The sequence below is a fragment of the Delphinus delphis genome, chromosome X (assembly GCF_949987515.2).
Source record: "Delphinus delphis chromosome X, mDelDel1.2, whole genome shotgun sequence".
NCBI lineage: Eukaryota > Metazoa > Chordata > Mammalia > Artiodactyla > Delphinidae > Delphinus > Delphinus delphis.
The window spans coordinates 56,831,647-57,120,004 of NC_082704.1; the positions used below are offsets into that span (position 1 = coordinate 56,831,647).

At 36.7% G+C, this 288,358-nt stretch overlaps 2 protein-coding genes across 2 annotated transcripts; one reads left to right on the forward strand and one right to left on the reverse strand.

Annotated features, from left to right (window-relative positions):
* Window positions 1-23,587: 23,587 nt before the first annotated feature.
* HDX (highly divergent homeobox) lies at window positions 23,588-196,894 on the forward strand. Its single transcript, XM_060002196.1, has 10 exons — window positions 23,588-23,683; window positions 48,023-48,169; window positions 53,406-54,524; window positions 95,452-95,505; window positions 132,239-132,385; window positions 163,110-163,317; window positions 174,697-174,776; window positions 177,642-177,725; window positions 191,512-191,634; window positions 196,769-196,894. Exons 2-10 carry the CDS (start codon window positions 48,023-48,025, stop codon window positions 196,892-196,894), a joined length of 2,088 nt encoding a protein of 695 aa, XP_059858179.1. The 5' UTR covers window positions 23,588-23,683.
* A 73,819-nt stretch (window positions 196,895-270,713) lies between these two features.
* LOC132418145 (syncytin-1-like) lies at window positions 270,714-272,006 on the reverse strand. Its single transcript, XM_060002020.1, has one exon. It carries the CDS (start codon window positions 272,004-272,006, stop codon window positions 270,714-270,716), a length of 1,293 nt encoding a protein of 430 aa, XP_059858003.1.
* Window positions 272,007-288,358: the final 16,352 nt, after the last annotated feature.

Genomic DNA, 288,358 nt, shown 5'->3' on the forward strand with positions numbered 1-288,358 from the left:
TTTAATCTCTTCAAATATTTTCTCAGTCCCTTTCTTTTTCTCTTCTTCTTCTGGGACCCCTATAATTTGAATGTTGCTGCGTTCAATGCTGTCCCAGAGATCTCTGAGACTGTCCTCAGTTGTTTTTTCTTTATTCTTCTCTGCAGTAGTTATTTCCACTATTTTATCTTCCAGGTCTCATATCCATTCTTCTGCCTCAGTTATTCTGCTACTGATCTCTTCTAGAGTATTTATTTCATTTATTGTGTTGTTCATCATTGCTTGTTTCCTTTTTATTTGTTCTAGGCCTTTGTTAAATGTTTCTTGCATTTTCTCTATTCTATTTCCAAGATTTTGGGTCATCTTTACTATGAGTATTCTGTAATCTTTTCTGGTAGGCTGCCTATTTCCTCTTCATTTGTTAGGTCCGGTGGGTTTTTATCTTGCTCCTTCAACTGCTGTGTGTTTGTCTGTCTTCTCATTTTGCTTATCTTACAGTTTTGGGGGTCTCCTTTTTGCAGGCTGCAGATTTGTGCTTCCCGTTGTTTTTGGTGTCTATCCCCAGTGGGTAAAGTTGGTTCAGTTGGTGGTGTAGGCTTCCTGGTGGATGGGGCTAGTGCCTGTGTTCTTGTGGATGAGGCTCAATCTTGATTTTCTGGTGGGTAGGTCCACGTCTGGTGGTGTGTTTTGATGTGTCTGAGGCCTTATTATGATTTTTGGCAGCCTCTCTGCTAATGGGTGTGGTTATGCTCCTGTCTTGCTAATTGTTTAGCATTGGTTTTCCAGCACTGTAGCTTGCTGGTCGTTGAGTGAAGCTGGGTGTTGTTATTGAGATGGAGATCTCTAGGAGATTTTCGCTGTTTGATATTACATGGAGCTGGGTGGTCTCTTGTGGACCAGTGTCCTGAAGTTGGCTCTCCCACCTCAGAGGCACAGCACTGACTCTTGGCTGCAGCACCAAGAGCCTTTCATTCACACGGCTCAGAATAAAAGGGAGAAAAAGTATAGAGAAATAAAGAAAGAGGATAAAATAAAATAAAGTTATTAAAATAAAAATTAAGAAGAAAATTTTTTAAAAAAGAAAACAAACAGACAAACAAACAAAAAAACGGACGGACAGAACCCTAGGACAAATGGTGAAAGCAAAGCTATACAGATAAAATCTTACAGAGAAGCATACACATACACACTCACAAAGGAGTAAGAGTTGAAAAAATAATAAATCTTGCTCTCAAAGTCCACCTCCTCAATTTGGGATTATTCATTGTCTATTCAGGTATTCCATAGATGCTGGGTACATCAAGTTGATTGTGGAGATTTAGTCCATTTCTCCTTAGGGTGCTGGGAGAAATTTCCCTTTCTCTTCTTTGTTCGCACAGCTCCTGGGGCCCAGGTTTGGATTTCGCCCCACCTCTGTGTGCAGGACACCAGAGAGCATCTGTTCTTCGCTCAAACAGGGTGGGATTAAAGAGCAGCTGATTCAGGGGCTCTGGCTCACTCAGGCCTGGGGGAGAGAGGGGCACAGAGTGTAGGGCGAGCATGTGCTGGCAGAGGCCGGCAGGATGTTGCACCAACCTGAGGTGTGCTGTGCGTTCTCCCGGGGAAGTTGTCCCTGGATCCCGTGACTCTGGCAGTGGTGGGGTGCACAGTTTCCCCGGAACAGAGGTGTGGATAGTGACCTTTGCTCGCACACAGGCTTCCTGGTGGTGGCAGCAGCAGCCTTCGCGTCTGGTGTCTGGTGCCCGTCTCTGTGGTCCACGCTGTTAGCCGCATCTCACGCCCATCTCTGGAGCTCCTTTAAGCAGCACTCTTAATCCCCTCTCTACACGCACCAGGAAACAAAGTCTATTCCCTCTTTGGCCGGTCCAGACTTTTCCCTGGCCTCTCTCTTGGCTACCCGTGGTGCACTAGCTCGCTTCAGGCTGTGTTCACGCCAACAGTCCTCTCCCGGCATTCTAGCGAATTCCGAACCTCAGCTCCCACACCCCCTTCCTGGCCCCAGCGGGTGAGCAGACAAGCCTCTCGGGCTGGTGAGTGCAGTTGGCACCGATCCTCTGTGTGGGAATCTTTCCACTTTGCTCTCTGCACCTCTGTTGCTATGCTCTCCTCCGCCGCTCTGAATGTTCCCCCCTTCACCACCCACAGTCTCCGCCTGTGAAGGGCCTTCCTACTGTGTGGAAACATTTCCTCCTTCACAGCTCCCTCCCACTGGTGCAGGTCCCTTCCCTATTCTTTTGTCTCAGTTTATTCATTTTTATTTTGCCCTACATAGGTACGTGGGGAGTTTCTTGCTTTTGGGGAAGTCAGAGGTCTTCTGCCACCGTTGAGTGGGTGTTCTGTAGGAGTTCTTCCAAGTGTCGATGTATTTCTGATGTATCATTGGGGAGGAAGGTGCTCTCCGGGTCTTACTCTTCCGCCATCTTTCCCTTCTCTCCTTTCCTTTGGGGTTTATTGTCAGAATCCGACTTTCAGAAGCTACGACTTTTAGGTTTCTATAGCTGCCATTTCTTGTTTTTTTTTTTTTTTATCTTTAACTGGTTTCTACAAGTTTTTTTTTACATCTTTCTTGTAGTATAATTGCTTTACAATGGTGTGTTAGTTTCTGCTTTATAACAAAGTGAATCAGTTATACATATACATATGTTCCCATATCTCTTCCCTCTTGCATCTTCCTCCCTCCCACACTCCCTATCCCAACCCTCTAGGTGGTAAAAAAGCACCAAACAGATCTCCCTGTGCTATGCGGCTGCTTCCCACTAGCTATCTGTTTTATGTTTGATAGTGTGTATATATATATATATATATATATATATATATATATATATATATATATATATATCCATGTCACTCTCTCACTTTGTCACAGCTTAACCTTCCCCCTCCCCATATTCTCCAGTCCATTCTCTAGTAGGTCTGTGTCTTTTTTCCTGTCTTACCCCTAGGTTCTTCATGACATTTTTTCCTAAATTCCATATATATGTGTTAGCATATGGTAGTTTTCTTTGTCTTTCTGACTTACTTCACTCTGTATGACAGACTCTAGGTCCATCCACCTCATTAGAAATAACTCAATTTCGTTTCTTTTTATGGCTGAGTAATATTCCATTGTATATATGAGCCACATCTTTTTTATCCATTCATCTGATGATAGACAATAGGCTGTTTCCATCTCCTGACTATTTTAAATAGAGCTGCAATAAACATTTTAGTACATGACTCATTTTGAATTATGGTTTTCTCAGGATATATGCCCAATAGAGGGATTGCTGGGTCATATGGTAGTTCTATCTGTAGTTTTTTAAGGAACCTCCATACTGTTCTCCATAGTGGCTCTACCAATACACATTCCCACCAGCCATGCAAGAGTGTCCCATTTTCTCCACAGCCTCTCCAGCATTTATTGTTTATAGATTTTTTATGATGGCCATTCTGACTGGTGTGAGATGATATTGCATTGTAGTTTTGATTTGCATTTCTCTAATTATTAATTATGTTGAGCATTCTTTCATGTGTTTGTTGGCAGTCTGTATATCTTCTTTGGAGAAATGTCTATTTAGCGCTTTGGTCCATTTTTGGATTGGGTTGTTTGTTTTTTTTGTTATTGAGCTGCATGTGTTGCTTGTGAATTTTGGAGATTAATCCTTTGTCAGTTGCTTCATTTACAAATATTTTCTCCCATTCTGAGGGTTGTCTTTTGGTCTTGTTTATGGTTTGCTTTGCTGTGTAAAAGCTTTTAAGTTTCATTAGGTCCCATTGTTTACTTTTGTTTTTATTTACGTGTCTCTAGGAGGTGGGCTAAAAAGGATTTTGCTGTGATTTATGTCATAGAGTGTACTGCCTATGTTTTCCTCTAAGAGTTTGATAGTTCCTGGCCTTACATATAGATCTTTAATCCATTTTGAGCTTATTTTTGTGTATGGTGTTAGGGAGTGATCTAATCTCATACTTTTACATGTACTTGTCCAGTTTTCCCAGCACCATTTATTGAAGAGTGTGTCCTTTCTCAACTGTACATTCCTGCCTCCTTTATCAAAGATAAGGTGACCATATGTGCATGGGTTTATCTCTGGGCTTTCTATCCTCTTCCACTGACCTAAATTTCTGTTTTTGTGCCAGTACCATACTGTCTTGATTACTGTAGCTTTGTAGTATAGTCTGAAGTCAGGGAGCCTGATTCCTCCAGCTCCATTTTTCGTTCTCAAGATTGCTTTGGCTACTTGGGGTCTTTAGTGTTACCATACAAATTGTGAAATATTTTGTTATTGCTCTGTGAAAAATGCCAGTGGTAGTTTGATAGGGATTGCAATGAATCTGTAGAGTGCTTTGGGTAATAGAGTCATTTTCACAATGTTGATTCTTCCAATCCAAGTACATGGTTTATCTCTCCATCTATTTGTATCATCTTTAATTTCTTTCATCAGTGTCTTATAATTTTCTGCAAACGGGTCTTTTGCCTCCATATGGAGCTTTATTCCTAGGTATTTTTTTCTTTTTGTTGCTATGGCAAATGGGAGTGTTTTCTTGATTTCACTTTCAGATTTTTCATCATTAGTGTATAGGAATGCCAGAGATTTCTGTGCATTACTTTTGTATCCTGCTACTTTACCAAATTCATTGATTAGCCCTAGTAGTTTTCTGATAGCATCTTTAGGATTCTCTATGTATAGTATCATGTCATCTGCAAGCAGTGACAGCTTTACTTCTTCTTTTCCAATTTGGATTCTTTTTTTTTCCTTTTCTTCTCTGATTGCTGTGGCTAAAACTTCCAAAACTATGTTGAAAGAGAGTGGTGAGAGTGGAAAACCTTGTCTTCATCCTGATCTTAGTGGAAATGGTTTCAATTTTTCACCATTGAGGACGATGTTGGCTGTGGGTTTGTCATATATGGCCTTCATTATGTTGAGGAAAATTCCCTCTATTTCTACTTTCTACAGGGTTTTTAATCTTAAAGTGTGTTGAATTTTGTCAAAAGCTTTCTCTGCATCTATTGAGATGACTATATATTTTTTCTCCTTCAATTTTTTTAATATGGTGTATCACATTAACTGATTTGCGTATATTGAAGAATCCTTGCATTCCTGGAATAAACACAACTTTATCATGGTTTATGATCCTTTTAATGTGCTGTTGGATTCTGTTTGCTAGTATTTTGTTGAGGATTTTTGTATCTATGTTCATCAGTGATATTGGCCTGTAGTTTTCTTTCTTTCTGACATCCTTGTCTTGTTTTGGTATCAGGGTGATGTTGGCCTCATAGAATGAGTTTGAGAGTGTTCCTCCTTCTGCTATATTTTGGAAGAGTTTGGGAAGGATAGGTGTTAGCTCTTCACTTAATGTTTGATAGAATTCGCCTGTGAAGCCATCTGGTCCTGGGCTTTTGTTTGTTGGAAGATTTTTTTTTTTAAGATGTTGGGGGTAGGAGTTTATAAATTAATTAATTTTTTTTTTGCTGTGTTGGGACTTCGTTTCTGTGCGAGGGCTTTCTCTAGTTGTGGCAAGTGGGGCCAATCTTCATCACGGTGCACGGGTCTCTAACAATCGCGGCCTCTCTTGTTACGGAGCATGGGATCCAGACGCTCAGGCTCAGTAATTGTGGCTCATGGGCCTATTTGTTCGGCGGCATGTGGGTTCCTCCCAGACCAGGGCTCGAACCTGTGTCCCCTACATTAGCAGGCATATTGTTGAAAGATTTTTAATCACAGTCTCAATTTCAGTACTTGTGATTGGTCTATTCATGTTTTCGATTTCTTCCTGATTCAGTCCTGGCCGGTTGTGCATTTCTAAGAATATGTCCATTTCTTCCAGGTTGTCCATTTTATTGGCATAGAGTTGCTTGTAGTAATTGCTCATGATCTTTTGTATTTCTGCAGTGTCAATTGTTACTTGTCCTTTTTCATTTCTAATTCTACTGATTTGAGTCTTCTCCCATTTTTTCTTGATGAGTCTGTCTAATGGTTTATCATTTTTTTTTTACCTTCACAAAGAACCAGCTTTTAGTTTTATTGATCTTTGTTACAGTTTCCTTCATTTCTTTTTCATTTATTTCTGATCTGATGTTTATGATTTATTTTCTCCTGCTAACTTTGGGGGTTTTTTGTTCTTCTTTCTCTAATTGATTTAGGTGCAAGGTTAGGTTGTTTATTCGAGATGTTTCCTGTTTCTTAAGGTAGGATTGTATTGCTATATACTTCCCTCTTAAAATTGCTTTTGGTGCATCCCATAGGATTTGGGTTGTCGTGTCTCCATTGTCATTTGTTTCTAGGTATTTTTTGTTTTCCTCTTTGAATTCTTCAGTGATCACTTCGTTATTAAGTAGTGTATTGTTTAGCTCCAATTGTTTGTATATTTTACAGATCTTTTCCTGCCATTAATATCTAGTATCACAGCGTTGTGGTCAGAAAGGAAACTTGATACAATTTCAATTTTCCTAAATTTACCAAGACTTGATTTGTGACTGAAGATATGATCTATCCTGGAGAATGTTCCATGAGCACTTGAGAAAAAAATGTATTCTGTTGTTTTTGGATGGAATGTCCTATAAGTATCAGTTAAGTCCATCGTGTTTAATGTATCATTTAAAGCTTGTGTTTCTTTCTTTATTTTCATTTTGGATGATCTGTCCACTGGTGAAAGTGGGATGTTAAAGTCCCCTACTATTAATGTGTTACTGTCGATTTCACATTTTATGGCTGTTAATATTTGCCTTATGCATTGTGGTGATCCTGTGTTGGATGCAGAAATATTTACAATTGTTATATCTTCTTCTTGGTTCAATCACTTGATCATTATGTAGTGTCCTTCTTTGTCTCTTCTAATACTCTTTATTTTGAATTCTATTTTGTCTGATATGAGAATTGCTACTCCAGCTTTATTTTGGTTTCCTTTTGCATGGAATACCTTTTTCCATCCTCTCACTTTCAGTTGCATGGGTCTCTAGGTGTGAAATGGGTTTCTTGTAGACAGCATATATATGGGTTTTGTTTTTGTATCCATTCAGCCAGTTTGTGTCTTTTGGTGGGAGCATTTTATGCATTTACATTTAAAGTAATTATTGATATGTATGTTCCTATTCCCATTTCTTAATTGTTTTTGGTTTGTTATTGTAGGTCTTTTCCTTCTATTGTGTTTCTTGTCTAGAGAAGATCCTTTAGCATTTTTTTTAAAGCTGGTTTAGTGGTGCTGAATTCTCTCAGCTTTGGTTTGTTTGTAAAATTTTTAATTTCTCCATCAAATCCGAAAGAGATCCTTGCTGTGTAGAGTAATCTTGTTTGTAGGTTTTTCTCCTTCATCACTTTAAATATGTCCTGCCAGTCCCTTGTGGCTTGCAGAGTTTCTGCTGAAAGATCAGCTGTTAACCTCATGGGGATTCCCTTGTGTGTTATTTTTTGTTTTTCCCTTGTTGCTTTTAATATTTTTTCTTTGTATTTCATTTTTGACAGTTTGATTAATATGTGTCTTGGCATGTTTCTCCTTGGATTTGTCCTGTATGGGGCTCTCTGTGCTTCATGGACTTGATTAACTATTTCGTTTCCCATATTAGGGAAAATTTCAACTTTAATCTCTTCAAATATTTTCTCAGTCCCTTTCTTTTTCTCTTCTTCTGGAACCCCTATAATTCGAATGTTGGTGTGTTTAATGTTGCCCCAGAGGTCTCTGAGACTGTCCTCAGTTATTTTTTTCTTTATTCTGCTCTGCAAAAGTTATTTCCACTATTTTATCTTTCAGGTCTATTATCCAATCTGCTGCCTCAGTCATTCAGCTATTGATCCATTCTAGCATATTTTTAATTTCATTTATTGTGTTGTTCATCATTGCTTTTTTCATCTTTAGTTCTTCTAGGTCCTTGTTAAATGTTTCTTGCATTTTCTCTATTCTATTTCCAAGATTTTAGGTCATGTTTACTATTATTATCCTGAATTCCTTTTCAGGTAGACTGCCTATTTCCTCTTCATTTGTTAGGTGTGGTGGGTTTTTATCTTGCTCCTTCATCTGCTGTGTGTTTTTGTCTCTTCTCATTTTGCTTATCTTACTGTGTTTGGGGTCTCCTTTTTGCAGGCTGCTGGTTCGTAGTTCCAGTTGTTTTTTGTGTCTGTCCCCAGTGGCTAAAGTAGGTTCAGTGAGATGTGTAGGCATCCTGGTGGAGGGGACTAGTTCCTGTGTTCTGGTGGATGGGACTGGATCTTGTGTTTCTGGTGGGCAGGTCCACGTCTGGTGGTGTGTTTTGGGGTGTCTGTGGCCTTATTATGATTTTAAGCAGCCTCTCTGCTAATGGGTGGGGTTTTGTTCCTGTCTTGTTAGTTGTTTGGCATAGGGTGTCCAGCACTGTAGCTTGCTGGTCATTGAGTGAAGCTGGGTGTTGGTGTTGAGATGGAGATCTCTGGGAGATTTTCGGCATTTGATATTACGTGGAGCTGGGAGGTCTCTTGTGGACCAGTGCCCTGAAGTTGGCTCTCCCACCTCAGAGGCACAGCACTGACTCTTGGCTGCAGCACTAAGAGCCTTTCATCCACACGGCTCAGAATAAAAGGGAGAAAAACTAGAAAGAAAAGAAAGAAAGAGGATAAATAAAATAAAATAAAGTAAGGTAAAATAAAATAATGTTAGAAAAATAAAAATAATTATTAAGAAAAACATTTTTTTGAAAAGTTTAAAAAAAAGGACGGGTAGAACGCTAGGACAAATGGTGAAAGCAAAGCTATACAGACAAAAGCTCACAGAGAAGCATACACATACACACTCACAAAAAGAGGAAAAGGGGAAAAAATAAAAAAACTTGCTCTCAAGGTCCACCTCCTCAATTTGGGATGATTCGTTGTCTCTTCAGGTATTCCACAGATGCAGGGTACATCTAGTTGATTGTGAAGATTTAATTGGCTGCTCCTGAGGCTGCTGGTAGAGATTTCCCTTTCTCTTCTTTGTTTGCACAACTCCCCAGGCTCAGCTTCGGATTTGGCCCTGCGTCTGCATATAGGTCGCCTGAGGGTGTCTGTTCTTTGCTCAGAGAGGACCGGGTTAAAGGAGCCGCTGATTCCGGGGCTCTGGTTCACTCAGGCCGGGGGAAGGAATGGGTACGGATTGTGGGGCGAGCCTGCGGTGGCAGAGGCCCACACGACTTTGCACCACTGTGAGGCACGTTGTACGTTCTTTCGGGGAGTTTGTCCCTGGATCCCAGGACCCTGGCAGTGGCGGGCTGCACAGGCTCCTCGCAAGGGAGGTGTGGAGAGTGACCTGTGCTCACACACAGGCTTCTTGGTGGCGGCAGCCGCAGCCTTAGCATCTCATGCCCGTCTCTGTGGTCCGCGCTGTTAGCCGTGGCTCGCCCGGGTCTCTGGCGCTCCTATAAGCAGCTCTCTTAATCCCCTCTCCTTGCGCACCAGGAAACAAAGAGGAAAGAAAAAGTCTCTTGCCTCTTCAGCAGGTGCAGACTTTTTCCCGGACTCCCTTCCCAGTAGTCATGGTGCACTAACCTCTTCAGGCTGTGTTCATGCCGCCAACCCCTGTCCTCTCCCTTGGTTCTGACCTACGAAACTGGAGGCTCAGCTCCCAGCCCATACCCGTCCCTGTGGGTGAGCAGACAAGCCTCTCGGGTTGGTGAGTGCTGGTCGTCCCTGATCCTCTGTGCGGGAATCTCTTGGCTTTGTGCTCTGCACTCCAGTTGCTTTGCTGTCCTCTGCGGCTCCTAGGCTTCCCCACTCTGCCACCCGCAGTCTCCGCCCGCGAAGGGGCTTCTAGTGTGTGGGAACCTTTCCTCCTTCACAGCTCCCTCCCACTGGTGCAGGTCCCATCCCTATTCTTTTGTCTCTGTTTATTCTTTTTCTCTTTTGCCCTACCCAGGTACATGGGGACTTTTTTGCCTTTTGGGAGGTCTTCTGCCAGTGTTCAGTAGGTGTTCTGTAGGAGTTGTTCCACGTGTAAATGTATTTCTGATGTATCTGTGGGGAAGAAGGTGATCTCTGCATCATACTCTTCCACCATCTTCCCTTAGGTCCGGCTGCCATTTCTTGACTTACTTAGGCTCCTGACCACTCACTTTCTTTTTTTTTTACGTCTTTATTGGAGTATAATTTCTTTACAATGGTGTGTTAGTTTCTGCTTTATAACAAAGTGAATCAGTTATACATATACATGTGTTCCCATATCTCTTCCCTCTTGCATCTCCCTCCCTCCCACCCTCCTTATCCCACCCCTCTATTTGGTTACAAAGCACCGAGCTGATCTCCCGGTGCTATGCGGCTGCTTCCCACTAGCTATCTATTTTACGTTTGGTAGCGTATATATGTCCATGACACTTTCTCGCTTTGTCATAGCTTACCCTTCCCCCTCCCCATATCTTCAAGTCCATTCTATAGTAGGTCTGTGTCTTTATTCCTGTCTTACCCCTAGGTTCTTCATGACATTTTTTTTCTTAAATTCCATATATATGTGTTAGCATACGGTATTTGTCTTTCTCTTTCTGACTTACTTCACTCTGCATGATAGACTCTAGGTCCATCCCCCTCATTACAAATAGCTCAATTTAGTTTCTTTTTATGGCTGAGTAATATTCCATTGTATATATGTGCCACATCTTTATCCATTCATCTGTTGATGGACACTTAGGTTGCTTCCATTTCCTGGCTATTGTAAATAGATCTGCAATGAACATTTTGGTACATGACTCTTTTTGAATTATGGTTTTCTCAGGGTATATGCCCAGTAGTGGGATTGCTGGGTCATATGGTAGTTCTATTTATAGTTTTTTAAGGAACCTCCATACTGTTCTGCATAGTGGCTATACCAATTCACATTCCCAACAGCAGTGCAAGAGTGTTCCCTTTTCTCCACACCCTCTCCAGCATTTATTGTTTCTAGATTTTTTGATGATGGCCATTCTGACTGGTGTGAGATGATATCTCATTGTAGTTTTGATTTGCATTTCTCTAATGATTATTGATGTTGAGCATTCTTTCATGTGTTTGTTGGCAGTCTGTATATCTTCTTTGGAGAAATATCTATTTAAGTCTTCTGCCCATTTTTGAATTGGGTTGTTTGTTTTCTTTGTTATTGAGCTTTCTTTATTGTTTATTAAAGCAAACTGACCTGGCCTGAATTTATCTTTTTTGGTCTCTGGGTTTTTTGTTTGTTTGTTTGTTTTTTAACTTGACCTTTGTATTTGAATCTTCCCAACTTTTTGCCTGCCAACTTAGATCCTAATGCTGTTTTCCCAATATTTTTCGTGTTTTCTGATGCTTATTTTCTTTAACTGAATTCTTGATTTCTGTAATCCAGTCTGGCACCTCTGGATCCAGAATTTTGCCTGCTGTCTTTTGCTACATGTCTGATACGTTTTCTCTAACTGCCTATAATTTTGGCCTCACTGTCTTGTTCTCACTATTGGACATTTTATGTGCACTTACTTTGTTTTATTCAAATGGTTTCAGACCATTGGTTCCACCTTGGCTTTGACACAGCACTTAGATCCTTTAATTCATCTTACCAGTCCTTAGCTCTTCAACTTTCATCCACTACCTAGTCCTGGAAATGACATGATTGTTAATAGTCACTTTCAAAAGATCGGGCTTCCCTGGTGGCGCAGTGGTTGAGAGTCTGCCTGCCAATGAAAGGGTCACAGGTTTGTGCCCCGGTCGGGGAATATCCCACATGCTGTGGAGCGGCTGAGCCTGTGAGCCATGGCCGCTGAGCCTGCACGTCCGGAGCCTGTGCTCCACAACGGGAGAGGCCACAACAGTGAGAGGCCTGTGTACCGCAAAAACAAACAAAAAAACCCCAAAAGATCATCAACTGTATTTGATCAAAAGTATATCATTTAGTAAATTACTGATCCATTGACCTTAGGTAATTCATTTTTTCTTCCTTATCCAGAAAAAGTGATGGTAAGATGATGTGAAAAATGAGATAGGTGTTTCCTTGTTCAATCTACTTGAAAAGTAGCCACCTCAATCCTTTATATTTTTAGTGCAGAGTGGTTTTTCAAAAGCTTGTCAAATGATTTGAGGCATTCTGGGATGGCCCACACTTCATAGTGCTAATTAAATAACTAGTCCCTTTCCTGGCAATTTATTTAGTCTACTACTAGCACTCATTACCAAATAAATCACTTTGTGTATCATCTCAAAGCACATAACAGGAAAGTTATTTCCTAGAATATACCCAGGTCAGCAAGTTCACAGATAATCTATATGAAATCCATGGTCTCCTCCCACAGTAAATGTCATGGAAATTTTTATGTGAGTATATTTCTGGGGAAAGTATCCATGGCTATGTCATATTAACAAAAGTATCCCTAATCCCCTAGATGGTTGAGAACCATTTTAGAATTTAAAGAAAGGCAGTTTAACCTTGATAAAGCAGTATATTTCTTTCCCCATATAAAGAAGTTTCAAGCTGCTTGTAGAAGTCAGTCAATGTAATTATGTAGGTGCCTTAGATATCTGTCAATATGCTACAAGTTAATTTCAATATGGAAATAGAGAAAAAAAAGAATCCATTTCATTGTGCCATCTAAAGAGAGATGTTTATAAGTGGACATTTTATGGATGTATGGAAAATGTTGAATTTTTTTTTTTGGTTTTGTTTTATTGTTTTTTGGTTTGGGCTTTTTTTTTTTTCCCTAGCGGTTTGCTTTGCAGAACTGCTAAAGTAGAATAACTAAGGCTCTGGCCCCTCACTTTATTCTGGCATCAGTAACATGACTAAAAGGAAAAACATTCAGAGAAATATCAGGAATATAGCTGTTGACACCTCAGAAGCAGAACTCCACGCTGCAAATGCTGATCACTCATATTTGTAGTTGTAGTTTTCCTAGATCCACTCTCAACCCCCGCTTCCATCCCATCTCTATCTCACTATTTTGTGTTTTCTCTTTAAGTCTGTGACTGCTGTACTAGAATATGAATATTTTGAGAAAAGAAATCATGTTTTAGTAAATTCTCTGTGGCTGACACATAACAGGAGCTAAATAAGTGTTTGTGGAATAAAATTGCCTCCATCATTCCCCCTCATACTTAGCTCTTAATATACTGGATCCCAAACTTTTTCATACATAAGAGTTTCCTGTATGGCTTGCTAAACACTGGTTGCTGGGCCCCACTTTCAGAGTTTCTGAATCTGTATATGGGGCCCCAAAAAGTGTATTCCTAAAAGTTCCCAGGTGATGATCCAGGGAAAATATGCTCAATTTAAGTAGAAACAAACAGGAATATTAATAATATATCATATCTCAAAAACCACAGTGGAGCTCAGAAATCAGTTTCATTTTGGAAATTTGCTAGGTGAACAAATTTCATTAATACTTTTTCTATATGAGCTACCTTAATAAGTAAAGTACAAAGTAGAAATTTAGTATTCTGCAGAGGTCATTTACAGAATTATTATAGCAGAAGAGGACAGACTAATGTTTCTCAGGGGTTTTCCCCTAAACATTGTATGAGAGAATACTTTCCTCTTAATTGTACTTTGACCTGCCCCCACAGTAAGGTGTAGGAAGTTCCTTCAAGCAACATCTCTTTAACTAACCAAAATACTAAGAACAAGACTGTCATGGATAATTGAAATCCATTGAGAACCTATAAATTTATTTATTTATTTTTCTCATTCTTTTTCTATTACTCTATTGAGATATAATTCACATGCCATACAATTCACACCTTTAAGGTGTACACTCTAATGTTTTTTAGTATATCCAGAGTTGTGCACGTGTCACCACAACCAATTTTAGAACATTTTCATCACTCCAAAAGGAACCCACACCCACCCTGCATCCACTAGCAATCACTCCAATTCCCTATAACCACTCTCACCACCAGGCCCTAGCCAACCACCAACAATTTATTTTCTGTCTCCTTGGATTTGCCTATTTTGTACATTTCATGTAAATGGAATGGTATAACACGTGGTCCTTCGTGACTGACTTCTTTCACTTAGCATGATGCTCTCAAGGTTCATCCATGTTGCAGTAATTTCATTCGTGGGAATCCATTCCATGGCAATAAAAGCATTTGTGCTTCAGGACAGATGCTTATTGTAGAAATTTTCATAGCCATTAAAAAAAGAAAAAAGAAGAGAAAGAAAAAAGAAAAACTGGAAATGGTGAGGACGCTCATGAACAGGAATGGAATACACACACCATGGAATATTATGCAATAGCAGAAGGATGCATGGGTGCCATGCCAGTTGCATCGGAGACAATTGCTTAAGCTAGAAAAGGGAAGATACAGAAGAATGCATATTATATTCTAACCCAATTTTCGATATATAAACTAATTTAAAAATTACTCTTGATTTAGGCCTTATGCCTGAAACTGAGAAGACCTAAACTGGGTTCAAAGATGGCAGAATGAAACCCTTGAATGCTGTTAGTCCTACTCACAAGCTCCATTGAACCTAAAAAGTATATGAGAACAGCCCAGACAAAGGGAACATCTGAAAGAGGGTGGTTTTTTTGTGGTCACCTACTTTTCTTCCTGCAGAGGGCTCCAGCCAGGTGAGGAGGTTGCATTCCTGGGCTTTTGTTTTCTACCCCCATAAAGGCCTGCCAGCATCTGCTTATACCACACACACATCAGTCAGCAATCTTGCTCCTCCACAAGCCCTGTCTGCCAGGGTCACTGCTCAGGGCCTGGGAGCTGAAACTTGCTGGTCCACACTGAGGGAGCTCCCTTTTTGGTGCCTGAATCTCAGGTTGTGTGACTTCCTGCATTTGCAGGATCCAGGCCTTTACCATTTATATCCACTTAGGAGCTTTCTGTGGGCAGGCCTGGCTATGGCTTCACCCAGTATGTGTGTAGATGGAGAAAGATATGGACACACACCAGGTTGTAACCATGGGCTCTGGGAGCAAGTAGGTCGGGGGTAGAAACCTGGTGGTAAAGGAAAGACAAGAAAGGGAAGGGGGTGTTAATAATAAAAGAAAAAGAAAAAACAAAGAGGAACCACATACAATTGCATTTATGCATCTGGATAAAATTCTACATATTTTAAGACATATATAAAGAAATTAAAAGGACAAAGAAAATATATATGCTACTTGGCTAATTTTAAAAGGATTAACACAGAAAATGCCAGCTACCTGATTGCAAGAAGAACTCTACTCTTCCTTCCTGTTTTCCATATCTCACCCCCGGGAAGGGTTTTGTGTGGAGGACTGTGAGCTCACAGGCTGCCATTTGGCTCCCTCCGTGTTCCCTTAATGCAGCTTCCTAGAGCGTATTAGCCACCTTCCTATAAAATTCTACCATGAATGATTGAAATTAAGCACTTCCAGTCAAAATAAGGCAACACAATGATACAGTGCCCTCATTTTTTCCTGTTTCTTATATCTTCTCTAGTCAACAAAAAATCATCATTTACAGTAAATTGAATTTCCCAGTTTTATTGCTGAATTTGCCAGGTTCCAGTAAATTGATTGTTAAGTAAAAGCAACAATGAACTGCAGGGAAATCTCGAGCATATGTGTCTGAAGAAGAATTGTTAGCTCTCATTCCAAAACTTCTTGATTAATTGAGGTGAGAAATTCCAGGCTTGTATGAGTGGCTCAAAAACCATCAGAGTGTATGATAACATCACAAACCCCAATCTTTCTAGCATTCTTCTCTGGCATTCTCAAATGTTGAGCTTCTATCCTAGATGTCTTACCTCATTGTGGTAGGTGAAATGGTGCTCTCCCAAAAGGTATGTCCACTCAGAAACTACGAAGGTGACTTTATTTGGATAAAGATTCTTTGCAGATACAATTAAGTTAAGGATCTCTAGATAAGGTCATCCTGGATTAGGATAGGCCCTAAATCCAATGACAAGTGTCCCTAGAAGAGAAGGGAAGGAGAAACACAGATAAAGGTGCTGTGAAGATAGAAGCAGATATTAGAGTGAAGTGTCTACAAGCCAAAGAACTCCAAGCATTGCCAACAACTAGCAGAAGCTAAGAGAGAGGCATGGATTCTACCTTAGAGCCTCTAGAGGGAACCAACCCTGTGGACTTGATTTAAGATTTCTGGCCTCCAAACGGTGAGGAAATTAATTTCTGTTGTTTTAAGTCACTGTGTTTGTAGTAAGTTGTTACAGCAGCCCTAGAAAACGAATACACTCAGGGTCTAAATATGGCTGTTGCACCGCAAACATGACATCCGACACCATTATATTCAATGCAGAAAGAGAAGAGGACAAGGCAGAATTTTATTTTTTATTAGTAGAACTTTACTCCCCTTTCTTCTTATTAGCCAGGTCATGTGGTCATCACTGGCTGCAAGAGAATTTAGGAAAGTGAATATTTGGCAAAAAGGAGTAACAGGAGTTTGAAAATGTAGGGGAGTGTGGGGGAGAGGGGAGGGAATTTTTAGTTATCAACAATGGCTATTGTCATTTAATGAGTGGGGACCAGAGATCCTAAAAGCCTTTTAATAAGCATCTGTTGAGACACACTGGAGATCAATTATGAGTTATTCCTGCAGGCTCAAACCTGCCTGTCCTGTTAACAAGAAACGGGAGGGAGGCGGGCAGGAGGGGAGGTGGATGGGTGGGCAACTGACAGCGACTGCTACAATGTGAGAACGGTGCACTGGGAGAACCTATACATTTAACATTGTGTTTTGATTTTTAAACTATTTCCTTCACGCTTTGAATCAAGAGAGTTTAAAAGGAGGACACTTTATTTTAATTTTCTCATCCATTTTTGGTGCACAACTTCTATTGGAGATGTCCGTAAACTCCAAAATGCCTAAAAGTTGTGCAGCAAAAAGTGAAAGAGACATAAAGAACATGAGCAATCTAGAAAAAAAAGCATTGAGCTTCTGGTTAATGACATCAGCTTGATCAGAGAAATTAACCTAATTTGAAATAGCTTAGAAATTAGTTTTTTTTAACCTACCAAGCTATATTGTTTAGAGCTGTGTTCTGGACTTATACAGGAAGGTTTCACCTGTATCAATAAATAGTTGCTTTGGTTAAAATGAATAGGTAAATGAATTGCTTACTAGTGGGAAAAGTTTAAACAGGGAAAATGAAAGTTGAAAGCACTTCCTTTGGTGTATGCAGCCCTATACTGACCCAAAATACACTGTGAAATGTTTTATTTAGATTCTACCTACTGAAGAATAGTAAATTTTTTGCCTTTTATTAGTGGAATTCCAACCTGGAAATTTCCTCCCATTCAACTCCACTAAACCAAATCCTAAGAAACCAAATCCACTTCTACCTTTAAGGCATTTTCTTAATTCCTATATGACATGATGCAGAAGTCAGTAAAGTCTATGTTGGAATGAACTTTAGTAGTCACTCAATATAATTAAGGCTTCATTAATTGATTGATATTCATTATTTGTGTACATTCCCAATGATTGAGGCCTTTTGACTTTACAAAGCAGTCCCTATCATTTTTGAATGCTTGAATGTAAGCTGAAACTTGTCTCCCTGTTAGTTGTCTGTTTTGGCCTTGGTTTTGCCTTCTGGAGAACCACACAATAAATCACATGTGTTTTTCCCCAGTAGTCTTTCAAATATTTGAAGATAGTTATATTCTCTCCAGATCTTCCCCTTTTTAAATTAAGCAACCTCTCAGTTCCTGGAGCCTTGCCTCATATCATATATTTTTTAGGTGCCCCATCATTCCTAATTGCTCTTCTCTATATGGAGCTGTTTGTGAATGTTTCTTTTAAAATGAGGGGCAATCAACTGAAAAGAGCAAATGTGTCTGATCAAGGTAGAGGATAGTAGAACTTCCTTGTTTTAGATACTTTTTCTTAATGCAGTTTGTCTCAATTATCTTGCTTAACATCTATGGTATACTAGCTCATATTGAATTTATAACATTTTGAAATAAATTATTTCCCACCTTAGGTATTTATTGCCCATCCTGTACTTCTGCAACTGATTTTTGTAAACATAAATGTAAGACCTACTGTTGGGCCCTGCCAAACTTATTCTTGTTCCATTTGTATGTTGAGTCTTTTGAGATCTTTGAAATCTTGGTTAATATATATGCTTTAATTATTCCTCCCAGATTGTTTTCATCTAAAAATTCAATAAACATGGATTTAATTAATATATTGTGAACAGGGTAGGTACATATTCCTAAGCCATGATACTAGAAACATCTCTGACTTCTGAATATTTGTTACTCTAGCATAGATTATACCATACAATCTATGCTTTCTTATATCCATTCACTGAATAAAAAAGGCTCATTGAGTGCCTACTACATGCCAGGTATGGTTCTGGATACTGGAGCTATAACAGTAAATAAAAAAGATAAAATCACTACCCCTTTGGGGAAAAGCAAAATGAGCAAGTAAGCAAATTATATGATTTCCTACAGTGGTATAAGAAAAATAAAGCACAGCAGGAGGATAGAGGAGATAGAGAGTGATTTGAGGATGCTATTTTATTTATTTATCTATTTTTAACATCTTTATTGGAGTATAATTGCTTTACAATGGTGTGCTAGTTTCTGCTTTATAACAAAGTAAATCAGCTATACATATACATATATCCCCATATCCCCTCCCTCTTGTGTCTCCCTCCAACCCCTCTAGGTAGACACAAAACACCAAGCTGATCTCCCTGTGCTATGTGGCTGCTTCCCACTAGCTATCTATTTTACTTTTGGTAGTGTATACATGTCCATGCCACTCTCTCACTTCATCCCAGCTTACACTTCACTCTCCCCATGTCCTCAAGTCCATTCTCTACATCTGCGTCTTTATTCCTGTCCTGCCCCTAGGTTCTTCAGAACCTTTTTTTTTTTTAGATTGCATATATATGTGTTAGCATACAGTATTTGTTTTTCTCTTTCTGACTTACTTCACTCCGTATGACAAACTCTAGGTCCATCCACCTCACTACAAGTAACTCAATTTCATTTCTTTTTATGGCTGAGTGATATTCCATTGTATATATGTACCACTTCTTCTTTATCCATTCATCGGTTGATGGCACTTAGGTTGCTTCCATGTCCTGGCTATTGTAAACAGAGCTGCAATGGACATTGTGGTACATGACTCTTTTTGAATTATGGTTTTCTCAGGGTATATGCCCAGTAGTGGGATTGCTGGGTTGTATGGTAGTTCTATTTGTAGTTTTTTAAGGAACCTCCATACTGTTCTCCATAGTGGCTGTATCAATTTACATTCCCACCAACAGTGCAAGAGGGTTCCCTTTTCTCCACACCCTCTCCAGCATTTATTGTTTCTAGAGTTTTTGATGATGGCTATTCTGACTGGTGTGAGATGATACCTCATTGTAGTTTTGATTTGCATTTCTCTAATGATTAGTGATGTTGTGTATCCTTTCATGTGTTTGTTGGCAATCTGTATATCTTCTTTGGAGAAATGTCTATTTAGGGCTTCTGCCCATTTTTGGATTGGGTTGTTTGTTTTTTTGGTGTTGAGCTGCATGAGCTGCTTGAAATTTGGAGATTAATCATTTGTCAGTTGCTTCATTTGAAAATATTTTCTCCCATTCTGAGGGCTGTCTTTTCATCTCATTTATGGTTTCCTTTGCTGTGTAAAAGCTTTTAAGTTTCATTAGGTCCCATTTGTTGATTTTTGTTTTTATTTCCATTTCTCTAGGAGGTGGGTCAAAAAGGATCTTTCTGTGAGTTATGTCATAGAGGGGATGCCATTTTAAATAGATTGGTCCCTGACGACACATCTGAGGAGGTAAATTTTAGAAGACAATCTGAGTGGAGAAGTGTGCTATGTGGAGATCTGAGAAAAGAGTTTTCAAAGAAGGCACAAGTGTAACATCTATAAAGAGGGAACAGGCTTTCCAGAAAGAGGGGAGTGGAGTAAAGGCAAAGGCCAGTGTAACATAGTGAACTAGGGCAGAAAAAAATGGTGGAAAATAACCATAACAAGGATTTAGAACTTTATCGTTAATCTAATGGGAAGCATTTGGAGAGCTTTAATCTGGGGAACGATATGATCTGATTCAACTTTGTGAAGACTATTTTAACTGATGATAAAAATAAGTATCAATATTAAAGAAGGACAATATAAGATGATAGGAAATCATGTACGATGCTTTTGTGTTGGTTCGATCTAGAAGTGACTGGTGTAGTAGTAATGGTGGAAGTGAGGAGTGCTCATCTTTGGAGCGTATTTTTGAAGATACAGCGTACTGGTGGCTTGAATATGGAGTGTGAAGGGAAAAGAAGAATGATCAGTAGATGAATTTAATTACCTCTTTTTGTACTCTGGTTTCATATATGTCTTCTCATCATTTGGGCTATAAATTTTTCAAGGGTAGGGAAGCTGCCCTTCTTTTTCTCTCAGATCACCTCAGTTCAAGGTATGCAGTAGGTACTTAATGAATATGTTAAACCATCATAGGTTGGTCATCTCTGAATTCTCCACTTTCACCCTTATCATTCCTTCTTTGAAATGTCTCAACTTCAATTATTTCTCTTTATTTATGCTCTTAACATCCTGATCTCACCCCAAGTCATCTAGAACCTGGATTACTACTACAGTTATCTAACAGACCTCTCTCACTACAGCCTATCCCCAATCTGATTCAAACTGCAAATTGATGACTGACCGACCACTTGAAAAATTTTCTTTCAGTCATTCGTTCAAAAAGTGCTTACTGATTTCTCTACTTTGTGTCCAGGACTCTTCTAGATGCCAGGTATATAATAATAAAACAGACAGAAAAGCCCACTTTCATGGACCTTACATTTTCAATAACTAAAAATATAGAGTATATTAGTAATAAGTGTTATAAGGAAATATTAAAAGTGAAGGGGTATAGATATGTATAGGGAGTGTTGAGAGGATCACAATTTGAAATATGGTTACTGTGCAACCTCCTTAAATTTTAAAGAAGTTACTTTTTAATCTGCAAACCATAAATGCTGGAGAGGGTGTGGAGAAAAGGGAACCCTCTTTCACTGTTGGTGGGAATGTAAGTTGATACAGCCACTATGGAGAACAGTATAGAGTTTCCTTAAAAAACTAAAAATAGAACTACCATGCGACCCAGCAATCCCACTACCGGTCATACAGCCTGAGAACACCATAATTCAAAAAGAGTCATGTACCACAATGTTCATTGCAGCTCTATTTACGATTGCCAGGACATGGAAGCAATCTACGTGTCCATCGACAGATGAATGGGTGAAGAAGATGTGGCACATATATACAATGGAATATTACTCAGCTATAAAAGAAATGAAATTGAGTTATTTGTAGTGAGGTGGATGGACCTAGAGTCTGTCATACAGAATGAAGTAAGTCAGAAAGAGGAAAACAAATACCATATGCTAACACACACATATATATAGAATCTAAAAAAAAAAAGAAAGTGGTTCTGAAGAACCTAGGGACAGGACAGGAATAAAGACGCAGATGTAGAGAATGGACTTGAGGACATGGGGAGGGTGAAGTCTAAGCTGGGACCAAGTGAGAGAGTGGCATGGACTTATATATACTACCAAATGTAAAATAGACAGCTAGTGGGAAGCAGCCACATAGCACAGGGAGAGCAGCTCAGTGCTTTGTGACCACCTGGAGGGGTGGGATAGGGAGGGAGGGTGGGAGACGCAAGAGGGAAGAGATGGGGGTATATGTATATGTATAGCTAATTCACTTTGTTATGAAGCAGAAACTAACACACCATTGTAAAGCAATTATTCTCTGATAAAGGTGTTTTAAAAAATTTTTTTAAAGATATAAATGGTCTGCAAAAAGATCAGCTGTGCTATTCTTTGGAATGGCATCCTTTCCTTCAGAAGAATTCAGGAAAAGAATAAAAATTAGCTGGTCAGTGAATTAAATCCATAGGATTGATTTCATAAGCATGGGGTTTGTATGAAAATATATCCAAGAGGTTTTCTCTTGTAACAATTTGACACTATAAACAGTTAGTTAAGACAAAAAGAATCATCTAGAATATTATTTTCTCATGTGGGAAAAACATATCTGTTACTTGTTATTTAAGATATTTCCAATGAGTTGTATTTTCCTATTTGTCCTCTGGGGCATCAACAAGCTTATTTCCTCAGTATGTTAAGACTGTCAAAAAAAAGGAGCCATTCTGGGAACATTAAAAAAAAAATTAAAGAAGTTACTTTTTAAAGAAGTTACGTAAAATTAATATACTTTAAAGAGGTTACATTTGAGGAGAGATGTGAATCAAATGAAGAACTGCGTCCTACAAAGTTCAGAGGGAGCAATAGTGCAAGGGCCCTGATGTGGTCATGAATTTAACTTGTTTGAGAAATGGAGAAAAGGCTGGTGTGATTGGAAAGTTAGTTAGTGGCAGAGTGGCAGGAAGTGAGGTGAGAGAGATGGGAAGGGGCTAATTTGTATTTTGTAGTATATGTGAGTGGAAGCCATTGAATAATCTGGAGCTGGGCATGATCTGACTTTTGTTTAAAAAAAACACTCAAGCTGCTCTATAAATAATCGACTAGAGAGTTCTGATGTACCCTGCCCTAAGGCCTTTGGTGGCTTTTAAAAAAATCAAAGTTCTCTGCCTACTTTCAAAGGCTTTTAGTATCAGTCTGTCCTATCTCCCACTAGTCCTCAACATACACCCTCTATTCGTTAGGCTGATTTCATCATGGACCTCCTCACAGTTTCCATATATATATATATATATATATATATATATATATATATATATATATATATATATACTTTTGCCCATTTCTTCCCCTTTAAGACAGTGTTTTCCATCCTCTCTTATCCACCATTCAAGAAATAGCTCAAATTTCAATTACAACATACAATGTTTCCCAACTCTCCTCACCTCACTGATATTTTCAGTCATTAACGATGTAACTCTTGTCTGTAGTTCATGACTACATGACTGAGCACATGATCATGTACTTTATTATATTGTTGTGAAAGTTTAATGTGTGCTAGTCACATCTTCCGAATGATATTATAAGTTCTATAATAGCAGGGGACCAATGAATTCTACATCTCTCATGGCATCCAGCATATTTTGGGAGTGTATCAAGTGTGTTAACTGATGTAACATATGGCTTGAGAGGTTTTTTCCCGTAATGGTGTAATGGTGATTACTCAAGTAACTTCCAGCAGAACAGATATTAAGGTTAGGTGAACAGAAGCAATAATTTAAATTTCTTCAGTCGCCAGAGTCAACTGGAGACAAAAAACAGTACACTCACTCTTATCGACAAATTCTAAAGGCTCAGTGGACACCTTCTTGATTTCAGTAACACTGAATATACATTTGTCAATTGAACACTGACAACAAAAAAACTATATTTCTGTATGTTATCATCTGATTTTGGCAGCGTGCAACAATTCTGCTGCAAGCGAATCTCAAGTCGGAAGACCAGGCAGCACCTGCTGAAATGGCTGGCATATAACTACTATAGTCACAGGGATGCTGGGCGTTCACTTCTACTCAGGAAGGGAGAGGTACAGAGAGGCCTGGCTTTGGATGCAGCTGATATGTGCTGGGAAGAGGCAGCCCCACTGCAGGCAGCTATTTCTCCTCCCCCCTCCCCACTCTTGGGTTCTGGGCTGAGGCCAGGGACTGTCCGGAGCTGATCTCGGCTCCCATTGGCCGCTGTCTTTTGTGACGTCACGATCATGATGAGAATTGATGATCGGACACGCTGATTTCATTGTCTGAGGAGGCAGTGGAGACCCAGGAAAAATCTCGCTGAATACGCCTGCCCCAGCCCTGGCTTGATCTGGGATCCTCTGATCCCTCCCGTCACTGCACCACGCCCGAGGTAAGCACCCAGCATGGGTAGGTGTGAAGGGCGAAGGAGGGCGAGCAAGGCACCGATCTAATGCTCTGCCCAGTGGGGGGCACGGAGGTTCAGAGGCCTAAAGAGGCTGCCAACAAACTGGTGCGGCTTTGGGGGAGCCAACTGCCTCTATCCTCCGAGTGAAGCCTGGCGGCAGCGTGAGATTAAAAACGAGATGAGGATAGGGATACAGTAGACACTGGCAGAGAACGAAGGACCTTGCTCCGAGAGAGTGCGACGTTTGGGACGCGCTTCTGGCCCCTGAGTAGGAGAAAGTGGCGCCTCTGCCTCCGAAGAAAGGAGGGGGAGTGAATTCTAACACTTCTAGATTTCACTGGACTGCAGATTTCTCACAGCCCTGCTCAAACGCGCTGGAGGTGCTGCGCCTGCGCAATAACAACCTCTGCGGGGAGGTGGGGGTGGTAGGGCGGAGTTCGTGGCAAGGAGTACAGGCGTGGAGTTTGCGTTTGCGCATGCGCCTTTTCCGTTTCGCTAGAGGGGGTTGGGCTGAGGTCTGTCTGGGCAGAATATGCGAAGGGTTGGTAAGTTGGCCTTGTGATGTTTCAAGCGCTAGTTGATGGAAAGAATCTGCCAGTTACTTTGAATCTGGCCTAATGAGCATATGCAGCCCCAGAGTGGGCCTGGAAAATGTAAGAAGGCAAATTCTTAATCTACAGTTATCAGGTTTAGAATAATGGAAAGAAGTCAGGAGTTTGGAATAGAAATTACTGAGATGAAAAACCATTTGGAGAATAGAAACATTAATTATTCAAGTGAATCCAACTTTTAGTCTTCAAGGAACTCTGATTTGGCGTGCCGCTCAGTGATTTTTGAAACAAATTCTTTGGAGAGACTCAGAGTAAGAAATTTTCCTTTCTTGTCTTTTTTTTTTTTTTTTCCTTCTTGGAAAGGTTTCTTTTAAAGCTTTGGTCTCGGTTTCAGGTTTGGCGCTAAGTCCTTCCTTCTTCCTCTGTGTCTCTGTTAGAACCACCAAGGTCAAATCCTATTTTGAGAGATCCTGTATGACTCCCCTTCATTGGGAGGGGCTATATCACTCGGCAACCATGAGGAACATCCTGCCTGTCTGTCCTTGGTGGAGAAATTGTATAGTAGTGTTAATACTTCTGCTCCACTGTCTGATCATGAACTCCTATTTTACAGAGGAATCTGGATTTTTCTCCATTTCTCATAGTTAAGGGATTATCAAGTTCTGGTGAGTTTTCCTTTGAAAGCCTCTCCTACCATTTTTCCCTTATTTTACAGTCTAGACTCTCATTACCACCCATCCAGTCATTCCAGGAGCCTCCTAGCCAGCCTTCTAATTCATCCTGTCAGACTAACGGCTTGATCACTTCCTTCATCAAGTCTTTTTTCTCCACCAAAATACTATTGGCTTCTTATTTTCTATTGTTCCAAGCCCAGTTACACTTGGATTGCAAAGAGCTTTGTAATCTGACTTTATTATACCACAGGAACCTTATCTTAGTTTATTTCTCAGTGCACAACTCTCCCTAATGTCGCCAGAACAATCTACCTCCAGAGCTTTGCTCCTTGTATCACTACCACTCCCTTCACCTAAGATGCACTCTCTTTGCCTATTCATGTCTTACCCACTTTGGAAGCTCAACTTAAGTTGCACCTCTCTGTAAGTACCTTCCAAGTCTAATCCAACCATTATTAAGCTCACCTTTTCTAGAACTCCTACATCAGTTCTTATATTTGTCACTTTCTTATAGCCTGCCTTATACTGTCTTCTTATTTTTAAATTTTATTGTGTGTGTGTGTATGTATGTGTGTGTTAGACTAGACTCCTCAACTGGATTTTAAACCTGTTCTTAAGAGTTGGGACCATACCATCTACTATATACTTCTTTATCCAAAGCATCTGGATGACTATTTGAAATATCTACAGCTATATATGGTCTTTGTTTTCCAATTTCTTGGGAAACAAAGTAATACAGTTATCGAAAGAACTGTATATATGTGAAAAATTATTCATCATTAGTCAAGCAAGGGACCCTTCAGTGACTGAATAAACCTCAATATGATTCAAAGAAAATGCAATACAGAAAAACAGACATCTCTATATATTGGGTAGCCTGCAAATATGTTCTGTCCTGATAAATAAGACCAAGAGAACATTATCCCAGAAGTGGTTCTGTGTGTAATTTTCTCAGTTTGAAAAATACTAAGACATTTTCCATTGTCTATATTTCTCTTTGATAACATTTCATTATGCATCTTCTCTTAAATCCACTAATTATTCACTCTTTTTATTACAGGATGTCTTGTGTTTGCTGCTTTACATTGACTGTCACTGATAGTTTTCATCTTGAATCAGAGCTAATCATTGTGATGGCTGCCATAATTGCTATTTTATAATATATCAGTTGTCACTTCCCTACCCCTTGGGCTTCAAACTGCATTGTTCCATGGAGCTCAGTTTTATTTGAAAGAAAGTGAATGTGGTTTAATACAGAGGCTTTCTACAGATTTCACTTGGACTGCTGCTTCACTTTGAGCCACCATCCCAATATCCCATCAATGTTTGAGGTTTAGGAACATGGATGAAAAGCAGTCCAAAAGGGTATTATATTCTGTAAATTTGAAAGCTATTGTCATAGCCTATTGTAAGTAAACTATGAATATTTTAAATATATATATTTAATTAATTCTGCTTTTAAAATTGTATTCCCAGAGGGAATTATATTTTTATGTAGTGTAATCCCCAACAAGGTAAAAATATTTGAATTGTTGATTTTGATTTTACAGTGGAGTCAGTTAGCTAAACATGAAATTGGTGGTGTCTTATACTTGCACTGAGTACACTCTATCTAGGCATAGTGATTTGGAAGTAAACAGTGAAAATTCTAGAGACATATATTCTGCATACAAAGGGGACTGGAGAGGCTAGTGTATTCAGATACTGTCACTGACTGAGACCTTTCTAGACTGCATAAAATTTCAAGACAATAAACTGAAACTTGTCTGTGCAAATGGAATCATCCTTGTGCCAACTAGTAGCAAAATTGCCTGGATTAACCAGAGATCTAAGTACATGGCAACTGAACAATTGGCATTATATTGTCAATCAAATACTATACATCTGACATCTGTAAAGAAATCTACAACAGCAGAGCTGTCTTACCTTCTTGATCTCCTGTTGTTTTACATGAGACTTATGTCCAATTGGGTTGATCCTTAGAATCTTTAAATGTGTTATTTGTTAGAGTGGCAAAAATTGAGGAAAACATTTTCTTAGCCTCTCTTCCCTTGGGATTGGGGGAAATTTATTTTATGGTTCTTAAAACAGCCATGGAAACATGTGACTTACATGCCCTGGGTAGGCACTTTTCTCAGGTAGACAAGCATGGTGCTTGTCCAGGGTCATACAAGTAGTAAGTGGCAGAGCCAGTACTTCAAAGCAAGTGTCATTCTAGAGGCTTCATTCTTAACTACTAGGTTATAGGCTGGAGAGCTAGAATGAGGCCCTTCTTCATTTGTTTTCAAAAATTGTGTTTGTCTGTGTGTAAAATTTCTCCCTGACTTACTCTCTTTATGAGTCTGTAATGCCTATGACATTTTCCTTTCTCAGTGGAAATGAAAATTTTGAACAGATAGAATGACTTTTAAGAGAAAGGGATCCTTGTTTTGACTCCAGTGCCTTCAGTGGCAGAAGGCTTGTAGACCCATACACTACTTTTTCTATTGTCAAGTACCAAGCAATGGTGAAAGTGTTTCTTCATTGGGTTTTGTGAAAGGATAGATCATAACTTTTCTCCAACACTAATATATTGCTTTAATATATTTCTTTATATATTATACTTTCTTACTTGGTTAGCTTGGTCTACCTACAGTGCGCTTCATGGATGAAATAGCTATGCCATTTAGGAAAGTAATTATCCCAGACCCATTCTCCAAATAGCTTTGCCCTTTCATAGACCAATCATTTATTGTGTTGAAATCTCCTCAACAGAGAAACAATTGGAAGAGATCTGAGGAATTGTAAAATGTGGAAGAAGAAATATATTCTACATTAATGGGAAGTATTACATTAGGTATAGAATGCTCAGACTTTACTCATCCCCACTATTCTAAGACAACATGAAGTTATTTTTGAATATGTATGTAAGTTATTAAAATAATCAGTCAAGCATTTTAATTAGAACCTAGAGGCTCACTTTTATCACCAATGAATGCTTAAGAGATGCTAAAGGTCATTTTTGTTTTTGTTTCTCCCTTTTTGCAATTAGTAGTACTTAATGTAGAGAAAGACTACTTTTGAACTCAGTATTGGTTGTGATTTGGAGCCAGTTTACTTATCTGGTAGGGTTTGGTGCATCTGTGTCTATTAAATCCTTGCAATTCAAAGTGTGTTCCATGGAGTAGCAGTATGGGCATCACCTGGCGACTTCTTAGAAACTGCAGAATCTCTGGCTCCACCCAAGACCTACTGAATCAGAATCTGCATTTTAATAAGATCCCTGGGTGATTCATATGCACATAAGAGTCTGAGAAACACTGATACAAAGTGAAATATGAATTCTTGTACAACTTAAAATTTTTAAGAGCTGGTAGTTATAGAAATCTCTGAATTTCCTTTTGTCCATTTTCACATGTGTAAAGTAATATGTAATCAAAGTATTATCTGGCTAATATACATCAGTTTTGCTCCATTCTGGAGTCAACGTTGTCTCTTTGAGAAGATAGCTACACCTATGTGATGGGTAAAATTGTTAAGAGTGACTGAACCCACTTATTTTGTTGATAGTAATGACCTTACCATTAAAATGATATTTATCCTAATTACTTGACATGTCAACAGTGTTACAGAAGAGTATAGATTTATTGGGGTCACTGTTGCTAATACCTTCAAGAGGAACTGTATTAGTTTTCTATTTGCTCCTGTAATAAATTACCACAAACACATGGCTTTAAACAACACATGTATTATGTTACAGTTCTGGTGGTTAGAGATCTGAAAGAGGTCTCACAGGGTGAAAATCAAAGTGTTTTCAGGGCTTTCCTTTCTGGAAGCTCTAGGGAAGAATCTGTTTCCTTTTCTAGCTTCTAGAGGCTATCCACATTCCTTGGCATGTGGCCCTCTTTCATCTTCAAAGTCAGCAATGTCTGATCACATCTTTCACATTGCATCACTGTGACACTTACTCTTCTGCCTCCATCTTCCACATTTAAAGATAATTGTGATTACACTGGGCCCACTAAAATAATCTAGGATAATCTCTTTATTTTAAGGTCAACTGATTAGCAGCCTTAATTCCTCCTTCAACCTTCATTCACTTTTCCCGTGGACTCTAACATATTCACAGGTTCTAGGAATGAGGATATAGATACCTCGGGGTGCAGCGGGGTAAGGGTCAGCACAGGAATTGATGGCCTTTTTGGCTGATAAAGGAAGCCAGCCTCTAATCTTGTTATTGGGATAAGTAATTGGTTAGTGTTCAGGGAGAATGCCATCTAAACATGAAGATGGCCACTTACAAGAGAGGCCTACAACCCATCCTTCCCTCATTGTCCTCAGAAGGAACCAACCCTACCAACACCTTGATCTCAGACTTCTAGTCTTTAGAACTGCAAGACAATAAATTTCTGTTTAAGCCACCATGTTTTTGGTACTTTGTTATAGCAGCTGTAGCAAACTAATATAGTCAGGGTAGTCCTTTAGTTGATATTTAAGTTGATATCATCCTCAAAAGCACTTATTTATTAAGTTTGTGTTCTTTAATAGTCTAGGTGTTGGATAAAGTGAATTAGGCATCAAAGAGTTTATAATACACATTAGACATTTTTCATAAAACAAGTTCTGAAATACATCACATCTCTGGCCCTCAGTTTATTCAACTGTGAAATGAAGGCATGATCTTCATAATACCTAAGGATATCCCTAGCTTTAAAATTCTATGATTTTATTTATTAATTAAATTTTAAGAAGTTATTAAATCCATATATTAATAAAAAGTATTAAGTACAGGCAAAATTGTGTTAATGTTCTCTTCAGGAAACAGTATTTTAATAACTACCATCCCTGCCATTCATCACCCACTTCCTAACCTTCAACTTTAAAAAGAAGTAATAAAGATATTATTGAGAAACACCTTTGTTCTTTTGACTCTCTTGACTCCTTTGAAATTGGTTTAAGACTTAGGTTCAGAACACAGTAAATTAATGCTCTCTATATGCAAATATATGCTTAATAAATAAAATTTTAAGTGACTAAATTAAAATATCTTTGGTAATTCACTTATATATTGGCTGCTTTTGAGAGCAGTGACTTGGAGAAGAAAGGGTTATTTTGCAAAAAGTGTTTCTCCGACTTCTCACTACTGCAAAGTATATTGAAGCAATATGTGTTCTGACAATTCACAAGTGAAGCTATTGTTTCCAAATAGCCTTGAGAATATTTTTGCAAATGGTTATCTGGTTACCTGAATTAAATATTAGTGGTAAAATAACAATTGCTGAATATGGTCATGATTAAACCTTGGATAGTATAGTCCATGTGTTCAGATCTGGTCTGATTAACACCAGTGAATAGCATTGTGACGAAATACACAGAAGCACATTTGTTATGTAACAATATCTCATTTTGTGCTCATATCCAAGTGAAACACATGACTAGGCAGGAGAAATGCAGTGCTGGCAAAAACATTAGAGGTCACTGTTTATCCCATTCTTCAAACATATATACATCTATGATTTGGTAATAACGTATGTTTTCTATCTTAATGTCATAGGCTTAACATAGGGTGGTGTCTCTAAAAATTGAGGTCTGCAGACCCCTAGGGGTCCAAGGACGTGTTCTCAGAGGTCTGCAAGTTTTATGAAAATTTTTAAATTTGAGGGTTTTATTTCACTGATAACCTTGAAAAGAAAACCTCACAATCTGCATGTGTTCACTTACACACAGAGCCTTTCCTCCAGGTATAATGATAAAACTTCTCTTTTATAGTCATAAATCACAATTAAAATACATTTGATGGAATGAGTTGAGTACCTTAAGGCAGAGTTCCTCAGACAGAGACCCAAAGGTGGATTTGGACAATATAGGAAAGATTTTGTTTTTGATTTTGTTTTCTTCTTTTAAAGGAAGAAGAAAGATAAGACTTTACCTATGACTATCAGATTTTAGTTGCAATCCATGAGGCTTTTAAACCATTAAGCAGTACTTAGTCTATTAAAATTATTTGTAGGGATAAATTTATGCTTCCACTATTTGATGAATTAGATATGTGTGTGTGTTGGTTCAACACTATACATGTGTGTAATTATATACTGTTACCTACTTACCACCAGATGGGGTGCTTTGAGAAATCTTTGTCCAACCCCCAAAGAACAGGATGTATACTTTTTCCCCAAAAATTTTTGCAATAAAATCAGGAATGGAAAGTATGAGAGTCAAACAGTCCATCTCTTTGCTTCTAGGTAAAACTACCCTTAAATCTTAACATATACTATGTAAATCTAACTCATAAAACACCAAAAGAATATCTAGTTTAAGTGAATAAATATGGCTTTAACATTTTAAAAACAAATTTTAGTTACCAATGGAAATTCTTGCTGGGAGTGAGAGAAGAGGTAGGATAGAGTAGGAGAGAGTTGTGTGGATGATAGAAAAAATTAAGAGAGAACAAATAAGGATAAATTCACAGTATGGTGAAATTAAAGAGACATATTATTTTGATATAATGAGTAATTTATTAACAATCACTTTTGCAATGTACAGCTATGAGAAATTTTATAAAGCTACCCTCAATAGTAAATTAAAATGCAACCTATATTTAAAGGTATTAGAATGTTAATTGCAGGATGTTAGGAGTCAGTGCTTATGGCAGTGGAATCACTATCATGAACTAGTGAAAGATAGAAATGATTTGCTTGCATGATTTGCTTGGGGCTAGAAATGTAAAACAGAAATAGAATTCAGTCACAAATATATATGGATCAAGGTAGTATTTAACTCATCAGGAGATGCTATATATCACTGGTCATTAATTGTCATTTATTCTGTTTGAGTGTATGCATGTGGGATTGTATGAAAGCAGAGCTAAAGACAACAGGAAATCAATTATCCGATTGAGGCCCTGTTTATGCTTCTGTTGTCCAACTGATTATCTGTTTGAAGTTGATCTTTCTTATTTTGTTATGAGTTTTGACATCTGAGTGTTTGATAAGGTATTTGTAGTTTAAAGGTATTTTATTATTTTAACATTACCACTTTGTGATAAAAGCAAGTGTCATTAAAAGCTAACAAATTATTATAATTGATGAAAAAATCTGAGATTAGTATATCTACTTGCCAGTGATTGTTTTTGAACAAACATTCATCATCTTTGAATTTAGACATTAGACATGTGGCTATAGAGATATATGTCACTGTAGATATATCTTTTCATCTATTTATATGAAAACTTTATACATAATATTATCTTGGAATTTGTGCCCCTGTCATTATGAATATATATTTAGCTTTCATGTAGCTGGAAAATATGAACGTTAATTATATAGAATTCTTAAGTGTTTTTTAAAGTGAGGTCAGTGTACAATTTCTTTGTGCCCTGAGAAAGTTTTCTGGGTTGTAGTTAAAATTTCCTGTTTCATGTTTCCACCTAAGTGATAGAGGCCAATTATACCTCAAAAATGGAAGATAAGAGATGTGTGCAATGCATTTCAGTAGTTATAGCCCAATGAACAAATAATGAATATCCTTTTATAGTATTTGAATAGATGCAATGCCTGTTACTTGACTTCATGCTTAGAAGATGTTGAAATTTATTTTTTGCAATATCTGCAAATTCTGTCAAGTTCATTATAAAATAACTAAATAGAGCTGCTGTTTGTAAAGATGAGGATCATTAAATGTAAATGATACATTAAAGTGACAGCTTCTGAAAACAGATTTACCATAAATTCTTTTTTTTTAATAAAGTTATTTATTTATTGGCTGTGTTGGGTCTTTGTTGCTGTGTGCGAGCTTTCTCTAGTTGCAGCAGTCAGGGGCTACTCTTTGTTGCACTGCGCAGGCTTCTCATTGCGGTGGCTTCTCTTGTTGTGGAGCACAGGTTTTAGGTGCACGGGCTTCAGTATTTGTGGCACGTGGGCTCAGTAGTTGTGGTTAGAAGGCTCTAGAGCACAGGCTCAGTATTTGTGGCACACAGGGTTACTTGCTCCGCGGCATGTAGGGTCTTCCCAGACCAGGGCTCGAGCCCGTGTCCCCTGCATTGGCAGGCAGATTCTTAACCACTGAGCCACCAGGGAAGTCCACCATAGCAATTATTTTACATGTATTCAAATTTCATTAAATTCAAAGTGTCAGTTCATTATTGTATATTTAATCAAGCGTTTGCTAAATATTACATTAAAAAATTATGCAGAGGCACCTACATACATGGACACCATGCCCATTGGTGTTGTGCTTAAGTTTTTCATTCTCCAAAACTTTAAAAGATCAAACTCTCATTACATAGAAGAGGGTCAGGATCTGTCTTCCTTTTGCCATGAGAATATATTAATGTATGTTTCCTTTATTTGAGGTTTATATACACATGATGTGGGAGTGGTTTGGTATATGTTAAATTAATTATTACTATTAGGAATGACAAGTTGGTTACATAAATATTTACAATTAACAAAAATAACTTTTGCATAGCACATTATAGTTTACCAAGTATTTTAATTAAGATAATTCATCATGTGAAGAAGAGTAGGACAGATTTTATAACTTTATTTTCCAGATGAAACTAAGGCCCAAAAGGTCAATTATCTTTGCTAAGGTCACAAAACTAGCAAGTAGTGAAGCTTAATAGGAACAGAGATGTCCTCACTCCTAACATAGTGTTCCCACTCCACCACTCCAAAAGGCCACCTGAACTTCTGCTTACGGCTATGATGAAGTAACAAGAACAGGGTTTACCCTCTCATCTTAAATATCTAAAAACAAACAAAAAAACAGCAAAAATATGTATGAAACAGTGGATTTTAGACATTTGACAAAAAGTAGCACAGGACCACGATGTTTTGAGAGAAGGGAAACAAATAAGATAAGCCCTGTGAATGTCCCAACTCACTGCCTGGAGAAAGTATCCAGACCACAACCAAGGGAAAGGGAACCAAACAGCCTGGAAGTCTCTCTGAGTTGAGGAGACAGAATTCAGAGTTCACAGAGGACAGGGTGACTAGAATTTGAGGTATAGAGTATTGGAGGGGAGAACGCTCACAGGAGAAAACTGCACATAGATAGAGCTCTGGAGACTTGTAGAGGGGCCCCTTGAATCTTTGGCTGAATACTGATCAACGCCAGTGTGTTGCAGATGGGGAAAGAACCACTAGAAATGATCAGGCAAGCAATCCTCAGAGCTCACATAAGACGAGGAATAGTTTAGGTTTTCAACCACCAGGCTGGAAAACTATATTTCATGGAATATCTAGGAAGGTCCTCAGAAAGGTATTACTTTAGTAATGAGACAAATTAGCCCTAGACTAAAGGAAATTTTGGATTTGCCTAACAAAGCAAACCTCAGATGAGTCAATTTCCAAGTAATTTAAATATATCCCAGAACAAAGTTCCAAAATATTTAAAGAATATAAAAACATCCAGTATCCAAGAGCATCATTAGCAATATCTGCCATTAAATGAAAAACTACAGAAAGTATGCAAAGAAACAAGAAAATACAGCTCATAATTTGGTGAAGAAATAATTTAAAAAAACAGAATGAACAATAATAGAGTTTAGAATTAGTAGAGAATGTAAAAGCAGCTATTAAAACTGTATTCTCTATGTTCAGGAAGGTAGAGGAAAGCACAAGCCTGATGAGGAAAGAAATGGAAGATTTATTAAAAGATCCAAATTGAAATTCTAGAGACAAAAGTAAAACTATGGGAAAAAAAAGTGAATGGACCAACAATGAGCTGTGGGACAATATCACTCAATGTAATATACATGTTTTTTGAGTCCCAGAAGGTGAAGAAAATTATTTTTAATTAACAGTTGAAATTTTTCCAAATTTGATGAAAACTATGAACCCACATAGTCAAGAAGCTTAACAACTTCTGAGAAGAAGAAAGCTAAAGGAAATGGCTCCAAGGCATCTCCTAATCTAACTGCTCAAATCCAGAGAAAAAAAGCTTAAAAGTATCCAGGGCAAAAAATATCACCTTTATGTACAATCACTTTTGGGGAACAAACATTAGAATGACAGGAGGCCTCTTGTTGAAAACAATGCAAGTCAGAAGACCATGGAATGACATGTTTAAAGCACTGAAAGATTAAAAAAAAATCTGTTAACCTAGAATTCTATATCAAAATATCAAAGCAAAACAAAGGTTTTCTTACTCATTCCAAAGAAAAACAAAATGCACTGACAGCAGAAACACACTACCAAAAATGTTCAAGGAAATCTTTCAGGCAGAAGGAAAATGATACCAAATTGAAATTAATTTTTCTTCATTATTATGTTTTTGTTTTGAATGTAACCTGTAGAGAATTAAAGAAAATGAAGGGCATTACTACAGTAAAGCTCCTTGCATTTGCACCTAAAAAAAGAACTTTGGACCTACACAATGGAAGTAAAAAATATGTAGGTAAATATGTATGATTTTTAATTTTTGAAAATCACTTTCAATGATAACTGTTTAATTTTTTTAAATAACCATTTATTGGAGGTATTATAACATATGTAAAAGCAAAATGTATGACAACAATAGCACAAAAGACAGTAGAACAGAACTACAGGTATACTATTGTAAGATTCTTCTATTATATGTGAAGTAGTATATATAATATTATGATAAATTAACTTGATAATAAATTAAAGGTGTATACCATGGTCACTAAAACAACCATTAAAATAACATGACAAAGAGGGATGAGCTAACCAAGAAGATAAAATAGAATTATAAATAATGTTTAATTAAAATCAAAATAGAAAAAAGGAAAAAAAAGGAACAAAAAACATATGAGGCAAATAGAAAACAAATAGATTGTATCTAAGCCCAACCATATCAATAATTATATTAATTTCAAAATGGTCTAAACATACCAGTTAAAAGGCAGGTACTGTCACATTAGACTTTAACTCATCTATAAATGTCTACAACTAACCCACCTAAGTATAAAGAAATAGATAGGTTAAACATAAGTAAATGAAAAAATATATACAATGAATCTAAATAAAGTTGACTATATTCATATCAGATAAAGAAGATTTCAGAGAAAAAAATATCAGCAGTAAAGAACATCATTCATATTGATAAGGGGATCAATTAATTAAGAGAACATAAAAATCCTAAATATTTATGTACCTAATATCAGAGCTCCAAAATATATGAATCAAAAACTGTTAAAAGAGACATGAGAAACAGACTAGTATACAATTAGAAATGTTAACAGCTTCTCTCAGTAATTGCTAAAATAAGTAGAGAGAAAATTAATAACTGTTTAAGACTTGAACAACACTTTCAACCAACTCAACCTAATTGAATCCACCCAAAGAGAGCAGAGTACACATTATTCCCAGAAGCACATAGAAAATTGATCAACATGGACCATATTTTGGGCCATAAAACAAACCATCAAAAGTTAAAAAGTTGAAGTCATATGAGGGATGTTCTCTGATCATAAAGGAATTAAACTAAAAATCAATAAATCAAAGATATCTGGGAAATCCCCAAATAGTTGGAAAGTAAACAACACAGTTGTAGGTAACCAATGGGTCAAAGGAGAGCCCACAAGAGAAATTAGAAAGCACTGTATGATCAGTGAAAATGAAATTGCAATATATCAATATATGTGGAATACAGTTAAATCAGCACTTAAAGTTCATTTAGAGCATTAAAAACTTGTAGTAGAAAAGTAGAAAGCTTGAAAATCTGTTACTTGAGCTTCACTTTAACAAACGATAACTAGAAGAGCAAATTAAGCCCAAAGCAAGCAGAAAAAAGTAAATAATGAGAGCAGAAATAAATGAAACAGAAAACAGTAACAGATACAAACTACTATATATAAAACAGACAAGCAACAAGGATATACTGTATAGCACAGGGAATTAGACCCAGTATCTTGTAATAACTTATAATGGAATATAAGCTGCAAAAATTCCTGAATCACTATGCTGTACACCTGAAACTAACACAATATAGTAAATCAACTATACTTCAATTTAAAAAAATAGAGAAATGCAATGAAACCAAAACATGGATATTTGAGAAAAGGCTGTACACAAAAAAGAGAGAAGACACAAATTACCAATATCAGGAATGAGAGAAAGGATATCACTACAGACTGTACAGACATTTAAAAATATACTACTGGACTATTAACTTTACGCCTATAAATAAACAACTTAAAGTAAACGTATATATTCTTTGAAAGACAGAAATCATCAAAGCTTGTTTGAGAAGAAATACAATAACTGAGCACTTTATTAAAGAACTTGAATTTGTGATTAAAAATCTTTCTTTTAAGAAATCTCCAAGCCCAAATTACTACACTAGTGAATTCTACAAAACACTTAAGAAAGATAAAAATTTACAGGTTCGAGATCCCTTGAAACAAGTTAAACTCAAAGGAAATCATGCCCAGACACATTATAATCAAATTGCTAAAAATCAAAGATATAGTGTTGAAAAAAGCTGGAGAAAAACAAAATACATAGGGAAACAAAGATTTGGAAATGACCATGGATTTCTCATGACAAAACATGGAAAACAAAGTCAGTGGAAAAACCACTTCAAAAATATGGAAAGAAATGTAGACCAAAAGCCAATGAATTAAAACATTACAAAGACATATTAAAATAATAAAAAAGAAGTTGGAGAAAGGGGAACAGCAAAACAAAAAATCAGAAGGACAAACAGAAAACAACTAATAAAATGGTGCACCCAAATCCATCCATATTAGTAATTACGTTAAATGTAAGTGATCTAAACACACTAACTGTCATACTGTCATACACATACTGTCATATTGGGTTTTTAAAGCCCAACTGTATTCTACTTATAGGAAATCTACTTTATATGTAAAGACATAAATTAAAATAAAATGAAAGAAAATTATATACTATGACAGGTTATTCAAAACAAAGCTGAAGTATATTCATTAGTGTCAGACAAATTAAAATACAGAAAAAGGAATCGTATGAGGAATAAAGAAGGGGTATTACATAATGAATAAAGGATCAATTCACCAAAAATATGTAACAATATTAGTTGAATATGCGTCTAACAACAGATCTTCAAAATACATAAAGCAAAACTGATACAATTAAAAGTAGAAATAGACAAGTGCACAATTATACTTGGGGACTTCACCTTTCCTCTTTCAGTAATTGATAGAATAAGTCAGGAAATCAGTAAAGATACAGAAGATCTGAACAACACTATTAAGCAACGTGACCTAATTGACATTATTAGAACTATCTGCCTAACAATAGCCAAAGATACATTCCTTTCAAATGTTCATGGAACATTCTTTAAAAGAAACCATATTCTGCCTGTGCCATAAACTTTAAAAAATTTAAAACAGTTGAAATAATATAAAGTATATTCTCTATTCATAACCACACTAAACTAGAAATCGATAACAAAGATATCTGGAAAATACTTAAATATTTTAAACAATAAAGAGGAAAATTAATATTTTGAACTGAATGACAATTAAAACACACCCTGTGTCATGATAGTTTTTATTTGCATTTCCCTGATAATTAATGATGTTAAGCATCTTTCAAATACCTGTTGACCATTTGTTTGTCTTTTCAGAGAAATGTCTGTTCAAGCCCTTTGCCCATTTTTAATTGGATAATTAGTTATTTTGCTATTGAGTTTTAGGTGTTTCTTATATATTTTGGAAAGTAACCCTAATCAGATATATGGTTTCAAATATTTTCTTTCATTCTGTAGGTTGCCTTTTTTTTTTTTTTACTCTAGTTGGTTGTTGACTGTCCTTTGCTTTGCAGAATATTTTTAATATGATGTAGTCCCACTTGTCCATTTTTGCTTTTGTTGCCTGTGCTTTTGGTGACGTATCCAAGAAATTGTTGCCAAGACCAAAGTCCAGAAGCTTTTTTTGTATGATTTCTTCTAGGAGTTTTACAGTTTTGGGTCTTATGTTTAAGTCTTCATTTTGAGTTGACTTTTTGGTGTATAGTGTTCACACCTGTTGGGAGGCCTATTATTAAAAAAACAAAAGATAAAAAGTGTTGGCAAAGCTGTGGAGAAATTGGAACCCCTGTACATTGTTGGTGGGGATGTAAATTAATGTTCAGCAGCTATTGTAAACAACATGGAGATTTCTCAAAATGGTTAAAAATAGAACTACCATATGATCTGGCAATCCCACATCTGGGTATATAGTCATCCCTTTGTTTCCATGGATGTGGAACCCATGGATAGGTGGATACAGAAGGCCAACAGTAATGGACTTGAGCATCCTTGGATTTTGGTATCTGTGGGGGTTCCTGGAGCCAATCCCCCAAAGATAGCAAGGGACAACTATCCAAAAGTATTGGAATCAAAATCTTGAAGAAATATCTGCATGCCCATGTTTATTGCTGCACTATTCACAATAGCCACGATATGGAAATAGCCAAGTGTCCATCGACAGATAAAGAAAATGTAATATATACATACAATGGGATGTTATTCAGTCTTTAAACAGAAGGAAATTCTGCCATTTACAACAACATGGATGAAACTGAAGGACACTATTCTAAGTGAAATAAGCTAGTCATGGGACAAATACCACATGATTCCACTTATGTGTGCTATCTAAAATAGTCAGAAGCAGAGAATGCAACGGTGGTTGCCAGGATGGAGGGTGAGGGAAATGGGAAGTTGTTATTCAGTGGATACATAGTTTCAGTTATGCCAAATGAAAAAATTCTAGAGACCTGTTGTAGAACATAATACCTATAGTTAACAATACAGTATTGTGCAGTTCAAAATTTGTTAACAGGGTTAATCTCATGTTGTGTTCTTATTACAGAACAAATAAACAATGGGACATAAGGAAACTCTGGGAGGTGTTGGATATGCTGATTACTTTGATTATGGTGATGGTTTCACTAGTTTTTGTATAAGGCCAAACTCATCAAATTGTAGACATTAAATATTGTACAGCTGTATGTACATCAGATATACCTCAGATATAAGGCTGTTAAAAAATCCAACCTATCAAAATTTATAGAATTCAGCCAAAGCAGTACTTAGAAGTAAATTTATAGCATTAATTGCTTATATTTAGAAAAGAAGAAAGCTCAAAGATCAATAATCTAAGTCCCCACCTTAAGAAACTAGAAAAAAGAAGAGCAAATTAAGTCCAAATAAGCAGAATGAAGGGAATAGTAATGATAAGAGCAGGAGTAAATGTAAATGAAGACAGAAAAACAATAGACAAAAGTCAATAAAACCAAAAGCTAATTATTTCAGAAGATCAATAAAAGTGATAAGCCTCTTGTTAACTGACCAAGACAAAAGAAACATTGCCAATATCAAGAAGGAAAAATACAACACAATAGAACCTATAAATATTCAATGGATGATAAAGGAATAGTATATAAGAAACTTTACACCTTTAAATTCAGCAACATAGATAAAATGGGCCAATACTTTGAAAGACACAAACTGCCCAAACTCACTCAAGAAGAAACAGATTGTCTGAATAATATAGAAATGTAATGCATAGCTTAAAATTTTCCAACAAAGAAAATTCCATTCTCAGAGGGCTTCATTGGTGATTTCTAACAAAGATTTAATGAAAAAATAATAATTCTATGTAAACTCTTCCAGAGCATATAAGTAGAAGGAACACTTCCTAACTCATTGCCTGTACCAAACCAAATGCAATACAAGAAAAGAAAATCACAAACATCCCTCATGAATGCAGACTCAAAAATTTTCAACAATATATTTCCAAATGAAATAAATATATAAAATGAATAATACATCACCACCAACTGGGGTTTATTCAGGAACAAAATACTCATCCAACACTTGAAAATCAACCAGCATAATTTACCATATCAAAAGATTAAAGAACAAAATATGTGCAATTATCTCAATACAAGCAGGAAAAAGCATTTGACAAAATTCAATATCCATTCATTATAATGATGATAGTAACAGTAATAATAATAAAAACTCTCAGTTTAATAGAAATAAAAGGAAATTTCCTTAAACTTGTAAAGCATGTGAAAAACCTACAGCTGATGTAACACTCAATGGTGAAAGACTGAACACTTTTCTTCTAAAATTGAGAAAAAGGAACAAATGTCCAATCTCACAGCTCTGATTAAAACATTATACTATAGGTCTTAGCCAGTGCAATAAAGAAATAAAAGACCAGTACCTACAGAAATGTAGATCAATGGAACCTGATAGAAAGCCCAGAGATAAATCCATGCAAATACGGTCACCTTATTATTAATTTTTTTTGTGTGGTATGCAGGCCTCTCACTGTTGTGGCCTCTCCCATTGTGGAGCACAGGCTCCAGACGTGCAGGCTCAGTGGCCATGGCTCACGGGCCCAGCCACTCCGCAGCATGTGGGATCCTCCCGGACCAGGGCATGAACCCATGTCCCCTGCATCGACAGACGGACTCTCAACCACTGCACCACCAGGGAAGCCCTGGTCACCTTATTTTTGATAAAGGATGCAAGAATATACAACGGAGAAAAGACAGCCTCTTCAATAAGTGGTGCTGGGAAAACTGGACAGCTACATGTCAAAGAATGAAAGTAGAACACTCCCTAACACCATACACAGAAATAAACTCAAAATGGATTAAAGATGTAAATGTAAGGCCAGACACAGATCCTTTTTGACCCGCCTCCTAGAGAAATGGAAATAAAAACAAAAATAAACAAATGGGACCTAATGAAACTTAAAACCTTTTGCGCAGCAAAGGAAAACATAAACAAGACAAAAAGATAACCCTCAGAATGGGAGAACATATTTGCAAATGAAGCAGCTGACAGAGGATTAATCTCCAAAATTTACAAGCAGCTCATTCAGCTCAATATCAAAAAGCAAACAACCCAATCCAAAAGTGGGCAGAAGACCTAAATAGACATTTCTCCAAAGAAGATGTACAGATTGCCAACAAGCACAGGAAAGGAGGCTCAACATCACCAATCATTAGAGAAATGTAACTCAAAACTACAATGAGGTATCACCTCACACCAGTCAGAATGGCCATCATCAAAAAATCTACAAACAATAAATTCTGGAGAGGGTGTGGAGAAAAGGGAACCCTCTTGCACTGTTGGTGTGAATGTAAATTGATACAGCCACTATGGAGAACAGTATGGAGGTTCCTTAAAAAACCAAAAATAGAACTACCATACAACCCAGCAATCCCATTACTGGGCATATACCCTGAGAAAACCATAATTCAAAAAGAGTCATGTACCACAATGTTCACTGCAGCTCTGTTTACAATAGCCAGCACATGGATGCAACCTAAGTGTCCATCAACAGATGAATGGATAAAGAAGATGTGGCACATATATACAATAGAATGTTACTCAGCCATAAAAAGAAACAAAATTGAGTTATTTATAGTGAGGTGGACGGACCTAGAGTCTGTCATACAGAGTGAAGTAAGTCAGAAAGAGAAATACAAATACCGTATGCTAACCCATATATATGGAATCTAAAAAAAAAAAGAAAGTGGTTCTGAAGAACCTAGGGGCAGGGCAGGAATAAAGACGCAGACGTAGAGAATGGACTTGAGGACATGCGGATGGGGAAGGGTAAGCCGGGACGAAGTGAGAGAGTGGCATGGACATATATACACTGTCAAATGTAAAATAGATTGCTAGTGGGAAGCAGCCATATAGCAGAGGGAGATCAGCTCGGTGGTTTGTCACCACCTAGAGGGGTGGTATAGGGAGGGTGGGAGGGAGATGCAAGAGGGAGGAGATATGGGGATATATGTATATATATAGCTGATTCACTCTGTTATACAGCAGAAACCAACACATCATTGTAAAGCAATTACACTCCAATAAAGATGTTAAAAAAAAGAAGAATGAAAAGGGAAATGTATTGGAAAAGAAGAAACAAGCCTTTCTCTGTGGATGACATATTTGTTTAGAAAATACCAGACAATCAACAAAAAAGCTGCTTGAATCAGTAAATTAATTTAGCAAGGTGAATATACCAAAGTAAATTGTATGTTGATATCCTAGCAGCGAACGATTGGAAATTTTTTAAATTTCCAGCTCTATTGAGGTATAATTCACAAATGAAAATTGTATATATTTAAGGTATGCAATATGATGGTTTGATTTTATATATATATATATATATATATATATATATATATATATGAAATGATTAGTACAATCAAGGTAATGCATATATGATATCCATCACCTCACATAGTTCTATTTCTTTTTGGTGTAGTGAGGACACTTAAGATCTACTCTCTTAGCAAATTTCAAATATACACTACATTATTTTAAACTATAGTAACCATGATTTTAAAAATACCATTTACAATATCCCCCTTCCCCTTCAAACAAACAACACACACATAAGAAATACACAGGTATAAGTTTAACAGACTATGTACTGAATCTGTATACTGAAAACTATGAAACTCTGAGGAGAGAAATCAAACAAGATCTAAATAATTAGAGAGAAGTATATCATATTCATGATTTGGAAGACAGAGCAATTGTCCCTAAACTGATCTATAGATTCAATCCAATCCCAGCAGAATTTTTTGTTAGTACCAACAATCTGATTCTAAAATTCATATGAGAATGTAAAGGATGTAGAATAGCTAAATTGATTTTTTTTAATTACAGTATTAGAAGGCTCACACTTCCTGATTCAACAGTTATGATAAAACTACAGTAGTTAAGACAGTGTGGTTTTAATGAAAGAATTGACACATAGATCAATGGAACAGAAAAGAGTGTTCAGAAAAAGAGCCACACATATATGGTCAAGTGATTCTTAACAAAGATGAAAGAGCAATTCAATAAAAAGTTTTTTTCAATTAATGGTACTGGAACAATTGGATATCCATATGCAAAAACCCCCACAAAACTTCGACCTGTACTTCACACCTTACACAAAAATCAACTCCAAATGGATCCTAAACTTAAATGTGAAATGCAAAAATATGAAGCTATTAAAAGAAAACATAGGAAAAAGTTTCTGTGACCTTGTGCTAGACAAAGATTTCTAAGGTATGGCACTAAAAGCACAATTCATAAAACTAAACAGCAGTGATAAATAGGGTTTCATCAAAATTAAAAACTGCTCTGTGAAATACACTGTTAATAAAATAAAAACAAGGCACAAGCGAGGATAAAATATTTGAAAATCATATTTCTCATAAAGGACTTGTGTCCAGAATATGTAATGAACCCTAAAAGTTAAATAATAAGAAACAAACAATCCAATTTAAAAATTTGCAAAATATTTGGACACTTCTACAGAGAAGATGTATGAATGACAAATAAGAATAGCAAAAGATGCTCAATATTATTATCACTAGGGAAATACAAATTAAAACCACAATAATAATACACAATTACAGAACTATTAAAATGACTAATTTTTTAGAAATATGTGATTATAATTCTGGTAAGAAAGTGAAAGAACTGAAACTTTCATAGAATGTTGGTGCAAAAGCAAATTTGTACTTTTGGAAAGCGTTTATATTTGAATTATAAAGTTAAGTATACATTTACCATATGACCCAGCAGTCCAACTCCTAGGTATTTATTCAAGAGAAATGGAAACATATTTTCAGACAGAAACCTGCACACAAATGTTTTTAACAGTTTTATTCATAATAGCTAAGAACTTAAAACAGCCCACATGTCCTTCAATGGATGAATGGATAAACTGTGGTATATTCTTACAATGGAATGCTACTCTGCAAGAAAAGGGAGCAAATTACTGGTACAGACAACACAGATGAATCTCAAATACATTATGCTAAATGAAAGAAGCTAGTCTCAGAAAAAATACAAACTGTATTATTCTGTTTATATGGCATTCTATAAAAACAAAATAATAGGAACAGAATAGGGATTGTCAGGGGCTGGGTGGCTAGAGAGATTGATTATAAATAAGCAGCATTAAGGTTTTTTTCAGAATGATAGAACTGTTCTGTACCTTAATTGTGATGGTGGTTTCATGACTATGTATGTTTGTTTTAACTCATAAAACCATGCATGAAAAATAGTGATTTTTACTGTATGTAAATTTAAAAGCGAATAATAATAATGGATTAAAAGGACAATGTTAATAGAGACATGTTGGCCAAGATAAAGTTATTCAAGGTATTATATTAACCTAAGCTCAACTCTTTGTAAACATACAAACAATAAAGTTGATGGCTTACCCAAAATTCAAATATTTAGTGTTGGCAAGAATGTATTCTATTTGAATTGGTGATGATTTTATGGACTCATTCCATTTTTAAAACCAGGTTTTCCAAGAACGAGTCCTTAATGAGTAAAATTTTTTTGTACTTTTCAAATGATTTAGCCACTTTAAACATTATTAGGGCATTATTAGAGCTGGTTTTAAGTATGATATCAGATATATAAGGACAGTGTTACATAGGAATTTATCTGAAATATTCCAATGTAAAAATAGAGCCTTAGCTATATTTTAGCTATTTCATTCCTCAAAGCTGTATTTTTCAAGTATTTCCAAAGCAATACATCTAAAATATTTCACTCATTGCTCTGCTTGTTTGAATAGAACATACTGAGCATAGTTTAATCTTTTGCCAATGGCTCAGGGTCTTCATTAAAACACCAAATCCTAAAGCTGAGAGCAACCTAAGAAATTCCATATCTGAATATGATAGATAAACTGAAAGGCCTAGTTATCCTTTAAAATATAAATATGTTACAACTATAACATGCTTTAAAACTTAAGAAAAATGAGAATTCCCTGGCAGTCCAGTGGTTAGGACCCCATGCTTCCACTGCAGGGGGCACAGGTTCCATCCCTGGTTGGGGAACTAAGATCCCACAAGCCGCGGGGTGTGGCTGAAAAAAAATGTAAGAAAAATGAGTTCACATATCTTAAATTACTTTTAACAATCCATACTGGTAAGTAAAACAAGTCATATAATCCAGAATTTTACAAACTAGGAAATGGATGCTCATAGAAATTAAGTGATTTACCAAATAGTCTCCAGTGGAGTTGAGAGTAGGACACAAGTTGTCTTATTCCTTGTGGGCTGGCATATGCTCAGTGGGTAGTACAATGCAAAGAGGATTAGACTAGGAAATCATGAGGTAAAGCTAAATGACTTGTTATTTCAATATTTAATCCCCTAGTTCAGTTAATTACCTTCCCTACCCCAATACAGTAGACCTCACTTTCTATGAATCCAATGGATTTTCATTTTATCTTCCACATAAATAACAACCCAACTTTTAAAATGAAAGTTTTTACATTTTTTTCCTGATTTTTGTGCAAGCGATTAAGAACTTTGGCTGTGCAGTCATTCAATAACTTGCCACTCCATAGACCAAGATAACTAATCTGCCATGCTTTTTAAGATTCATATCATACTGGAGCAACAGTTGTAGCCAGCCAATAGGAAACCATTCCTACATAAGGCAGCTATAGTGATACACTTGGGGATCAGCCATATCTTGTACTCTAGGCTTTTTTATGGTAGTTACAGCCCTACAGAGAAGAATCAGAGCCATTACCCGTATTATGCATTAGTGAATTGAAATTTACCACACTCCTCAGATCTCATTCCAAAGTACTGGAATACCAATACCTTGCTTCTTAATCCACAACAGATGAGGTATTTCAGGTATTTGACCGTCATCTTCTGGCTCCTCTCCTGACTGTAGCTGAATCACTTAGGAAAAGGAACCCCAAATTGCTCTGAAAACTGGCAAACATGATAGTAATATTGCTTTGATGAATATCGTCCTCTGGCCCAAACATCCTTGAAAATTTGGTCTGGTTGCAGATAAGAGGTTTACATTTCCACATTGTTGTACTTGAATGAGATCCCCTTCATAAAGTGGAGTTATTTGTTTCTGAATGTTCCTGCCCTCTCTCACAGGCAATTTTCTCTCATCTGATCTCTTAACATTATATAGGAAAACGTTTGCATGGTCAAGAAAACAAGTCGTGTACAGATTTCACTGGATGGCTATGTGACTGTCTTTAATTTCTTTATGAAACTGCTTTATTGTTCAAAATATTCAAAAAATGGAAATTATTTTTTATTTCCATGTCAATGTACTTAGTTTTTTCCATACCCAGTATACTAGAATGATTTCTGTTTGGTTTGGCTTATATTGTTTTAGTTGCCACTGTTTTCCTAATTTTGAAGAGATTCATTCCTTGCAAAGGGTTTTCTTTCTGTCAGCTTTTAGGAATAACAATTTTAGTGTGACAGCTTTTAAGAGGAACCTGAAATTGCCTTTATCTAATTAGTGTTCTTCTTTATAAAATGCACTACTAGAATTCATCTCCTTTATGAAGAGTTTGACCTGCTTCTATTTGTGAGATTCACAGAGTTGTTCTCCCTTAATATTAAACATCTTGCCTATTGGCAAGAAGAGCAATGTGTTTTTAAAATTTCTCTTGTCTAATTATGATGTTGTCGATTAAAAGTACTTGGTATATTTTTAGTAAACTATACATGATTTTTAATTTTGGTTTATATACTACAGCTATTAAAAATAATTATTTTGGTTAGTATTGCCTAAAGCAAATACATTTTCAGTCACTAAAACTTCCTGTTTATTTTTAAGCTTTAAAGAGAGATTTTGACTTAATATATTAAATGAACCCCTTTAGCCCAGAAAAATAAAAGAATAAATGCACCCTTTTGTTTCGGAGCACAGCTTTTGGCTGTAAGACATATGCCAGATGCCTTGCTTGACAAAGAACAGTGAGTGTCCCTGTTGATAATTGACCACCTATGGCTACTACCATGCCACAATCTCTGGCTTTACTAGCCATAAATATTTATTTTGGTGAAAGAAGCTTTTTCTCTCCATGCACTGACACTAACCAGATAAGGGCTTTCTGCTTTTTTTTTTTTTTTGTCTTTAAAGTTGATACTTTTTCTGAACAAATTCAATAAGGGTTCACATTATGCATAATATTCATTATTATGAGAACCTCTCTCCCTTTAGCACACAAACTATTGCCCATTACTGGGATTATTTCACTTAAAGAAATCTTGCAGCTTGAAAGCATTGAAATTGTATCAAAAAACAAAAACGTGCAAATTCTACACAAACCCAATTTTTATTCAAATTTTCAGAATATCTTCTTTTATTTTTAGATGAATCTACGTTCTGTATTTACTGTAGAACAACAAAGGATTTTACAGCGTTATTATGAAAATGGAATGACAAATCAAAGTAAAAATTGCTTTCAGCTCATATTACAGTGTGCACAGGAGACTAAGCTGGACTTCAGTGTAGTCAGGGTAAGTATTGAGGTCTTAAACTCTTGAATTTATAGCTTTGTACTACAAGTCATAATTGCTTAATATGAAAAAAACTATCAGGGTGTGAAGTCACTAACTATAAACAGCTTCATTTTCCTGGTATAAAATTACTATTTTTAATAAATACCTAATCATTTAGTATGTTTTTGTTTTCTATAAATACCTTGAAAGCACTAAAACTTTTGCATTTTAAATATATCTTTTAAAAATCCCAGTCCTTTGAACTAATAGGTACCTTTAGGATTAGTTGCTGATCTCATGCTTGGTTTACACCTAGAATTTATCTAGATATAATCCTCCAAACTGATATTAGTAAAACAAGCATTTACCAAGGGAGTTAGCATATTTTCTTGTTATGTTTAAATTTTTCCAGCAGGTATTTATGAATTTAGTATTTTTGTCTTTTTAGGAAAACCTATCCTTTTTATGAATATCTCTTCCTCCTTTTAAGTAAAATGTATGCATTTTAATGGGTTAGCAAGTAAGGGACAAGAAATCCCTAGGGAGGAAAATTTCCTTTATCACAACCATTGTTATTCAGCTGTAAAAATCAGAGCTGCTACACATTTGGGAAAGGCAGTGAGAAGGTGATAGAGAGGAGGCAAGAGATAAACCTAACAGAGCTAGTCACAGATTTCATAGTGAGTGCATAGGTCCTTTCATGATTGTCTGAACGGGCTACAAATCTCCCTGGAGCGAAACCTTAGGGATTCAAAGATTAGCAGTTTTCCCATCCTTGTCATTCATTAGGCTAATTTGGTAAGAGAAGGACTTCTATTTAAGTTTATTTTTCTGTTGGAGGAACTTTTAAAGACCCCAAAGATAAAAATCTCTTGATAAGAAGAATTCTTTGGAAAATCTATTATTTAAAGACTGAAGGATATATTCACCTTCAAATAGGGAATTATGCCACCAGTTCTAGGAGGGAAATATCCAGGATATCTGTTTCTTGTTTGCTGAGATCAACCATCATCCTCAGATTTTTGTAAGAACTAGAAATATCTCCTGTTGATAGCTCTAAATTCCCTATTTGCAATACCTTTAGTAAAACCTCGAGAAAAAATGTAATTGACTTAGAAAAATTATTTTAAAATGTGTAATATTTCAAGTTGATGAGTTTTCCATTTTATAAGTACAAACTCATTTTTTTCTGCAATAACTTCTTTCTTTTCTTCTGTCTTATTTTACCATTACTTTAAGATGAAAAGTCTTCTTAGGCAGCTGCTTTGTGGACTGTGACCTTTCATATTTACAATTTGCTATTGCAATCTTCCCCCTAATAATTTACTTGATTGTACTTGAATATTGAGAGTGTTGAAATACAAAGGTTTATATCTTGCTCCAAATGGTGTGAAATCTGTAACAAGTAATGGAAATGAAAGAAATAAACTTTCTAGAACGTAAGCTTACAAGTAAAATGTTATGTAAGTTATAAGGAATGGTGTGAAACAGATTCATTTTCTCTGTTCTAGGAGAGTGTTTATTCTGCAGAAATTCAGTCTTTCTAATCTAAATTTTAACACAATTTTGGCAGCTTTTCCAGCCAGAGGAGAAGGGAGTTGTTTATAGACCCATTATTCCACAACCTCCCCTGCCCCTGATATTCTGCTAGGTCTATATGTTCTACTTGAAAGGGACCTTCCTTTATTATTTTTAATATAGTATTTGAGCCTAGTATTTTGCTAGGTCTACATGTTCTACTTCAAAGAGATCTTCCTTTATTATTTTAATACAGTATTTATTGTGTTTTTTCCTCAAAAGAACTAAAATCTCACTGTACTAAGAACTTGATCCCAATGTAAAAAGAACTTAAAAGGTTAAAACATCCATGATATATATATATATATATATATAGTGGGGTAAAGGAACAGGAAAACAAAGAAGGAGGTATAGGAAAAGGAAAAGTTTGGAGACATTGACTTTCTAAAAAAAGGACTGAAAAAGAATTTAATGGACACCAAGGATTGGTGACCCAAATTTATTGCCTTTCTTTTTTTCTATGTAGTATCACTTTATTAGTTCCAAACCCCAAATGCTCATCATATCAATTTGATTGACCCATTTTTTCTCTCTCACCAATGAAACATTTGGAATGAGAAATTTACATCCTATAGGCAATGGTAAATTTTGGATCCTGTAACTGAATGACTTTTAGTAAAATTTAATTCAGTTACTGATAACCCTTAGGTAATGCATTTTCTTTATTTTCAACATTTTACTAAAATATATTTCTTAACTATATACTTTCCTACTTTACTTCAATAGAGACTATTGAAAATAACTGAACCTTTACTTTTTGACTCAGGGTTTTACTATGGAAATCAATTATTGTACTGTGCTATAAAATAATAATGCTTACAACATGGTAAGTTATATGGAGTGACTTTCTCCTTTACTAAAGAACCCCAGACCATTTAATGATTTCTCACAACAATTCTCTTTTATTTTTCCTTTCTTCTCCTTTTTAGTGAGTAATATTTAATGAATATTCTTAGTTTTGGTGCTATCAAGGTGTTTTCAACAGCAATCACTATTACCAAAGCCCCATCCTGTTTTGTTAAAAAAACAAAAAGATACCAGGTTTGGTAAAATTATGTGTAAAATAAGATAAGGTATGTTTTAAGATCAAGTGTTGTCTTTTCAGTAAAGTACATGGGTCTTGTGACATCTATATTGGCTGCATTCTGCACAAGTGAAGTTGTTAGATAGCTGAGTTTCATATTCATGTGATATTCATTTTACTATTGCATTTTACTTTTTTATGGGTACACGATATAGATATCTAGTAAACTATATAAGTAACTATATATATGAACTATAAAACTATAAAAGTAAGCCATAAATTTGCAGTGCACTAAGATCACTTAAAATTCCTATGTTAAGGTAGGTATTGTGATGAGAACATGGTAGGTTGTTTGCTTTCTTAGAAATCTTGTCCAGAGTTGCCCTCCAGATGTAGTAGATCTTGAGTTTAAATCTTACCAATTCACTATGCTTTCCCATTGAAAGTTTTAAAATATTGAAATTACAAACAAATACATCATGCTTCCTATGCATATTTTTATTTGAAAAGCCATAACACAGTGACTTATTTTGAATATCTGTAATATTCACTTTTTTGAACCATAAATTGAAATTATATATATCCCCAAACATTTCCCTTTTTTTTAAACATCTTTATTGGAGTATAATTGCTTTACATTGTTGTGTTAGTTTCTGCTGTATAATGAAGTGAATCAGCTACACATATACATATATCCAGCTAGTGGGAAGCAGCCACATATTTCTTTTTAAATATTTCTCTCGAGTGTATACTTTAGAACCTTTTAGTTTTTCTCCCCTGCTTCCTTCTCTTGTGACATTTATATTCATTTGTCCCTCTGCTTATAATTCTCACTTCTGCTGTTTAGTAAAGCTAAATAAGAGTGAGTTTTAAATTCCCACAGCCTCATGTGAAGCAAAATGGAGCATCTCAGTTTCTGGGACATTTTATTAGATAAGTACTAATTATAAAAGTAAAATGTCCAACAGAAGTGGCCAACTCCATTTCAGGGGTTTCTCACCATAGTGGAAGGAGAATGTTCTTTGAGGTCAAGTTAAATTAATTTTGATTCCTTGCTCTGCCAGTAGCTGACAGGATATCTTTCCACAAGCTAGTTAATATTTCTGAATCTCAGTTTCTTCATTTATACAATTAGAAAATAATACCTAGCAAAGGAGCTAATATATATGAAAACACATAATGGGGATTCAATACATGTTAGCTTTTATTTATAGTATTACAACATTTAATGTTGTATATAATATAAATATACATTGAAAATTGGATAATTTATGTGGTTTTCAAAAGCACATCACACAAAATTAACCAAATACACTCTGCACCGTGTTTGTGCAAGGCTAGTTCATTTAATGTTTTCACTTATTTATTTTTTGAAATTCTTAATAGATTAATGTGTTTTGGTAGTTTATAATATGGTATGCATTTTGAAATAATTATAAAGTTTACTAATAATTTTATGGAACATAATATTTCTTATTGCATATTTTAAGAAGAATCATGATTCAGTGTAATAATACTAAGATTATTATAATAAATTACTTATATAAAAGTACATAGTTTGTAATCAAATTCTAAATGCCAACCACTGGTATTATTTTTATTAATTTTTGGTTTATAAAAGTAATACATATTCACTGTATAAGATTTGGTAAATCGAGAAAAACATAAAGAAGAAAATAACTACCACAAATTAATGACAAACTGGGAAAAATATTTGCAACTTGTGACAAAGTGCTGCTACCTCCAGTAGGAAATTGCTCTTATAAATCAATTAAAAATGACAAATACCCTAATATAAAAATTAGTAGAGGTAATCAGTAAGCAACTCTATCAAAGTGATATAGTAACCAGAGAACCTCAAATCAAAACAGCAATTATATACCTTTTCTTAACTCCTGGGCTAGTAGAGACTACAAAAAGATAATGCAAAGTGTTGTTGAGGGTGTGGGGAAACCAGAACTCTTATACATTGGAGGGTAGTTTGAAAATATCAAAAAGCCTAGCAATTTTCCTTCTAAAGATGGCATTCTAATGGACCAATAGTACAAAGATGCATGCACAGTGAAGTGTATTGCTATATGGTTTAAAATAGTGAATATTTCTAAAAGTAATCTAAATATCTAGCAATGTTAAATTAACCAAGTTATGATATATTCATAGAAGTTGTTAAATCTGAAGATGCCTAGTGTATATTTCTTTAACAATACTATGAGCATTTTCCAATGTCATTAAACATCCTACCTCTAGTATGTTTCCAATTTTTCACTATTATACATAAATATGATGAACATCTTTGCATATAAACTTTGTATACATCTAGGATTACTTTTAGGATAAATTCCCAGAAATGAATTTACTAGGTCAAGGGATATAAACATTTTAGGGTTCTTGCTACACATTAATTGGAAGGGTTTTGAGGAAAAGAAGAATAATACAATTCTCCTATCAAAGTTCCTAGATATTTGTTACGTGCTGGTCCCTGATTATCTCTGACCTTATACTTTAGTTACTTTTTCTTTTATTTTTTTCTTTTAAATTTGTATAGGCCTTGATTTTATGACAAATGAGAATATAATTTATCACATAGGAATTGTTTTTTCTTGTTTTTTGGTTAAGAACTTTTCCATAATATCATTTTTTTTATCCTTCCAGACGTGGGTTGGCAATAAGAGAAGAAAAATGAGTAGTAAGAATTCTGAATCAGGAGCAGCAACAACAGGAACTGTTTCTGGTACTCCTTTGGCAGCTCCAGACGTTACAGTCAGAAATGTGGTTAATATTGCTCCAACCTCAAGACAACAGTCTTCTTGGATATCACCCAATAATGATGTCATTGTAACTGGTATATACAGTCCAGCCAGTTCATCAAGTAGGCAAGGGACAACCAAACATACAAATACACAAATTACAGAAGCACATAAAATCCCTAGTCAGAAAACAGCCAGTAAAAATGATACTGAGTTTCAGTTGCACATTCCTGTTCAAAGACAAGTAGCACACTGTAAAAATGCCTCTCTGCTCTTAGGTGAAAAAACAATTATTTTGTCCAGACAGACAAGTGTGCTAAATGCTGGAAACTCTGTATACAATCACACAAAGAAACACTATGGAAGCTCTTCAATGCAAGCCTCTGAGTTGACGGTACCACAAAAGCCATCTGTGTGCCACCAACCTTGCAAAATTGAACCAGTCGGAATTCAAAGATCATATAAGCCTGAACACACGGGTCTAGCATCACATAACTTATGCGGGCAAAAGCCACCTATTAGAGACCCTTACTGCAGAACACAAAACTTGGAAATCCGTGAAGTATTTTCATTGGCAGTTAGTGATTACCCCCAGAGAATTCTGGGAGGAAATGCCCCACAGAAGCCTCCTAGTTCAACAGAAGGAACTTGTTTGTCCATTGCAATGGAGACTGGAGATGCTGATGATGAGTATGCCAGAGAGGAAGAGTTGGCATTGATGGGAGCACAGATACCAAGCTACTCAAGATTTTATGAAAGTGGCAGTTCCCTTCGAGCTGAGAACCAAAGTACAGTTTTGCCCAGACCAGGAAGAAATATGCCAAATTCACCAATGGTGAATATTAGAGACTTGTCAGACAATGTACTGTATCAAAACAGAGAATACCATTTGACACCACGGACCTCATTACATACAGCATCTACTACAATGTACAGTAATACAAATCCATCACGGAGTAATTTTTCTTCACATTTTGCATCATCAAACCAATTGAGGTTATCACAAAACCAAAACAATTACCAGGTAATGTGTATGTTTATTTTATAAAGGTTTTATAAAAGTTTGTTTGGTCTAAAAAATTGTGTTGGTAATCAATTAGACTTGAGATCTGGGTCACAACTCATATTTTGAAGTACTTCGATTTGTTTGCTTCTAAATAGTGGTTTGGGGTCAACTCTTTAAAGAATCTTGTGCTTTCTTTGTCACGTTTAAAAATGGTGCATCCTTTTTTTTTTCATGGAATATAATAATTTTTATAACATGGTAACTATCTCCTGACATTTCAAATAGTTTTGTTCAGGAAATAATAGCCTTATGGGAAGCATGGCATTTCCTATCACTAAAATAGGACTGAATTGGCTAGACTCATCCTCTTGAACATAGATTATTCCTGTTATGACTTTTACTTGCAGTTTAGGAAGATGTCACTAGATGAGTGGTGCTTTCCCTGAGTACATAGTCAGGCAAGTCAATCATTTCTCTAGGCGACAATGGTTGAGAAATCAGAGCCTGCAGTAACTCAGCCAGCTGTTTTTTTTCTAAAAGTAAATGCTTTATTAAAACATTAAGTGCAACGTTAATCAAATTGTCTTTTTTAAAATGTTTAGAGGGAAGAGACACATTCAAAGTACGAATTAAAGCAATTTTCGACCTGTGCAAAAAATAAACATTATTTTTTTACTGTTTCACATATTTAGTTGTTTAGATATGCTTCAGATAATCTCAACAGTGAGGTATAAACCTACCTCAGAATCTCTCTTAAGGCCATAGATCTTCTTTCTGAAAAAATCTGCTTTAGAGAATTTGAATAGCGAAGCAGGAATGTTTGCCATTTTTTCTTGCTGCTAGCTAGACCCTTTAATTTGTTCAACCACAGTATTTTTTTATCTGTATTTAAAATGCTTCCAGGCTATTATCAACCAGTATAAGGAACCAACTTCTCTTGACTCCTTTTATCTTATAGCTCCCTGCTACAAAATGAAAAGCAATAATAGAGTATAGGAAGTATCCCTCTGGCACCTATCTCTAACAGAATAGTACTCCATCGTCATCATTAGTAGACATTTCTTATTAAGGATCTTTTCATTTTTCTGTGTTTGCTCTTTCCTAAAGCATGCTTAAAGTAACATTGAACTATACCTTTAAGATCCTTCCCAATGCCCCTTTTCATTCACCTCTTTTGTACTTTTTACCCCTTCAGCAGTGTTGTTCCTAATAATTGTAATAATAATAACATTTATGATTTGTTGAGGGCCTTGCATGTACTAGGCACCATCAGTAAATTTATATACCTGATCTAATTTAATCTTCATGGCAATCTGGTCATATAAGCATGTTATCCATGTTTTAATATCTTGTCTAGAATCATACAACCAATACAAGACAGAACCAGGATTCCAACTCAGAAATATATCATGTGGGTTTTTTTTTCTGCTTTACCATGCAGCCTAACAATTTCAACTTTATTAGAATATTTGGAGGCTTGAGAGTGCAAAGTTTAAGTTTTAATTTTTCATAAATCGATTGCTCCCTAAAGGATAATTTAGCCTAAAAAAAAGACCTTTTTACAGTCTTTATCTTTTTTCCTGGCAGAACTTTTAAAGAAATAAAATTTATTTTATATAAAAGATCATTTTAAATGGAATAAAACTTAACAATATTTTTGGAAAAGTAATCTCTTTAAAGAAAGACAATCTGACATAATTTAGAGCATGGGCTTAAAGCCAGACAGACCTGGATTCAAATCTAGGCTCTGCTACTTTCTACTCATGTGACCTCAGGCAAGTGTCATAACATCTCTGGGTAACAGTTTCCTAATTTGTATAATGCACTTAATAATATATACTTCACAAGAATGCTATAAATAAAATAATACAATCTGTGCAAGCTTCCGTATACATTCCCTGGCACATAAATTTTCTTGTACTTATGACATCATAGTTGGAAAGTTAATGAAACTCTGCTAGTCCAGGACTTCTTTATATTCCATTTCAAGTAAAATATTGCACAGCCCACAGTTATCACAGTGTGATTGAGGAAGAAATAGCTGTAGTGCTGGCTGAAAGAAGATTGGTGATCAGCTTTCAACCTCACCATAATCTATGTATTAAAAGCCCATATATTTCTATTTATATTATAACAGAACTCCTCCAACTTGATCTGAGACAGTATGGTAGAGAGTCTTTGCATAGAACTCTTGGGGCATCACTTTGCCCCACCTTTCTTTTTTGTTTGTTTTTATTTATATATTTTTACATTGAAGTATAGTAGACACAATATGATATTAGTTTCATGCCCCACCTTTATTTTAATTAGTAGAGATTTTAGGGAACCAAGGTAGCCTGGGGAAGTGTAGTCCATGAAGACTAATGTTTTAGTCCATTTGGGTTTCTATTACAAAAATGTCCTAGACTGGGTGACTTGAAACCCAACCAACATTTATTTCTCACAGTTCTAGAGTCTGGGAAGCCCAAGATCAAGGTGCTGGCCGATTTAGTACCTGGTGAGTGCCTGCTTCCTAATTCATAGATCTCTATCTTCTCACTGAGTCTTTATGTGTCAGAAGTAGTAAGGGAGCCCTCTGGGGTCTCTTTTGTAAGGACACTAATCCCATTCATGAGGGCTCCATTCTCACAACCTAATCACCTCCCAAAACCTCTACCTCCAATTGCCATTACTTTGGGGATTAGGTTTCAACATATGAATTCAGCTGCGACCCAAACTTTCAGTCCATGGTAGTTATCCTCCAAGATTCTGATGACACTCTATTACCAAGCTATATTATTAGTAGATCTGGACTTAGAAAAATAAAACCTATGACCATCTTGTCAACTTTCTAGCTATGAAACTATAAGCAAGCAAGCAATTCTCTTTAGTTTCTGACCCTGGGACTATAATATAACAGAGATATCTGCCTCTTCTCTCTGTTGTACCAGGTATCTTCAAGCCGAGGTCCTATTCCTAGAGTATAGCCTAGTTGCAAGCTATATAGGTGACTGAGTACAAACTAAGGAAATCCATGAGAATGCTAAAGAGTTGAAATCAGCACTGTTTTGGAGTCACTTTGGAATACCATATTAAGAGTTGAAGTGATGGTAAGGAAACTGTCAGGAGGTAACTATACCAGGATACTATAGCCCAGTTCTATTTCAAAATCTCTATGGGTTGACCTCACTCCTTTGGAGCTAGATTGCAACTGTATTGGTCTCCAAAGTGCCTTTCACTTTTCATATTATGTCTATGTCAGCCCATCTTGAGTGCTGTGTTGATTACAGATTAATAATTGATGATAATCTATGTGAAGATATTGGGGTATTTTGGAAAACAAGTGCTATACATTCAGGATTTTGTTGCAATTATTATTGTTACTTAAAAATTAACTATATTCCCAACTCTTGTGAACTTCTTAAGAACTTAGAAGTTAATAGACATAGAGCACTTTGAGCTTTCTTTAAAAGCTACTAAAAAAGTACAATGTATCCCCCACCAGTGGGAGTAATTTGGTATTACCCTCCAAATTTATTCAGTATTTGTGTGCTTAAGTTCACTTTTTAAATAAACATGGAAATTTAATAGTTGTAAAAACTTTAAACATCATGACATTCTAAACCAATAAAAATGGTATTTTGACCTGAGGAAAGTGAGGGCCGGTAAGATTGACTTTGCTAAAATAACTCTCAGGCAAATAGTGAACTTTAAAAAAGCAATAGTAATCTGTGTTGAATAGGTGTAGTTATCATGGATCATTTTTAAATGACTTTATTAAGATATAATTCACATAGTACAGCAGTCACACATCAGAAGTGTACAATTAAATAGTTTTTAATATATTCACAGCTCTGTTCAAGCAGTACCACAATCGAATTTTAGAACATTTTGTTACTTCAAAAATAAACTACATACTGATTAGCACAACAAATCCCCCATCCCAGTACTAGACAACCGTTAATCTTTCTCTATGGATTTACCTATTCTGAATATTATTATAAGTGGAATAATACAATATAATGTTTTTTATGACTGGCTTCTTTCAGTTAGCATAATGTTTTCAAGGTCCATGCTATAGTATGTATCAGCACTTCATTCTTTTACATTGCTCTATGATATTCCATTGTGTCTATATAGCATAAATTGTTTATCCATTCATTAGTAGATGGACATTTGAGTTGTTTACATATTGTCTATTATGAATAGTGCTGCTATGGACATTCATATACAAATTTCTGTGTGGAAATATGCTTTCATATCTCTTGGGTATATATCTATGAGTGCATTTCTAGTTCATATTGTGATTCTATGCTTAAAGTTTTGAGGAAATGCCAAAAGTTTTTCCAAAGTGGTTGTATCACTTTACAATCCAACCATCAATGTAAAAGAATTCTAATTTCTCCACATGCTGACCAACACTTGTCATGTCAGTCATTTGATTATAGCCAGTATCATGGGTGTGAAATATTTCAGGGAGATCTTGATTTGCATTTCCCTAACAGCTAACAATGTTAACTCCCTTTTCATGTGCTTATTGGCCATTCAAATATCTTATTTGGAGAAATGTCTATTCAGAGAATTTGGCCATTTTGTAAATTGTTCTTTGAGTTGTGTTTAGATCTTCATATTCTCTATACTGGTCCTTATCAGATATATGACTTGCAAATATTTTCTCTCACTCCATATGCTTCCTTTTCACTTTCTTGAGGGTATTGTTTAAACACAAATTTTAATTTTGATGAAGTCCAATTTATCTATTTTTTTCTGTCATTACTTGTGCTTTTGGTGTTGTATCTAAGAACCTATTATCTAAGCCAAAATAACAAAGACTGACTTATATGTTTTCTTCTAAGAATTTTATACTTGTATCTCTTATATGTAGGCATTTCAGCTGTTTTGATCTTGTTTTTGTGTATGATATGAGGTAGGAGTTCACCTTGATTATTTTGCATATAAATATCCAGCTGTCCCATCATCATTTGTTTAAAAGATTATACTTACCCCATTGAATGGTCTTGTCATCCTTCTCTAAATCAATTAATCATATGGAAGAGTTTATTTCTGGACTCTCAGTTCTATTGAATTGATATATATGTTTCTTCTTATGCTGAAACAACACTGTTTGTATTACTGTACCTTTGTAGTAAGTTTTGAAATTGTGAAGTGTGAGTCCTCCAAATGTCTACTATTTTATCTAAATTATTTTAACTATTCTAGGTCCCTTAAATTTGCATATGAATTTTAAGATCAGCTTATCAACTTCTGCAAAAACAACAGATGGAATTTTGATACAGATCATATTCAATCTGTAGATCAATTTGGGGAGTATTGCCATATTAATAATACTGTGTCTTCTGATCCATGAACATGGTATGCCTTTCCACTTATTAGGTCTTCTTTAATTTCTTTTAACAATGTGTTAAAAAGAAATGTGTCTTGCACTTATTTTGCTAAATTTATATATAAGTATATAACTTTTAACATTATTTTAAATGGAATTTCTTTCTTAATTTAATTGTTGGATTGTTCATTGATTTTTGTACATTCATCTTGTATCCTGAAAAAGTACTGAACTAATCTATTAGTTATATTAGACACTAGTGGATTTCTTAGGGTTGTATTTGTGTAAAATCATGCCATCTATAAGCACAAATAGTTTTACTTGTGTAAAAACTTACTACATTTTCTTTTTCTTGACTAATTGCTAGAACCTCCAATCCAATGCTAAGTAGAAGTGGTAAGACATCTTTCTCTTCTTCTTAATCTTAAATGGAAAAAAATTCAGCCTCTCACAATTAAATATGGTGTTACCTGTGGTGTTTTTGTAGATGGTCTTTATCAGGATGATAAAGAATAAAAGACCCCTTTTATTCCTGGTTTAGAGTGCTTTCATCATGAAAATGTGCTGGATTTTTGTCAAATGCTATTTCTGTATCTAAAGAGGTATATTCATGTGCATTTTTCCATTTATTTTTATATTAATATGGAGCATTACATTTTTTCTTTTCATTTTCTTTTTTTGATATTTATTTTGCATATCTTTTTCAGTTTTACTAAGTACAGTACTGTATAAATTTAAAGTGTTCAGCATAATGATTTCATTTACATATATCATGAAATTATTACTAAGTAATAAGTCTAGTTAACATCCATTATCTAATGCATAGATTTTAAAAAGAAAAAGAAAAAAAAATATTTCTTTCCTTGTGATGAGAACTCTTGGGAACTACTTTCTCAACAACTTTCAATATACCATACAGCAGCAGTGTTAACTATAGTCATGACACTGTACATTATATCCCTAGTACTTATTTATCTTGTAAGTGGAACTTTGTACCTTTTGATCATCTTCGTCCAATTCCCACTCCCCCACTTCCTGCCTCTGGGAACTGCAAATAAGATCTCCTTTTCTATGAGGCTGATTTTTTTGTCTGTTCATTTGTTTTAGATCTCACATATGAGATCATACAACTAATTGTCTTTCTTTGTCTGACTTATTTCATGTAGCATAATGCCCTTGAGGTCCATTCATGTTACTGCCAATGGCAGGATTTCATTCTTTTTTATGGCTGAATAATATTCAATTCTATATATATTTCACAACTTCTTTATCCATTAATCTGTTGATGGGCACTTAGGTTGTTTCCATGTCTTGGCTATTGTAAATAATGCTGCTATGAATATGAGCATGCAAATATCTTTTCAAGTTAGAGTTTTCATTTCCATTAGATATATTCCCAGAAGTGAAGTTGCTTGATTATATGGTAGTTTTATTTTTAAATTATTGAGGATCCTTAATACTGTTTTGTGTAGTGCCAATACCAATTTACAATCCCACCAACAGTGTGCACATCTTTGACAGCATTTTTAATCTCTTGTCTTTTTGATGATAGGCATTATAACAAGCATGAGGTGATACCTCATTGTGAGATTAATTTCCATTTACCTTATGATTAGTGATGCTGAGCACATTCCATATACCTGCTGGCTATTCATTTATCTTCTTTGGAAAATATCTATTGATATTTTAATTGGATTATTAAATTGGATTATTTGTTTTTTGCTATTGAGTTGTATGAATTTTTTAATATATTTTGGATATTAACCTCTAACCAGATACATGGCTTGCAAATATTTTTTCTAATTCCATAGATTGTCCTTACATTTTATCAATCATTTCTTTTGCTATGCAGAAGCTTTTTAGTTTGATGTAGCTCCACTTGTCTATTTTTGATTTTGTTGCTTGTGCTTTAGGTGTCATATACAAAAAAATCATTGTGAAGATCCATGTCAAGGAGATTGGTTTTCTTCTAGGGGTCTTATGGTTTCTAGTCTTATATTTAAGTCCTTAATCCATTCTCACCTAATTTTGGGGAGTAATGTAAGATAGTGGTCTAGTTTCATTCTTTTGCATGTGAATATCCAGTTTTCCCAGCACCATTTATTGAAGAGATTGTCTTTTCTCCACTGAGTGATCTTGTCTTCATAGTTAAATATTAGTTGAACATATATGGATTGGTTCATTTCTGAGCTTTTGATTCTGCTCCATTGGTCTATGCATCTGTTTTTATGCCAGTACCATGCTGTTTTGATTACTATCGCTTTTTTCCTTCCAGTTTTATTGAGATACAATTGACATACAGCACCATATAAGTTTTAATGTGTACAGCTTAATTTTTTTTTTTTTTTTTTTTTTTTTTTTTTAGCGGTACACGGGCCTCTCACCGCTGTGGCCTCTCCCGTTGCGGAGCACAGGCTCCGGACGCGCAGGCTCAGAGGCCATGGCTCACGGGCTCAGCTGCTCCGCGGCACGTGGGCTCCTCCCAGACTGGGGCACGAACCCGTGCCCCCTGCATCGGCAGGCGGACTCTCAACCACTGCGCCACCAGGGAAGCCCCCAGCTTAATGTTTTGACTTACATACACCATGAAATGATTACCATCATATCATATAGCCACAGATTTAAAAAAAGAACAAAGTGTTTTTCCTTGTGATGAGAACTCAGGATTTATTCTCTTAACAACTTTCATATATAGCATACAGCAGTATTAATTATATTAATCATGTTGTACATCATATCCCTAGTTCTTATTTATCTTATAACTGGAAGTTGGCACCTTTTGGACCACCTTCATCCAATTCTCCTTCTCCCCTTCCCTGACTCTGGTAACCACAAATCTGATCTCTTTCTATGAGCTTGTTTATTTGTTGGTTGAAGCATAATTGACCTACAACACTATGTGAGTTCCAGGTATAAAACATAGTGAGTTGATATTTCCATACATTACAAAATGATCACCATGATAAGTCTAGTTACCATGTCACCATACAAAGATATTACATGATTATTGACTATATTCCCTAAGCTGAACATTTCTTCCCCCTGACTCATTTATTTTGCAACTGGAAGTTTGTACCTCTTAACTCTCACCTATTTCACTCATTCCCCACCCCCCTAGTAACCACCTATTTGTTCTCTATCTCTATGGCTCTGTTTCTGTTTTGTTATGTTTGTTCATTTGTTTTGTTTTGTAGATTCCACATATAAGTGAAATCATGTGATATTTGTCTTTCTCTGTCTGACTTATTTCACTTAGCATAATGTCCTCTAGGTCCATCCATGTCACAGATGGCAAGATTTCATTCTTTATTATGGCTGAATAATATTACAGTGTGTGTGTGTGTGTGTGTGTGTGTGTGTGTGTATCAGATTTCTCTTTATTCAATCATCTATTGATGGGCACTTAGGTAGCTTCCATATCTTGGCTATTGCGGATAATGCTGCAATGAACATAGGGGTGCATATATATTTTTGAAATAATGTTTTTGTTTTACTCAGCAAAATACCCAGAAGTGGAATTGCTAGATCATATGGTAGTTCTATTTTTAATTTTTTGAGGATCCTCCATCTTGTTTTCCATAGTGATTACTGTAGCTTTTTAATATAGATGGAAATCAGGGACTGTGATACCTCCTGCCTTGCTCTTTCTCTGAATTGTTTTGGCTATTTGGAGTCTTTTGTGGTTCCACATGAATTTTGGGATTATTTTCTACTTCTATAAAAAATGCTATTGGAATCTTGATAGGGATTGCATTGAATCTATAGATGGCTTTGAGTAGTACTGACATTTTAACAATATTAATTTTTCCAATCCATGAACACAGGATACTGTTTTGCTTATCTGTGTCTTCTATTTCTTTCATTAATGTCCTGTAGTTTTCAGAGTAGACATCTTTCACCTCCTTGGTTTAATACATTCCTAAGTATTTTATTGTTTTTTTAATTAATTAATTAATTAATTAATTTATGGCTTTGTTGGTTCTTCATTTCTGTGCAAGGGCTTTCTCTAGTTGTGGCAAGCAGGGGCCACTCTTCATTGCAGTGTGTGGGCCTCTCACTATCGCAGCCTCTCTTGTTGTGGAGCACAGGCTCCATATGCACAGGCTCAGTAATTGTGGCTCAAGGGCCCAGTTGCTCCATGGCATGTGGAATCTTCCCAGACCAGGGCTCGAACCTGTGCCCCCTGCATTGGCAGGCAGATTCTCAACTGCTGCACCACCAAGGAAGCCCTATTTTATTGTTTCAATGCTATTGTAAATGGGATTATTTTCTTTTTCAGATAATTCAATTGTTAGTGTATAGAAATGTTACTGATTTTTATATGTTAATGTTGTCTCAGTCTACTTTACTGAATTCATGAATTAACTCCAACAGTTTTTTGGTGGGCTCTAGGGTTTTCTATACATAAAATTTTGTCATGTGAAAATAGAGCCAATTTTATTTCTTCCTTTCCTCTTCCTTTCCACTTGTGATGTCTTTTATCTTTTTTTTCTTGCCCTATTACTCTGGCTAGGACTTCCAGTACTAGCTTGAATAAGAGTGATGAGAGTCAACATCATTGTCTTATTCCTGATCTGAAAAGTAAGGCTTTCAACCTTTCACCATTGAATATAATGTTAGCTGTGGGCTTTTCATATATGGTCTCTTTATGTTTAAGTGTGTTTGTTCTATATCTAATTTGCTAAAAGTTTTTACCATGAGGATTCTGATGTCACCCATATGGCAAAATAGTTTGTTCCTGACTTCACTTCCCCTCACAACAAAAACAACTAACAAGAAATGAAAACTAACAACACCTAGCAACTCAAGAATAAGACACTACTGAGAGAATCCTTGAACATGGAGATAAGGATGAATCATCCTGCTGCACCACAGAGACCAAGACAGACTGCATTAGAAGGGGAAGAGAAGGAGCTACATATACACTGCATTGTCTCTCACCCAGGCCAGCAAAGCACCATGTGGACAGGTCTCAGCTGAGCCTTTGGTTCCTCTAGTGGGAAGAGAGAAAATAGGGGGACAACCAGCCCACCCCCAGCATTCTTCAGCACTTTGAAGGAGCAACTACTCTGCAACATGGACGTTCTCAGGGGAATCTGTGTGGCTTGACCACTGGGAATCTGAATGTGATGGGGGGAGAAGCTTGCAAAAACCAACATACAGATCTTGGAAGACTGCATTCATACTTGCAAATATGATAGTATATTTGCTATATAGTAATCCCAACCAGCAGCTTTGCTCATATGAAGGACCAAATAGTAATCCCACCCAGCAGCTCTGCTCATCTGTGGAACCAAGTTGGGGCTACATTCTGACCATGGAACATGGCGGGGTAAAGATCTGCCTGATTTGGATTCTCAAAGAGGAGTTTTGCTGACACACCTGCTGTGGAGAGTGCCTTCTGGCCCCGTCTGCCCAGAAGGGCTGGTGACAACTCTTGGAAGCTGTGAGGCTCAGTAACACTTGAGGTAAGAGGTGGGCAGATAGAGCCAATAGTTGGCAGAACAACATCAGTGGTCCTGTTCAGTAAGGGAACTTGGGGTATGGATTGGCTTTGGTTAAGACAACAAACAAAGAGGCTTTCTGACCTTGGAGATGATTCTTTTGCTTAGCCTAGGCAGGGAAAATAATTCACAGCCCCATCCATTTCTGAATATAACCTTCAGTCCAACTGAAGAGGGAACCTAACCCAGTGCACATGAGAAGGTATATAGCCCATCCAACAGCCTGCTTACAGTAGAACTTAAATAGAGAGCACAGCCATGGCTTTCTCTAGCTGCAGAAGAAAATCTGTAGCCCTGTATGGCCACAGAAATCAGAACATAGTCTTGCCTGATTTTGGTCCTCAAACAAGGTGATATGCAAATTGTGGGGCCTTTTCTGCTGCCCTGACAAGGCAGGGAATCAAATTCGTAGCCATGCTTACACTGGAATATAAATCCCAGACCTAAACACTTAGTTAACCTGAACAAAGAGTCCAAGCAACTGCAGAGCACTTTCTATAGCCTCACATAGGTAGGAAACCAAGCCAGTGGTTCTATCCAACTATTCTGAACCAGTGGCACACACCTGTATCTCTGTCCTCAGAGCTCTCGGACAGTGACCTTGCCCAAAAAATAGACCCTGATAAAAGTCCCACTTGCTCAAGGACATTACCAGCAGACATGCCCAGAAATCCAACCTGAGTTAATGGGTGAAGAACTATCTCTGCCAAAGAGAAACTTTAAAGTCTGAGAGAGGAAACCACTTACTCAAATGCACAGATACCATCTTAAGGAATCAAGGATCACTAAAAAATTAGGTAAATGTGACATCAGCAAAGGAAAATAATATAGCTCCATAACTGACCCTAAAGAAATAAAGACCTATGAACTGTCAGAAATAATTCAGTGATATCTTAAGGAAGTTTAATGTACTGTGCAAAACCACAGAGAAACAACTTAATGAAATAAGGGAAATAATGTATAAACAAAACAAGTTCAATGAGGAAATAACAGCATCAAAAAAAACAAACAAACAAACAGAAATCCTAGAGTTGAAAAATAAAATAACTGAAGTGAAAAATTCAGTAGAGGTTAAAAAAATAGATTTGAAGATAAAGAAGAAACATTCAGTGACCTGGAGGACAGGACAATGGAAATTACCCAGAGGAGCAAAAAGAAAAAAGAATGAAAAAGAGTGAAAAAAGCTGATGGGAATTATGGGATATGATGAAAAGCAAAATATTCATATCATGAGAATTCCAGAAGGATAAGGGAAAGATACAGGGACAGAAAATATATTCATAACAATAATGGTTCAAAATTTCCCAACCCTGAGGAGAGGAAAGGACAGCCAGAGGCATGAGGCCCAAAGAATCTCAAACAGGTTGAACCTGAAAAGGACCACAGTAAGAAACATTATGATTCAATTCATGGAAGTCAAAGGCAAAGATAGAATTTTAGAGCACAAGAAAAAAGGGAGTAGTTACATAAAAAAGAATACTCATACAACTATTGGTAGATTTTTCAACAAAAATTGTTCAAGCCTGGAGAGACTGGGATGACATATTCAAAATATTGAAATAAAATAAGTCAACCAAGAATCCTATACCAGCAAAGATGTCCATCTGAAACAAAGGAGGGATAAAGACTTTCCAGAACAAATGAAAGCCAGTGGAGTTCATTACCACCACACCTGCCTTACAAGAAATGCTAGCGTTCTTTGAGTGGAAGTAAACAGACACTAATTAAGAACATACATAAAAAGGTAGCATAAATCTCACTGGCAATATTAAATAAATAGTCATAGTTATAGCCTGCAATATGGTAATAGCAGTGCATAATTTACTTACAACTAGTTTAAAAGTTAAAAACATAGCCAAAGTAAACATAACTGCAATACTATGTTATTAGTTACACAATATTAAAAAAACTTGTAAATTGTAACAACAACCATATGAAATGTAAAGGGAAAGAGAATTAAAAGTGTAAAATTAAGAAATTCTATTAAAGTTAAGTTTATCAGTTTAAAATAAGGCATTATATATTTAAGATATTTTAAGTAAGCCTCATGTTCAGCACGAGGGTAAATCCTGTAGTAATTACACAAAAGAACATGATAAAGAATTCAAAGCATGCTGATATCAAATGAGACAAAAACACAAAAAAGACAGCAGCATAAAATACAAGGTACAATGGATCTACAAAATATTCAGAAAACAATTTTGAAAATGGCAATAGTAAGTGCTTACCTATTAATAATTATTTTTAATATAAACAGAATAAATTCTTCAATTAAAAGACATGGAAAGTCTGAATGAATGAAAGAACAAGATCCAATAATATGCTGCCTACAAGAGGCTCACTTTAGACTTAAAGACACACATAGATTAACAGAGAACGGATGGAGAAAAGACATTTTAAGCAAATAGTAACCAAAAGCAAGCACAGGTAGCAATACTTATATCAAACAAAATAGACTTTAAAGTGAAAATGGTAAAAGGAGACAAAGAGTGTCATATAATGATAAAAGGGTCAATCCATCAAGAAGATAGAACAGTTGTAAATATGTATGAACCCAACATTAGAGCATCTAAATATATAAAGGAAAAACTAACAGAGCTGAAGAAGAAATAAACAGTAAGAAAATAATAGTTAGGGATTTTATACCTCACTCTCAGCAATGGATATAGCATCCAGAGAGAGAAACAATAAGAAAACAGTGCACATGAACAATACTATACCAAATAAACCTAACAGATATACACAGAACATTCTAACAACAGCAGAGTACACATTCTTCTCAAGCACACATAGAACATTTTCTAGGATAGACCATATGTTAGGCCACAAAACAAGTCTTAGCACATTCAAGAAGATTTACATCATACCAAGTATTCTCTGACCACAATGGCATGAAACTAGAAATCAATAACAAGAGGAAAACTGGAAAATTTAAGAACAAAATGAAATTAAACAACTCTCCTGAATAACCAAAGAATCAGAGAAGTAATTAAAAGGGAAATAAGTTTCTCAAGACAAACTAAAATGGAAACACAACATACTAGCACTTGTGGGATTCAGCAAAAGCAGTTCTAAGAGGGAAATTCATAGCAATAAATGTCTACATATTAAGAAGCAATTAAGATTGCAAGTAAACAATCTAATTCTATGCCTCAAGGAACTAGAAAATGAAAAACAAACTGAGCCAAAAGGTAGTAGATGGAAAGAAATAATCAATATAAGATCAGAAATAAATGAAATAGAGAGCAGGAAAAAATAAGAAATATTAAAAAAATCAAGAGAGAGTTCTTTGAAAAGTCAAACAAATTTGAGAAACCTTTAGCTATACTACACAAGGATAAAAGAGAGAGAAACCAAATCAACAAAATTATAACTGAAAAAGGAAACATTACTATTGATACCACAGAAATACAAAAGATCATGAGGCTACTATGAACAAGTATACACAAAAAATTGCATAACGTAGAAATGGAAAAATTCTTACAAACATACAACTTGCCAAGACTGAATCAGGAAGAGAAAGATATCTGAAAAGATCAATTGCTAATAAAATGATTGAATCAGTAATCAAAAATCTCTCAATGAATAAAGGCCCAGGACCATTTGGCTTCTCCAGTGAATTTTACCTAACATTAAAAAAAGCATTAACTCTATCTGTCTCAAACTCTTCCAAAAATATCATAGAGTAGAGAACACCCACAAACTCATTTTAAGAAAGCAGTATTGTCCTGATACTAAAACCAGAAAAAAGGATACTGCTGGAAAAGAAAACTGCAGGCCAATATCCCAGATGAATATAAATGCAAAAATTATCAATAAAATAATAGAAAACTGAATTCAGCAATATATTGAAATTATGATTCACCATGATCAAGTGGGAATTATCCCTGGGATGCAAGTATATTTCAACATATCCTTGTTCAACATATTCAACAATTATATTCAACATATCCTATGTTCAACATATTCAACGTATTTAACATCAATATATTGGTGTTAATCAACATATTGTTACCATACATTAATAAAATGAAAAAAAAAGAATCATGTGAACATCTCAATAGACACAGAAAAAAAACATTTAACAAAACTGAACACCCATTCATGATAAAAACATTTGTTAATTTAAAATGAAGCAAGTTAAATTATTTAATTTTTTAAGGGACACACATCACTGTATAAGTTTAAGGCTTAGAACATGATGGTTTGATTTACATATATTGTGAAATAATTATCATAATAGGTTCAGCTAACATCCATATTCTCATATAAATAGAATAAAAATATTTCTTATGGTGACAACTCTTATGACTATTTAACAACTTACATCTTTATAATACATCAATGTTAACTATCATCATGATGTTGTACATTACATCCCTAGTATTTATTTATCTTATAACTGGAAGTTTGTAACTTTTGACCACCTTCCTCCATTTCTCCCTCCTCCCACATTCCAACTTTGGTAAACACAAGTCTAATCTCTTTTTCTATGAATTTGGTGATTTTTTTTTATTTTGTAGTTTCCACATATAAGTGAGATTATACAGCATTTCATTCTCTGACTTATTTCACTTAGCATAATGCCTTCAGGTACCTACATGGTGTTACAAATTATATGGTTTCCTTGTTTTTTTTTATGTCTGAATAATATTCTATGGTATATATATACCACACCTGCTTTACCCATTCATGCATCAACTGACAGTTAGGTTATTTCCATTTTTTTAAAAACAAATCTGTAATTTATTTATTTTTTAACATCTTTTTGGAGTATAATTGCTTTACAATGTTGTGTTAGTTTCTGCTAACAAATTAACAAAGTGATTCATCTATGTATACACATATATCCCCATATCCCCTCCCTCTTGTGTCTCCTTCCAACCCTCCCTATTCCAACCCTCTAGGTGGTCACAAAGCACTGAGCTGATCTCACTGTGCTATGCAGCTGCTTCCCACTAGCTATCTATTTTATATTTGGTAGTGTATATCTGTCCATGCTACTTTCTTACTTCATCCCGACTTACCCTTCCCCTGCCCCATGCCATATCTTCAGGTCCATTTTCTAAGTCTGTGTCTTTATTCTTCTCCTGCCCCTAGCTTCATCAGAATCACTTTTTATTTACATTTCATACATATGTATTACCATACAGTATTTGTTGTTTCTTTCTGACACACTTCACTCTGTATGACAGACTCCAGGTGCATCTACCTCACTGCAAATAACTCAATTTCATTTCATTTTATGGCTGAGTAATATTCCATTGTATTTATGTACCAAAACTTCTTTATCCATTCATTTGTCAATGTACATTTACGTTGATTCCATGTCTTGGCTAATGTAAATAGTGCTGCAATGAACATTGTGGTACATGTCTGTTTTTGAATTATGGTTTTCTCAGGGTGTATGCCCAGTAGTAGGATTGCTGGGTCATATGGTAGTTCTATTTTTAGTTTTCTAAGGAACCTCCATACTGTTCTCCATAGTGAACATATCAATTTGCATTCCCACAAACAGTGCAAGAGGGTTCCCTTTCCTCTACATCCTCTCCAGCATTTATTGTTTGTAGATTTTTTGATGATGGCCATTCTGACTGGTGTGAGGTATTACCTCATTGTAGTTTTGATTTGCATTTCTCTAATGATTAGTGATGTTGAGCATTCTTTCATGTGCTTGCTGGCAATCTGTATATCTTCTTTGGAGAAATGTCTATTTAGGTCTTCTGCTCATTTTTGGATTGGGTTGTTTGTTTTTTGGATATTGAGCTGCATGTGTTGCTTGTATATTTTGGAGATTAATCCTTTGTCACTTGCTTCATTTGCAAATATTTTCTCTCATTCTGAATATTCTCTTTTTGTCTTGTTTATGGTTTCCTTTGCTGTGCAAAAGCCTTTAAATTTCATGAGGTTCCATTTGTTAATTTTTGGTTTTATTTCCATTTCACTAGGAGGTGAGTCAAAAAGGATATTGCTGTGATTTATCTCATAGAGTGTTTTGCCTACGCTTTCCTCTAAGAGATTAATAGGGTTTGGCCTTACATTTAGGTCTTTAATCCATTTAGAGTTTATTTTTGTGGGTGGTGTTAGGAAGTGTTCTAATTTCATTCTTTTACATAAAGTTGTCCAGTTTTCCCAGCACCACTTATTGAAGAGGCTGTCCTTTCTCCATTGTATATTCTTGCCTCCTTTATCAAAAATAAGATGACCATATGTGCCTGGATTTACTTCTGGGCTTTCTATCCTGTTCCACTGACCTATATTTCTGTTTTTGTGCCAGTGCCATACTGTCTTGAATACATAGCTTTGCAATATAGTAAGAAGTCATGGAGACTGATTCCTCCACCTCCAGTTTTTTTCTCTCAAGATTGCTTTGGATATTCAGGATCTTTTGAGTTTTCATACAAATTGTGAAATTTTTTGTTCTAGTTCTGTGAAAAATGTCATTGGTAGTTTGATAAAGATTGCACTGAATCTGTAGATTGCTTTGGGTAGCATAATCATTTTCACAATGTTGATTCTTCCAGTCCAAGAACATGATATATCTCTTCATCTGTTTGTATTGTATTTAATTTCTTTCATCAGTGTCTTATAGTGTTCTGCATACAGGTCTTTTGTCTCCTTAGGTAGATTTATTCCTAGGTATTTTATTCTTTTAATTGCAATGGTAAATGGGAGTGATTCCTTAATTTCTCTTTCAGATTTTTCATCATTAGTGTATAGGAATGCAAGAGATTTCGGTACATTAATTGTGTATCCAGCTACTTTACCAAATTCATTGATCAGCTCTAGTAGTTTTCTGGTAGAATCTTTAGGATTCTCTAGGTATAGTGTCATGTCATCTGCAAAGAGTGACAGCTTTACTTTTTTTTTTTTCCAATTTGGATGCATTTTATTTCTTTTTCTTCTCTGATTGCTTTGGCTATAACTTCCAAAACTATGTTGAATAATAGTGGTGACAGTGGGAAACCTTGTCTTGTTCCAGACCTTAAAGGAAATGGTTTCAGTTTTTCACCATTGAGAATGATGCTGGCTGAAGGATTGTCATATATAGCATTTATTATGTTGAGGTAGGTTCCCTCTATGACTACTTTCTAAAGAGTTTTTAACATAAATGGGTGTTGAATTTTGTCAAAACCTTTTGCTCCATCTACTGAGATTATCAAAAGATTTTATCCTTCCGTTTTTTTTTTTTTTTCGGTATGCGGGCCTCTCACTGTTGTGGTGTCTCCCGTTGTGGAACACAGGCTCCGGACGCGGAGGCTCAGCAGCCATGGTTTACGGGCCCAGCCACTCCGTGGAATGTGGGATCCTCCCAGACTGGGGCACGAACCCATGTCCCCTGCATCGGCAGGTGGACTCTCAAACACTACCCTACCAGGGAAGCTCTATCCTTCTGTTTTTTTATATGGTTTATCACACTGATTGAGTTGTTTATATTGATGAATCCTTGCATTCCTGGGATAAACCCCACTTGATCATGCTGTATGATCCGTTTAATGTGCTACTGGATTTTGTTTGCTAGTATTTTGTTGAGGAGGATTGCATCTATATTCCTCAGTGATATTACCCTGTATTTTCATTTTTTGTGACATCTTTGATTGACTTTGGTATCAGGGTGATGGTGGCCCCATAGAATGAGTTTGGGAGTGTTCGTCCTTCTGCTGTATTTTAGAAGACTTTGAAAAGGATAGGTGTTAATTCTTCTCTAAATGTTTCATAGAAGTTCACTGTGAAGCCATCTGGTCCTGGACTTTTGTTTGTTGGAAGATTTTTTTTTTTTTACATCTTTATTGGAGTATAATTGCTTTACAATGGTGTGTTAGTTTCTGCTTTATAACAAAGTGAATCAGTTATACATATACATATGTTCCCATATCTCCTGCCTCTTGTGACTTCCTCCCTCCCACCCTCCCTATCCCACCCCTCCAGGTAGTCACAAAGCACTGAGCTGATCTCCCTGTGCTATGCAGCTGCTTCCCACTAGCTATCTACCTTACGTTTGGTAGTATGTATAACTCAATGCCATTCTCTCACTTTGTCACAGCTTACCCTTCCCCCTCCCCATATCCTCAAGTCCATTCTCTAGTAGGTCTGTGTTTTATTCCCATCTTACACCTAGGTTCTTCATGACATTTTTTTTTTAGATTCCATATATATGTGTTGGCATATGGTATTTGTCTTTCTCTTTCTGACTTACTTCACTTTGTATGACAGACTCTAGGTCCATCCACCTCACTACAAAAAACTCAACTTCATTTCTTTTTATGGCTGAGTAATATTCCATTGTATATATGTGCCACATTTTCTTTTTTTTTTTTTCTAACATCTTTATTGGGGTATAATTGCTTTACAATGGTGTGTTAGTTTCTGCTTTATAACAAAGTGAATCAGTCATACATAAACATATGTTCCCATATGTCTTCCCTCTTGCGTCTCCCTCCCTCCCACCCTCCCTATCCCACCCCTCAAGGCTGTCACAAAGCACCGAGCCAATATCCCTGTGCCATGCGGCTGCTTCCCACTAGCTATCTACCTTACTGCGTTTGTTAGTGTGTATATGCCCATGCCTCTCTCTCGCACTGTCACAGCTCACCCTTCCCCCTCCCCATAACCTCAAGTCCGTTCTCTAGGAGGTCTGCATCTTTATTCCTGCTTTACCCCTAGGTTCTTCATGATATTTTTTTTCTTAAATTCCATATATATGTGTTAGCATACGGTATTTGTCTTTTTCTTTCTGACTTACTTCACTCTGTATGACAGACTCTAGGTCTATCCACCTCATTACAAATAGCTCAATTTCGTTTCTTTTTATGGCTGAGTAATATTCCATTGTATATATGTGCCACAACTTCTTTATCCATTCATCCGATGATGGGCACTTAGGTTGTTTCCATCTACTGGCTATTGTAAAGAGAGGTGCAATGAAAATTTTGGTACATGACTCTTTTTGAATTATGCTTTTTCAGGGTATATGCCCACTCGTGAGATAGCTGGGTCATATGGTATTTCTATTTGTAGTTTGTTAAGGAACATCAATACTGTTCTCCATAGTGGCTGTACCAATACACATTCCCACGAGCAGTGCAAGAGTGTTCCCTTTTCTCCCCACCCTCTTCAGCATTTATTGTTTATAGATATTTTGTTGATGGCCATTATGACTGGTGTGAGATGATGTCTCATTGTAGTTTTGATTTGCATTTCTCTAATAATTAATGATGTTGAGCATTCTTTCATGTGTTTCTTGGCAGTCTGTATATCTTCTTTGGAGAAATGTCTATTTAGGTCTTCTGCCCATTTTTGGATTGGGTTGTTTGTTTTTTGGTTATTGAGCTGAATGAGCTGCTTGTAAATTTTGGAGATTAATCCTTTGTCAGTTGCTTCATTTGCAAATATTTTCTCCCATTCTGAGGGTTGTTTTTTTGGTCTTGTTTATGGTTTCCTTTGCTGTGCAAAAGCATTGAAGTTTCATTAGGTCCCATTTATTTATTTTTGTTTTTATTTCCATTTCTCTAGGAGGTGGGTTAAAAAGGAACTTGCTGTGATTTATGTCATAGAGTTTACTGCCTATGTTTTCCTCTAAGAGTTTGATAGTTTCTGGCCTTACATTTAGGTCTTTAACCCATTTTGAGCGTATTTTTGTGTATGGTGTTAGGGAGTGATCTAATTTCATACTTTTACATGGACCTGTCCAGTTTTCCCAGCACCACTTATTGAAGAGGCTGTTCTTTCTCCACTGGACATTCCTGCCTCCTTTATCAAAGATAAGATGACCATATGTGCATGCATTTATCTCTGGGCTTTCTCTCCTGTTCCATTGGTGTATATTTCTGTTTTTGTGCCAGTACCATACTGTCTTGATTACTGTAGCTGTGCAATATAGCCTGAAGTTAGGAAGCCTGATTTTTCCAGCTCCGTTTTACATTCTCAAGATTGCTTTGGCTATTCAGGGTCTTTTGTGTTTCCATACAAATTGTGAAATTTTTTGTTCTAGTTCTGTGAAAAATGCCAGTGTTATGATATGTTTGATAGGGATTGCATTGAATCTGTTGATTGCTTTTGGTAGTAGAGTCATTTTCACAATGTTGATTCTTCCAATCCAAGGACATGGTATTTCTCTCCATCTATTTGTATCATCTTTAGTTTCTTTCATCAGTGTCTTATAATTTTCTGCATACAGGTCTTTTGTCTCCTTAGGTAGATTTATTCCTAGATATTTTATTCTCTTTATTTCAGTGGTAAATGGGAGTGTTTTCTTGATTTCACTTTCAGATTTTTCATCATTAGTGTATAGGAATGCCAGAGATTTCTGTGCATTAATTTTTATCCTGCTACTTTACCAAATTCATTGATTAGCTCTACTATATATCTGGTAGCATCTTTAGCATTGTCTATGAATAGTATAATGTCATCTGAAAACAGTTACATCTTTACTTCTTTTCTGATTTGGATTCCTTTTATTTCCTTTTCTTCTCTGATTGCTGTGGCTGAAACTACCAAAACTATGTTGAATAAGTGTGGTGAGAGTAGGCAACCTTGTCTTGTTCCTGATATTAGTGGAAATGCTTTCAGTTTTTCACCATTGAGGATGATGTTGGCTGTGGGTTTGTCATATATGGCCTTTATTATGTTGAGGAAAGTTCCCTCTATGTCTACTTTCTGGAGGGTTTTATCATAAATGGGTGTTGAATTTTGTTGAAAGCTTTCTCTGCATCTATTGAGATGATCACATGGTTTTGTTCCTTCAATTTTTTAATAAGGTGTATCACATTGATTGATTTGCATATACTGAAGAATCCTTGCATTCCTGGAATAAACCCCACGTGATCATGGTGTATGATCCTTTTCATGTGCTTTTGGATTCTGTTTGCTAGTATTTTGTTGAGGATTTTTGCATCTATGTTCATCAGTGATATTGGCCTGTAGTTTTTTTTCTCTGTGACATCCTTGTGTGGTTTTGGTATAAGGGTGATGGTGGCCTTGTAGAATGAGTTTGGGCGTGTTCCTCCCTCTGCTATACTTTGGAAGAGTTTGAGAAGGGTAGGTTTGCTCTTCACTAAATGTTTGATAAAATTCGCCTGTGAAGCCATCTGGTCCTGGGCTTTTGTTTTTTGGAAGATTTTTAATCACAGTTTCAATTTCAGTACTTGAGATTGGTCTGTTCATATTTTCTATTTCTTCCTGATTCAGTCTTGGCAGGTTGTGCATTTCTAAGAATTTGTCCATTTCTTCCAGGTTGTCCATTCTATTGGCATAGAGTTGTTTGTAGTATTCTCTCATGATCTTTGTTATTTCTGCAGTGTCATTTGTTACTTCTCCTTTTTCATTTCTGATTCTATTGGTTTGAGTCTTCACCCTTATTTTGTTGATGAGTCTGGCTAATGGTTAATCAATTTTGTTTATCTTCTCAAAGAACCAAGTTTTAGTTTTATTGATCTTTGCTATAATTTCCTTCATTTCTTTTTCATTTATTTCTGATCTGATCTTTATGATTTCTGTCTTTCTGCTAATTTTGGGGTTTTTTTTTGTTCTTCTTTCTCTAATTGCTTTATGTGCAAGGTTAGGTTGTTTATTCGATATGTTTCATGTTTATTAAGGTAGGATTGTATTGCAATAACCTTCCCTCTTAGAACTGCTTTTGCTGCATCCCATAGATTTTGGGTCCTGTCTCTACTGACATTTGTTTCTAGGCATTTTTTGATTTTCTCATTGATTTCTTCAGTGATCACTTCGTTATTATGTAGTGTATTGTTTAGTCTCCATGTGTTTGTATTTCCTTACAGATCTTTTCCTGTCATTGATATGTAGTCTCATAGCATTGTGGTTGGAAAAGATACTTGATACAATTTAAATTTTCTTAAATTTACCAAGGCTTGATTTGTGACCCAGGATATGAGCAATCCTGGAGAATGTTCCATCAGCACTTGAGAAAAATGTGTATTGTGTTGTTTTTGGATGGAATGTCCTATAAATATCAATTAAGTCCATCTTGTTTAATGTATTATTTAAAGCTTATGTTTCCTTATTTATTTTCATTTTGGATGGTCTCTCCATTGGTGAAAGTGGGGTGTTAAAGTCCCCTACTATGAATGTGTTACTGTCAATTTCCCCTTTTATGGCTGTTAGTATTTGCCTTATGTATTGAGGTGCTCCTATGTTGGGTGCATAAATATTTACAATTGTTATATCTTCTTCTTGGATTGATCCCTTGATCATTATGTAGTGTGCTTCTTTGTCTCTTCTAATAGTCTTTATTTTAAAGTCTATTTTTTCTGATATGAGAATTGCTACACCAGCTTTTTTTTGGTTTCCATTTGTATGGAATATCTTTTTCCATCCCCTCACTGTCAGTCTGTATGTGTATCCAGGTCTGCAGTGGGTCTCTTGTAGACAGCGTATATATAGGTCTTGTTTTTGTATCCATTCAGCCTGTCTGTGTCTTTTGGTGGGAGGATTTAATCCATTTACATTTAAGGTAATTATTGATATGTATGTTCCTATTACCATTTTCTTAAATGTTTTGGGTTCGTTGTTGTAGGTCTTTTCCTTCTATTGTGTTTCTTGCCTAGAGAAGATCCTTTAGCATTTGTTGTAAAGCTGGTTTGGTTGTGCTGAACTCTCTCAGCTTTTGCTTGTCTGTAAAGGTTTTAATTTCTCCATCAAATCTGAATGAGATCCTTGCTGGGTAGAGTAATCTTGGTAGTAGGTTTTTCTCCTTCATCACTTTAAATATGTCCTGCCACTCCCTTCTCGCTTGCAGAGTTTCTGCTGAAAGATCAGCTGTTAACCTTATGGGGATTCACTTGTGTGTTATTTGTTGTTTTTCCCTTGCTGCTTTTAATATGGTTTCTTTGTATTTAATTTTTGACAGTTTGATTAACATGTGTTTTGGCATGTTTCTTCTTGGATTTATCCTGTATGGGACTCTCTGTGCTTCCTGGACTTGATTAACTATTTCCTTTCCCATAATTGGGAATTTTTCAACTATAATCTCTTCAAATATTTTTTCAGTCCCTTTTTTTTCTCTTCTTCTACTGGATCTCCTATAATTCGAATGTTGGTGCATTTAATATTGTCCCAGAAGTCTCTGAGACTGTCCTCAGTTCTTTTCATTGTTTTATCTTTATTCTGCTCTGCAATAGTTATTTCCACTATTTTACCTTCCATGTCACTTATCTGTTCTTCTGCCTCAGTTATTCTGCTATTGATCCCTTCCAGAGCAGTTTTTTTTTTTAACATCTTTATTGGGGTATAATTGCTTTACAATGGTGTGTTAGTTTCTGCTTTATAAAAAAGTGAATCAGTTATACATATACATATGCTCCCATATCTCTTCCCTTTTGTGTCTCCCTCCCTCCCACCCTCCCTATCCCACCCCTCCAGGCAGTCACAAAGCACTGAGCCCATATCCCTGTGCTATGCGGCTGCTTCCCACTAACTATCTACGTTACGTTTGTTAGTGTATATATGTCCATGCCTCTCCCTTGCCCTGTCACAGCTCACCCTTCCCCCTCCCCATATCCTCAAGTCCATTCTCCAGTAGGTCTGTGTCTTTATTCCTGTCTTACCTCTAGGTTCTTCATGACATTTTTTTTCTTAAATTCCATATATATGTGTTAGCATATGGTATTTGTCTTTCTCTTTCTGACTTACTTCACTCTGTATGACAGACTCTAGGTCTATCCACCTCATTACAAATAGCTCAATTTCATTTCTTTTTATGGCTGAGTAATATTCTATTGTATATATGTGCCACATCTTCTTTATCCATTCATCCAATGATGGGCACTTAGGTTGTTTCCATCTCCGTACTATTGTAAATAGAGCTGCAATGAACATTTTGGTACATGACTCTTTATGAATTTTGGTTTTCTCAGTGTATATGCCCAGTAGTGGGATTGCTGGGTCATTCCAGAGCAGTTTTAATTTCATTTATTGTGTTTTTCATCATTGCTTGTTTCATCTTTAGTTTTTCTAGGTCCTTGTTAAATGTTTCTTGCGCTTTCTCCATTCTGTTTCTACGATTTTGGATCATCTTTACTATCATTATTCTGAATTCTTTTTCCGGTAGACTGTCTTCTTCCTCTTCATTTGTTAGGTATGGTGGGTTTTTATCTTGCTCCTTCATCTGCTGTGTGTTTTTCTGTCTTTTCATTTTGCTTATATTACTCTGTTTGGGGTCTCCTTTTTTCAGGCTACATGTTCGTATTTACTGTTGTTTTTGGTGTCTGCCCCCAGTGGGTGATGTTGGTTCAGTGGGTTGTGTAGGCTTCCTGGTGGAGGGGACTGGTGCCTGTGTTCTGGTGCATGGGACTGAATCTTGTCTTTCTGTTGGCAGGACCAGGTCTGGTGGTGTGTTTTGGTATGTCTATGAGCTTAGTATGATTTTAGGCAACATCTCGGCTAATGGGTGGGTTTGTGTTCCTGTCTTGCTAGTTGTTTGGCATGGTGTGTTCAGCACTGGAGATTGCTGGCTGTTGTGTGGAGCTGGGTCTTAGCTTTGAGACAGAGATCTCTGGGAGAGTTCTTGCTCTATGATATTATGTGGGGCTGGGAGGTCTCTCATTGTTCAGTGTACTGAACTCAGCTCTCCCACCTCAGAGGCTCCAGCCTGACACCAGGATGGAGCACCAAGACCCTGTCAGCCACACGGAATTATCAAGATTGTGGTCACTGGCAAGTGAAATTACAAGAGAAGAGGCCCTTGCTATGCCTGGTCTTGCTGAGCAATTTTCAGTCTTCACCTCATTCTGTCAACTGGGCGACTGGGTCAGCGACACAAGGCAGGATGGGGTCCAGGAGGCACATGACTCTCAGCTGGTACATGGCATAAGTGGTACAGTCGAAGGCCTTGGGTAAGGCCTGCAGCAGCCAGGACTCAGCCTCCTGTGGCTGCGGCCCCTTTGGGGTCTCCCTCCTGGCATCAAGTCACTCTCACTCCACCTTTGGTGGCCATGCAGTGTGCGAGGTGGCTCTGGCTGAGGTGGTGGAGAAGGGGACTGGTGGTGGGGGTGCTGTGGCTGAGGCTGGGGCTCCAGCCAGCAGCTCCAGGGCATAGTGACCTTAAGGAGGCTGCCGCGGTCTCTGCCTTCAATGCACAGAGATTGTGGCATGTGGTGAAGTGGGGGCTTCAGCTGTACTCTTTAAAGTTTTTAGAAATCACAACACAGATATCAGTAAGTTCTTGGGCATTCCTTAGTAGAGTCATTCTTTGGCCACATTTCCACATCTGGTATGCCTGCAGCCATTACACCCTATGCAAGCGCCGCCATCTTAGGTCTTAGATGAGCCAGTAATTTTCATATCTTCATTACTGTAAATACTACTGCTATGAACATGGGGTAAATGTGTCTTTTCATTTTAGTGTTTTCATTTCCTTTGGACATTTTCCCATAAGTGAAATTGCTGGATCATATGGTAGTTCTATTATTAATTTTTTGAGGAAACTCCATACTGTTTTCTATAGAGGTTGTATCCATTTACAATCTCTCCAGCACTGCACAAATGTTCCTTTTTTTTCCACATCCATGCCAGCATTTGGTTAGCTCTTGCTTTTTGATGATGGCCATTCTTATAGACTTGAGGTGATACCTTGTTTTGGTTTTAATTTGCATTTCCCTAATGACTAGTGAAGTTGAGCATTTTTTTTATGTAGCTGGTGGGCTTTTATATATCTTCTTTGGAGAAATGTCTACTCGGGTCTTTTGCCCACGCCTTAATTGGGTTACTTGGGTTTTAGCTATTAAGTTGTATGTGTTCTTTATACACTAGGGATATTAACCTCTTCTCAGCTATATGGTTTACAAACATTTTTTTCCCACTCCATAGTTTGCCTTTTCACTTTGTGGATAATTCTTTTGCTGTGCAGCAGCTTTTTAGTTTGATGTAGTCCCACTTGTTTATTTTTTATTTTGTTGCTTGTGCTTTAGGTGTCATATATAAAAAAAATGTTGCCAAGATCCATGTCAGGAGAATTTTTCCTATTTTCTTGTAGGGGTCTTATGGCTTCTGGTTTTACATTTAAGACCATTTTCAGTTAATTCTTGTCAGTGTGTTAGATAGGGGTCTAGTTTCATTCTTTTGCATGTGAAATCCAATTTTCCAAGCACCATTTATTGGACTGTCTTTTCTCCATTGCATACTCTTGGCCCCCTTGCCAAATATTAGTTGACCATAAATGCTTTGGCTTATTTCTGTTATCAAATGAAATATTCTGTATATATCTGTTAAAACCATTTTGTCTACCTTATTGGTTAAATCCTCTGCTTCTATATTGATATTCTTCCTGAATGACCTATTCCTTTTGGAAAGTAGGGTATTAAAGTCCCCAACTATTCTTGCATTGCTGTTTATCTCTTCTTTTACTTCTGTTAGTGTTTGCTTTATATATTTAGGTGCTCCAAAGTTGGGTGCATACATATTTATAATCATTATAGTTTCTTGATAGGTTGAACCTTTTATCATTATATAATGACTTTCATTTTCCCTTTTACCAATTTCATTTTAAAGTCTACTTTTCCTATTATAAGTATAGCTACCCCTGCTTTCTTTTGTTTACCATTTGCTTGAAATGTCTTTTCCCATCCCTTCACTGTAAGTCTATGTGTGTGTCTAAGGCTAAACTGAGGGTCTTGTAAGTTATCAGTGGATCTTGTTCTTTCATCCTTTCAGCCATTCTGTTTCTTTTGATTGGAAATTTAATCCATTTACATTTAAATTCATTATTGATAATCAAGGACTTAGTATTGCCAGTTGCTAATTATTTTCTGGCTGTTTTGTAGATCCATTGTTCCTTGTTTCTTATCCTGATGTTTTTTTTAATGTCCTTTAGTATCAGTATGCCTTGATTTATTATGTTCTTTTTTTGTAATTACTACATGATCTTTCCATTCTGGTTACTATAAGACTTACATAAAACATCTTAAAATTGTAACACCCTATTTTTAATTGATAACAACTTAACTTCAATAGCATTCCTAAACTTTATACTTTTTATTGAAGTATAGATCATTTACAGTATTATATTAGTTTCAGGTGTACAACCTCATGATTCAATATTTCTATAGATTGTACTCCATTTAAAGTTATTACAAAATAATGGCTATATTTCTCTGTGCTGTACAATATATCCTTGTTCCTTATCTGTTTTATACATAGTAGTTTGTATCTCTTAATCTAATACCCTTATTTTTCCTGTACCTCCTTTCCTCTCCCCATTGGTAACCACTAGTTTGCTTTTTTATCTATGAATCTGTTTCTGTTTTGTTATATATATTTGTTTTATTTTTTATATTCCACATATAAGTGATGACATAGATTATTTGTATTTCTCTTTCTGACATTTCATTAAACATAATACTCTCTAGGTCCATCCATGCTGTTACAAATGGCAGAATTTTATTCTTCTTTATGGCTGAGTAATATTACATTTTAATATTCCATTCCATCCACATCTTCTTTTTCCATTCATCTGTTCATGGACACTTAGGTTGTTTCCATAACTTGGCTAATGTAAATAATGCCGCTATGAACATTGGAGTGCATGTATCTTTTCAAATTAGTGTCTTCATATTCTTTGGATATATATACAGGAGTGTTAGTTCTATTTTTAGTTTTTTAGGAACCTCCATACTGTTTTCCATAATGGCTGCACTTTACACTTTTAATTCTCCTCCAACTGACATTTTAGGCTATAGACATTATACTTTACATAGTTTTATATTACACAACCAGTAACAAATTATTATAGTTATGGTTAATTTTTACTGTCTCTATTTTTTAACTTTTAAACTACAGTTGTATGTGAATTATACACTACCATTACCATATTACAGAATCTAACTTTGACTATATCTTTACCACTTGCAGTGAGTTTTATGCTACCTTTGTACATTTTTATGATGTTAATTAGTGTCTTTTAACTTCCACTCAAAGAACTCCCCCTAGCATTTTGTTCTAAGGCAAGTCTAGTGAAATCCCTCAGCTTTCGTTTATTCAAGAAAATATTTTTTCTTCATTTCTGAAGGATAGCATTGTCAGATATAGAATTCTTGGCTGACAGGTTATTTCTCTCAATATTTTGAATATATCATCCCATTCTTTTCTAGGCTGAAGTTTCTGTTGAGAAATCTGCCTTTAGTCTTATGGGGGTTTCCTTGTATATAACTTCCCTCTTCTCTTTTGCTACTTTCAAAATATTCTCCTTCTGGAATTCCCATAATATATTCTTTTTCATTGTGTCATATAAATTATTTGGGCTTTCTTCATTCTTTTAAATTCTTTTTTTGTTTTTGCTTCTCTGACTGGATAATTTAAAATGTCTTCCCGGTCTTCTAGGTCACTGAATCTTTCTTTTGTGTGATCAAGTCTTCCTTTGAAGCTCTCTATTGAATTCTTCAGTCACTGTAATTTGCGTCTCTAAGGTTAATTGTTGTTGTTGTTTTCTTATTGTTTCTGTTTCTTTGTAATTCATTTTGTTTATGTTCTGTTTTTCTAATTTCATTTGTACATATGTTTCTGTAGTTCACTAAACTTCTCTAAGAACATTATTCTGAATTCTTTGTATGAAAAGTCAAAGATTTCCATTTCTTTAGCACAGTTATTGGAGTTTTATTAGTTCCTTTTGAAGGTATTGTGTTTACCTGGTATTTTATGACTGTTGATTCTTTGGTATCTGCACATTTGAGTAAGTTGTGTCTTTCAGACTTTACAGGTTCTCTCTGGCAGAGACAGTTCTTCACCAGTCACCTCAGGTTGGGTTTCTGGATGTGTCTGCTGGTTATGTCCTCAGACAGGTGGTAGAGCTTGCTATCAGGGTCTATTTTTAGGTGAGGCCACTGACCAAGCTTTTTGTTTGGGTGGGATGCAGCTGGCCGAGAATGGTTGTATAGTACTGCTGGCTTGGTTTCCTACCCAAGTGAGGCTGTAGGATATAACAGCTCTGCAGTTGTCTGTATTCTCTGGACAGGCTTACTAGATAGTCAGATCTAGGTACTATACTCAGTAGTTGGTGAGGCTATGAATTTGATTCTCTGCCCTGGCAGGGCAGCAGGATAGCACCAAGGGCCTATACAGCTCATTCTTTGGGGAACAGAATCATGCCAGAGTGTGCACTGAATTCCCTGGTCAGATGAGTCCTGTGGTTTTGCTTTGCAGATGGGGAAGCCATGGGTTGTGCTCTCTTTGAGTGCCACTGTGCACGGGGCTGTTGAATTAGCTGTGTAGCTTTCTGTGTACTCTCATTAAGTTCCTTGATTGGGCAGACTGAGAGCTGTGAACAGGACTATGAGTTCATTTCCCTACCTGTGGGTAGCTGGAGAAACAGCTCCAAAGCTGGTAAAGCTCTTTGTTTTTGGTCTTGACTCAAGGTAACCCACTCTGTCAAGTTCCCTGGCTGAATGGGACCATTGGCTTTGCTCTGTTGATGATCAATTCTGCCTGCTGGACTCTCCACCCATTGTTGGGCTCTCCAGGTGTCTTGGCCAGGTTTTCTTGTTGGGCAGGACAGAGAGGTACACTCAGCAGTGAGCAGGCTTGTTAACTAGCTCCCCTGCCTGGGAAGAACAGGAGGGCCAGCCCCAAGAAGGCTCTCAGGTATTCTGGGTCAGGGTCTCTTGTCTTGAGGGGCCTGGAGCTATACTTAGCAAAGGGTGGAGCTAGAATTAACTCCCCTGCCTGGGCAGAACAGGTAAACTGACTCCAAGCTAGGCAAGGCTCTTTATTTGTCATCTTGAATCAGCTGACCCCCTCGTCAAGTCTTCTGGCTGAACGGTGCCCCTAGGTTTTCTCTGTGGGTGATCAGTTCTGCCTGCCATACTCTGCTTGAGTGTTGTTGGACTATGTAGTTTTCAGGTCTTCTGACCAGCCTTTCTGATCAGGTGGGGCTGGGAGCTATGCTCAACAGTAGATTGGGCTATGACTCAGCTACCCTGCCTGAGTCGGGGAAGACCAGGCTCCAGGATGGGAATGCTCTTCCTTTTAGGACCAAAATCAGGCAGACCTGCACCCTGTCAAGTTCCCTGGTCAGACTATGCCATTGACTTGGCTTTGCAGATGAGCAAAGCCACCGTTTGGAGCCACTACTTGGGTGTTCCAGGTAGGAACTTGGTCTACAAAGATTCAAGTTCTGGTTGTTGCTAGCCTCTCCCCTTTCCTCCATCACAATCAGATTCATAGTGGTCAAGCCCCACAAATTACCTCATAATCCCTGTAGGATAGACCAGAGTGGGGAATACCAAGAAGTGACCCACAATGCAGGGGATGCTGGATGTCTACCCTGAGTGCTGTCTTTCCACTGGAAGAACTGTAGACTCAGAGGAAACCTCTTGGTGTGGTGCTGTGTCAGCTTGGGGGAGGGGCAATGTGGTCAGCATGTAGCCGTTCCTCTTACCATTCTAATGTGGTCTGTCTTGTTCTCTGTGGTGCAAGGGGCTGCTCCATCCTCACTGCAGTGTTCTAAGATTTTCTCTGTGATGTCTTGTCCAGTAATAGTTGTTATTTGTTCTTGTGAGAGGGAGCAAAGTCAGGAAAGACTTATGTCCCATCTTAGTGGCTTCACTCCTGATTAGTTTTTATATGTTGAACCAACCATAAACTCTTGGGATAAGTCCCAGTGGGTCATTGTGAATAATCTTTTTAAAATGTTTTTTTCTATGCCCATTGAGGTTATCATGTGATTTTTGTCCATTATTCTAGGAATATGATATATTATGTTAATTGATTTTTAGATGTTCAGTCAACTTTGCATTCCTGGGATAAATTTCACTTAAACATGGTGTAAATCCTTTTTACATGTTGCTGGATTTTGTTTGCTTCTATTTTGTTGAAGATTTCTTGGGGTATATTCATAAGAGATATTGGCTTATAGCTTTCTTTATTATAATACTTTGGTTTGATATCAGGGCAATACTGGCCTCATAGAATGAGTTGTGAAGTGTTCTCTCCTGATTTTTGGATTAGTTTGTAAAGAATTGTTATTAATTCTTTAAATGCTTGGTAGAATTCACCAATGAAGCCATCTTAGCTGGGACTTTTTTTTCTTTTTTTCGCGGTACGCGGGCCTCTCACTGTTGCGGCCTCTCCCGTTGTGGAGCACAGGCTCCGGATGCTCAGGCTCAGCGGCCATGGCTCACAGGCCCAGTCGCTCCGTAGCATGTGGGATCCTCCCGGACCAGGGCACAAACCCGTGTCCCCTGCATCGGCAGGCAGACCCTCAACCACTGCGCCACCAGGGAAGCCCGCTGAGACTTTTTTGTTGGAGATTTTGGTATTACAATTTTTTTATTTGTTTAAGCCCATTCAGATTTTCTATTTGTTCTTGGATCACTTTGGGGATTTTAGGTCTTTCTAGATATCTATTTTGGATAAGTTATCTAGTTTGTTAGCATAAGGGTTTTCATAATTTCCCTTTTCATGTTTTAAATGTTTCTAAGTTTGGTAGAGAGTGCCTTCTTTCATTCCTAATTTTAGTAATTTGTGTTCCTCATTTCTCTTTCCTTTTCCTTTGGTTAGTGTATTAATTTCCTAGAGTTTCTATAGCAAATAACCACAAATTGAGTGGCTTACATCAGTAGAAACTTATTCTCTCACCGTTCTGGAGTCAAGAAATCTGCAATCAAGGGGTCATTAGGGTCATACTCCCTCTGATGGCTCAAGGGGGGAATACTTCCTTGCCTCTTTCAATTTCTTGTGGCTCCAGGTATTCTTTTACTTGTAACTGCATAATTCCAATCTATGCCTCCATCTTCACATGACCTTTTCTCATCTCTTCTCTTCTTTCTCTTGTAAGGATACTAGTCCTTGGATTTAGAGTCCACCTGAATAACCTGGGATGATCACACCTCAAGATCCTTAACTTAATTACATCTTCAAAGGCCCTCATTCCAAATAAAGTCACATTCATAGATTCCAGTGGTTAAGACATGGACATATCTTTTTGAGAGTCACCAGTCAACATACTACAGTCAATCTGCCTGAACTTTTTAAATGTATTGCTCTTTTAAAAAAATTTGTTTTCATTGATTTTTCTATTGTTTTTCTTCCAGTCTCTTTTGTATTTTTTTCTCTTCTTATACTTTCATTTCCTCCCTACTCCATTCTTTCCTTTAATTTGATCCTCCTTTGCCTTTTTAAAATCAGATTGCTTCTGTATTGTTGTAGATTGTAAGGGTTCTTTATATATTCTATATATTAACTCCTTATTGGATATATGATTTACAAATATTTTCTGCCATTTCATTGGTTACCTTTTTGTTCTACTGATAGTATCCTTTTGATTCACAAAAGTGTTTAATTTTGATCTGGTTCAATTTATCTAGTTTTTATTTTGTTCTTATGTTTTTGGTGTCATATCTAAGAAATCATTTGCCAAATCCAATATCAGGAAGCTGTTCTATTTTCTTCTAAAAAGTTTATAGTTTTAGCTTTTATGTTTAAGCCTTTGTCCCATTTGAGCTAATTCTGTATATGGTGTAAGGTAAGGTTCCTTAGATCTATAGTGAGTCTGTTGTAGACAGACTATGGTTGGATACTGTTTTTTTAATCCATTCTTCTAATCTGTCTTTTAATTGGGAAAGTCAATCCAATTACATTTAAAGTAATTACTGATAGTGAAGGACTTACTATTGCCATTATGTTACTTATTTTCTGAATGCCTTAAATATTTTTGTCCCTCATTTCCTCCATTACTACTTTCCTTCCTGTTTAACTGTCTTTTTTATAGTAACTCTTTTTGGTTCCTTTCTCATTTCCTTTTGTATATATTCTATACATATTTTCTTTGTGTTTACCATGGGGGTTACATATAATGTCTTAAAGTTATAACAATCTATTTTAAATTGATAGTAACAACTTCAATTGCATACAAAAACTTTAATCCTTTACAGTTCTGTCCTACCATTTTACTGATATCACAACTAACATTTTTATATATTGTGTACCCATTAACAGATTTATAATTATTTCATGCCTTCATCTTTAAATTCCTGTAGAAAAATGAAAAGTGGAATTACAAACCAAATGTTACATTAATACTTGTTTTTATATTTGTCCATGTATTTACCTTTACTGGAGAAATTTATAATTTCATATGGCTTCAATTTAATGTCTAGTGTCCTTTCATTTCAACTTGAAGGACTCCCTTTAGCATTTCTTGCAGAGCATATTTAGTGGTAATAAACTCACTCAACTTATATTTATCTAGAAATGTCTTAATTTCTCCTTCATTTTTATTTTTATTTTTGCGGTACGCGGGCCTCTTACTGCTGTGGCTTCTCCCGCTGCGGAGCACAGGCTCAGCGGCCATGGCTCACGGGCCCAGTGGCTCCATAACATGTGGGATCTTCCCAGACAGGGGCACGAACCTGTATCCCCTGCATCGGCAGGTGAACTCTCAACCATTGTGCCACCAGGGAAGCCCTCTCCTTCATTTCTGAAGGACAGTTTCCTAGATATATAATTCTCAGCTGATAATTTTTTCTTTTACCACTTTAAATATATTATCCAACTTCCTTCTTGCCTGCAAGCTTTCTGCTATGAAATCCCCATATAATCTTATTGAGAATCCCCTGTATGTGATGAGTCACTTTTGCTGCTTCCAGTACTCTTTCACTGTCCTTGTCTTTTGACAGTTTGATTATAATGTGTCTCTGTGTGGAATTCTTTGTGTTTATCCTACTTGGAGTTTTTTAAAATTCTTGGATTTGTATATCAATTACTTTTCTCAAATTTAGGAAGTTTTCAGGTATTTATTCAAATCATGTTTCTGTCTCTTTGCCTTTCTCTCTTCCTTCTGGGACTTATATAATGCATATATTGGTCTGCTTTTGATGTCCCATTAGTCTCTTAGGCCCTGTTTACATTTTTATTGATAAGAATTATTTTTCCTTTTTGTTCCTCAAACTTCATAATATGAAATGACCTCTTTTCAAGTTCATTGATCCTTTCTTCCACCTCTTTTGTCTTCTGCTGAACTCCTTCAGTTAATTTTTCCATTCAGTTACAGTATTTTCAGCTCTAAAATTTCTGTTTGGTTCCTTTATAATCTCTATTTCTGCTGATATTCTCATTTTATACATATATTGTCACCCTTATTTCTTTGTTTTTCTTTATTTCTTTGAGCAGATTTAATATAATTGTTTTAAAGTATTTGTGTAGTAAATCCAATGTTCATGTTTCTTCAGGGACATTTTCTGGACATTTATTTTGTTCTTTTGAATGGCTGATGTTTTCCTATTTCTCTGTATATTTTGTGATCTTTTTTTAAATTGGGCATTTGAATAAACCACCACTTCCCCCAGTCTTTGGGTCTGCACAGTTGAAGACTTTCACTAATTAGACTGGTGTAAAGGCTTAAGGTCTTTGTAGGCCTTTCCTGGGCATGTGTCTCCCCTGGTCCTGTGTGCATGCTTTGTACTGACTCCCCTCTGTACACAGCTACTTTTAAATATCTTTATTTCCTGAATATTCTCATTCTTGCTTATCCTAGACCCTTAGATGATCTAGTATATTCATCAATCAGTAATCTCTTTCTCCAGGTGTATGTGGGTCTATAGTCTTCTTGCCATTTTCTTGAGTCTTGCCTGATGCTTCCTGCTACTTCTCCTAGCCTGAGATCTGAGTCGTCCCACTTTTGGCTATGTGAGCTCCAAGTTAGGAGCTAAAGAGATGAATCTCTCAAGGAGCCCAAAGCCAGGTTAGAATGTTGTAAATTCTGTCTACTCTGTTCTCTTTGGTTCACATAAGGGGACTGGTGACAAGGCCAATACTTTTCCTGATCCATGTCATGCTACACAAGGAAGAGAGTGTGACACTTTTTAAAATGTTGTGAAATTTCCTACATTTTTAGTATGGCTTTTTCTTGTTGTTTATTTGCTTGGTTGCTGTAAGATATTTGACTAATTTCTACCATGATGTTATCCTTGTCAATCTGTAGTTTTTAATTTGATGTTTCCAGGGAAGAGGGATGAGACTCTAGGTCTGCTTAAACTTTCATCTTGCTGCTGTCTCTGCTGTTTGTTTTTTAAATTACAGAGTAAGTGTATCAGTACATATAGTGTTAGTGCAACAAACAACCAGGATGTTTGATTTCTTTTAAATGCCTATGTTTTGGTTCAACATGGATCCATGTGCAAAAGCAAAGACATGAAACCATGATTCATGTTAAGAATGCTAGTCTAGCCCAGCAAGGATTGTAGCTTGGTAAGAGCTATAAATCTTTTGCTGTATTTTAAGGAACTGATCTCTGAGTATACATGTAATAAAACATTTAATTTCAGTTGTAAAAATATATGTAGAACTTAAAGCTAACATTTGACACTTTATTTTCTAAAGTTAGTAAAGAATTTTTATATTTTCTCAATTTTTTTTTACATGAGTAGCATTGAGATAATATTTTAAAATATTTCAGGGGATCCAGATTTATAATTGTAAACTCCCCAGGTCCTTGGCATCAGAAGTTAATCATTCCACATAATAATTTATATTATTTTACTTATATCCTTCCATTATTTTTAACAGCCAGTATCTCTAGAATCAGTGTGGTGAAATCAGGCTGTTATGCCATGTATGTGTACTTTTTATAATTCCATTGAAATGTCTCAGAATTCCAGTTTCTCTGATCTTAATCTCTTATGGTTTGTGAATTTTTAACTAGTAAAATTATATAGAAAAAAACAAATGCATCTTGGTTGTCAATTACAAGAATTTGTCAGGCTAGTAAACTTTTCTAAACACTAATTTCATATGACTTAATATAAGAACAATCCATATGCTTAAAAAAGGGTGTTAGTTCCTTAGCCAAAAGTAGTAATATTAAAATTTCAATTGTAAGCTTATTTAGTTTCTGAAAGCTTTTCTAGACTTGGTAGAGAGACGAGGGGGAAATATTTTTAAATAAGCCAGTACTTCTTTTCTTCTTTGCTCCAGAACACATTGTTCTCAACCAGAAACAACGAATCCCCTTCCTCCCAACTGCCTACCCTATATAATGGTCTCTTGTATATTTCCACTCTTGGCCTTTTTTGAATTATGGCAAGTGAAGCTAGTTAATAATAAAGGCACAAGTTAATTCAATCAACATATATTTATTGATTGCCTACCACACGCCCAGCAGTGTCCTCTATGCTCTATAATTCATAATTGAAAGACGTCTATGAAGCCCTGCTGATTAAAGCAGAATGCTTGATAGGTTTGATAGGTTTTAATGCTCAAGTGATACCAAAACAACTGATGGAAAGCTAAAACATTAATTTATGAATCACTTACTGATGAACTTTGCTGAGAGACATGGTTATTGTCTGAGGGTTTCAGATAATCAATTTCTCTTTAAGCATATGCTTATTAATAATATACTTAATTTTCCTGGCTTATATAAAATATAGTATATTTCAGATAAGAGCTTTGTTAGACCCATGAACTGCCCTGAAGTTTTAAAAATATAATACCTATGATATGTGTAGAATTGTCTTTCTAACAAAGATTTTTGAAATCAAACAAATGCTTTTTTGTGTATATTCTCTGTGTTACTATATAAAAATAATTAGACTAAATTGTTTTAAACATGATACTTTGTCCTTAAGAATCTCATAGTCTAGAAGAAATATTACAACAGAGTCATATGTAGGGTCTAAATCGTATAAAATGAAATATAGTAAAAATGCTTTTAAAAATTCCTTAAATCATCCACAAAAGTAACTATATGCATGCTTTCCTGTGAATGTATAACCATGTATAATAATGTGTGTATAAAAAGTATAATTAATATTCTGATATATGGTATCTATTTTAAGTATAATTTTCCATGAGAAAGGTAAGTGTTATAGTTGGATTCACAAATCTTAACTATCCATATGATGTGACTCCAGTTTACATTAAAATTAGTGTGTTACATACGTTAGTGTATCCACTTTTAGCCAAGAGAAGCAGATTTCCAACATTAGGCACTTCCTTGCATTCACATTCAAAGATGTGACTCTGCAACTCTCCATTAGTTTGAGCAGGACAACCATTTGTGGAGGCAGTTTTATGATGGCCATAAAAAGACTATTCCAGTAATCTCCAGACTGTCTAGTTATCTTTTATCTCGTGCACAAGACCTTTCTTTAGAAATATGTTTTATATTTCTCTTCTCAATTCCTACCTCCTTTAACCTAGTTCCAAGCCTAGATTACCTCTTGCCTAAATTATTGTGAAAGTTTCCATACTTATTCAATTCATTATACACATTTAGTCACATTAATCATCCTAATGTATAAAAGTACAATTCTGACCATATAACTCATCTGCTTAAAAACTTTCAATGACTCCCCATTTTCTATAGAATTAGATATAAATGTACCTTGGCATTCATGGCCTCCACAAAGACCCTAACTCCCTTTCTAGTTCTAGCTGAATTCACCATTCCCAAACACACCCTATCCTTTTATTCCACAGTATTCATGCCATTCTTTACTCCTGGAATGCTCTTTTATTTCTATCAAGATTCTACTCATGTTTTAAGGTTCAGCTGAGATATAAATTCTCAAGTTGATGTAATTTTGCCGTGTCTTTAACTCCTATTGCACTTCATTTATTGTACCTCCCTTGTGGCACTTATCATATTTATCTTTGTGTTACAATCATTCATATACCAGTCTTATCTTTCCCTCTAGATCATAGTTCTTGCCCTCCAGGAAATTATGTTTTATCCATCTTTTTGTTTCCTGTAGCACCTAAAACAGCACCTAGTACAGAGATGCCTGATAAATATTTGAAGAGAATTCAAATTGGTTACCTTGGAAAGTTATCTATACTTATTTCAATAATGTTCAATTTGTCAAAAAGTTTTTGAAGTTCTTTTACAATTGCTTTAAGGACCTGTGGGATTCTTATAAGTGCTTTCAGTGGTGACAAACATTTCAGGGAAAATTTGATTTTGGAAAATAGAATTCATTCTGAGACACGTTTAGTGAATAATATGGATGTTCAATCTGAGCTGTTATATTTTCAGTTAAAACAAAGAGAATATGAATGAGACAGAATATCTAGGTGAGTCATGAACTAACAACTCCAAAAGAAAAGTTCCCAAAGTGCTTTCAACAATAGCAACATCACTGTAATGACTTTATAACTTCCAAAGATTTTTATTTTGAAACACAAAGTACTCATTTGGATATGTAAATTCTAATATATTTGTTAAATTAGTCTTGTCTTGTAGATTCATTTTGCAGTTTTCCAAACCAGGGTGTTGAAAAGTGTGTTTGGAACTTAAATATCACTTAAATGATAAGTATATTTTCCGACTCATTTTAAATACTGTATTTTATAGCTTCTGGTGAGGGAGAAACCTTCTCATCATTCTCGCACCAAAGAAAACATTCCAAATTTGAGGGAAACATTTATACAGTACTATGATTCAAAAAAGCCTACAAATTTAGCTACTATGCTTGGCCATTCTTAAGTTTTAGCAGAAACATAAGGAACTGAAGAATAGATTTAAAGTAAATAATAGAGGGTAGTTGAATATAACATTTGAGTATCATGTAACTGGTGTCACAGAATTATAAAACAAAAAAATGAAACTTCATCTCTTCCCAAATACATGGAATTTATAATATTTGTATGTTAAGGTGTTTATAGGAGTCTTCCATTTTCTTGGTTACATACAACTGATTTAATCAAGAAACCACATTTTATATTCTTAAAATATATAAGGTCCATGTTTAAAGAAATTCAATTACCATGTTTATTATGTGTATCATTGTTATGGTTTCATGTTAACTTTTTATTAGTTACTAGTTTATGGGGTGGTTGCAATGCATTTGGTTTAACATGTTTTCTCTAGCAACTTTACATAATCAGTTTTAAAATATCCTCACTAATAGATGGAAGTATGTGCACAAATATTCCAAAATAGTTGGATATCTCTATTCTTTCAAGAGTATATTATGTGATTATTTTAGCAGATTTACCTCCTTCATTGAGACTAGCAGTCAATTTACTTTGCAAACATTGTATCATATACCAAGTATTAGTGGGAGGACAAGAAGTATACTTTTTAAAGAATTTTTCTGTAGAAATTTTCTCTTCACTCTTGTTCACCATTTAAAAAAATCAATTATTCAAACCTTCTCATGACCCTCAAGGATTCTAGTTAATTGTCATTTTACCATAATGGGATTTTAACTTTAGTAAAAATTTTCCTTACAACTATTATTTGGAGTTTATATCATTTTTAGCCTGTCCCTACCATACTGATGCATTTTGAACTCAAAGTAAAATGGAAGGTCTGGTGGCCAGGGACAGTATTCTTTTACCTGAAATTTGAATAATTGAGGATATTACTCTACTATTTACTTTGACTGTTTGATCATCACTTCATTGGCCATCACTGAATATAATTTATCAAAACCAATAAACGTTTGATTGAATACCACATTCCCACCACCACTACCACTTAGCAAGGCTGATTTGACTTGTCGGTCTCTCAGGAAGCACATGTTTGGAAGGGGAGGAGAGGGCAAAGTGAGAGTATGGAGTACTCCCCAATTCTTGTGTGTCCCAGGAAAAGGTATGGTTAAGTCCAGACTAACCTGAGCCATAGCTCACAGAAGCACCTTGATCTCTTTAAACACTCCCCAGAATCCTATGAGAGTAGCATCTATCTCCTTGAGCAGCAATGCTGATGTAATAAGGTGTTACTAGCTATTCACCTTAGTAGTTTCTATGTAAAAAGGGACTTGCAGTTATGTAAGATGAATAAACCTAGAGAGCTAATATACAGTATGATGACTATAGTTAATTATTTAATTATTGTAACATTTATTCCACAGAACACTGCATTTTTATTATAATAATTTTATTGTCCATAGATTTCCAAACCTTCCAAACTGGGTACTTCCAGGCCCGAAAAATGTCTTCAAAATTTTCTTGAATTTTCAGAGCAACTGCACTACTTCTTGAATTTTCCCACAAAGGAAAGCCTTTTAAATCTCTTGCTTTCAATAAGGTAACAGCATTGTCCACATGGGAGATATGCTCTGAATGCAGACCTATCTTGACATCTTGTATGAATTCTTTGGTGTTGATCAGCATTCCAATAGTGTCAATGCATACCTTACTGAGATTCCATTTGTTGTTTCCACAGATTTCAGGAAACCTTACTGTGCCTTGGATTACAGGGTGTTCTAGAAAAAGAGCAGTAAGTAATCTTTCATTTAAAGCAGCAAATGGGTTTCCCCTGTCTCGTTAGTAAGAATGCCATTGAGAAAGTTGTTATGATATTTGTAAAGTTGGCAAAACTGCACTTCAATAAGTTAATTAACCTCGAAGGACATATTTTGAGATTATAATATTTATATACACTAAAAAGATAACCTTAAATAAAATGCAGTAACCAGCACATTGTATAATCTTTGAGCAGATTTTTGTAGTTTAAAAAAAATTTTAAAGGTATTTCATAAAATACTATAATTTTTCTACATGTAATAAGCCCAGTTAATTTGATCATAGAATTGAATCATGATTGATATAAACATCTCAAAGTTAAATAATTTACATTACTATTTATTATTTGTGTGTATTTCAGTGTTTAGAAGTGATGAGTAACTAATATTTTAACAATACTATTTTCTGGCTTTCTGCTACAACTCTTATGATTCTTAAAATATTAATATAACAGAATTTCATTAAAATGTTTTTTGAAAACTTTTTTTTGAGTTTGCTCAAAGAAGCTCATTCAGTTGGTCTGTATAGGACCCATTAATCTGCATTTTAACATGCAGGAGATTTTGATGTAACTTTTCCTTAGAAGGGAAACTATTAAAGGATTTCAAAAGTAAAAAAATAAAAAGACATGAGCAGACTTTTAGAAAGATAGCTCAAGTTATTGTATGGTAGATAGCTTTGGAACAATGGAACTGAATTGAGAGTGCAGAAATAAGTTGTTATATTTATAGTCAATTGATTTTATACAAAGATGTTATGACAATTCATTGCGGAGGAGAAAAATAGTCTGTTCAACAAAGTATAGTGCATAGAATTTAAAAATGGATAAATTGGATCTCAACAAAATTCAAAACTTTAGCACTTCAAAAGACACCATGAAGAAAATGAAAAGACAAGCAACAGCCTAGAAGGAAATACTTACAAATCACTTATCCATTAAAAGACTTGTATCCAGAATATACAAAAAACTCTTACAGAGACAAACAATCTGATCATAAAATGGACAAAAGATATGAACAGATATTTCAACAAAGCAGATACATAAAATTTTAATAAATACATGAGCAGATGCTCAAAATCATACGTCATTCAGGAAATGCCTATTAAAACCAAAATAAGGTATTTCACACTCTCTACAATAACAAATATTGGCAAAGATATGAAGATAAAGGGACAATCATACATTGATGGTGGGAATGTAAAATGATACAGCCACTTTGGAAAACAGTTTTGTAGTTTCTGAAAATGTCAAGCATAAACTACCATACAACCCAGCAATTCCACACATCAGTATCTGCCAAAGAGAAACAAAAACACTTCTACATGTGGGATTGAATGCATGTGTTCAGCAGTTGATGTAACAGCCTTAATAATAGTCCAAAATTGGAAACAACATAAAAGTCCATCAACTTGTAAATGGATAGACAAAGTACAGTATATCCATACAATGTAATAAAATTCAGTAATAAAAAGGAATTAACTAGTGACACATGATGCATCATAGATGAACCTCAAAAAGATTATGCACTGTGACAGAAGCTAGACACAAGAGACCACATATTATATGATTCTATTTATATGAAATGTCCAAAGACAAATACAAATTCATAGAGACAGGAAATAGATCAGTAGTTGCCTGAGGTTGGGGATTAGGAATATGGAATATCTGGAAATAGACATGAGAGATATATTACAGAGATTACAATGTTCTAAAACTGATAAATGATGATGTTTTCACCACTAAGTGAAGGTACTAAAAATCATTGAACTCTATACTTTAACTCAACATATTCAAAATTTTATTTAAGCATGTAATTAGTATAAAATTTGAGATTTTTACATATTTTTACTGCACAAAATCTTTGAAATCATGTGTATTTTTCCATTTATCGTCCATGTCAGTTTGAATGTTAACTTTTCATCGTACAAACTTGATCTCTATGTAAATTTCATGATTTACAGTTGAAAAACTGTTTATATTTTGTAAACATAATACTGTAGTAAAGTTGTTTTTATAAACAGATAGCATTAAGAGAATGAAAGACAAACCACAGATAGGGAGAAAATAATTACAAATGGTACAGCTGATAAAGAACCTGTGTCCAGGATACAGAAAGAATTCTCAAAATTCAATAATAAGGGAACATGACATTTTTTTTCTTAGATTACATATATGTGTTAGCATACGGTAATTATCTTTCTCTTTCTGACTTACTTCACTCTGTATGACAGACTCTAGGTCCATCCACCTCACTACAAATAACTCAATTTCGTTTCTTTTTATGGCTGAGTAATACTCCATTGTATATATGGGCCACATCTTCTTTATCCATTCATCCAATGATGGACACTTAGGTTGCTTCCATCTCCAGGCTATTGTAAATAGAGCTGCAATAAACATTTTGGTACATGACTCTTTTTGACTTATGGTTTTCTCAAGGTATATGCACAGTTGTGGGATTGCTGGGTCATATGGTAGTTCCATTTGTAGTTTTTTAGGAACCTCCATACTGATCTCCATAGTGGCTGTACCAATTCACATTCCCACCAGCAGTGCAAGAGTAATCCCTTTTCTCCACACCCTCTCCAGCATTTATAGTTTCTAGATTTTTTGAAGATGGCCATTCTGACTGGTGTGAGATGATATCTCATCGAAGTTTTGATTTGCATTTCTCTAATGATTAATGATGTTGAGCATTCTTTCATGTGTTTGTTGGCAATCTGTATATCTTCTTTGGAGAAATGTCTATTTAGGTCTTCTGCCTATTTTTGGATTGGGTTGTTTGTTTTTTTTGTTATTGAGCTGCATGAGCTACTTGTAAATCTTGGAGATTAATCTTTTGTCAGTTGCTTCATTTTCAAATATTTTCTCCCACTCTGAGGGTTGCCTTTTGGCCTTGTTTATGGTCTCCTTTGCTGTGCCAAAGCTTTGAAGTTTCATGAGGTCCCATTTGTTTATTTTTGTTTTTATTTCCATTTCTCTAGGAGGTGGGTCAAAAAGGATCTTGCTGTTATTTATGTCATAGAGTGTTCTGCCTATGTTTTCCTCTAAGGGTTTTATAGTTTCTGGCCTTACATTTAGGTCTTTAATCCATTTTGAGCTTCTTTTTGTGTATTGTGTTAGGGAGTGTTCTAATCTCATACTTTTACATGTACCTGTCCAGTTTTCTCAGCATCACTTACTGAAGAGGCTGTCCTTTCTCCACTGTACATTCCTGCTTCCTTTATCAAAGATAAGGTGACCATATGTTGGTGGGTTTAGCTCTGGGCTTTCTATCGTGTTCCATTGATCTATCTTTCTGTTTTTGTGCCAGTACCATACTGTCTTGATTACTGTATCTTTGTAGTATAGTCTGAAGTCAGGGGGCCTGATTCCTTCAGCTCCATTTTTCATTCTCAAGATTGCTTTGACTATTTGGGGTCTTTTGTGTTTCCATACAAATTGTGAAAATTTTTGTTCTACTTTTGTGAAAAATGCCAGTGAACCTAGCGGTAAGATGGGAATAAAGATACATACTTACTAGAGAATGGACTTGAGGATATGGAGAGGGGGAAAGTTAAGCTGTGACAAAGTGAGACAGTGGCATGGACATATATACACTGCCAAACATAAAATAGATAGCTAGTTGGAAGCAGCTGCATAACACAGGGAGAGTAGCTCGGTGCTTTTCAACCACCTGGAGGGGTGAGATAGGGAGGGTGGGAGGGAGGGAGATGCAAGAGGGAAGAGATATGTGAACATATGTATATGTATAACTGATTCACTTTGTTATAAAGCAGAAACTAACACACCATTGTAAAGCAATTATACTCCAATAAAGATGTTAAATAATAATAATAATAGTAATAAGGGAACACAACCCAATAAAAAAGTGGGCAAAATATTTGACAGACACTACACCAAAGCAGATATGGAGATAGCCAATAAGAGCATGTAAAGCTGCTCAACAACATTAGTCACAAGATAAATGTAAATTTAAACCACAATATGACCACTCATTATAATAGCTAAAATTTTTTAATTATACCAAGTTTTGGTAAGGATATGAAGGAATCGAAAATATAATACTATAAAGCTGACAATAACAAATATTGGCAAAGATATGGAGATAAAGGAACAATCAAACGTTGATGGTGGGAATGTGATATGGTACAACCACTCTGGAAAACAGTTTGGCAGTTTCTTAAAAAGCTAAACATACACCTACCCTATGATCCAGCTATTCTGATAAGTATTTACCCAAGAGGAGTGATAGCACATATCCATACAAAGATTTGTACATGAATGTTTATAGCAGCTTTATTTATAATAGCCTAAAATTAGAAACAAACAATGTTCATTAATAGGTGAATGGATAAACAAATTGTTTTTGTTCATATAGGGAAATAGTACTCAACAATTAAAAACATGAACTATTGAGGCACACATCAACAAGAACGAATCTCAAAATAATCAGCCTGAATGAAAGAAACCAGATGTAAAAAGGGTACATACTGTATGCTTCCATCTATATAAAATTATTGAAAATGCAAACAGGAAGCAGATCAGTGGTTGCATGGTAAGGTAAGAGGGCAAACGGTATGGCAAATTGATTGAAAGGGGGCATTAGGAAACTTTTAAGGATGATGGGTATGTTCGTCCAAGATTGTTTCTTGAGCATATACACATATCAAAACATCAAATTGTACAATTTAAATATGTGTAATTTAGTTTTCGTTAATTATACCTCAATAAAGCTTAAAAAAAACCAATTCAGTTATTAGAAAACTTAGGTATTTGAATCTTCTTTTTCAACTGTAAATCTTATGAAATTTACATATAGATCAAGTTTGTATGATGAAAATTTAACATTCAAACTGACATGTACTATAAATGTAAAATACACATGATTTCAAAGATTTTGTACAGTAGAAATAATATGTAAAATTCTCAATTTTTATACTAATTACATGTTTAAATAAAATTTTGAATACATTGAGTTAAAGTATATTATTAAAATTAATTTTACCATCAGTTTTTCATTTTTTTAATGTTGCTACTAGAAAATATAAGCCTACATATGTGTCTAATATTATATTTCTATTGTACTACACAGGTCCACAGTGTGCCAGACATTGTGCTTGATCTTAGGGATACAATGGTGAGAAAAAACAGATGTTTTCCCTGCTCTCATGGAGCTAATGACCTAGATTTAATAAGAAGAGAGGTATTCATGAAATAATTACATAATCAGATATAAAATGCCATTATGAGAAACGCCCATGTTGGTCACTTTCTAGCCTCTTCTGGAAGCACACTTTATATACACAATGGAATATAACTATTGCCTCTGAAAATTCTCTCACCCACTTCCAAGGAAAATTTTACCAGTGTCAGTGTCCCTCAGTCAAACCCACTAAGAATAAACCAGTAGTTAAATAAGTTGTGTTTATTACTTGTTGCAGCAAAGGAAAACACATACCATGGAGAACCATGACACATCAAAGTAAGAAGATGTTAGAAATAACTTACTGGAGGATTTGGGCTTTGGTTGGGTGATTTAAGGGAGGGTATAAGGAAGTGAGGATTTGCTCTAGATTGGATGCTGTGAGAAAGTGGGAGCAATTCTGTGATAGGGTATTTTGCGTGTGGCATTGCAAACTTGGTTTTGTCTGTTGAGGCAAAATTATGAAGAAGCCTTGTTTTGTTTCATCTTATCATAGTCTCTGAATAATCTTGTTTTAGATTGTAGTCTGTGAAATTAAACAATGTGTTCAACAAGAGAACAAAATAGCCTGACTGTGAGTGCCAGGCCAGCATGTAATAATATTGTGGTCTAGCTCTGAACATCCATTTAATTTTGGATGACGGTGGCTGCTTTTTTTTTTTCTATCTCACTAGTATATATCTTGACATCATTATACACACTGTGTTTAACATTCTATTCATATTACAGTTACTGTCCATGCACACCATCCTGAAAAGTCATCTTTGTGAAACTGATTGTTAAATTGATGGTTAGTATCAGTAAGGGTCCAAGCAGGAAAACAGAAAACTCGCCAGAAAAATTTAATATGATAAATTATTTAGACAGGTTTTAGAGGATTTTAAAAAGCAAAAAGGAAACTGTGAAGCTTCAAGAGTGTTAAATTCAGGAAAGTAACTATCACCCCTTGGACTAGGAAAACAAAGATAAGTTTGTATTTTCAGAAACTACAAAATTAGAGGAGAGGTTTGCTGAGATGGGACTCATTTCTGAGTTTTGTACACTGCCAGCTAATGCTGGTACCTCTGGGGGCACAATGAGGTTGATTCTGGTAGTGTAGAAAAGCAGGAACCAGCTGCGGCTATTACCAACAACCAATGTCAGGACGAAGGGTTGTCCCTTGGGTGATACTGATAGGAATAGGAAGCAAAACAGGAAGGACCATCTTCTCTTCCTCAGCCTTCCAGTCTCCTTCTACTGCTCTCTATTGTCAGAATCTCATTCAAAGACATTTGGTAAGCAGAAATATACTTTGCAGAGTCCCATGAAAAACATTGTATAGAAGAGCGCATTTGGAACTGAGAAAATGTAGTGTAATTACCAATACAGAAGAAATTAGGAATTTTCATTTGCTTGTTTTCTGTATAATCAGACTGTATGAGTGTATGCTGCCACTTGTGGAATCAAAGTAAGTCTATATAAATTAGGGAATTACTATAGAATTTTAAAAATCTGGTTAGTGTCTTTTTGACTTTTGAAAACTACAAATGGTTCTGGTTGTTCTTATTATAACAAACTATCATATTAGGTTGTGGCTCTTCAATAGTAAAAATCATATTAGCATATGTATAGTATTTTATACTTCAAAGGCATTTTACTTAGATTATCTCATTCTAATCCTTGCAAAAATGTAGAGAGGTAGATAGGGTAGGCGTTTCTATTGAAACTTTATAGATGAAAAAGCTAAATTCAAGATGGTTAAGTTACTTGAAAAGATTGTATATCTAGTAAATGATTGAATTTGGATTAGAACTCAAGTCTTTTATGGCTTGTAGTTCCACTATCTTTAGTATTTTGCCTCATAGTAGCATCAGGAAAGGGGAAAAGATACTGTTTGTTTTCAGCAGAAGTCCTCAGCTTTTTGTTTTTCATTTTGTTTTGTTTTTGAGTAAGAACGCCTTTTTCTTTTTAGATTTAGTTGGAGTCTCAACCTGCCTGCAACAGGGTCTGACTAAAAGGAAAGTGAAAGGATGAATGTAGTTAATTATCTGTTTCAGTCAGTTTTGGAAGGATATGGAAGTATAACCTTTTAAGTAAGTCATTGCAAGTGGATTCTAATGGCAACTCTATTCTCTTCAGCCCCTGGAATGAAGGGCAAGCCTGGAGAAAAGTCAGTAACGTGAAGATCCGTCCAGTCAGTATGTGTTTCCCAACCTTGCCTGATCATAAGAATCATTGGAGTTTGTACATTGGGGGTAACGGTGACCTGTTAAAAATAAATGTCTGGATACTACCCAAGATATACTGAATCAGAAGCTCTAGAGGAAAACCTGGAAATAGTATTCTTAATAAATGGCCCAGTGGGTCTTATGATGAGCCAAGGTTGGGAAACACTGTCCTGGTTCTAGTGGTTGGTGGTACACTGATCAGACTCCATTGTCTAGCAATAACTGAGCCATATTGTGAAAATTAATTCCACCAAACTTTTTTGTTTGTTTGTTTTTGGTTTGTGGTTTTGGGGTTTTTTTGCGGTACGTGGGCCTCTCCCTGCCATGGTCTCTCCCACTGTGGAGCACAGGCTCCAGACGCGCAGGCTCAGCGGCCATGGTTCATGGGCCCAGCCGCTCTGCGGCATGTGGGATCCTCCCGGACTGGGGCACGAACCCGCGTCCCCCGTATCGGCAGGCGGACTCCCAACCACTGCGCCACCAGGGAAGCCCTCCACCAAACTTTTTAAATGACTTTTTTCCCAAAAGGCTACAGGTCGATGAAGCTACATGATTTATTTACAATTTCAATTAAATCCTCTCTAATTTTCTGTCACTTCTATCTATACACTGAGATTTTCTTAAAATATATTCTCATATTGTAACTTTCAGCAGAAAGGAGAACTTAAAAATACAGATTGATACTTAGTGATCTACTCACTTAGGTTAATTGCAATATATTTTCAATTCTGCTAATAACGTAATTTCAGGATTTCTAAGAAATCCAGTGAAAGCATGAGAACACCATGTTTTAAACATGTAATACAATTTAAAACCACCAAAAATACAATGTGTTCCTCTCAGAAAAAAAGAGCAATACGAGTCACATAAAATAATATTAAACTAAACCTTTGAAACTCTAGTTTTACTCTCTTTAAAAAAATAATGGGAGCTTCCCTGGTGGCGCAGTGGTTGAGAGTGCACCTGCTGATGCAGGGGACACGGGTTCGAGCCCTGGTCTGGGAAGATCCCACATGCCACGGAGCGGCTGGGCCCGTGAGCCATGGCCGCTGAGTCTGCGCGTCCGGAGCCTGTGCTCCGCAACGGGAGAGGCCACAACAGTGAGAGGCCCGCATACAGCAAAAAAAAGTAAATAAATAAAAAGTAATAATGGGAATGGTGTCAGCAAGATTCTCCTTCCCCACGTGACATCCCAATTCAACAGCAATACACAGTTCAGTTCCTTTTGTGAGAAATCAAGACAAAAGTTAGAGGCTCCTGCACTCAGGGCAAGTATGAAACTAGCCAAGTTAAACTGGTAAGAAAATTGGAGATACCTTCTCATCATAATCCCCACCCCTGGCACAGAACCATATGATTGGGAGGAAACCCTCAGCTCACGGCTTCTTCCTGAGTAGGGAAAGACATGCACCAACCATCCAATATCCTAATTTTTACAGGTGCTATCTGAAGAACTGGTTTCTATCTCACTTGTCTCAGAGTCCTGATGAGACACAGCATATACTAAACCTCTGGGAGCTACAGAAACAAAGGAGATAACACACCCAAACTCATTTATAGGGGCTAGCATTACCATGATACCAAAGCCAGAAACACTGTAAGAGGGACTTCCCTGGTGGCACAGTGGTTAGGAATCCACCTGCCAATGCAGGGGACACAGGTTCAAGCCCTGGTCTGGGAAGATCACACATGTTGTGGAGCAACTAAACCCATGCACCACAACTACTGAGCCTGCACTCTAGAGCCTGCAAGCCACAACTAGTGAGGCTGCATGCCACAACTAGTGAGGCCGCATGCCACAACTACTGAAGCCCACATGCCACAACTACTGAAGCCTTTGTGCCTAGAGTCCGTGCTGTGGAACAAGAGAAAGCATCACAATGAGAAGCCCGTGCACCACAACGAAGAGTAGCCCCCACTCGCTGCAACTAGAGAAAGCCCACATGCAGCAAGGAAGACCCAATGTGGCCAAAAATAAATAAATTAATTTATTAATTAAATTTTAAAAACTTAAAAAAACACTATAAGAAAACTACAAACCAATATTCCTGATGAATGTAGATGCAAAAATCCTTGAACATATACTAGAAAACTGAATTCAACAGCATGTTAAAAAGATCATACATCATGACCAAGTTGGATGTATCCCAGGGATGCAAGGATGTTTCAACATGTGAAAATCAATTACTGTAATGCAATATATTAAAATAACATAGGATACTCACATGATCATCTCAATAGATGCAGAAAAAACATTTGATAAAATTCAACACCATTTCATGATAAAAACCCTCAGAAAACTAGGAATAAAAGGATAAGACCTCAATGATATAGCTCATATATGAAGCTCATATATGAAGAGCCAAAAACTAACACCACACTCAATGGGGAAAAATGGAAAGCTTTCCTCTAAGATCAAGAACAAGTCAAGGATGCTCACTCTCACCACTTCTATTCAACATAGTACTGGAAGTCCTAGCCAGAGCAATTAGGCAAGATGAAATAAAAGGCATCCAAATTGGAAAGGAAAAAGTAAAATGATCTCCCTTTGCAGATGACATGATCTTATACACAGAAAGCCATAAATAACTCTACAAAAGACCCCGTTAAGACTAATGACTGAATTCAGTAAGGTTGCAGGATACAAAAATCTGCTGTGTTTCTATACACTAACAATGAACTATCTGAAAAAGAAATTGGGGAAATAATCCCATTTGCAATAGCATCAAAAATAATAAAATACTTAGGAGTAAACTTAACTAAGGAGGTAAAAGATGTACAGGCATGCCTCAGAAATATTTTGGGTTCAGTTCCAGATTACCACAATAAAGCAAGTATTGCAATAAAGTGAGTCACACAATTTTTTTGGTTTCCCAGTGCATATAAAAGTTATGTCTATGCTATGCTGTAGTCTATTAAGTGTGCACTAGCATTATGTCTAAAAAAAATGGACATACCTTAATTAAAAGCACTTTATTGCTAAAAATAGCTAACCATCAGCTGAGCCTTCAGTGAGTTGTAATCTTTTCGCAATAGTAACAATAAGGATTACTGATCACACTATAAGAAATATAATAATAATGAAGGAGTTTAAAATATTGCGAGAATTACCGAAATGTGACACAGACTTGAAATGGGCAAATGCTGTTGGTAAAATGGCACCAATAGATTTGCTCGAAGCAGGGTTTCTACAAACCGTCTATTTGTAAAAAAAAAAGCAAAAACACAGTATCCACAAAGTGCAATAAAGTGAAGTGCAGTGGAATCACAAAGGACTCAACCAAATCAGTGTTAAAGAGGACAGACTTGAAAGCCTTACACTTCCACTTTTCAAAATATATTACAAAGCTACATTTAGATCTCATCTTAAGTGTCCTTACAACAATAAAATAAAAATAATTGTAAAAAATAATGATAGAAACACTGTTGAGAAATGACCCTTTACATGCCTCTAAATTTTTTTAATTTGAGTGTTTTTTTCTTACTTAGTTTCAAATGAAATAAATTTGTAAATCAATAGTTTAATTTGATAAATAGGAAGGAAACCTTCTGAGTTAAAACCATAAATCTAAACACTAAACTAAACTTGTAAAATGCTCATGAATGCATGATAGTAGCAAGAGAGTATTATTTAGTGGCCATTTGTTTAGCCTACTTTTTTATTAATTTTGGTGTAATTGTCTCATATCTTGAACATGTAAAAGTGAAGTTCTGTGAACTTTTTAAAAACACCTATGTCTAGAGATATAACTGTATATAGATATTTTATATAGATATGTATTTATGTATGTAGTATATGTGTCTCACTATTCAAGGCACAGCTCAAATGTCACCTCTTTTGGGAGAGGTTTTCCTTTATCACTCTATCTAAAAACTCCTCTCTAGCCCAAGTTGCTCTTTATCCTACTACTCTATTTAATTTTCTTCTTGCACAAAACATTAACCCAAAGTAGCACATTTATTTGTTTGCTTGTGGTTTTTTTTCCACCACCAGATTTTAAACTCCATGAGAATATGAACCTTGTTTATCTTGGCCACAGTCTGTAGCTTAATAATTATTTTTGTATGAGTTATATTTGTTGCAATAAGCCATATGTCATATGCTGGACCTACACTGCTGACCAGATAGAATCTGAAATTTTTTAAAAGTTAGTCACCTAGGCAGGGGTCATTTAAATATTAAATTTACAAAGGTCACTTGAACATGGGATTCATGGATTCATGTATGCATGTGGTCTGTGGTTAATACTGTAGGCTTTTTAGATTTAAAACCATGTCCCACAACTTACTACTTGTGTAACCTTAAGCAAATTATTTAACCGCTCTAGACATCAATTCCCAAATCTGCAAAAATCTAGATAATAATATGTACCACTGATGGTTATTTTGGGGTTTAAATGAAATAAATTTGAAAGTGCTCAATAATGGTGTATGTTGTAGTTGAATGTATTTTTTAGGTTTACTAACTATAGTTCTGGGATTAGAGTCCAGCTTATTAAAAAGGATTATAGTTTATGCTTCAAACTAAGATGGCACCAAGAGAAGAAAAAATATATTTTCCAAATAGATTAATAGCATTCTCTAATACTTTTGTAAAAATATAAAGCCTGTCAGACCCTCAATCCATAGCTCCAAAATAAGAAAGCAATAGGACAATATCACAAATCAATCTGCCACTGCAGTCATCAGACTGAGTCTCTGAAGAAGTCATAGTACAAGTGCAACAACTAACCATGGAATACAAATAAAAATATAGTGGAAAGACATTTTTAATTCAGATAATGTTACTCTTAAGAAGCATTTCTTCTTTTTTCCATATCTGTTTAGGTGGACCTTTTTAAAGTTACTAACTTGTACGTAGACACATATTTAAAATGTGAAAACTATGTCAAAAAAGAAGATACTTGTCTGGTCTATCAGAGGTTGAAATTTTTCTCATGTAAAATATTTAGAACTTTAAGGAAAATAAATTGGACTCATGAATATTTATATTTTTAAAAGGTGAATGACCTTGGTCATCTAAATTTCGGATGGGAATTAAGTTTTTCTAAAAAGAATAGATCATTGATAGATGGAGTTTGATATAAAATCTTATAATTCTTGTTTTGTAGCTCTTTTTCTTTTTAGAATATTGCCTATAAACAAAATTTTTTAACTAAATTTTTCCCTTCATATTTATGTAAAATCAATACAAGTAAAATCTCAATTCAATGATTATTATTCCATTAAAATTTTCATATAATATGTATGCAAAGATGGATTTTTTTTTACAACACAAAACCCAGTGGAACAAGTGTACGCTTCATTCTCTGCCTATTTAATTACCCTTCTATATTGTGAAAATAAGTGATATGCCCTTTCAATGAAGGAAAAGATCTCCTGTCAAGTTATAGTTAATTCTCCTTATTCTTTCTACTTCACACACCTCATCTTTCAACTTCTCACTCAAATCAAAGTAATTATTCAAGAAAATTGGAAGATAAAGGTAGTTAAACATATAAATATTTACATGGTACCTCCTGCTTTCTCCTTTTCACCTATTTTTAAACAACTCTTTATATCTTGCTTCTTTAAACTGAGAATGCAATAGATTATAATTAATTTTAATAAAATTCCCATATTCATCCATTCATTCAATTATTCATTTAACAGATATTTTTATTTGAAGTTCCTACTCTGTTCCAGGAATTGATGTAAGCATTTGACATATATTAGGAACCATACAGGCAAAGATCCTTGCCTTTGTGGAGCTCACTTTGTAGTCAGGGGACATACACGGTAAACAAATAAAATAAGCAAATAAATTGTATTTCAGAAGGTTTTAAGTACTATGTAGAAAAAAGGAAGCAGAGTAGGGATAATTGCAAGGGTTTAGGGGTGGGAAGGACAGACCACAGTAGTAAATAGTCCTCATTACAGTGAAAGAATATTTGCTGCAGTGTGTGTGCATGTTTATACTTAACTGTTCCATTACTCAAAAGGTATTTTGCTTTTGCAGTCTCAGCAACACTATTGTGGAATTTCTTTAGAGTTAACTATTATGAAATGTAACGGTTTAAAAAATATAGTGTATTACTTATATATGAATTATTTGTCCATTATTTAATAATTATATACCAGTCTTTGCTTTGATTTGGAATTCATAGTTATATTCCTTTCCCTTGTGATATTTGAAATATGTTACCCCAGTTTGGTTTCTATAACCCTGTTTAGCATTTATATAATTTCTTTCATGTCCTTCTTCTGTTGATGCAGCTACTGTGTCTCCTCATTGCCTCTGGAATCTAATAAAACTTATTCTAGCATTAGAGCTCACTATTTTCTTGTTCCACCTTGCCTGTTTAAATACATTTTTCAGTGGAGGTTGTTGTCTCCTTTTGTCACTTGAGAAAATCTTTTGTATTCTCTGGTATCCTCACCTACACTTTCACTTTCTCACTTCCTCTATTATCTCTCTCTAGTCAACTGTTACTCATGCCTCAAGCCTCAACTCACAATCCTCCCCAGTGACCACCTACTAGCTCTCTTTCGTCTGAAATTCCATAGCACTTATTGTTTGTACCACACATTTCAGTCTTCAATTCCACTTAGCCTTCAATTTCTGTTTATCCAGTCTTCCCAGCAAGCCTCTCTTCTATCACCTATAATACTTAGCAAAGTTCTGAGCCTTTACCTGTAAGCATGTTGAAATGAATGGGTAATGTATTACATTACAGTATTCTCTATCTGAGGACCTTAGATCTGCTATTTTGACTTAAGATTGATCAGTCAGTTACTGGACAATAATCAATTTGATGATTTTTCAAAAACTGTGCTGATTGTTTCTAAATTTGTTGACTCATACCATTGCTTAAATATACTATAGTTGTGACACAGCTATGGTATTGGGAAAATAGTATGAATTGTATGTAATAGGAATCACAGGAGCTATGTATATTTTTAACAACACAAAGTGTGTATTTTAAAAAGTATCTTTATAATTCAGATATTTTTTATGGTCTAAGAAACAACTAGATTAATCCTTTTTTTTTTGTTCAGGAATTAGATGGTCAGAACAGTTACTTGCCAGTTAATTAAGATAGGCTCTCTTTATAAAGGGTTAGCCAAAAAATAAGAATTATGAATTTTTAAAAATAAGATTATCAGTCTGATTTATTCAGAGATACTTTAAGTTTTTTATAAAACTCTTTTTACTTATGTATTTATTTATGGCTGTGTGAGTCTTCGTTGCTGCCCACGAGAGTTCAGTAGTTGTGGCTCACGGGATCTAGAGCACAGGCTCAGTAGTTGTGGCACATGGGCTTAGTTGCTCCATAGCACGTGGGATCTTCCAGGACCAGGGCTTGAACCCGAGCCCCCAGCATTGGCAGGCAGATTCTTAACCACTGCACCACCAGGGAAGTCCCCAGAGATACTTTAAAGTATCACAGCGTCTTTTTCTTTCTGTCTTTTCCCTATTCTAAATTAATGTGTACTCTTTTTTTTTCTGACAGTATTGTGTGAAACTGGTAAAACACATCCATCTTCTGTCGAGTGGGTGTCATGTAAAACTTCTTTGAGACTTTAATATATCATGTTTACATGATAAACATTTTAAACTACTTACCTACATATATATTGGTTTGTTATTTAATTGTAATGGAGTTTAAATTTAAAGAGCTTAATTTACAGACATTGTGTATGTCTGTTGAAAGACATACATTATCTGGCTGTATATACCCAAAAATTGTTACTTAAGAAGTTGGTTACTAAGCCTATACTTTGTGGTTTACTGTTGAGCTATTAGATAACTCAAATTTCTGTACTTGGTGTCAAGTCTGTTGCAATATATCCAAATTAGTAAAAACTAAGGTCCGTACTAAATCTGATTTTGGTCTTACTCAGAACTTGAAATCTCTTTCGGGCACTGATTCCTCTTTGTTGTTTGTTAATATGGAGTAGGGACCTGGATTTTCTTCTGGTGGTGCTATAGCTCCCAAATGATAATTCTGCAATATATTCTTCTGGATTATTTATTTTTATTTTTGTTTATTTTTCAGTTTTGTTTTTGAATTGGATGTCTCAATGTCAGCAAAATAAGTTTCAGCTTTTTAGTTTTATTGAGATATAATTGTCATACAGCACTGTTATAAGTTTGAAGTGTGCAGCATGATTTGACATATATATTGTGAAATGATTACCACAGTAAGTTTAGTCAATATCCATCATCTTATATAGATACAAAAAAAATTTTTTTTTCTTGTGATGACAACTCTTAGGATCTACTCTCTTAACAACTTTCAAATATACTATATAGCAGTGTTAACTATAGTCATCATGTTGTACATTACTTTCCAATACTTATTTATCTTATATCTGGAAGTTTGTACCTTTTGACAACCTTCGTCCATGTCCTCCACCCTTTTTTTAGTGTTACATAAAGTACAAAGGACATTCTATTTAACCCTTATTTTATCTATCAGTGTTTCTTAATTTGCTTATTTAGATTACAATCACTTGATGTTTCAGAGTCAAATTTACTAGAAAACTTGACCAGAGTCTAACATTTTCTGTATGCAAGTAGCAAATAGTTCATTCTAAGGTGATTGATAAAATTAGTTACTTTGATTTCTCCCAAAGTCATATTGGAGCAAATAGTTCCAGACTTTTTAGAATATTTTCTAAGAAAGCATAAATTTTATCATAAACACACGTTTAAGCTCAAATATAAAATTATAATTTTAAAGGTTATTTGGGGGAAAATTCACACAAATATGACTTTGCAAAGTACCAGTGTCTTTTGTGTGAAAATTCCATGTGATTTTCGATTGTATGTTTTAGGTTAAAGATTATACATCCATTAGAATGGCTAAATTCAAAATGCTAAGATAGCAATTTCTGATGAGGAGCAACAGGAACTCTCATTTATTGATGGTGGGAATGTAAAATAGTACAACCACTTTGGAAGACAGTCTGGCAGTTTCTTTCAAAGCTAAACATAGTCTTACCATATGATCCATTAGTCACGCTCCTAGGTATTTACCCAACTGATTTGAAATTTTATTTCTACCCAAATCCTTAATGCAAACGCTTATAGCAGCTTTATTCATACTCACAAAAAACTGGAAGCAACAAAGATGTCCTTCAATAAGCAAAGGGATAAACAAACTGGTACGCTGAATAGAATTGGAATACTATTCAGTGATAATAAGGAATGATCAATGAAGTCATGCAAAGACATTGATGAATATTAAACATATATTGCTAAGAGAAGCAGCCAATTTGAAAAGGCTTTACACTGTATGATTCCATTTCCCATTCTTCAGAAGGCTGTAGAGATATGCATAATGCCTGCATTATATTGCACAATATTTCAGCCTTTCAAGTTAAATTCATTGAAGAGTAGTTCTCAAGTTCTACATTTATCTGCTTTAATCAGTAACACTTATCCACATTATAGATTTAAGTCTTGTTATGAGACAAGTCTCCATTTGAATACTTTATTGTTAAGCATGATAAAGTTATGAATTTCTTCTGACTACCTCTCTAAACTATTTTCCTATTCAAGAAGATGTTTGTATGAAAAGTAATTAAGCCAATCTTTTTATTCTTTTACTTACAATTTAATTACAATAGATTGCAAAAGTTGCCACAAATTAAAATCTCCTTGTTACTTGCATAGATCCTCGTTTTGTACACTGGGTAACACTAGATGAATACTGATACTTATTTATTCTGGGTAATTTTGAAATTGTCCAGCCTTGACTGGGGAATTGCTAGAGATCTCTTTCTCTGCAGTTCTATGAGCCACATGCCCCTGAATTATGCTCTTAAATCTATGCTAAGCATTATACAAAGAAAAGCTAAGTCTTTCAATCTGTGCCCTCTAGTAGCTTACAGTTAAAAGCTAAGCAAATTTTTGGAATATGTTAAAAAACTTATACCATTACAAGTACAACACAACAGAGGCTACTAAGCTACAATATTGGAAACAGGAATTAACATTTTAAAATTTTTTTTCTCTAAAAGTTTATTTAACATAGGACAGAGTAAAACTGGATATGAATTATTGCCTTAATGACATTTATTTTTTATTTTATTTTTCCCAGTTTTATTGAGACATAATTGGCATATAACATTGCATACATCCAAGCATAATATGTACATGTTGAAGCATATGTACAGCATAATGATTTGATATGTATATAGCATGAAATTTTAACCACAATAAGTTTAGTTAACATCAATCACAGGTTAATAATTTACTGGAAAAAATAGAATTTTTTATTACACTTATCAACAGCAGCTTATTTTAAGATTCCATAGGACTATATGCTTTAGAACTAGATGTGTGTGTGAATAGAGATTGGGATGGTTGATGCTTCTAGGTATACAATGTAATATTAACAAAATAATAACAACAGTAGCAGGTAAATGTAGCCAAACATATGGCCTTGATGACTTTTAACATTTTTAGTACTTATTACTGAAGTTAACAGTGAAAACTGCATATAATGCATATTAATATAAAATTACAGTAGACTTGAAATAACTTTTTTTTCAATTTTACCACAAAAAGCAATAAACTAATGTACATTCTTTTGGAAGTTGTTTTTAGATCTTGATTGGGTGCAGATTTCTCTATTTATGGTTTATGTTTTCATGTATGAAATCAGGTTTCAAAATTCATGTGTGATATTATAAAATCACCTAAGAAAAGTCTCTTCTCCCTTTGGGTGACTTAATTTCAGTCATCTGTAAACATTCATGTTAATTCTAAACATTTGCTAGTGTAAGTCTGCATTCCCAAAAGCTTTTCTTCCCGTATTGGTGATGGCATCATTCTACAGATAGATTAGGAAAGGCCAGAATTGAGAAGAAAGCTATCTTTTTATCTTATATATACCACTTTTGAAATTTATATAATTGTTCATATTTTCAAAATGGTCACAACCTAATTTGGTTATCAAAACTATTTTAAGAATTATTTTTCTTTTTTTAAGGTAAAGTTTCTAAGTGATTAAAATGCACTTTGTAATTTGGATTTTTAATATACATGCTATTTAGCTATCATGTTCAAAGTGTCAAGATTCAGAAACTAAATCTTTTTGCTTAGCCACATTACCTACTAGATTCTGGTGTTTCTAAACATGGATCGAAGCCCATTTAAAAGCAAGGTTTTCCAAACATATGGTTATTAAAGGGAATCACAGGGGGAAGTGGGAGGGCACAGGGAGAGAAATAAATTAGGAGTTTTGAATTAATATATACATACTACCATATATAAAATAGAAAATCAACAATGACCTACTGTAACTCTACTCAACATTATGCAATAACCTAAATGGGAAAAGAATTTGAAAAAGAATAGATATATGTATATGTATAACTGAATCACTTTACTGTATACCTGAAGCTAACAAAATATTGTAAATGAAATATACTCCAATATAAAATAAAAATTTAAAAATAATAAAGATAATACAAATTAAAAATAGATAAAAACAATGACCTACTGTATAGCACAAGGAACTATATTTAATACCTTGTAATAACCTATAATGGAAAAGAGTCTGAAAAATAATATATATATATGTATAACTGAATCACTTTGCTGTACACCTGAATCTAACACATTTTAAAGTAACTATACTTCAATTTCAAAAAATGTTTAAAAATATATATCATCTTTCACTTGCTATCAATTGATTTCAACTCCATGTAAAAAATAGATAAATTAAAAAAACAATAAATGTTTTCAATAAAAAATGCACCAGTCAAATGAATTTGGATTTTTAATCTATTGTGCAAGTCTTCAGAATAGCTCTGTTCTTCATTCTTTCACACTTGAGTAGGTTAGGAACATCCTGGCTGGTAAGACATAGTTTTCCCCTAAATTAGGCCTTATTCTTTAGAAAATGCTTATGGACTTGTTTTTGTTTTGTTTTAATCTGTTTTCAAAACATCAGCCTTTATGAATAAGTTATTTTTAAATAGCATACTTTAAGGCAAGAAAAGTAGGTCTAAGTTTGGGCAATTTAATGACATTATATTAATGCTGTCATTTAAAGGTATAAATATTTTAAATACAGTTGTAAAAGTTATTATGGACTTTTTTCTTTCACCTGAGTGTTTTAGGATAGTAGTGTGGGTGGCAGGATAATTTCCTGCTGTATAGATATTTTATTAAATTAAACTGTCTTGTCTCTCACATGCTGCAAATGAAACATCTTAATTGTTATGATTATATCTGTTTTATACTCATTGCAAAAGCTTTCCCATTCTCAGGTAAGAACCCTGACTGAAAAGTCATACCTTCTGATAAACCTTTTGGAGTTTAATTACATTTTACAAGAATAATTCTCATTTTTAGGTCTGTGTTATACCTTAGTTCAGTAAGATAAAAATATTTTTTAAAAGAGAATGTAAGAACAAAAAAGAACCTGTACAATGCAGTGAAATTAAAGAAAAGAAGAATTTAAGTGGCAAAAGTCTGCTGGGGTTCAAACTTATATTACAGAATCCTCAGCCACACATGAGTTTTAGTGACAGCAAATGTAAACTTATAAACAGTAAACCTGTATGCTTATGTATCACGCAGTAGACACCCAGTAATGTTAATTGACTGTCTGACAAAATTTCGCATCTAGTGGAAGGTTTACCACTGATTTTTCTTCTCACTTAAGGTTATGCAAAAAGTTACTGTCATTTGATGTCTTAAAATTGCTTATTAAATATGGATGTACATAACTTAATATCCATATATGATGCCAAAAATGTACTTAACACTGAAAAATTTAACAGCACTTTCTGCTACTGGATTAAGATTGTGAGACATATGTAAGGAAAAATTATGTAAGTTTTCCTCAGTGCTGAACTACCTGATTTGCCACTATGCTTACCCGCTTTGTGTCTAATTCTATGATCCTCTATTCTCCTTTCTGTCCTAGTGTCTGCTGTTTTATTAGATCTGAACATTCCAAGATGTCTACAGGTTTATTCTATTGTATCAATAAGAGACTCCTCTCAAATTACATTTTTAAAATTTTTATTGGTGTATAGTTGACTTACAATGTTGTGTTTGTTTCAGGTGTACAGCAAAGTGAATCAGTTATACATATATCCACTCTTTTTTAGATTCTTTTCCCATATAGGCCATTACAGAGTATTGAGTAAAGTTCCCTGTGCTATACAGTAGGTCCCTATTAGTTATCTATTTTATATATAGTAATATGCATATGTCAATCCCAATCTTCCAATTTATCCTCCCCACGCCCACGCTTACACCCTGGTAACCATGTTTGTTTTCTACATCTGTAACTCTATTTTTTTTTGTACATAAGTTCATTTGTATCCTTCGATGTGGGCATCCTATTTTGATTTATTTTTTAACTTTTTCCTAATTTTATTAATTACTAAATTAATAATGGAGAAATATAACCAATGTATAAGAACTATAGGAAGTAAGCAGCAGAAGTAGTGGCAAAGAGCAGATGACCAAGTGCCATATTGCAGAAGGATCCTGCAGCAGTTTGCCTTTTAGGTCCAGAACTTTGCTTCAGGACTCCCAAATATTGGACTCCCAATATTTAATTTAGTCAACAAAGAAAGTTCCTCAGACAGCACATAATAGCTGGCAGTACCAAATGTGAACCTGAGCAGCCATCACAGGGGTTTCTCTAGAAGACGTTCTGAATGGTGATGTGATACTGGCAAGACAGGAAATCAGACTTTCTTCACATGCTAGCTATCATCCAAGTGACATCTATGTTCCCTGGGAACTGTGACTAAAATATAAATAGTAAAAAAAAAAAAAGTTACATCCTCTGTCTTGAATATATGCAAAGGTATAATTTCTAAAATAAGAAAAAAATAGGCAGGATGAGATGTCCTTCACAAAGAAGCTGGGGCAAATTCCAAGCATGCCCAGCTACAGCTGTTTTTTGTTTTGTTTTCTAAAATAGCAGGTTATTCCCTCAGGTATATGTGATTCTTCTTTTAAATTAGTCTCCCCCTAATAGCACCTTGTACTTTCTTCCTGTTTAGGATAGAGGTAGGTGTGTCGGGGGTGGAGTAGGTGCCAGGGGGATACTAACGTTTATTTGGTCCCTCTATGAGCATGTTTTGTTTTATATGGGTTTTCTCTTTTAATCTTTTTAGCAATCTTATGAGGTAGGTAGTATTATTCCCATTTCCAGATAAGGAAACTAAGCCTCAGAGATTAAGTCACTTGCCCACAACTAAGAAGAGACAAAGTTAAGATTAAAATCTAGGACTTTATGATTCCCACTATTTTGCACTAAGGAGTAACATTACAGCTCACTACTTGTTACCAGATCTAAGCCCCTACTATATGCACGTCAAAATCAGAATCTCTGCTGCCTCTGGCTTTTAATTTTTGTTGCTAGAGAAGTTTTGTATACATGTTGAAGTGATGTGAGATTTTGTTGTCTTGTGTTTTGTTTTCAGCAAATTTGCTCTTGTATGTAGAGAGTTACCAACAATTCCTTTATTTTGTATTGAGACTACTGCCTGCTAAGTTTAGAGGAAAAAAACCCTTATTTGATTCTTTCCAAAGAGGATGAGTCAGTTTCTCCAGGGAATTCTTTAAAAGTCTAGTTATCTGCATTCAATGTTTTTAAACTTACCTATGATAATAAGGGTTTTTGCTTTACATCTGCTCATCAGTATAAAGAAGTTTTCTGTTTCTGCCTGATACATTTTGTATGGTGTTCCTGTAGCAGAAGATTGTGATTGAAACTGTATGTGAGACAAGAAAAATGTCAGCTGGACACTGTCAGTTTAAATTCTAGAGTTCGCTGTTGATCTTTTTAAAAGAGTGAAACCAAAAATGACAGTAAGGTCTTATAAGTGGTGGCTTTTGAAGGACATTGAGTCAAGGATTTGGATGACAGTATTCCTAGGACTAAAGGTTCAAGATACCCTATGCCCAGACACCTATAGTGTAAAGTTGAAGGATGTTCTTCTCAAGATTAAAGTACAAGTGTCCTTAGGTTTATAAAGAGATTAGTCAGAGTTCTCCAGAGAAACAGAACCAATAAGATGTATGTATGTACATATGTGTATGTATATTTATATAAGGGGAGAGAGAAAGTATATATATGTGTGTGTGTATATATATATATAGATATAGATAGATAGATAGAGAGAGAGAGAGAGAGAGAGATTATAAGGGATTGGCTCACACAATTATGGAGGCTTAAGATGTCCCAAGATCTGCAGTCAGCAAGCTAGGGACCTAGGAAAGCCAGAGTGTATTTCCAGCTGAAGTCCAAAGACTTGAGAATCAGGACAGCTGATAGTGCAAGGCTCAGTCTGTAAGCCAGCAGGCTCCAGTCCCAAGAAGTGCTAATGTTTCAGTATGAATCCAAAAGCTAGAAAAGACCAGTGTTCTAGCTCAAGCAATCAGGCAGAAGGAGTATCCTCTTACTCAGTGTTTCTATTCTATTCATGTCTTCATTTGATTGGATCAGGCCCACCCAAAGTAGGGAGGGTCATCTGCTTAATTCAATCTACTGATTGAAATGTTAATCTTATCTTGAAACACCATCAAAATACACTCATAATAATGTTTAACCAAATGTCCGGGCACCCTATGGCCCAGTCAAGTTGACACATAAAATTAATCATCATAGGAATATATCTCAGAACTTCAAGGAACAAAAATTATGAGAACTTAAAAGATAAATCTCTTATCTGATAAGGTGTTAATATTAGGAATATATAAAGAACTCCTACAACTCAACAACAGAAAAACAAATAACATGATTAAAAAATGGGCAAGGGGAGGAGCTTCAAGTTGGTGGAAGACTAAGACACAGAGATCACTTTCCTCCCCACAAATATATCAGAAATATATCTCCATGTGGAAAAACTCCTACAGAACACTTACTGAACGCTGGCAGAAGACCTCAGACCTCCCAAAAGGCAAGAAACTCCCCACGTACCTGGGTAGGACAAAAGAAAAAAGAATAAACAGAGACAAAAGAATAGGGACTGGACCTGCACCAATAGGAGGGAGCTCTGAAGGAGGAAAGGTTTCCACACACTAGGAAGCCCCTTCATGGGCGGAGACTGCGGGTGGCAGAGGGGGGAAGCTTGGGAGACACAGAGGAGACCGCAGCAACAGGGGTGCGGAGGGCAAAGCGGAGAGATTCCCGCACAGAGGATCGGTGCTGACCGGCACTCACCAGCCCAAGAGGCTTGTCTGCTCACCTGCCAGGGTGGGCCGGGCTGGGAGCTGAGGCTTGGGCTTTGGAGGTCAGATTCCAGGGAGAGGGCTGGGGTTGGCTGTGTGAACAAAGCCTGAAGGGGGCTAGTGCGCCACAGCTAACCAGGAGGGAGTCCAGGAAAATGTCTGGAGCTGCCAAAGAGGCAAGAGACTTTTTCTTGCCTCTTTCTTTCCTGGTGTGGTAGGAGAGGGGATTAAGAGCACCGCTTAAAGGAACTCCAGAGATGGGCGTGAGCCGCGCCTATCAGCACGGACCTCAGAGATGGGCCTGAGACTCTATGGTTGCTACTGCAGCCACCAAAAAGCCTGTGTGCAAGGAAAGGTCACTATCCACACAGCCTCTCCCGGGACACTGAGTAGCCTGCCACTTCCAGGGTCCTGTGATCCAGGGACAATTTCCCCAGGAGAACACACGGCACGTCTCACGCTGGTGCAAAGTCACGCTGGCCTCTGCCGCCACAGACTCACCCTGCATTCCATACCCCTCCCTCCCCATGGCCTAAGTGAGCAAGAGCACGCAAAGCAGCTGCTTCCTTAACCCCATCTTCTCTGAGACGCCCTCAGGTGACCTGCAAGCAGAGGTGGGTCCAAATCAAAGCAGAACCCCAGGAGCTATGTGAACAAAGAAGAGAAAGGGAAATTTCTCCCAGCAGCATCATGAGCAGTGGATTAAATATCCACAATGAGCTTGATGTACCCTGCATCTGTGGAATACCTGAATAGACAACGAATCATCCCAAATTGAGGAGGTGGACTTTGGGAGCAATGATATATATATTTTTTCACTTTTTCTTTTTGTGAAGGTGTATGTGTATGCTACTGTGTGTGATTTTGTCTGTATAGCTTTGCTTTTACCATTTGTCCTAAGGTTCTGTCTGTCCGTGTTTTTTTTGTTTGTTTTTTGTTTTTAGTATAGTTTTTAGCACTTGTTATCATTGGTGGATTTGTTTTTAGGTTTGGTTGCTCTCTTCTTTCTCTCTTTTTTTATTACTTAAAAACAATTTTTAATAATTATTTTTATTTTTTATTTTAATAACATTATTTTATTTAATTTTATTTTATCTTCTTTCTTTCTTTTTCTTTCTTTCTTTCTTTCTTTCTTTCTTTCTTTCTTTCTTTCTTTCTTTTTCTTTCTTTCTTTCTTGTTTTTCTCCCTTTTATTCTGAGCCGTGTGAATGATATGCTCTTGGTGCTCCAGCCAGGCATCAGGGCTATGCCTCTGAATTGGGAGAGCCAAGTCAGGGACACTGGGCCACAAGAGAGCTCCCAGATTCATGTAATATCAAATGGCAAAACTCTCCCAGAGATCTCCATCTCAATGATAAGAGACTTGAGATTCAAGTCCCACTCAACAACCAGCAAGCTACAGTGCAGGAAACCCTATGCCAAAAAACAAGCAAGACAGGAACACAACCATACCCATTAGCAGACAGGCTGCCTAAAATCATAATAAGGCCGCAGACTCCCCAAAACACACCACCAGATGTGGACCTTCCCACCAGAAAGACAAGATCCACCCTCATCCACCAGAACACAGAAACCACTTACCTCCAATAGGAGGCCTACACAGCCCACTGAACCAACCTTAGCCACTGGGGACAGGCACCAAAAACAACAGGAACTATGAAACTGCACCCCATGAAAAGGAGACCCCAAACACAGTAAGTTAAGCAAAATGAAAAGATAGAGAAACACAGAGCAGATGAAGGAGCAAGGCAAAAACCCACCAGACCTAACAAATGAAGAAGAAATAGGCAGTCTACCTGAAAAAGATTTCAGAATAATGATAGTAAAGATTATCTAAAATCTTGGAAGTAGAATGGATAAAATGCAAGAAACATTTAACAAGGACCTAGAAGAGCTAAATAGCAAACAAACAATGATGAACAGCACAATAAATTAAATTAAAAATTCTCTAGAACAGATGAATAGCAGAATAACTGAGGCAGAAGAACGGGTAAGTGACCTGGAAGATAAAAGAGTGGAAATAACTACTGCAAAACAGAATAAAGAAAAAAGAGTGAAAAGATTGAGTACAGTCTCAGAGACCTCTGGGACACCATTAAATGCAACAACACTCAAATTATAGGGGTCCCAGAAGAAGAAGAGAAAAAGAAAGGGACTGACAAACTATTCGAAGAGATTATAGTTGAAAACTTCCTAATATGGGAAAGGAAATAGTTAATCAAGTCCTGGAAGCACAGAGAGTCCCACACAATATAAATCCAAGGAGAAACATGCCAAGACACATGTTAATCAAACTATCAAAAATTAAATACAAATAAAACATATTAAAAGCAGCAAGGGAAAAACAACAAATAACATACAAGGGAATCCCCATAAGTTTAACAGCTGATCTTTCAGCAGAAACTCTGCAAGACAGAAGGGAGTGGCAGGACGTATTTAAAGTGATGAAGGGGAAAAACCTACAATCAAGATTACTCTACCCAGCAAGGATCTCACTCAGATTTCATGGAGAATTTAAAACCTTTATAGACAAGCAAAAGCTAAGAGAATTCAGCACCATCAAACCAGCTTTACAAAAAATGCCATAGGCACTTCTCTAGGCAGGAAACACAAGAGAAGGAAAGACCTGCAAACACAAACACAAAAGTTAAGAAAATGGTAATAGGAACATACATATTGATAATTATCTTTAATGCAAATGTATTAAATGCTCCAACAAAACACATAGACTGGCTGAATGGATACAAAAACAAGACCCATATATATGCTGTCTACAAGAAACCCACTTCAGACCTAGGGACACATACAGATTGAAAGTGGGTAGATGGAAAAATATATTCCATTCAAACGGAAATCAAAAGAAAGCTGGAGTAGCAATTCTCATACCAGGTACAAAATAGACTTTAAAACAAAGACTATTACAAGAGACAAAGAAGGGCACTACATAATGATAAAGGAATCAATCCAAGAAGAAGACATAACAATTGTAAACATTTATGCACCCAACATAGGAACACCTCAATACATAAGGCAAATGCTAACAGCCATAAAAGAGGAAATCGACAGTAACACAATCAGAGTAGGGGACTTTAACACCCCACTTTCACCAACGGACAGACCATCCAAAATGAAAATAAATAAAAAACAAAAGCTTTAAATGATACATTAAAAAAGATGGACTTAATTGACATTTATAGGACATTCCATCCAAAAACAACAGAATACATATTCTTCTCAAGTAATCATGGAACATTCTCCAGGATAGATCATATCTTGTGTCACAAATCAAGCCTTGGTGAAATTAAGAAAATTGAAATCATATCAGGTATATTACCCAACCACAGTGCTATGAGACAAGATATCAATTACAGAAAAAAATCTGTACAAAATACAAACACATTGAGGCTAAACAATACACTACTAAACAACCAAGAGATCACTGAAGAAATCTAAGAGGAAATCAAAACATACCTAGAAACAATTGACAGTGAAAACACAATGACACCAACCTATAGGATGCAGCAAAAGCAGTTCTAAGAGGGAAGTTTATAGCAATACAATACTTCCTCAAGAAACAAAAAAACATCGCAAATAAACAACCTAACCTTACACCTAAAGCAATTAGAGAAAGAAGAACAAAAAAGCCCCAATGTTAGCAGAAGGAAAGAAATCATAAGAATCAGATCAGAAATAAATTAAAAAGAAATGAAGGAAATGATACTAAAGATCAATAAAACTAAAATCTGGCCCTTTGAGAAGATAAACAAAGTTGATAAACCATTAGCCAGACTCATCAAGAAAAAAAGGGAGAAGACTCAAATTAGTAGAATTAGAAATGAAAATGGAGAAGTTACAGCTGACACTGCAGAAATACAAAGGACCATGAGAGATTTCTAAAAGCAACTCTATGCCAATAAAATGGAAAACCTGGAAGAAATGGACAAATTCTTAGAAATACACAACCTTCCAAGACTAAACCAGGAAGAAATAGAAAATATGAACAGACCAATCACAAGCACTGAAATTGAACCTGTGATTAAAAATCTTCCAACAAACAAAAGCACAGGACCAGATGGCTTCACAGGCTAATTCTATCAAACATTTAGAGAGACCTAAAACCTATCCTTCTCAAACTCTTCCAGAACTGTTCCTTCCCCTTCCAGATGGAGGAACACTCCCAAACTCATTCTACAAGGCCACCATCACCGTGATACCAAAACCTGAGAAAGTTGTCACAAAAAAGAAAACTACAGACCAATATCACTGATGAACATAGATGCAAAAATTCTCAACAAAATACTAGCAAACAGAATCCAACAGCACATTAAAATGATCATGCACCATAATCAAGTGGGATGTTTCCCAGGAATGCAAGGATTCTTCAATATATGCAAATCAATCAATGTGATACACCATATTAACAAATTAAAGAAAAAACATATGATCATCTCAATAGATGCATATAAAGCTTTTGAAAAATTCAACACCCATTTAAGATAAAAAACCTCTTGAAAGTAGGCAGAGAGCAAAGTTAATAACATTGCTCAACATAATAAAGACCATATATGACAAACCCACAACCACCATTGTCCTCAATGTTGAAAACTGAAACCATTTCCACTAAGATCAGGAACAAGATAAGGTTGCCCATTCTCACCACTATTATTCAACATACTTTTGGAAATTTTAGCCACAGCAATCAGAGAAGAAAAAGAAATAAAAGGAATCCAAATCAGAAAAGAAGAAGTAAAGCTGTCACTCTTTGCAGGTGATATGATACTATAACTAGATAATCCTAAAGATGCTATCAGAAAATTACTAGAACTAATCAGTGAATTTGGTAAAGTAGCAGGACACAAAATTAATGCATAGAAATCTCTTGCATTCCTATGCACTAATGATGAAAAATCTGAAAGTGAAATTAAGAAAACACTCCCATTTACCAATACAACAAGAAGAATAAAATATCTAGGATTAAACCTACCTAAGGAGACAAAAGACCTTCATGCAGAAAATTGTAAGACACTGATGAAAGAAATTGAAGATGATACAAATAGATGGAGAGATATACCATGTTCTTGGATTGGAAGAATCAACACTGTGAAAATGACTCTACTACACAAAGCAATCTACAGTTTCAATTCAAACGTTATCAAACTACCACTGGCATTTTTCACAGAACTAGCACAACATAATTTCACAATTTGTTTGGAAACACAAAAGACCCCGAAGAGCCAAAGAAATCTTGATAATTAAAAACGAAGCTGGAAGAATCAGGCTCCCTGACTTCAGACTATACTACAAAGCTACAGTAATCAAGACAGTATGGTACTGGCACAAAAACAGAAATATAGATCATTGGAACAGGATAGAAAACCCAGAGATAAACCCACGCACATATGGTCACCTTATCTTTGATAAAGGAGGCAAAAATATACAGTGGAGAAAAGAAAGCCTCTTCAATAAGTGGTGCTGGGAAAACTGGACAGGAACATGTAAAAGAATGAAATTAGAATACTCCCTAACACCATACACAAAAAGAAACTCAAAATGGATTAAAGACCTAATTGTAAGGCCAGACACTATCAAACTCTTAGAGGAAAAGATAGGCAGAACACTCTATAACATAAATCACAGCAAGATTCTTTTTGAACCATCTCCTAGCGAAATGGAAATAAAAATAAACAAATGGGACCTAATGAAACTTAAAAGCTTTTGCACAGCAAAGGAAACCATAAACAAGACCAGAAGACAACCCACAGAATGGGAAAAAAAATATTTGCAAATGAGGCAACTGACAGAGGATTAATCTCCAAATTTTACAAGCAGCTCATGCAGCTCAATATCAAAAAAACTAACAACCCAATCCAAAAATGGGCAGAAGACCTAAATACACATTTCTCCAAAGAAGATATACAGATTGCCAACAAACACATGAAACAATGCTCAACATCATGAATCATTAGAGCAATGCAAATCAAAACTACAATGAGATATCTTCTCACACCAGTCAGAGTGCTCATCATCAAAATATCTACAAACAATAAATGCTGGAGAGGGTGTGGGGAAAAGGGAACCCTCTTGCAGTCTTGGTGGGAATGTAAATTGATACAGCCACTGTGGAGAACAGTATGGAGGTTCCTTAAAAACTAAAAATAGAACTGCTATACGACCCAGCAATCCCACTACTAGGGATTTACCCTGAGAAAACCATAATTCAAAAAGAGTCATGTACCACAATATTCATTGCAGCTCTATTTACAATAGCCAGGACATGAAAGCGACCTAAGTGTCCATTGATACATTAATGGATAAAGAAGATGTGGCACATATATAGAATGGAATATTACTCAGCCAGAAAAAGAAATGAAATTGAGATACTTGTAGTGAAGTGATGGACATAGAATCTGTCATACAGAGTGAAGTAAGTCATAAAGAGGAAAACAAATACTGTATGCTAACACCTATATATGGAATCTAAAAAAAAAAGGAATGGTCATGAAGAACCTAGGGGAAATATGGGAATAAAGACACAGACCTACTAGAGAATGGACTTGAGGATACGGGGAGTGGGTAGTGTAAGCTGGGACAAAGTGAGAGAGTGACATGGACATATATACGCTACCAAATGTAAAACAGATAGCTAGTGGGAACCACCCGCATAGTGCAGGGAGATCAGCAAGGTGCTTTTTGACTTAGCTGGAGTGAGATATTGAGGATGGGAGGGAGGGCGACGCAAGAGAGAAGAGATATTGGGATATATGTATATGTATAACTGATTCACTTTGTTATAAAACAGAAACTAACACACCATTATAAAGTAATTATACTCCAATAAAGATGTTTAAATTAAAAAATGGGCAAAAGACTTCAATACACATTTGCCAAATAAAATATACAAATGGGTAACAGGTGTATAAAAAATGTCCAACATCACAGGAAAATGCAAATAAAAATCACAATGAAATATCACCTCATACCCATTAGCATGGTAACTATTAAAAAATTAAGCTAACAAGTGTTCGTGAGCCTATGGAGAAAGTAGAACACTTGTACATTGTTGATGGGAATGTAAAGTGGTGCAGTCACTATGGAAAGTGCTATGATGGTTCCTCCAAAAATTAAAAATACGACTAACATATGATCCAGACATTCAATTTCTGGGTGTGTACCCCAAGGAGTTAAAAGAAGGGACTCAAACAGATACCTGAACATGGACATTTTTAGTAGCTTTCTTCACAATAGCCAAAATGTGGAAGCAACCCAAATGTCCATCAGCAGAAACATTGATAAACAAATGTGGTATATACATGAAAGGGAATATTATTCATTCTTAAAAAGAGAGGAAATTCTGACACATGCTATAACATGAGTGAACCTTGAGGAAAGTATGCTAAGTGAAATAAAGCAGCTACAAAAAGACCAATACTGTATTGTTCCACTTTGATAAGCTATCTGGAGTATTCAAACTCATTTAAACAGAAAGTAGAATGCTGGTTGCCAGGTGGCTGGAGAGATGAGGAAATGGGAGTTGTTGTTTAATGGCTATGAAAAACTTTGGAGATTGGTTGCACAACAATGTGAATGTATTTACCACTACTGAATTGTACACTTAAAAATAAAGTGGTACATCTTATATTAGTGTGTTTGATCACAATTTGGAAAAAAATAGTTAAATTAAATTTCCACCCAGAAGTCACAAAATAGTATTCTTTATGAGGACCCCATATTCAATCTCTTATAGATAAGAAGACATTTTCACTGGAGGTGGGTACTGTATCAATAAGTAAATTGAATGGAATAATATATCTGTAAAGCATACATTTTTTTAAATCATACAGTTTAAAAGGGTAATGCATTGATAATCATAGAAAATGTATTTCATATGATTTAAAATAACATTGTTTACAAAAAAGATATCTAACATATGTTTAGCACATTCCTGGTCACTAAGGATATACAAATTTTAAAAAAATAATAAATAAAAAAGAAAAGCATTTCTCAGAAAAATAAGGCCAATAAGCATATAAAAATGCTTGGTCTTTCTTAAAGAAATATAAATCAAAAGAGCACGATACCATGTTTCACTAAACTAGCAAAAATTATAAAGTTGGATAATACCTAGCATTGATAAAGATGTAGGAAAATAAGGACTATCATACATTTCAGCCTTTGTTCAGGCAATTTCTCTATGTTTACAAAAAAAAGAAAATTAAATGCACATACTCTTTGGCCAACCAATTCCATTTTGTGGTATAAGACCTAAAATTAAATCCCCATATTATATGTGTCTTGATATCTAGGGAAAGCCGAGTGGGTCTTGAATGATGGCCCAATCACAAGTTCCCCTTATCATCGTGTTCCTGAAGATAAAGTACCATATTCAAACAACTCTCCTTAGCATGGGGACCAGGCACAGTGGCTGCTTATCCCTGAATAGCAAGCTACAGTTCCCTGCTAGCCCACAGAATGATTCAAACAAGTCAATCACATTCTCCTGTGGGAAACAGAGATTTCACCATGCCTAGGGGTTACACCACAGCCTCTGCTTGTTCATTCTGTTTCCAAGTAGAATTATCCTATGGCCCTGCATGGCATACAGTGTTCTCCTCTTATAGGCTGTGAGTATGTGTGACTAATACACTACTGTTGATTTCATCTGTCTAGTGTTGAGAATCAGTTGTTTATCAATCCCTATAACTTTAAGCAGGAATCCCTTCCTTGTCAACTGGAAGAAGTGGAGGTGATAAAAACATATGGCTTGGAATTTCCTGTTATATATAATTGCAAATATAAAGCAAGATATAGGTACCAGAATGTCCATTTCAGCATTGATTTTAATAGCAATAACCTGAAAACCACCTAAATGTTCGCCATTAGATAACTAAATTAGATAATATAATTAGAAAATATTAGATAACAATTACATAAATTGTATAGTGTCCATATGATGGAGCACAATGTAGAAGTTAAAAAGACTGAAGTATATCTGTATGTGATGATATAGAAACATCTTCAAGATATACGAAGTGAAAAAAATTAAGTTATAGTATCATCAATTTTTTTCTAAGTGTATGTGCATTTTTACCCTGGAAATTTACCCAGGAAACTACTGACAGTGGTTGCCTTTGGTGTCAGGATTGGAAGTTTGTAACTAAGGAAGGAGAAAGACTGTAGCTCATTTTATAGCTTTCTAATTGTTTGGCTTTTTTTTAATCAAGTGCATATTTATTTTTACAATGAAAATAAAAGTAAAAAGGCATGATACCTGCTATTAAGCAGCACATTGTCTAGTGGAAAAATGAACAAGCTTTCACAAAACAAGTTTGAAATCTCAACACCATGGGTTAATATCTGGACTGATTTTTGGGATAAGGCAGAGTAGTGCACAGCATGTGGAAAGCTGAGGGAGTAAGGTGAAGGAAGTGCTAATTGAGCTAGAATTTTTTTAATAGTTCTCACTTCGAAAGGGTTACTCCTATGTACAAATATATAATTCAGTTCCACATTTAACTAAGATACATACTTAAAACAGGAAACTCTGCTCCCCAATATCAGAGTTTTGTCACTTAGTTTTATTTTTAAGAGAAAAATAAAAGAACTAAATTCCTGGAAGTGTCCTAGAGGCTGGTGAAGAGGCCAGAAGATTTTTTTCTATTGTGTTACAATATAATCCAGGTGAAATCAAAACAATTGTCTTGTCACATGGGTCAAACCTCAGCTTTCACCTGGATTTCCAGGGTTACTGGAATGTTACTCTGAACAAAATCAGCAAGATAATTGACTAATATGTCTCCCTCACTTAAGTCAGCAGTTAAGGCTGAGGGTTGTCTTGTAAAGTGAAAGTGGCTTTATATATATATTTTTAAACATCTTTATTGGGGTATAATTGCTTTACAAGGGTGTGTTAGTTTCTACTTTATAACAAAGTGAATCAGTTATACATATACATATGTTCCCATATCTCTTCCCTCTTGCATCTCCCTCCCTCCCAACCCTCCCTATCCCACCCCTCCATGCGGTCACAAAGCACCGAGCTGATCTCCCTGTGCTATGCAGCTGCTTCCCACTAGCTATCTACCTTACATTTGGTAGTGTATATATGTCCATGCCTCTCTCTTGCTTTGTCACAGCTCACCCTTCCCCCTCCCCATATCCTCAAGTCCGTTCTCTAGTAGGTCTGTGTCTTTATTCTTGTCTTACCTCTAGGTTCTAGATTTCAGTAGAGAGACAAAACTGATTTCAACTTCAGGCTCCTCGGGGAAGAATTCGCCTTCTCCTTTAAGTGCCCACATTTTATTTCTTCAGTAAATGAGTATTCAGTTTTAATGTTAATTGATTTTTATTCCCTTATTTATTTTCTTAGTTAAAATATGCTCTTAGGAGCTTTAAAAATAACTGCCCTTTCCCCCATAAGCTTCTACTTATCAGGCGTTGTCATAAGTTGCCTTCAGCATTGCTAATGCAGGACATTTCCAACAAATCAAATCAGCTTTTATTTAGTTCAATTTAAGGGATGAATCAGCTTTGGATGTCCTCTAAATGAATTACAAATTAATTGGCTCAGTGTGTTCAGTGTTCTGTTCATTATTCCTTCCAATTGACAATAATGTAGGCTAAATTATAGTGGAGAATTTGGTTCAATGGAAAAATATGGGAATATTTATGCTGCCTGTTATGAATTGTTTGAATCTACCTAGAACCTTACTACCATTTATTTTGCTCTTTGTTTTGCTTTGAGAATTTTAGCTCCACAAATATTGTACAATCAATATAGGAGGGACATGTAATGAGATTTTTATGTTATAAATATTATAACTTGAGGGTTATTTCACTTGATTAAAAAAGAAACTTGGATGACATGTTTTGATTCTTTTATTGGAAACATGTAATTTAGTACCAATACTTGTAATAACTGTTACTCATCAGGTTTTTTTTTTTTTAACTTGGGGAAGAACAGATCTAGCTGGAAAGGAAATTGATTGACACACACTCAAAGAAAAACTGTACTATATGTCTTATGAAAAGACACATGCTAATTGTACAATCTAATTTCACTTTCTTGGTGGTAAACTGAGAATTCATATATTGTTTTTCCTCCTGATAGCTAACATTTCTTTTCAAAAGATTGTAGCTTTAAGACAAATTTGCACCTGTTGTTTAGTATTGTATCAGTTTTAGTTATGATAACTCTTTTATTTGAGTCATGGTTTATATGTTGTGTACATTATTTTCTGTTGTTACCTATATCTAATTTAGGAGAGGGTTCCATTTTAAATTTCAATTAGGAAGGAAACATTGAAAGCAGTTTATGTCTAGGAAGTCTTTGAAGTCTAACCTCTCTGTGGGGCCAGATCATTTATTCTTAGGTAGAAGGCAGCAACAGAACCTCACATCTCATGCCATAATGATTTGCCACTTTTGTCCTCAATTCATTCAGTCTCACAGGCTTTTTCTGTCTCTCACTCTTGCTCTCACCACATTCTTTCATCACAAACACACACATACAGGATTTTGCAGCATATAGTTAGATAGATAGATAGATAGATAGATAGATAGATAGATAGATAGATATAGATATTCAGTTTTCAAATTTTATTTTTATTTAAAATTTTGGTCATAAAGGTTCCTATTAAATTGTTTAAACAATATTTAACTTAGGAAGTGAAAATCTTCTGTTTTCCCTATATACAGTTGGTTATTATATATTCTTGCAGAATTTCTTCCACGTGTCAGCATTTTTCTTTTGTTTTCCTTTTTATTTTTTTAACATCTAATTGCTTTACAATAGTGTGTTAGTTTCTGCTGTAAAACAAAGTGAATCAGCTATATGTATACATATATCCCCTCAACAGCATACATATGTATATATATTTTTTTTTTAAATAAATTTATTTATTTATTGACTGCATTGGGTCTTCATTGCTGTGCACGGGCTTTCTCTAGTTGCCATGAGCAGGGGCTACTCTTTGTTGCAGTTGAGGTGTGTGGGCTTCTCATTATGGTGGCTTCTTTTGTTGCGGAGCACAGGCTCTAGGTACGGGGGCTGCAGTAGTTGTGTCATGCAGGCTCAATAGTTGTAGCTCAGGCTTAGTTGCTCCATGAGAGCATGTGAGATCCTCCTGGACCAGGGCTCGAACCCATGTCCCCTGCATTGGCAGGCAGATTCTTAACCACTGCACCAGCAGGGAAGTCCCTATATTTTTAACTAAAGTTAATTTTCAGATTTTTTTACCACCCCTTGAGTTAATTGGAGACACCATAGGGATAAAGCTACTAGAAAATAATCAGATATATTTCTACTTCTAGCTCTGCTATGGTCTCTCTGTGCCCTGTTGAATAAGTCCTTTGACCTTTCTTTTCATGACTCCTTATTCACAAATAGAGGTCATTATTCTATCATGCTTCTAATTTATTTCCTAGGGATGCCTCCAGGATTCGTTGAATTCAAACAATATATAAAGTCCATAGTTTATTGGTTCAAAAAAACCCTAAGAGTAAAAAGGATGGGCTTATTCTGAAACTTTCTGAAGCCATAAATATGATTGTTCTTTGAAAACAACATTATCTTATTACATTTATCTTATTTAGTCTTTTAATTTATTATAACATTAGTAGGAGCCAATCTGTGGTAAATCTAGATTAATTTATCAAAAGACAACACTGTGACATGATCCTGACTGGTATGTTTTTAAATATATGTAGTGTGAATGTGAATATACGTGTTATAGAAAAAAGTTTGAAAGAACATATATTAGAATTAACAAGTGTAATTTCCAGGATTGTTAGTGATTTAAATTCTCTTCTTTTTAAATATATCTGTATTTTCTACAATTAATATGTATTATTTATGTGACTACAACCATTTTTATCAACATTGCTTAATTGTTATCAGGTAAATTTTTTACTCATTTTATTCTAGCACACTTTCATGTCATAGTAATAAATACCATGATAATGCCCATTTCAGGAAGGGGGAACACAGAGTAAGAATTGTGAAATAATTTATTTGTTGAAAGTAACCTAGCACATATCACTCTGATGATTTAATATTTTTCCTTTGAGTATTCTAATTTTTTAAAATGTTTTTTACAGCTACAAGACCGCACTCAGTTCAGTGACCAAGACTTAGCCACCCTTAAGAAGTACTGGGACAATGGCATGACCAGCCTTGGCTCTGTTTGTAGAGAGAAAATTGAAGCAGTGGCAACTGAATTGAGTGTTGACTGTGAAATAGTTCGGGTAAGGTATTTTCAATAATTTTCATGTTGTGGTTGAAGAGTGTCATAAATGAAAGCCTTAAAAAGTTGTATGGTTGGCATTTCTCTAATTAGTGATGTTGAGCATCTTTTCATGTGCTTTTTGGCCATCTGTATGTCTTCTTTGGAGAAATGTTTATTTAGAGATTCTGCCCATTTTTTGGTTGGGTTGTTTGTTTTTTTCATATTGAGCTGCATGAGCTGTTCATATATTTTTGAGATTAATCCCTTGTCAGTCGCTTCATTTGCAAATATTTTCTCCCATTCTGAGGGTTGTGTTTTCATTTTGTTTATGGTTTCCTTTGCTGTGAAAAACGTTTAAAGTTTTGCTAGGTCCCATTTGTTTATTTTTGTTTTTATTTCCATTTCTCTAGGAGATAGGTCAAAAAAGATATTGCTGTGATTTATGTCAAAAAGTGTTCTGCCTATGTCTTCCTCTAAGAGTTTTATAGTGTCTGGCCTTATAGTTAGGTCTTTAATCCATTTTGAGTTTATTTTTGTGTATGGTGTTAGGGAGGGTTCTATTTTCATTCTTTTACATGTAGCTGTCCAGTTGTCCCAGCACTACTTATTGAAGAGATTGTCTTTTCTCCATTGTATATTCTTGCCTCCTTAGTCATAGATTAGTTGACCATAGGTGAATGGATTTATCTCTGGACTTTCTGTCCTGTTTCATTGATTTATGTATCTGTTTTTGTGTCAGTACCATACTGTTTTGATTATGGTAGCTTTGTAGTATAGTCTGAAGTCAGCCTGATTCCTTCAGCTCCATTCTTCTTTCTCAAGATCGTTTTGGCTATCTGGGGTCTTCTGTTTTTCCATACAAATTCTAATTTTTTTTGCTCTAGTTCTCTGAAAAATGCCTCACACTGGTCAGAATGGCCACCATCAAAAAATCTACAAACAATAAATACTGGAGAGAGTGTAGAGAAAATAGGACCCTCCTACACTGTTAGTGGGAATGTAAATTGGTACAACCATTATGGAGAACAGTATGGAGGTTTCTTAAAAAACTATATATAGAGCTACCATATGATCCAGCAATCCCACTCCTGGGCATATATCCAGAGAAAACCAAAATTCAAAAAGATACATACACCCCAATGTTCACTGAAGCACTATTTACAGTAGTCAAGGCATGGAAGCAACCTAAAAGTCCATCAACAGAGGAATGGATAAAGAAGTTGTGGTACATATATACAATGGAATATTACTCAGCCATAAAAAGAGAATGAAATAATGCCATTTGCAGCAACATGAATGGACCTAGAGATTATCACACTAAATGAAGTAAGTCAGACAGAGAAAGACAAATAGCATATGATATCACTTATATGTGGGATGTAATTTTAAAAATGATACAAATGGACTTATATGCAAAAGAGAAACAGACTCACAGATCTTGAAATCAAACTTATGGTTACCAAAGGGAAAATGTGGCAGGAAATGATAAATTAGGAGATTGGGATTAACATATACACACTACTATATATAAAATTGGTAACAAAAAGGACCTACTCTGTAACACAGGGAACTTTACTCAATACTCTGTAATAATCTCTATGGGAAAAGAATCTGAAAAAGAATGGATATATGTATAACTGATTCATTTTGCTGTATACCTGAAACTAACACAACATTGTTAATCAACTATACTTCAATAAAAATTAATTTAAAAAATTGTATGAGGTGCTTTAAACAATGCCATCAATAAAGTGAAAAAGATAACCCACAGAATGGGAGGAAATATGTTCAAATCAAATATCTGATAAGGATCTTATCCAGAATATGTAAAGAACTCTTACATATCAATAATAAAAAGGCAAATAGTGCAATTTAAAAATGGGCAATAGATTAGAATAGTCATTTTTCCAAAGAAGATGTACAAGTGGCCAATAAATACACTAAAATATGTTCGACATCATTTGTCATTATGGAAATCAAAACCACAATGAGATACCTCTTAACACCCACTATGATGGCTATAATAAGAAAGACAGGTAATAAGTGTTGGCCAGGATGTGGAGCAATTGGAACCATTATACACTTCTGGTGAAAATATAAAATGTTTTAACCACTTTGGAAAACAGTCCTCAAAATTTTTAACATAGAGTTACCATATGACAGCAATTCCATTCTTAGGTATACACTCAAAAGAAATGAAAAGTATGTCCACTCAAAAACTTATACATGGAGATGCAAAATCTCTCGTATGGAGGGCCAACTATGGGACTTGAGTATCTGTGGATTTTGGTATCCCCGATGGGTCTTGGAACCCCCCCAAGGCTACTTCCCAACTGTAGAGTCACATAACTAAGTTGTTGCAAACATACTTAAAATGTTTCCAATAATTGCATCAAGCAAAAAAAAAAAAAAGGTATTTCCTTTAGTGTTTACATCTACATTGATAACATCAATTCATCATTTTTTTTTGTTATTCAGACCAGAGCAGCTTGTTTCTTTATTGCAGATAATACAGTTTGTTCAGAGCTTTGTGACCTCCTAGAGGTGTGGGATAGGGAGGATGCGAGGGAGGGAGATGCAAGAGGGAAGAGATATGGGAACATATGTATAACTGATTCACTTTGTTATAAAGCAGAAACTAACACACCATTGTAAAGCAATTATACTCCAATAAAGATGTAAAAAAAATGTGCTTGAAGAGAGAGGTGTAGAATTATGCAACATCATTTCAACATATATGACTACAGAACACTTTTTTCAAAAGACTGACATTGCACAGGGACATCAGTTAAGGGGTCATTGCTTTAAGTGTCTTCACATTTGTGACATTTTATTTTTCCTTTGCAATAGTCCTATGAGGTATAGAAGAACAAGGTCACACCTTTCAGATAAAAATGTTGCTAATAAATAATTAAAACTAACTGATATATCAAGTATTAATCGAATATATAGGATGTCATTTACTATTCTAGTCACCATAGGGCTAGAATGAAAATGTAAATCTTAGTTCTTGCTCTACTTGAAGAGATAAGTCATACAAGAGGAAAACAACCATGAAATGGTACTTTCTTTTTATCCAACAATATTTTTATACAAGTTTTAGTACATAATGGCATCTGATGTTGCCTGATTACTGAAAATAAGACTCATGGATGGTAAATTATTCACTGAAGTTATAAGCAGGTCAGTTCTGGACCTTACATTACCACTTGAACTTTGTGAATTCCAAAAGAAAATCACTAACTGGTATAATGTCTATCATATAAAGAAAAGAAAGGATAACTATATCCCCCAATAATTAGTCAGCAATATCAATGCACCAGCACTGGAGTATTGTTGAATCCAACCTCGTGATCTTCTAAAAATGACCATTCAAAAGTCCCTGGGAAATCACTAAACTCCTTTAGAAGGATTTAGCTAGAACTCTCTGTGTTTCTATAATAATATTTTATTGGTCAAGATTGACAAAGTAGAACATTACCCTTTGTTTCCAAAGTGAGACACAAGGCCCTTGGTTTTGTTATTTAAGAAGTGTGTCCTCACCAAATGAACCTACCTACGAAACAGAAATAGACTCACAGACATAGAGAACAGACCTGTGGTTGCCAATGGCAGAGGGTGGGGGAGGGATAGAGTGGGAGTTTGGGGTTAGCAGATGCAAGCTATTATATACAGAAGAAATAAACAACAAGGTCTTACTGTATTGCACAGGGAACTGTATTCAATATCCTGTGATAAACCATAGTGGAAAAGAATATAAAAAAGAATATGTATGTATATATATATATATATATATATATATATATATATATATCTGAATCACTTTACTGTACAGCAGAAATTAACACAACATTGTAAATCAACTATACTTCAATTTAAAAAAAAAGAAGTGTGTCCTGTAAAATTAACATTATCTTTAGTCTTAATGAAAGATTATTACAAGGGCTTCTAACAATGGGGAACTTACACTACAAAATTTGGCCAGCATGTAATAACGAGAGATATTCTTCTGTCATAAAATTTTTAAAAGACAGTATATTTGCTTTGTTTGGAGGTTTTTGGCATTCTCCACTAATGGCCTCTCTACTACATGTTACATTATTAACATTAACTTGTTTGGAAAGTTGGCAAAAAGTTGCTATATCGTATTACTTCAAGTGGTTCTATGGTACTACAAACATAAACTAGGGACCAAAGAAACAATAAAAATATTCATCTATGTTAAGAGACTGATTATTCATAATGGTCAGAAATTCTGAATTCTACATATAATACAAGGTGGAATTTCAATTAACACTTTAGTATTACGGTGACAGCGTTCACGGCTCAACCAGTAACTAATGGGATAACTTTGGGTGTCACTCTCTAAAATTCAGTGTTCACAGCTGTTTAAAAAGAGAGAGAGAGAGAGAGAGAGAGAGAGAACAAATTACCTGCTTCACTGGGGTGAAAGAAATGAGAACTGAATATATTCTAAGGATCACTGGTCCCTTCAGGGAGCCAGTTCCAAATTACTTAGGAAAACACTTAATACTATACCTTTCCCATGTCCCAAGGAGATTAGTATAAGTATCAACATACTCCAAGGCTCTGTGAAGTTCTGCTGTAATGAAATTTATTAACTTTCCATAACCAAGTGTTTCTCCAGTCTACTTGTTCCCAAAACAATTCTGCTTTTTCCTGTTGGTACCCCCAAGAATCAGTGCTACCCAGAACACACTTGAGGGCGATGCCTCATGAAAACAAAAAGATGAATTTTAATGACCTCCAGGAATAAAAGTTTTGAACTTGATGATGTATTATTTCTGATTATAAGTAACACACACAATAAGACACCCTTGCCACCCTTGCTGGAGATAGCTGCAGAGTTCAAGTACCGATAATGTAACAGTAATGAGTTTGTACGGAGAGCAAATTGGATGCATCATGTGACGCTACCTATACAGAATGAGGTAAAGCTATCTTGAGTGTGAACATTGATTCATCTTTTTTAGGAAAAATTGATTTGACTTTGAAGAAAAGTTTATCAATTTCAAGATTATATCTATTCAAATTAAATAAAACTGCCAATTCTTGTGTCAGCTTACCATCATTAACATGAAAATCAAAAAGGCATACTATAAATTGAAAAGAAACTCTAAGCTTATGAATATCAACAAAGTATCCTTCAAATTTTTCTTGTAATTTTTGAAATCCTTGTATATAGAACTGGTGACTACGCCTACAATCTGCACATTGATTCATGTTAGAAAAGTGTATAAAATAATCATTTTTATTGATATGAAAAGTTTTAATCTTAGCAAAAATTATCACACTTGTCTGGGTAGTTCACAAATAAGCTCTTCCTTTCATTGAATCTTCAAGTATAACTTGATCTTATGCAGTGTGATCTCAGTGAAAAAAGTAGAAATCACATTGCCAGTTTTGTCTTTTATTAGTGAATATTCGGTAAACATTACTACTGTGGACTTATTGTTTGTGTCACTTCCAAATTCAGATGTTGAAACTCTAATCCACAATATGATGATATTTGGAGGTGGGGCCTTTGTAAGGTAATTAGGTTATGTTAGTTCCTGAGAGTGAGGACCTCAAGATGGGATTAATGCCATAATGAAAAGAGCCACATCTCTCTTTCTCTCTCTTGGCCCTGTGAGGACACACGGAGAAGTTGGCTGTCTACAAGCCAGGAAGTGGACTCTCACCAGACACCAGGTCTACTGGTGCCTTGATCTAGACAAATATTTGTTGTTTAAAGAAAACTTATACATGGATGTACACAACAGCATTATTCATAATAGCAAAAAAGTAGGAAAAATGTTCATCAAGTGAATGAATAGACAAAATGTGATATATGCATATAATGGAATATTATAGAGCCATATAAAGGAATGAAATACTGAAACATGCTATAAAATAGATGAATCTTGAAAACATTATGCCAAATGAAAGAAGCCAGTCACAAAAGACTGCATATTTTATAGTTCCATTTATATGAAATGTCCAGAATAGGCACATCTATAGAGACAGAGGGTGGATTTGTGGCTGCTAGGGGCTGGTGGGAGGGAGGAATGAGGAGTGACTGCTAATGGGTATAGGGTTTGTTTTTGGCATGATGAAAATGTTCTGGAATTAGCTAGTGGTAATTGTTGCACAACTCTGTGAATATGTTAAAAATATTTTCACTGTACACATTAAATGAGTGAGTTGTATGGCATGTTAAATATATCTTGATAACACTGTTTTTAAAATTGCATGAGATATCTGCCCTCTTAGCACAGCTGGCAGCACATAAGTTTCATAAAATTGCATGAGGTGATCTGAAATACAGTACTCCCCCCTTATTTGTGGTTTTGCTTTCTGCAATTTCAGTTACCTGTGCTCAACTGCAGTCTGAAAATATTAAATGGAAAATTCCAGAAATAAACAATTCATAAGTTTTCATTTGTGCTCTGTTTGGAATAGCATGATAGATCTTGTGTCCTCCTGCTCCATCCTAGGATGTGAATCATCCCTTTCTCCAGTGTATTTATGCTGTATATGCTACCCACCCATTAGTCACTTAGTAGCCATCTAAATTATCAGATTGACTGTCATGGTATCTCAGTGCTTGTGTTCAAGTAACCCTTATTTTACTTAATAATTGCCCCAAATCTCAAGAGTAGTGATGCTGGCAACTTGGATATTCTCTTACTGTGCCTAGTTTATAAATTAAACTTTATTGTAGGTGTGTGTATAGAAAAAAAAAAACATAGTATATATAGCGTTCGATACTATCCCTGGTTTCAGGCATTCATTCAGATAATAGGGGAGTACTGTACATCTCACATATTATATAATGAATGATAGATTGAAAAATTATATTGATCAGTCGTGCGAACTGTAGTTTACATTCCATTTAAAAGATACTTGTATAAGATTTAGATAGTGGCAGACGTATGGTGGTATTTAACAACCAGCTATTTAAGGAAAAAAAAAGCCCTGATTTATAACATTTGTTGATTTCTATGATATAAAGATTCCTGCCATGGCTGATTCCATGGCTTCTTCAATGCAGAGTTCAAAAGAGATGCTAACAATTGACTCTTGTGAGCAAGTATAAGTAGGATTCAGCTCACACTGGAGGATCATTACAGAAAATCAAGAATGAAGTACTATTAAAGAAAAAGGACAAAATGCAGAACTCTTCCAGAGGAAGAAATAAAGTATTTTCTCATACATATATGAAGAAAGAGGGAGAAATATAGGGAGAAATCATAGAGCACATTTCTCAAAATAAATAGTGTTCTCAAAATAAATACTGCTCTGTCCAGAGCCATGCTTTTTATTTTTTTTTAGGATTCAGATGAGAAATCAAATAAAATCCTGTATTTACTGAGCATGCTATGTGTTATATATACGAACAGGGAACTAGAAATGCGTTAGACACTTGTCCTATTTCTAAGGAGCTTTAAGTCTAGCAAAAGGGGTGACAAAAGAATATAAATGACTGAAGAGGAATTGGAGTGGTATCATGGTATGAGGAGCCTAATCAAAAGCCACAATTAGGGAAATACAGAGCATGTGTTTTTGTTGTCACTGTTTTTAATGTTTCTTTAAATCAAAGTTATACATGCACATAGCTTAAGGAGCTAAGTTCTGTAGAACTTGCTACAAAACCAACATTCTTTACTCCTCTCCTCCTACCATTTCCCGATAGCCAGAGTACTTTCTACTCTTTAAGATGATTCCTTTGGTATTTACCACCATCTGAATAATGTGGTATATTAATTAGAATTAGGTTTTGCTGTGAATAACAAAAAAACTCAAAATAACAACGGCTTAAACAAGATATTTCAATTCCATGTACAAGTCCAGAGCTGGCATGGCCCTTCTGCCTTGTGAAGTCCTCAAGAGACTCTAATGCCTTCCATCTTCCATTCTGCCATCCCTATGATGTAGCCCTGGTCCTCAAGGTCCAAAATTATGGCATTTACAGTCCAGGCAGCATGACAGAGATGGGGAGAAAGAAGGGACAAAAAGTGTGTACTAGCTATCTTTTAAAAGGGATTCCCAGAAACTGCCACAAGACATATTCACTTAAATCCCATTGGCTAAATATTAGTCACATGGTCATACCTAACTACAAGGGAAGCTGCAAATGTAGTTATATTGTAGAGAGTCATGTGCCCAGCTAAACTTTCAGTTATTATTGGAAGAGGGAGAAAGATATTGGGGAACACCTAGCTGTCTCATCTATCTGTTTATATCACTACTTCTTGATTTTTCAGTGTTAGGCATTGTTGATTGATTTTTGACTATGCAATGCAAAGCATTTTGTCTAACTCTTTCAAGATCTCTTTATTGATCCTTTCACCTACATGCATACTTCTTCTCTTCTTATCCTCACAGTATAATTATTCCATAATTTTGGTTAGTTTGATATTTTGTGTTAACATTATTATGACTATGTAAATGCTTTACACATTTGACTTGCGTGGTATAATATTATTTTTGTCCTTTTCTGCATACTATTATTCTGTTTCCTTGGAGTTCTTTATTTACTTTGGTTTTGGTTTTTGTATGTTTGCTTGCTTAATTTTCTAGGTACTACTACTAATTTATCCTCAAAACCTTCCCCAGTTGTACATACTTCCTTTCAATACATTCATACACATTTGGTAGTACAACAATTTTATCATCTTAAAGAAATTCTCCTGGAACTTCTGATCTGCTCCAAACTGTTACTCTGCACCTGGAGCACAACTGTTACCCTGAGATTTCCATATTCAATCTGTCTGTTCCTTTGCTATACTTTCAGTAAGATATTCTCAAATTTATCTTCCAACTTTTCTTTTTTGAGGTTTTTTCATTTTTGTTTTTATTCAATCTGCCACTGATACTAATAAACTCCACGTGCCATGACAGCAGCTTTCAGGATCCATGGACTGTCATAAGGGTTCCTTGAGACCCCATACTGCAGGAGAGAGGACACAGAGACAGAATATTACTAAAAACATACTCTTCCAAAATGAAAGATAAGATAACCATAGGGTTCCTCACTAAGATTCTATTTGATATAAAGGCGTTTTAGGCATAACTGAGGTTAAAAAATTTCAAAGCCATGGATACTGTGCAGAAATTTTTATCCTTATAAAAATACTAACATACAGAAAAAGAAAGAAGTATTACCATTTTCTTCTTGCTTATGGCTTATTAAAACTTCTACTAGAGGAAAGAATAGTGAACAGCTTACTATCTTTTTATTTTTAATGGTTTTCCAAAATGCAGCATGCCCACAGCAGAAAGAAACTTTGAAAAGGTTATGTGCTGTAATAGGACTTCTTTTGTAATATTAGATAAACTGCAAATAAAAATATGTTTCCCACATAAATATATTCCTGAGATTGTGGTAGAAACTATGTAGATGTTTAAAAGTCTAATAGACCTTCTAGTTATTGATCACCAAAATGAACTTTGCCTCAGGATGTATAGTTAGCCATTACTTGTGGAATAATGTGGAAATTTTAGATTCATGTTTCCTTGTTATATCTTACATTTCTAAAAAAGTCTAAGAAGCAAATTTGGTATATTTCCCCTTTAATTTCATTGAATATTATGTACATACATTTCTTTAATGTGGAATGTTTTCCCAGGTTCCTGCCTAATATTACTGACATTCATTCATGAAAGGTAAACCGAACACCTATTATGTGCCAGAACTCTTCTAGATGCCATGAGAAAAACGCAGTTCTCCTTCAGAATTTGCAATATAGCATGGTCAAATTTTTTAGTCTCTGTGCTTCAGTTAACAGTAAATGGACATAATATAACAGAGGGTGGTTTTGAGATAACATATGTGGATAATAAGTGTAAAGCACCATAAGTCACCCGTAAAAGTTTGTTCCCTCCCCTATCTCTCTGCAATTCAGTTTAATGCCTGCCTTTTCCATCTGTGTTTTCATTGTAGTGGACATACATAAAAACAAACTCTTGTATGGTCAAATATTTATATAAACAACACATGTTTGAATGTTAAAAACACATTTTGAAAGACAAGTAAATTTCATGGTAAACAGATGTATGTTTTTACATTTTAGATTATGTTTATTTTCCTAGGATCATGGCTAAATTTGAAATGAATTTAAATAGAAGAATTCTTTGCACTTATACTGTTTTTAGCTTGTTTTTTCATTAAATATAACCCTCCACCACCAATGTGTATGAAAAACAAATTGTAAACTCTCTATTATATAACATGGATATTGACTTAAAGCTGGTGGGCATCTTGAGATTGAATACCATACTCTTATTTTATATAAGAAAAGTGTAGATAGATGGGAGTATGGCTCACCTAAGGTCACACAGCTGGTCAGTGATTAGAGGCCAGATCTCTTTATTACCAGTCTACCATTATTGTCATTTCCATTTCACAAGTCTATGCCTTGCCATAAGAATTATTTTGCATATTTCTTAAAAATACAAAATCTTGTTAAAGCTAAAGCCTCTGGCAAGTACTGAAATTGGAATTGATCATTTCCTAAGGTGCAGCATTTATCTCTCTTACTTAATGTATCACCCTGTACATATTTTTCTACATGAGCTTCTCTGAGGACAGCAGTTATAAATGCTTGATGGGGCATATGTCAGAGTGTAAAAAAGAAAAATATACTGATTAACAAGACTCAAAAACAAAGGTGGGGGGGGACCTTCAAGAAAGCGGAGGAATAAGACGTGGAGATCAACTTCCTCCCCACAAATACATCAAAAATACATCTACATGTGGAACAACTCCTACATAACACCTACTGAAGGCTGGAAGAAGACCTCAGACTTCCCAAAAGGCAAGAAATTCCCCACGTACCTAGGTAGGGCAAAAGAAAAAAGGAAAAACAGAGACAAAAGAATAAGAATGAGACCTGCACATCTGAGAGGGAGCTGTGAAGGAGGAAAACTTTCCATACACTAGGAAGCCCCTTCAGTGGTGGAGACAGGCAGTGGGCAGGGGGGAAGCTTTGGAGCCATGGAGGAGAGTACAGCAACAGGGGTGCAGAGGGCAAAACAGAGATTCCTTCACAGAGGATCAGCGCCGACCAGCACTCACCAGCCTGAGAGGCTTGTCTGCTCACCCGCCAGGGCAGGTGGGGGCTGGGAGCTGAGGCTCTCGTTTTGGAGGTCAGATCCCAGGCAGAGGATTGGGGTTGACTGTGTGAACACAGCCTGATGGGGGCTAGTGTGCCACAGCTAGCTGGGAGGGAGTCTGGGAAAAATCTGGACCTGCCTAAGAGGCAAGAGACCATTGTTTCAGGGTGCTCGAGGAGAGGAGATTCAGAGCACTGCCTAAACGAGCTCCAGAGATGGGCACTAGCAGGCTAACAACACAGACACCAAAGATGGCCATGAAATGCTAAGGCTGCTGCTGCAGCCACCAAGAACCCTGTGTGCAAGCACAGGTCACTATCCACACCTCCTCTCCCAGGAGCATGTTAAGCCTACCACTACCAGGGTCCCATGATCCAGGGACAACTTCCCCAGGAGAACACACGGTGCACCTCAAGTTCTTGCCACATCATGCCTGCCTCTGCCACCACAGGCTCAACCTACATTCCATACCGCTGACTCCCCTCGGGCTGAGTGAGCCAGAGACCCCTGAACAACTGCTACTTTAACCCCATCCTGTCTGGGCAAAGAACAGATACCCTCAGGCGACCTACATGCAGAGGCATGGCAAAACCCAAAGCCAAATCCCAGGAGCTGTGCAAACAAAGAAGAAAAAGGGGAATTTCTCCCAGCAGCCTCAGGAACAGTGGATTAAATGTCCACAATCAATTTGATGTAGCCTGCATCTGTGGAATACCTGACTAGATAACAAATGATCCCAAAATTGAGGTGGTGAATTTTGGGAGCAACTGTACGCTTGGGGTCAGCCTTCTGCATCTAATTTGTTTCTGATTTTAGGTTTATTTTAGTTTAGTATTTAGAGTTTATTATCATTGGTAGATTTGCTTATTGATTTGGTTGCCCTCTTCCTCCTTAGTTTTCTCTCATATACAGATTTATTTTTCCTTATTCTCTTTTTCTGATGGTGTATGTGTATGATTCTTTGTGTGATTTGTCTGCATAGCTTTACTTTTACCATTTATCCTAGGATTCTCTCTGTCCATTTTTTGTTTGTTTGTTTGATTTTTAGTATAGTTTTTAGCACTTGTTACCATTGGTGGTTTGTTTTTTGGATTGGTTGCTCTCTTCTTTCTATCTTTCTTTGCTTTTCCTTTTTTATTACCTTATATTATTTTAATTTTTAATAATTATTTTTTATTTTAATAACATTTTTATTTTATTTTATTTTATTCTTCCTTTCTTTTTTTCTCCTTTTTTTTTCTGAGCTGTGTGGCTGACATGGTCTTGGTCCTCCATCCAGGTGTAAGGCCTGTGCCACTGAGGTTGGAGAGCCGAGTTCAGGACATTGGTCCAAAAGAGACCTCCCAGATACATGTACTATGAACCAATGAAAGCTCTCCCAGAAATCACCATCTCAATGCTAAGACCCAGCTCCACTCAATGATGAACAAGGTACAGTGTTGGACACCCTATGTAAAACAACTAGCAAAACAGGAATACAACCCCACTCATTAACAGAGAGGCTGTAAAATCATAAAAAAGGTCACAGACACCCCCAAAACAAACTACCAGATGTGGCCCTGCCACAAGAAAAAAAGATCCAGCATCATCCACAAGAACACAGGCACCAATCCCTTCCACAGGAAGCCTACACAAACCACTGAACAAACCTCAGCCACTGGGGGAAGACACCAAAAACAACTGGAACTATGAAGCTGCAGCCTGCAAAAAGGAGACCCCAACACAGTAAGTTAAGCAAAAGGAGAATACAGAGAAACACACAGCAGATGAAGGAGCAAGGTAAAAAATCACCAGATCAAACAAATGGAGAGGAAATAGGCAGTCTACCCGAAATAGAATTCACAGTAATGATAGTAAAGATGATACAAAATCTTGGAAATGGAAAGGAGAAAATACAAGAAACGTTTAACAAGGACATAGAAGAACTAAAGAGCAAACAAACAATGATGAAGAACACAATAAATGGAATTAAAAATTCTTGAGAAGGAATCAGTAGCAGAATAACTGAGGCAGAAGACCGAATAAATGACCTGGAAGATGAAAGAGTGGAAATACCTATTGCAGAGCAGAATAAAGAAAGAAAGAATCAAAGGAATTGAGGACAGTATTAGAGACCTCTGGGACAACATTAAATGCACCAACATTCGAATTATAGGGGTCCCAGAAGAAAAAGAGAAAAAAGAAAGGGATGGAGAAAATATTTGAAGAAATTATAGTTGAAAACTCCCCTAATATGGCAAAGGAAATAGTCAGTCAAGTCCAGGAAGCAAAGAGAGTCCCATACAGGATAAATCCAAGAAGAAACACACCAAGACACATATTAATCAAACTATCAAAAGTTAAATACAAAGAAAAATTATTAAAAGCAGCAAGGGAAAAGCAACAAATAATATACAAGGGAATCCCCATAAGGTTAACAGCTGATCTTTCAGCAGAATCTCTGCAAGCCAAAAGGGAGTGGCAGGACATATTTAAAGTGAAGAAAGAGAAAAACCTACAGCCAAGATTACTCTACTCATCAAGGATCTCATTCAGATTCAACGACAAAATTAAAATCTTGACAAAAAAGCAAAAGTTAAGAGAATTCAGCAGCACCGAACCAGCTTTACAACAAATGCTAAAGGAACTTATTTAGGCAGGAAACACAAGAGAAGGAAAATACCTACAATAACAACCCAAAACAATTAAGAAAATGATAATAGGAACATGCATATCGACAACTACCTTAAATGTAAATGGATTAAATGCTCCAACCAAAAGGCATAGACTGGCTGAATGGATACAAAAGCAAGACCCATATATATGCTGTCTACAAGAGACCCACTTCAGACCCAGGGACACATACAGTCTGAAAGTGAGGGGATGGAAAAAGATATTCCATGCAAATGGAAATCAAAAGAAAGCTGGAATAGCAATTCTCATATCAGACAAAGTAGACTTTAAAATAAAGACTATTACAAGAGACAAAGAAGGACACTACATAATGATGAAGGGATCAATCCAAAAAGAAGATATAACAATTGTAAATATTTATGCACCCAAAGTAGGAGCACCTCAATACCTAGGGCAAATACTAGCAACCATAAAACGGGAAATCAACAGTAACACAATCATAGTACAGGACTTTAACACCCCATTTTAACCTATGGACAGATCATCCAAAATGGAAATATATAAGGAAACACAAGCTTTAAATGATACATTAAACAAGATGGACTTAACTGATATTTATAGGACATCCCATGCAAAAACAACAGAATGTACTTTCTTCTCAAGTGCTCATGGAACATTTTCCAGGTAGATCTTATCTTGGGTCACAAATCAATCCTTGGTAAATTTAAGAAAATTGAAATCATACAAAGTATGTTTTCTGAACACAACACATTGAGACTAGATATCAATTACATGGAAAAATCTGTAAAATACACAAACACATAGAGGCTAAACAATACACTACTAAACAACCAAAAGATCACTGAATAAATCAAAGAGGAAATCAAAAAATCCCTAGAAACAAATCACAATGAAAACACAACAACCCAAAACCTATGGGATGCAGCAAAAGTAGTACTAAGAAGGAAGTTTATACCAATACATTTTACCTCCAGAAACGAGAAACATTCCAAATAAACAACCTAAACTTATACCTAAAGCAATTAGAAAAAGAAGAACAAAAAAATCCGAAAGTTAGGAGAAGGAAAGACATCATAAAGACCAGGTCAGAAAAAAAAATGATAAAGAAATGAAGGAAATGAGAGCAAAGATCAGTAAAACTAAAAGCTGGTTCCTTGAGAAGATAAACAAGATTGATAAACCATTAGCCAGATTCATCAAGAAAAAAAGGGAGAAGACTCAAATCAGTAGAATTAGAAATGAAAAAGAAGAAACAACTGACTCTCTAGAAATACAAAGAATCGAGATTTGGAAGCAAGATGGCAGATTAGAAGGACATGCTCTCACTCCCTCTTGAGAGAACACCAGAATCACAACTAACTGCTGAACAATCATCAACAGGAACACAATGGAATACACCAAAAAATATATCCCACATCCAAAGACAAAGTAGAAGCTACAATGAGATGGTAAGAGGGGCACTATCACAATAAAATCAAATCCCATAACTGCTGGGTGGGTGACTCACAAACTGGAGAACACTTATACCACAGAAGTCCACCCACTGGAGTGAAGGTCTTGAGCCCCACGTCAGACTTCCCAACCTGGGGTTCCAACAACAGGAGGAGAAATTCCTAGAAAATCAGACTTTGAAGGCTAGTGAGATTTGATTGCAGGACTCTGACAGGATTGGGGGAAACAGACACTCCACTCTTGGAGGGCACACATGAAGTAGTGTGCACATTGGGACCCAGGGGAAGGAGCAGTGACCCCAGGGGACACTGAACCAGACATACCTGCTAGCGTTGGAGGGTCTTCTGCAGAGGCAGTGGGTGGCTGTGGCTCACCATGAGGACAAGGACACTGGCAGCAGAGGTTCTGGAAAGTATTCCTTGGTGTGAGCCCTCCCAAAGTCCACCATTGACCCCACCAAAGAGCCCGGGTAGGCTCTGGTGTTGGGTTGCCTCAGGCCAAACAACCAAAAGGGAGGGAAACCAGCCCCACCCATCAGCAGTCAAGCAGATTAAAGTTTTACTGAGCTCTGCCCACCAGAGCAACAGCCAGCTCTACCCACCACCAGTCCCTCCCATCAGGAAACTTGCACAAGCCTCTTAGATAGCCTCATCCATCAGAGGGCAGATAGCAGAAACAAGAAGAACTACAATCCTGCAGCCTGTGGAATAAAAATCACATTCACTGAAAGATAGACAAGATGAAAAGGCAGAGGGCTATGTACCAAATGAAGGAACAAGATAAATGCCCAGAAAAAGAACAAAATGAAGTGGAGGTAGGCAACCATCCAGAAAATGATTTCAGATTAATGATAGTGAAGATGATCCAGGACCTCGGAAAATGAATGGAGGCGAAGATCAAGAAGATGAAAGAAATGTTTACTAAAGACCTAGGAGAATTAAAGAACAAACAAACAAAGATGAACAATACAATAACTGAAATGAAAACTACACTAGAAGGAATCAATAGAAGAATAACAGAGGCAGAAGAAGGGATAAGTGACCTGGAAGACAGAATGGTGGAATTCACTGCTGCGGAACAGAAAAAGAACAAAGAATGAAAAGAAATGAAGACAGCCAAAGAGACCTCTGAGACAACATTAAATGCAACAACTTTCACATTATAGGGGTCCCAGAAGGAGAAGAGAGAGAGAAAAGACTCAAAAAAATATTTGAAGAGATTACAGTCAGAACCTTCCCTAACATGGGAAAGAAAATAACCATCTAACTCCAGGAAGCACAGAGAGTCCCACACAGGATAAACCCAAGGGGAAACATGCTGAGACAAATAGTAATCAAATTGGCAAAAATTAAAAACAAAGAAAAATTACTGAAAGCAGCAAGGGAAAAATGACAAATAACACACAAGGGAATCCCCATAAGGTTAACAGCTGATCTTTCGGCAGAAGCTCTACAAGCCAGAAGGGAGTGTCATGATATACTTAAAGTAATGAAAGGGAAGAAGCTGCAACCAAGATTACTCTACCCAGCAAGGATCTCATTCAGATTCGATGGAGAAATCAAAAGCCTTACACACAAGAAAAAGCTAAGAAAATTCAGCACAACCAAACCAGCTCTACCACAAATGCTGAAGGAACTACTCTAAGTGGGGAACACAACAGAAGAAAAAGACCTACAAAAGTAAACCCAAAACAAATAAATAAATGGCCATAGGAGCATACATATTGATAATTACCTTAAACGTGAATGGATAAATTGCTCCAACCAAAAGACACAGGCTTGCTGAATGGATAGAAAAACAAGACCCATCTATATGCTGTCTACAAGAGACCCACTTCAGACCTAAGGACACATACAGACTGAAAGTGCGGGGATGGAAAATGATATTCCATACAAATGGAAATCAAAAGAAAGCTGGAGTAGCAATACTCATATCAGATACAAAAGACATTAAAGTAAAGAATTTTATAAGAGACAAGGAAGGACACTACATAATGATCAAGGGATCAATCCAAGAAGAAGATGTAACAATTATAAATATATATGCACCCAACATAGGAGCACTTCAATACATAAGGCACCTGCTAACAGCTATAAAAGAGGAAATCAACAGTAACACAATAATAGTGGGGGACTTTAACACCTCACTTACACCAATGAACAGATCATCCAAAATGAAAATAAATAAGGAAACAGAAGCTTTAAAAGACACAATAGACCAGATAGATTTAATTGATATTTATAAGACATTCTTTCCAAAAGCAGCAGATTACACTTCCTTCTGAAGTGCACATGGACCATTCTCCAGGATAGATCAAACCTTGGGTCACAAATCAAGCCTCAGTAAATTTAAGAAATTTGAAATCATATCAAGCAGCTTTTCTGACCACAATGTTATGAGATTAGAAATGAAATACAGGGAAAAAATGTTTAAAAAAACCCAAACACATGAAGGCTAGACAATACGTTACTAAATAACCAAGAGATCACTGAAGAAATCAAAGTGGAAATCAAAAAATACCTAGAGACAAAAGGCAATGAAAAAAAAGACGATCCAAAACCTATGGGATGCAGCAAAAGCAGTTCTAAGAGGGAAATTTATAGCTCTGCAAGCCTACCTCAAGTAACAAGAAAAGTCTCAAATAAAGAATCTAATGTTACACCTAAATGAACTAGAGAAGGAAGAACAAAGAATACCCAACGTTAGCAGAAGGGAACAAATCATAAAGATCAGAGCATAAATAAATGAAATAGAAACAAAGAAAACAATAGCAGAGATCAATAAAACTAAAAGATGGTTCTTTGAGAAAGTAAACCAAATTGATAAACCATTAGCCAGACTAATCAATAAAAAGAGGGAGAGGACTCAAATCAATAAAATTAAAAATGAGAAAGGAGAAGTTATAACAGACACCGCAGAAATACAAAGCATCCTAAGAGACTACTACAGGCAACTCTATGCCAATAAGTTGGACAACCTGGAAAAAAATGGACAAATTCTTAGAAAGGTATAACCTTCCAAGACTGAACCAGGAAGAAATAGAAAATATGAACAGACCAATCACAAGTAATGAAATTGAAGCTGTGATTAAAAATCTTCCAACAAACAAAAGTCCAGGACCAGATGGCTTCACAGGTGAATTCTATCAAACATTTAGACAAGAGCTAACGCCCATCCTTCTCAAACTCTTCCAAAAAATTGCGGAGGAAGGAGCACTCCCAAACTCATTCTATGAGGCCACCATAACCCTGATACCAAAACCAGACAAAGATACTACAAAAAAAGAAAATTACAGACAAATATCACTGATGAATATAGATGCAAAAATCCTAAACAAAATACTAGCAAACAGAATCCAACAACACATTAAAAGGATCATACACCATGATCAAGTGGGATTTATCCCAGGGATGCAATGATTCTTCAATATACGCAAGTCAATCAATGTGATACGCCGTATTAACAAGTTGAAGAATAAAAACCATATGATTTTCTCAATAGATGCAGAAAAATCTTTTGACAAAATTCAACAACGATTTGTGATAAAAACTCTCCAGAAAGTGGGAATAGAGGGAACCTACTTCAACATTAAAAAGGCCATATATGACAAACCCACAGCAAACATCATTCTCAATGGTGAAAAATTGAAAGCATTTCCTCTAAGATCAGGAAAAAGAAAAGGATGGCCACTCTCACCATTATTATTCAACATAGATTTATAAGTGCTAGCCACGACAATCAGAGAAGGACAAGAAATAAAAGGAATAAAAATTGGAAAAGAAGAAGTAAAGCTGTCACTGTTTGCAGATGACATGATACTATACATAGAGCATCCTAAAGATGCCACCAGAAACCTACTAGAGCTAATCAATGAATTTAGTAATGTTGCAGGATACAAAATTAATGCACAGAAGTCTCTGGTATTCCTATACACTAATGATGAAAAATCTGAAAGGGAAATTAAGGAAACACTCCCATTTACCACTGCAACAAAAAGAATAAAATACCTAGGTATAAACATATCTAGGGAGACAAAAGACCTGTAGAAAACTATAAGACACCGATGAAAGAAATTAAAGATGATACCAACAGATGGAGAGATATACCATGTTCTTAGATTGGAAGAATTAATATTGTGAAAATGACTACACTACCCAAAGCAATCTACAGATTCAATGCAATCACTATCAAATAACCAAAGGCATCTTTTACAGAACTAGAACAAAAAATCTGAAAATTTGTGTGGAGACAGAAAAGACCCTGAAGAGCCAAAGCAGTCTTGAGGGAAAAAAGCTGAGCTGGATGAATCAGAGTCCCTGACTTCAGACTATACTACAAAGCTACAGTAATCAATACAATATGGTACTGGCACAAAAACAGAAATATAGATCAATGGAACAAAATAGAAAGCCCAGAGATAAACCCACACAGCTATGGTCAACTAATCTATGACAAAGGAGGAAAGGATATACAAGGGAGAAAATACAGTATCTTCAATAAATCATGCTGGGAAAACTGGACAGCTATATGTAAAAGAATGAAATTAGAACACTTCTTAACACCATACACAAAAATAAACTCAGAATTGATTAGAGACCCAAATGTAAGAACAGACACTATAAAACTCTTAGAGGGCTTCCCTGGTGGCACAGTTGTTGAGAGTCCACCTGCCGATTCAGGGGACACAAGTTCATGCCCTGGTCTGGGAAGATCCCACATGCCATGGAGTGGCTAGGCCTGTGAGCCATGGCCACTGAGCCTGTGCGTCCGGAGCCTGTGCTCCACAATGGGAGAGGCCACAACAGTGAGAGGTCCACATACCACAAAAAAAAAGAAAAAAAACTCTTAGAGTAAAACATTGGAAGAACACTCTTTGACGTAAATTACAGCAAGATCTTTTTTGATCCACCTCCTACAGTAATGGAAATAAAAACAAAAAAAAAAAAAAACAAATGGGACCTAATGAAACTTCAAAGCTTTTGCACAGCAAAGGAAACCATAAACAAGATTAAAAGACAACCCTCAGTATGGGAGAAAATATTTGCAAAGGAATCAATGGACAAAGGATTAATATCCAAAGTATATAAATAGCTCATGAAGCTCAATATTTAAAAAACAAACATCCCTAACCAAAAATGGGCAGAAGACCTAAATAGACATTTCTCCAAAGAAGACATACAGATGGCCAAGAAGTACATGAAAAGCTCCTCAATATCAGTAATTACTAGAAAAATGCAAATCAAAACTACAATGAGGTATCACCTCACACCAGTTAGAATGGGCATCATCAGAAAGTTTTCGAACAACAAATTTTGGAGAGCGTGTGGAGACAAGGGAACCCTCTTGCCCTGTTTGTGGGAATGTAAATTGATACAGCCACTATGGAGAACAGTATGGAGGTTCCTTAAAAACTAAAAATAGAATTACCATATGACCCAGCAATCCCACTACTGGGCATATACCCAGAGAAAACCATAATTCAAAAAGACACATGCACCCCAATGTTCCTTGCAGCACTATTTACAATAGCCAGGTCACGGAAGCAACCTAAATGCCCATCAACAGATGAATGAATAAAGAAGATGTGGTACGTATATACAATGCAATGTTACTCAGCCATAAAAAGGAATGAAATTGGGTCATTTGTTGAGACATGGATGGACCTAGAGACTGTCATACAGAATAAAGTAAGTCAGCAAGAGAAAAAAAATGTGTATATTAACGCATATATCTGAAACCAAGAAAAATGGTATGGACGAACCGCTTTGCAGGGCAGAAATTGAGACACAGATGTAGAGAAGAAACATATGGACACCGATGGGGGAAAGCAGTGTGTGGGGGGTGGGGGGGTGATTAACTGGGCAACTGGGTTTGACATGTACACCATGATGTGTATAACATTGATGACTAATAAGAACAAGATGTATAAAAAAATAAAAATAAATAAAAGTCAAAAGTTCAAAAAAATAACAAAAAGAAATACAAAGGATCATGAGAGATTTCTACAAGCAGCTATATACCAATAAAATGGACAACCTTCAAGAAATGGACAAATTCTTAGTAAAGCACAACCTTCCAAAACTGAACCAAGAAGAAATAGAAAATATAAACAGGCCAATCACAAGCACTGAAATTGAAAATGTGATTAAAAATCTTCCAACAAACAAAAGCCCAGAACCAGATGGCTTCACAGATGAATTCTATCAAACATTTAGAGAAGAGCTAACACTGTCCTTCTCAAACTCTTCCAAAACATAGCAGAGGGAGGAACACTCCCAAACTCATTCTATGAGGTCACCATCATGCTGATACCAAAACCAGATAAAGATGTCACAAAAAAAAGAAAACTACAGGCCAATATCACTGATGAGCACAGATGCAAAAATCCTCAACTAATTACTAGCAACCAGAATCCAACAGCACATTAAAGGGATCATAGAACATGATCAAGTGGGGTTTATCCCAGGGTTGCAAGGACTTTTCAATATACACAAATCAATCAATGCGATACACCACATTAATAAACTGAAGTATAAAAGCCATATGATCATCTAAATAGATGCAGAAAAATCTTTTGACAAAATTCAACACCAATTTCTGATAAAAACCCTTCAGAAAATAGGCATAGAGGGAACTTACCTCAACATAATAAAGGCCATATATGACAAACCCACAGGCAGCATCGGTCTCAATGGTGAAAAACTGAAACCTTTTTCACTAAGATCAGGAAGAAGACACTCTCACTACTATTATTCAACATAGATTTGGGAGTTTTAGCCACTGCAATCAGAGAAGAAAAAGAAATAAAAGTAATCCAAACTGGAAAAGAAGAAGTGAAGTGTCAATGTTGTCAGATGACATGATACTATACATAGCGAATCCTAAAGATGCTACCAGAAAAGTACTACAGCTAGTCAATGAATTTGGTAAATTAGCAGGATACAAAATTAATGCACAGAAATCTCTTGCATTCCTATACACTAATGATGAAAAATCTGAAAGAGAAGTTAAAGAAACACTCCCATTTATCATTACAACCAAAATAATAAAATACTTAGGAATAAACCGAAAGGAGACAAAAGAGCTATATGCAGAAAATATGACACTAATGAAAGAAATTAAAGATTATTCAAACAGATGGAGAGATATACCATGTTCTTGGACTTGAAGAATCAATATTGTGAAAATGACTCTAGTACCCAAAGCAATCTACAGATTCAGTGCAATCCCTTTCAAACTACCAATGGCATTTGTCACAGAGCTAGAACAAAACATTTCAGAATTTGTATGGAAACACAAAAAATCCCAAATAGCCAAAGTAATCTTGAGAAAGAAAAATGAAGCTGGAGGAATCAGGCTCCTGGACTTCAGCCTATATTACAAAGCTGCAGTAATCAAGACAGCATGGTACTGGCACAAAAACAAAAATATAGATCAATGGAACAGGATAGAAAGCCTAGATATAAACCCACACACATGTGGTCACCTTATATTTGATAAAGGAGGCAAGAATATTCAATGGGGAAAAGACAGACTCTTCAGTAAGTGGTGCTGGGAAAACTTGACAGCTACATGTAAAAAAAATGAAATTAGAACACTCCCTAACACTATACACAAAAATAAACTCAAAATGTATTAAAGACCTAAAAATAAGAACAGACACTATCAAACTCTTAGAGGAAAACATAGGCAGAACACTGTATGACATAAATCACAGCAAGATCCTTTTTGATCCACCTCCTAGAGAAATGGAAATAAAAACAAAAATAAACAAATGGGACCTAATGAAACTTAAAAGCTTTTGCACAGCAAACGAAACTATAAAGAAGACAAAAAGACAACCCTCAGAATGGGAGAATATATTTGCAAGCAAAGCAACTGACAAAGGATTAATCTCCAAAATATACAAGCAGCTCATGCAGCTCAATATTAAAAAAAACAAACAACCCAAGCCAAAAATGGGCAGAAGACCTAAATAGTTATTTCTCCAAGGAAGATATACAGATTGCCAACAAACACATGAAAGGGTGCTCAACATCACTAATCATTAGAGAAATGCAAATCAAAGCTACAATGAGATATGACCTCACAACAGTCAGAATGGCCATAGTTAAAGTATGTACAAACAATAAACGCTGAAGAGGGTGTTGAGAAAAGCAAACCCTCTTGCATTGTTAGTGGGAATATAAATTGATACAGCCACTATTGAGAACAATATGGAAGTTCCTTAAAAAAATAAAAATAGAACTACAATATGACCCAGCAATCCCACTTTTGGTCATATACCCTGAGAAACCATAGTTCACAAAGAGTCATGTACCACAATGTTCATTGCTGCACTATTTACAATAGCTAGGACATGGAAGCAACCTAAGTGTCCTTTGATAGAGGAATGGATAAAGAAGATGTGGCACATATATACAATGGAATATTACTCAGCCATATAAAGAAAGGAAATTGAGTTATTTGCAGTGAGGTTGGTGGACCTAGAGACTGTCATACAGAGTTAAGTAAGTCAGAAAGAGAAAAACAAATACCGTATGCTAACACATATATATGGAAGCTAAAAAAAAAAAGGTCTGAAGAACCTAGGTTTAGACAGGAATAAAGACACAGATGTAAAGAATGGACTTGAGGACATGGGGAGGGGGAAATGTAAGCTGGGATGAAGAGAGAGAGTGGCTTGGACATATGTACACTACCAAATGTAAAATAGATAGCTAGTGGGAAGCAGCCACATGGCACAGGGAGATCAGGTCAGTGCTTTCTGTCCACCAAGAGGGGTGGGATATGGAGGGTGGGAGGGAGACACAAGAGAGAGGCGAAATGGGGATATATGTATATGTATAGCTGATTCACTTTGTTATACAGCAGAAACTAACACACCATTGTAAAGCAATTATACTCCAATAAATATGTTAAAAAAAATATACAGCTCACTCCATCCTAGGCCTACTAATCAGGATTTTCAGGGAAGGACCTTGGAATCTATATATTTCCTTTGCCCCAGCAATTCTGATGATAGGCAAATTTGGAAAGGATTTCACTTCACTACACTATATCACTGTGGCTAAATATTCTAGTTGGTTCTTTCCCTCCATAGTAATTGGTCAAATTTTGTGATTTGTATTTTTCTTGTCTATTTGTTTATTGTGTATACATCTTCTGGATTGTAAATTCAAGCTCTACAAGGGTGTATATCAGGCCTGCCTTTTCACTATTCTATCCCCAGCACTAGAACAGTGCTTGGTATGTACTTGAGGTTCAGTAATATTTGTGGAATGAAAGAATGAAATTTTTATACTATTTTAAATGTTATACTCCATTTACAGTTATTACAAAACACTGGCTATATTCCCTGTGTTATACAGTACGTCCTTGTAGCCTGTCTTTCACCCAACTGTTTGTACCTCCCACTGCCCCATCTCTATATTGCCCTTCCTCTCCCCACTGGTAATCATTAGTTTGTTCTTTGTATCTGTGAGTCTGCTTCTTTTTTGTTATATTCACTAATTTGCTGTAGTTTTTAGATTCCATATATAAGTGATATCATACATATTTGTCTTTCTCAGTCTGACTTATTTCACTTAGCATAATGTCCTCCAAGTCCATCCATGTTGCTACAAATGGCAAATTTTTTTGTTCTTTCATGGCTGAGTAGTATTGCAGTGTGTGTGTGTGTGTGTGTGTGTGTGTGTGTGTGTGTGTGTGTGTTCCACATCTTCTTTAACCATTCATCTGTTGATGGACACTTAGGTTGCTTCCTTATCTTGACAATTGTAAATAATGCTGCTAAGAACATTGAAGTGCATGTATTTTTTGAATTAGTGGTTTTTTTTTTTTTTGGATATGTACAGGAGTGGAATTGCTGGGTCATATGGTAGTTCTATTTTTAGTTTTTGGAGAAATATCTATACTGTTTTTCATAGTGGCTGCATCAATTTACATTCCTACCAACACTGTAAGAGGGTTTCCTTCAAACAAATGAATGTTTAACAGAAAGGTGTGCCCTCTATTTATAGCACACAGAATAAAAATATATAATAATATACATTTAAACTAATGGCAGTTTGGAATATTATTTTTTAATTATTTTAATAGAAATGTACTTAGAAACTTATAGGGCCTGAGAGTCATCATTTTAAATAGCCAATATATTTGAGCTGTCAATACATTGGAGTTATGGTTATAGAAGATACTTATTCTACAAATGGTTATAGAAGATACTTATTTTATAAATTTATGAGCAACTCTGGAGGGATAAAGTTTATCCAGGAGACTAAAGATTTGGAAACCAATTATCTCAATTTCCAGTTTCCTCAGTTAAGGAATCTGAGTCCCAGAGTGATAAAAAAAACTTGACCATGGGTCATATAAAATGGTTGAAAAACTGTATTATACAAAATTACGGGTATTTATTTTGAAACAAAGAAATAAATACTTGAATTCCCTGGTGGCTTAGTGATTAGAATTTGGCGCTTTCACTGCCGCGGCCTGGGTTCAGTCTCTGGTCGGGGAACTGAGATTCTGCAAGCCACATGGCACAGCCAGAAATAGGAATAAATACTCTTTACATAATTGATAGCTGGAATGTAGAAGAGGCTATTTGGAGTAAGGTGGATCCAGAGTGAAAAACTGGAACCAAGGCCTAGAATTAATAAGACAATAGATACTGATTCAGTTTTAGGGAGAACATTTTTGGAAAAAAAAACTATCCAAAAACTGGACTGAGGAACCTTATAAAGTAGTATGTTCCATGTTCCTGTTATTTTCATGCAAAGACTGAATAGCCATCCACCTATAATGCTGAAGAAGAAACTTTTACCTTAAATGGAAGGTTAGGCTAGTTGGCTTCCAAGATCTCTTCCATCGTCTATGATTCTTTGAAAATGTAATAAACCCATTAAGATTATGTTTGCATACTGAATTATTTTCCTGGTGCCTTCCAGTTTTGAGAAATAGCCAGAGAGGAACTATGTCAGCCCTAGTATGTAATAAATTTCCATATAGTCCCAATGTTCACATATTATTATACCTTTATCATTATACAGTATATAATCATTCATTTCTCCCAAGAAGGGTGAAAAAAGAAGTTGAAAATAAATGGACATTGGCTTCTGTTTTCTGTCTTCTTCTCTCTTCCCAAGCCTTTATGACCCAAAGGAAGCCAAAAGCATCCTAAGAAAACTGGTATCGTTCTTCTTCTGCCCACACCATCATTTTCCCAAGCATCTGTGTCTAAGATTATTGTGAAAAAGAAGCATCAGTATTTGATAAGTGTCGTATTCAAAGACAGGAAATAGAGAAAGTACATGACAATTTAATGGAACTTTAGTAAGAAGTTGAAATTCTTTACTTTTTCTGAAGTCTAGTAGCTTATTCTCAATGAGACCATATACTGGGAAATTGAAATGGAACTATACTCTTTAAAATAGTGTTTCACCTATGGGAGAATTTAGCAAAACTAGAAAAATTAATATCCATAAATATTTTCCTTTTCTACCAGGTAATATTCACTTGGGAGCCTACAAAGCAATCCATATGTTTCAGGTTTCACATTTAGCATTGAATGCTAAATACATCAAAGGTACTACATATCCTGAATTTGAAGAGAAAATGCCCCCCCAAAAAAAATTATAAAGAAGAATTAATCTTCTTGGACTAACTGAATAGTTCTTCTGTTTTGCCCTGCATTTTTTTTTGCAAAATCTTACCACGTAAAAGTTAACTTTATTCATGTTTTTTATTTACATTAGAGAATATCTAAGGTGGCTTTGTATTGAAGTGGACCTTGTTGTATAGAAACAATTCTACTTGGTATACAAAGAAATGATACCATAATCAAATTTAGATCTGAAATTATGAAATGCTATTGAATGACTTTCTACACTAAAAGAGAATATACAGGTTTTAAGAATTCTTCTTCCACTTTGTAGATTGGCGTGACAATTCTACTTTGTAGAGTCATATGGCAAAATTATAAAGGTTACAAACTCTAATCATATAAAATGAGCTTTTTGAAAATTACATGAGAAACTTGAGAATAAAATTGGTTTTAGACTGCAGCTTCCAAAAAATGTTGGAGTAGACATAATTTTCCCTATCCTTCCCAGTAAGTACAACTAAAATCCCTAGACATTATATATAAAACAAATATAAGAAGACTGTGAAGGGTGGAAAGACCTCACATCTGCTAAGGACCACAGGACCTAAAGAATAACATAAAAATATATACATTCATTTATTTGTTATTAACCATTTTTTAATTGAAGTATAGTTAGTTTACAATGATGTGTTAGTTTCAGGTGTACAGCAAAGTGATTCAGTTACATGTATATACATATATATGTATATATATATATATTCTTCTTCAGATTTTTTTCCATTATAGGTTATTACAAGATATTGAATATAGTACCCTGTGCTATACAGTAGATCCTTGTTGGTTATCTATTTTATATATAATAGTGTATATATATTAATCCCAAACTCCTAATTTGTCTCTTCCCCCACCCCGCTATCCCCTTTGGTAATAAGTTTATTTTCTATGTCTGTGAGTCTTATTTCTGTTTTGTAAATAAGTTCATTTGTATCATTATTTTAGATTCCACATATAAGTGATATCATATGATATTTGTCTTTCTCTGTCTGACTTCACTTAATACAATGATCTCTAGGCCCATCTGTGTTGCTGGAAATAGTATTATTTCATTCTTTTTATGGCTGAGTAATATTCCATTGTATATATATACCACATGTTTATCCATTCATCTGTCAATGGACATTTAGGTTGCCCTATAACTATTAAGGAAATTGAATTCAAAAAAGTCTCCCCAAAAAAGAATCTACAAGTACCCATAACCTACAGCTAACATCATACTTTAACGGTGAAAAATAGAATGCTTTTCCTCTGAGACCAAAAACAAGATGTCCACTCTAAACACCTTTATTCAATATAGTAGTAGAAGTTCTAACCAGCACAATAAATCAAGAAAAGGAAATAAAAGATACACTTGATTAGCTGTGTAGAAAATCATAAAGAATCTACAAAACACTCTTACAACTAATAAATGAATTCACCAAAGTCTCTGGATACAAGATCATCATATAAAAATCAATTGCATGTCTATATAGTAAAAATAAATGCAATGAAATTGAAATTTAAGATATGAATAAATTATTTGCAATCCCTCAAAAAATCAAATACTTACATGTAACTCTAACAAAACATGTACAGGATTTGTATGCTGAAAACTACAAAACACTGATGAAAGAAATAAAAGAAATTCTAAATAAATGGAGAGACATTCTGTGTTCATGTACTGGAAGACTCGACATAGTAAAAATGTAAATTCCCCCCAAATTGATATTCAGGTTTAACATAATTCCTATAAAATTCCAGCAAGATTGTTTGTTGATGTAGACAAGATAATTCTAAAATTCACATGGAAAGGAAATATGCTAGTATAGCTAAAACAGTTCTTGACAAAAACAATAAAGTGGAAGAAATCCATCTACCCAATTTTGAGACTTATTATATAACTACAGTAACCAAGACTGTGGTATTGGCAGGGTGATAAGACGTATAGATCATTGGAACAGAATGGAGAGCCCAGAAATAGTCCTGCACAACCATGGCCAACTTAGTTGATTTTTGACAAAGGTGCAAAAGCAATTCAATGGAGGAAGTCTTTTCAAGAAATGGTGCTGGAACAATTGGATATCTATAGGAAAACATAAATTAACCTTGATGTAAATCTCACACCTTATACAAAGTGAATTCATAATGGATCAGAGATTTAAGTGTAAAAAATAAAACTATAAAAATTTTAGATAACATAGGAGAAAATCTTTGTGGCCTAGGGCTTGGTGAAGAATTCTTAGGAATAGGACTAAAAGCATAATCCATAAAAGAAAAAAGCAGTAACTTGGACTTCATCAAAATTAAAAAAAAAACTTTTGTGCTGTAAAAGACAAGGATGATGAAAATACAAGCTACAGATGAGGAGAAAATATTTGCAAACCACATATCTGACAAAGAACTCATATCTGCTACAGAATGGGAGAAATTTTGCAAAACCACTTATCTGACAAAAATTCATATCTAGAATATATAAGGTACTTTCAAAACTTAATATTAAAGAAAAGACAAAAATTACAAAATGTACAAGAGACATGAAGAGACATTTCACTGATATATGGATGGCAAAAAGCACATGAAAAGATTTTCAACATCACTAGCCATTAGGGAAATTAAATTAAGAACTTGATGATCTATTGCTACATGCACCAATGAGAACAGCTAAAAGAAAAAGAATTACTTATAATATGAAGTCCTGGCAAGAATGCCAAGAAACTGGATCTCTCATACATTGCTGGTAGAAATATAAAATGGCACAACTTTTATGGAAACAATTTGGCAGTTTCTTTTAAAATTAAACATATAATTACCATTTGACCCAGCAGTTGCATTCTTGGGCATTTATCTCAGAGAAATGAAAACTTACATCAGCACAAAAACCTGTACATGATTGTTCATAGAAGATTTTTAGCTGTATATAATAGCCAAAAATTAGAAACAACCCAAGTGTCCTCCAAGTGAAGGGTTAAAAAAACATTGCAAAGAAACAGAAACAAAATGGTACATAAGTATCATGGAAGAATACTTAGCAATAAAAATGAATGGACTATTGATATATGTGACTTTAATAAATTTCCAGGAAATTAAGCTGAATGAGAAAAGCCAATTTTTTGAAATTTTTGAAGTCACATGTATGACTCCATTTATATAACTTTCTCAAAATGACACCATTATAGAGGTGGAAAACAGATTGGTGGATGCCAGGAGTTGAGGATGGTGGGAGGGAGGAGAAGAATGGTGTGATAAAGGAACATAGAATTGTACACATATATTGTACAATATCAATTTCCTTTTTCTGTTATGGTGCTATAATTATGTAAAATGTAAACTGGAGGAAACTGAATGAAGACCAATTTTTGCAACTTCCTGTAACTCGAAATTTATTTTACTATAAAAAGTTTTAAAAATTGATTCTAAATCTAATAAAATGCAATTTTAGAATACTTAAAATACGCAGGTAGTCATTATGGAGCCAAACAAAGTTACTAGAAGGCACATTTTCACATACAAAGAGCAAGACTGGAAATGGGATATGAACTATAGCTAGAGCTGCATGTCTGGTCCTTTTCAGAAAAGAACCAATTCATGTTTCTTTTGAAATATTTGGTGGATAATTTTCACCAGAAATAAAAACAAAAACAAAAAAGTGTTCTGCGACAGGTTGCATGTTGCTTGAAAGTCTGAGTATTTAGATAAATATTTCTTCTAATAAGGTATTTTAAAATAAAAGCAGCTACTTTTATTTTAGCTTATTGAGTAATAATAAAACTGCATTATTCTAGGTATCTACTTATTCTTTTTAATCATATTTTATGCTGTATCCATTCATTATTTTAATGGCTAGAACTGCTAAGGTTTCTATTTTTACAAAACTTTCTCTTCTATTTCTCTTATAAAGACTTGGATTGGGAATCGAAGAAGAAAATATCGTTTAATGGGGATTGAAGTTCCACCTCCAAGAGGAGGCCCTGCTGATTTTTCTGAGCAGCCCGAATCTGGTTCTTTATCTGCACTCACACCAGGAGAGGAAGCTGGTCCTGAAGTAGGAGAGGATAATGACAGAAATGATGAAGTATCCATCTGTTTGTCTGAAGGAAGCTCGCAAGGTATTTTATATGCTCCATCTCCTAATGATATCTTCTGTGAATTTGATGGTTTTTTACTTGCTTTTCAGCTTACCGCACTTCAAATCTAAAGTCCTCAAAACATTTGGTTAAATATTTGAAAAGAATAGACATATTTTTATTCTATTTTAAAATGATAGTTGTATATATTTAAAGTGTGCAACATATTTAGATATACATGTACATAGTGAAATGATTACTACAGTCAAGCTAATTAACATAGCCATCTCCTCACATAGTTACCTTTGTGTGTGTGTGTGGTGAGAGCACCTGAAATCTACTTCCAAAGCAAATTTCCAGCATTCAGTATAGTACAGTAGACCCTTAAACAACATGGCTTTGAACTGCACTGGTCTACTTTCAATAAATACATTGGAAAAACTTTTGGAGATTTGCAACAATTTGGAAAAACTTGCAGACAAACCATGTAGCCTAGAAATATCGAAAAAGTTAAGAAAAAGGTATGTCATGAATGCATAAAATATATGTAATATACATATAACATACAAAATATGTGTTAATCAACTGTTTATGTTATTGGTAAGGCTTCTGGTCAACAGTAGACTATTAATAGTTAAGTTTTGGAGGAGTCAAAATTTATACTTGGATTTTTAACTGTGCAGGGTGGTTGGTGCCTGTAACCCCCATGTTGTTCAAGGGTCAACTGTATTGTTAACTTTAGTCATCATGCTCTACATTAGTTATTTAGACTTATTCATCCTATGTAATTGCAATTTTGTACCCTTTGGCCAATATTTCCCCATTTTCCCCACCTCCTCACCCTGGTACCTACCATTCTACTCTCTGCTTCTATGTATTTGACATTTTTTAATTCCACATGTGAGATCATGCAATGCTTTTCTTTCTGTGTTTGGCTTACTTCAGTTAGCATAATGTCCTCTAGGTTCATCCAAGCAGTTGCAAATGGCAGGATTTTTTTTAAAGACTAATATTCCATTGTATATGTATACCACGGTTTCGTTATCCATTCATCTGTTAATGGACACTTAGGTTGTTTCCATCCCGTGACGAATGCTGCAATGAACATGGAAGCACAGATACCTCTTTGGGGTACTGATTTCATTTCCTTTGGATATATACAGAAGAGGAATCGCTGAATCATATGGTAGTTTCTTTCTTAATTTTTTGAGGAACTTTCATACTGTTTTTCATAATGGCTCTACCCCGTTTTTTCCATATCCTCACCAACAGTTGTATTTTACCTTTTTGATCTTTAATGCTTCCACCTAAGCAGTCTCCCACATTGTCATCACAAAAAGTGACACTCATCTACCACAATAATGATCTCCATGATTCAAAATATTGGTTATTACAACAATCCATAAATTATAGTATATGATCGTTTTAATTTTATTGGAATTCTAGTCAATTTGGGTCAGAGCAATTTAAATGCATTGTAATCAAAGAGAGTATGATGTAATGTGACAAATACCAGACTAGTAGTTGGACAATCTGGGTACGAGTCCTAGATCTTCCACTAGCTGATTATGTGACTTCAGGCAAAGTATTTAATTCATCAGGCTTTAGTTTTCTCATCTGCAAAATAAGGGAATTAGGCTGGATCATCTTTATAATACTTCTCAGTGCTTCCCTAAATGAGAATTCAAATAATAACATGTAATCATACCATTTGTCCATGAGAAGTATTTTTCATTTGACTTCAAGCATAGAAAGAGTCCTCTTCTGACACCTTTTTTATGAACACTTTTATTGAGGTTTAATTTACATAGAATAAAATTCATCCATTGCAAAAGTAGAGTTCAATGATTTTTAGTTAAGTTTATAGAGTTGTACAACCATCACCATCACTAAAATCAAATTTTAGAATAATCTCTTCAAATCACTATAATCCAATTATAGAATATTTTCGCCACTTCAAAAAATTTCCTTGAGCCCATTTTCAGCCAGTATCCACTCCCACCTCCAAACCTAGGCAACCACAGATCTGATTTCTGACTATATAACTTTGTCTTTTCTGGGCATTTCATATAAATGAATCATATAATATATAGTGGGGGTGTTACATCTGTAATAGAGAGAGAGAATTTTGCATTGGCCCATTTTGTTTGTTTTTATTTTATCGGTCAGGGTATTATTCACACTATATTTTCCAGTTTATTTTTGCCTTCTAAATTTGCTTATGGGGTTTTCAAATGTCAGAACTTTTGTTTGTAATTTTTATATTGTTAAATATACCAATTCTTTCCTTTATGGTTTGTGACTTTGGTGACAGGATTACAAAATCCTTCCTTGTACTACAATTATGTAAACATACCCCATATTTGCTTCATGTATCCTTATGGCTTCATTTTTACAACATGATATTTATCCCACCTAGAAATTGTTTTGCTTTAAGATACGTGAAGACAATACCTAATTTTGTTTTTTCCAAATGATTAACCAAGTGCCCCTACACTATTTGTTGAATAAGTCAGCATTTTTCCAGTGAGTTTGTGTAGCTTTTTTAATCAAAGATAGATAGATAGATAGATAGATAGATAGATAATAGATAGATGATAGAGAAATAGAGAGATAGACACAAATTCATGTATGTATACATACGCACATGGATTAAATTCTGGATTTCCTATTATGTTAGATTGATCTGATTGTTTATAATTGTGGTTTTATAAGATATCTGAAGATCTGGAAAGGCTCTCATTCTTAGCTCTTGTAGTACATTGATTCTTCTAGATGAGCTTAGTTCATACCTTTACCCAATACCCCTCCCCAAATTCATTTAAGATTTTTGTTACTGCACTAAATGGATAGGATAATGTGGGAAGATGAATGCAGTTTTGCATGGGCTGAGTTTTAAATGAGGACAGGACATCCATGTGGAGCTGACCAGCATACCCTTGGATAATATGGGTCTGGAGCTCAGAAGAAGGGGTAAGATATGAGAAGAAATATTGGAGTCACCCATATCGAGGCCAAAAAAAAATGTCTAGCCATAGAAATAGATGATTTAGTTAGGTGAGAAATGGAAAACAAGAAAGGAAGATAGACAAGGACAGTGTGTTGAGAAATATCCAGATTTCTGGAGGAGAAAAAGGAGCCATTGAAAGAACATTCAGATATAGGAGAATCAGGATAGTATGTTATTACCAAAACCAAGGAAAGAAAACGATTTCAGAAGGAAGAGGCATCATTATCTCAATGGTCTCATAGAGGTTGCGTATAAGGCATCTAAAGTGGTTAAAGGTACATAAGTGGACGATAGAACAGTGGTATGAGGGAGTGGAGGGAGAGGGATATGGGGAGCTGTTTTTCAATGGATATAAAGTTACAGTTACAGAAGAGGAGTAAGTTCCAGAGAACTGCTGAACAACTCAGTGCCTGTAGTTAGTAATAAGTGATTGTATTCTTAAAAACTTAAGAGGGTAAATCATGTTAAGCATTTGTAACACAAAAAAAGGGACACAAGGAAACTTTTGGAGGTGATGGATACATTTATTACCTGGACTGTGGTGGTGGTAACAAAAGTATATACAAGTTCAAATTCACCAAATTGTATACATTAATTATGTGCAGCTTTTGTGTACAAATATTTTCAGTGATTCTAAATAGATCCTTAGAGAATGATGTCTGGCAGCTATTTGAGGGATAGTGGGGAGGTAGGGATTTGTGTGTTTCTATGGGTGGGTCAGAGAACTGTGAGGAAATATTCTGATAAAAGGAAATTATATAAGCCCTTAAGGGGAGTTTCATTCCCCAACTCCATCTTCCCCACCTAAAAGGGAATTTTAAAAAATAAAATAGTTAATGGGAAAAAAGTGAGTTAATTTTAAGGTTGCTAATGGACCACTGCTCCTACGCTAGCATCCTTTGTCATTTAATAGCTTGCTCTCTAGACAGCTGATATAGTAATCAAGATCTAATGAGAAAAATGAGAGATAATTTAATGCACGAATCAAAAAACACTTGATGGGAAGTGAGATTGCCTAGGATTCCTCTTGGTGGCTTATTTTTCACAGCTTCATGGTAACCTTTTCATTCTCATCAGAAATTGCAAAATAAAAGCATAAAAGAATTTTCAAATACTGAGAAGTCTTTTTCCGTATGGTTTCCTACTAGTGCCGTCCTGTTATCATCCTCATTTTACTGATGGAGAATACTAATCTGATTTAACTGTGTGATTCTTTTGTGACAATTAAGGGAATTGTATCATCCGGCCTAGATTAACATAATACCTTTAAAATATGCTGACCATATTCTCTTCCAATTATGAAACTGTAGTCGAATGTATGTTTACTTTGAGTTTCCATTAATTACATCTTAGAGATATGGAGGCAAGATAATCAGAGTAGCTTCCCATACTATTTCAGAAAACTAACAACTTGAAACTCAAGGTCCTTTATAATACAGCTGTTGATTCAATAGGGTTAGAGTCTTTTAAATATCTAAGAAGAAAAAAAATGTCTTTAAATCAGGGCTCACATTTTACATGTCAAAAAACAATTAAAATCACTTAAAAATATTCTAGAAAAGAACTCTACGAGCAAAAACAAGGATTATTTTTTAAAACACAGTAAAAGGCAGGGTTAGCCAAAGTCACAAAAAAGTGCTGTTGATCTTTTAGCGGTTTCAAATCCATTCTTTTGCTTCTGGGAGAGTAGGTACTTCCCTGATACAGAGCTTCTGACTTACCTCTAATTTCCTCCTACTTTCCACCTTCGCTTCTCCCATTTCCTTTGCCTTTCCATGTGTGGAGGTGAAGTGAAAGGATATGTGGTTGGCATTGAAAATGAAAAGACTACCTGGATTCACCCCCCACACTGAACTGCAAACTTTAGCAAATGTAATAGATGACTCAGCTCCTTAATTTCAAGTTTTGTGTCTACCAAAATATATTTATGAGCAACTTTAAAGATTTATACTATCCTGAGAAGTGAACTGTCTAAAGTATAGAAACAACATCTATAATGTTAAATTCGTTAAATTTTATAACAAAGCCTCTTTTCAGCTGTACCTATTATGTATGTGGATATGCACATGAAAGATAATTCTGCGTACAGCTACTTAGTGTGAGCATGTGGCCACCACATAAAGTGCCCACTAGAGCTTTCACTGATTAGTATTCTACTTATTTATTTTCCATTTAAGAGAGCTGCTTTTGTTGAGTAATAACCAGACATATTGACAGTATTTAGCTTTCAAACTTTTACAGATGTGTAAGCTACCTATAAGCAAAAGAAAACATGCTTTATTCAGCTGTATAATTTCATACCTTTTTACTTTAGAAATCCTCAAAACAGTTTTTATATGCATCTTATAAAAGAATCATCAAATCATGGATGAATCTGTTGCTGGTAAAGCAGAACTGTTTACCAAGCTATGAGCAAGTGAGAACAGAAATGTAAGGCAAACCTCTAAGGAATGATACCAGTAAAGATCTGTTGATGAGCAATATAACTCCTATTTATAGGGCACCAGTACTAATACCAGCTCTGCATCTAAATCTGATGACAATTTTCCCTTCCTTCATTTCATTTAGTTGCTGATTACACAGGACTTGAAATACGGTGATTTGAAATGTCCTAATAATTAATAAAATTTCCTCTATCTAGGAACCACTTTTTTTAAATTTTTTATTTTATATAGGAGTATAGCCAATTAACAATGTTGTGATAGTTTCAGTTGCACAGCAAAGCGACTCAGCCATACATATACATGTATCCATTCTCCCCCAGTCTCCCCTCCCATCCAGGCTGCCACATAACATTGAGCAGAGATCCCTGTGCTAAATAGTAGGTCCTTGTCGGTTATCCTTTTTAAATATAGCAGTGTGTACATGTCAATGCCAAACTCCCTAACTATCCCTTCCCTCCACCCTTCTCCCACTGGTAACCGTAATTTCATTCTCTAAGTCTGTGAGTCTGTTTCTGTTTTGTAAATACGTTCATTTTTATCGTTTCTTTTTAGTTTCCACATATAAACGATATCATATGATATTTCTCTTTGTCTGACTTACTTCACTCAGTATGGAAATCTCTAGATGCATCTATTTTGCTGCAAATGACATTATTTCATTCTCTTTTTATGGCTGAGTAATATTCCATTGTATATGTGTACCACATCTTCTTTATCCATTCCTCTGTCAATGGACATTAAGGCTGCTTCCATGTCTTGGCTATTGTAAACAGTGCTGCAATGAACATTGGGGTGCATGTATCCTTTTGGACCATGTTTTTCTCCTGATATATGCCCAGGAGTGTGATTGCAGGGTCATATGGTAGCTTTATTTTTAGTTTTTTAAGGAACCTCCATACTGTTCTCCATAGTGGCTGTACCAATTTACATTCCCACCCACAGTGTAGGAGGGTTAGGAACCATTCTTTTATAGAAAAAAAATCAGTTGAATTTTTAGTGGACTTTGCATTAAAACTCTGGTAAAACTTCCCTGAATATCTTTAATTCTCAATGCACTCATATGTGAGTTCCTGGATGAGCAATGTTTTCCTCCTAGTCATTTCCCATGTTCATACACTGCACCCTTATATGTCTTTCCATGGGAAGGAATGGACTCAAAAAATCTTAGGAGAACTGATAACTATTTCTGTTCTGCTTTCTATGGTGAAATAAATTGTTCATTACCGAGGGGCTGAGAACTTCCACTAGTATTTATCCAAACAATCTATGACATGGCTGTGCAGAAAGAAAAGAGAGAAACATTAGCCCTATTTTTCTAAGGGATAGAGGTAGGGGAAATCTTAAGACAGAGGATTATCTTGTAGACACACTACACTGTGAATTAGCCACTTCTCCTAGCTCAGCACAGAGAACTTTTTAGTACACTGATTTTTCTGAGTTAACTTTTCTTTTATTTTTTCTTTTCTCATTTTTAAACTATCAGGGTTTTTTAAAAAATTTCATTGCTGTTTTATTAGTATGACAGCCAGTGATTGACTACTCATTCATACTTACAGTATGCAAACTTCTTTTTCCAGTTTTGTTGAGATATAATTGACCTACAGCACAGTATAAGATTAAGGTGTACAACATAATAATTCGAATTACATATATCATCAAATGATTACCACAAAAGTTTTAGTAAAAATCCCCCACCTCATATAGAAACAACATTAAAGAAATAGAAAAATTTTTTCCTTGTGATGAGAGCTCTTAGGATTTACTCTCTTAGCAATTTTCATTTATAACACACAGCAGTGTTAGTTATCTTTGTCATGTTGTGCATTACATTCCTAGTATTTATTCATCTTATAACTAGAAGTTTGTACCTTTTGACCACCTTCATCCAATCTCCCATCCACCCACCCCCTGCCTCTGGTAGCCACAAATCTGATCTCTTTTTGTATGAGTTTGTTTCTGAAGTATAATTGACCTATGATGCTTTGTTAATTCCTGATATAAAAAATAGTGATTCAATATTTCTATACATTTCAAAACGTTCACCATGACAAGTATAGTTGTCATCTGTCACTACAAAGATATTACATAATTATTGACTATAATTCCCCACACTGTACATTTCATATCTGTAACTAATTTATTTTGTAATTGAAAGTTTCTTCCAATTAATCTTCCTCAACTATTTCTGTCCTGCCCACACCCCACCCCATCTGACAACCACCTGTTTGTTCCCTGTATCTATGACTCTACTTCTTTTTGATTAGTTTGTTCCTCTGTTTTGTTTTTTAGATTCCACATATAAGTGAAATCACACAGTATTTGTCATTCACTGTTTGACTTATTTCATTTAGCATAATACCCTCTAGGCCCATCCATGCTTTTGCAAATGGCAAGATTTCATTCTTTTTATAGCTGAGTAATATTCCACTGTGTGTATATGTGTGTGTGTGTGTGTGTGTGTGTGTGTCTGTGTGTATACCAGATTTTTCCTTATCCATTCATCTAGCAATGGGCACTTAAATTGCTTCCATTTCTTGGCTATTGTAAGCAATGCTGCAATGAACATAGGGGTGCATATATCTTTTTGAATTAGTGTTCTCATTTTCTTTGGTGAATACCCAGAAGTGGAATTGCTAGATCATATGGTAGTTTTATTTTTAATTTTTGAGAAGTCTCCATGCTGTTTTCCATAGTATCTGCCAGCACCAATGTACATTCCCACTAACAGTACACGAGGGTTCCCTTTTCTCCCCATCCTCGCCAACAGTTGTTATTTCTTGCCTTTTTGATAATAGGCATTCTGACAGATGTGAAGTGATATCTCAAAATGGTTTTGATTTGCATTTCCCTGATGATTAGTGATGTTGAGCATCTTTTCCTGTTGGTCATCTGTATGTCTTCTTCGAAAAAAAAAATGTCTATTCAGGTCCTCTACTTATTTTTTACTTGGGTTGTTTGTATTTTTGATATTGAGTTGTATGATATCTTTGTATATTTTGGATCTTAACCCCTTATCAGATACATCCTTTGAAAATATTTTCTCCCATTCAGTAAGCGGCCTTTTTGTTTTGTTGACAGTTTCCTTTACTCTGCAAAAGCTTTTTAGTTTGATGTAGTTTTGTTTATTTTTGCTTTTGTTTTCCTTGACTGAGGATATATATCCAAAAAATACTGCTAAGACTGATGTCAAGGAACTTATTACCTATGTTTTCTTCTAGAAGTTTTATAATATCAGGTCTTACAGTTAAACCTTTAATCTGTTTTGAGTTTTTGTATATGGTGTGAGAAAGTAGTCTATTTTGATTCTTTTCTATGTAGCTGACTAGTTTTTTAAACACCATTTATTGAAGAAGCTGTACTTTCCCTATTGTATATTCTTGCCTCCCTGGTCATAGATTAATTGCCCTTATAAGTGTGGGTTCATTTCTGGGCTCTCTGATTCTGTTGATCTATGTATCTGTTTTTGTACTAGAATCTTACTGTTCATTACTGTAGCTTTATGGTATAGTATGAAATCAGGGAGCATGCTACCTCTTGTTTTGTTCTTCTTTCTTAAGATTATTTCAGCTATTTGGGGTCTTTTGTGCTTCCATACAAATTTTAGAATTATTTTTTCTAGTTCTCTGAAAAATGCCATTGGTATTTTGGTAGGGAACGCATTGAATCTGTAGATTGCTTTGTGTAGTATGGTTCTTTTAACAATATTAATTCTTCCAACCCATGAACGCAGAATTTCTTTCCATCTGTTTTATCATCTTCAATTTATTTCCTCAGTATCTTATAATTTTCAGAGTACAGATCTTTTACCTCCTTAGTCAGATGTATTCCTTAGTAATTTATTCTTTTTGATGCGATTGTGAATGGGATTGTTTTCATAAATTCTCTTTCTGGTAGTTCACTGTTAGTGTATAGAAACACAACAGATTTCTGCATATTAATTTGTTATCCTGCAACTTTACCAAATTCATTGACGAGTTCTAGTACTTTTTAGGGGTATATTTAGTATTTTCTATGTATAGTGTCATATCATCTGTAAACAGTAAGAGTCTTCCTTATTCCTTTCCAATTTAGATGTCTTTTATTTATTTTTCTTATCTGATTGCTATGTCTAGGACTTCCAATACTATGTTGAATAAAAGTGGTGACAGTGCCACTCACTGATGGGCAGAGTTGTGTCCCACAGTCTCTGGCTATAGGGCCCTGGGAGTCCTGGGGTTAGCACAGGTGCACTGGTGACCTGGGCCAGGTCCTGGGCACTCTGGTGGATGTAGTCAGGTCCTGGAGCAGCTGGGAGCTTAGGAGATCCTAAGGCAGTCAGCCTGCTCATGGGTGAGGCTGTGTCCCTTCCTGGCTAGCTGTTTGGTCTGCGGCATCCCAGAACTGGTGCCCACCGGTTGGTGGGCAGGGTGGGTCCTGGCACTAATAAGCTAGAGGGGGGATTCCAAAGTAGTGCTTACCAGCAACAATGTCCTTATGGTGGAATGAACTCCCCCAAATGGCTACTGCCAGCGTCTGTGTCTCCAAGATGAGTTTTAATCACCCCCTGCTTCTCCAGGAGGCTCTCTAAGATCAGCAAGTACATCTGAGCCAGGCTCCTTTCAAATTATTGCTTCTGCCCTGGATCTTGGAGGGTGTGAGATTTTGTGTGTGCCCTTTAAGAGTGGAGTCTTTTTCCCACAGCCCTCTGGCTCTCCTGAAAGTAAGCCCTGCCTTCAAAGCCAAACTTTCTGGGTAGCTCATCTTCCCAGTGCAGGACCCCTGGGCTGAGGAGCCTGACGTGGGGTTTCAATCCCTTGCTCCTTGGGGAGAACCTCTGCAATTATAATTATCCTCCTGTTTGTGGGTCACCTTCCCCAGGTGTATGGTTCTTCACTATACTGTGTCTTTGCCCCTCCTACCCCTCTTCTTGTGGCTCCTTCATTATATGTCTAGCAGTAAAGATTCTTTCCTGCTAGTCTTCATGCTGCTCTCATGGGTAGTTGCTCTGAAATAGTTGCAATTTTGGTGTGCCCATGGGAGGAGGTGAGCTCAGGGTCTTCCTACTCTGCCATCTTGGCCACTCCCCCTACAGTATCAGAATACTAAATTTTGATCATAAAAAGAATACATGTTCATTATATAAAATATTGGAACATACAATGAAAAAGTTAGAAATATTCCTACCCCTCAGTGATACCCTCTCTTGAAATGGGGTTGAGAGAATATTTATGCCAGTGTTTTCTCTGCATATATACAGGATTGTTTGTGTGTGTGTACACGCATATACACATCCCTTTTTACAAAATTGAAAATGTACTATATTTATAGCTTTATATCATGTATTTGAACATTATTTGTATCACTTTTTTCTTATTAAAATGGGCAATACATGTTTATTGTAGAAAATATTTAAATATAAATAAGCAAATGAAAGAAAATAAGAATTATTAAAGCAAGTAAATTAGACAAAATGAAGAGTGATAAAAGTTGCCTGTAATTTCAATCAGAAATAATAATGGCAATGTTTTGGTGTAAATAACATCAGTATTTCTTTTCTCCATGAAAATGTGTACTTGTTTTCTTTTATAAAATTAAGATCACAGTGTACCTATAGAGTAGATTTTGTCACCTTCAGTTTTTCTCTTTCCAATAGATCATGAATATTCTCTTTATTATCAACTATTATTCTACTTCATTTTTAGTGGCTTTCTAGTATTTATTGTAAGGATAAGCCCTACACGATTTATCCAAGCCTTCATTGTTAAGCATATAGGTTACTTCATTTTTTAAATTATAAGCAGCACAGTGATGACCATTCTTAAATTCAAATCCATCCACATTTATTTCATTAGAATACATTGTTAGAAGTAGAATTGCCATTTGTGTCTTTTTACAATAGAGAAATTATTTAAGTGATTTTGAAAAAAGCATTCTCAATAAAGTTTTAAGGAATGAAAAATGAAATCATGGCCTTCTTTGTTTCTGTAGAGGAGTCCAGTGAAGTTGTTCTAAATGAGACAAGGGCTCATAAGGAGGAGAACCACCATACAGTATCCTCAGATAATGTGGTATGTACGTTTTGAAATTCTTTCCTCATTATATGATGGATTCCAAGGATTTGTTTCCAGTTGGTGACAATATCAGCATTGTCAGAATAAAGTCTTGCTCCACTTCACAAACCAAAACGGATCTGTTACCAATGCAATGATATGTCTTATAGGGTTTAATAAATGAAATTTAAAGCAATGTCATTTATACCATTTTTTTTAATTTAGGAGCTTTGCAAATATAAAAACCTAATGCTTACTACACATGTGACATTTTATACATAACAAGTTATTTTGCTTCAACACATTTAGCAAAGAGCAGATTTTTTCTCATTTGACAGATGGCAGAGTTAAAAAAGTTTAGCCTGAGACCATGGAGGAAGGCTTACTTAGTTCTGGGACTTGTATCCAAGGATTCCTGATTCTTGTGTTCTTTGTTCAGACCATACCTATCTATACTGTTTTTGGAAACTTTTCTTCTTTTTAGTTAAATTGGACTCTGCTGGTCATCTTAAAAATTGCAGCAATGGAAGAAAGGCAGTATTAAGAAACTGAATAGCAAGCAGATACAGCCTACATGTGGATTAAACTGAGTTTTGTGAAAATGTAAACATTGATATGTAGAGATCTTCTCTAAGCAGCTGTATCAGCAGCATCTGTTTATATTCTGACTCCAACAAATAATACAGAAATCAAGATGGTATTAACCTAAAGTCAGACATAAAGGCAAATGTCATTGTGCTTTTGCTTTTGCTTTTGAATCAGTGTTTTGTGCTTGTGCTTGATTGCAAACTTTACAAATGGTCCCTATAATGGATTTTTCTGTTACAAAATGGCTGTAACTTCAAGATTTACCCTGGCTTCCATTACAAACATTATTTATCTGACACTATAATTCTGTCACATCTCCTTAATAAAAGTTGAGCACATAAAATACAGTTTTGTTCTTTTTTTGTTAGATATCAACAATATATAACAGTATTTTCCACATACAGAGTGTAATTTAGGATTGCATTTTACTGATTTCAGTCCTGATTTAAGTTTATATTTGGCCCTTCTAAGAGTAAATTCAATGGACATATAGGAAAACATACTTTTATTCTGAGGCAAAGTTGTGTTTTCATTAGATAGCTAGTAATAATTGTTTTCCACAATTATTAATTGTGCTAATATTCTTAATTTCACCAAGTAATAATCTCCTTTGCTCCAGATTTGAGTAATACTATTACAAATTATATACAATTATTTACAAATTGGAACTCTTTTCCCCTAAAGACATGTTCACTTTTAGTCTGAATTTCTCAGCATTGGATCTCCCCTGTGGCAGACATTTGAAGATAATGAATGAAGTCGTGGCATGGGATGATCCACAGTCACTTAGGCACCTAATTTTTCAAGAGCAATTGATTTTCAGAGACAAAACTCCAAACTTTCAAAAGTTGATCTCCTCTGCCTATAACTTTTGAGTGTCCCCAATTATTCATGGATGACAAATCACAAAGACATATAAGACCTATTTATATGCGCAAATCTATACAGTGGTCCTTGGGGCCTTCCTCCCTGGATTACTTAGCTCTTTTTTCCAAGAACCAATCCAAATAGAAAAATCTAAAAAAACAACATCAAAAAAGATATCAAATCTGCATTCTGGTGAGAGCTTACACGATTAAGCCCCAAGTTTATAGTGATTATAATAGAAAACAAAACATTAGATTCATCTCCAGGCAGCAGTAGAAAGCAACTTCATTGCAGCTGTCCTCCTGACTCAGAAACCAGCAGGTCACAAACGCTGTTATGGTATCATATCCTCATAGGCAATATATCAAATATGATCATTCCCAGTTCATTTGTGATTTTTAATCACCATATCTATTGCTGGGTAGGAAACTTGATTTCAAATTCTGCCTACGACATGTTGCTATTAATGTGATTGTTCTTAAAAGACTGCCTAGTGACTAACTCTAGCTTAGCTTTTCTCTTTTTTAAATTTTCTTTGGGGTTGGCAGGACTTAAATGTTTAAAAGTGTTTTTTCTTAACTGTGTTTTTCATATGCAAAAGAAAAATTAAAGCCAATTTTGTTTTTTCGTTTTACTTTTTCTTTTTTTAAAAAAAGTTCTATGATTAGAGAACTTGCCTTTCCTCCATGGTTGGAGCTTATTGGTCATTTTTTTTCCATCAGTGCTAAGCTGTTTTGTTCATTCTTTTGACAAATATTTAATTAGTACCTACTGTGTGCGAGATACTGTACAAATTATGCTGTACCTTAATTCTAAAGCTAAGGGCAGTTTAGTGTGTCTCTTGTTCTTGCTCTCTTCTCTTTCTCACTGTCTAGGGAAGGAAACAAATCATCCTGCTCTTTTTGCCATTACACTATAAATGTCTGTTTTTAATTGTATAACTAATGGAGTGCCGTAAGTAAGTGAATTTCTTTTTAAAGCTGTATTTGACTTTGCAATACATGTCATATGTTGATATTTTACATTACAATTTGCAAAGAGATATATGGAAACTTAAAAAAGAAAGCCCTTCCAACCAATTAAATTTGGTTATCGTTGAATAGACTACCCTTATAGGAAGCAAGCTCCCTTCCTGGAGGGCACTATTTAAGCAGAGTTCGAATGCCTATTATTTCAGGGATATTGTGAAAGTGTTTTTTTTTTCTGTTTTAAATAGTATTACAATAATTTTCTGTTACTAAGGGAGGTGGCTCAGACACATACTGGGTGTAAAGCTGAGGAACCAGTCAGTTAGAGTTATTCTGGATAACCTAGACTAGATAACCTCATCACTAAAACTGAATATTGAATGTATATATGCTCTATACATTACTGAGTATAGTGATGATCAGATATATATTTAGGAAAACTTCTTTACTTGTGTTACAGAAAATAGAAATTATTGATGATGAAGAAAGTGACATGATAAGTAATTCTGAAGTAGAACAAGTGAATTCTCTCTTGGATTATAAGGTAAAAGTATTTTCAGATTCTGAATTTTTTAAGAGAATGTATTAAAGGAGGCAGACTTTTACAGTACCTCCATACCGGTTTATTTCACTTCTATTTGATAAATTAAGTATATTGGGACTCTGCATTGACTCTCTCAGGCACTTGGATATCAGTCAGAGTGCTGGACATTTTAATTAATGCTGGCTGGTTTAGTGGTTATGGTTTTAAGCACAGTTTGCTGAACAAGAGTAATTATTGATGGTGTATGGCAAGATAAGGCATAGTGGTGGTTAATGTGAAATGTATGACAATGGCTTTTTAAAGTCCATGTTCATTTTTAAATGATGGTAAAGGGGGTATTTTCTCCAGTGTCCCTTGCTAATTTTATCTTGAATTTCAATTTCTGAAGACATTTTTTGAATATAAGAATATACCTGTTTTAGAAGTTTAAAAACAATTCCCAAAGCAAATACTGAATGAATATTAAAAGAAATTACCTTTTCTTAATGTCATTTGTTACTGAACTGAAAGACTTACTTTGACAGTGTGCCATACATAATTTTGTTTTTATTAAATTTTGACATAAACTATCAGTCTAATATGTCAATATGTTTTCTGCATAGAGGTGTAATTGTTTTCCCTTTGTTAATCAATATCCTGTCTTACTAGGTAATTTGGGGCCTTCTGAAATTTGGCAACAGATTCATCCATTTCATGTACAAAAGCTATTTTCTTAAATATCATACATCTTCAAAGCAGAGACTAGTAATCTTAAGATATTAACAATAAATAACATTTAATCAGAAAAGACAACAGCTGTCATTTTCTCAAAAATATTTTCAGTTTTACTATAATTGAAAGTTATGTCATTCAACAGATTCTGTTTTCCAAATGTTCATAACATGTCAGACTTTAAAATATTGAACATTGTAAACACAGAAGGAAATTAGTTTTTGAAATTTATTTGCTAAGTGGTCAAAGAGCACAATATAATCCTATATTTAAACTGTATTTTCAGCTAATAAAATTATAAAGTTGTTGGTTCTGAGGTACAGGAGATCCTTGTAATCACTCCCACATGGTCATACAATATTTCTAAATGCCCAGTTCAGAATTAAAATGGCTCTGCAAGCCACCACTTGGCACAGGCTATGGAAACTACAAACGAGAGGACTGGATTGCACAGCTGTTAAGTGTGCTCCACTTAGTACACGCAAACAGTTCAGATAAGGCTGGAACCAGAACTCAGAGGATTCGTTCTAGTACATTTCCACTCTGGGGCACGAGCCCACTTGAGAAGGTTTCAAGCTGAAGACCTGGACAGGCCAGAGTATCCAGCCCAGAAATTTGAATTATCATTTTAATTGACTTCTAAAGGACATTTAATGATCCAGTGTTTTCTTTTTTTTTAACATCTTTATTGGTGTACAATTGCTTTACAAGGGTGTGTGAGTTTCTGCTTTATAACAAAGTGAATCAGTTATACATATACATATGTTCCCATAACTCTTCCCTCTTGCATCTCCCTCCCTCCCACCCTCCCTATCCCACCCCTCCAGGTGGTCACAAAGCACCGAGCTGATCTCCCTGTGCTATGCAGCTGCTTCCCACTAGCTATCTAACTTACGTTTGGTAGTGTATATATGTCCATGCCTCTCTCTTGCTTTGTCACAGCTCACCCTTCGCCCTCGCCATACCCTCAAGTCTGTTATCTAGTAGGTTTGTGTCTTTATTCCTGTCATACCCCTAGGTTCTTCATGACATTTTTTTCTTAAATTCCATATATATGTGTTAGCATACGGTATTTGTCTCTCTTTCTGACTTACTTCACTCTGTACGACAGACTCTAGGTCTATCCACCTCATTACAAATAGCTCAATTTCGTTTCTATTTATGGCTGAGTAACATTCCATTGTATATATGGGCCACATCTTCTTTATCCATTCATCCGATGATGGGCACTTAGGCTGTTTCCATCTCTGGGCTATTGTAAATAGAGCTGCAATGAACATTTTAGTACATGACTCTTTCTGAATTATGGTTTTCTCAGGGTATATGCCCAGTAGTGGGATTGCTGGGTCACATGGTTGTTCTATTTGTAGTTTTTTAAGGAACCTCCATACTGTTCTCCATAGTGGCTGTACCAATTCACATTCCCACCAGCAGTGCAAGAGTGTTCCCTTTTCTCCACACCCTCCCCAGCATTTATAGTCTCTAGATTTTTTGAAGATGGCCATTCTGACTGGTGTGAGATGATATCTCATTGTAGTTTTGATTGGCATTTCTCTAATGATTAATGATGTTGAGCATTCTTTCATGTGCTTGTTGGCAGTCTGTATATTTTCTTTGGAGAAATATCTATTTAGGTCTTCTGCCCATTTTTGGATTGGGTTGTTTCTTTTTTTTGTTATTGAGCTGCATGAGCTGCTTGTAAATATTGGAAATTAATCCCTTGTCAGTTGCTTCATTTGCAAATATTTTCTCCCATTCTGAGGGTTGTCTTTTGGTCTTGTTTATGGTTCCCTTTGTTGTGCAAAAGCTCTGAAGTTTCATTAGGTCCCATTTGTTTATTTTTGTTTTTATTTCCATTTCTCTAGGGTGTGGGTCAAAAGGACCTTGCTGTGATTTATGTCATACAGTGTTCTGCCTATGACTTCCTCTAAGAGTTTGATAGTTTCTGGCCTTACATTTAGGTCTTTAATCCATTTTGAGCTTCTTTTTGTGTATGGTGTTAGGGAGTGATCTAATCTCATACTTTTACATGTACCTGTCCAGTTTTCCCAGCACCACTTATTGAAGAGGCTGTCCTTTCTCTACGGTACATTCCTGCATCCATTATCAAAGATATGGTGACCATATGTGCGTGGGTTTATCTCTGGGCTTTCTATCCTGTTCCATTGATCTATCTTTCTGTTTTTGTGCCAGTAACATACTGTCTTGATTACTGTAGCTTTGTAGTATAGTCTGAAGTCAGGGAGCCTGATTCCTCCAGTTCCTTTTTTCGTTCTCAAGATTGCTTTGGCTATTCGGGGTCTTTTGTGTTTCCATACAAATTGTGAACTTTTTGTTCTAGTTCTGTGAAAAATGCCAGTGGTAGTTTGATAGGGATTGCATTGAATCTGTTGATTGCTTTGGGTAGTAGAGTCATTTTCACAATGTTGATTATTCCAATCCAAGAACATGGTATATCTCTCCATCTATTTGTATCATTTTTAATTTTTTTCATCAGTGTCTTATAATTTTCTGCATACAGGTGTTTTGTCTCCTTAGGTAGGTTTATTCCTAGATATTTTATTCTTTTTGTTGCAGTGGTAAATGGGAGTGTTTTCTTGATTTCACTTTCAGATTTTTCGTCATTACTGCATAGGAATGCCACAGATTTCTGTGCATTAATTTTGTATCCTGCAACTTTACCAAATTCATTGATCAGCTCTAGTAGTTTTCTGGTAGCATTTTTAGCATTCTCTATGTATAGTATCAGGTCATCTGCAAACAGTGACAGTTTTACTTCTTCTTTTCCGATTTGGATTATTTTATTTCCTTTTCTTCTCTGATTGCTGTGGCTACAACTTCCAAATCTATGTTGAATAAGAGTGGTGAGAGTGGGCAACCTTATCTTGTTCCTGATCTTAGTGGAAATGCTTTCAGTTTTTCACCATTGAGGATGATGTTGGCTGTGGGTTTGTCATATATGGCCTTTATTATGTTGAGGAAAGTTCCCTCTATGCCTACATTCTGCACGATTTTTATCATAAATGCGTGTTGAATTTTGTTGAAAGTTTTCTCCGCATCTATTGAGATGATCATATGTTTTTTCTCCTTCAATTTGTTAATATGGTTTATCACATTGATTAATTTGTGTATATTTAAGAATCCTTGTATTCCTGGAATAAACCTCACTTGATTATGTTGGATGATCCCTTTAATGTGCTGTTGGATTCTGTTTGCTAGTGTTTTGTTGAGGATTTTTGCATCTATGTTCATCAGTGATATTTGCCTATAGTTTTCTTTTATGTGACATCTTTTTCTGGTTTTGGTATCAAGGTAATAGTGGCCTCGTAGAATGAATTTGGGAGTGTTCCTCCCTCTGCTATATTTTGGAAGAGTTTGAGAAGGATAGGTGTTAGCTCTTCTCTAAATGTTTGATTGAATTTGCCTGTGAAGCCATCTGGTCCTGGGCTTTTGTTTTTTGGAAGATTTTTCATCACAGTTTCAATTTCACTGCTTGTGATTGGCCTGTTTATATTTTCTATTTCTTCCTGATTCAGTCTTGGCAGGTTGTGCATTTCTAAGAATTTTTCCACTTCTTCCAGGTTGTCCATTTTATTGGCATAGACTTGCTTGCAGTAATCTCTCATGATCTTTTCTATTTCTGCAGTGCCAGTTTTACTTCTCATTTTCCATTTCTAATTCTATTGATTTGAGTCTTCTCCCTTTTTTTCTTAATGAGTGTGGCTAATGGTTTATCTATTTTGTTTGTCTCCTCAAAGAACCAGCTTTTAGTTTTATTGATCTTTGCTATTGTTTCCTTCATTTCTTTTTCATTTATTTCTGATCTGATTTTTATGATTTATTTCCCTCTGCTAAATTTAGGGGTTTTTCTTTGTTTTTCTTTCTCTAATTGCTTTACATGCAATATTACATTGTTTATTCGAGATGTTTCCTGTTTCTTAAGGTGGGCTTGTATTGCTATAAATTTCCCTCTTAGAACTGCTTTTGCTGCATCCCATAGGCTTTGGGTCATCATGTCTCCATTGTCATTTGTATCCAGGTATTTTATGATTTCCTCTTTGATTTCTTCAGTTATCACTTCGTTATTAAGTAGTGTATTGTTTACCTTCCATGTGTTTGTATTTTTTACAGATCTTTTCCTGTAATTGATATCTAGTCTCATAGCGTTGTGATTGGAAAACATACTTAAAACAATTTCAATTTTCTTAAATTTACCAAGGCTTGATTTATGACCAAAGATATGATCTATCCTGGAGAATGTTCCATGTGCACTTGAGAAAAATGTGTATTCTGTTGTTTTTGGATAGAATGTCCTGTAAATATCAATTAAGTCCATCTTGTTTAATGTATCATTTAAAGCGTGTGTTTCCCTATTTATTTTCATTTTGGATGATCTGTCCATTGGTGAAAGTGGGGTGTTAAAGTCCCCTACTATGAATGTGTTACTGTTGATTTCCCCTTTTATGGCTGTTAGTATTTGCCCTATGTTTTGAGGTGCTCCTATGTTGGGTGCATAAATATTTACAATTGTTATATCTTCTTCTTGGATCAATCCCTTGATCATTATGTAGTGTCCTTCTTTGTCTCTTGTAATAGTCTTTATTTTAAAGTCTATTTTGTCTGATATGAGAATTGCTACTCCAGCTTTCTCTTCGTTTCCATTTGCATGGAATATCTTTTTCCATCCCCTCACTTTCAGTCTGTATGTGTCTCAAGGTCTGAAGTGGGTCTCTTGTAGACAGCATATATATGGGTCTTGTTTTTGTATTCATTCAGCCAATCTGTGTCTTTTTGTGGGAGCATTTAGTCCATTTACATTTAAGGTAATGATCGATATGTATGTTCCTGTTCCCATTTTCTAAATTGTTTTGGGTTTGTTACTGTAGGTCTTTTCCTTCTCTTGTGTTTCTTGCCTAGAGTAGTTTCTTCAGCATTTGTTGTAAAGCTGGTTTGGTGGTGCTGAACTCTCTCAGCTTTTGCTTGTCTGTAAAAGTTTTAATTTCTCCATCAAATCTGAATGAGATCCTTGCTGGGTAGAGTAATCTTGGTTGCAGGTTTTTCTCCTTCATCACTTTAAATATGTCCTGCCACTCCCTTCTGGCTTGCAGAGTTTCTGCTGAAAGATCAGCTGTTAACCTTATGGGGATTCCCTTGTGTGTTATTTGTTGTTTTTCCCTTGCTGCTTTTAATATGCTTTCTTTGTATTTAATTTTTGATAGTTTGATTAATATGTGTCTTGGCATATTTCTCCTTGGATTTATCCTGTATGGGACTCTGTGCTTCCTGGGCTTGATTATCTATTTCTTTCCCCATATTAGGGAAATTTTTAACTATAATCTCTTCAAATATTTTCTCAGTCCCTTTCTTTTTCTCTTCTTCTTCTGGAACCCCTATAATTCGAATGTTGGAGCGTTTAATGTTGTCCCAGAGGTCTCTGATACTTCCTCAGTTCTTTTCATTCTTTTTTCTTTCTTCTGCTCTGCAGTAGTTATTTCCACTATTTTATCTTCCGGGTCACTTATCCGTTCTTCTGCCTCAGTTATTCTGCTACTGATCCCATCTAGAGTATTTTTCATTTCATTTATTGTGTTGTTCATCATTGTTTGTTTCATCTTTAGTATTTCTAGGTCCTTGTTAAAAGTATCTTGCATTTGTCTATTCTATTTTCAAGATTTTGGATCATCTTTACTATCATTATTTTGAATTCTCTTTCAGGTAGACTGCCTATTTCCTCTTCATGTGTTAGGTCTGGTGGGTTTTTATCTTCCTCCTTCATATGCGGTGTGTTTTTCTGTCTTCTCATTTTGCTTATCTTACTGTGTTTGGGGTCTCCTATTTGCAGGCTGCAGGTTCATAGTTCCCATTGTTTTTGATGTCTGTCCCCAGTGGCTAAGGTTGGTTCAGTGGGTTGTGTAGGCTTTCTGGTGGAGGGGACTAGTGCCTGTGTTCTGGTGGATGGGGCTGGATCTTGTCTTTCTGGTGGGCATGTCCACATCTGGTGGTGTGTTTTGAGGTGTCTGTGGATTTATTATGATTTTAGGTAGACTCTCTGCTAATGGCTGGGGTAGTGTTCCTGTTTTGCTAATTGTTTGGGATAGGGTGTCCAGCACTGTAGTTTGCTGCTTGTTGAGTGAAGCTGGGTGGTGGCATTGAGATGGAGATCTCTGGGAGATTTTTGCCGTTTGATATTATGTGGAGCTGGGAGGTCACTTGTTGTCCAGTGTCCTCAAGTTGGCTCTCCCACCTCAGAGGCACATCACTGACTCCTGGCTGCAGCACCAAAAGCCTTTCATCCACATGGCTCAGGAAAAGGGAGGAAAAGTAGAGAGAAAGAATTAGTAGAATTATAAGAAAGAAAGAAAGAAAGAAAGAAAGAAAGAAAGAAAGAAAGAAAGAAAGAAAGAAAGAAAGAAAGAAAGAAAGAAAGAAAGAAAGAAAGGTGGGAAGGCAGGAAGGAAGGAAGAAAGAAATAAAGAAGGGATGAAAGAAAGAAAGGAGGGAAGGAGGGAGGGAGGAACAGTTGGAGGAAGGAAGGAAGGAAGGAAGGAGGGAAGGAAGGAAAAAAGAAAGAAAGAAAGACGATAAAATAAAATAAAGTGAAATATAATAAAGTTATTAAATTAAAAAATAATTATTAAGAAAAATAATTTTAAAAAAAACAAAAAATGGATGGATAGAACCTTAGGACAAATGGTGGAAGCAAAGCTATACAGACAAAATCTCATACAGAACTTACACATACACACTCACAAAAAGAGGAAAAGGGGAAAAAATCATAAATCTTGCTCTCAAAGTCCACCTCCTCAATTTGGGATGATTCGTTGTCTAAAGGAGGGAAGGAAGGAAGGAAGGAAGGAAAGAAAGAAAGAAAGAAAGAAAGAAAGAAAGAAAGAAAGAAAGAAAGAAAGAAAGAAGGAAGATAAGTAAAATAAAGTTATTAACATTAAAATTAATTATTAAGAAAAAAATTAAAAAAACAATGGACGCATAGAACCCTAGGACAAATGGTGGAAGCAAAGCTATACAGAAAAAATCTCACAGAGTAGCATACACATACACACTCACTAAAAGAGGAAAAGGGGAAAAAAATCATAAATCTTGCTCTCAAAGTCCACCTCCTCAATTTGGGATGATTCATTGTCTAAAGGAGGGAAGGAAGAAAGAAAGAAAGAAAGAAAGAAGGAAAGAAAGAAAGAAGGAAAGAAAGAAAGAAAGAAAGATAGAAGGTAAGTAAAATAAAATAAAGTTATTAAAATTAAATATTAAGAAAAAAATTAAAAAAAAAACAAAAGAAAAACGGACAGATAGAACCCTAGGACAAATGGTGGAAGCAAAGCTATACAGACAAAATCTCACACAGAAGCGTACACATGCACAAAAGGAGGAAAAGGGGAAAAAATCATAAACCTTGCTCTCAAAGTCCACCTCCTCAGTTTGGAATGATTTGTTGTCTATTCATGTATTCCACAGATGCAGGGTACATCAAGTTGATTGTGGAGCTTTAATTGGCTGCTTCTGAGGCTGCTGGGAAGAGATTTCCCTTTCTCTTCTTTGTTCTCACAGCTCCCAGGGCCTCAGCTTTGGATTTGGCCCCGCCTCTAAGTGTAGGTCGCCGGAGGGCGACTGTTTTTTGCTCAGACAGGATGGGGTTCAAGGAGCCGCTGATTCGGGGGCTCTGGCTCACTCAGGCCGGGGGGGAGGGAGGGGCACGGAGTGCGGGGCGAGCCTGCGGCGCCAGAGGCCGGCATGACAATGCACCAGCCTGAGGCGCGCCGTTCATTCTCCCGGGGAAGTTGTCCCTGGATCCCGGCAACCTGGCAGCTGTGGGCTGCACAGGCTCCCCAGAAGGGAGGTGTGGATAGTGACCTGTGCTCGCACCCAGGCTTCTTGGTGGCAGCAGCAGCAGCCTTAGCTGTCTCTGGGGTCTGCGCTTTTAGCCGCAGCTCGTGCCCGTCTCTGGAGCTCCTTTAAACATCGCTCTTAATCCCCTCTCCTTGCGCACCAAGAAACAAAGAGGGAAGAAAAAGTCTCTTGCCTCTTCCACAGCTCCAGACCTTTTCCCGGACTCCCTCCCGGCTAGCCGTGGTGCACTAACCCCTTCAGGCTGTGTTCACGCCGCCAACCCCAGTCCTCTCCCTGCCCTCCGATCAAAGCCCGAGCCTCATCTCGCAGCCCCGCCCACCCCGGCTGGTGAGCAGACAAGTCTGTCGAGCTGGTGAGTGCCGGTCAGCACCAATCCTCTGCGTGGATCTCACCGCTTTGCCCTCCGCACGCCTGTTGCTGCGCTCTCCTCCGCGGCTCTGAAGCTCCCCGCCTCTGGCACCCACAATCTCTGCCCGCGAAGGGGCTTCCTAGTGTGGGGAAACCTTTCCTCCTTCACAGCTCCCTCCCACTGGTGCAGGTCCCATCCCTATACTTTTGTCTCTGTTTTTTCTTTGTTTCTTTTGCCCTACCCAGGTACGTGGGGAGTTTCTTGCCTTTTGGGAGGTCTAAGGTCTTCTGCCAGCGTTCAGTAGGTGTTCTGTAGGAGTTGTTCCACGTGTAGATGTATTTCTGATGTATCTGTGGGGAGGAAGGTGATCTCCGCGTCTTACTCTTCCGCCATCTTCCCCTCGTCCCAGTGTTTTCCATTTTGGTAAATTCTGCGGGAACAAGGGGTCTTTCGCTACCTTATTAAGGATATCTTTTATAAAACATCACCATCCTACATGACCTTTTTTTTTTTTACATCTTTATTGGAGTATAATTTCTTTACAATGTTGTGTTAGTTTCTGCTTTATAACAAAGTGAATCAGTTATACATATGCATATGTTCCCATATCTTTTCCCTCTTGCGTCTCCCTCCCTCCCACCTTCCCTATCCCACCCCTCTAGGTGGTCACAAAGCACTGAGCTGATCTCCCTTAGCTATGCAGCTACTTCCCACTAGCTATCTATTTTACATTTGGTAGTGTATATGTGTCCATGCCACTCTCTCACTTTGTCACAGCTTACCCTTCCCCCCCCCATATCCTCACGTCCATTCTCTAGTACGTCTGTATCTTTATTCCTGTCTTACCCCTAGGTTCTTCATGACATTTTTTTTCTTACATTCCGTATATATGTGTTAGCATACGGTATTTGTTTTTCTCTTTCTGACTTACTTCACTCTGTATGACAGACTCTAGGTCCATCCACCTCATTACAAATAGCTCAATTTCGTTTCTTTTTATGGCTGAGTAATATTTAACTCTCAAAAATTAGCACGTATATAGAAAATATGTCTCTTTATAATCATTATTTGAGATATTTTGGTTCACTTCATCAGTGAATTTTGTTACCTTAATTCTGAAGTACCTGTAAGTGAAACCTCATATAGCAGTTCTCAATGCTGATTTCAGTAAGTTGATTTAAAATAGCCTTACCAGGGACTTCCCTGGTGGTCCAGTGGTTGAGACTGCACTCCCAGTGCAGGGGCACACAGGTTCGATCCCTGGCCAGGGAACTAAGATCCTGCATGCCGTGTAGTGCAGCCAGAAAAATAAATAAATAAAATAGACTTACCAGTTTGGAAATGTAATCTTCATTGAGAGAACATTCTTTTATTCTATTTGCATACACATGCTAGTGTTCTTTGTTTTGGGATCAAAATCACCTTGCTGGTTTCTTGAATATATTCATCATAAGCTTCTTGTAGATACTTATCTTATTCATGTTTATGTTACCTGGTCTAGTGCCTAGGACATAGGTGTCCTGTAAGTAGTTCCTGAGTGTGTGAATAAATTAATTTATCCTTGGAAATACTTTTAATATTATTATGCAAGTGCTCAATTATATAAAATCAATTAAGATCTGCAGCTGTATTATTATAACTTATTTCCCCCCACACTAAATTGAACAATGTCTCGTTGTTCTTGGGATTCACTGTAGCAAAATGAAAGAATTTTTTTTATGTGTGTTTGGTAATTACTACTATGCAAACATCACTATTCAGTGTGGGCATAGTGGAGTTTCTGACTGAGATATTTGCTAGAAATCCATATTGCTAGGAGTTCTAACTAACCCCAAATGTTTATAACACAAGTTGATGAACTGAGTTTCTGAGGCATGAGTAGCTATATCATAAAATAACACCTCATGTTTGGCATCCATCAATAGCCTGCTCAGAGATCAAAGCCCCGGTTCTCATGAAGCCTTGAGTGCTCCCTACAGTTATCTTGGAGAATTGACAAAGTTTAGTGGGAATGTAGGGAAGATTTTAAAAAGAAAAATGAGCTAGGTCTTTTTTCGTGAAATGCAGTGACTGATGTTATCTTACTAGTTCTTCTCGCAAACCATTTGCTTAGGAAAATCTCGAAAGTACACATAAATTACTGCCTGTAATCTAGGAAGTGTTTAATAGGCTTGCAAAAAGCAGCTCCAAGAAGAAAATGTCTGAAATATTAAATTATCTTAAAGCTGTTTATGTTTTAAAAACATTGCATAAATACTGAGGAGGAGGAATATTTGCATGAGAAGAGATCTGCATACCAAAAGATGCTTCCTGACTTTTGCAAATGTGAATTACTGTTTTTAAAATGTTTTCTAATGGACTGTGAGTGTAGCTCTAGGGGACTGCACTTTCAAAGGACACTATGATAATGATGATAGATATCTCCTGTATTCAAAAAGACTTCCTGGTCAGCACTTTACTAATACTGCTGTTCTGACAATGAATACTAAAAATACAAAAAGTTTAGAATTAGTCAAGTGTATTACAGCAGGAGCACATGGAATTTTATTATAATGCTTGCTTATAACTTAGATTACTGTAGAGTGCCTTTGAACAAGGAATTTAGCTTGAATCATCATTTGCAGATCATTCACTTGATATTAAATGGTCTGAAAAGGAAGCAGTTTTATTAGGTAAAATAAGTTCTAAACTGAGCTGATAAAATAATTGATGCAGTAAACATATTCATAGATAGAATATGATTAATACAACTGTATCCTCTCAATTGAAACAAGAATTCCCATAGAATTAACTAATTTTATGCAGCTTTTTGAGCAAATGCTGTTAAAGGTCCTGCTATGCTCTTTGAGACAGATTCTCTTGTTGCAGAGAATACGTACAGCTTATTTTCAAGTTTTTGGCAAGAGGGCTGGGTAATAAATTTTTTAATCAGTTTTTTTGGTATGTAAGTTACATACAATAAAATTCACCTTTTCATACATTTAGTTTTGACAATTGGACACAGTTGTGTAACCATGAACACAATTTGTTATTCACCTGCTGATGAACACTTGTGTTTCTTCTAGTTTGGGGTTATTATGAATAAAGCTGCTATGAATATTCATGTCTGTCTTTTTGTGGACATGTGTTTTTACTTCCCTTGGGTAAATACTTAAGAGTAGGATTGCTGAGTCAGATGGTAAAAAAGGGTATGTTTAATTTTATAAAAAACTGCCAAAACATTTTCCAAAGTTGCTGTACTGCTTTACACTCCCACCAGCAAAGTATGAGACTTCTAATTGCTCCACATTCTCATCAACACTTGCTATTGTCAGTCTCTTTAACATTAGCCATTGTAGTATGTTGGTGGTAGTATCTCTTTGGGATTTTAATTTGCATTTCCTTAATGATAAACAATATTAAGCATTTTCACATATTTATTGGCCATTCACATTTCTTCTTTGATAAAGTGTATGTTCAAATATTTTGCCTGCTTTTTATTCTGTTGCTGGTCCTATATTTGTGCTGCAAGAGCTCTTTATGTATTCTGAATGTAAGTCCTTTATCAGATATGTAATTTACAAATTTTTTCTCCTAATATGTACCATGTATTTTTATTTTCTTAAGTGTTTTTTGAAAAGCAAAGGCTGTGTTTTTTGTTTTTTTTTTATGAAATCCTTCTTTTAAATTTCATGCTTTTTGTGTCCTATTGAAAAATCTTTGCCTAACCCAAGGACATAAAGATATTTTTCCTCTGTTTTCCTCTAGAAGTTTTATAGTTTTAGGTTCTACATTTAGGCCTACGATCCATTTCTTATTAAATTTTGTATATGGTGTGAGGTAAGGGTTAATAATCATTTTTGGAGCGGGTATGGATTTACAATTGTTCAGCCACTGTTTTTTGAAAGAGTGTTCTTTCTTTGTCCATTGAATTACCTCAGCATCTTCATCAAAAATCAACCAAATATGTATATGTACATATATATATGTATTATATATGTATAAAGTAATATATAATAAATAGTTCTGGACTCTCTGTTCTGTCCATTGATCTATATGTCCACCCTTTTGACAATACCACACTTTCTTGACTATTGTAGCTTAAATAGTAAATCTATTCAGAGCAATTTCATGGCCATTATCTTATTTGAGCCTTATAACCCTCAAGCTAGAATTCCCAAAGACTGCTAGTATTATATCCATTTTATTGATGAGTAAATAGAATCACAGGTTAATTGGTCTGCCCAAGTTTACACAATTATCAGTAGACCTGACACTAAAATCCTCCCAAAACCTAGTCTATTGTTCTTTTCCTACACAACTAGGAAAAATAGTGGAGACTGGGTTTCAAATCAGTGGTAAATTTGGAGATATTTTCTAAATAACAAACTCTTACATAAAGGTGGGGACCTCAGAAAACTACTTAAGACAGTCTTATTAAAATTTTGAGTCCTTTCTTGGTACAAAATAATAACCTCAGTATTTGGCTTTGTGAATAGTACATTCAGCATTACTACATCTGCTATCACTCTTTACTTGGGGTTAATTGAGCTCTATTATTAATCCTAATCCAAATGCTAATTAGGTTTAATGTAGGAGGAGTCTTTCCAAGAAGGGAACTGTTTCTTGATTTTTCTCTTACTGGAATTTATTTGATTGGATTTTTGACCTTGCAGATTATTTTCTGTTGGTGATTTGCTTAAAAGGCAGCCTTTGAGTAAAAGGATAATTTACTTCTGTGCTTTATATTCCTTTATGGTAAAATGTTATCTTCTTTATTGTCCCTCTAAGTTGATTGCTTTTTAAAAATTTTATTGTACATGAAACATGTACAGTCCTAGGTTTGCATAGAGTAATTGTATTATTCGATGTTTTCTCCTTCAGAATGAAGAAGTCAGATTCATTGAAAATGAACTAGAGATTCAAAAGCAAAAATATTTTAAACTTCAGACGTTTGTAAGAAGCTTGATACTAGCTATAAAAGCTGATGATAAGGAACAACAGCAGGTAAGTGACAGAAGAGAATAGTAAGCTGTAATGTATCATGTTGAAAAGTAGCATGTCACACTTGGGTTCTACATATTTTTTTGTTTTTATACCTCATTCCTACTTGGCATCAAGGAAGAATTTGTTACTTTGTGACTTTTTTTAAAGCACAGTTTGATTGGGAAAAAATACTCAGATTTTGTGTGCTACTTTAGTGGAAAATCAAAATAACTGATTAACATACTTTGTTAATTCCAAGCCACCACTAAGTAGGGAAAACATTTAAAATATTTTTTACATAATTATTGACTGTATTCCCCATCTTGTTCATATTATTTCATTTAATTAGTTTTAAAGAAATTCTCAAAATGTTTGTAGAGATTGGGCTACACTAACTGGAGAGACACATATTTGGGGACCTTTCGTGAATGAAAGAAGTGAGGCATTTGCCTCTCTTCTGGATTTCAGTTACATTCCAGCCCCTACTAGAGTTCACAAGTGTTTGAATACCTTTTATTTCATGATATGTTGCTCATCACTAAAAAAACCTGAGATTACTTTGTGAAATTCTTTGTGACCACAGTGCAACATTCACTTTTCCCAATTTAACGATAGTGTTTGATTCCTCTACCCCAGCCGTCCCCAACCATTTTGGCACCAGGGATTGGTTTCACGGAAGACAATTTTTCCATGGAACAGGTGGTTGTGGGGGAGATGATTCAGGTGGTAATGCAAGTGAGGGGGAGCGATGGTGAGATGAGCGGCAGATGAAGCTTCCCTCTCGCACCCGCTGCTCACCTCCTGCTGTGTGGTCCGGTTCCTAACATGTCGAGGACCGGTACCAGTCTGCAGCCTAGGGGTTGGGGACCCCTGCTCTACCCCAAAGATGAAATGCAACATCTTTTGTTTGTCGCTGTGGATTTTTGTTTACAAATTCCTCCCAAAACACATTTTCTGTCTCATTTCTTCAGTTAAAATTTGTGAAATAATTTATTAATCTTGCTAAAAAGGAATATAGAATTATGTTAAATGTTCCATTTAATACTAAAAGATACTAAATTTGCCTCTGAGTCGTATACTACCATGTTGATTCTTTATCAGAGAAATCCAGTGTAAGTAGTATGTCACACAGTCTCAGAGTTTTTTATTCAGCCGGAGTACAAACATTTATCCCTTATATTCAAGCAAGACTGCATGTATGCAGCCTAACCGAGTTATCTCTAGGGAAAAAGATTAGTGTTTTAGCTTCCAACAATTCTCCTTTTTTTATAAGAAAAAAGTCGTTATATATTTCACCAAAGTACTGAACCACAAAATTTAAACTAGGAAAGAATTTACTCATGAGGCTTAAACCAGCATGTACATTATGTGTCCAGTTTCATGAATTGTGCTCCCCCCATGCTGTACATACACAAACATCCCAAGACAGTAGTTTTCAGTTACCTTTGCCAGCTTTATTTAAGCATTTTGCTTTATTATGTGAGTTATGCATATTCCATGACATATTGAACATGTATTTGTTTTTTAGAACCAAAACTACAGATTTGTAAACAAATAAGGTGGTAGTGTTTTGTTTTGTTTTTCTGCTTTTTTTTTGCGGTACGCGGGCCTCTCACTGTTGTGGCCTCTCCCGTTGCGGGGCACAGGCTCCGGACGCGCAGGCTCAGCGGCCATGGCTCACGGGCCCAGCCGCTCTGTGGCATGTGGGATCCTCCCGGACCGGGGCACGAACCCGTGTCCCCTGCATCGGCAGGCAGACTCTCAACCACTACGCCACCAGGGAAGCCCTTGTTTTGTTTTTTTTTAACATCTTTATTGGAGTATAATTGCTTTACAGTGGTGTGCTAGTTTCTGCTTTATAACAAAGTGAATCAGCTATACATACACATATATCCCCATATCTCGTCCCTCCTGCATCTCCCTCCCTCCCACCCTCCCTATCCCACCCCTCTAGGTGGTCACAAAGCACCGAGCTGATCTCCCTGTGCTATGCAGCTGCTTCCCACTAGCTATCGGTTTTACATTTGGTAGTGTATATATGTACCTGCCACTTGAACATGGTCCCAAAGGAACTGTAAATTTTAATTAAATAAATGTTAAAAAGAAAAAAAAATCAGAATTAGGCCCAACTATGGGAGTAACTTGGAGTGTGGTCCTGGTCCCAAAAGTCTTAGAATGGTTTGGAATGGTCAGCTTCTTAGCAGTTGTTTACGTCTCTTGATATCAAGGTGTGGCACACAAACTGCACGTTATTTTCTAATTCTAACCTGGCTTTATTCTTTCCCCAAAACCACTAACAAATAAGAAAAGTACCTATGGTACATTGTATTTTTCTCTTTTTCTTGTACTTTTCCTCTGATAAAAGGCTGATGAATTAAGATATGAATCAAACATTGGCTAGGGGGAAAGAGAGACAGTTATATAAAAATTGTACTGAAGGGCTTCCCTGGTGGCACAGAGGTTGAGAGTCTGCCTGCCGATTCAGGGGACACGGGTTCGTGCCCCGGCCCGGGAAGATCCCACATGCCACGGAGCAGCTGGGCCCGTGAGCCATGGCCGCTGAGCCTACGCGTCCAGAACCTGTGCTCCACAATGGGAGAGGCCACAACAGTGACAGGCCCACGTACCGCAAAAAAAAAAAAAAAAAAAAAAAAAAAATTGTACTGAAAATCATGGCCTATATAATCAGCCCCCAGATAGAAACTACTGATTTTCATAGTTGAGATTGGGTATAATGGATCTCAAAATATGGTCTAAAAATATAGAAGACACCTATAGTAGTCCACAAAAGTTATCCAGGTCATCTCTTAAACTACTAATCTTTATACTATGAAATACTTAGAGGTTTATTTCTGGAAGGAATTAATTTTTATTCTGCCTAATAAAAGAGAACCATATTGTCACTGGTTTCTCATTTAAAAAGCCTGTTTTTCTATTAATCTTGATTTTGGTAAGTTGAGTGAGATGAGTGTTCCACAGAATACTTTGCTCCAATGAAGCAGTCCAGGATTTAAAAATATATGATAATGTCTGACTGAAATATTTGATTATCCAAATAAATTTTTAATCAATAGCCATTTTAAAATAAAAATAATGTTCCCAGAACTGTGCTAAGTCATTAGTTATGGTCTTTCTTCCCTTGGTAATTCACTATGTGATTCTAGCCAGGTCAATTGCCTTTCTTGAACTTCGATTTCTCCACTTTTCAAGGAGGATAAGAATGGTTAACATTATGGAAGTTGGCATTCACACCCTAGGGCCTAGAATAAGTATTATAGAGACTGATGATATATTTGGGAAATGCCTTAATCTCTTAGGAAGAGTGACACTAGGTCAGGCTCTGACTGATGAAGAACCTGAAGTGAAGAGAGCTCATTGTGTTCACTTTGGTCTATGAAAAAGACAGTTCTAGCAACTGACATAATCTGAAGATTTGTTCAGTGTGCCAATGTTGCAATCCAGAAGATACTGAAAAGGAGAATTTTAAAGTGGACTTCATGCATTAGTTGTGCCTTATACTGCCTCAGATATTAAAGTTTTCCTATTTCATACTACACTCATTTTAGTCAACTACATTAGGTGCAATAAGTGCAATGAGAAAGAAATAAAAAGTAGTGCTTCTTTGATTTGAAGGTCTCCCCACTAGAATTTAGAATGTCATTAACTTTGCTCATCTACTTTGACTTTCCAGTACTCTAAGCTATGTTAATTGTAACACTTTGCCCTCTTTAATGGGGCTTCTTCACACTTGCAAAATGAAATAAATCCAGTGATGTATTTCTCATAAACTATGATCAACCAATATCAGCAAAGTCTTTGTTTCACCTAGACTGGGTTAGTGGTAAACAAGTGATCTAGCAGAAAAGGGCTCTGTGTCCTATGACTGCGATCTAGAAACCTTAGAGAGTATGTAGTACCTTTAGGTGACTGCTTTGTAAATAGTACTCTCAGTTTCATCAAGAAGTTCATGGACAATTTAATAGCATAAAATAAATAATAAATTTTTGTTCAGAAGGAGTTAGTCTTTCCTTTTGAAGCCTGACAGAAAGCTCTAATCTTTCCTCTTTGCTCTAAGACAAAAACTGTAGGATTTATAAGCTGTCACTTCTTTTAATAAAGAGAATAGGAGAGTAATGTCTTATTTCAACAGTGGATTTCATGTGTTCTCTAACATGCCCTGTTTTTCTGTTCCGTATTTGGGTAGTGGCAAGCTTACATTTGTTCCTGTTCCCTTGATCTTTGTTTACTACTGCACCCAAAGCCCACACTACAAATAACGTTGTCTAAAAATTGCCGAGATATGCTACATTATTTTTGGTATTAGGAGCATCAAATTAATCATTTAATTTGCAATTTCTGATGGTCAAATGGGCATCAGCACTACCAACCAGATAAAACTTGATTAATTATTTATTTCTCTAGTATGAATGCATGTTCTGCAACTCCAGATGAAACAATTACACCATGGCAAAGTTTAGTTCATGGCTCTTGGCTTATCCTAATTACTCCAGCAGAAAAATGAGCAGCCCTCTAGATACATCATTACACAGCCAAATTCACTGGTTCAGCAGTGTCTTGGTGAATTCTTGGCCATCTGTAGATATGGGCATGGCCTAAGAAAAGAAAAAAAATCACTTGGACTTTTAAATTGTTAAAGTTTAATCTAAAGTAGAATAGCTGAAATTTCCCCCTAACTGCTAAGTTCTTTCTCCCACTGAAGTACAAAATACTCTTTTGTGAAATGTGTTTTAGTCTGAAGGACACAGCATAACCAAGCAGGACTATTTTAATAAGGAATATAATGTTAAAGCCCTTTAGCAGTTATCAGTGAACACTCAAAACTAGTATGAAAATCACTTATCTCAAACACTTCAAAGCATTTGGTTCAGAATAGTTGCTCATTTCTCTCCTTACTTCCCTTTTGTTCAGGATTCCACTCTATATAATCCACGCTCTCAAGATCTAGTATTTTGTTACTTCCTTAATAATGTATGAAGAATTTTTCTCTTAGGTAAGATATTGTATAAGGCCCTGAAAGAGAAATGCTCCTTTATTTAAATCTGTAAAAATAAATCAATGTGAAAGGATCACAACTATAAAATTGGAAAAAATATGTCCACATACTAATTCAAAACAATTGATTTTTCTGACTCAGGCACTGCTGTCAGATTTACCTCCTGAATTAGAAGAGATGGATTTCAATCATGCCTCACCGGAGCCTGATGATACCTCATTCAGTGTGTCTTCTTTATCAGAGAAAAATGCCTCAGACAGTTTGTGATTGGGTGGGGGGAGGATATGTGATACAGCCTTTTGGCTACCTAACAGGTATGCATTTCAAGATAGTTGCATTCTGTTGTCCCGAAATTCTTCAGTTGGAAAAAGATATTGTCGAACAACGTATACTGAAGGATTAACAAGATATGATGGCTGTGGTGCAAAAAGATGTATGTAAAATTTAAAAGCATTGTTTGAGAGTTTTTTCCAAACTGATGGAACTCTGGGAAAAAAATGTAATTAATTTTGAGCAGTTTAGCTATGAAATGAATAATGTCTAATTTCTGAAAGGTCTTTTTGGTTTTATAGAAGAATCTTAGTTTTAGTAATAGTTTTGACCAGACACAAAAACAAAGATATTTCAACATAGCTTATCAAGTTACTGAAGCTTGATTAGTCTTGTTTTTGTAGCCATTACGTCTTCTTTCTTCCTCTCTCCTTTTCCTGTTATCTACATACACCTTTATTCAGGAAAGTGGACTGAAAATTGAAAACAAAACCTTAAAAATGTTTTTTAACCTGGATGAATCTTGGGATTTATTTTTAAACTCCTATGAGAATTTGACTTAAGTTAATGTTTGAAAATTGAAGTGATTACTACTATATAATTGTAAATTATTGGTATTCTTCCATTATGTAACCCAAATATTTTGGGAAGGGAAGCATTATGGAAAAGTAATTCATGGACATGAAGTCAAATAAATTATTAAGTGTATAGAACAAAATGTTGTAAAAGATTAATTTTAATGGGAGTCTTCATTGCTGCAAATGACAAATATTGATAAGATTCACATTCTACTGGTAAATTTATATAACTGAGTTAGACGAAATGTTGCACAAATATTACAAGTTTATCACCATCACCATAATATTTCTTCAGTTCTTACACTTTATGAAACAAGAAGTCAAGGTAAGCCACTGAGTTTTCTTTGTGTTGTTTTTTTTTTATCTAGTCACTTAACTTTGCCACAAAATTTACCTCATTTCCATGCAAGACTTGTACAGAGTCATCAGCCAAGGATAATATCCAAAAAGAATTATACTACTTTGGTTGTAAATCACAGTCCTCTGAATTTCCTGGATACTATTCTATGAGTACACTCCTAAAATGGGCATGCTACCCAGTTGCTCTATTAGTAGCTACCAGATAGCACCACACTGTAGACAATTTTTTGCAGACCTTCCCTTCCAGGGTACCAGATGGCATTACCATGACCCATAGAAGGGAAAATGCTAGTTTCTCCCTGAGCACACAGTATCACATATTTGTGAGTTGGCAGTGTGTAATTGTATCACATGATTAAATTACTATCTATACCTAAAAGATTAATGAAGTAACTAGATGTCTCTTTTGGCCATCAAGCTTCTATGTCAGATATTTTTGTAATTTGTAAGTAAAATCAAGTTTGATCTTGGAATTCACAGGTACCAACTTATGAATACAAAAATGCAGTCATGAATGTCTTTGACCTTGAAATGTCCCCTCCCACACACACAAATAAGTAAGGTTCATTGATAATCATTCACTTTGTCAGCTATTTGTTTGATTTAATATTGCTGCCATGCTACTGTTATGGTTCTTTGTTAGCAGAAATATTTCAGTTGTTAGGTATGCTCCCTTTTAGCTGAGAGCTGTATGGTTCTTCATAAACAATTTTTAGTACTCCTTGTTGACAGGACAAATTCCATTCAGAGAAAAGAGAGCTGAGTAACAGAACCTTGGATATTACGTTTAAATTTATCAATCACTCTAATTCCCTATGAGATAAAGAGTCTCTACTATATACAGCAAATAGAGAAACCATTTCTTGAGGTAACATGAACAAACTCCAGCTCTTCAAGTCTCTCTTACCATCCTTTTTACTAGTTGTTGAGTTTATCTTTAAACTATAATTTCTCCTGCTTCAATTTAAGCACCTTATTATTGAGTTTTTGTTACTAAGTAAAGATAGGTGATTCTCTCCTACATCTTTGAACTCTATGGATTATGCTTGTCACACTTCAGCAATTAGTCAATAAATCAAAAAATATTCATTGAACTCCTGCAATAGGGACATTGGATTTCTACTCCTCAGCAAGCCATAAACTTCCAAATAAATTATTTCTTTTCACTTTTTCAAGGATAGAAATAAAATTATTTAAGTAGAAATTTTAATAGACTTAAGGATTTTACTAGGTATGGCATAGATGATTCCCTTGTCCCTGTTTAAAGTTCCATTAAAATAGAAACTGCATAAATCATAACAGTACACTTAAGAATCCTTTTGTCTTGACATTTGTGTTTCAGCCCTAAAATTATTTATTTTACTATCATTGAATGTAAAACATTTCTAAAACGAAATACAGTTTTTCTGTAGCAGGAACCAAAGGAAATAGATGTATCCAGAAAAAGAAATCAAAATTGGCAAATTGAAATTATACACCATAGATTTTGAAAATGATGCCAAGGTCAAGTATTAAAAATCTACTTTGAAGAAAATATATTTTCACATGTATAGATTGGAATTGATTTTGAGACTTTTAGAGCAGGAAAATATCAGTTTATGGACTCCTTTTGTGAACATCATCATGACTGGGAGGAGAAAAACAACTAGTGTTTCTTTCTTTAGGGCTTTGACACAATAATAAAACAGAACATAGTATCTGACGCCATACTATCTCTCACAAAGACAGATGCCAACATGATTTTTTTTTCCTTTTCTTTTAACTATCCTTTGATGTCTGCTTTTGGCCTGTTTCTAAACAGGGAATGTGTATCTAAAAGCAGTTACCAGGACTTCCCTAGCAGTCCAGTGGTTAAGACTCTGAGCTCCCAATGGCTCCGCCAGAAAAAAAAAAAAAAGAGAGCACTTACCTTTCAAAATGTGTATTAAAAAAAAAAAACCCTGAAGTACCTCTCTTATTTCAGCCAAGCTAACATTAGTCCCAAGAAAATGAGAACTGCAGTTACCCTGGAGAATAGGAAAATTAGCACACGCAAGGAAAACATTGAAAGGAAATCGGCCTCTTCATGGAACCTAGGGATGTTTTGTTGTAACGTCAGTTATCAACAGAAGGAATTTTGTACTATCATTGAAATCTTGTGATAGAAATGTTTGTTATTGTTGGAGAAGAAAAGGCTGCAACCCAATTACATCCTAAGCTCTGTATACTACCAAGACCTCAAAAGATGTCCAAGAGGTAATTTCTCCAAAGACAGTAACATCTATTTTAAGACACTTTCACAGTCAGCAGTATGTAAGTTTGTAGGAGAAAGCATAAGTGGTATATTTAAAAGAATTCTAGCCTCTAAGATTGACTTTGTTGCCCTTTTTAGGGAGGAGGGAGCATTCAGCCCATTTCCAGGAATAGTTTCCTCACCTTGGCCTGACAGCTTATGATCATATTTAAGAAGAATTCTGAAAACTCTAACTCCTGTCCTTCCTCCATATTGCAGTGGTGGTATACAGGGAATATTGCTTATTTTTTTTAAATATTAGATTTTCATTCAGATCCTAAAAGTGCCAAATTCTGATAGATTAGCCTTTTAAGGGAGTTATCAGTAGGAGTTATGAATAAATGGGTTTATCTTTGAAGTTGATGTTATCCTTGGCAGACAGCACTGTATCATGCTCTTCACTAAGCTATGCTCTGTGATGTTATAATGGAGGAGCCTACTAACTTGTGAGCCTACAGTCAACATACCATTGCCCAAAACAAACCTTTATTAAGAACAGATTTGCTAAGGGATAAAAGAGAATAAAGTGATATTTTCATGGAAATATATTATGATTGTTCCATTAAAATGTATACTGAGTATATATTTCTCCACATTGAAATTTTATTTTGCATTAACTTGTTAATTACTTTTAGTAATCTTGTGTCCTATTTTACTGGCACTACCTCTGAAACATACTATCATGTTAAAACCACATCAGTCTGTATAATGTGAAATTTTGTAGTGTTTTTATTTAAACTTTTATAGAGGCAATAAATGATTTCCAACTAATAAAGGCATCTCTTTCTTGTAATGTTTATTTTTCTAAGTCTTTGTGTTTTAATCATTGTTCCCCTTTTACAGATAATTTTTTCCTCCTCAAAATAAGGTTGTGATAAAAAGACCAAAAAATGCAGAGAATAATAAGGTATTTGGAGTCAGAAAAGGGAGAACACGGAGTGCTCAAGTGGAAATTTGGTTGATTTCCAAGCTGACATGTGTATCATCTTTAATTGGCTTTACATAACAAAGAATTACTCCAACACCAGTGGAATAGAGTGAATATTCAGTAATAGACAACAGATTCAAATGGTAAAAACAGCAAGTAAATCTCCACAGTATAAACAAAGAATGCTATTTTTACAACAGATTTTTTTTAAGTGTCAGTGGTTTCATCTAACTTCTGGCTCTCTTTTTGACATCCGTTGAACATGGTTTTAGTTTGGGTGAAATACACCCATATTTTTTTGGTTAAAGTCTTATGCCAATTAAAACTTTTCATGTTATCAAATGTGGGAGGGCATGGGATGAGCTTCAAGTAGCACATCAGCAGTTTTCCTTCCCAGTTGATACATTTTCAGGAATGTTGGAAGGACAAAATGCACTTCAAATGACCCATGTCTTTCTCAGATCTGCAGTCATTGACTTAAGGTGGTGAAATCCTTTGATTTTATTAAAATGAATGGGAATCATTACAAATATATTTAAAATACAAGTCGATGGATGAGTATGTCCATAAAATTGAATGATGTTTTTCACACTCTTTGAGACTAGTTTTTTATATTTCTTGTTTATATCATATTATAAAAGTAATAGATGTTCTTTGCAGACATTTTAGAAAATGTAGCTAATATAAAGAAAAAAACACTTGCAATCCCACTCCCCAATAATAATCATTGTTATCATCATAGTATATTTAATTCATCTTAGTATATTTAAGTCATTTCTTGTGCATATTACATATATTCAGCAATAGTGAGATTATACTGATTATGCAGTTATGTGTCCTGCTTTTTCTCTTAACAATGTATTGAGAGCATTTTCCCATGTGACCATTTGTCACAAAGATATTTTAGTCTCAATTACATTTGGACCTAAAGGGGATTTTTTTTTTAATTTATACAGGAAAAAATCAAACCTTCTACTGATGAAAATACATTTATTCTAGAGAATTAACAAGTAGCTGCTTTACATAAATACTGTACTTTTAAACTTAGATTTAAAACAAATGATGCTACTAATCTACTTTCACAATAATAAAGTAGCTATATTTTGGCTGCAAGTTACAAGGTACTTCTCCTTGATAATTCTACCTAAGTAATGTTTTTATTACCTATACTAGTAAACTATTCTAAACTCGAAAAATAAAACAAAATCATTTTTAGGTATGAAAGGTCACATACTGTGTACACCAATATGAACTGGGAGTAATAATTTTTTGAAATCAGTTGGAATGTAATTCCAATTTTTCTCTAAAGAGTAAGACTGTTTCTTTTTATTACAGTGTTCTGTTTCATCCAGTTTTGGAAGTTTGGAAAATGTTACCAATTCTGGATTTTGTTGTGAAATAGCAATCAATATTTATATCTCCATTTTATGATATAATACAATGTATACCAAGACTATCATAATCAAGTACCTCCTCTGTGATCTAGGCCATGTGAAACTCTAATCTTTCCCAGTACCCAGGTCACTCCCTATTTAAAAGTTACATCTGTAGGGAGGCTTATTAATACTTACAAGCTGTTAGGAGACCATTCAATGCAGTGCTTCAATAATGTCAGAACTGGTATCAATAACTCTTGTTAGCAGAGTTCTGAGACCCAGGTCACAGGTTTGATCTCCATTCAGATCAGTTAGTTTATACAAAAGGGAAAAAACCTTCTGCTACAGGGTCACCATGTTCAAATCTTGTCTTGAAGTCTATCAGTAGTCACAGAGCACCCGGGGGGAAGATGTGGGTGGATATAGTCAACTGTATATGTGGCTTAAATGGTATAAAATAATCGATGTTGGGAAGGTTCTCTTGTCCCTACTCACCACCCAGGCCTCTTCTGGAAGTTTATTGGTAGTAATTAATTGGGAATAATTTGGTATAAAATGTGATCATCTTTGACAAAGATAAGGGGATCTATAAGGTATTCATACCATAATAGCATTTGCCTAATCAGCTGCATTCCTTTTTTTTCCCCAGATTCTCCTGTTCTTTTTCAGCTTTATTGAGGTATAATTGATGGATAAAATTGTAAGATTTTTTTTTCACACACACACACTGTATTTCATTTTTACAAGAGATAAACTGACACCAAGCATCGTAAGTGGATGACCACAACAAAAGCAACAATGATTGCAATTACCAAACACGAAACACAGTCATACTATGTCATAATATTGACATTCAGTCCAGTAATCCTCCACTGTAACAGCTCCTTTACTTTGAAGTGAAAATTGATTTGTTTATTTTTTGCCTCGGAGTCCTTGTGGGATTTTTTTTTATTCAAACAGAAAGTCACAAAATTTATAATCATCCTCATCAGTTCACTCAGTCCCATGTAATTAAATTTTCTTTTTATATTGATCTTTTGTTAGCACTTTTATAAATTCATTAGTTTTCCATTAGAGTTCTGAAAATGCTTATTCATTCAGTTCAGCAGTATAGTCAGTTACCAGAAACTTGTACTTTTTAGTCTTTTCCATGAATTCCTTGAAGATGAAACCCTTTAATAGAAACATTTTTGCGAAAGCATCAGAGTACACCCAGAACTGTCTGTAAATGACAAAAGACTTAAAAATGACCACAGTTAGGGCTTCCCTGGTGGCGTGCAGTGGTTGAGAGTCCGCCTGCCGATGCAGGGGACACGGGTTCGTGCCCCAGTCCGGGAAGATCCCACATGTCGCGGAGTGGTTGGGCCCGTGAGCCATGGCCGCTGGGCCTGCGTGTCTGGAGCCTGTGCTCCACAACGGGAGAGGCCACAACAGTGAGAGGCCCGCGTATGGCAAAAAAAAAAAAAAAAATGACCACGGTTAAAGATTTGATGAAAGTTCATAATGATGCAATTGACAAGGAAATTTAGTTATTTCTGAAATATACATTTTAAAGTAATAACTAGAATTATGACATAACATTATACCAGAACATATAAGATTTTTAGAAATTTCATGTAATGTCTGAAACATTTATATTAACATTTTCCATACAAATAACCCAAAGAAAGTTTAGTATTAGTTGTTTTTTTTATTGTTTTTTTATACTGCAGGTTCTTTTTTTTTAACATCTTTATTGGCGTATAATTGCATTACAATGGTGTGTTAGTTTCTACTTTATAACAAAGTAAATCAGTTATATATATCTATATGTTCCCATATCTCTTTCCTCTTGCAGGTCCTTATTAGTCATCAATTTTATACACATCAGTGTATATATGTCAACCCCAATCGCCCAATTCAGCACACCACCATCCCCACCCAACAGCGGTTTTCCCCCCTTGGTGTCCATACGTTTGTTCCCTAAATCTGTGTCTCAACTTCTGTCCTGCAAACCAGTTCATCTGTACCATTTCTCTAGGTTCCAATACATGCATTAATATACGATATTTGTTTTTCTCTTTCTGACTTATTTCACTCTGCATGACAGTCTCTACATCCTTCCACGTCTCAAAACATGACTCAATTTCGTTCCTTTTTATGGCTGAGTAATATTCCATTGTATATATGTACCACATCTTCTTTATCCATTTGAATGTCGATGGGCATTTAGGTCGCTTCCATGACCTGGCTATTGTAAATAGTGCTGCAATGAACATTGGGGTGCATGTGTCTTTTTGGATTATGGTTTTCTCTGGGTATATGCCCAGTAGTGGGATTGCTGGATCATATGGTAATTCTATTTTTAGTTTTTTAAGGAACCTCCATACTGTTCTCCATAGTGGCTGTATCAATTTACATTCCCACCAACAAGGCAAGAGGGTTCCCTTTTCTCCACATCCTCTCCAGCATTTGTTGATTGTAGATTTTCTAATGATGCCCATTCTAACTGCTGTGGGGTGATACCTCATTGTAGTTTTGATTTGCATTTCTCTAATAATAAGTGATGTTGAGCAGCTTTTCATGTGCTTCTTGGCCATCTGTATGTCTTCTTTGGAGAAATGTCTTTTTAGGTCTTCTGACCATTTTTGGATTGGGTTCTTTGTTTCTTTAATATTGAGCTGCATGGGCTGCTTATATATTTTGGAGATTAATCCTTTGTCCGGTGATTTGTTTATGAATATATTATCCCATTTTGAGGACTGTCTTTTCATCTTGTTTATGGTTTCCTTTGCTGTGCAAAAGCTTTGAAGTTTCATTAGGTCCCATTTGTTTATTTTTGTTTTTATTTCCATTACACTAGGAGGTGGATCAAAAAAGATCTTGCTGTAATTTATGTCAAAGAGTGTTCTTCCTATGTTTTCCTCTAAGAGTTTTATAGTGCCTGGTCTTATATTTAGTTCTTGAATCCATTTTGAGTTTATTTTTGTGTATGGTGTTAGGGAGTGTTCTAATTTCATTCTTTTACATGTAGCTGTCCAGTTTTCCAAGAACCACTTATTGAAGAGACTGTCTTTTCTCCATTGTATATCTTTGACTCCTTTGTCATAGATTAGTTGACGATAGGTGCATGGGATTATCTCTGGGCTTTCTATCTTGTTCCATTGATCTATATTTCTGTTTTTGTGCCAGTACCATATTGCCTCATTACTGTAGCTTTGTTGTATAGTCTGAAGTCAGGGAGTCTGATTCCTCCAGCTCCTTTTTTTCCCCTTAAAACTGCTTTGGCTATTCTGGGTCTTTTGTGTCTCCATTCAACTTTTAAGATGATTTGTTCTAGTTCCATAAAAAATGCTATTGGTAGTTTGACAGTGATTGCATTGAATCTGTAGATTGCTTTGGGTAGTATAGTCATTTTCACAATATTGTTTCTTCCAATCCAAGAACATGGGATATTTCTCCATCTGTTGGTATCATTTTTAATTTCTTTCATCAGTGTCTTATAGTTTTCTGCATGCAGGTCTTTTTTTTTTCCTAGGTAGGTTTATTCCTAGGTGTTTTATTCTTTTTGTTGCAATGGTAAATGGGAGTGTTTTAATAATTTCTCTTTCAGATTTTTCATCATTAGTGTATAGGAATGCCAGAGATTTTTGTGCATTGATTTTGTATCCTGCAACTTTACCAAATTCATTGATTAGCTCTAGTAGTTTTCTGCTGGCATTTTTAGGATTCTCTATGTATAGTATCATGTCATCTGCAAACAGTGACTCTTTTACGTCTTCTTTTCCAATTTGTTTTGCTTTTATTTCTTTTTCTTCTCTGATATCCATGGCTAGGACTTCCAAAATTATGTTGAATAATAGTGGTGAGAGTGGACATCCCTGTCTCGTTCTTGATCTTAGAGGAAATGCTTTCAGTTTTTCACCATTGAGAATGATGTTTGCTGTGGGTTTTTCATATATGGCCTTTATTATCTTGAGGTAGGTTCCCTGTATGCCCACTTTCTGGAGAGTCTTTATCATAAATCGGTGTTGAATTTTGTCAAAAGCTTTTTCTGCATCTATTGAGATGATCATATGGTTTTTATTCTTCAATTTGTTAATATGGTGTATCACATTGATTGATTTTCCTATATTAAGGAAACCTTGCATCCCTGGGATAAATCCCACTTGATCATGGTGTATTATCCTTTTATAATGTGTTGTTGGATTCTGTTTGCTAGTATTTTGTTGAGGATTTTTGCATCTATATTCATCAGTGATATTGGTCTGTAATTTTCTTTTTTTGTAGTACCTTTGTCTGGTTTTGGTATCAGGGTTATGGTGGCCTCATAGAATGAGTTTGGGGGTGCTCCTTCCTCTGCAATTTTTTGGAAGAGTTTGAGAAGGATGGGTGTTAGCTCTCCTCTAAATGTTTGATAGAATTCACCTGTGAAGCCATCTGGTACTTGACTTCTGTTTGTTGGAAGATGTTTAATCACAGTTTCAATTTTGTTACTTGTGATTCATCTGTTCATATTTTCTGTTTCTTCTTGGTTCAGTCTTGGAAGGCTTTACCTCTCTAAGAATTTGTCCATTTCTTCCAGGTTGACCATTTTATTGGCATAGAGTTGCTTGTAGTAGTCTCTTAGGATGCTTTGTATTTCTGCGGTGTCTGTTGTAACTTTTCCTTTTTCATTTCTAATTTTATTGATTTCAGTCTTCTCCCTCTTTTTCTTGATGAGTCTGGCTAATGGTTTAACAATTTTGTTTATCTTCTCAAAGAACCAGCTTTTAGTTTTATTGTTCTTTGCTATTGTTTTCTTTGTTTCTATTTCTTTTACTTCTGCTCTGATCTTTATGATTTCCTTCCTCCTGCTAACTTTGTTTTTTGTTTGTTCTTCTTTCTCTAGTTCCTTTAGTTGTAAGGTTAGATTTTTTACTTGAGACTTTCCTTGTTTCTTGAGGTAGGCTTGTATAGCTATAAACTTCCCTCTTAGAAATGCTTTTGCTGCATCCCATAGGTTTTGGATCATAGTGTTTTCATTTTCATTTGTCTCTAGGTATTTTTTTTATTTCCTCTTTGATTTCTTCAGTGATCTCTTGGTTATTTAGTAACGTACTATTTAGCTTCCATGTGTTTGTGTTTTTACGTTTTTTTTCCCCTGTAATTCATTTCTAATCTCATAGTGCTATGGTCAGAAAAGATGCTTGTTATGATTTCAATTGTCTTAACTTTACTGAGGCTTTATTTGTGATCCAAGATGTGATCTATCCTGGAGAATGTTCCATGCGCACTTGAGAAGAAAGTGTAACCTGTTTTTGGATGGAATGTCCTATAAATGTCAATTAAATCTATCCAGTCTATTATGTCATTTAAAGCTTCTGTTTCCTTATTTTCATTTTGGATGATTTGTCCATTGGTATAAGTGAGGTATTAAAGTCCCCCACTATTATTGTTGTACTGTCAATGTCCTCTTTTATAATCAGCCGCATTCTTTACAACATTAGGTGAAGAAGATCGGGGCACTGAGAGAAGGATAGCTGGGGAGGTGGGTAATTAAAACCAGAGAGGGATAAATACCTCTAGAACCTCTAGAAGTCTTGAGGGAGGCATAACAATGGAAGGCAGTAAGTGTCTGGTGGGCAGGAAAGAGGGAAATCTAGGCTCTAAAATATAGACGGTTAAATGTATGTAGAGTATTATAGTGCAGGGGTTAGGATAGAATATTGTAGGAGTTAAGTCATGGGATCAAATCTGAGTTTTATAGTTACTGGCTCTGTGATCTTGGAGAAGTTATTTGAACTCTCTGTGTTTAAGTTTCTTTGCAAAATGTGAACGTGATAATACCTATCTCATGGCGTTGTTGTGAGGAATATGATAACCTACCATAAAGTGCTTAGCACAGTGCCTAGCACACAGTAAGTGCTCAGTAAATGTTAGCCAATGCTATTATTATTACTTACAGAAAGGAAATTGAGGGGATCCAAATGTAATACCCAACTACCAATTTTACCCTGGACAAAAATGGCTCAAAACAAACATCTAGGAGAATCAAAACACAGTTCAAAACAATTTCACCTATATTTGGTTTCTTACTAGCAGGGTTGTCACATTCAAAGGATGGCACAGTTTATTGGTAGTGCCCTCAGTATTCTTCTTACTGCCTTAAAGATTTAATAGCTCTTCCTCTCTATCAAAGAGCTGCCGTGGGAACTGGAGCAAATCAGACGTATCTTGCATTGAATAAAATATTGATGCCATATAACATATTTCATCCACTTTCATTGATCTGTTATCTGTATGTGTACAGTTTTATAATCTTACATGAGTTAAACTCGTTGTGGAAAATGATATTTCTTTAAACATTCGACTGTTTATACACCAAGTGCTGGTCTCCAGCTTAATGATGTATGTGTATGCAGGTGAATTTCCGACAGATTTTTGAAATTACCTGCAGAAATTTTAGATTACTTGCTTTTTAGTGGTTTGTCTTCAGTTTCTAATCAAGTGAATCAAGGAACAAATCACTGATACATGCAACAACTTGGATGAATCTCAAAGACATTATTCTAAGTAAAAAGAAACCAGACACAAAAGGCTACATACTGTATTATTCCATTTATATGAAATTCTGGGAAAGAAAAAACTATAGAAACAGAAATCAGATCAGTGGTTACCAGGGATTGGGGTAGGTGCAGGACTTAGACTGTAAGCTGGCACAAGGGAATTTTTTAGAGCAATAGAAAAAAAAAGTGAATTCTAGCCAGTTATTACTGGTTCTGGAATACATTAACTTGTTTTGTTCAAGCACATGTTATTTATCATTTGAAAACACATTATGGTTTTCTAACTACATGTTCTATATTTACAGGCAGGTTTCCTTCCAGTCTATTCATAGGCACACATTTTGCTTTCTAAGGAAAGGTTATTCTTTCTAATCAAATGCCATTTTAAAATACTTAGTTCACCCCTGTGTCAAGGATTGTACAACCTGTATCTTCACTGACACACTGGGTCAGAGGAAAGGACTGTTTACCTTCCCTAAGGCTGGTTACTAGATGCAAGGCTCTTTTACTAAATCTATTAATATAGGTGCTGGAGAAATTAGATAAATATTTCAATGGATTTATTTTATTATATGGCCTTATAAATTTTTATATTCATATTTCATTTTTAAAGCATTAACACACATCTTAACTGGAAAACTGGCAACAACAGCAATAACAAAATTTCAGACATAAGAAGAAAGAGACCTCGGGTTCACTAGGATAAGATACATTGACCCATCTGGATATAAATGCTTGCTGGAAACCAGGAAGGAAAAAAAAAAAGTCTAGGTAAAGGAATTTAGAAAACCTTAGAACCACGACAATATCAAGGTCAAAATGTAATAAAGCTACTTATCCAGTAATTAATGTTCTTCCTCATCCTAATTTGAAACTCAAAATATTCTGGGCTTTTATCTCCCCACTCCTTTTGGTATTTTCTAGTACCAACATTTTTAGTAGAAGGGGCTGAAATTCTTGAGATGGAAAGTTCCTGGATCTTATAACCTATGCCCCAGCCTCTCTTTTCTCCAGTAAGATACATTGTAGTGTGGTAGAAAAGAAAGGTCACTGGTTATGTGATTTTGCTCAAGCTGTAAATTCTTTAAGCCTCAATTTCTTCATCTATGAAATGGAAATAATATGTGTTCTGATTGCCTCTCACAGTGGTTGTGAAAATCATGAACTAGTTTTAAAAGCACTTTACAACTTACAAAGCAATACAGAAAAATGATTACCATCTATTAATACTCATTGATTGCCTATATATTCAACATTATATAGGCTCTGGGGGCCATATGGAAAGGAGTATTTTCACTGGCTTCCAGGATCCTGGTGTACTTTTAAAAATTATGCTTAAACAGATAAAATGTAACATACAAGGCAACTTACAATTGAGTGTTAAATGTCATGGTGTGGTTACTAAGAGGTTGGTGAGGAGTTGTTTGGAGGGGACCTAAATCAGGGGCAGTTGTCAAAAGAAGCTTTATGTAAGAGGGTTAGCTTGAGTTGATTGGATCCAGCCAAGAATTCATCCCTGAGGGTCACCAAAGATGATGTGGGGAAAAATACATGATTTGTCTTCATGGGTTTAAAGAGAGCTCCCAAACATTTTCCTAGCTTTTATTAAGGCATTGTTCATTACATATCTGTCACCTGAGAACTTATTCAATTCCAGTTTAAACATGTTTATATTTTCTGTTTTCATTCACATAATTGATATTGAATCCATATTATGTGCCAGGAATTGTGCTGGGTGCTAGGTTCTATGACCTCCTGGAAGAAGTTCAATTAATTTAATGTCCTCTGTGTAGATTCATACAATATTAGAGCTGAAGACCTTAGAGTTTCTCTGGATCAAATCTCTCATTGTAAAAAGAAGGAAAATGGGGCTCATAGAGATGACATCACTTAGCCAATATCTCACAGATGATAAAAGGCAAAGCTAGAACTAGACCCTAGGTCTCCTCCTACCCAGATCAGTATGATTTCCATCATACTAGATTATAGAATAGTACCTTATTTTACTGATTCTAAACTACCTCTTTAAAACAATGGTTCTCAAAGTTAAAATTGCATAAGAATCATTGGGGAGGGAGTTGTTTAAAATGCAAGTTCTTAGGCCTCATAGCCAGAGATTCTAGAAACCTGAGACTTGGGGTTTTGGTTTGTTTGGGGTTTTGTTGTTTGTTTTGCTTTTTTACTTTCTTTTAACCTTGTCATTTACCCAAGTGATTGTGATATAGTGGCCCTCAGCTCACACTTGGAGAAACTCTGTATTAAAGTTTTAAGTAATGACTATACATAGTTTCATTGTTCTGTGATTTGCCGTTACTCATTAATAATCTTCATAATTTTAAGGACTTCATTGATATGTATCAGCCTTGGTCTTTGCATATATAAAAAGCCTACACTTTAAGTTCTTTTCTTACATTGACGTCTTCCATAGCCTTGAAAATTTTAGTTCCTTCATCATAGAATAAGAAATGACTACCCCATACCCTTACTACCACAGCAGTGGCCCCAGACTGAGTTGGTTGTTCATGAATCAATACCTGTCTGGGTTTTCAGAAAATTAGAAAGGATTCTATGTTAGAACAGAACAACTGGTGCCTAGTGCAGACACTAAAACCATGTCTTGATGACAATAGATGTAGGCTTCTAAGGAAGATGTAGGCCTCTAAGGTCACAGTAAAAGTCTATCTAAAGCAACACACACACACACACACACACACACACACACACACATAACACACATAACAACAATCCACAAATAGGAATGGCACCAGCTGATGGATCAGATTCTAGGAAAATAATTGGGTCACCTATTGCTAGTGGGTGGGGCAACGATCTGTGAAAATATCATTAATGTTGGTGTCTCTGTCTCTCTCTCTGGACCTTTTTTACCTCCTCCTTCCATGAACTAAAGAGTGTCAAAAGGCATGGTCCACTGATGCCTGCTCACCTCTTCTCAAGCACATCTTTTCAGTATGCTATACTATGCAGCCAGTTGGTGGCTGATCTGACTGATTTGGGCTCAGGAAAAAGACCTCTGTTAAGTTCCCAGTCTAAACTTGTTTTCCAATCATTTTTACACTAATCTCAGCACTAGGTTTTTACAAACCCAGTTAATAATACAGTCACACTTTACTTTCTCATTTACCATTGTTTCTCATGTGATTTCTCTTTCAGTGACCTCACAGTGGGGAAAGGGTTATTGGTATGGTAGAGTTTGGATATTCTTGAGTCTCCATAGCACTCCAAAGCCTAACAGTAGCACAGAAATATTTTAAGACAGAATATCATTGAACTTTTTTTTTTAAAGAAGATGTTGGGGGTAGGTGTTTATTAATTAATTAATTAATTTAAGCTGTGTTGGGTCTTCATTTCTGTGCGAGGGCTTTCTCTAGTTGTGGCAAGCGGGGGCCACTCTTCATCGCAGGGCATGGGCCTCTCACTATCGCGGCCTCTCTTGTTGCAGAGCACAGGCTCCAGATGCGCAGGCTCAGTAGTTGTGGCTCATGGGCCTAGTTGCTCTGCGGCATGTGGGATGCCCCCAGACCAGGGCTTGAACCCGTGTCCCCTGCATTAGCAGGCAGATTCTCAACCACTGTGCCCCCAGGGAAGCCCTGAACATTTTTTATCATGAGGAAAGTAAGTTGTCCAAGGTCCAAGAGTTACATAAGAGCTCAGGAGCCAGGATAGAACCCAGGAATCTTGTGTTCACTGTCTTATACCCTTTGTACCAAACAATTATATGTTAAGCGGCTACTTGAGGTTACCTGTTCCCAGAATTAGTAGTTCTTGTGTGTGTGTGTGTGTGTGTTTTACACTTCCCAGAAACAAAATGGAATCACAATATGCAATGTTTAGAAAGCAGACTTTCTCACATTTTATCTTAAGGGCTGGAGGTTTTGTTTTTCACCAATATCTAATCAAAAAATTGTGGTGACCATATATCTAATTTTAAGAATGAATACAGTACTCTATATACAATATTCAATCAAATATACTTGTTGATAGTGATATCTTATTCTAAAAATACTAATCCTATGGACAAAATCCACTAGGTCAATTTTGGTATAGAGCCTCAGACTAGAAAGACACTTTAAACAACACCAGATCAATTTTTAAGCTAACAAAGATCCTTTCAAATATCACTGGCATATAGTCCTCCAGATTCTACTTGGACACTTCTAGTGATCTCTCCTTAAAAAGACAGTCTATTCCATTGTGACATCCTTCAAGCATTCCAAATAATTAAATTCAGACTTTTTATAACGTCTACATATTACTCTAAATTTTGCCTCTTAATTGACACAGAGGAATTCTCCATTTTGTATGTAAAATCCCTGTGAATACTTGAATCCAATAAGCATGGCCTCTCTCTCCATCCAGAACTCAAATTTTCATCCCTAAAAAGCATTTTCCCATGTCAAACAGTCATAGCAATTTCCAACAATTCCACATTTGACTTCATAACTAAACTCAAAGCTAACCTGGTCACTCTCCTGTAGAATATGAGATTGTTGCACCTGGAAAGAAATAAAATTCCAGTTGCAATATAGTCAGTCAGGAGTAAAGTAGAGCTACTAATGGTGTTGCTCTGGATTTCTATACAATTAAAGAAGCCTGAGCTACATACTAGAAAAGCTAAAATACTGAAACCATACTAAAGAACCTCTCACATCTTTTACTTTATTCAAATTAGCATCCTATTGAAATTTGGAGATCTGTATAACTAATAACATGTTTAGGAATGGCCAACTATAGTCATTTACATCCCTTAAAATCTCTAAATTGCTGAGCAAAGAAATATTCTGCTTCTTGAATTCTTAACAACTGGTCTTAAAAAAAAAAGAACGAAGTCTTCTATTTTCAGGAGACATTAATTATGCCTTCCTCTATGTCTGTGTTATAAAACAACCTATCATTGATTACAACTGTACTTAAACTTTCTGCACAGTTGCAGAAAGGTTAATATAAAATAGATCTTCTTATACAGTGTGCAAATTGCCTTTAGAAAGATGGATGTTTTAAGAACATGACTATTTCCAAAAGGGAATAAAGAGTAAAGAGTAAATTTTCAATACTTTTGATATGCAAGCTAAACCACAAGATCACAAAATTACTAATAAAGAAGAAAATTAAACTATTAGCAGTAATTAGTAGTTATCAGAGCTGTTTCTAGAAGAGTATGGACTATCTCTAAGAGATAGTGATAATATTGGGAGTAGTGGTGGTGCATATTATTGTACAGTTTCCACATTGTACCTATGTACCCAGGCAAGGGATAAAATGGGTGCTGAAATGCAATTTGTGCACCCCTTGTTAAGACTTGCAACCTCAGAATGGAAGGCAGCATAAAAGGGGCACCCTTTTAAAATTCACCAGGCCAGAAGAGACACTGTTTTGTAATGTTGATCTTAAACAAATATACTGTCAGTTATTTCTCCAGCAAAAGTGGGCTTATTTGGGATTAGCAAATAATTGCAATTTGGGGTCTGCAACCATGGCAAGCCACATGCAAGTCCCCACACAGCAAGCAAAGGAGAACATTTTTAAAGAGGGGAAAAGGAAGTTGGGATGGCTGTGTTAAACAAAAAGTCCATTGGAGGAATTGAGAATTCAAAGTATAGTGCCTTTCATTGGATGAGTTGTTACAGTCCCTCACTGGCTGAGCTCTTACCAGGCAAGAAGAGGGAGAATTTCTTCTTCCTGTTGGGCCCTGCTATCATCATAGGGCTTGAGAGCACTCCTTTCTAAGCTCCCAACTCTATTTTAATTGATGTTTCTACTTATTAGTTTTTACATTTCCCTCTTTTGATCACGATTTTTCTCTGAAAGCATCACTGATCAAGAGTCAGGTTTTCCAGTTTCAGCAGCTTCTGTCCGTCAATGCCAGGAAAGACCTTTCCTGGGTGTAGTGTCCCATGTCAGAGGGAAAGTGCACAGATTGGAAACCTATTGAGGTCTCATTCAAGTAACAAGGAGGGGTAGGAGGGAGAACTGGGTTGTAGTCCACACTAAGTTTGGTATCAATATGGTGACCTCCCAGGAATAGGGGAACACCTGATTGCCTAGGGGGAGGTGAATTGGCCCAGGTCAGAAATGGAACAGGTCAACAGCATTTGTATAAAACCACTTTGATTGGGGACACTAGGACAATACTTGTGCTTTACCCCTTGCTCTTCCTCAGACATTTATATTTAGATTAAATTAGTCATTAAACAGAAACGAAGACACAAAAAAATGTACAAATTTAGAAGGCTTTGTGGGAGGGTTAGTTAGAGTTGTAAAGTCCTTCCCTTTGTTATAAGATGAAGGTCAGTGAACAAATATTTATAAAACATTTACAATGTGCCACTCATTAAGACAATTATTAGCAAGGCAGGAACCATCTTTATCCTTATGTCTCTTTCAGTCTATTCACTTTAGTGTGAAAGTTTATGGACTGGACTTAGGCCTCTATTTTTTTGTTTGTTTGTTTAAATATCATCTAAGAGAGTCATCATCTTCTCCTCTGTAGTCTGCTTCTCTTAGTCACTTCCTAGTTCCTAGAGTGAGCTTCCACCACACACACACAAATCCTGAGGCCTCGAGTAATAACCACCAACCCTTAGGGGCAGCTCTACTACTCAGACATGTTTTAAACTCAAAGCAAAATAGATGAATTGGAGATTAGAGGAATAAAAAAGACCATCCAGAAGGAAATATGGATGACCTTGAGCCTGCTTAATGCATTGCTGTAAATAAGGGGGTTTTGCAGGGTTGTTTTATTTTGTTTTTGCCCTTGACTTGAAATATCTCTCTTCTCCTTAGGTTTCTACAACAATTCTTTGAAAATTTCCAACAGCTTAACTTTAACCAATACAGATTGATCCTTCTGGATATGCAGGCTGAAGAAGAAAAAAATTTCCTTTTTATAGCTAAAGAGTCTTTGGCAGATTAACAAGGGTGTTCATATCCATTATTTATTTTGATTCTCATAACAACCCCATGAGGTAGACAAGGCAGCTTTATTTTTCATATTTTCAATAAAGAAATTGAGACTCATAAAGAATTAAATGACTTGCCTCTGGTCATGTGACTAATAAATTGTAGAAGTGAAAATTATACCCAAAATTTTCACTCTAAATTCAGTGCTCTTTTTATTGATCATCACTGTGTCAGTTAAAAACCAACAAAAAAAATCACACTATATATTTAAGAACAAATATAACAGATTTTCCTCATTGGAGAATGGTAGGTAAATGAGCCTTTTTTTTTTTTAACGTCCTTATTGGAGTATAACTGCTTTACAATGGTGTGTTAGTTTCCGCTTTATAACAAAGTAAATCAGCTATACATATACACATATCCCTATATCTCTTCCCTCTTGCGTCTCCCTCCCACCCTCCCCATCCCACCCCTTTAGGTGGTCACAAAGCATCTAGCTGATCTCCCTGTGCTATGCGGCTGCTTCCCACTAGTTATTTATTTTATATTTGTTAGTATACATAAGTCCATGTCACTCTCTCACTTCGTCCCAGCTTACCCTTCCCCTTCCCCGTGTCCTCAAGTCCATTCTCCACGTCTGCGTCTTTATTCTTGTCCAGCCCCTAGGTTCTTCAGAACCTTTTTTTTTTTTTAGATTCCATATATATGTGTTAGCATACGGTATTTGTTTTTCTCTTTCTGACTTGGTTCCTTAAAAAACTAAAAATAGAACTACCATACAACCCAGCAATTTCACTACTGGGCATATACCCTGAGAAAACCATAATTCAAAAAGAGTCATGTACAAAAATGTTCATTGCAGCTCTATTTACAATAGCCAGGACATGGAAGCAACCTAAGTGTCCATCAACAGATGAATGGATAAAGAAGATGTGGCACATATATACAATGGAATATTACTCAGCCATAAAAAGAAATGAAATTGAGGTATTTGCAGTGAGGTGGATGGACCTAGAGTCTGTCATACAGAATGAAGTAAATGAGCCTTTTAATGATCAGATTGCATGGTTCATTCTAACTCTTAGATTCTTGGACTTCCTTAAAGAGAGAAAGAAAGATTCAATTCAATGATTAACTACAACTCCTCAAGCAAACTGACTTTAAAAGGAACACTTCTCTTGAGGTAATCCATTCAGTTACTGGGAGTTTAAAATAAATCAGTATATTGTTAAATGTTTAAAAGTTTTCAAATAGCTCCATCTATAGGTTAATATGTTTGTTTTCTATACCCATTCTAGATTTCACATGTGAATATACTGAAAATAAATGTAGGTTACTTTGTTAAGAGAAAGCACAGAACCCATAGTACCTGACGTGGTATCTGAAAATGTACCTACTCTGTAAATGGTTTTTTAATGGATAGATGCACAGATAGATGAATGGATGGATAAAGATGGCAGACATCAAGGACTCAGTTCTACATAAGAGTGGGTGTACAAGGAGGAAACTATTTAAAGCAATGACTTGGTTTGCATTTTCATTTATTTAAATGTTCAGTAGGAGACAAATAAAGCAACAACTCCCATTCCCAAATGTTTTATAGACCGGAGTGTGTGCGAAAATGAAGTGGAACTAGAATGAAGAAATAAAAATCTCACTGTTGAGATCTGCTAAAGAAGAGAACTGTTCTCAGGTTCACATATATTCCTCTAAGAAGGCATTGGTACTATCCTTGAAATTGGGTAACCAGCTGAGACTGACCCTAGTGACCTCCTTCTTACATATTTCTTCTGATCATTAGTCTTTGGAAAGCATTTTCTCAAAATCTCATTTACATTTTCTTTGCCAGAGTTTGATACTATTTGATTTGTACTGATTTGTGGAAATTAAAACACAATAAAATATAAGTAAGTCTCTGGTCAAAGTTATGAAGACCACACAACAAAAGGAAATGTCTTATTTCTGCTGTTCCCTGTTTTATCTGAGATTTTCCATTGCTGGCAAAAAAGCAAAAACAAAAACAAAAAAGCGGATTCTCCAAACATGTCAAAACTGTTTTCTACAGGGTCAGAAAAGATCTTTGAATAACACCAAACTCTCAGACCCTAACTTTTGTTATAATTGGATTTTAAAGTAAAATAACTTAACCCTGGCAACAGCATTAAAAGGTCAGGAAATAATGGGTCCAAACTGAACTTCTAAGTCATCAAGTCTAACCCATGCTTCCCAGCAACATTGTACAATACTCCTCTTTCTTCAAACAGGAATATTGTTTAGCTGAATTATTCTGGTATTCAAAGCCCTCCCCAGTATGGATTCAACCATTTTCTTTCTCTGGATCCTATGCTCCAGTTATATTGAACTATCTGGATTTCCCAAATGTACCTAAACCTTCCTACCTTTTATGCTTTGCTCATGAGACTACTTCTGCTTAAAATATTTTCACCTCATCTCCACTGGCCCAAATTTGGCCCATACTTCAACGTCCAGATTAAATGCCAACTCCGTGAAATCTTATAGAGTCACACAGAACTTTGCTTATAACTCTTTCATCTTTCTGTTCACACTCTGCCTTCTATGTTAGATGTCTGAGCATTTTCTTTTCACCTTTGGATCCTCTGGTGTCTTACTCATGGTAGGAACTCAGTAAATATTTGTTGAATACTGACTAAAGTACTATATTTTCTCCTAGGTATAGCCATTCATTCATTCACTCATTCAACAAACATTTACTGGGGATACAGCATTAAACATGATAGACTACATCTCTATCTTTTTAAAGCTTTCATTCTAGTGGAAGAGACAAAAAAACATATTGATTAATATATAATTTAGGGAGTGATAAAGTGCTATGAAGAAGGTTGGAAACTCCTTACAAGCAGTAAAGTTGTGAGATTCATTTTTATTTCACTACAGTGCCAATAAATATGTGCTGAAAGTTTTGAATGGTTTCATTTTTACAAAAAATGAATTAATAACAATACCTTACATTTTTATAGCATTTAGCTATTTCAAAGCATTTTTTCAGTTTTTCTGATTTGGTCTTCACAGCGTGCTTGTGGACTAGATATGATTGTTACTGTTCCCATTTCATAGATGAGGCCCAGAAAGTTTTTTATTCAATGTCAAAAGATGGTTCCCTTTGGGTCTTTCATTCATTTATTCATTCAATAAATATTTGTTGATAGCCTACTCTGTGAGAGATATATAAAGCTAAATAAGACATGTTCCTAAGGAGGTTTATTTAAAAGAGGGAAAGGTGTAGAATTAACTGTAACCAAAAATAATATACCTCAGTGTCCTGAGAAAGGTATCAACGAGGTACCCTGGCAGTTCAGAGGAGGGAGGGTTTGCCTCTGATTGAAGAGAATCAGACAAAGTTTTCAGAAATAGTTGGGCATTTAAGCCAGGTCTGAATTTTCCCTCATTTATAATGGTAGCAAGGATGTAATCACAGATGAGTGCCCACTGAGAGAAACAGTCCTGCCATTTTGTCCCGAACATTATACGAGGCATGACTATAAAGTGGTAGGACTGATTTCCTCATGTTGCTCATAAATTTGCTCTGCTGGAAGCTCCAAAAGAGAAGTTCTTGCATTGTTTAGAGCAAAGGCAGCACCATTAGAACAAAACACATAGCTCTCAAAGTTATTACTTTGAAGGGAGCACCACTCATTTGACTGTACAATTCCAATAATTTATAATAAGTTGACACCTCATTTTCAGATAAGGATTATTCCAGTTTTACAAGGGTGTTGTCTCCATGTGGCTGAATTATATACAAGGAGTTGAGAGCGCATAAAATGATAGCATCTTAGAGCTGTAATGTAATCTGTATCCTATCATCTTAAAGAAAAAGGTAGAGGGGACTCAGAGGTGAATTGCTATGACATGACCCTTTGAGACTCCTGAGAACCTCCTGACTAAAGTAAAGCTCCTGTGTTGCCAGAGTCAGGAGACCAATATAATAACATTTAGAGTGAGACTGCATAACTATAAATTTGAGAATACAAGATGAAGAAATTTGAATGAGCAGCACCTCCTTCTTTGACTGCAGTAATTTACTGCAATAAAATAGTTTTACACAGATCATATGACTAAGCCAAATGTTACAATTAAGTCATGCTTTAAAGATTGAAATACAGTATCTTAGAAATGTATACAAAGATGTGAACCTTTTTTTTTCTTTTTTTATTGAAGTATAGTTAATTTACAATATTGTAATAGTTTCAGGTGTACAGCAAAGTAATTCAGTTACTTTTTCAGATAATTTTCCATTATAGATTATTACAAGATACTGAATATAGTTCCCTGTGTTATACAGTAAATCCTTGTTGCTTATCTATTTAATGTATAGTAGTTTGTATCTGTAAATCCCATACAACTAATATACCCCTCCACCCCTCTTTTTTCCTCTTTGGTAACCACAAGTTTGTTTTCTATGTCTGTGAGTCTGTTTCACTTTTATATACAGATTCATTTGTATTATTTTTTAGATTCTGCATATAAGTGCTATCATATCATATTTGTCTTTCTCTGTCTGACTTACTTCACTAAGTATAATAATCACTAGGTCAATTTATGCTACTGCAAATAGCAATATTTCATGCTTTTTATGGCTCAGTAATATTCCATTGTGTGTGTGTGTGTGTGTGTGTGTGTGTGTGTGTACCACATCTTCTTAAGCCAATAGTCTGTTGATGTACATTTAGATTGTTTCCATGTCTTGGATATTGTAAATAGTGCTACTATGAACATTGGGGTGCACATGTCTTTCGAATTAGAGTTTTCATCTTTTTCCAGATATATAGCCAGGAGTGGGATTGCTGGATCATATGATAGCTCTATTTTTACTAAGGAACCTCTGTACTGTTTTCCATAGTGGCTGAACCAATTTACATTCCTGCCAACAGTGTAGAAGGGTTCCATTTTCTCTACTCCCACTCTAGCATTCTTTGTAAATTTGTTGATGATAGCCATTCTGACCAGTGTGAGGTGATACCTCATTGTGGTTTTGATTTGCATTTCTCTGATAATTCGTGATGTTGAGCATCTTTTCATGTGCATGCTGATCATCTGTATGTGTTCTTTGGAGAAATGTCTATTTAGGTCTTCCACCCATTTTTTGATTGGGTTGTTTGTTCTTTTGATATTGAGTCATACGAGTCGTTTGTATATTTTGGATTAACCACAGGTCGACTGCTTCTTTTGCAAATAATTTCTCCCATTCCATAGGTTATCTTTTCTTTTTGTGTGTGTGGTTTCCTTTGCTGTGCAAAAGCTTTTAAGTTTGATTAGGTCCCATTTGTTTATTTTTGCTTTTATTTATTTATTTTTCCCCCTGGGAGACTGATCTAAGAAAAGATTGCTATGATTTATGTAAAAGAATGTCTTGCCTATGCTCTTTTCTAAGAGTCTTATGGTGTTATGCCTTATATTTAGGTCGTTAAAACATTTTGAGTTTATTTCTGTATATGGTGTGAGGGAGTGTTCTAATTTCATTGATTTACATGTAGCTCTACAGGTTTCCCATCACTACTTGTTTAAGTGCCTGTCTTTTCTCCATTGTATATTCTTGCCTCCTTTGTTGTAAATTAATTGACCATAGGTACATGGGTTTATTTCTGGGCTCTTTATTCTTTTCCATTGATCTATATGTCTGTTTTGTGCTAATACCATGCTGTTTTGATTTCTGTAGCATTGTAGTATAGTCTTAAATCTAGAAGGGTTATTCCTTCAGCTTTGTTCCTTTTCTTCAGGATTGCTTTTGGCAATTCTGGGTCTTTTGTAGTTCTATATAAATTTTAGGATTATTTGTTCTAGTTCTGTGAAAGATGTCATGGGTTTTTGTTTACCTCTTCCCTTTCAAATTGGATAACTTTTATTTCTTTTTTTGTCTGATTGCTCTGGCTAGGACTTCCAATACTATGTTGAATAGAAGTGGTGAGAGTGGGCATCCTTAGCAGGAAGGCTTTCAGTTTTTCACCTTTGAGTATTATTTTGTCTGTGAGTTTGTCATAAATGACTTTTATTATGTTGAGATATGTTCACTCTGTGCCCACTTTGGTGACAGTTATCATAAATGGATGCTGAATTTTGTCAACAAAATTCTGTGACTATTGAGATGAGCATGTGGTTTTTGTTTTTCCTTTTATTAATGTGGTGTACCATGTTGACTGATTTGCATATGTTGAATCATCCTTGTGACAATGGAATGAATCCAACTTGATCATGGTGTATGATCCTTTTTATATATTGCTGGATATGGTTTGATAGTATTTTGTTGAGGATTTTTGCATCTATATTCATCAAAGATATTATCCAGTAATTTTCTTTTTTGTAGTGTCTTTGTCTGTTTTTGGTATCAGGGTGATAGTGGCTTCATAGAATGAATTTGAGAGTATTGCCTCCTCTTAAATTTTTTGGAATAGTTTGAGAAGGCTAGTTTGAGAAGTTCTTCTCTTTATGTTTGGTAGAATTTCCCAGTGAAGCTCTTCAGTCCTTCAAATTACGTTTCTTTTTGACTCAGTTTTGACAGGCTGTATGTTTCCAGAAATTTGTCCATTTCTTCTAGGTTGTCCAATTTGTTGGCATATAACTGTTCATAATATTCTCTTATGATTTTTTGTATTTCTATGGTATCTGTTGTTATTTCTCCCTTTCATTTATTATTTTATTTATTTGGGTCCTCTCTCTTCTTCGTGAGCCTGTCTAAATATTTATCAATTTTGTTTATATTTTCAAAAAACCAGCTCTTGGTTTTATTTATCTTTTCTATTTTTTTAATCTCTATTTTATTTATTTCCTCTCTGATCTTTATTATTTCCTTCCTTCTGCTTCATTCTTCTTCATAGCCAGATCTCTATGAATTTAGGAAAAATAGTTATCTACTGTCATCTTGAAGGGGTGTTTTTATGTGGGAGCCTCCCTGTGTAGACTGTGTGTGTCCAATAGTTTTGGTGCAAGGGCTGGTTTTAGTACGGATGCTAGCCACATCTTTCCTCAGGGTATGCTGGCCATTATCCCCTTGATAGGGGCTGTGATTGGTGTTGTGGTGTCCATAGTCTATGCTGGATGTGAGGTGGGGCCTCCTCTTTGCTCTGAAACTGTCACCATCCTATCAGGAGTGTGGTCTGCTCCACAGTTGTTGGAGTAGAAGCCCTGAGGGTGGGACTTGATCAGGCTACATTGCCCTTGAGAGCATGCCCTGCCTCAAAGGAGGTGACTACTGAAGCAAGTAAGGCCTCTGTGGTCACAGTGCACTGATGCACTTCCCATGCAGCATCCAAGGTTCCCCCCAGAAGCAGCCCAAGGTCATTCCCCTTTCTCTGTTGTGTTTGTCCCAGACCTGGTGCAAGACTTTGCTGTGAAATAGACTGGTGCTGGGGGCCGGGACATTACGGTTACAGGAATTGAGGTGGCCATGCTGCCACCTAAGACCTGGGCTGTCTCTGTGGCAGACTTCTCCCAGGACATGTCAGCCCCTGATCCGGGGCCAAGCTGAGTTGGGGAGTGGGAGGATCCCTCGAGGAAATGAACCATGAGATGACATTCCAGACCCTCTGGGCTTTCTCCATGTAGTTAGATCAAGTCCTCCCCCAGGGCCTGTCTGCCCGAGATTCAGTGCCCAATCACTGCACATTCCTGTGGTGCTGCCCTCTGCAGGCACTGACAATGTTCACCATGGTCAGACCTGCCCCCACTCTGTGTGCACTGACAACGGGCTCCACAGTTCCCCCTGGATCACACCCCAGGTGCCCTTGTCTGTCTCTGCACAACTAGACCAACTTTCTGCCCTGATCTCATTCCAGTCTGTGGTGTGGAGTGGACCAAGGTGTTTGTCCCTTTAGATGGGGAAGTACAGGGAGGCAGCAGCTGCCAGTGAAAATCTCTCTCCACCCTGGTTGTTAGCAAGCCAGCACAAATGCTCCTCCTGAGTAGAGTCTACCCTCTATTTGTCCCAGTGGATTTCTCAGCAGGCAAAGTGTCTCCCCAGGGTGAGTGTCTGCCTTTGTGGACCTTCTCTTCCTTACAGATCTCTCCCAGGGGCACTGATGCCTTTTTTTTCCTGTCCTACTCAGTTATGTGGGGGTCTTTCTTGCAGCTTTGGTCATAGAGAAGACCTTCTGCCAGTTTCCAGTTAGCTTTTTGTGAGAATTGTTCCACATGTAGATGTATTTTTATGTGTTTGTGAGAGAAATGAGCCCCACGTCCTCTTACTCAGCCATCTTGATCTCCATCCAAAGATGTGAAACTTTAAAGTATTAATTAAAATGATTTGGGGAGCATATAGCATGACATTTCATGAAAATGATTTCTCATTTAATTATTCATACCGTTTATTTTTAAATAAGTTTATCATTCTTTCTAGAATATTTTTAAATTGTGGTAAAAAGACACAAAATATACAATTTACCATCTTAACCATTTTTAAGTATACAGTTTAGTAAAGTGTTAACTATATTCACATTGCTATGTAACAGACCTTTAGAACTTCTTTATCTTGAAAAATTGAAACTCTATACTGATTGAAAAACAACTCCCAATTTTCCCCTCACCTTAACCCCTAGAAACTACTATTCTACATTCTGTTTTGATGATTTTGCCTATTCAAGATATCTCATTTAAATGGAATCATTCAGTATTTGTTCTTTTGTAACTGGATTATTTCACTCAGCATAATATCTTCAAGGATCATACATATTGTAGCATCGGACAGGATTTCCTTCTTTTTAAAGGCTGAATAATATTCCATTGTACGTATATACCACATTTTCTTTATCCATTTAACTGTCGATGGATATTTGTATTGCTTCCACCTCTTGAGTACTGCAAATAATGCTACAATGAACACAAATGTGCAAATACCTATTTGAGATCCTGCTTTCAATTATTTTGGATATATATCCAGAAATGGGATTGCTGGATCATATGGTAATTCTATTTTTTAGTTTTTAGAGGACGTTCTGTACTGTTTTCCATAGTGGCTGCACCATTTTATGTTCACACCAGCAGCACAAAGAGTTCCTAATTCTCTACACATTCATGACACTTATTTTGGTTTTTTTGAAAATGGTGATACTAATGGGTGTGAGGTGATATCTCATTATGACTTTGATTTAAATTTCTCTAATTATTAGTGATTTTCAACAGCTTTTTATATGTTTGTTGGCCATTTGTATATCTTCTTTTTTTAATTTTAATTATTTTTTTATACAGCAGGTTCTTATTAGTCATCAATTTTATACACATCAGTGTATACATGTCAATCCCAGATCATCCAAATCATCAAACCACCACCCCCACCACCCCGCCGCTTTCCCCACTTGGTGTCCATACACTTGTTCTCTACATCTGGGTCTCATTTTCTGGCCTGAAAACTAGTTCATCTGTACCATTTTTCTAGGTTCCACATATATGTGTTAATATATGATATTTGTTTTTCTCTTTCTGACTTACTTCACTCTGTATGGCAGTCTCCAGATCCATCCACATCTCTACAAATGACCCAATTTTGTTCCTTTTTTATGGCTGAGTAATATTCCATTGTATATATATACAACTTCTTCTTTACCCATTCGTTTGTTGATGGACATTTAGGTTGCTTCCATGACCTGGCTACTGTAAATAGTGCTGCAGTGAACATTGGGATTCAGGTGTCTTTTTGAATTATGGTTTTCTCTGGGTATATGCCCAGTAGTGAGATTGGTGGATCATATACTAATTCTATTTTTAGTTTTTTAAGGAACCTCCATACTGTTCTCCATAGTGGCTGTATCAATGTACATTCCCACCAAGAGTGCAAGAGGATTCCCTTTTATCCACACCCTCTCCAGCATTTGTTGTTTGTAGATTTTCTGATGATTCCCATTCTAACTGGTGTGAGGTGATACCTCATTGTAGCTTTGATTTGCATTTCTCTTATAATTAGAGATGTTGAGCAGCTTTTCATATGCTCATTGACCATCTGCATATCTTCTTTGGAGAAATGTCTATTTAGGTCTTCTCCCCATTTTTGGATTGGGTTGTTTTTTTTTTTAATATTGAGTTGCATGGGCTGTTTATATATTTTGGAGATTAATCCTTTGTCCGTTGATTCATTTGCAAATATTTTCTCTCATCCTGAGGGTTGTCTTTTCATCTTGTTTATGGTTTCCTTTGCTGTGCAAAAGCTTTGAAGTTTCATTAGATCCCATTTTCTTATTTTTGTTTTTATTTCCATTACTCTAAGAGGTGGGTCAAAAAGGATCTTGCTGTGATGTATGTGATAGAGTGTTCTGCCTATGTTTTCCTCTAAGAGTTTTATAGTGTCTAGCCTTACATTTAGGTCTTTAATCCATTTTGACTTTATTTTTCTGTATGGTGTTAGGGAGGGTTCTAATTTCATTCTTTTACATGTAGCTGTCCAGTTTCCCCAGCACCATTTATTGAACAGAATGTCTTTTCTCCATTGTATATCCTTGCCTCCTTTGTCATAGATTAGTTGACCATAGCTACGTGGGTTTATCTCTGGGCTTTCTATCTTTTTCCATTGAACTGTGTTTCAGTTTTTGTGCCACTACCATACTGTCTTGATTAATGTAGCTTTAGAGTATAGTCTGAAGTCAGGGAGTCTGATTCCTCCAGCACCGCTTTTTTCCCTCAAGACTGCTTTGGCTATTCGGGGTCTTCTGTGTCTCTATACAAATTTTAAGATTTTTGTTCTAGTTCCATAAAAAATGTCATTGGTAATTTGACAGGGATTGCATTGAATCTGTAGACTTCTTTGGGTAGTATAGTCATTTTCACAATATTGATTCTTCCTATCCAATAACATGGTATATCTCTCCATCGGTTGGTATCATCTCTAAGTTCTTTCATCAGCGTCTTATAGTTTTCTGCATACCAGTCTTTTGTCTCTGTAGGTAGGTTTATTCCTAGGTATTTTGTTATTTTTGTTACTATGGTAAATGAGAGTGTTTCCTTAATATCTCTTTCAGATTTTTTATCATTAGTATATAGGAATGCAAGAGATTTTTGTGCATTAACTTTGTATCCTGCAACTTTACCAAATTAATTGATTAGCTCTAGTAGTTCTCTGGTGACATTTTTAGGATTCTCTATGTATAGTATCATGTCATCTGCAAACAGTGACAGTTTTACTTCTTCTTTTCCAATTTAAATTGCTTTTATTTCTTTTTCTTCTCTGAATGCTGTGGCTAGGACTTACAAAACTATGTTGAATAATAGTGGCGAGAGTGGACATCCATATCTTATTCCTGACCTTAGGGGAAATGCTTTCAGTTTTTCACCATTGATAATGATGTTTGCTGTGGGTTTGTTGTATATGGCCTTTATTATGCTGAGGTAGGTTCACTCTATGGCCACTTTCTGGAGAGCTTTTCTTCATAAATGGTGTTGAATTTTGTCAAAAGCTTTTTCTGCATCTATTGAGATGATCATATGGTTTTTATTCTTCAATTTGTTAACATGTTGTATCACATTGATTGATTTGCATATATTGAAGAATTCTTGCATCTCTGGGATAAATCTCACTTGATCATGGTGTATGATCCTTTTAATGTGTTGTTGGATTCTGTTTGCTAGTATTTTGTTGAGGATTTTTGCATCTATATTCATCAGTGATATTGGTCTGTAATTTTCTTTTTTTGTAGTATCTTTGTCTGGTTTTGGTATCAGGGTGATGGTGGCCTCATAGAATGAGTTTGGGAGTGTTCCTTCCTCCGCAATTTTTTGGAAGAGTTTGAGAAGGATGGGCGTTAACTCTTCTCTAAATGTTTGGTAGAATTCACCTGTGAAGCCATCTGGTCCTGGACTTCTGTTTGTTGGAAGATGTTTAATCACAGTTTCAATTTCATTACTTGTGATTGGTCTGTTCATATTTTCTATTTCTTCCTGGTTCAGTCTTGGAAGCTTATACCTTTCTAAGAAATAGTCTATTTCTTACTGGTTGTCCATTTTATTAGCATAGAGTTGTTTGTAGTAGTCTCTTAGGATGCTTTGTATTTCTGCAGTTTCTGTTGTAACTTCTCCTTTTTCATTTCTAATTTTATTGATTTGAATCCTCTCCCTCTTTTTCTTGATGAGTCTGGCTAATGGCTTACCAGTTTTGTTTATATTCTCAAAGGACCAGCTTTTAGTTTTATTGATTTTTGCTATTGTTTTCCTTGTTTCTATTTCATTTATTTCTGCTCTGATTTTATGATTTCTTTCTTTCAGCTAAATTTGGGTTTTGTTTGTTTTTCTTTCTCTAATTGCTTTAGGTGTATGGTTAGATTGTTTATCTGAAATTTTTCTTGTTTCTTGAGGTAGGCTTGTATAGCTATAAACTTCCCTACGTTCCCTAAGTTCTAAGCAGTTCTCTTAGAACTGCTTTTGGTGCATCCCATGGGTTTTGGATCATCGAGTTTTCATTGTCATTTTTCTCTAGGTATTTTTTGATTTCCTCTTTGATTTCTTCAGTGATCTCTTGGTTATTTAGTAACATACAGTTTAGACTCCATGTCTTTGTGTTTTTTATGTTTATTCCCTGTAATTCATTTCTAATCTCATAGCATTGTCATCAGAAAAGATGTTTGATATGATTTCAATTTTCTGAAATTTATTGAGGCTTGATTTGTGACCCAAGATGTGAACTATCCTGGAGAATGTTCCATGCAAACTTGAGAAGAATGTGTAACCTGCTGTTTTTGGATGGAATGTCCTATAAATATCAATTAAATCTATCTGGTCTATTGTGTCATTTAAAGCTTCTTTTTCCTTATTTATTTTCATTTTGAATGATCTGTCCATTGGTGTAAGTGAGGTGTTAAAGTACACCACTATTGTTCTGTTACTGTTGATTTCCTCTTTTATAACTGTTATCATTGCCTTATGTATTGAGGTGCTCCTATGTTAGGTTAATATATATTAATAATTGTTATATCTTCTTCTTGGATTGATCCCTTGATCATTATGTAGTGACCTTCCTTGTCTCTGTAACATTCTTTATTTTAAAGTCTATTTTATCTGATATGATTAATGCTACTCCAGCTTTCTTTTGATTTCCATTTGCATGGAATATCTTTTTCCATCCCCTCCCTTTCAGTCTGGATGTATCCCTAAGTCTGAATTGGGTCTCTTGTAGACAGCATATATATGGGTCTTGTTTTTGTATCCATTCAGTGAGCCTGTGCCTTTTGGTTGGAGTATTTAATCCATTGACATTTAAGGTAATTATTGATATGTATGTTCCTATCACCATTTTCTTAATTGTTTTGGGTTTGTTTTTGTAGGTCCTTTTCTTCTCTTGTGTTTCACACTTAGAGCAGTTCCTTTAGCATTTGTTGTAGAGCTGGTTTGGTGGTGCTGAATAATCTTCCCTTTTGCTTGTCTGTAAAGCTTTTGATTTCTCCATCAAATCTGAATGAGATCCTTGCTGGGTAGAGTAATCTTGGTTATGGGTTCTTCCCTTTCATCACTTTAAATATATCAATCCACTCCCTTCTGGCTTGTACTGTTTCTGCTGAGAAAGCAGCTGTTAACCTTATGGGAGTTCCCTTTTATGTTATTTGTTGTTTTTCCCTTGCTGCTTTCAATTCTTTTTCTTTGTCTTTAATTTTTGCCCATTTGTTTACTATGTGTCTCGGTGTGTTTCTCCTTGTGTTTATCCTGTAGGGACTGGCTTCGCTTCCTGGACTTGGGTGGCTATTTCCTTTCCCATGTTAGGGAAGTTTTCAACTATAATCTCTTCAAATATTTTATTGGGTTATTTATCTCTCTCTTCTCCTTCTGGGAGCCTTATAATGCGAATGTTGTTGTGTTTAATGTTGTCCCAGAGGTCTCTTAGGCTGTCTTCATTTCTTTTCATTCTTTTTTCTTTATTCTGCTTCACAGCAGTGAATTCCACCATTCTGTCTTCCAGGTCAGTTATCTGTTCTTCTGTCTCAGTAATTCTTCTATTTCTTCCTTCTAGTGTAGTTTTCATTTCAGTTATTGTATTTTTCAACTCTGTTTGTTTGTTCTTTAATTCTTCTAGGTCTTTATTAAACATTTCTTGCATCTTCTCGATCTTTGCCTCCATTCTTTTTCTGAGGTCCTGGATCATCTTCACTATCATTATTCTGAATTATTTTTCTGGAAGGTTGCCTATCTCCACTTCCTTTAGTTGTTTTTCTGGGGTTTTATCTTGTTCCTTCATCTGGTACATAGTCCCCTGCCTTTTAATCTTGTTTATCTTTCTGTGAATGTGGTTTCTGTTCCACAGCCTACAGCATTGTATTTCTTCTTGTTTCCACTGTCTGCCCTCTGGTGGATGAGGCTATCTAAGAGGCTTGTGCAAGTTTCCTGATGGGAGGGACTGGTGGTGGGTAGAGCTGACTGTTGCTCTGATGAGCATAGCTCAGTGAAACTTTAATCCACTTCACTGCTGGTCGGTGGGGCTGAGTTCCCTCCCTGTTGGTTTTTGGCCTGAAGCAACCCAACACTGGAGCCTTCCTGGGCTCTTTGATGGGGCTAGTGGCAGACTCCTGGAGGGCTCATGCCAAGGTGTACTTCCCAGAACTTCTGCTGCCAGTGTCCTTGTCCCCACAGTGAGCCACAGCCAACCACTGCCTCTGCAGGAGACCCCCCAACACTAGTAGGTAGCTCTGGTTCAGTCTCCCCTGTGTTCACTGCTCCTTCCCCTGTGTCCCAATGCACACACTACTCTGTGTGTGCCCTCCAAGAGTGGAGTCTGTTTCCCCCAGTTCTGTCAACGTCCTGCAATCAAATCCCAGTAGGCTTCAAAGTCTGATTCTCTAAGAATTCCTCCTCCCATTGCTGGACCCCCAGGCTGGGAAGCCTGGCATGGGGCTCAGAACTTTCACTCCAGTGGGTGGACTTCTGTGGTATAAGTGTTCTCCAGTCTGTGATTCACCCACCCAGCAGTTATGGGATTTGATTTTATTGTGATTGTGTCCCTCCTACCATCTCATTGTGGCTTCTCCTTTGTCTTTGGATGTGGGGTATCTTTTTTGGTGAATTCCAGTGTCTTCCTGTCAATGATTATCCAGCAACTAGTTGTGATTCTGGTGTTCTTGCAAGAGGAGGTGAGAGCATGTCCTTCTACCTTGTATATCTTCTTTGAAGAAATGTCTATTCAGTTCCTTTGCCAATTTTTAATTGGATTATTTGGGATCTTGTTTTTCAGTTGTAGGATTTCTCTGTACATTCTAGATATTAACCTCTTATCAGATATGATTTTCAATTATTTTCTTTCATTCCATAAGTTGCCTTTTCACTTTGTTGATTGTTTCCTTTGTTATGCAGATATTTTTAAGTTTGATGTAGTCCTATTTGCCTTATTCTTTTGCCAGTGGTTTTGATGTCTTAGCCAAGAAATCATTGACAATGCCAATGTCCAAAAGTATTTTCCCTGTGTCTTCTTCTAGGAATTTTATAGTTTAAGATTTTAATTTTAAATCTTTATTCCATTTGGAGTTAATTTTTTACATTATGTAAGAGAAAGGTCCAACTTCATTCTTTGCATATGGATATCCAATTTTCTCAACACCATTTACTGAAGAGACTGTCTTTTCCCTCATTGTGTGTTCTTGGTGCCATTGTCAAAGACTAGCTGACTACACAAGGGTTTATTTCTGGACTGTCTATTCTGTTCCATTGTTCTATGTGTCTGTCTCTATGCCAGTACCACACTGTTTTGATTACTGTAGATTTGTATATTTTGAAACTAGGAAGTATGTGGCCACCAAATTTTTGAGTTTTTTTTTTTTTAAGATTGTTTTGGCAATTTGGATTCTTTGAGATTCCATATGAATTATAGAATTTTTTCCCTCTATTTCAGCAATAATGCCATTGAGATTTGCTAGGGATTACACTGAATCTGCAGATTTCTTTAGGTAGTATGGACCAGAAATTTATTTATGTAGTATGGACCAGAATACTATATATATATTTCTATAGTATTTAATAGATAGATGGTGTAAATGTTGATAACCATTGGTAAATACTGTTATATATGTTATTTTCCTCATTTTACACGTGAAAAGTCTGGAAAATGAGAGGTAAGTTTGACTACATTTTAAGCAGTGAGAAATAATTCTGCCTTCTAGTTCTTTAGAGAACTAGATGACACTACCTCAGTGTTCTCTTTCCCGTCTTTAAGCAATAAGAAATAATGATTCTGCTCTGTACCTTCATAAAGAATACAATGATGTGATGTACATGAATCTCAGTCAAGAGATTGAAACCATGGATAGGTTAGCTCTCAGCCAGTTTGTGTGAACTATGGTAGAATCCCTTTTATGCTAGCCAGCAGTGACTCCAATAGTATGATCTCAGGGGCCTATTTGTTGGAAGTGACCGTACTGAAGATTTGATGCTTGAACTGATATGGATACATACCAGATATTGAAAAATACAGCCATAAAATACAATGACATCACATTAAAGAGCTGGTATAATTTTATATTTTGTAAATGAAGAAAATAAGGCCACTCTGAGGTTATATGACTCATCCAAAGTCATGTTAAGAATGGAAAGCTAGGGACTTCCCTAGTGGCACAGTGGTTAAGAATCTGCCTGCCAATGTAGGGTACCTGGGTTCAATCCCTGGTCCAGGAAGATCCCACATGCCGCGGAGCAACTAAGCCCATGCACCACAACTGCTGAGCCTGCACTTTAGAGCCCACGCATCACAACTACTGAGCCCATGTACCACAACTACTGAAGCCCGCACACCTGGAGCCCGTGCTCCACAACAAGGGAAGCCACTGCAATGAGAAGCCCAAGCACCGCAACGAAGAGTAACCCCTGCTCACCACAACTAGAGAAAGTCCACACACAGCAACGAAGACTTAACACAGCCAAAAATAAATAAATAAATAAATATTTAGAAAATGGTAAACAATGCTTGAAATAAAATCTGAAATTCCTAATCCCCTGATATAAACTGCAGCCATTAATTCTTTAAAAGATATTTCTTTTTCTATCTATAATGAAATATATTGTCTATAATGTGCTCACTAGAAAGATTCCCTGAAGATATTAAAGCTGAGCCTACTTGGTATCAAAATAACCAATCGATTCTGTCAGCTGGGTAAAAAGAATCTGTCAAACTAGTTGGCTGTATGACTCAATCAGCTGAGAAAAGCGGGCAACCTTTTAAAAGGCCAGCAAAATGAGCCAAATGACGGTGAGTGATTGATCACTGTTCTATCTTTGGAAGCCTAAAGTTTTATATCCCATTCATCTCAAGCATTGAATGGGGCTTAATTTGTGAAATTTAAATGAATGATACTGCTGTTCTCCTTAATGTTTTTTATCTGCATTCACTACAAGGGGGCAGCACAGCCATACAGATACATTCACATTGTTTCTCCAGAGGTTATAAATATTCAAGGTCACATTTCCTAAGACCTCCTCTGGGCTTTCACTTCATGTGTGTGTAAAATTTCTACTTGCACTTGAGCTAGGTGTGAAAAGTTTCCAGTATGACTTTCAGCCTGACCTTTAGTGCGAAGTCCATCTGACTTTCGGAGAACAACTTAGAAAATTGCATTTTCTTTGAAAATAAGGTCAGAGTGTGGGTGGGGTGTGTAAGGGAAAAATGTTTCCTCCTCTCTTCTAGGTTCTTTTGGTTGGCTTAAGAATTAAACTGACATGAGACAGATTAAGTGGAGGAAATCACACAAAATTTTAATAACTTGTATACATGGGAGAGATGTAGGAAAACTGAGTAACTCACCAAAATGACTGAAGCCCTCACCTTAAATACCATCCTCAGCTAAAGACAAAAGGGGATGTTGAGAATGAGGAGTCAGTTATGGAATGCCACCAGGAAAAAAGCAGAGTAAACAAGGATAAGTTTTTTATTCAGATTTGTTCTTGCTTTTTCTGATAGATTTCTAGAGGTTTGGTCATTCTCCTCTTCCTGGTACAGAGAGGGAGACATGCTTACAAATGGAGATTTTTCTTATAAGTGTAAACATTTCTTACAAAAGAGTAACTGCTACTTGGTTTTCAGAGTTTTTTTCCATGTGCCTGCTGTTTCTTAGACAATAACCAGCTTAAAATAATTAACATGCCAAGAATACATATTTTGGGGTGGCAAATTCTACTCCCCTACAGGTGGAAGTGTTCAGAGAACTTCCAGGGAGAGGATATTCCTTGTGCCTAGGCTCCTAGTACTAGTGTTTGAACTAATAATCTACTGTTAAGGAAAGGTGAAAAACACAACTAACCATCACAGACTTAGCTTTTACATTGCTCACTACTCTTTTAGTGAAAAGAAATTTGTACTTCATTTTTATTTCTGTTCCCCCATGGTAATTGTATGGCTTATAAAATTAGGATTAATTATTGTGTTAAACTAAAGAGAAATAACATTAAAGAGTATCATGAAGACTCAAAGAAGGAGACTATCATATCCAGTGAGAAGGAATTAAGAAAAGCTTCATGGGAAAAAATGGTGATTAAAACAAACTTTGAGATGCAGATGGAGAGAATGGACTTGAGGAAACAGGAAGGGGGAAGGGTAAGCTGGGATGAAATAAGAGAGTGGCATGGACATATATACACTACCAAATGTAAAATAGATAGCTAATGGGAAGCAGCCCCATAGCACAGGGAGATCAGCTTGGTGCTTTGTGACCACCTAGAGGGGTTGGATAGGGAGGGTGGGAGGGAGGGAGATGCAAGAAGGAAAAGATATGGGGATATACGTATATGTATAGTTGGTTCACTTTGCTATAAAGCAGAAACTAACACACCATTGTAAAGCAATTATACTCCAATAAAGATGTTAAATAAATAAATAAAGACAAACTTTGAAAAATTAGTAGAATTCTAATTGACAGAGATGGAAAGTGATGGGGCTGGTGTTTTCCAAAGAGAAAAAATGGCATAAACGAAGAACAAAAGCATGAACATTAAGGGGTCAATTTTGGCCAAATGGAAGTTTCATGTGAGGAAGAATTGGGAGGCAAGACTGGAATGTTAGAACTAATTAACTTTCTATGGAAAATACTTTGTTCAATAAGATACTACAGTAATTAGCAAAGAAAGTAGATCTTTATTGTAATATTTAAATTTTGGAGGATTTTTTTTTCATTTGGCTACATCACCTATAGCAATATGATGACCTATGGACAAACATTCACCCAACTAACTTTGTGAATCAAGCCTTTAATGGACTACCCTCCACCCCCTACCTTTGCCTCAAGAGTTGCGCTTTCAAGGAGCTTCAATTCAACTAGCTAGCCAACATCCTTGCCTGAGTGGCAATGCTAAAGTTTTAGTGATATAAAATCTTTACCAGGAATTAGTGAGAATGTATGGCAGAACAAGCTCTGGATAAACAAAGACAAAAGGGATCTGCTAAAGTTTGGAAGGGGGCACCAAAAATTGATTTGCAAATTTCTCAATCTTGTCATAAATTTACTTGAATTTGTTGCAGGAAGGGGGACCCCGTCCAGGGCCTGAGAGTGGGCTCTTGTCTAACACTCGGAAAGGAATTGTCTGAGGAGACACACGTACTGACAAAGCAAGAAACTTTTTTGGGAAGGGGCGCCCGGGTCAAGAGCAGAAGGGTAAGGGAACCCAGGAGGACTGCTCTGCCACATGGCTCACAGTCTCCAGTTTTATGGTGATGGGGTTAGTTTCCGGGTTGTCTCTGTCCAATCATTCTGACTCAGGGTCTTTCCTGGTGGTGCATGCATCTCTCAGCCAAGATGGATTACAGTGAGAAGGATTCTGGGCGGTTGGTAGGACATATGGGTTTGTGTCTCCTCTCTCCTTTTGACCTTTCCCGAATTTTTTCAGTTGGTGGCAGCTTGTCAGTTCCGCATTCCTTACCAGGACCTCCTGTTGTTAAGATAACTCATGCAAATGGCTACTATCTTGCCTGGCCAGGGCGGGCAGTTTCAGTCAGCGGCTCTCCTAACAAATTTACTGGTAAATCTTATGAAGACCCATGAAGTTCAATACGTTAAATTATCAATTAGTTGTCTTTTATATTTTAAATGCCCCCCTGAATAAAATATTAGTGTTAGAAGTGACTATTTAATATTATCCAGACCAGTGATTACCAAATGTGAGACCTGTCCTGATCTATGAGTTTTCTATGAGAAATATAAAGACAAATTCAATTGTTCATAAACCTGAATTTAAGTAACTTTGAGAATTATTTTTTCCTATAATTTTGCTCTTATTAATCCTATTAATTTTGTTAAAATATCTTTTGTGTATTGAATTAATGATAATGATGATAATAACAATCATAAATTAAATGTTTATTATGGGCCACGTGCTGTTCTAAACACTTTACATATATTAATTCATTTAATCCTCACAACAACCCTGTGAGGTAAGTACCATTTTGTTCCTAGTTTCTTGATGATGGCAATAGTAGATGGTAGAGTATTTTTTAAATTATCTTCTGAAGTATCTTTATTGGTAAGATAAAAATTAAGCAACCCCAAATTTGCACCCCACCATTTTATTAGGTCTGAAAAATACAAAGAAAGAATAAATTATTTAAAAATTAAAGAAATTGGGCTTCCCTGGTGGTGCAGTGGTTGAGAGTCCGCCTGCCGATGCAGGGGACACGGGTTCGTGCCCCGGTCTGGGAAGATCCCACATGCCGTGGAGCAGCTAGGCCCGTGAGCCATGGCCGCTGAGCCTGTGCGTCCGGAGCCTGTGCTCCACAATGGGAGAGACCACAACAATGAGAGGCCCGCGTACCACAAATAATAATAACAATAATAATAAATTAAAGAAATTGAGGCCCAAAAAGAAGAAGAAAATTGCCCAAGACCAAATAGCTCACCAATAGCAGAGGCCAGGACTAGCACTCAGATATTCTTTCACCTAGACTAGCCCTTTTTTCCTAATGCCCTAAGATGCCTTGCAAGGGAACTTTACAACTTTGTTCATGAACATGTTGAAAGTGTTAACATTTGACTTATTCCCACTGCACAACTCTGAGGTGCTTTCCCCTGCCTCTTATAACAGTTAATTTAAATCCAGGACCTTGAGCAAAATATCAAAATGGAACCCCTTAGATATTTAGTCAACTATCATCTCCCTATAGGAGAATCAAGGATCTCTCATTCTTTGATCCTCCCTTAACACACACAGCTGTGCAGTGGGTATTTCTAATCATGCTGTTACCCAGAAGACACACCTGTCACTCCTCAGGTCCTGAAAATGTTCTACTCTGCCTTGAGTCAAAATAGCTTTTATGCTTTTGGAATTTCCTGCTGCAAAAGAACTCTCTGCCTGTGGCTCTGACATTCAGGGGATTGTGTAAGACACATATTATTAGTACAGCTTTCCCCTGAGTCTGGTGTATTGAGAGACTTAGTTGAGAGTACTTTGTCTTCTGCTTTCTCACCACCTGCATGCTTCGCATATACACTCTTGCATTTATTTCTGATTTGGGGAAAGTCAGGACAACCTTGTCATCTGTTTGATTTTACTAAACTCATGGCCCCACCTGCTTCCTAAAAAATGTTTTTCTGGGTTATATTTATTTCTTTCTGTTAAGAACTACATATAATTTCCTTTTAGAGAATGTCACGCTGCCCCTGGAGACAATTTGCCTCCCCAGGGCTGAGATGCACAACTCTGTTACTTTGAACCTATTACAGGAACAGTGGAAAGAAATGAATAACAAATTGACTATGGTGCTGTTTAATTTGTTTAAAGTGGCTCCCAGTTTCTGATTTACCATCTCAAAAACTGATTTGTAGCCAATATATAAAGCAGAAAATCCTATTCATATGATAGCATCTGAATTATGAATACTTTCCCTGGCTCAGAATGGCTAGAACCATCTACAAAGCAGCTACATGAGATAAAGATTAAAAGTCCCATACCTCATGGTTGTTCTCATAATTCTCAGATGGTGCCCATCCATAAAGATGACTAAATAACAGAATCCAGAGTGGGGTGGGTTAGAAAAAGCTAAATAATGAATATTATGTTGGAAATTATTTTAGCAATCCTAGGGGAGATCGCAAGGGGATATATATATATATATGGGGAGGGTGGGGATAATTCAAGAAAAACTCAAATTAGTAACTCTTTTCCTCACTGAATCTAACCACATGTTAAAAACTCAGCTTGATATGTTTGTTCTTTGCATTATTAACTCATTAAGCTATACCCATGGACTATAGAATGGGAAACTGGCTGTAGTGTCCTTGTTGTTAGCACTATCCAGATGGCTCCCTACTATACTGCGCAGCCTTACACATAGAGTGAAATAGATGGCCAGCTCCATGCAGTGATATGAAGAGCAGTAAGAGGCATCCCATCCCCAAAGTGTTGCCCCTTCCTTAGCTTGCTACTTCCATCAACAAAGGATTAAAAGCCATTGTTAGAATATAAATGTTACCTGAAATGGGCAGGGGATTAGTGATTGACTAATTACAATCATTAGTCTCAACCATCTCAACTAGTTTTTCCTTGAGCAGGATTCTGAGAAATTGTGACAGAGGACAGGCAAATATTGGTGGTTGGAGGGAAAGGAACTGAGAGTAGTGTTAAGTAGGAAGAGAAAATTGGAAATGAGTATTTTTTTCCCCAGGCATTTCTGTCAGTGGAAAAGAACTGAAGTAGATGGCATGGAAAATTTGGAGATCTACAAAAACAAGAATGGTAACATAAGACTTTAATCTTGACCTCCTTCATCATATCTGTCCTCAATTTACTTTCTTGAACATACTAATTTTGGGGATACATGCACATCAGCCTGGAAGTCAGGATTTTCTGAAGCTCTGGCTGTGATCCTGATCATAAAGAAGCTGCTCCTGAATAGGAGAGTTATAGAGCTAGCTGCTTTTTTCCCCCTTCTTTAGTAGCCCATTAACAATGGAAACCTCAACGTTTCTTCTGCTGAGAAAGGACAAGTTCTGCTTCTATTCCCATCATCTCTTTGTTCTTTTCTAATTACTATTCACCGCCAGCTTGGTTTCTTGGGATCAAACTTAAATGGACTTAACCTTGAATTTAGGCATGACTGAGGCTAGTTCCACTGAACTATGAATCTTAAGATTTACCAGCAGACTGCTTAGAATTCCAAAAGGGTCTCTAGGCCTCCCTTTGACCCTGCAGGCCTAGTGAGCAGTAAGGTGAGAAGATCTCTAAGTCTCCATTGCCTCCTTCTCACAATTGACTGAGCTATGTGCACAAATTTTACCTACACTCATGAAGATAATAGGGAGGTTTTTACAGTGAGGAACAAATTGTCTGATGGGTCTTCAGAGAAGACACAGTCAGTTGCATGTGTAAGGAGTAGAAAGTATTAATTCCCAGCCTCTGACCTAATTCCCTCACTCTCCTTCTCTGGTGCCCTGGCATGGCTTCATGCCTTCTGAGGATATTATTATTTTAGCAAATGCATTTTCAGAATTCATGTCATCTCTTCAAAAAAGAAAGCATGTGAATCTGAAGGAAGGGTGTGTAGGATGGTTATGAAGGCTTTACCTGAAAAGATACAAATGACAGGATAATTTGGCTTTCTGTTGATTGTTTTGTTTCAGACTAAGGAATGATTCATCAACCAATTATAGTCAGAAGAAATGAACACATGAGTGGCCTTACATGAGAATAGAATTTCAGCGCCATCAAAGTTAGCTAATAGCTGGCTACTTGCTGGCTGTCACAGAGCACCCTGAAACTGTGCCTCTCTGCCCAATCTTCAGTATAAAACTTCATAAGGAAAATAGGAGGGGCATAGGAAAAGGAGGACAGAATTGCAGTATGACTAGATTCTGGGGGTGATAGGAATCTGGAGAATTCCTGTATCTGCATGGTAATGTGTCTGGCTGATATCACAATGCTTATTTATAAGTTTCACAATGTTAGAGTAGATAGAATACTAAAATTAGAAGTAAAAGCTCTGAGTCCTAGTTCTACTTCTGTTACTAACTGTGTGAATCCTTATAAGAAAGAGCCTCTTCATTTTCTCCAGCACCAAAATGAGGTAGCTGGGTAAGAAGACCTCTAAGGTACCTTCCAAATCTAGTGTATTGTGGATATGAGCCTACAGTTTTCATGAGCAATCAAAAATTATAATAATCAAACAATATCCCAATAAGGTGACCCAAAATAAAATGTACAAATGTGTTGTGTTGGAGCCATTGAATTTTCTTTCTTCCTCTGAAGTTTATTCATACTATTCTCTTAACATTATATATACTTTACCACAATATCCCCAAATCATGCTTGTCAAAATCCTGCCCTCCTTCGAAGCCTAGCCCAAAGATTATTTTAACAATTGCATTTTCTCTGATACTCTAAAGCAGGAAATAAGCTCTCCTTCTTCTGAGTGCCTGTAACATGTGATCTGCCTTTCTCTTATAACAGTATCCACAGCTCTTCATCTTGGTTGAGTATGTCTTTTTTTTCTACTACCCTGAGACGTGAGACTAGGTCTTACTTATTTTAGTGTCTTCCACATTTCCCAGTACCTATCATATGGGACGTGCTCAATACATGACATATCGACATGTCATTGACATGACAAGCCAATATTAAGGAGCATCTTGTCTCTCTGAAATGTGATAACAAGTTAATAAAAGAACAAAAGTATCTGCTGTGTTCAGAAATATGAACCAATTTTTAAGTTTTATTTTAACTTTGCATTTTACAACAATTTCAGACTTACAGAAAGAGTTGCAAAGAATTATCAAGTACCCTTCATCAGATTCATCATACATAACCATAGCATGACTATCAAAATCAGGAAATTAACAATGATCCAATGGTAGTATCTAACCTACAGACCTTATTTAAATTTCACCAGTGACCCCACTAATGTGCTTTGTGTGATCCAGCATCTAATTCAGAAACACATGTTACGTCCGATCGCCTCACGCCAGAGCAGCTTCAGCCTGCCCTTACACGCCCTGCCAACAAATTTCTTTTCATTATTTTTAAAGAGTTTTCCCCAACGAGACCTTCAAGATGGCAGAGGAGTAAGAGGTGGAGATCACTTTCCTCCCCACAAATATATCAGAAATACATCTACATGTGGAACAACTCTTACAGAACACCTACCGAACTCTAGCAGAAGACCTCAGGCTTCCCAAAAGGCAAGAAACCCCCCACCATGTACCTGGGTAGAGCAAAAGAAAAAACAGAGACAAAAAATAGGGATGGGACCTGCACCTCTGGGAGGGAGCTGTGAAGCAGGAAAAGTTTCCACACACTAGGAAGCCCCTTCCCTGGTGGAGACAGGAGGGTGGCAGTGGGGGAAGCTTCAGAGCTACGGAGGACAGCACAGCAAAGGGGTGCAGCGGGCAAAGTGGAGAGATTACCACACAGAGAATTGGTGCCGACCAGCACTCACCAGCCTAAGAGGCTTGTCTGCTCACCAACAAGGGCAGATGGGGGCTGGCAGCTGCGGCTCCAGCTTGGGAGGGCAGATCCCAGGGAGAGGACTAGGGTTGGCTGCATGAACAGAGCCTGAAGGAGGCTAGTGTGCCACAGCTAATCAGGAGGGAGTGCAGGAAAATGTCTGGAACTGCCTAAGAAGCAAAAGACCATTGTTTCAGGGTGCACAAGGAGAGGAAATTCAGAGCACCACTGAAACGAGTTCCACAGATGGGCACAAGCTGCGGTTATCAGCACAGACACCAGAAACTGGTGTGAAACTCTAAGGCTGCTAATGCAACCACCAAGAAGCCCGTGTGGAAGCACAGGTCACTATCCACATCTACCCTCCCAAGAGCCTGTGCAGCCCACCACTGCCAGAGTCCCATAATCCAGGGACAACTTTCCCAGGAGAACACACAGCCTGCCACAGGCTGTTGCAACATCATGCCGACCTCTGCCACCACAGGCTCACCCCACATTCCATACCCCTCCCTCCTCCAGGCCTGACTGAGCCAAGCACCCTAATCAACTGCTACTTTAACCCCATCCTGTCTGGGCAGGGAACAGATGCCCTCAGGTGACCTACATGCAGAGGCAGGGCAAAATCCAAAGCTGAACCCCAGGAGCTGTGTGAACAAAGAAGAGAAAGAGAATTCTCTGCCAGCAGCCTCAGGAGCAGCAGGTTAAATCTCCACAATCAACTTGATGTACCCTGTATCCGTGGAATAGCTGAATAGACAATGATTCATCCCAAAATTGAGGCGGTGGACTTTGGGAGCAACTGTAGACTTGGGGTTTGCTTTCTTCATCTAAATTGTTTCTGATTTTAAGTTTATTTTAGTTTAGCATTTAGAGTTTATTATCATTGGTGGATTTGTTTCTTGATTTGGTTGCCTGCTTCCTCCTGCTGTTTTCCTTTTTTTTCTTATATATAGATATATTTTTTCCCCTTTTCCCTTTTTGTGACTGTGTATGTGTATGCTCCTTTGTGTGATTTTGTCTGTATAGCTTTGCCTTTACCATTTGTCCTAGTGTTCTGTCTGTCCGTTTTTTTATTTGTTTGCTTGTTTTTTAGTATAGTTTTTAGCGCTTGCTATCACTGGTTGTTTGTTTTTTGGTTTCGTTGCTCTCTTCTTTCTTATTTTTTCTTTCTTTTATTACTTTTTAATTTTTAAATTTTTAATAATTATTTATTTTTAAAACTTTATTTTATTTTTTTCTTCCTTCCTTTTTTTCTCCCTTTTTCTCTGAGTGTGTGGCTGACAGGGTCTTGGTGCTCTGGTCAGGTGTCAGGCCTGTGCCTCTGAGGTGGGAGAGTCGAGTTCAGAACATTGGTCCACCAGAGACTTCCTGGCTCCATGTAATATTAAACGTCTAAAGTTCTCCCAGAGATCTCCATCTCAAAACAAAGACCCATCTCCTCTCAATGACCAGCAAGCTACAGGGTTGGACACCCTTTGCCAAACAGCTAGCAAAACAGGAACACAACCCCACCCATTAACAGAGGCTACCTAAAATAATAAAAAGTTACAGACACCCCAAAACACACAGACGGCTATGGTCCCTCCACCAGAAAGACAAGATCCAGCCTCATCCATGAAAACACAAGTGCCAGTCCCCTCCACAGGAAGCCTACACAACACACTGAACCAACCTCAACCACCGGGGCAGACACCAAAAACAACAGGAACTATGAACCTTTAGCCTGCAAAAAGGAGACCCCAACACAGTGAGTTAAGCAAAATAAGAATACAGAGAAACACACAACAAATGAAGGAGCAAGGTAAAAACCCACCAGAGCAAATAAATGAAGAGGAAATAGGCAGTCTACCTGAAATAGAATTCAGACAAATGATCATAAAGATAATACAAAATCTCGGAAATAGAATAGAGAAAATACAAGAAACGTTTAACAAGGACCTAGAAGAATTAAAGAGCAAACAAACAATGAGGAACAACACAATAAATGAAATTAAAAATTCTCTACAAGGAATCAATAGCAGAATAACTGAGGCAGAAGAACGGATAAGTGACCTGGAAGATAAAGTGGAAATAACTACTGCAGAGCAGAATAAAGAAAAAAGAGTGAAAAGAACTGAGGACAGTCTCAGAAACCTCTGGGACAATGTTAAATGCAACAACATTCGAATTATAAGGGTCCCACAAGAAGAAGAGAAAAAGAAAGGGACTGAAAAAACATTTGAAGAGATTATGGTTGAAAACTTTCCTAACATGGCAAAGGAAATAGTCAATCAAGTCCAGAAAGCACAGAGAGTCCCATACAGGATAAATCCAAGGAGAAACATGCCAAGACACGTATTTATCAAACTATCAAAAATTAAATACAAAGAAAAAATATTAAAAGCAGCAAAGGAAAAACAACAAATAACACACAAGGGTATCCTCATAAGGTTAACAGCTGATCTTTCAGCAGAAACTTTGAAAGCCACAAGGGAGTGGCAGGACATATTTAAAGTGAAGAAATGGAAAAACCTACAACCAAGATTACTCTACCTATCAAGGATCTCATTCAGATTCAACAGAGAAATTATAACTTTGACAAACAAGCGAAAGGTAAGAGAATTCAGCAGCACCAAACCAGCTCTACAACAAATGATAAAGGCACTTCTCTAGGCAGCAAACACAAGAGAAGGAAAATACATACAATAACAAACCCAAAACAATTAAGAAAGTGGGAATAGGAATATACATATTGATAATTACCTTATATATAAATGGAATAAGTGCTCCAACCAAAAGACATAGACTGGCTGATTGGATACAAAAGCAAGACCCATATATATGCTGTCTACAAGAGACCCACTTTAGACCTAGGGACACATACAGACTGAAAGTGAGGGGAGGGGAAAAGATATTCCATGCAAATGGAAATCAGAAGAAAGCTGGAGTAGCAATTCCCATACCAGACAAAATAGACTTTAAAATAAAAACTATTACAACAGACAAAGAAGGACACTACATAATTATCAAGGGATCAATCCAAGTAGAATATATAACAATTGTAAATATTTATGCACACAACATAGGAGCACCTCAATACCTAAGGTAAATGCTAATAGCCATAAAAGGAGAAATTGACAGTAACACAATAATAGACAATAATAGTAGGGGACTTTAACACCCCACTTTCACCAATAGCCAGATCATCCAAAATGGAAATAAATAAGGAAACAGAGGCTTTAAATGATACATTAAACACAGTGGACTTAATTGATATTTATAGGACATTCCATCCAAAAACAACAGAATACACTTTCTTCTCAAGTGCTCATGGGACATTCTCCAGGACAGACTATATCTTGGGTCACAAATCAAGCCTTGGTTAATTTCAGAAAATTTAAATCATATTAAGCATCCCTTCCGACCACCACGCTATGAGACTAGATATCAATTACATGAAAAAAAAACTGGAAGAAACACAAACAAATGGAGGATAAACAGTGCAGTATCTAATAACCAAGTGATCACTTAAGAAATTAAAGAGGAAATCAAAAAACACCTAGAAACAAATGACAATGAAAGCATGATGACCCAAAACCTATGGGATTCACCAAAAGTAGTTCTAAGAGGGAAGGTTATAAAAATACAATCGTACCTCAAGAAAAAAGAAACATCTCAAATAAACAATCTAACCTTTACCTAAAGCAATAAGAGCAAGAAGAACAAAAAAAACCCAAAGTTAGCAGTAGGAAAGAAATCATTAAGATCAGATCAGAAATAGATGAAAAAGGAATGAAGGAAACGATAGCAAAAATCAATAGAACTAAAAGATGGTTCTTTGAGAAGATAAACAAAACTGATAAACCATTAGACAGGCTCACCAAATAAAAGGGTGAAGACTCAAATCAACAGAATTAGAAATGTAAAAGCAGACGTAACAACTGACACTGCAGAAATACAAAGGATAATGAGAGATTACTACAAGCAACTCAATGCCAATAAAATGGACAACTTGGAAGAAATATACAAATTCTTAGAAAAGCACAGCCTTTGGAGACTGAACCAGAAAGAAATAGAAAATATAAACAGACCAATAACAAGCACTGAAATTGAGACTGTGATTAAAATCTTCCAACACACAACAGCCCAGGAAGATATGGCTTCACAGGCGAATTCCATCAAACATTTAGAGAAGAGCTAATAAGTATCCTTCTCAAAATCTTCCAAATTCTAGCATAGGGAGGAACACTCCCAAACTCATACTATGAGGCCACCATCACCCTGTTACCAAAACCAGACAAAGATGTCACAAAGGAAGAAAACTAGATGCCAATATCACTGATGAACATAGGTGCAAATATTCTCAACAAAATACTAGCAAACAGAATTCAACAGCACATTAAAAGGATCATACACCATGACCAGGTGGGGTTTATCCCAGGAATGCAAGGATTCTACAATATATGCAAATCAATCAATACAATGCACCATATTAACAAATTGAAGGACAAAAACCATATGATCATCTCAATAAATGCAAAAAAATCTTTAAACAAATTTCAACACTCATTTATGATAAAAACCCTGCAGAAAGTAGGCATAGAGGGAACTTATCTCAACATAATAAAGGCCATATATGACAAACCCACAGTCAACATCATTCTCAATGGTCAAAAACTGAAACCATTTCCTCTAAGATCAGGAACAAGACAAGGCTGTCTACTCTCACCATTATTATTCAACATAGTTTTGGAAGTTTTAGTCACAGAAATCAGAGAACTAAAAGAAATAAAAGGAATCTAAATTGGAAAAGAAGAAATAAAGCTGTCACTGTGTGCAGATAACATGATACAATACACAGAGAATCATATAGATGTTACTAGAAAACTACTAGAACTTATCAATGAATTTGGTAAAGCAGCAGGATACAAAGTTAATGAACAGAAATCGCTTGCACTCCTCTATGCTAATGATGAAAAATCTGAAAGGGAAATTAAGGAAACACTCCAATTTACCACTGCAACAAAAAGAAAAAAATACCTAAGGATAAACCTACCTAAGGAGAAAAAAGACCTGTATGCAGAAAACTATAAGACACTGATGAAAGAAATGAAAGATGATATAAACAGAAAGAGAGATATACCATGTTCTTGAATTGGAAGAATCAACATTGTGCAAATGACTATTCTACCCAAAGCAATCTACAGATTCAGAGCAATCCCTATCAAACTACAAATGATATTTTTCACAGAACTAGAAAAAAATATTTCAGAATCTGTATGGAAACACAAAAGACCCAAAATAGCCAAAGCAATCTTGAGAAACCAAAATGGAGCTGGAGGAATCAGGCTCCTGGATTTCAGACTACATTACAAAGCTACAGCAAACAAGACAGTATGGTATTGGCACAAAAACAGGAATATAGATCAATGGAACAGGATAGAAAACCCAGAGATTAACACATGCACATATGGTCACCTTATTTTTGATAAAGGAGGCAAGAATATACAATGCAGAAAAGACAGTCTCTTCATAAGTGGTGCTGGGAAAACTGGAGAGCTACATGTAAAAGAATGAAATTAGAACCCTCCCTAACACCATGCACAAAAATAAACTCAAAATGGATTAAATATCTAAATGTAAGGCCAGACACTATTGAATTCTTAGAGGAAAACATAGGCGGAACACTCTATGACATATATCACAGGAAGATCCCTTTTGAACCCCCTCCTAGAGAAATGGAAATAAAAACAAAAATAAACAAATGGGACCTAATGAAACTTAAAAGCTTTTGCACTGTAAAGGAAACCATAAACAAGACCAAAAGACAATCCTCAGAATGGGAGAAAATATTTGCAAATGAAGCAACTGACAAAGGATTAATCTCCAAAATTTACAAGCAGCTCATGCAGCTCATTATCAAAAAAACAAAGAACTCAATCCAAAAATGGGCAGAATACCTAAATAGACATTTCTCCAAAGAAGATATACAGATTGCCAACAAACACATGAAAGGGTGCTCAACATCACTAATCAGTAGAGAAATGGAAAACAAAACTACAATGAGCTATCACCTCACACCCGTCAGAACACCTATCATCAAAAAATCTAGAAACAATAAGTGCTGGAGAGGGTGTGGAGAAAAGGGAACCCTCTTGCACTGTTGGTGGGATATAAATTGATACAGCCACTATGGAGAACAGTATGGAGGTTCCTTAAAAAACTAAAATAGAACTACCATATGACCCAGAAATCCCACTACTGGGTGTATACCCTGAGAAAACCATAATTCAAAAGAGTCATGTACCACAATGTTCATTGCAGCTCTATTTACAATAGCCAGGACATAGAAGCAACATAAGTCCATCGACAGATGAATGGATAAGGAAGATGTGGCACATATATACAATGGAATGTTACTCAGCCATACAAAGTAATGAAATTGAGTTATTTGTAGTGAGGTGGATGGACTTAGAGACTGTCATACTGAGTGAAGTAAGTCAGAGGGGGAAAAACAAATACCGTATGCTAACACATATATTTGGAATTTAAAAAAAATCGTTCTGAAGAAACTAGGGGCAGGACAGGAATAAAGGTGCAGAGGTAGAGAATGGACTTGAGGATACAGGGAGGGGGAAGCATAACCTGGGATGAAGTGAGAGAGTAGTATTGACAAATATATACTACCAAATGTAAAATAGATAGCTATATACACTACCAAATGTAAAATAGCTAGTGAGAAGCAGCCGCATAGCACAGGGAGATCAGCTCTGTGCTTTGTGACCACCTAGAGGGGTGAGATAGGGAGGGTGGGAGGGAGACACAAGAATGAGGAGATACGGGGATATATGTATATGTATAGCTGATTTGCTTTGTTATAAAGTAGAAACTAACCCACCATTATAAATCAGTTATACTCCAATTAAGATGTTAATAGAAAAAAAAGAACACATGTTACATTTGTAGTTGTCATGTCTCATAAGTCTCTTTTAAACTGTAACCTGTCTTAGTCTTTCGTTGTCTTTCTGAGCCTTGAAAACTTTAAAAAGTACTGGCAGTTTTTTTGTAGAATGGTCCTCAATTTAGGTTTTTGATCAATTTATACATTTTGGTGGAAATAGCATAGAAGTAATGCATGCTTCTCGGTGGATCATATCAGGAATCATATCATGTCCTTTTGTCCCATTACTGGTGATATTGTTAACTTTGATCATTTGGTTGAGGATTTCTCCACTCTAAATTTATTATTTTTTATTTGGATAACCGATAATTACCTTGTTGGGGGGGATGCTTTGAAACTATGTTATTATTGTGGTGTTTGGCAGATAGTGGTTTTCTATTTCCATCATTTTTTCTACATTTGCTAGCTGAAAATCTACTAGTAGATATGAGCTTTCTCTTCTCTCCCATTTGTTTACTTATTAAATAATTTTTATATCAGCATGGAGTCATTCATTCCTTTTTTTTTTTTTTTTTGCAGTACGCGGTCCTCTCACTGTTGTGGCCTCTCCCGTTGCTCCGGACGCGCAGGCTTAGCGGCCATGGCTCACGGGCCCAGCCGCTCCAGCTGCTCCGCGACATGTGGGATCCTCCCGGACCAGGGCACGAACCCATGTCCCCTTCATCGGCAGGCAGACTCAACCACTGCACCACCAGGGAAACCCCACATTCTTATATTATATATACAATGGTTTATAATTCAACATCCCAATTCTTTATTTTGTTTCAGTCAACTTTTAAAGAGAAATTTTCAATTCTGATTTTATTGTATTGTCTCTTCTGACCTAACCTTGGCCATACGAAGCTCTAACTCTTGATTAGGGCTACCCAAAGAATTGGAGGCCCATTTTTTCTTAAACAGCATCAAATCATGGGAGCACCTACTATAATATCATGCAGCCGGTGAATATTCAAGAAGTATTTTTTTTTGTTACTGAAGCAGGTAGTTCGGAAGCCTTAACAAAATGAAAGCCCAAAATTCTGATCATTATAAGTAATTTTATTATGAGGCATATGTTCAGGTACTATTCTGTTCATCATTGTAGATATTGAGTACTGATGTAAGTTCTTTGCATGGAAAAATTTTCTAGAAGCACTGCTCACAGAATAGGAGGTAAATAATGTGGGCCTTGCTTCAAGATTAGATTGGAACACTGGTGTGTGTTGCTGTGCTAAATTTAGCCTTGCATGAAGGCTACTAAATGCATTCATCTCAATGTAGAACATGATTAAATACTGATAACTAGGACAGAAAAGAAAGCAAAGCTTGGGCCAGGTTCATGACCCTTCCTGTTGGTAGGGAAACAGCTTAAAAATAGGGAAAATCGTGAAATAGAGAGCTATTTGCATGAGCCATTTCTCTCCCTGTGACTCCAAAGGGCAGAAAACAACCTACAGTTGCCTTCAAAGCAGTCAAATGAAGAAAATAATTTATCAAATGCAAAAAGAAGATTTTTTTCTTTCCTGTGTATTCTGACAAACTCAGAGCTACAAGCTGGAGAGTCACACTTCAGGTAACTAAGGTTATTCACTCTAAGCAGGATATGGTAAAATAGTGTCTATTTGGAACCCAGTCCACAGGGTTCTAACTACTTAGGAGCTAGAGCATGCTTGTGATATGGTAGACACAGAATAGGTCTAGTTTTGTAGGGCCTGAAATGTATATAACATGGCATTCCCTATTTAAGAAAAATAATATGTGCAGTTTACTTGCAAATTTTACACAAGCATGTGAACATGTGAACACATTGCTAAGGTGCCTCTCACAGCCTTGGAAAGCACCTATGCAAGTGAGGGGCCCTGGAGCTTCAACTTTATTAGCTTCACAGTAAATCTGCATCTGGATGGATCCACAGCATGGACAACCTGATATGAGGCTCCAATAACTTTCTTTGCCTGCTACAAGTCTATAGGTTGATTGCCATAGTTGTAACCAGATCTAGAGATGCCAAAAAAAGACTGTATTGTTTCTGTTGGAATTGTAGGACCACTGGATGGCTTTTGAAAAAGCAGACTACCCTGTGGAAGCTGCTGCCCCAAAGCAATGATTTGGTAGATTTCCTGTAGCAAAGGAGTGGTGTAGGATAAAAAGTTGGACAGTCAATGCTATGGGTGGATTATATTTAAAAATGTACTAACAAGTATAACTTTTTGTGGTTTGTGAGTTTATGGTTTTAGCTACATGAAGATTTAACAAGAAATTATTTCAACTCACAAGTTTTGAACTTTAACCCTGCCTAAATCATCTCTCTCTGTCTTCATAATTCTGAGGTTTTGTGTTCCTCTAAAACACCTGCTATTGCAAGTTTTATATAGCTTTTAGGAAAAATGCTAAAAGTTGAGGTACAAACCTCTTTATTAGTTTTAACTGTTTGTTAGATTTTCACAGATACTCCACAGCCCTTATAAAATAACAGAAGACAAGAGCATTTCATTTCCCCTCAAGGCTGCAAAGAGCTTTGGGAAAAAGAAATGACTAGACTTTCGATAACTTTCTGAGAGAGAATGTGTATTTCTTGTAGAATCAGATTCTCCCTGATTGGAGGATGCAGGCTGACAAACTTGTGGTATCAGATATTTGCCATATATTTAAGAAATTAAGGAGTGCATTGTTCCATACTAGGAAACCTGGCATGAGATTTGTGACCAAACTATGTCCAAATGCACTCAACCTACCAGTATGCTTTACTGTAGTGAGGCAATATAAAATAGTGGTTGAGTGCTGATATTAGAATCAAAAAGACCTGTGTGACCATTTCTGCTGTGTGATCTTGAGCATATTACCTCCCTGAGCCTCACTTTCCTTGTCTGAAAATTGGAAAGATAATATTATATTCTTGCATGACTGGGGACTATTGTGAAGGTTAAATGCATGAAGAATTATTAGCATAGTGCTTTGCACAGGAAATCATGTGTGTTTGTTAGCTGTTATTGTTATTGTGATAAGTTAGCATCAATCTTACTGGTAGGCTGATTACCATGTAGATGAGTGACACAGCAAGGAAACTCCCCATATTGTTTTCCTGTGAACCCAGAAAGGGACTTAACAGTTAGCCCACTGCATGTAAAGGAGAGAATAGAGTCCATAACACATAGGACATTTGTCTATGTGATTCATGCAGTCAAGATGGAGGCTTTCTCCAATCTTATTTTCCTATACTAATCCTATTGTAAAGTAAACCATTCTTATTCTTATGTTATCAATTGGACTTTTAAAAAATAATCTATACAATAAAATATAAAGTCCAGAAATAGACTGAAACTACTTTATGTATATATAGGATTGTGGATAATGAGAGCCAGGTTTCTCATTGTGAGAGAAAGAAGGTACAAATAAGAAAAGGGGGAGGGCTAGAATGAACCCTGTTGTGTTGGATTGGAATTGGGGATGAAAGTCGGAGACATCAAAATGAACTCGTGTTTTGTTTAATATGTATACAGATGGATAGACACTGAAATAATTATAGAGCTGTGTGCCAAGGAGCACCTAGAAGCAGTGAATCCCAGTAGCAATGAGTATACATAGTTTTCAGATCTTGGTTTCTAATTACCATTCTCTAATAAAAGGAGCTGAGACTCCAGGGAGAAATTCCTGATTCCAGGGCTGGGGCAGGGAATATAAAAAATGAGTGTGTAGCATCTTGTTGTCCCAGAAAGTAATGAAGTGCTCAATAAAGGAAGAAGGCATGTCAATGGTACAGAGGAGCCAGGCTGAAGGAGATCCCAATGGCCCAAACTAGAACAATCTGAACAACAAAATAAATAATGATACTATTGGATTATAACCCATAGCATAAAATAAATATTCCTCTGTCCATAATTGTGTAAAACAATGATTGGATAAATAAACAAATAAATGAGAAAGAAGAAGTGACTCTTCCTTTTAGATGAATTTTAATCAATACATGTAGAAGAAATGAGGGAAATAAAAAAAATCACTTAGGTAAACATCACAGTAATAATTGTTGCAAGCAAGAATCTTAGATGGATGTTAAAATCAATGGGCAAAAGTATAATGAGGAACAGAATATCTGCATAATTTCAAAGTACCTCTCCCATAAGATATTATTAGGTAGAAGGGGGTGGATAGTAACTATACAGTGTAGAAATCTCTCAGACATCACCTTAACCAAATGATCAAAGTTAACATGACCAGTGTAAGACATATGATGAATTGAGATGGATATGTCAACTCTGTGGTGTTCATACAAAAATACATAATCTCAACCTAATCATGAGCAGTTCATGAAAGACAGGTAAAGATGGAGGAACTGTCACAGGTCAGAGGAGACACAGAAGACATGACAACTAAGTGGAATGTGGGATCCTCCTAGAGAAGAAAAAGTGTATTCCTATAAAAATTGATAGAATTCTTAAAAGGTCCATAGATTAGTATGTATGTATTGTACAATAAATAGTATTGTTTCAACATTAATTTCTTAGTTTTTCTAAACAAATATCTTTCATTCAATAAAAACCAGAACGTTTTGGTTTCCTATATGAATATTTTCCTTTCAAAATTCAGTAAACAGATTTCTCCCTTCACAGGGCATAACAATTTTCCAAAACAGATTAATTGAACAGGGAATTATTTTGAAGAACTGTTGATTGAAAACTCCCAAGTGAGTAAAACTGAATCTAATAAACTGATCTGGTGCCAATAGTACTTTTTTGGATAGTGTATTGGAAATTGACAACTTTAACATCACTAAAAAATATCACATAAAATGTACCATCACTATGGTTTTGATCTTATGTTAAAGAGCAATAGTACATTACACACAAACTAAGGTAATATTTCACAACCTAGATAAATGTTTTATTGCGATTATACTTTTTTGTGGTGCCCTCAGCAGTGAGAGAATAGAGTCTTAACCACTGGACAGACAGGGAATTTCCTGATTATACTTTTAATTTTTTTTTGAATTTTTATGGTATCAAGTCTACTAAGGAATGAATCGTTTATATTTCAGGGGAAGAAATCTGTTGATTGTCTACTTAAGTAGAGAGTAAAGAAGGTTTAGAAAGCAAATTTCTAATCTTCAAATGTCAGCCATCTCAGGCTGTGTAATTTCTATGGCAGGGTAGGTTTAATTTACTGGTGTGGTCCAGAAGTATTATTGGTATCATTGCCTACAGGTCTTAGGAATCACGTAAAACATGCTGGTAAAACGAATGTCAGTCCTTTTGCGAAATTGTCAATGCCAACAATGTGTAATGGGTGATCCTTGAATACATTCAAATTTGGTTGACAAAAAATATATACCCTAGAGTCATGTGTGATCAGGAATTAGAAACAAAACTTAGAGAAAAACATTGATAAGCTATGCCAAAATACTTACCTGCTCTCTCATGTTCAAAAAGGAGTGCTGAATCAGTTACATGCTAACAACATGGGTGAATATTTAATTACTGAATTGAAGTTAATTTACCTTAAATTAGATAAATTAATAAACTGTCTGTTCAACAATCGTTCCAAAACCCTAAAAGTAAAAAAAGAAAACCTAGAGAAGCTTCAAGATGGCGGAAAAGTAAGATGCGGAGATCACCTTCCTCTCCACAAATACATCAGAAATACATCTATATGTGGAACAGATCCTATAGAACACCTACGGAATGCTGGCAGAAGAAGTAAGACCTCCCAAAAGGCAAGAAATTCCCCACATACCTGGGTAGGGCAAAAGAAAAAAACACAGACAAAGAATACGGACGGGACCTGCACCAGTGGGAGGGAGCTGTGAAGGAGGAAAGGTTTCCACCCACTAGGAAGCTACTTCACGGGTGGAGACTGTGGGTGGCAGAGGGGGGAAGCTTTGGAGACACAGAGGAGAGCGCAGCAACAGGGGTGCGGGGGGCAAAGCAGAGAGATTCCCGCACAGAGGATCAGTGTCAACCAGCACTCACCAGCCCAAGGGGTTTGTCTGCTCACCCGCTGGGGTGGGCGGGGCTGGAAACTGAGGCTCGGGCTTCGGAGGTCAGATCCTAGGGAGAGGACTGGGGTTGGTGGCATGAACACAGCCTGAAGGGGGCTAGTGCGCCACGGGTAGCTGGGAAGGAGTCCAGGAAAAAGTCTGGAGCTGCCAAAGAGGCAAGAGACTTTTTCTTCCCTCTGTTTCCTGGTGCACGAGAAAGGGGATTAAGAGCACCTCTTAAAGGGGCTCCAGAGACGGGTGTAAGTCGCAGCTATCAGTGCAGACCCCAGAAACGGGCATGGGACACTAAGGCTGCTGCTGCCACCACCAAGAAGCCTGTGTGCAAGCACAGGTCACTATCAACATCTCCCCTCCTGGGAGCCTGTGCAGCCCGCCACTGCCAGGGTCCCGTGATCCAGGGAGAGCTTCTCTGGGAGAACACACAGCACACCTCAGGCTGGTGCAACGTCACGCCAGCCTCTGCCACCACAGGCTCGCCCAGCATCCGTACCCCTCCCTCCCCTGGGCCTGAGTGAGCCAGAGCCCCCGAATCAGCTGCTCCTTTAACCCCGTCCTGTCTGAGCGAAGAACAGACGCCCTGAGGCGACCTACATGCAGAGACGGGTCCAAATCCAAAGCTGAACAATGGAGGCTGTGCGAACAAAGAAGAGAAAGGGAAATTCCTCCCAGCAGCCTCAGGAGCAGCGGATTAAATCTCCACAATCAACTTCATGTACCCTGCATCTGAGGAATACCTGAATAGACAACGAATCATCCGAAATTGAGGAGGTGGACTTTGGAAGCAAGGATATATATTTTTCCCCTCTTTCTCTTTTTGTGAGGGTGTATGTTTATGCTTCTGTGTGAGATTTTGTCTGTATAGATTTGCTTTTACCATTTGTCCTAGGGTTCTGTCCATCCATTTTTTTTTTTTACTTTTTAATTTCTTTTCCTTAATAATTATTTTTCATTTTAAAAACTATTTTATTTTACTTTATTTTATTTTATCTTCTTTCTTTCATTCTTTCTATTTTTCCCCCTTTTATTCAGAGCTGTGTGGATGAAAGGCTCTTGGTGCTGCAGGCAGGCGTCAGGGCTGTGCCTCTGAGGTGGGAGAGCCAACTTCAGGACACTGGTCCACAAGAGACCTCCCAGTTCCACATAATATCAAATGGTAAAAAGCTCCCAGAGATCTCCATCTCAACACCAGCACCCAGCTTCACTCAACAACCAGCAAGCTACAGTGCTTGAAACCCTATGACAAACAACTAGCAAGACAGGAACACAAACCAACACATTAGCAGAGAGGCTGCCTAAAATCATAATAATGCCACAGACACCCCAAAACACACCATCAGATGTGGACCTGCCCACCAAAAAGACAAGATCCAGCCTCATCCACCAGAGCACAGGCACTAGTCCCTCCACTGGGAAGCCTACACAACCCACTGAACCAACCTTAGCCACTGGGGACAGACATGAAAAACAATGGGAACTATGAACCTGCAGCTTGCAATTAGGAGACCCCAAACACAGTAAATTAAGCAAAATGAGAAGACAGAGAAACACACAGCAAATGAAGGACCAAGGCAAAAACCCACCAGACCAAACAAATGAAGAGGAAATAGGCGGTCTACCTGAAAAAGAATTCAGAATAATGATAGTAAACATTATCCAAAATCTTGGAAATAAAATGGAGAAAATACAAGAAACGTTTAACAAGGACCTAGAAGAACTAGAGAGTAAACAAACAATGATGAACAACAAAATAAATGAAATTTAAAATTCTCAAGAAGGGATCAATAGCACAATAACTGAGGTAGAAGAACTGATACGTGACCTGGAAGATAAATAGTGGAAATAACTACTGCAGAGCAGAAAAAAGAAAAAAAGAATGAAAAGAACTGAAGACAGTCTCAGAGACCTCTGGGACAACATTAAACGCACCAACATTCGAATTCTAGGGGAAGCAGAAGAAGCGATAAACAAAGGGACTGAAAAAATATTTGAAGAGATTATAGTTCAAAACTTCCCTAACATGGGAAAGGAAATAGTTAATCAAGTCCAGTAAGCACAGAGGGTCCCATTCAGGATAAATCCAAGGAGAAACACACAAAGACACATAGTAATTAAACTATCAAAAATTAAATACAAAGGAAACATTAAAAGCAGCAAGGGAAAAACAGCAAATAACACACAAGGGAATCCCCATAAGGTTAACAGCTGATCTTTCAGTAGAAACTCTGCAAGCCAGAAGGGAGTGGCAGGACATATTTAAAGTGATGAAGGAGAAAAACCTACAACCAGATTACACTACCCAGCAAGGACCTCATTTAGATTTGATGGAGAAATTAAAATCATTACAGGCAAGCAAAAGCTGAGAGAGTTCAGCACCACCAAACCACCTTTACAACAAATGCTGAAGGAACTTCTCTAGGCAAAAAACACAAGAGAAGGAAAAGACCTACAGTAACAAACCCAAAACAATTTAAAAAATGGGAATAGGAACATACATATCGATAATTACCTTAAATGTAAATAGATTAAATGCACCCACCAAAACACATAGAAAGGCTGAATGGATACAAAAAGAAGACCCGTATATATGCTATCTACATGAGACCCATTTCAGACCTAGGGACACATAAAGACTGAAAGCAACAGGATGGAAAAAGATATTCCATGCAAATGGAAATCAAAAGAAAGCTAGCGTAGCAATACTCATGTCAGACAAAATAGACTTTAAAATAAAGACTATTACAAGAGACAAAGAAGGACACTACATAATGATCAAGGAATCGATCCAAGAAGAAGATATAAAAATTGTAAATATTTACGCACCCAACATAGGGGCACCTCAGTACATAAGGCAATTACTAACATCCATAAAAGGGGAAATCAACAGTAACACAGTCATAGTAGGGGACGTTAACACCCTACTTTCACCAATGGACAGATCATCCAAAAAGAAAATAAATAAGGAAACAAAAGCTTTAAATGACACATTAAACAAGATGGACTTAATTGATATTTATAGGACATTCCATCCAACAACAAAAGAATACACATTCTTCACAAGTGCTCATGGAAATTTCTCCAGGATAGATCATATCTTGGGTCACAAATCAAGCCTCGGTAAATTTAAGAAAATTGAAATCATATCAAGTATCTTTTCCGACCACAACACTATGAGACTAAATATCAATTGTAGGAAAAAATCTGTAAAACATACAAGCACATGGTGGCTAAACAATACAGTACTTAATAACCAGAAGATCACTGAAGAAATCAAAGAGGAAATAAAAAAATACCTAGAAACAAATGACAATGAAAACTCACTGACCCAAAACTTCTGAGGTGCAGCAAAAGCAGTTCTAAGAGGGAACTTTATAGCAATAAAATCCTAAATTAATAAACAAGAAACCTCTCAAATAAACAACCTAACTTTACCCCTAAAGCATTTAGAGAAAGAAGAACAAAAAATCCCCAAAGTTAGCAGAAGGAAAGAAATCATAAAGATTAAATCAGAAATAAATGAAAACGAAATGAAGGAAACGATAGCAAAGATCAATAAAACTAAAAGCTGGGTCTTTGAGAAGGTAAACAAAATTGATAAACCATTAGCCAAACTCATCAAGTAAAAAGGGGGGGCTTCTGGGGAGATGGCGGAATAGTAAGACGTGGAGATCACCTTCTTCCCCACACATACACCAGAAATACATCTACACGTGGAACAACTCCTACAGAACACTTACTGAATGCTGGCAGAAGATCTCAGACCTCCCAAAAGGCAAGAAACTCCCCACATACCTGGGTAGGGCAAAAGAAAAAAAAACAGAGACAAAAGAATAGGGACAGGACCTGCACCAGTGGGAGGGAGCCGAGAAGGAGGAAAGGTTTCCACACACAAGAAGCACCTTCGCGGGCAGAGACTGCGGGTGGCGGAGGGGGGAAGCTTCGGCACTGTGGAGGAGAGCACAGCAACAGGGGTGCAGAGGGCAAAGTGGAGAGACTTCCGCACAGAGGATCAGTGCTGACCAGCACTCACCAGCACTATAGGCTTGCCTGCTCACCCACCGGGATGGGCGGGGCTAGGAGCTGAGGCTCGGGCTTCGGTCAGAGCGCAGGGAGACGACTGGCAGCGAGAACACAGCATGAAGGGGTTAGTGCACCACGGCTAGCCAGGAGGGAGTCCAGGAAAAAGTCTAGACCTGCAAATGAGTCAAGAGACTTTTTCTTCCCTCTTTGTGTCCTGGTGCGTGAGGAGAGGGGATTAAGAACGCTGCTTAAATGAGCTCCAGAGACAGGCACGAGCCGCGGCTAAAAGCGCGGATCCCAGAGACAGGCATGAGACGCTAAGGCTGCTGCTGCTGCCACCAAGAAGCCTGGGTGCGAGCACAGGTCACTATCCACAGCCCCCTTCCGGGGAGCCAGTGCAGCCCACCACTGCCAGGGTCCCGGGATCCAGGGACAACTCCCCCAGGAGAATGCATGGTGTGCCTCAGGCTGGTGCAATGTCACGCTGGTCTCTGCCGCCGCAGGCTCGCCCCACACTCCATGCCCAACCCTCCCCCAGGCCTGAGTGAGCCAGAGCCCCCGAATCAGCTGCTCCTGTAACCCCATCCTGTCTGAGTGAAAAACAGATGCCCTCCAGTGACGTACACGCAAAGGTGGGGCCAAATCCAAAGCTGAGCCCCTGGGAGCTGTGAGAACAAAGAAGAGAAAGGGAAATCTTTCCCATCAGCCTCAGAAGCAGCAGATTAAAGCTCCACAAACAATTTGATGTATGCTGCATCTGTGGAATACATGAATAGACAACGAATCATCCCAAATTAAGGAGGTGGACTTTGAGAGCAAGGTTTATGATTTTTTCGCCTTTTCCTTTTTTTGTGAGTGTGTATGTGTATGCTTCTGTGTGAGATTTTGTCTGTATAGCTTTGCTTCCACCATTTGTCCGAGGGCTCTATCCATCCACTGTTTGGTTTTTTTTTCACTTAATAATTTTTTTATTTTAATAATTTTATTATATTTTGTCTTTATTTTATTCTACTTTATCTTCTTTCTTTCCTTTTTCCTTCCTTCCCTCCTTCCTTCCTTCCTTCCTTCCTCCCTCCCTCCCTCCCTCCTTCCTTTCTTTCTTTCTTCCTTTCTTTCTTTCTAGTTCCACTAATTCTTTCCACTTTTTCTCCCTTTTATTCTGAGCCATGTGGATGAAAGGCTCTTGGTACTCCAGCCAGGAGTCAGTGCTGTGCCTCTGAGGTGGGAGAGCCAACTTCAGGACACTCGTCCACAAGAGACCTCCCAGCTCCACATAATATCAAATGGTGAAAATCTCCCAGAGATCTCCATCTCAACACCAGCACCCAGCTTCACTCAACGACCAGCAAGCTAAAGTGCTGAACATCCTATGCCAAACAACTAGCATGACAGGAATACAACACCACCCATTAGCAGAGAGGCTGCCCAAAATCATAATAAGTCCACAGACATGCCAAAACACACCACCAGATGTGGACCTGAACACCAGAAAGACAAGATCCAGCCTCATCCACCAGAACACAGGAACTAGTCTTCTCCACCAGGAAGCCTACACAACCCACTGAACAAACCTTAGCCACTGGGGACAGACAACAAAAACAACGGGAACTACGAACCTGCAGCCTGCAAAAAGGAGACCCCAAACACACTAAGATAAGCAAAATGAGAAGACAGAAAAACACACAGCAGATGAAGGAACAACATAAAAACCCACATGACCTAACAAATGAAGAGTAAATGGACAGTCTACCTGAAAAAGAATTCAGAATAATGGTAGTAAAGTTGATTCAAAATCTTGGAAATAGAATAGACAAAATGCAAGAAACATTTAACAAGGACCTAGACGAACTAAGGATGAGAAAAACAATGATGAACAACACAATAAATAAAATGGAAAATACTCTAGATGGGATCAATAGCAGAATAACTGAGGCAGAAGAACACATAAGTGACCTGGAAGATAAAATAGTGGAAATAACTACTGCAGAGCAGAATAAAGAAAAAAGAATGAAAAGAACTGAGAACAGTCAGAGACCTCTGGGACAATATTAAATACACCAACATTCAAATTATACGGGTTCCAGAAGAAGAAGAGAAAAAGAAAGGGACTGAGAAAATATTTCAAGAGATTATGGTTGAAAATTTCCCTAATATGGGAAAGGAAATATTAATCAAGTCCAGGAAGCACAGAGAGTCCCATACAGGATAAATCCAAGGAGAAACACACAAGGACACATATTAATCAAACTGTCAAAAACTAAATACAAGGAAAACATGAAACGAAGCAAGGGAAAAACAAAAAATAACACACAAGGGAATCCCCATAAGGTTAACAGCTGATCTTTCAGCAGAAACTCTGCAAGCCAGAAGGGACTGGCAGGACATATTTAAAGTGATGAAGGAGAAAAACCTACAACCAAGATTACTCTACCCAGCAAGGATCTCATTCAGATTCGATGGAGAAAATAAAATCCTTACAGACATCAAAAGCTGAGAGAGTTCATCACCACCAAAGCAGCTCTACAATAACTGGTAAAGGAACTTCTCTAGGCAAGAAACACAAGAGAAGGAAAAGACCTACAATAACGAACTCAAAACAATCAAGAGAATGGGAATAGGAACATACATATCGATAATTACCTTAAATGTAAATGGACTAAATGCTTCCATCAAAAGACACAGATTGGCTGAATAGATACAAAAACAAGACCCATATATTTGTTGTCTATAAGAGACCCACTTCAGACCTAGAGACACATACAGACTGAAAGTAAGGTGATGGTAAAAGATATTTCATGCAAATGGAAACCAAAAGAAAACTGGAGTAGCAATTCTCATATCAGACAAAATAGACCTTAAAATAAAGACTATTAAAAGAGACAAAGAAGGACACTACATAATGATCAAGGGATTGATTCAAGAAGAATATATAACAATTGTAAGTATTTATGCACCCACCATAGGAGCACCTCAATACGTAAGGCAAATACTAACAGCCATAAAAGGGGAAATTGACAGTAACACATTCATAGTAGGGGACTTTAACACCCCCTTTCACCGATGGACAGATCATTCAACATGAAAATAAAGTAGGAAACACAAGCTTTAAATGATACATTAAACAAGATGGGATTAATTGATATTCATAGGACATTGCATCCAAAAACAACAGAATACACATTTTTCTCAAGTGCTCATGGAACATTCTCCAGGATAGATCATATCTTGGGTCACAAATCAAGCCTTGGTAAATTTAAGAAAATTGAAATTGTATCAAGTATCTTTTCTGACCACAACGCCATGAGACTAGATATGAATTATGGAAAAATATCTGTAAAAAATACATACACATGGAGGCTAAACAATACACTATTTAATAACGAAGTGATCACTGAAGAAATCAAAGAGGAAATCAAAAAATACCTAGAAACAAATGACAATGGAGACACGATGACCCAAAATCTATGGGATGTAGCAAAAGTAGTTCTATGAGGGAAGTTTATAGCAATACAATCCAACCTTAAGAAACAGGTAACATCTCGAATAAACAACGTAACCATGCAACTAAAGCAATTAGAGAAAGAAGAACAAAACAACCACAAAGTTAGCAGAAGGATTGAAATCGTAAAAATCAGATCAGAAATAAATGAAAAAGAAATGAAGGAAACAATAGCAAAGATCAATAAAACTAAAAGCTGGTTATTTGCGAATATAAACAATATTGATAAACCATTAGCCAGACTCATCAAGAAAAAATGGGACAACACTCAAATCAATAGAATTAGAAATGAAAAAGGAGAAGTAACAACTGACACTGCAGAAATACAAAAGATCATGAGAGATTACTACAAGCAAATCTATGCCAATAAAATGGACAACCTGGAAGAAATGGACACATTCTTAGAAATACACAACCTGCCAAGACTGAATCAGCAAGAAACAGAAAATATAAACAGACCAATCACAAGCACTGAAATTGAAATTGTGATTAAAAATCTTCCAACAAACAAAAGCCCAGGACCAGATGGCTTCACAGGTGAATTTTATCAAACATTTACTGAAGAGCTAGCACCTATCCTTCTCAAACTCTTCCAACATATAGAAGAGGGAGGAACACTCCCAAATTCATTCTATGAGGCCACCATCACCCTGCTACCAAAACCAGACAAGGATGTCACAGAGAAAGAAAACTACAGGCAAATATGACTGATGAATATAGATGCAAAAATCCTCAACAGAATACTAGCAGACAGAATCCAACAGCATATTAAATGGATCATACACCATGATCAAGTGTGGTTTATTCCAGGAATGCAAGGATTCTTCAATATACACAAATCAATCAATGTGATACACCATATTAACAAACTGAAGGACAAAAACCATATGATCATCTCAATAGATGCACAGAAAGCTTTCAACAAAATTCAACACACATTTATGATAAAAACCCTGCAGAAAGTAGGCATAGAGGGAACTTTCCTCAACATAATAAAGGCCATATATGACAAACTCACAGCCAACATCATCCTCAATGGTGAAAAACTGAAAGTATTTCCACTAAGATCAGGAACAAGACAAGGTTGCCCACTCTCACCACTCTTATTCAACATAGTTTTGGAAGTTTTAGCCACAGCAATCAGAGAAGAAAGGGAAATATAAGGAATCCAAATTGGAAAAGAAGAAGTAAAGCTATCATTGTTTGCTGATGACATAAAATTATACATAGATAATCCTAAGGATGCTACCAGAAAACTACTAGAGCTAATCAATGAACTTGGTAAAGTAGCAGGATACAAAATTAATGCACAGAAATATCTGGCATTCCTATACACTAATGATGAAAAATCTGAAAGTGAAATCAAGAAAACACTCCCATTTACCATTGCAAGAAAAAGAATAAAATATCTAGAAATAAACCTACCTAAGAAGACAAAAGATTTGTATGCAGAAAATTATAACGCACTGATGAAAGAAATTAAAGATGATACAAATAGATGGAGAGATATACCATGTTCTTGGATTGGAAGAATCAACATTGTGAAAATGACTACTACCCAAAGCAATCTGCAGTTTCAATGCAATGCCTATCAAAGTACCACTGGCATTTTTCACAGAACTACAACAAAAATTTTCACAATTTGTATGGAAACACAAAAGACCCCGAATAGCCAAAGCAATCTTGAGAATGAAAAATGGAACGGGAGGAATCAGGCTCCCTGACTTCCAACTATACTACAAAGCTACAGTAATCAAGACAGTATGCTACTGTCACAAAAACAGAAAGATAGATCAATGGAACAGGTTAGAAAGCTCAGAGATAAACCCATGCACATATGGTCACCTTATCTTTGATAAAGGAGGCAGGAAAGTACAGTGGAGAAAGGACGGCCTCTTCAAGAAGTGGTGCTGGGAAAACTGAACAGGTACATGTAAAAGTATGAGATTAGATCACCCCCTAACAGCATACACAAAAATAAGCTCAAAATGGATTAAAGACCTAAATGTAAGGCCAGAAATTATCAAACTCTTAGAGGAAACCACAGGCAGAACACTGTATGACATAAATCACAGCAAGATCCTTTTTGACCCACCTCCTAGAGAAAAGGAAATGAAAACAAAAATAAACAAATGGGACCTAATATAACTTCAAAGCTTTTGCACAGCAAAGGAAACCATAAAAAAGACCAAAACACAACCCTCAGGATGGGAAAAAAAATATTTGTAAATGAAGTAACTGACAAAGGATTAATCTCCAAAATTTATAAGCAGCACATGCAGCTTAATATCAAAAAATCAAACAACCCAATCCAAAAATGGCAGAAGACCCAAATAGATACTTCTCAAAAGAAGATATACAGATTGCCAACAAATACATGAAAGAATGTTCAACAACATTAATCATTAGCGAAATGCAAATCAAAACTACAATGAGATATCATTTCACACCAGTCAGAATGGCCATCATCAACAAATCTACAAACAATAAATGCTGGAGAGGGTGTGGAGAAAATGGAACCCTCTTGCACTGTTGGTGGGAAAGCAAATTGATACAGCCACTGTGGAGAACAGTATGGAGGTTCCTTAAAAAACTACAAATAGAACTACCATATGACCCAGCAATCCCACTACTGGACATCTACCCTGAGAAAACCATATTTCAAAAAGAGTCGTGTACCAAAATGATCATTGCAGCTCTATTTACAATTGCCTGGAGATGGAAACAACCTAAGTGTCCATCATTGGATGCATGGTTAAAGAAGATGTGGCACATATATACAATGGAATATTACGCAGCTATAAAAAGAAATGAAATTGAGCTATTTGTAATGAGGTGGATAGACCTAGAATCTGTCATACAGGGTGAAGTAAGTCAGAAAGTGAGAGATAAATACCGTATGCTAACACATATATATGGAATGTAAGAAAAAAAATGTCATGAAGAACCTAGGAGTAAGACAGGAATAAAGACACAGACCTACTAGAGAATGGACTGGAGGATATGGGGAGGGGGAAAGGTAAGCTGTGAGAAAGTGAGAGAGAGGCATGGACATATATACACTACCAAACGTAAGTTACATAGCTAGTGGGAAACAGCCACATAGCACAGGGAGATCAGCTCAGTGTTTTGAATCGCCTGGATGGGTGGGATAGGGAGGGTGGGAGGGAGGGAGGCGCAAGAGGGAAGAGATATGGGCACATATGTATATATATATATATAAAACTCATTCATTTTGTTGTAAAGCAGAAACTAGCACACCATTGTAAAGCAATTATACTCCAATAAATATGTTAAAAAAAGAAAAAATGGAGAAGACTCAAATCAATGGAATTAGAAATGAAAAGGAGAATTAACAACTGACATTGCAGAAATACAAAGGATCATGAGAGAGTACTACATGCAACTCTATGCCAACAAAATAGACAACCTGGAAGCAAAGGACAAATTCTTAGATATGCACAACCTTCTGAGAATGAACCCAGAAGAAATAGAAAATATGAACAGGCCAATCACAAGCACTGAAATTGAAACTGTTATTAAAAACCTTCCAGGAAACAAAAGCCCAGGACCAGATGGGTTCACAGGCGAATTCTATCAAACATTTAGAGAAGAGCTAACACCCATCCTTCTCAAACTCTTCCAAAATACAACAGAGGGAGGAGCACTCCCCAACTCATTCTACAAGGTCACGATCACCCTGATACCAAAACCAGACAAAGATGTCACAAAAAAGAAAACTAGAGGCCAATATCACTGATGAACAAAGAAGAAACATCCTCATCAAAATACTAGCAAACGGAATCCAACAGCACATTACAAGGATCATAAACCATGATCAAGTGGGGTTTATCCCAGAAATGCAAGGATTCTTCAATGTATGCAAATCAATCAACGTGATACACCATAGTAACAAATTGAAGGAGAAAAACCATATTATCATCTCAATAGATGCACAGAAAGCTTTTGACAAAAGTTAAAACCCATTTGTGATAAAAACCCTGCAGAAAGTCGGCATAGAGGGAACTTTCCTCAACATAATAAAGGCCATATATGACAAACCCACAGTCAACATCGTCCTCAAAGGTGAAAACCTTAAACCATTTCCACTAAGATCAGGAACAAGACAAGGTTGCCCACTCTCACCACTCTTATTCAACATAATTTTGGAAGTTTTAGCCACAGCAATCAGAGAAGAAAAGGAGATAAAAGGAATCCAAATCGGAAAAGTAGAAATAAAGCTGTCACTGTTTGCACGTGACATGATACAATACATAGAGAATCCTAAAGATGTTACCAGATAACTACTAGAGCTAATCAGTGAATTTGGTAAACTAGCTGGAAACAAAATTAATGCACAGAAATCTCTAGCATTCCTATAAACTAATGATGAAATATCTGAAAGTGAAATTAAGAAAACAGTCCCATTTACTGTTGCAACATGAAGAATAAAATATCTAGGGATAAACCTACCTAAGGAGGCAAAAGTCCTGTATTCAGAAAACTATAAGACACTGATGAAATAAAGTAAAGGTGATACAAATAGATGGAGAGATATACCATTTTCATGGATTGAAGGAATCAACATTGTGAAAATGGCTCTACTACCCAAAGCAATCTGCAGATGCAATGCAATCCCTATCAAATGACCACTGGCATTTCTCACAGAACTAGAACAAAAAAATTCACAATTTGTATGGAAATGGAAAAGACCCCAAATAGCCAATGCAATCTTGAGAAAGAAAAATGGAGCTGGAGGAATCAGGCTCCCTGACTTCCGAATATACTACAACGCTACAGTAATCAAGACAGTATGGTACTGGCACAAAAACAGAAATATAGAACAATGGAACAGGATAGAAAACCCAGAGATAAACCCATGCACATATTGTCACCTTACCTTTGATAAAGGAGGCAAGAATATACAGTGGAGAAAAGACAGCCTCTTCAAGAAGTGGTGCTGGGAAAACTGGACAACTACATGGAAAAGTATGAGATTAGAACACTCCCTAACACCACACACAAAAATCTCAAAATGGATTGAAGACGTCAATGTAAGGCCAGACACTATCAAACTCTTAGAGGAAATCATAGGCAGAACACTCTATGATATAAATCACAGCAAGATCCTTTTTGACCCACCTCCTAGAGAATTGGAAATAAAAATAAACAAATGGGACCTAATGAAACTTAAAAGCTTTGGCACAGCAAAGGAAACCATAAACAAGACCAAAAGACAACCCTCAGAATGGGAGAAAATATTTGCAAATGAAGCAACTGACAAAGGATTAATCTCCAAGATTTACAAGCAGCTCATGCAGCTCAATAACAAAAAAACAAACAACCCAATCCAAAAATGGGCAGAAGACCTAAATACACAATTCTCCAAAGAAGATACACAGATTGCCAACAAACACATGAAAGAATGCTCAACATCACTAATCATTAGAGCAATGCAAAGCAAAACTACAATGAAATATCATCTCACACCAGTCAGAATGGCCATCATCAAAAAATCTCCAAACAATAAATGCTGGAGAGGGTGTGGAGAAAAGGGAACACTCTTGCACTGCTGGTGGGAATGTATATTGATACAGCCACTGTGGAGAACAGTATGAAGGTTCCTTAAATAACTACAAATAGAACTACCATACGACCCAGCAATCCCACTACTGGACATATACCCTGAGAAAACCATAATTCAAAAAGAATCATGTACCAAAATGTTCATTGCAGCTCTATTTACCCTACCCAGGAGATGGAAGCAACCTAAGTGTCCATCATCAGATGAATGGATAAAGAAGATGTGGCACATATATACAATGGAATATTACTCAGCCATAAAAAGAAACAAAATTGAGATATTTGTAGTGAGGTGGATTGACCTAGAGTCTGTCATACAGAGTGAAGTAAGTCAGAAAGAGAAAAACAAATACTGTATGCTAATACATATATATGGAATGTAAGAAAAAAAATAAAAAACAAAGGAAAACAAAAACTTCATGAAGAACCTAAGGGTAAGACAGGAATAAAGACACAGACTTACTAGAGAATGGACTTAAGGATATGGGGAGGGGGAAGTGTAATCTGTGACAAAGTGAGAGAGTGGCATGTACATATATACACTACCAAACGTAAAATAGATAGCTAATGGGATGCAGCCGCATAGCATAGAGAAATCAGCTCGGTGGTTTGTGACCACCTAGAGCGGTTGGTTAGGGAGTGTGGGAGGGAGGGAGATGAAAGAGGGAAGAGATATGGGAACATATGTATATGTATAACTGATTCACTTTGTTATGAAGCAGAAACTAACACAACATTGTAAATCAATTATGCTCTAATAAAGATGTTAAAGAAAAAAAAATGAAAACCTAAATGTAAAATGTTACTTTTTTCAGAATAATTTTCTTCCCTAACTAAGAAGTGTACTAGCTGGTTAAGAGCTATGATCACCAACTGAACTAGCTAATTGCAGCGGTAAATGAGACATATATGCATATTGCCATTGGGACCACAATTGAGAAATCAGGAAAATATGTTGCTCTTGCCTTTCTGAACTTTTCCTTCTCTTGGCCGTATACTTTTTTCACTCCCCTACCCCATTACCCACAGGTCAGCTTCCAAGTGCGTTTTTATATGCCCCTTCACCTATTTGAAGATGCCCTCAACTTTTTTCGTGTTCCTGAGAATGTGCCTGGCACATGGTAGACACTGTAAGTGTTTTATTGAATGAATAAACAGACATTGGAGCATTAGCAGTTTAATCGAGGAAGACATTTTGGGAATAATTGTGCTTTCTCACTGTACCCTTAAATCACACCGTAAATGATCCTCCTTCTTCTTATTAGTACAGTTCTTAAAATCAGAAGAAACATAAGTGGATTTAGAGTCCCTTAATTTTACTTTGACTTTCTAGTGGTAAATTTCCTTTCACACCACAGACTAGATCAGAGATAGATTTGTGGAGGGAAAAGGTATATTGCTGATTTTGGTTCTTAGGTCTGTTGACTGAAAAAAGATGCACAACCTAAAAGTTGAGAATTATGTTTTATTTGGGGCATTACTGAGGACCATAGCCTGGGACACAGCCACTCAGCTATCTCTGAGAAACTATTCTAAAGAGGTAATGGAGGAGACTATATATATACATACACACATACACTTATTTATTTATTTATTTATTTCAGTTTTGCTGGGAAAAAAAAGTGTAGTTGAACATCAAAAGATTACTGCTAATAACAAAAAACAGTCCTCTCAAGTTAATGATTTTAGTGCTGTTCTATGTATAGGAAGATGCAAGAGTACCGGCTCATTGAAATTATTCCTTTGATATGCATCTTAACTATCTAGGACCAGAATCTTATTTTTCTACATTCTGAATTCCCCTCAGGGTACACTGTTGGGGGCTGCTGCAGTGGCTGATGGCTTTATGGCCACAACATCCTTTGTTTACTGAAATGTCAGGTGACATTTTGTGTCCACAGGTCAGATGTAAAACAAAACTCATTTTGGAAGAGTGGTGACATGATAACAGATATTAACACTTCATAGTCTCAAAGTTTATTTGTTGGTATATCCATTCCACTGGCTTAGTTTATTGTTTTTCTGGTCTGAGTCAGGACAGTGAAAGACTTAAATCCATCTGACAAGTATGTCAATTACAGCAGGAACTGCAATTTCCAACTCTCAGGGGAAGTCACACCTTGTTGTAATGACTAAAGCAATGAGAAAGAAGCAGATAGACTTGGGGTGCCTATGGAAATAGCAATGTGAGGCCAGTGACACACATCATAGTGGAGCGGTGTGTGTGTGAATATCATTGATATATTTTATTCTGTTCAGAGCTCCATTTCAAGGTAAGTCACTTGGAAACCAATGAAATCGTTGAATGCAAGCCACCTTGGATCTCAATGTACAGCACTTCTCAAAATGGCCACAGCTCTCTTTAGAGGAGTTGGAAAGGAGAATCTTCACATTTTGATTCGTTGAGTTAAATATTTGGCTGACCTCTGGCACAAGTATCAGGTGAGGAAATGTTACACTCAGGGCCCTTCCACTTCTGTATGCAACCCATACTAAATCCCTGGGTAAGGCATATCAATAGGCAGATGCCTGAGTGATATCATTTGAAATATCCCTTCTTTTTTAATGGGAATCATAGATACTTCTAAAAATGAAGAAAATTAATACTAATAACCTACCTAGGAGTCAGAAACTTCATGCAAAAGAAGTAGAGGGGTGTCTTACAGAACATGGGAATTCCAGAGGGGATCTCACTCCAGATAAGAATCCCTGCCCAAGTAACTGGCTTGAGTCCTCCCCCTTTTGTGGTTTTCCCTGTGCTCTACTCCCTGCTGGTGGTGCTTCTCCTACTCAGCTTCCAGGGCTACCTCAGAATTAGACAAGCTGTGAAATGCCCACGGTCGCGAGACCCCTCCACAAGACCACCAGAGTCGAGAGTCAAAGCCAAACGGCAAGGGTCATTTATTGCAGGTTCGAACCTGGACCTCCGCGCACTCGTTGCCGGTGACGCTAAGAGGTCCCGATGGAGTTTAGTTCAGCTCTTTTATAGACAGGTACAAACAAGTTCGGGACTTTCCAAGGGTGGGGAGTACTGATTGGTTAACCTTTAAACAAAGACACTAGTCGCCGTCTGATTGGTTGGATAATTACAAGGGGGGGTCAGCAAGCGTAGTTACAGAAGCAAGAGCAGCTGGTTAAGTTTCGGTTTCCTGAGGTTTCGTTTCTCAATTGAAGATACTTAAGACGGGGCCATGGTTACAAAAAGAAATAGTGCAAACAGGAAAACTGATGCAACCCTAGCAGCGCTGCGGCCTCCACCAGCCCAACGGCAGGGCGGCGGGAGGCTGTGCGCCCAACTCCGGGCGGCGCTCCCAAATGTGGCAACCCAGCGCCGCGCCCTGGAAGGGCCCTTTTTCGGCCCTTCTCCTCCGAACAAAAAAGAAACTCCAGGATAAAGCACAGACTGAATGCAGGGCGTCAATTCAGTCTTATTCCCACCAAAGTAGAACGCAGTCCCCTCATTCCCCCCTTTCTCATGAACCAGAGGAGCCAATCTTGGGTCCTCAAGGCTCAGTTTCTTCAATTTCTGAGGTCTCGCAGGGCTGATATTGTGTTCTTAATATCATTAGCTGGACTGTATTTATTCTTTCGCGAACAAAATCCATGACTTTACTGAGTATGCAGGGGCCTATAGTGAAGAGGAGAAGGAGGCATAGTAGAGGGCCCAGGATGGGGAGGAGGTAGGGGAGCATCCCATGAAATCCTGACCAAAGGGGGTTATCCGCTAATTCTTGCCGGCGGCGAGCTAGGTCTTCCTGGAGCTGGTGGATCTTGGTTCTTACAATGCCTGATTTATTTGCATAGAAACAACATCTTTCTTTTAGGGCAAGGCATATCCCACCCTGTTCAGCTGTCAGCAAGTCTAAGCCCCTCCTATTTTGTAGGACTACCTCGGCCAATGAATCTAATTGGTCCTGTAAGTCCTGAATGGTACCAGAGAGGGCTCCTATATCTTCTATTAATTGCCTAGATAGCTGATTATAGGAATGAAGGGAAACCCCAAGGCCTATACTTCCTGTGGCCACAGCTCCCGTAATTCCTAATCCTACCAGGAGGGGTATGACTGTAATGGCTCGTTTGGTTCTCCCTGCCCAAAGGTCAAAGCTGGGAATGGGCAATGGGGTGTCTCCCGAGATCAGGTCTACATTGGGGAGGAGGGTGGCTAGGGTGCAGACCCCTGTCCAGTTCGGGGGTAAATAGGTGTATGCTATGTTATTTCCGCAGACAAAAACAGTGGTGTTAGGACTACAGAGGGAGGAGTTCACGGGGATATACTGACTACATCTAGTGGATGAAAGGATTCCCAAGTCAATACTGGCGTTAGAGAGGGAATCGTTCTTGACAAAGCACGAGGTATTAAAGGTGGTTGAAAATTCTGAAAATTGTATGGGGAATGGCTCGGGGAGTAAAGTAGGGGTACATTGTTCGTTGATATTTAAATTGGCGAAGGTGGGGATGGCTATAGGGCGGGGCGGTCCTTGTGGAAGGCAAAGCCAGCAATCCTGTGCTAAGTTGGGGTTGGTAGCATTCAAAAGTATAAAAGTAGCTTTTAGTATAATCATGGTCCGGGGGTCCAATTCAGAGGGATTGACCTTAGGGAGAATTAGGGGGTGGTAGTTAAGCTTTGGGTACAGATGTCGATAGACCTCTTCTATTTGTCTTCGGGTTTCTATCTGGCGTATTCCGTCCTGGGGCCCCCCCACCGTCTGACATATGTAAGGGGGCCCTGATATTCCAGCATACCGGGGTCCCAGGGGTGCCAGTGCATCCAGCCTGAAGGTATATATTACCTTCATTAATGGTGGGGCTTTTATTATTCTGTAGTATGTCAGTGAAATAAGTCTGGTTATTGGCCCCTATACATTGTTGGTAAGAGGAATAGCACATGCTATGCATTGATTCCTGGAAGGTAGAACAGGGGCAAGTAGCAGGTTCACGAGGAGGGAGTGGGTATGGCTGAGGGTTACGGTAGCATTTCCAGCCTGAAGGGGCCCCGGTAACCCCATATGTCTGCTCAAGATATGCAATTATGCCCCCGCAGTTCTGCATAAGAGCATGAGCATGGGGGGGGGGAGCAGGAGTCTCGCTAGTACCTCCCCTACAGTCGCACGGTGCACCATATAGTTGTTGCATTAAAGTATTTTTATCGGGGGGAGGGTTGAGTCCTCCCCTCGTGGCCCAAGGATTGAGGGTTAGGACTATCATTAGGGCTATCAGCAGTACCTTGGTCATCATGTGGGAGGGTACGGCGCAAGGTCAGTTTGAGGGGATTGTCCTTACTCCGGTCAACAGTCCAGGTGACGTCAGCTTTAGTGGACTTGATGAGGTCAGAAAATGGATCCACCGGCTTGACGTGGGTGTAATGGATCCAGGCAGCTATGCTGTCCACCTTGATGGCCGTCAGCGTTGTCAGGATGATCTGGTAAGGTCCTTTCCACCTGGGTTCTAGGGTCTCTTGTCGATGGCGTTTGACAAGGACCCAGTCACCTGGCCGGAGCTGGTGTGGAGTAGGCGGGGGTCCTGTTGCATATAGCTCTTTTAGTTTGGGCCAGATTGTCTCGTGTGTCTGTTGTAAGGCTTGGAGGGAAGACAGGAGATTATTTTCTGGGTCCAATTGGATAAGGTTAGTCTTTAGGTTAGGGATGATAGGAGGAGGCCTACCATGCATTATTTCGTAGGGAGTAAATCCTAGCTTATAGGGGGAATTTCGCACCCTAAACAGAGCGTAGGGGAGTAGGACTACCCAGTTAGCACCAGTCTCCATGGTCAATTTAGTCAAGGTCTCTTAGAGTTCTATTCATTCTTTCTACCTGTCCTGAACTCTGGGGGCGGTATGCACAATGTAATTTCCAATTAGCCCCAAGTATGGAAGCCAGATCTTGACTTACCTTAGAAACGAAGGCTGGCCCGTTGTCGGACCCTATCATAACTGGAAAGCCATACCTGGGCAGGATCTCTTCTAGTAGTTTCTTAGCTACTATTTGTGCAGTCTCTTTCTTGGTTGGGAATGCCTCAGTCCAACCTGAAAAGGTATCTATAAACACCAGTAAATATTTATACCCATATTTGCCAGGCTTTACCTCCGTGAAGTCCACTTCCCAGTAGGCTCCGGGCTGGTTTCCTCTTTCCCGGATGCCAGTGGTTGACGGGTGGGTGCTGGCATTATGGAGTTGGCAGACTGCACAGTCAGCAACCAGTCGTTCAGTCTTCTCGGAGACATTTTTAATTTTAAGTCCAGTCTGCCTGATGAGATCCTGTAGCCGTCGGGCCCCCAAGTGGGTGCTACGGTGGATCCGTTCAAGGACCAGGGTTCCTAGTTTCTCAGGAAGGAGGATATTGTTCTTAGCGTCCCACCACCATCCGTCTCTAACCTGGGTTAGAGGGAGCTTGCTCATCCATCTGATGTCATCCTCCGAGTAGTCGGGTTGGGGCGGTAGTTCCCGGGGCCCTGGATCTGGCAGTTGCAGGGGAAGTAATGGTATTGGAGTGTGTGCCGCCTTTCGAGCCATCTGGTCTGCCAAATTGTTGCCTCGGGCGACTGGATTCGTGGGTTTTTGATGCCCCGGGCAGTGTACAATGGCTAGCTTTTTGGGTTCCCATATGGCCGCTAGCAAGGCCAGGATTTCCTCTTTGTTCTTGATGTCTTTGCCCTCTGCTGTGAGTAGTCCCCGCTCTCGGTATATTGCCCCATGTATATGTGCGGTAGCAAAAGCATACCGGCTGTCTGTATATATGGTGGCTTTTTGGCCTTTGCTCATCTTGAGAGCTTGGGTCAGGGCAATTAATTCAGCTTTTTGGGCTGAGGTCCCCGGGGGGAGAGTCTCTGCCCATATCACCTCAGTCTCTGATGTTACCGCTGCCCCCGCATACCTCTGACCTTGCTGGACAAAGCTGCTGCCGTCAGTGAACCATGTAACTTGTGCATCCGGTAGGGGCTGGTCACGTAGGTCTTCCCGAACCCCATGGATCTGGGCCAGTACCTCTGCACAGTCATGGAGTGGGGAGTCTAAATCTGGGTCAGGTAATAGGGAGGCAGGGTTTAATGCCCGTGGCGGAGTGTAGCTGATTCTGAGGGGATTTAACAGTAGACCCTGGTAGTGGACCAGTCGAGCATTGCTCATCCATCGGTCGGGAGGCTGTTTGAGAACCCCGTCGATGGCGTGGGGGGTGATGACATGCAACTCCTGTCCCATAGTTTGTCAGCATCCTTTACCATTAAGGCCGTGGCGGCGATCATCCGGAGGCAAGGAGGCCAGCCGGCAGCCACTGGGTCCAATTTCTTTGATAGGTAAGCGACAGGCCTGGGCCAAGGACAGAGGGGCTGGGTCAACACGGCCTTAGCTATGCCTTTGCTTTCATCCACAGAGGTGGAAGGGTTTGGAGACATCAGGGAGACCCAGGGCGGGTGCGGATAGCAAGGCAGTTTTGATCTGCTGAAATGATTGCTCAGCCTCCTCTGTCCATTTAAAGGGCGTCTGCTCTTTGGTGGCTAAGTATAGCGGTTTGGCCATTTCAGCAAATTTGGGTATCCATAAACAGCAGAACCCCACTGACCCCAAAAATTCCCTCACCTGTCGAGGCATGGTGGGTCTGGGGATGCGGAGGACGGCTTCCTTCCGTGCATCTGTGAGCCATCGTTGCCCCCCTTTCAATAGGTACCCCAGGTAAGTTACCTCAGGCCTGCAGATCTGCGCTTTCTTGGCAGAGGCCCGGTATCCCAGGGTGCCGAGAGTCTGTAGGAGGTTTCTGGTTCCCTGCAGGCAGGCTTCAGCGGTTTCAGCAGCTATTAAGAGATCATCAACATACTGCAGGAGGGTTACATTGGGGTTTTGTCTCTGGTACTCACTGAGATCCTTGTGTAGGGCCTCATCAAACAAGGTGGGCAAATTTTTGAATCCTTGGGGAAGTCTGGTCCAGGTGAGTTGTCCGTTTATGCCTCTCTCAGGATCCAACCATTCAAAGGCAAAGAGTTCTTGACTTTTGGGCGCCAAGGGTAAACTAAAAAAGGCATCTTTGAGGTCCAGCACAGTATACCATTGTTTTTCTGGACTAAGGGCGCTCAAAAGAGTATATGGATTGGGCACAGTAGGATGGATGTCTATGACCCATCTGTTAACTTCCCTCAGGTCCTGCACTGGGCGGTAGTCTTTACTGTTAGGTTTGCAGACTGGCAGCAGGGGTGTATTCCAGGCCGACTGGCAGGGACGCAGTATCCCCAGGTCAAGAAGCCAGCGAATATGAGGAGTGATACCAGTTTTGGCCTCTAGGGGCATGGGATACTGTCGGACACGTGCAGGATCTAGGATCTGCTCCTGGTTTGATCTCTATGAATAGGGCTGGGCGATGTTTGGCTAGTCCCATCCCACCTGTTTCTGCCCATGCTTCCGGGAACTGCTGAAGCCATGACTCTATATCTTGATTTTGGGAGGGTGGTTCCTGGTGAAGTCGGTATTCATCTTCCAAGTTCAGGGTGAGCACAGATATGGGTTGATCGTGAGGGTCTGTTACGATTGGCCCCTCTGGCCGAAAATGAATTTGTGCTCCCATTTTAGTGAGTAAGTCTCTCCCCAGTAAGGGGCAAGGGCTATCGGGAATGACCAGAGAGGTATGGGTTACCCTTCCTGTGCCCAAGTCCACAGTTCTCTGAGTGGTCCAAAGGTAACGTTTGACTCCCATAGCTCCCTGGACCCAGGAGGATTTGTTAGAAATTTGCCTGTGGGGCTTAACCAAGACCGAATGCTGTGCCCCCGTATCCACCAGGAATTGGACTGGTTTCCCCTCCACTCGTAGGGTTACCCTGGGTTCGGGGAGGGGGTCCGAACCCCGTCCCCCCTACTTTGTATCATGTGTAAACAGGACTGGGGTGGCCTTCGGTTGCCATTGCCCCTGGTTGGGGCGCGGCTGCCTTTTCTTGGGGCACTCCCGAGCCCAGTGGCCCTTTTCCTTGCAATAGGCACATTGATCTCTGTCCAATGGTCGCCTGGGAGGTCGAGTGGCTGGGGGGCACTCTTGGTCTTTCTGAACAATGGCGGCCAGGACCTTAGTCATTTTCTCAGTGGCTTTAAGTTGTTTATCCTCTGGGGCGTCTCGGTTATTAAAGACGCGCTGGGCGATACGGAGTAGGTCCTGTATCTGTTTGCCCTCCAGATCTTCTAACTTCTGGAGTTTCTTTTTAGTATCGGGGCTGCCTGGTTAATGAAGGACATTACAACGGCAGCCTGATTTTCGGGGGCCTCTGGATCCATAGGGGTATACTGCCTAAAGGCTTCCATTAATCTTTCTAAGTAAGAGGAGGGACTTTCTGTTTTACCTTGTACAATTGAATATACCTTGGCCAAATTAGTGGGCTTGCGCGCGGCAGCCCGGAGACCCGCCATTGGAGTCTGGCGATAAATGAGCAGTCGTCCCCTACCTTCTCCGGTGTTATAGTCCCAATCATCCTGCGGGGGGCGAGTTAAGGGAAAGGCTGCATTGATGAGGTCAGGGTTAGCGGTGGGTTGACCATCATCTCCAGGAACCAGTTTTCTCGCCTCCAGCTGGATTCGCTCCCATTCTTCGGTAGTGAATAGGATCCGGAGGAGCTGTTGGCAGTCATCCCAGGTGGGCTGATGAGTGAACATAACACTATCTAGAAGAGCTATCAAGTCTTTAGGATTATCAGAGAAGCGGGCATTCTGGGTTTTCCAATTATATAAGTCACTGGTAGAGAATGGCCAATACTGGAGTCGGGGGTTCCCTGTCTCATCGGGAGGGCCTATTTCTCGCAGGGATAGGGCTATGGTGGAATCCGGATGGCGGAACCCTGGGTCGCGCTGAGTGCGTCCACGGGTGCGTCCAGCCGGCCCATGGGAGTTATTTTCATTGGGCAGGAGGACCGGTAGTGCTTCTGCCTCTCAGTTCTCCGGTTCTGACCTGGGTGGCCCCTCGGGAGGGGCCGCAGGAGGTTCTACCAAGGGGAGAGGAGCAGGGCCAGGAGCAGGAAGGGGGGCCGGTTGTGGGGCCAAAGGGGGAGGTTGATATGGGGGGGGTCTAGGAGAAGGAGGTCTTGGCTATCAGAGAGTATGGGTGCAGTTGGGGTCTGAGGCTTGGGAGGTTTAGTTGGTCGGGCCGCAAGGATCTTACATGACCCTGATGACAAAAAGGGGGTTATCCAGAGAGGTGGGTTTTCTGTCAGGTCCTGCCATACCAGGATGTAGGGGATCTGGTCTGGATGGCCTTCTTTTCCTGGCAAGAAAACTCTAGATTTAACTTTTAGGATTATAGGAAGACAAAAGGTACCCTCGGTGGGCCAGCCAACCCCGAAAGTTGGCCATTCAGAGCGGCAGAAGGTAATTAGTTTTCTTCTCCGGATGTCCAGACTGGGGTTGTGTCCTCGGGACTTTACATCCTCGAAATTAGCAAGAAGGAGGGAGAGGGGGGTACTCTGTGCTTGGCCCATGTCTAGGTCCTGGAAGAGATTGGTTAGAGAAGGTTACTCTGAAAACAAAAGTGATTAAGAGCGGTCCCAATAGTGGAGCCTGTAAAAGGAGGAAGGGGAGGTTATCGCGTGCGCGCTTCAGATGGGCTATCAGCCCCAGATGGGTCGTGGTGGACGTCTCCAACCACACCCGACTAGGTGTCCTATAGCGCGTCCGCCAGGACTGTCCTAGTCCCCAAAACAGAAGGTACCCTGAGCCGGCTTACTTACCGATCGGTTGTCAGCGATGACCCGTTGACCTGATGTCTGGTGGGCTCGGGGGCATCCCGGACGAGCCCCCAAATGAAATTCCCACGGTCGCGAGACCCCTCCACAAGACCACCAGAGTCGAGAGTCAAAGCCAAACGGCAAGGGTCATTTATTGCAGGTTCGAACCTGGACCTCCGCGCACTCGTTGCCGGTGACGCTAAGAGGTCCCGATGGAGTTTAGTTCAGCTCTTTTATAGACAGGTACAAACAAGTTCGGGACTTTCCAAGGGTGGGGAGTACTGATTGGTTAACCTTTAAACAAAGACACTAGTCGCCGTCTGATTGGTTGGATAATTACAAGGGGGGGTCAGCAAGCGTAGTTACAGAAGCAAGAGCAGCTGGTTAAGTTTCGGTTTCCTGAGGTTTCGTTTCTCAATTGAAGATACTTAAGACGGGGCCATGGTTACAAAAAGAAATAGTGCAAACAGGAAAACTGATGCAACCCTAGCAGCGCTGCGGCCTCCACCAGCCCAACGGCAGGGCGGCGGGAGGCTGTGCGCCCAACTCCGGGCGGCGCTCCCAAATGTGGCAACCCAGCGCCGCGCCCTGGAAGGGCCCTTTTTCGGCCCTTCTCCTCCGAACAAAAAAGAAACTCCAGGATAAAGCACAGACTGAATGCAGGGCGTCAATTCAGTCTTATTCCCACCAAAGTAGAACGCAGTCCCCTCAGCTGGAAACCAGAACTCCCCCTTACTTTAACTGCTACCCCTAGCTACATTTTCCAGAGAATTCCATTTTCATGTATCCTGATTTATCTTGAGATGGTATTTGCTTGTAAAAAAAAAACACCTTTAAGCAGAGGATTTGTTAAATTAGGCACAGTTGTACTCCTGGGAACAGCAACACATTAAGCCACCCACACCTTAGGGGTATTTGTTTGCTAAATGACCAGAGGAAAGGTGGTATTAAAAGAAGTAAGAATTAGCTGGGGGAAAGGGTACAAGTGGCACTGACAAATCCACAGTTTTGGCTAGGGCTGGATTTGCTTTCTACTCTTCTTAGTTCCCTCCCTTTGTTTTATAACCACCCCCAGCCCCATGGAGGTGTCTAACACATCCTCCTATGAATTTCTACCTTAGTTTCCATCCCTAGTTTTCAAACTTTGTAGGATTCCCCAACCCCCCCTAAACTCCACAGATCCTGTCAATGAAGTCCTTGATAATAGCTAATCTTATTATTCTAACTAAAGTGCTAATGGCTTAAGTGTTCTCTCTCCCAGATAGAGTGTTTGTATGCTAATGGATGCTTTTAATGACTTTACTGAAACCTGGTATGCTACGAATATTGCGTCCAGGCCACACTGTGTGCCAGTGGGAAAAGTAGATATTATTGAGACCCTACCCTTGGTAGTCTACTTTAACAACCATAAAAGAAGCAGTAAATGGGGTGGAGGAGGTGGTGAGCAAGTGGATTTGATGATGGCAATAATAAGAGCTACCATCTATACTGAATTGCTATATGTCAGATACTTGTACATGCAAACCTATAAGGTAAATACTAATTTTTTTTTAACATCTTTATTGGGGTATAATTGCTTTACAATGGTGTGTTAGTTTCTGCTTTATAACAAAGTGAATCAGTCATACATAAACATATGTTCCCATATGTCTTCCCTCTTGCGTCTCCCTCCCTCCCACCCTCCCTATCCCACCCCTCCAGGCTGTCACAAAGCACCGAGCCAATATCCCTGTGCCATGCGGCTGCTTCCCACTAGCTATCTACCTTACTACGTTTGTTAGTGTGTATATGCCCATGACTCTCTCTCGCCCTGTCACAGCTCACCCTTCCCCCTCCCCATAACCTCTAGTCCGTTCTCTAGGAGGTCTGCGTCTTTATTCCTGCTTTACCCCTAGGTTCTTCATGACATTTTTTTTCTTAAATTCCATATATATGTGTTAGCATACGGTATTTGTCTTTTTCTTTCTGACTTACTAATTTAATTGACATTTTAATAATGAGGAAACTGAGGCACGGAGATTAAGTGGTCGTGTCATAATTCAAACCAAGGCAATCTAGCTCCAGAGTACTTGAATACTTGCCCTTAACCATTATGTTATACTGTTTCTTCCTCTTTCTGTTTTTTTTTTTTTTTTTTTTTTTTTTTTGGCTGCACCTCACAGCTTGTGGGATCTTAGTTCCCTGACCAGGGATCCAACCTGGGCCCTCGGCAGTGAAAGCACAGAGTCCTAACCACTGGACCTCCAGGGAATTCCTGACTATCACGTTACACTGTTTCTTGACATGTGAATTAGAGTTAATATATTTATTATCCTCACAAGAGCTCCACAAGGGAGCTATTTTAATGCCCATTTTACAGATGAGAAAAACAAGGCTTAGAAAGGTTTACTAACTAATTTGAGGTCAGATAGCTAGGAAGTAGTATTTTTGGTGTTTGAACCCATGTCTGCAGTTCTAAAGTCCATGCTTTCTACCATGATGGCACACTGCCTCTGTAGGCACTCAGGAGACTTGCTTTGCATCTAGATTTTGCCTCTAAATCACTGTAGTACCCTGGCCAAGTCATCTTGTCAATTTTAAAATGAGAGGGTTGGGCTGAATGATCTCTAGTAACCTTCCAACTCATCTCTGTAGGCAATAGGTCCTTGCCCTCTGTGTTGTAACAGAAGATTGAAGATTACTAAACTTTTGTTCACTTTTCATGAATTCAGTGGAGGACATTCTACTTAGGTATCAATAAATGTTGAAAACACATCCTTTCTCTGCTAAGTTACTATAAGGGCTGGGAGGATTTTACTGCACATCTGTAAATATGTATATATATAGTTTAGTGAGAATGAGGTTTTCTATCCTATGATACCACTTTCATATGATGGTCAAGGCATTTCTTCTATGTTCAATAGATCGTGGTGAATCATCAACAGATTGAAAATTTGTGAACCTTTTCTCTTCTTGACTGCCTGCGCAGGGAGAGACATTACTTCTCATAAATCCCATTCTCTGAAAGAAAGTTGAAACTTCAAAAACTCATACTTTATTTCTAGTTATTAAACACTATGTATAGGCATTTGACACTATGAGAATGCAGTTCCTTCATTAATACAAAACCAATGTGTGATTCATTGGGTTTTTACCAACAGACAGATCAGCCAGCAAGTTATTATTTAAGTCTTTCACTTGTTTCACATTCCCAATCAGAGTGCTTGTTAACAGTAAGTAACACTAGGAACTGAACTTTATCAGAAACTAAAGGCCCTATATCACATTGTGAAGCAAAAATCCCAGAATGTTAGCCTCCGAAGGAGTTTTGATATTACCTAGTCCATCCCCCTTATCTTAACAAATGAGAAAACTGAGCTCCAGAGAGCTCTTACCAAGTGTTTGGTCTTCAGAGCTTTTTCTCCCTCCACCCCATATTCCCATCCCAAAATATCTTCTTGTGTCTATACCTTTATCCAACACTTTCCTCCACCCTATATATCCATTCCATGAATACTAGATTCTGAGGAGCCCATCTCATACCTCCTCCTTCAGTTTCTCCTGGACTTTACCATCCCTTCCCAGGTCAACCTTAGATGGAATATTAGAAAAAAAAAAACAAAAAAAAAAAAAACCTGTTCTCAGGGGTTTCCCCAATACAATCCTGCCCTTCTAACTACCTTCCCACCAAAAAAGAAAAAAAACCTCAAAAATCTAAACTTCTGTGGATTTATCCCATTCCCTTCAGGCCTTGCTCCAAGCAAACCTGATAGAGCTAACCTGAGAAAACTAATAAATGTCAATGGTGTGAACTGGTTAATATGTTACCTCTTCCAGGAATGATATTTGCATTTTAAAAGAGACTATTGAGACAAAGCTAATGAACTGGAGTGATTCTTTCCTGGTAATTTCAGACCAGGCTAGTTAAGAATAAGGTTCTGAGTGGGAACCCTTTAACCTCGAATCACAAAATAGAGCCTATCACTGTACCTCAGGCTAACAGTGTTACCCATCTCTAAGGATTTTTCTGTTTGGCAAATTAATATATGACCAACCATGTGCAAAGGCATCTGAATGTTTCCCTTAAAAAAAAAAAAGACCAGTTCTTAAAGATGTTTTAAGGCAGGAACAACCTTGAAACCAGCTTTCAACTTCAAGGAGAAAGTCATTTGTATGGGTAAAATGGTCTTCAGTGGGCCCTATTCCAGATTAGGTACAGAATCAAACTATTTTTCCTTTCATATGACAAATTAGAGTTCTCCTCAGAAAACCATTTACCTAGTTTTCTTCTTTCTCCTTTCCAGCTTTGTTCAATCCCAGTCTCTATTTGATATTTTACATGGCTTAGCCTTCTCTTTCTCTTCCCATAAACTCTCTCTCTTTGATTAGGTCCTTTCCCTGACTCATCTGTCATTTTCCATATTCTTTCTCACATTTTCCTTTTCCTCTAGTTCTCTTTCCATTATTTATCCTGCCAAACTTGGCACCTCACAGTACAGAGAAGCCCCTGATGATTTGGCTTTTAAAGCATCCAGGGAAATCCCACTTTCCAAAGGGAAAATTCCACAACTCCAGTGCCACATTCCTGGTCTCTGGGGAAAAGTAGTGTGTAGTCCCCTTAATAAAATCAGGACACCTTAAAGATGTTACTACCAGTACTCTCTACAAGTGTAGTATCTTTAACTTGAGTGATTTTTTTAAATGTTAAATGTTCACATTTCATTTTTCCCCTCTGAATATTCATTCTCATGTAATATTGTGCTTAGTTTCAAACTTACTATGTTCTTCAATTGTTTTTAATGTTCTTTTTTATAAGCAGGTATTTGTTTTTCTCATACTGAGTGTGCTATCTCCTCACCCACACTCTTCCCACCTCAGCAAGCATTGTTTTCAAGGCATGATTATTCTGCTTCTCCCTGTATCTGACATATTCTTGAATGACTCTAACTTTGTACCCCATGATTTTCAAACTTTAGTGGACATTAGAATCAGCTGAGGACCTTGATAAGGTGCAGATTCCTAGTCCTCACTGACCCAGGATATTATTATTTATAGCAGGTTGGAATGGACCTATAGAACATGCATTCCATGTGATTCTAATGAGGATAACCCCAGGTTACACTTTTTGAGATGTTGCTGTGTGGGTGATTACATAACATCAATCCAAGTACTCTGAAAGGCCTTGTGCAGTATCTAAAGTTGACAACCAGGAGAGTACTTAGACAAGTACTTTTTGCTAAAAGCGCCATGTAACATAATGAAATAATTAGCATGTGCATGTCCTTTGACATCACTCACCTAGGCCAATGGGCAGAATTGTATCCTATATTCTCAGGCATGGAAATTCAATTGATGGAGGTGGAAGAGACCTTAGATATCTTCTAGCTCAGTAAATCATTTTAGTTATAGAGGAACTATGGTCCTGAAAGGGAAAGTGACTTGCCAAATATAGTAAACATCTGGAGCAGGACTAGAACTCAGGTCTGCTAACTCAAACTTTATTATTTGCTCTTCTGAAAACTGAGATTTCCATAGGTAAATCTTATTTTTCCCTTACACTTATGTCCTTTCACTGACCTATATCAATTTAAAGAGTTCATTGGTGTTTGGGTTGTCCAGCCAGATTGCGATGTAGTTAAGGAAGCAGAGGACCAGGAGAAAGATTAAGAGCTAGAAGCATTTCAAACCCATTGCAGAGTACTTTGAAATACCAGGACCTAGGCCCTATAAGATTGACCGTGACTTCAAGATCAGGAGAATACGTTTTTACATTTAAAGACTTTTAACACTTTCCCTTTGAATTTATACAAAGTCTTGGAATGGTCAAAGAGCTTCAGCAAAAATATATCCAGATAAGGTGACATCAATAACTACTGATATAAAGCATTTAGAGCAAAATAATTATCTACTTTCTCATATTAAAATTAAATACAAAAATAGCTTCAATAAACAAATTGTACTAGATCACTTTTTAAAAGTTAAATAGTGGGCTTCCCTCATGGCGCAGTGGTTGAGAATCTGCCTGCCAATGCGGGGGACACAGGTTCGAGCCACGGTCTGGGAAGATCCCACATGCCGTGGAGCAACTAGGCCCATAAGCCACAACTACTGAGCCTGTGCGTCTGGAGCCTGTGCTCCGCAGCAAGAGAGGCCGTGATAGTGAGAGGCCCATGCACCATGATGAAGAGTGGCCCTCGCTTGCCGCAACTAGAGAAAGCCCTTGCACAGAAACGAAGACCCAACACAGCCAAAAATAAATAAATTAATTAATTAATAGTAATAAAATAACAAACCCTACATTAAAAAAAAGTTAAATAGCATAGAGCTATCTAAACCTGCATTTAATTAGGAAGTGGTGATAGTCTAAAGCAAATTTGGGCTTCAGCAGCCTACTCATAAATCTTGCAGAGGCTACAGCAAAAGTAAAGGTAAATAATTGCTCTCTCTCAAGCAATATATCTTCCAGAATCTAAGATTGATCATGGACTATTTTTCCTAAAATAGGGCTTTTTTGTTTTTGTTGTTGTTGTTAAAGATCTTTAGCTTCATATAATCCTTGTGAAAATATATTAAATTACAGCAATTCACTTCAATTCAATCTTAATAAGTACATATGTGAAAATGTCCAGCTCTCTGCCTAGAACTGTGGGGAAAAAGGAAAACTATAAAAAAAATACTCAACCTTTCTTATACTGGTCTAGCATTTTATCATTTACAACATTCTATATCATCTATCATCTCATCTGATCCTCTCATTCTCTCACCTCAAATATATGAGCAAGGCAAAACAGCACTATCCCCATTTTACAGATGTGAAAAGAGAGATTGTGAGATGTGATGAAACTAGGGCCCAAAAATGTGCACTAGGTGTTGTTACCTGGTGGTATTTGAGTTTGCTTAGGGCTCTCAAAGTATCTTTAAATAAATGCCTTTCCAGATCCTATAGAATGAATCTCTCATGGTATGATTTCCAGCTAGCAGAAAAGATAGTTGTTTCTGGGCCAGAACCTGTCTTCAGATCATTATACTTGGACCCAGGACCTAGCCTGGCACCCCAACTCTTGGTGCCCTTATGTCTTTTCACCCCAGGCCTAGTGCTGTTTTCCTGCTGCCTTCCATCTCCCCAGGGTTCCCTTACAATGTACATTCAGGTACTACCTGTTCTCTGAAACTTGTTCACTCCTTTTTTCTTCCTAATCAATATTGCTCTATTTTGTGCTTGTGACCCAGTCCCTCAGGGCACTTTGCTCCTCGATAAGAAATCTCTCTCTGAGGTGTTAATAAGTGTTAATGAACCAATGCATTACCCTCCCAGGGAACATAATTTGCATTTTAACTGAGGCTTTTTAGAGAATTGTGCTTCATCCTGTTCAAGTCACCCCCTGGACAAAACCTTCAAAGTCTCCCTACTAACAATCAAATTAATTTCAAATGCCACAACCATGAGGTATAAAGCCCCACACAATCTGATCTCATTTTAACCTTTCTCTCCCAGAAATCTACTCTGTGTGTCCAGCAAAATGGACTACTCTCTTTGCCCCAAATAGTCACACTTCAGAAGTTAACCACTCCTCTCCGTAAACGCTTCCCTAATCCCTTCCCACTTCCCCACCTTCAGCATTTAAACTATTATCAGCTAACCTTTGAAGAACTTTAGGTTAGCTGTTGGAAGAAGTGGGGGAGGAATTGAAACAAGCAGCAAAATTAGAAGTGCCCACAGAATTAGGAAGATGGAAGGATTCCAGAGATAAGCTTTGCCAACTTCATACTTTTGCCAAGTATTATGCCTGGAAATGGATGTCTAGTAGTTACCAATTAGGAAACTTTGTCCTAGATTCGGCCTTGGTGAAAAAGTGGGCCTGTGGGTATCAGAGATTCACAAATATCAAGAATATCCCCAGAGATAGGAAAATTGAGGTCTGCTTCCAGAGAGGAAGTGACATACACAAGATCATATAGCCAGTAAAGTGGCAAAACAGGACTTGTCTCATGATTCACTGCTCTTGAAGCTCCCAATGGGAAGAAATTTGCCCTGTAAAGGTATGCCTTTACACAGAGAAAGAAACCATCAACAAAACAAAAAGGCAACCAACTGACTGGGAGAAGATATTTGCAAACAATATAACAGATAATGGGTTAATATCTAAAATATATAAATATCTCATACAACTCAATATCAAAAACACCAAAAAATACAATTAAAAAACAGGCAGAGGACCTAATAGACCTTTTTCCAAAGAAGATATGCAGATGGCCAACAGACACATGAAGAAATGCTCAACATCCCTAATCAACAGGGAATACAAATCAAAACAACATGAGATATCGCCTCACACCAGTCAGAATGTCCATCACTAAAAAGTCTACAAATAACAAATGCTGGAGAGGGTGTGGAGAAAAGAGAACCCTCCTACACAGTTGGTGGGAATGTAAATTGGTACAGCCACTATGGAAAACAGTATGGAGCTACATCAAAAAATTAAAAATGTAACTACTAAGATGATTCAGCAATTCCACTTCTGAGTATTTATCCAAAGGAAAAAAAAACACTAATTCAAAAAGTTATATGCACCCCTATGCTCATTGCAGCATTACCAACAATAACCAGGATTTGGAAGTAAACTGCCTATTAATAGATGAATGGAGATATATATATATATATATATATATATATATATATATATATATATATATATATATATATATATATATATATATATGATTAAATGGAATAAATGTTTACTACTAGTCCTTTTCCTACAGATTCTCCACTCTTCTTTCAGTTGACCAGCCATTCATCATTTGGTAGGGTTTTTTACTTTAATGAAATACTTCATTTGGTAGTTCTCCCCCTCTAAAAAATGTTCTCATGCTAGTTATATAGTCGGAGTTCTTTCATGCTTTAGAATGTGTGCCTGTTAGATTTACATTTAAACTTTGCTGGTATTCTTGTATCACAATGTCTTTTAGAACACTTTAATTCTTTTCCATTTTCTTCTGGCATTAGCTGTATCTCTGGAGAAGTACCATGTCAACAAGTTTGTTTTTATTTTCCCCTTGTGTATATTATTTGCCTTCTGTGCCTGGTTGCCATCTTTATCCTTGTTTAATAATGTAATCAGGATATGACTCGATTCCAGTCAATATCTGTCAGATTCACCTCAAACACAGAGTATATTCTTTAGATTTGCAAATGTAGTTCTTCGATTATTTCAGGAAATATTTCTGCTGTTTTATCTTCTAATATGTTCTCTGTTTTATTGTAGAATAGAAGTTATTCTGCTTCAGCATTATTATTATTAGATTATCTTTGATCCCAACTCTATTATTTTGTAACTAATTAGTTTAATTTGTCTTTATCCTTTTCATTCACCGTGACTACCCCAGAATTTTTCTTCATTTTATTAATTTGATTTTTAACAATTCTACTGAGTTCCTTGCTCTTTACATTAGTTCTTAAATGATCTTTTGGGGTCTCAATTTGTTTTCTCAACTATTTACAGATACTTTCTCAAGTCCCTGCTTTCAATTCTTTTGGATATAATCCTAGGAATGGAATTGCTTGGTCATATGTCAACCAAGATTTTATGCCCAGGAAAATTGTCATTCAAAATGAAGCGGAAATTAAAACATTTTCAGATAAAGAAAAGCTAATGGAGTTTGTTGCTAGTAGTCCTCCCCTACAATAAATGCTAAAGGGAGTCCTTCATGCTGAAAGGAAAGGAAACTATATGGTAACTCAAAGTCATATGAAGAAATAAAGATCTCCAGTAAAGGTAGCTACATAGGTAAAAATAAAAGCTAGCATCATTGTATTATTGGTTTGTAACTTCTCTTTTAGTTTTTTATATGATTTATAAAAACAAATGCATAAAGTGATAATTATAAATCTATGATAATGAGCACACAAAGTAAAAAGATTTAATTTTTGACAATAACAACATAAAGGGAGGGATGGAACTGGATAGGAGCAGAGTTAAGGTATGGTTCTTGAAGCTAATTTCGTGTCATTTCAAATTAGATTGTTATAAATTTGGATGTTAACTGTAATCCCCATGGCAACTACTAAGAACATAACTAAAACATGTAGAAAAGAAAATAAAGATGAAATCAAAATGTTACACTAAAAGAAATTAACAAAGACAAAGAAAAAAGCAATATTGGAAGAACAGAGAAACAAAAAAACATATAAGATATATGTTAAAACAGCAAAATGGCAGAAGAAAGTCCTTCATTATCAGTAATCACTTTAAGTGTAAATGCATTAAACTCACTAATAAAAAGACAGAGACTGGCAGAATGGACAAAAAACACAGTCCCACTATATGCTGCTTACAAATTACTCATTTTACACCCAAATACACAAATAGGTTGAAAATAAAAGAATGGAAAAAAATATTCCATACAGAGTAACCAAAAGGTAACTGGGATAGCTATAATAATATCAGAAAAAATTGACTTTTTAAGAAAATTTTATTTTATATT

What these genes read in the sequence shown, in the direction of transcription:
- LOC132418145 (XM_060002020.1), bottom strand. Translation starts at nt 272,006, where the DNA reads ATGAAGGTAATATATACCTTCAGGCTGGATGCACTGGCACCCCTGGGA.
- HDX (XM_060002196.1), top strand. Translation starts at nt 48,023, where the DNA reads ATGAATCTACGTTCTGTATTTACTGTAGAACAACAAAGGATTTTACAG. An exon ending in TGGACTTCAGTGTAGTCAGG is followed by an intron (nt 48,170 to 53,405) that starts GTAAGTATTGAG and finishes TTATCCTTCCAG; the next exon opens with ACGTGGGTTGGCAATAAGAG. An exon ending in CAGTATCCTCAGATAATGTG is followed by an intron (nt 174,777 to 177,641) that starts GTATGTACGTTT and finishes CTTGTGTTACAG; the next exon opens with AAAATAGAAATTATTGATGA.